The sequence below is a fragment of the Equus caballus genome, chromosome 20 (assembly GCF_041296265.1).
Source record: "Equus caballus isolate H_3958 breed thoroughbred chromosome 20, TB-T2T, whole genome shotgun sequence".
In the NCBI taxonomy this organism is placed as follows: Eukaryota; Metazoa; Chordata; class Mammalia; order Perissodactyla; family Equidae; genus Equus; species Equus caballus.
This window is the reverse complement of record NC_091703.1, coordinates 36971483-37208908: the sequence shown is the minus strand read 5'-3', so window position 1 is coordinate 37208908 and position 237426 is coordinate 36971483. Positions and strand designations below refer to the sequence as shown.

The following is a 237426-nucleotide window of genomic DNA, read 5'->3' as shown; positions in this document are numbered from 1 at the left end:
AAGGGATCTGTCTTGGTACGTAATTGGAGATTGACAGGATTGGAACTCAAGCCACCTATTTTATAATCCAGTGCTTTAACTTGGATTCAGACCTGCTCGTGGCTGGGAACAGACTGTGGGGAGACGCTTATGGTGTCTGAAAACCCTGTCGTCATCCCCGAACCTGTGCTGTCTTAGGAAACCTACAAAAAGCAGGAGCTTGAAAAGAGGAGCAGGAGAAGAGGAGTGAAGGGGGAAACCGGAGAAGACCAACACTTAATGGGTGGGTAAAGAGGGAGAATTGGGATGAGAAACTGAGAAGCAACGTCCGTTTATCAGTTAAAAAAACAAACATTAGACTAGGAGAAATATGGACCCGTTAGTACATCAAAGGGGAAAAAAAGATTCATCTCAATTGATGCAGAAAAACTACCCCAAAATATTCAACATCTATTGATATTAAAGAAAAAAACTCCCAACCTGATAAACGATATCTTCAAAAATCCTACAGCACACATCACAGTAATGGTGAAATGTTGAAAACCTTCCTCTTAAAATGAGGAACAAGGCAAGGGTGACTGCTCTCAATAATCCTAGTCAATATAATAATGGAAGTTTTAGCTTGTCCAATAAACAGCAACAACAAATATATAAGGATTGGGAAGAAACAAGAATGTCAATATTCGCAGATGAAATTGTTGCATATGTAGCAACCCCCAAAGAAAATTCAGATGGAATTGATAAGTGAGTTTACCAAGGTTACTGGGTACAAAATCAATATAGGAAAAATCATTATACAAAATCTATTGTATTTCTGTCATCAGCAACCATCAGTTAGAAAGTGTAACTTTAGAGGCCGGCCCAGTGGCCGAGTGGTTAAGTTCGAGGGCTTCACTGCAGCGGCCCAGGGTTTCACGGGTTCGGATCCTGGGCACGGACATGGCACTGCTCATCAAGCCATGCTGAGGTGGCATCCACATGCCACAACTAGAAGGCCCCACAACTAAGAATATACAACTATGTATCCGGGGGCTTTGGGGAGAAAAAGGAAAAAGTAAAATCTTTAAAAAGAAAGTGTAGGGGCTGGCCGGGTGGTGCAGTGGTTAAGTGCACACGTTCCACTTCTCAGCAGCCCGAGGTTTGCCGGTTCGGATCCCGGGTGAGGACTTGGCACCACTTGGCAAATGCCATGCTGTGGTAGGCGTCCCACATATAAAAGTAGAGGAAGATGGGCATGGATGTTAGCTCAGGGCCAGTCTTCCTCAGCAAAAATAAGAGGAGGATTGGCAGTAGTTAGCTCAGGGCTAATCTTCCTCAAAAAAAAAAAAAAGTGTAACTTTAAAAAAATATAACATTTGGTTACATGAATATATGCATATGTAAGTCAAGCTGTATACTTGATTGTGCATTTTATGTTATACTGCAATAAATATTTTAATAAAAAATATACCATTTGCAATAGAAACAAAAATATAAATTACTTAGGAATAAATTTAACAATAGGTGTGCAAGCCCTTTGTGGAGAAAATGATAAAGCTTTATTGGAAGATACTAAAGAAAATCTAAATTAATGGAAAGATATACTGTGTACTTGCAGGGAAGGGCTTGATATTGTAAAGATGTGAATTTTCTCCAAGCCTTGGTGTTGGGCTAAGGGGGATGATAGAGTCCTCGATGCCTGGTCCTGCCAGAGTCTCTTCTGTCTGCCCACCTCCGGAGCGGGCTGAGTGGGACAGCCCTTGGTGGTCCTTCCCTCCTCCCCAGAGATCCCTGCCTCAAGCTGGGGAGGATTGCTTACCTTGGAAATTACATCCTTGAACCCCATGTGCCCTCCTCCCCTGCTTCTCTTCCTGGTTTCTCTAGAAGATTCCTTTTCTCCTGCCCAGCCCTTTGCAGGCCTCTCCACAGATGGAGAGGTGCACAGTGAAATTACCTTGACTATATCTGAAAGACGTCAACCCTCCATCCCCCCATCCTACCCAGCAGCTTCTTGTGTCTACTCTCCTGGAAGGTGTGTTGCTTTGGCCCTGGCCCTTGCGCATTCTGCCTCTGCCACCTTCTCCCACAAGGCTGGTTGTCACCGCCCTGATGCTCAGGCCCCATGGCCTCAGGGTAGGGAAGCCCTATCCAGTTTGGCCCTCCTCTCCCCAGCTTGGGACATAGGATTCACAAAGGCTTGCACACTTGTGCTCCCAGCCCAGCTGACCTTTGATGAGCCAGAGCACCTTCTCCCAAGGTCCCTTCATGGCCCCATTCTGAAATTCACAAAAACAAACATTTGCACGTTTAAACCTTTCTTAGCTTGTAGGGCTATCTTTAAAAAATTATTTTAGAGCAGGGGCTGGCCCCGTGGCCGAGTGGTTGAGTTCGCGCGCTCCGCTGCAGGCGGCCCAGTGTTTCGTTGGTTCGAATCCTGGGCGCGGACATGGCACTGCTCATCAGACCACGCTGGGGCAGCGTCCCACATGCCACAACTGGAAGAACCCACAACGAAGAATATACAACTACGTACCGGGGGGCTTTGGGGAGAAAAAGGAAATAATAAAATCTTTAAAAAAAAAAAAAACTTAAAAAAAAAATTATTTTAGAGCAAATCCCAGAGATCATATAATTTCCCTGGAAAATACATATATATACCATTATACTACTATTATTATATTACATTATGATGTACCACAATACCATTATTATGCCAGCAAAATACATAAAAATTCCTCAATATCGCCTAATAAGCAGTCAGGGTTCAGTTTTCCCTAATTGTCCCCAAACTGTCTTTTTGCAGTTGCTTTTACAATCAGGATCTGAACAAGATCCAAAGATTACATTTGATTGGTTTGTCTCTTTCATCTCTCTATGACAGCCCCCTGGCCCTCTGCCCCACCACACAAACACTTTTAAAAAGCCTTCTATTTGTTGGCGAAATAATACATTTTATTGTGTCACGTTCTGGATTGGGTTTATTGTAATTCTGTGGTGTCATTGAATGTCCTTCCCTCTCTTCTGAATGCCAGTTGCACCTCCTCAGGAGGTACATGCCTGGTTGTCCCACACTTGCAGAGTTTTAAAAATAACGTTCATCATAATTTTTTTCTTTTTCTCAAGTGGTACTTTTTCATTGTAGAAAATTTAGAGGAAAAAAAATCCATTGTTCTGCTAGTCACAGATAAGCACTGTTCATATTTTCCTCTATTGCCTCCCAACCTTTTTTCCATGCTTATGTTGCATAGTTGAAATTCCAAAGATAAAAATGAACAAACAGAGAAATGTGAAAAAAAAATCTGAAAGACACTTTAGAGAAGCAAAATGTGGTACATCTATACAACGGAATGTTATTTGGCCATAAAAAGGAATAAAGTACTGACACATGCTACGACGTGGATGAACCTTGAAAACATTATGCTAAGTGAAAGAAGCCAGACACAAAAGGCCGCATATTGTGCGATTCCATTTATATGAAATGTCTGGCATATTGTATGATTCAATTTGTGTTAAATATCCAGAATAGGCAGATCTTTAGAGACAGAACAGAGATTGAGTGGTTGCCAGGGGCCAGGGGAGCGAGGAATGGGGACTGGCTAGTGAGTATGGATTTCTTTTTGTGGTGATGAAAATGTCCTAAAATTAAATAGTGGTGATGATTGAACAACTCTGTGAATATACTAAAACCCACTGAACTGTACACTTTAAAAGGGTGAATTTTATTTTTCAAAACTGTTATAAAAAGCTTTAATAGGTCATTCAATTTTCAAGTACAATTCATGCAGCATTTCTTAAGTGCCCGTTCTGTGTCCTGCACTGTCCCGGGCTTTGGGGCTACCCTGAAGAAGGAGGCAAACATGATGTCGTCCCAGGGCTTCCAGTTTGGGAGTGAAGGGGAGACAGAAAATAAAATGTTACCATACGGTAGAAGGAAGACCGGAGCTGTCAGGTCACCTTTCTCAGAAGTGCAGAGTTGGGCCAGCTTGGTGGCATAGTGGTTAAGTTCGTGTGTTCTGCTTTGGCAGCCCAGAGTTCCTTGGTTCGGATCCTGGGTGTAAAGCTACACTCTGCTTATCAAGCCTCGCTGTGGTGGCATCCTACACACAAAATAGAGGAACTGGCACAGATGTTAGCTCAGGGACAATCTTCCTCACAAAAAAAAAAAAAGAAGAAGAAGAAGAAGAAGAAGTGAAGAGTTGGAGAAAGAGTTCCAGAGGAAGTTCTTATCTCAGCTGTGAGCAGTCAGAAAAGTAAGAGTGAAGAGAAAAAGCAGCTTCCATCTTGACAGGAGTGGAGACGTGGGGTCAGGCATGTGGGTACAGGCCAGGGGCTGGGTCCTAGTCTGAGGGGACCCAGCCAGAGGTGGTTGACTTCCCCCCAAGTTGTTCTCCCTTTATCGCAGAGTTCCAGTTGATAACACAAGCAAGGCATAGATAGATACGGGTCCTCCTGTGAGGCGGACCCACTCACTTCCACAGACAGTCATGGGGGAGTGGCCTGTGATTTACCCTGAGAGGAAGGCCTCCAGCTCTCCCCAGAGTGTTCCAGCGCCACAGTGACTGCCTGGGCCTGGTCTACAGGCCCTGGGGAAAGGGTGCAGAGGAGCCCTCTGAGGCTCCCACACACTCACCTCCCAGAGACACAGGGTGCAGAGGAGGAGCCCTCCTCCAGGCCACTTGCCCCCAAATCCTTAGTGACAATTACAGGACTCTCTCCAGGCACCAAGCTTTGAATAGCCAGTGGTTGAAGAATACAACTACCACGAGGCCTGAGGTGCACCATCAGCCTTTTGTCCCTCAAGGAAAGAAGTACTGGGGGTGAGAGAAAAGCCTCTATATTGTCTATGCCGAGTAGGAAGTGAAGACCAAGATGGCGCGAGGACCAGGCAGTTCAGAGTGTGCCGGGCAGGGGCGCACTTTCACATTTTGAACCATATGAATATATTACGCAATGAGATAAATAGAATTAAAGGAAAATGAGAAGAATGAAATCTATTTCCTTGTCATATTGGCACTCTCAGACGTTACTGCTGGGAGCATAAATTGACACTACCTTCCTAGAAGTTCAGGGAACTTGAAAGTACCAACATCTCTTAACATACCGCTCCAGTTTAAGAATTTAAGGACGTAGAACACAAAAATTTACAAAAGTAAAGTACTGGAAACAACCAAAATTTCCAATGGATGACTATTAAATAGAAGATGACAAAACTCTATTACATAATGCAAATTTAATCTATATGTGTTTATAATAACATATAGATATTATGGATAATACATATATATTAGGGGCAATGCATCTACTGTGTGTGCTGCTACTGGTGATTCAACCCTGAGCCAAAACTGACATGGCCCTGCCCTTAAGGAACTTAGAGTCAAATGAAGAGAAGACGTTAAACACATGGTCACACCATTCAGTGAACGACTGTAAAGTGAGATGGATTCTATGAAAGAAAGGCATTTGAGAACATATGGAATATGATGCAGCCACTGAAAATAGTGATTCTTTTTTTACTCAAAGACTTTGGTTTTATTATAGTACATGGGCTGGGACTGATGGGAGGGGTCGATGTAGTGAGCAACCATTGCCCTGATTAGCATCGGATACCTGTCCAGATAGCCAGGAACGTGCCAAAGATACCCCCAGTCTACGTTATGGTTTTCTCCTTGCTGCCCATCGGCTCCCGACCCTGCATTCAGATCCCGAGACAGGAAAAGTTGCCACAGAGCGCCCCGGCTGCCGAAGCCCGTCTTCACACGGTCAAAGCAGCTTGGCTGGGACTGTCCATAGGAACCCAGGGCCACCGGCTTCTCGCTCACGGCCTTGATCGCTCAGCTCTACGTCTCACCTGAAGCAGGAGGCAGTGCGCTGAAAATAGTGATTTTGAAGACTCTACAGTAATAGGTGTGGCATAAAAATTACTAGAAATTTTCAAAGACTGTAATTCAACCTTGGTTCAAATCAGTTACAAGTCACGAGGATATCTAATGGGAAACATTGCAGGAAAAGAACTTTGTTGATATGAGTCTTTCAGTGCAGGATAGGTATAGGTGTATGTACAGGTGCAGATGGTACGTATCACGGTGGACCAACATTTGGCCAAGGGAAAGAAGGCTTAAGATTGGTTTTATTCATGCTTTGTCTCCAGTAAAGGGAGCTACCTTTCCATCTTTAAAAATGTGATAAAGTCACATAACTTCTGTGATAGGCTATTTCTAATTTCAAAAGTTATAGCCTAAAATTTAAGGCTTTGATTATTTGTTACAGGAAATTGCACTTGTCAGAGCGTGTGTTACCGCAAAGCGTGTTTGTTCCCTTCAAGTTAAGACTATATTTGTTATATGAAGTTACATTTGTACCCTGACCTTAAATTGATAACCCACTGTTTAGGACCTCGCTGATTTCATTACGATTAATCATATCTGTATATTATGTTGCCAAAGTGAATTTCACGTCTAGACTTTCCCTCTTTATGGGTCACAAGTAAAATAAAATGGTATGATAGCATATTTGCTTCCAAAAACACAACACTATATCTTGAGCCTCCACAAAAGAAAGCATTTATGATGTAACCTAAGTAAAGAAGACCACCACCTTCTAATACACTATATTCAAAATTATGTTTGAGAAAAAAAGGATGCATGAGAAAAAGAGGGGGAAAAAATAATCAAAATGCAGAACTTTTCATTATGTTTTCAAGTGTCATGTAACATACTTATCATACCTAGGTACGAAAAAATTGTTTTAAGAACATTTCCCTGAGTCCGAGGAGTCAGTCTCTCCTCCTTGTGACCTTTGAGGACACAAAGGTCAGATGGGGGACACTGGAAAATTTCTGTGTGCATTTCCTTTTTTTTTTTTAAGATTGTCCCTTTGGGGCTGGCCCTTTGGCCGAGTGGTTAAGTTCGCACGCTCTGCTTTGGTGGCCCAGGATTTCGCCAGTTAGAGTCCTGGGCGCGGACATGGCACCACTCATCAGGTCATGCTGAGGCGGCGTCCCACATGCCACAACTAGAAGGACCCACAACCAAAGATACACAACTCTGTACCAGGGGGTTTTGGGAGAAAAAGGAAAAAAAATCTTTAAAAAAAATTAAAAAACATTGTCCCAGAGCTAGCATCTGTTGCCAATCTTTTTTTCTTCTCTCCAAAGCCCCCCAGTACATAGTTGTATATTCTAATTCTAAATCCTTCTAGTTCTGCTATGTGGAACACAGCCTCAGCATGGCTCGATGAGCGGTGCTAGGTTCATGCCCAGGATCTGAACTGGTGAAATCCTGGGCCCCCCAGAGGAGGATGTGGCCCCCTAAGCCGAGGCTGCAAACCTAACCACTTGGCCTGGGGCTGGGCCCTCTGTTTGCATTTCTTTACCCAAAGACTAATGGGGATTTTTATTCCATATGGTAATTATTTCCCCAGTGACTTTCCAGTTCTTAAGAGAGATAAGAACGCTCCTGACATTAATTTCAAACAGATGGCTGTAATGTCTTTTGCCGTCTCATCTTTCCTCTCCCTGTTTTCCCAAACTGTCCAAATACAGCTAACAGCACAGATTTGGAATAGGGGGGGAAGCAAGATGGGGGCTGAGAATGGCCCTGTGACATTGGGCTTGAGGACACTTTCCGAGGCCAGGCATCGCCTATGTTTCAGCTCACACTGCTACAGGAATGTTATTTCTAACCACGTGCCCATCTCACAAAGTTCCTCTCCTGCAAACCATCGTGGGTGAAGGTCCTGGAGAGTTTCTCATAATAGAAAATTTCATATCCAGACTTGGAAATAACTGGTCATTTAAGCGGGCTAGAGGTTGGGTTAGAAGAAAGAGATGTGGTTTTCTGTATCTTACTGTCATTTCTTTGATGGGAAATGGAAAGTGTTAAATCAAAAGCAAGTCTGTACACATACTGCTCTTCTCTGCAATTTCTGCCTTGAGTCACAAAGACCTCCCTCTCCAGTACCCAGTCCCAGTTGCCAGGGAGGCATCACTCACCACCACCACACCCTCCATAGGTAGGCCTCCCAGGAGACAGCCACTGCTCATGTAAAGTTCATTACCACTGCAAAAAGCAATGTCAAAGACCCAGGGAAGACACACCCTTTAAAGTACGTCTAGAACCATGCTCCTCAGAAAAAATTAGTCATAAAAGAAAAAAAAGTGTTACTATACTTAATAACATCTCGTTTTATTTTTACGCAAGATGCAAATTCAACGTAAGAAATGCTTATTGTGGGCCAACGTAGCGTGGAGCCAGGGGTTGTGTGAACGTGCCACACTGTGCTGGATCCGGGGAATGCAGCAATGAGCAGGACAGACAGGTCTCTACTGTTTTTGGAGTTCTCGCCCAGTGAGGAGTATAGATAGATGCGCAGATAGAGAAGCAATGACAAAAACGAAAGACATCATGGATGTGACATACTTAGTGCAGCACGTACAATAGTGTGCATCACTGAGTCACAGCGGGGAATGGAAGGCCAGAGCCAAACTCTTCTAGTGTATGGAACTGAAAAGGTCTGGACCACAGAACAATTGGGGAGAGGAGGCTGGAGAGGGTGGCAGGTGGGCAAAGGAGTCATTCACTCTGTGTGTCCCCGGCTGCTGGCGCTGCTCCACAGGCTCTGTTAGTACCCCAGGAAGTCATCCACCTGTTCCACAGTCTCTGCACCTCGTGCCAGGTTGTCCTCTGGGGTGGCTCTGCCCACCTCCTCTGTGGGCTTCCAAGACCTCAGTTCACAACCCAACAGGCCCTAGCTCTCTTCTCTTCAGTTGTTGTGGTGACCTCCTGCTCTCTCAGGCTAGTCTTTAGTGATGCTGGTCAAGGCATGGACATCGTTGTATAAATGGGACCACTCTTTTTGCTCCATCTTGTTGGTGGCAGCGTGTAAAAGGCAGGCATGTCACATCACCAAAAAACATCACATTCTAAGAAGACAGCGATTGCATCCTAAAGAGCTTATGAAAGTATATGGTGGAAACGTGGGTTGTTTAATGTGTACATTATCAAATTCCGAATAATAAATTTAGCATGACCAGAAAACAAATTATCTTTTACATTTTCCTGCATACTCTGAGTAAGACTTGCATTTGTGGTCATCAAGGAAGCTCTGTAACAGCTGTTGAGAGAGTCATCAGGAGCCAGGCTTCACACATGAGGCAGTGTCCCGGGTAATGACGTACCAGCGTCAGGTAAATGGTATCAGGGAATGGCAGAGGCGAGAGATCTGTGTTGCTTCCGTACAAACATGCCAAAGATCCACACCACTGTGAACACTGACGGAGTTGCCATCTATTTCCTCACAGAGGGAAGTATGAAATTATCCAGGAACCGCACATTTGACAACAAAGAACATGAAGCGATGGTTCCTGGGCCTGAATGGGAAGAGATAATGCCTGGAAACTACAAAAAATCTTCACGTGCACAGATTGGACAGTTAAAAAAATACGTAAGTTCATCTTTTCACCCGTTAATCTGCATTTCATCAATACATCACTATACTTCACTTGGCCTATGTATTTTGTAATATATTTAAAAATCAACTTGTTTGTAGATTTGCTTAAGCCCTGCACACACTAGGTGCGACTCTGCTTCAACATGTCCAAACAGAGCTCTTGACCTTCTCCCCTACACCTGCTCCTCATTTGGTGCCTGTCTCCCAGTGACCGGCCTCACCAGAAATCTAACTTTCTCCCTCCAACTACCCTGTCTCCACCACCACCGCCAGCCTCACATCTAATCCGTTTTCAAGTCCTGCGTATTCTGTCTGCTAAGCATCCTTCTACATCTCTGACCTCTCTGCCTCTCCACTATTACCACCCGAGGCCAGGCTTCTCTCACCTCTCACCTGTGGACCACTGCAGCTCCATCCTGACTGCCTCCCCGCCCCCTCCTAATTTCTGCCAACTCTTTCTCCATTTTGTAGCCAGCGTGTGCAAATACCATCACATCTCTCCCTAATCCAGAAGCATTGCCTCTCATCGCTGAATTCTGAAGTCTGAACGTCTTAACGTGACCTGGAAGAGAAAGTTAAAGCAACAGCATTATTCTTTATCTGGGTTTCAGAGGGGAAAACTCTTACTTCATCTAAGATTTACTCAAAATTTGCTTCATTTAAAAAATGTGTAATAGGAGCAGCCCCGGGGAGCCTAGTCGTTAAGTTTGGCATGTTCCGCTTCAGTGACCCAGGTTCAGTTCCTGGGCCTGGACCTACACCACTTATTGGTAGCCATGCTGTGGTAGTGACCCAAGTACAAAATAGAGGAAGATTGGCAACAGATGTTAGTTAGCTCAGGGCAAATCTTCCTCAGTTGAAAAACAGAAACAAACAAAAAAAACCTCTCTCTCTATGTATATAATGGGATGAATCTTTAAACAATGTAATCACAAACTGATATTTTTGCCTTCAAATAGAATGCACCTTTGGGAAAAGCTTAATAAACTCACAGATGCCCCATTTATCTCAACTGATACCAATTTTGAACCGTCATTAAATTTCACAGATATCATTGTAATTTATCTAAAGAATGTGTTGCAAGCATTTGGAACAATTAAATCAGATAATAAGAGGTTTTTGTAAATTTCTTAGACCTAGGAGAATTCTTATTTTCTTCCCTTTGGATGTCAGAATCTTGAGAGCAGCATACGCAAAGCAAAAATGCAGTCACTTTGAGAATTGTACTTAGCTTTTTGAAGTTTTCCTAATCTATTTAGCAAGCCCTTTATGGTAAAGAGCCTCACAGAATCACCAACCCCTTATCCAGCACTACTAATTGGCCCTGTTTTTTAAGTAAGTAAAATATTACTCAGTTGATGCCCCTGCATACTTCTTCCTCATACCCTTCCCCCTCCCCAGAGGTACCCACTACCATGAATGTGATAGTTATCCTTCCGACAAATGCTTTTGTGCTATTACCATATTTTTGTGTATCTGTGAAAATACACAGCATTTTCAGTGTGTTCAAGCCAGATTTATTTATTAGCTAACACGCTGCTGTCTCGTTTCGTGTTCACATTACATCCCTCTGTTGCCCCTTTCCTCTACAAGGAATTTCACGACTTTTTCGGCCTCGCCCAAAGGTTTGCATTTCCATATAAAACTAATACAGAGAACTGAGCAAGATCTTGCTGTAGAAGTGTCATCGCAAATATTTAAATTTCGCATTTTGTGGAAATTGTAAAAATATCACAGAAAAGAAACACAAGGTTATTTTTTTTAGATAACCTGGTGGATAGGTTTCAATAAATATCCAATAAATATGGTTTTGCCAAAGTCCAAACAGGCTGCCCACGCATTGGGCCTTTTTCTTGAATTGGTTGGGGCCAGGAGACTTTATTTTATTCTATTTGAGTAGGTGTTACACTTGCATGGTTTGAAATTCAAAGGATGGAAAGGGTATGTGTGAAAAGTCTCCCAGCCACTTCCTCCCCCACCTCACACTTCCCTTCCCTGAAGGCAACTAATAATGTCGTATAGTCTAGGGATCCTTCGGCAACCTGCTTGCTCTTTCCTACTAACTTTATATTTTGAGACACTTTTTTTGAAACATGTAGACCCAGATAGCTCATTTTCTCTGTCTGTAACAGTGCTGTCCAATAAAACTCTCTGCAGTGATGGCAATGTTCCAGATCTGCACTGTCCCGTATGGTACCCACGAGCTGCACATGGCTACTGAGCGCTTGAAATGCGGCTAATGTGATTGAGGAACTAAATTTAAGATTTAAAACATAGAATTAATTTTAATTAATTTAAAGTTAAGTTTAAATAGTCACATTTGGCTTGGTCTACTACACTGGGCAGTACAGTTCTATGCATTTAATTATATACATTATAGCTCTGTAATATTTAATTATATAAATATACTACAAATAATGTATCCATTCTTTTGTTTATGGATATTAAAGTTATATCCAGTTTATGGTTATATAAAACAATGCTGCAATAAACATACTTCTGTTTGCCTTCTTGTGCAAATGTGGGAAGGGTTTGCGTATAAATTTATAAGTGGAACTGTATGATCAACTCTACTAGATATTGCCAAATGGTCTGCCTGTCAGTTTTTCCAGTTTACATTCCCATCCATGTGAGAAGGTCTCTGTGGCCCCATAGCCTCACTAACATTTGATGATACCGGACTTATCAGTGCCAATTTGCTAGATGTGAAATACTATCTCATTGCTATTTTAATTTGCATTTTGTGTTTCCTCTTTGAGGAATTGTTTTTCATACTGTTTTCATTTTTCTCTTGAGTTGATTGTCATTTTCTTATTGATTTTCGGAAGCTCTCTATAAATTCTAGGTAGTAATTCTTTCTTGTTTATATGCCTATATATGAAGTCTACTATAATTGCCTGTTATTATTAATTTCATTTTTGGAATAGCAGTATATTCACAGGTATTTAAAAAGCTATACAAAGACAATCAGGCTTCTTCAAAAAGTCAAACATAGAATCAGCATACGACTGAAAAAGATTCTCTCCTCAACCAACTCCAGCCACGTTCCTCTAAGTCCTTTCTACGTTGGCCTATAAACACTTAAAAAAAAAAAGCTAACATAGTTTCTAACAGCTCAAGGCCACATCCCTAGGATGACCCTTGCCCCTCTTAAAGTGCCTGCTTGAGAAAACTCAAGGTTGCCAAAAGAGTATATTGTTTGTTCCAGCCAACACCTGGAGATAGGGCCCCTGTCTCCCTGCCTCTGTGGGAGGGTAGGAGCCTCACTTGGACAAGCGCCAGCTAACAAACCCAAACCCCCCTTCCCATTTTTTGTAACTTTTCACTTTCGCGACTCTACTGAGCTCCCACTCGCTCCCCTCCCTATTCCCTCATTGTCCTTTTAAAACGCCCGGTTACCTCTGTTCAAATCAAAGTTGGATTCCGTTCATGCTGGACCCTATTGCTGTGGTATATTACCGACTAAAATCTGATCTTACCACTTTAACTATGTCCAGCTTTGTTTATCTTCGACATGACCCAGCAATTCTACTCCTAGGCATGTACCCAAGAGAAATGAAAACATATGTCCACACAGAAACTTGCCTAAGAACGTTTATAACAGCGTTATTTATAATAACCCAAAGGTGAAAACAGCTCAAATGTCCATCAACTGATGAATGGATAAATAAATTGTGATGTATACATGGAATGGAATGTTATCCAGACATAAAAAGGAATGTGGTACTGATACATGCTACAACTTTGATCAACCTCGAAAATATTGTGCTAAGAGTAAGAAGCCAGACACAAAAGGTCACATATTGTATGATTCCTTTTGAATGATGCCGACAGAATAGGCAAATCCATAGAGATAGAGAGTAGATTAGAGGTTACCAGGGGATGAGGTCAGAGGGAATGGGGAGTGATTACTTGATGGATATGAAGTGTTTTTACGGGGTGATGAAAAAGCTTTGAGCTTGGAGAAAGGTCATGGTTGCATAACATTATGAATACACTAAATGCCATTGAACTGTACACTTTAGAATGGTTAACTGCATGTTACGTGAATTTCACCTTAAAAAGAAGATAACCAATAAAAAGCCTCCCTCATAATCCTGTTGCCTGGCTACTATGTTACCCCTTCTCAGAGGTAACTGATGTTTTGTTGTTAATTTGTTTGTTTTTGAAAACCCCATTTATAGTGACTTTTAATAAATAGAAACTTTTAATTTTAACACAGACAAATTTATCAATCTATTCCCTTACGGCTTGTACTTTTCAAGAATCTTATTTCAGAAATTCTGTCTTATCCCAATAACCTACTGTCCTATATTTTTTCTAAAAGTTTAAAAAATTTGCTTTTCACATTTAGGTCTTTAATCCATTTGGACTTCTTTTTTTCTGTATGGAATGAGATACAGAAAAAATTTTATTTTTTCGTATGGAGAACCAATTGTCTCAGCACAGTTTGTTGAATACTCAATCCTGTCCACAGGACAACGACAACCTACCTATGTCAAATATTGGGTAATCATACGCAAACATGATTTTTTCCCCTAAACTCCCTATTTTGCTCTGCTGGTCTATTTGTTTTTCCCTGTGTCGATACCAGACTATCCTAATTACTAAAAGATTATTATAATTCTTGATATATGGTAAGGCAAACCCTCAAATTTCTTATGTTGGTTATTTTTGATCCTTTTTTCATTCATATAAATTTTGGAATCAGCTCATAAAGTCCAGAAAAAATGTTACTGAGGATTTTTAATAGAATTGTATTAGGTTTATAGATTAATTTGGGGAGAGTTAACATTATTGTAATATTAAGTCTTCTCATCCATAAACATGGTATGTCTCTCTGTTTATTTAGGTCTTCTTTAGCACCTTTCAATAACATGCGTCATTTTTCTCAGAAATTTCTTGAACATTCTTGTTTGATTTATTCCTAATTATCTTAGAATTTGTATTGTATTGTAAAGGGCTCTTATAAGATTTTATTTTCTTACTATCTGCTGCTGGTATAAAGAAAACCAGTTGTTTTGCTTATTAATATCATATCCAGTAACTTTTCTAAGCTTTCCTATCAATTCTAAGAATGTGGTGGGTTTTCTATGTAGACAATCAAATCCTTATAAACAATACAATGAATATTTATGTCTTTTTTTTTTTCCTTTTTCATTGTCAGGTTAACAGTCCACACGTGCGTGCACATACACACACACATGCTTGATTTGATTTGTAAAAAATTTTTTTAGGATTTTTCAACTATGTTTCTCAGTGAGATTAGCATATAGTTATCCTCTCTTGTACTGTCTTTGTCTACTGTTATTAAGATTATGTCTTATAAAATAGTCTGAAAGTATACTCTCTTTTTTCTCTTCTCTGGAAAGGCATATGTTGTTGTTTTTTTAAGGTTGGTTATAACTCTATCCAAGTAATAATAATCTCACGGAGTGTTTTCTACTATAAGAAACAATATGTACAAAACAGTGAACCCCGCGGCCCCCCACTCTTTTGCTGGGCTAATTTCTATTTATCCCTCTGTTCTCATTGTGAACTTCACATCCTTAGAAAGCTCTTTGCTGTCTTGCACTAGATTAGGTGCCCCCGTTCCACACCCTCTCATTGCACGTTTTATTTCCTCTATCATAACTCACTTCACGTTTCATTGTAATGTCTCACTAAATGTTAGTATTCTCAGCCAGACCACAAGCTGCACGAGGGCAGGGACCTAATTTTTGTTCACCACTACTCCAGTGCTTAGTGCATTGATAGCACAAAGTGGGCCATCAATAAATATTTGTTGACTTTTTGGTTGAGTGAATGAGTGACAGTAACAACCTCAAAATGGGACATGAAACAAGTTATCTCTGGATATGGCAAACTTGAGCTCCCCGTGAAGTCTTTCTGCTTCAGAACAGGGAGAAGATAAAAACCAAGAGGGACCACAGCCCTAGCTGTGGAAGCAGAAGCCCAGGGAAGGAGGTGCATGCGCCATCCTGGTCCCTCTGTGCGGAAGCCTGGAATCAAAAGACAGTGATGAGGGCATAGATGTGCCAGCGCCAGGGACCTCGTCATCACTGGAGGTCTGCTAGAACCCTGAGGGTCCCACCAGAGGTGGCCCTGGCCACCTAGAGATTCTGGGACCGCCATGATGCCACCTGAGAGCCAAGTGCTATGCAGGGTCATGGGGAAGGCCCTGGAGATTCTCTCACAGAGATTGGGGCTTGAACAGGGGTAGGTTTTCTCTAGATTTCTTTACTGCAGGTGGAGTCCTCCAAAATATCAGTTTAAGATTTTGCTTTTTTTTATATTTTTACACTGTGTGACCAAATTGTATCCAAACCTGAGAACTTAAATTACTCCTTCAAAAGTCCCAAATCCTCTGGAGGCAGAGATGGCTCACTGGCTTCTGTGGGCCCCTGGAGAAACCTCCCTTGCCACATCCTCACCCCTCTGACTCATGCTCTGTGTCTATCACATTGATTCTGCATCTGCACCTCAGAACCAGGAAGTGCCTTGGACAGAGGTATGAGAAATTCACTCACTGGAAAGACATGACATCCTGGGTATCCTAGCTTATCTGTCTCATGTGACTTTGACTAGCATCAGTTAGCCCCTTGAGCTCCCATAACTCTGAATACACTGGCAAATAGACCTTTAGACTTGCAGTGAGGATCAGGCCCTGATCCTAGATGGTAGTTTGTTCATTCATTCAATAAACCCTGCCTGAACACCTCTGGTCTGGGAGTTGGCTCGGTCCCTGGTATCTACCTCTAATGCTATTTCCATGTGACCCAGAGATCTTGGTCTAGAGAGTAGACTTGAAGACGGATGGCTTAAGCGTGTTATTTGCTAAATTTCCTTCCCATTGCTTCAAAGGAGAACAGGGAGACGAAGGGAGGAGGTGCTTGAGAGAGCTTGTTTTAAGCATGCAGGTTAACTAAATTGTTGACTGGGGTCACCATCACATGACATAACTCCTGCATAAAAGTCAGGGCAATGCCTAGATGTAGGATTAGCCCTACATCTGAGTGGGGGCCTCTGGGAGACTGATCCTGAATCTTCTCTGGCTGCAGGGCCAGACCAAGGCCGTATTGGTATGTTTTCACTGCCATGCCCAAACCTTCCAATTTTCACCATGGGGGCATTTACCTGCATTATCCTTTGAATCAACTGACGCATACATAAGAGACTTCAGCCTCACACAAGATTTGGAAGGCAGGATATCATAGTAGGTGAAAGCGTGCGCTCTGGAGACAAAGCCTGGCTTCAAACCTAGCCTCTAGCACCTACTTCTCTAGGTATCATGGAAAAATAGGGCTAATAAGAGTCCTGTATCAGTTAGAATGTATTCAGCTGCAAGCAACAGGAAACTCAGCTAACAATAAAGACATTAAATTGTTATATATTACAAAAACATCAGGAGGTAGGAGGCTAGTAAAGGCCCTTGACTGCGTCATCCAAGACCCAGGCTCTCTTCATCCTGCTCTCTCATCCTTGGTGTGCTGGCTGTTTTGCCCTCTGTCACACTCCACTGATACTCTTGGCACGTGGGAAACTTTGCTCGTGAACTTCCCAGATCAATCTGGGAGTATTACTGTCTGGGGGACAGGCGGGGGACAATGGCTCTGTAATGGTTTGGACTGTTTTTCTCAATTCTTTGGTCCTTCACTAGTTGAGTATACATCCATGCTGTTTGCTGTGCAACTTGCTTGGGCCAATAGAATGTCAGAGGACATGACACAAGCAGATGATTTAAATGTGGTTTGACTTGGTCTCTTGTGCTCCTCTAACCTGACAAGAGAAAAGCAAATTCCAGATATCCACTGCCTCTTCAGCTTGTACCCCAGAATAGAGACCCTGGGTCAGAACTGAGCACAACCAGAAGACTAGAGCCTTACTAATCCATGTCAGGTCCAACTTGGATCAGCCAAACCACAGCCAACTTCCAGTACCATGAGTATGAAAATAAATGGTTGTTGTTGTAAGTCCTTGAAATCTTGGGGCTGCTTGTTACACAGCAACCACTGACTATTGCAGGCCATTTTTGGATCCCACCAATGTCTGAGCTCTTTAGCAGGATCACTTGTCGTAATGGAGGTGTCAGGGAATGTAGTTTATCTGTAAGCAATGTGGTATTTCTTATAGCCCTCATCTGCTGGACAGCAGTAAAGCTGGAGTCGTTTCAGTGAAATGCCGTGGAATAAACAGGCTGTTCGCAACCTGAGAAAAGAGGCATGGGAGGTAAAAGCTTTGAGATCTCGCATGTCTGAAAATGTATTTATTCTATTCTTACACTTAACTAATAGTTTGGTTTGGTATAGAATCCTAGATCGGAATCTAATTTCCCTCGGAAATTTGAAGCCATTGCTCCATTGTGTTCTTGCTTCCAGTGGATGACATTCTGGCTCTTGATCCTTTGAATAAAACCTGCTTTATCCTCTCCAGAAGTTTTTAGGATCTTCTCTTTGTCCTCACTGGTGAAATTTCACAATGATATAGCTCTGGAACTGGCACATTTTTCTCTCAATCTGCTGGGCCTTTTCACTCTAGAAAGTCATATTTATCAGTTCTGGGAAATTTTCTTCAATTATTTATTTGATGATATCTTCCCAATAGTTTTCTCTATATTCTCTTAATACAATTCCCAAAATCAGATACTGGATCTCTTGGACTGATTCCCTAAATTTTTAAATCCTTTTTTCTCTCATTTTTCATATAATCTTCCTTTTGCTCTACTTCCTGGGAAATTTCATCAACTCTGTCTTCTGAATCTTACAGCATATTTTCAGTTTCTGCTGTCAAATATTTTTTTGATTTTCAAGAGCTCTGTTTTGTTCTCTGAATGTTATTTTTATAGTATTCTGTTCTTATTTCAGGAATGTAATTTCTTTCCTTAACTGTCTAGAATGTATTAATAATAGATTTTGGAGGGTAGTTTTTCTTCCCTCTTTGAGTCTCTGTTTCCTCTAAGTTATTCCTTTATATTTGTTTTGTCTGATCTCTATATTTCAAGATAGGATTTTTTTCTTAAATTTCTGCTGGTCCTTGGCTGTCTGCTTATGTTTAAGAACAGGGCACTGAAAAGCAGATTAGAAGTTCTGTTCACTTTTCATGGGGCTTTTCAACTTTAACATGGTTGCTAAACGGTTAGGATTAGGTTTCCCCCAAAAGAGACCCTGAGACGTGTATTCGAATGAAATACTCAGTGGAAACACAGGTAGGGGACAGGGATGTGAGACAGGGACGACAAGGCAGCCATAATGCTGAGTATAACTGAGCATGACTAAAGCTTAATACTATGTAGAAACTTTGGGGAAATGGTGTAAAACACACACCTCAGAGTTATTGCGTGAAAGGGCAAGGGAGCTGGGGTATTTATACATCAAATCACCACAGTCACTGTTTGAGAGCTGCTCCTGGGGAAGAGGGGATCAATTCCCTAGTACTCCTGGCCTGCCTTGTGCCTGAGTGGAGTAGCCTTCCCTGGCTTTGGGGAGAGACCTCAGGCTCAGATACTGGCAGTTGGACGTCAGCAGGAGTACACTGACGTGGGACTGCCCAGGACATATGGGAGAGGCAGTGATGTCTGCTGCAGCGACCCAGCTAGGCTGTTACTTGGGAACTCCCATCTGTATTTTCAGGTCTTTTCTTTTTTCCTTGTCATATTTCCTGACAATCTCTTGTCTGGAGGGTTCCAGTCTGGCTGCCAGGGTTCTGTGAGCGAAGTCGGGGGAAAGGCTGGGAATCTCAACTTTCAGTGGAACATGTAAACTTTCACTTAATCCTCCTGTTTCAGGATGACACCATCGCTCTCTGGTGTCCCCCAGTCCAGAGACTCTCTAATTGGTACCTTCTGGGTATAAATTCGCAGACTTCTGCTGGTTCAGGAGGGGAAGTCACACACCTGCTCTCAGAAGAGAGGTACCCGGGATTTAACTGCTTCTTAAGCAGACTTTCAACCAAGCATTCTGTTTTTAGCCCCATACTCACCTCCATAGGTGACTAGGGTCACTAAGTCCTTTTGTAGCTTCTGTGACGTAAATTTGGTGGCTTCTCTGCTTCCCTCAGCTTTCTGTGATCTGCTAAATTGTTACCATTTGCTTTGCCAGCTTTCCAGTGTCCAACATTATGTTGCTATTGTTTCCTCTTCTGTTCTTTTTGCTTTGTGATTTTGTGCCATTAAAATATTCCTTGGGGGGCTGGCCCGGCGGCGTAGTGGTTAAGTTCACATGCTCGCCTTCAGCAGCCCGGGGTTTACAGGTTCAGATCCTGGGCGTGGAGCTCCGCACTGCTCATCAAGCCACGGTGTGGAGAAGAAATTCCTTACAGAATATCCTTTACATCATTTTTGTTTTTTTTGAGGAAGATTAGCCCTGAGCTAACTACTGCCAATCCTCCTCTTTTTGCTGAGGAAGACTGACCCTGAGCTAACATCCATGCCCATCCTCCTCTACTTTATACATGGGACGCCTACCACAGCATGGCTTTTGCCAAGCGGTGCCATGTCCACACCCGGGATCTGAACCGGCGAACCCTTGGGCCGCCAACAAGTGGAACATGTGAACTTAACCACTGCGCCACTGGGCCGGCCCCCCTTTACATCCTTTTATGATCTGCTATTTTATTATAGACATATGTGACATTTCATCTCCAACTCCAGTAGACTGGGACAACTCCACTTCAGTAATTTGTCAGAAGAAGATTGTCACAAAATTATTTGAGTGACAGGGCATTTCGTCTGGCTAGTGAAGACGTCTTCCCCTTCCACCTTCTGCTTTATTGCTTTGGAAGCCTGAGAGCACTGACCCTCTGCTTTCTATCTATGGGAAAGGGAAGGGGATAACATGATGTCTGCTCACCGCCACCCCAGGCCGCAGTATGGGTCTGAGTGCCACGGGTCAGTAGGCCCAGGGGCATCAGGAGAAGGAGCAGTTTGCTGAGAGATGTCAGAGACTCTAGACACCAGCCCCACTGCTGTGGGACCTAGTTGCAAAGGTGTGACTTACTGCCCCATTTTGTCAGAGGCTCCAGCACTAATGTGACATCTGAGGGCTGACTGATGGCAACTTCTGTAGAACATCAGTTGAGGTAACAGCAAAGCTGCCTTGAGCACCTTTGAGAACTATGGACATGGAACCAGAATAGGAGAGGAGAAACATGGCGGACACTCCATGGTGGTTATAGCTGATGTTTATGAACACATGTAAGGCCTCTTGTAGGCTCATCTAGCAAAGCCAGGGGAGGGAACTCTCTGCAGGACTGGCTGATGCAGACTGAGACTTGTGGTGGTCTGTTACACTGGTGACCCCTAATGGATGCCTCCTAATAGTCAGAGCCTTGTGTAGTCTCCTCTCCTTGAATGTGTGCTGGCCCTGTCACCTGATCTAACCAAGAGAGTACAGTGGACATGGCTATGTGCCAGGTCTGAGCCTAAGCCTTCAGAAACCCTGGTGGTTTCCATTTTCCCTCTCTTGGGAACTTTGAGTCTCCAGGTAGGAAGTCGGTCTATCTTGCTGGAGTCACTGCATGGAGAGGCCACATGGAGATGGAGAGATCCTGAGATTTCAGGACAAAGAACTGAGGAAGCCAGTACCAATGAGAACTGAAGCCTCAGACATGTGACCCTAGTTAAGTTGCTCCAGTCCCCGGCCACTCCAGCCCTCCAACCTGAGGCTCGAGACATGTGAGCGAAGAAACCCTCACGGACGGCCCAGTCCCAGTGGACACCACATGGATCAAAGGCAAGCTGTGACCTGCCAGAACTCCTGACCCGCTGAATTCTGAGAAACAATAAAATGGTTACTATTTTAAGACGGCAAACTTTGGGGCAGTTTGTTATGCATCAATAGATAACCAAAACTGAATCACAAGGGGAAATTTGGGTTCTTAATGTTTGAGCGACTTCCTCTATGCACCAGGAAAGTCTGGTGGTCTGAAAGAAAACATACATTTTAGAATTTTTTTAAATCTTTAAAAGTAAGAACCATAGGCATCGTTTTCTTTACCCATTGTTATATCCTTCAAAAGCCTAAATTTAAAGACAAGAGTGGGAAATGTCCCAAACGGTACCTCCAGATTGGGTGGCTTTTTGACTTGTGCGGGTATGAGCTGCGTCTAACACACGGCAGGGAGCTGGGGCCTCCCTCTCCGCTGGTGATGTTTCTCTGCAGGGGCTTAAATCCGATCCCTTTAGTTTAAAGCCAGGTCAGGTAAACTTACTTTTATGCTTCTCTTAAAAATAATCTCCCACAAAGAAGAAAACACTCGTCTTTATAGAGTCCTCCCCATGTAGCGCTAGCACATTCTCTCAAGAGGCACCTAACATGGAGAGAGGATGGTGAGGTCAGGAGTGATGGCGGATAGGGTTTGAATCCCACTTCTTTAAAGTTTTAGCTGTGAGGCTCTGGAGAAGTTATTCAACCTCTTTCGATCTGTGCTCCCTCATCATTAAAAAGTGAGAATGATAATACCTACCTGGAAGGATTGCTTTGAGGATAAAATGAGGTAATGTATATGAAAGTACAGAACACATTGCCAGGCATATGGCTGAGACTCAAAATATCTTGGCTTCATTTTCCTGCATTCGGAGGTTGTTGGAGCCAGGGTGATGACTCAAAGAAGCCAAAGGAGGAGCCAGTGGGTTGGGCAGCTCAGTGGCGGTTTGGTTGGGTGACCGCTACTGTCCTCTTTTCTATCTCTGTTGCCATTGACTTAGATCCTGGAGATATAAGATTTTTAAAATAGTAACCTATTATCCTATATTTCCTGTAATCCCCATCACAGAAAACAAGGGTTCTGGCTTTATTATCTCAAAAAGGAATGATAGTAGAATACCCACTATAAGTAAGTCAGGGGCCGGCCTGGTGGCGCAGCAAAGTGCGTACATTCTGCTTCAGCGGCCCGGGGTTCACTGGTTCAGATCCTGGGTGCAGACATGGCACCGCTTGGCAAGCCATGCTGTGGTAGGCGTCCCACATATAAAGTAGAGAAAGATGGGCATGGATGTTAGCTCAGGGCCAGTCTTCCTCAGCAAAAAGGGGAGGATTGACAGCAGTTAGCTCAGGGCTAATCTTCCTCAAAAAAAAAAAAAAAAGTCAATTTTTGACTTTGGGGTTTTAAAAGCCAAAGACTCATGGCATAAGAAAACAGCTTTAGAAGAATAATTGGAAAGGTCATTTTTCTCAACACTGTCGCATATATACATATGCACTCTCATGCACATGCAGACACACACACTGACACACATGTGCATGCACACATTCAAAGGTCTAGATTAAAATTCCCTAGTCTTTGGAGTAGTGAAGTCAAGTGGAAGCAGGGAGCTGGATGGGTAATATAGGGAGAAACTATTATTGTGCTTTTCTCTTTGCCCCCAGCAACTAAATGACCTCTTCCTTATTTGGTTGTGTCATCAATCTGCCTGTGAGGAGATTAGGATGTTTCAGAAGGAATAGAGAAGAAAATAGTGGAATAGAGAAGAAAAGAGCTAATATGCTTCTATTGAAATTTAAAGTAGGATTTTTAAACAAGAAAATAGGCTTGAAAGCTGGACTCTGTGAGACAGAAATAATCTTCTACATTCATTTAGCTCCCATTTAACAAAATCAAGATCCAGACCCAGATTCAAGTTTCTACCAAAGGAGCAGGTAATTTAATCTCTCATCTTTGACTTCCTCATCCTTCCATACTGACGATAATAACACCCACCTCCGAGGATTGCTTCCAAAAGGAACACCTATCCTCTGAAGCAACAACTAGAGCCAGGAAGCCAAGGATATGATATGAAAGGAATAAAAATGAAGCTTGTCTCTTCTTGTCTTGGGGATTGAAGAAGAAGAAAGCTGGGAGATGAGAGTGAGAGAGGAATCAAAGAGGCTTAACTTGGAACTGGGGAAATGGCTTCAGAAACATCCAGAAAATAGAAGAAATCATTGAAGTTGGTACAAACTTGTGCCCAATAGTGATAAGTGGGCAAATCAAGGTGAACCGGCAGGGAGATAGGGTCTAGTTTGCATTTCCAGTCCTTCTCCAAGGGTGGATATTGAGTTGAGAGCCACGGGCCTGCCATGAAGCATGATGTGGCAGGAAGATGATGAAAGGGCAACAGAGGCATGTGGTTTGTATGGCTTGGGTCAGGGGCTGGATGGGGGACATGGTGGAGATTCAGGAGAGCCGGTGGGCTTTCCAGGGCCTCAGGGAGGTTGAACCAGCTGAGGTGGACCAATGAGATCAGACCCAGCCAAGAAAGACTGGTGCTGACTTTAACCAAAGGCCATCAGGGTGAATGTGACCAAGTGCATATCGACCCATAAACCAGAGGAGCCAAAGGACACACTGAGAACATGAGGACCCCAATTCTCCTCCTACACCTGTCCCCCAGGAGATCACTTAAGCCTCTTCTCTCTCTCCACGCACCCCCAATAGCTACTTGGCAAAAAGCCTGGGAGGAAGAAAGACTTCTTAGAAACCGGAGACTTATAGAGAATGTACTCCCCTACCACAAGGAGATAAACAAAAAAGAAGACTTGATATGTATGAAACAGGATATCCAACATGAGAGAGGAGGAAGAGAATTCCTAGGAAGACAGTGAAGGGAGACTCCAAAGACCACAGAGGTTGGTCAAAGGCTTCAAGACGGAATTTCCTTCAGAAGATGTGATAGATTACTTAATGTGTTCGAACAAATTGAGAAGAGATACATACTGGGGGGTATTTGGGGGTTGAATTAATGGTAAGAACATAGAAACAATGCACAGAAAGGCAATTTATTAGATCAAGGAATAATGAGAGGTTATGCAGTGAGTAACGTTTGTGTGCTCATCATAGGTAAACAATGAATATCCATTCAACCCAAACATGCTATGTTGGACTGATAGGCGGTTGAGAAGTGGGCAGATAAAGTGGGGTGGGGAGTGGGGTTGTTTTCCATAACAAGCCTTGTAGAAGTATTTGAATCTTTAAACTATGCTCATGAATAACTTTGATAAAAAATAATAAAATTATGAAAGTAATACCAAAATAAATAGGTAAGTTAAAAAAAAGGCTGGGACCAATAAATAGGAATGGAGGCAAAAGGAGTCATCAGTGGCGTTATTTTTTTGTAAAAAGCTTCATAAAATTATGTGACTTTTTGTTTTTCAGTTTCTTCCTTGAAAATTTTTTATTGAAGTGTAACATACTTACCAAAAGTGTACACGTTATAAATATACAACTTGATTTTTTTCACAAAGTGAGCACAGCCTCGTAACTACCACCCAGATCAAGAAGCAGAATATTACCTTATTAGACAGTCCATATACACCCTTCCAATTACACTACACACAAGATCTAACATCATAGATCAATGTTGACTATTTTGTATTTTGTATGAACGGAGTCACACAGTATGCCATCTTTTGTGTCTGACTTCTCTCTTAATATTATGTCAGTGAGACTCATTCACGTTGTTGCGTGCAGGTGTAGTTCATCCATTCTCATTTCTGTAATATCCCATTGGGAGAATGTGCCACAATTTATCCACTCTGTTGTTAATGGCATCTATGTCATTTCCAGTCTGGAGCTACCATGAATAGTGCTGCTATGAACATTTTAGTCAATATTTTGGGTAGACGTTATACACATATTTTTGTTGGGTATATGTACCTAACAGTTGCATTGCTTGGTCATAGGATAAATGTGTGTTCAATTTTGGATACTGCCAGACACTTTTCCTAAGTGGTTGTACCGATTTGCATTCCCATCAACAGTCTGAGAGCTCCAGTTGCTGCACCTCCTTGCCAACACTTGCTACTGTTAATCTTTCCGTTATAGTCATTCTGGGAGTACGTAGTGGTATTGCATTGTGGTTTTAACCAGAATTTCTCTGACACCTAACGAAGTGGAGTACTTTTTCATAGGTTTATTGAATACCACCTTTCAGAAGTGTCTCTTCAAGTTTTTTGCTCATTTTTCTATTATGTTTCCTGTCTTTTTCCTATTGATTTGTAGAAATTCTTCACCTATTATCATATTGGTCTTGTGTTGTCTGTATGTATTGTGAATATTTTCTCTCACTTTATGGGTTATCTATTTTACTTTTGAATTTTGTTACACAAATAAAAGCAGCACCCAAATTATATGCTTTCTACAAGAAATACATCAACTATAAAGCCATATTTAAGTTAAAAATAAAAGGATGCAAAAATATATATTATGTAAACACTAATCAAAAGAAAGCAGAAGGGGCTATATTAACACCAGACAAATTAGACTTCTCAGTAAGGACTATTACCAGCGATAAAGAGGGATATAATGGTAAAGGAATCAATTCATTAGGAAGACGTAGCAATCCTAAATGTTCATGCATTGAACACAGCTTCAAAATAGGTATAGCAAAACTTATAGAACTGAAAGGCAAAATAGATAAATCCATAGTTATACATGGAGACTTCAACACTCCTGTCTCAGTAACTGATAAAATAAGTAGACAGAAAATCAACAAAGTTCTAAAGACCTGAACACCCTATCAACAAATTTGACCTAATTGACATTTATAGAGCATTCCACCCAACAACAGAAGAATAGCATTCTTTCCAATGTTCATGGAGTATTTACCAAGATAGATCCTCAACAAATTTAAAATAATTGAAATCATAAGAAGTGTGTTCTCTGACTACAACTAAATTAAATTAGAAATCAATAAAAGAACGATGTCTGGAAACTCTCTCAAATATTTTCAAATTAAACAACATGCTTCTAAATAACCCCTGGGTCAAAGAGGAAGTCACAAGGGAAATTGGCAAATATTTTGAATTGAATAAAAATGAAAAACAACATATGAAAATTTGTGAAACACAGCCAAAGCGGGGTTTAAATGGCAATTTAAAGATTAAACTAGAAAACAAGAAAAGTTTCAAATTGGTAACCCAAACTTCCACCTTAAGAAACTAGAAAAAAGAAAAGCAAATTAAATCCCAAGCAAACAAGGAAGAAGATAAGAAAGATTAGAGCAGAAATCAATGAAGTTGAGAACAGAAAAACAATAGAGAAAAATCAATGAAACCAAAAGCAGGTTCTTTGCAAAAATCATTAAAATCAATAAACTTCTAGACAGACACATCAAGGAAAACTATTTTTAAAGAAATCTATAAGGGCAGAAATCAGATCAGTGCTTGCCAGCAGCTTCATGTCGGGGAAGGGCATTGACTAAAGAAGCGAGAGAGCATTTTGAGGGAGGTGGAAATGTTCTCTGTCTTGATTGTGGTCATGTATGTGATTGTATACATTTATCAAAACACATAGAAGCGTACATCTAAAAAGGGTGAATTTTACTGTATGTAAATTATATCTCAATGAACCTGATGTTAAAGAAAATACGAGTGCATTTTAGCATTTCATGTAGAAGGAGTATTTCATAAAACTTTTGCTTAAATGTGTGTGTGTTCTGGATTGCAGTGTAAAATGTTTTTTTGTCCCATAGGTTGTGGTTAAAAAGAGAGAAAGAGGGGCTGGACTGGTGGTGCAAGGGTTAAGTTTGCATGTTCCGCGTATCTGCGGCCCCGGGTTCCCTGGTTCGGATCCCGGGTGCGGACATGGCAGCGCTTGGCACTCCATGCCGTGGTAGGCATCCCACATACAAAGTAGAGGAAGATGGGCACAGATGTTAGCTCACGGCCAGGCTTCCTCAGCAAAAAAGAGGAGGACTGGTAGTAGTTAGCTCAGGGCTAATCTTCCTCAAAAAAAAAAAAAAAAAAAGAGAGAGAGAGAGAAGGAAAGCCATTGCTCTAGAACATGCCAAGGCCTTTCCTCCCTTGGGACTTCACAGTAGCCACTCTCTCTGCCTGAACAGCTGAGACGGGTTCATTCTCCTACTTCAAGTTGCCTTAGGGAGCCCTTTCCAGACAACTCTGTCAAGCAACTCAATGTCTCCCCACTCCTGTGTCTCTAACTCTCCCTCGTGCTGTTTATTTCCTTCATATTGCTTACCACCACCTGTAATTTTTTACTTCTAAAGCAGCACATTGAGTCGGTGGACTTGTAGATTGCAATCAGGTAATAGCTTTATCATTTTCCCCTATTGCCTCTTGGAATCTGACTTGTGGGGCTGGTTCTTCCACTGCCTCTGAACTACGCTCAGGAAAGCCACAGAGCATATCTGCTCAATCTCTGAGACAGAGTACTCCAAACTTCATTTTAAACTAAGTTTCTCATCTTGACCAGCTAAGAGTGGCTCGACATGGAAGGCTGCAGTGGGAAACAAGGGCAGTGTGGCTGGCTTCTTCTTTGAGCATTTCTTTCCAGCCTCCCTCAGTGTCCCATCCTTTCCATTGCAGCCAGATGGAGGGAGGTAAGGGGAAGGAAATGCTTTATTTAACCAGCACAGACCACAAGTGGTTTTGGTTTCCTCTTGCTGTGGCAGATGTTCAGATTGACTTTTGCTTTTGTAGGATGTTTGTGGGTCTGTACAGTCCTTCAATTGCTGGCTATCCCTTATTTGCATTCTTTACCCCAAACCTTGCATTTGTCCAGGTGTTGAACTGGCTGCAATTCTCCACCATTTCCTGTTGTCCAGGTCCTTTGCAATGTGCCTCGGCAACTCCTCCAGCAAAAGGTGGAGTTTGTTTCCATGCTTTTGAATCTGGATTGGCCTTGGGAATTACTTAAGCAATCTTGCGCCAGCCCTGAGCCTAGGCCTCAGGAAGTCTTGCACGCTTCAGCTCTCAATCCTGGAAGCCTGCAAACAAACAAGCTCAGGCTAGTCTTCTGGATGACAAGACATGTGGCCCAGGCACTTCTTGCCGGGGTTGTCACCCCAGCAACACCCAGCCAATCTCCAGAAGCAGAGCTGTCTAACTGACCAGCAGCTGATCACAAACAGATAAGTGAAGCTTACTGAAATGAGAAGAACTACATACGCAAGCCTAGCCCATACTGCTGACCCACAGAATCAGGAGCTAATTAAATGGTTGTTGTTTTAAGACACTAAGTTTTGGGGTAGTCTGATTCACAGCATTAACTAACTGATACAGTCCGTTAAGAAGTTATGTGTGCCAGCTGGATTCTGATTCACAATTTCCACGGCTTTAGTTTAAATTTTTTTGTGTCCCTATGATTATTTTTAAAAAGCCAAATAGGACAAGTATTATTGTTTGCTTTGGTCCTCCGTGCTGACTATCTTTTTTTGGCATAAGCATTTTGACTCCAACCCTGTGAGGTAGAGATTATTATTATCTTACTTTTACAGGTAGTTAATTGAGTCCAAAAAGATCAAAAGATTTGTTCAAACTCATCCAGCTAGCAAGAGGCAGAGCTGGAATGTGAACCCAGGCAGTGTGGCTCCTGAGCTGACACTATTAAACACCACCTACTCTGTTCCCCGCCACAGTGACAAGTACTTCCTGGGATACGTATACCAGTTTGAGAAGTATGGGTTTGAAATAAGATATCTATATATTTTTTACCTCCAGCCTTTACCTTCCCAAAGTTATTTCTAAATAATAAGCAGCATTCTCCAATATATAAAAAGCTCTTTCAAATCAATACGAGAAAGACAGGCAACCAACAGAAAACGGACAAAGGACACATAGGAAAAGAAATTCAAATGGTTTCTCAACCATTTGATTGAAATTGAAACATGCTCAATTTCACTTATAACTGATAAATGTAGATTAAAATAATAATGACATGCTATTTTTTTCCCATCAGATAGACAAAGATAAAAAAAAATTTGAAACACACTCAGTTGGCAGGGCAAGGGGAAGGAGCTGGTACTGTCACACGTTGATGGGAAGGTGTACTGGTGCAACCTCTGCAGATAGCAATTTCATGACACCTGCCCAAATTAAATATCTACTCATTCTTTGATCTGGCAGCTCTACTCCAAAGGCATATATCTACACGAACATTTTTGAGAACCAAAGGAGCGCTACTACAAACAAGGGCTGACCCAGACATGTGCATGGACAGTCACCCTAACCAGAAATTATGCACAAAGATATTCATTGCAGCATTGTGTGTATTGTAAAATATCGGAAATAACCCAATGATTCATCAATAGATGAATGATTAAATGAAAGTACCATTTATCCTTATAAGAATGCAACACGTTGGTTAAAAAAGGTGGCAACTCTGTAAATATTGATTTCAAGACAGTAAGTATAAAAAAGCAAGACAGAGAACAGTGAGTATAGTATACTACTATTTATGTATTTTTAAAATAATGTCCTTTATTTATTTATTTGTTTATTTATTTATTTATTGCCGAGGAAGATTTGCCCTGAGCTAACACGTGTGCCAATCTTCCTCTACTTTATATGTGGGTCGCTGCCACGGCCTCCGTTGGTTCAGCTGGGGAAAGGGGACTGAAGATTCATTGCTTGAGATATAGACTCTCGCTAAAGACCTGTGTGTTCAGCATGGAGCCTCATCTCTGCTCTCAGGTGGGCTTGGTATCCCCAAGGCCAGAATCTGTCTAGCTTGGTCTTTCCCCAGTCCTAGCGTGATGGTCTGGGCTGGGGGGTTACCTGGTTACCGACTGTGGGGGGGGGGCGGGGATTAACCACAGGTATCTTAGCTTCTTTGAAAACTTTCCATCCTCCCACTGCACCTCTGCTTTCGTAGAAAACTGAGACCTCATCCCGTGTCTTCCTGAAGTTCTGCCTCAGGAACCAGCTTGCTTCTTCTTGCTCACAGCTACTGCTCTCACCCTGAGGTTTTGCTTTCTCAGGTTGGCGAAGTCAGTTATCACCCTTCTCTCAGCTCTACCAGCTTTCTGATGTCTAAAATGTTGGTGTCTCCTGTCTGATATTGTCTCTTCTCCTGTTCTCTTTGTCCCTTAGGCCTGTGCCTTTTTTGTTCTTTTATTGCCCTTTCAGGGAGCTTTGGGGCATGAGGAGAGAGAAACTTGAATGTCCAGGTCTTGGGCCAGCCTCAGTAGCCTAGTGGTTAAGTTCGGCACACTCAACTCCAGTGGCCCAGGTTTGGTTCCTGGGCATGGACCTACACCACTCCGTTAGCGGCCATGCTGTGCTGGTGGCCCACATACTGAAAAAAAAAAAAAAGAGGAAGATTGGCACGGATTTTAGCTCAGGGCGAATCTTCCTCAGGGGAAAAACAAAAAAGAATGTCTTGGTCTCAAGATTTAACCAAAAGAGCTTAAAATTGCCTTTGTATTCAAAGAAATGAAGCTAGAATTTGTCTTTGGATCAAGATATACCCTTGTTTTGGGAAGGACTACTTTTGTAGTGTTTTATTTAGCATTGGTAAATCTACTAATGCATTCAAAAATATTTCCAAGTGTCCAGTATACTGCAAAGACTGGACAAGACAGTGTTGGTCTCCACCCTCATAGAGCTTAGATTCCAGTTTTGAAAAAGAAGAGCCACAGATAAAGAAGAGAAAACCAACAAATAAATATTATAAACTGTAGTAAATATCATATGAAAATAAATAAAAGACAGAGACAAGAATAACCCTATGATCCTCTTCATTTTGGCATCCAAATGAGAGTTGTTAGTGTCCGCTGCTCCCCTCCTCCTCCTCCCACTCATTTTTCACAACCCTCTCCAGTTGGGCTTCTGCCTCTTACTCTCCCTAGATCCCTTGATGACTCCCATAGAACTCAAAATGTACAATGGACTTTCCAGACTACCTCTTACTTGATTTCCCAGCAGCAGATGACAAGTGGACTTCCACTTTCTTGGGACACTTGTTACTTGGCCTCCAAAATCCAACACTTTTCTAATAGCCCTCCCACTCTGATCTCTCTTGATCTCCATTGCCTTCTTTATCCTGACATTCAGTACTGGAGCTGTCCAAAGCTTGGTCTTGGACCCTCTTCTCTTCTTTATAATCCTTGGAGATCTCATCCTTAAGAACAGGAAATTTTAGCACTCACCTTCCTGTCTGGACTCCACCAATAACCCTGATGTTAGTTTTGCATGTGGTCTTGTCTCCTTTCCTTCTTCGTTCTTTCTCAGCACTCTTGGCAAAGCCCTCACTCCCTGCCAACTCTGCCACTGCATTCATGTGGCTGAATGTATCTGGAGGGAAAGAAAACCACGCTGCCCAGACTCACTTTGAATTTATGGTAAACCTCAAGTAGACCTCAGTACTCACTGGCAATCAAACTACGCTTCCTTAGTCCAGGGATCTTCAGCCCAGAGTGTGCAGACCCCAAGGAGTACACAAAGACCTTACAAGAGGTATGAGGCCACGGCCAGTTATGAAGGAATCCATTTTTGCATCCTCTGTTTCTGTATGTCCTTTTCCGAAGGCTGGTTTGCCTGAGAACCGTTCTGCAGAATCTCATTTCTCTCCTCCTCTTTTACCATTAGGCATTTACCATTCTCCCAAGGTGGGAAAATGTAAAAACATCTGACTTGCCAAACAAAAGTACAATTTGAAATATTGTTTTTGAAAGTAAACGACTCTAATGATTGAGTAATAAATTTTTTTTTTAAACATTCAATATTTTTCCTTTTTCTCCCCAAAGCCCCCAGGTACATAGTTGTATATTCTTCGTTGTGGGTCCTTCTAGTTGTGGCGTGTGGGACGCTGCCTCAGCGTGGTTTGATGAGCAGTGCCATGTCGGCGCCCAGGATTCGAAGTGACGAAATACTGGGCCGCGTGCAGCGCAGCGCGCGAACTTAACCACTCGGCCACGGGGACAGCCCGAGTGATAAATCTTTTAGCCAGTCAAGTGGTTTCCAATTTTTTGCTTTCAACAAAATTAAAAGAGAATCTAATTGAGTTGTCAGCTTGAATATCATTAAAAACAATTTTAATGATCAGTCATTATGTGATTTTTGGCATATAATTCCGAAAGCATTCAAAGAAGTGAGTGTCATTGCTATAATAAAAGTGTTTCCATTCCCAATTACTTATTTATGTGAACAAGGACTTTCAGCCCTTACTTTAGATGAAAAAAGAAAAAATAGAAAGAGAATTAATACTGAATGCTGTTTGTTCCAGCAACATGATTCAATGATTCATGAACTAGTTGAAAACCCATTAAAAGATGCATTTCAGATAAAATTTTATATTTATATTTAATAATTATCTATCAAGGGGCCGACCCCGTGGCTGAGTGGTTAAGTTTGCTCACTCCGCTTTGGCGGCCCAGGGTTTCGCTGGTTCCAATCCTGGGCGCGGACATGGCACTGCTCATCGAGCCAAGCTGAGGCAGTGTCCTACGTGCCACAACTACAAGGACCCACAACTAAAAATACACAACTATGTACTGGGGGACTTTGGGGAGAAAAAGGAAAAATAAAATCTTTAAAATAGTAATAATAATAATCTATCAAAACTTATAATACACTTATGTGATTTTGATCAATCTGTGCTACTGCTAACAGTTCAATCCAGAAGAAAAGTTTAAACATTTAGAGTGTTATGGTTAAAAGAAATTTAGAAGAAGTAATTTTTAAAAATATGTTTTGTTGGGACGGGCCCTGTGGCATAGCGGTTAAGTTCTCACGCTCTGCTTCAGTGGCCTGGGCTTCGCCAGTTCGGATCCTGGGTGCAGACCTACGCACTGCTTATCAAACCATGCTGTGATAGGAGTCCCACATATAAAATAGAGGAAGATGAGCACAGATGTTAGCTGAGGGCTAGTCTTCCTCAGCAAAAAAGAGGAGGATTCATGGCAGATATTGGCTCAGGGCTAATCTTCCTACAAAAATATATATGTATTTTTTGTTGTTGTTGCAGAGAAATACAGGGAGCTCAATACAAAACTTTCAGATGTTAAATACATTAAATTAGGGTAAAATTCCGCAGTGGAAGTGAATGAAATGTGAATTCAAGGGGAAACATAAATAATGTAAAATGTCCAACCGTTGAAGAAGAGTTGATTTATACGTTTTTAAAAGGATGATGTTGGATATCAAATGGCTATGGCATTTAGAGTCTACTGGATACATTTAAAAGAGTGATATAAACAGTTTTATTTTAAAATGTCAATATTTACCAGACATCAGGATTTTTATACTCTTTGTAGTTATTTAAATTTACAAGGAAAAAATTAGATATAAAGGAAAAAATATGCAAGAGGTCACACAGTTTTCTGAAATGTTATTAGGGAACGTGCAAGCAAAAACATTTGAAGACTATTGAACTAGTCCTAGTTCGGCTGTCACGTCCGGGCAAGAAGGGACTCTGCCTTGAGCCCCACGTTTTAGAGGGCCCCACATGGCACACCACAAAAAGAATAAATTTGGAAAGGACATCACATATCTCTGTCATTAAGGATCTGACACTCAGTTCTAGCACAGTACGCTAGTTATCTATTGCAGTATAAGAAATTACCCCAAAAATGTAGTGACTCAGAACAATACACTGTATGATCTCGTGGTTTCCGTGGGTCAGAAATCTGGGAGAAGCTTAGCTGGATCCTCCACTTCAGGGTCTCTCACAAAGCTACTATCAAGGTGTTGCCCATGATGACATCTGAAGGCTCAACTGGGCAAGGATCTGATTCTAAGCTCACTCCCACAGTTGTTGGCAGGATTCAGTTCCTTAAAGGTTGTCGGAATAAAGGTATCAGTTTCTTGTTGGCTGTTGTCCAGAGGCCACCCTCTGTTTCTTGCCATGTGAGCCTTTCCAACATGGCAGCTTGCTTCATCAAACCCAGCCATAGAGAGAGTACCAGCAAGACGAAAGCCATGTCTTTTATAACTTAACCTCAGAAGTGATGTTCCATCACTTCCACCATATTCTATTTGTTAGAAGAAAGTCACTAGATCCAGTCCACACTGGAGGGGAGGAGATTACATGAGGGCACGGATATCAGGAGGTGGAGAACACTGGGCGCCATTTTAGAAGGCTACCTGCTATGCACAGCATGCTTGTAAGTCTAAACATCTGCTGTTATAATTAAGACTATTCAAGTCCCAAGGAAATGTGTCTCCACACCTCTTGTGCTCTATTGCTGAAACCAAAGGTGATGTTGGAATGCCTTGAAGACTAATGGCTCGTGCGGCTACTGACTCTAGAGATGGACCCTTGTTTGGGATGCAAGGAGAACTGAGCAGTGAGAGCGATTAGCTAGGAGAAAAGACAAATTAATTAACTTGTCAAATCTCTCTCAGTCAGTAAGAATGCACTACTTCCTGCATAATGATGTATCATTTCCCAGTAGGGCGGCAGCTGCACATGGTGACTGAAGAACATTGTCCTGTACGAAATAATTCATATTACTCTGAAGTGTGTATACATGTATATGTAGGCATGAAAAGCATGGCACGTGAAGTTACACTGGCAACTAAATAGACATCCGATGCTTGAATTCCACGGTTTTATTTTTATGAAAATATTTAATAACACAGTTAAACTTTCAGAAAATTAAATTTAAAAATGTCAGCTTTCTATAAATAATTTTAAATATTTATTCAGTATAATTTGCATTTTACACTAATTTTAATAGATGATTTAAACATTAGAAAAGTCACATTTGAAAGCACGAAAATAATTTTAACTTTACATTAACTTAATTTTATATCTTTATGAAAATATATTCAAATTATGCAAAGTTTGAATACAGCTGCATTTAGCTTTTAAATTCTTTAGTCCATTACCATCAATAGAACACAGATTATGTGAAAATTATAACAACATAATTAGTGACTTTGCTAAAATGAAGATAAAAATTTTATGACATGGGGTCGGCCCAGTGATGCAGTGGTTCTGCTTCGGCGGCCCGGGGTTTGCCGGTTCGGATCCCGGGTGTGGACATGGCACCTCTTGGCAATCCATGCCATGGCAGGCGTCCCACATATAAAGTAGAGGAAGATGGGCATGGTTGTGAGCTCAGGGCCAGTCTTCCTCAGCAAAAAGAGGAGGATTGGCAGCAGATGTTAGCTCAGGGCTAATCTTCCTCAAAAGAAATTTTTTTTATGACATATAATTATTAATTTGTAAAGAACACGTCTTTATTTGATTATTCATCAATCATATCTGGTCTACCAACAGACTAGCTGGATACATGTGCTAATAACTAAATGTAGTTATTTTGATATTCTTCCAATAGCATTGCTTTACACACGTTCTTTGATTTTGTTGTTATCAAGGTAGATTTGTCAAAGGAAGAGCAATGAACATACTTAACAGTTTATTAGCTTGATTATTAACTTAAAAAAATTTGGACCTATGATATGCGAGCCTCCATTTTTGCTCTTGCCCTCGGGCCCTGCAAATGTCTACACCTTCTTTTCTCTCCTCAAATTAACCCCCTCATGCCTAGCTGATGATGTTACTTCCAAGTTCACTGAAAAACAGGGGCAACAGAAGAGAACCTCTTTTTCCACCTCCCACCACATCTCCCCACCTACCTACATGTCTGCCCTTAGACACTGTCTTCCCTCCAGGCACCACAAGTGTTAAGTGTCTGTCTAAGGCCTGTCCCTCCACTGTGCACTGAAACTCAGGTCCCTCTCACACAAGGACATCACTCCTACGATTGTCCTTTCACTCCCTTTTCTCTTTCCCTCTTTAGTTTGTCATTCCTAGCAAGCATATACAAATACCAGAATACACCCATTAGAAAATCCTTTCCCTTGATCCCACATCTCCTTCTACATTATGCTGCATTTCTCTCCTTCCCTTTATGGCAAAATTCTTTGAAAGAGCTCACTGTACAGCAGTCTTGTTCTCCTCTTCCTCACCTACCACTCTCTCTTGAACTCTCTCCACTTCTCCCATCAGGAGGTGGGTTTATGAGGTCTGTATCTCCTTCCTGTAAATCTAAACAGGGTTGTGACTCTCTTGTAACCAATAGAGCGCAGTAGAAGTCATGCCGCATGATTTCTGAGGCTAGGTCAGAAAAGATGATATGGCATCTGCCTTGTTCACTGCAACACTTACTTTTGGAGCCATGAGTGCCATGTAAGAATTCTGACTACCCAAAGGATGCCATGCTGTGAAGAAGCCCAGGCTACATAGAGAGGACACGTGTACATGTTCTGGCCAACAGCCCCAGCAGAGATCTAGCTGATAGCCAGCATCTACCGGCAGATGTGTGAGAGAAGATGCCTCCAGATGATTCCAACTCTCAGCAGTTGTCACCCCTAGTCTTTAAGTCTTCCCAGCTGAGGACCCAGACGTCACTGGGCAAAGACAAGCCATCCTGAATTCCTGACACAATATTCCATAAGCACAGTAAAGTGGCTGTTTCATGCTGCTAAATTTGGGAGTGGTATGTCAGGCAGCAATAGTAACTGGAACAGTGTGTGTGCGTGTGAATATATATACATTTGTATATTTCCTAGCTTTGTCTGCTGAGAAGGCCTAGAAACAATGGCATCCTGGTAGCAGTGAGGACATCTGGCACCCAGATCTTGGTTTCCAAATACTATCCTCTGTTGAAAGAAGCCAGAGCCCCTTGAAGAAATGGTTGATTCCTGGGCTGAGGCAGGAAAAGTACAAATTGAGCCTGGATTACTTCTTGTACCAGAAAGTAAGGAAGTGCTCAAATAATGAGGACATTTCAAAAGGGCATGGGAGCTAGCTTGAAGGGCTTTCCCATTTGCCAAATTTGGGATAATTTGTGCATCGAAATAATATTGATTGTAACTGATTACAACTTATTAAATAAAATAAAAATTATGGGTCCAGAGAATACAAATAAATATGGTAGTAACGGATTACAACTCATTGAGTAAAATAGGAATCCAGGAGTCCATATGATATAAATAAATTAATAAATGGAGGGGAAAGGAATGCCCTCTTTTATAGTAGATTGTTGACTGAAAACTGAAGAAGAAATGACAATAAAAAATCATTTACTAAACATCATCATGGTGGCTATCCTGATGGTGGTCATCAGTGGACACTGAGGCAGAGAGGTGGAGACGTGATGACACACCAGAGACTCGGGAATTACAAAGGTACAAGTGGTGGCTTCAGGGTGGAGAACGCTGCCAGACTGAGTTGGCAGTGCCAGGGGTGAGATGGGTTCACCTCTTGCACCTTCTGATGTGATGCACTGAGAAAGGCACATATTTCTCTCCTGCCCTTACATGCATTTAGGTTTGAGGGACATCCTACAGAAGCAACAGGACTGTACTCTTTAAAAGTGATTCAAGAAAGACAGGGAAAGACAGAGAAACTTCCCAGATCAAAGGAGACTGCAGATGTGTGACAACCAAATGCAACATGTCATCCTGGACCAGAAAGGACAAAGACATTATGGGACAGCAGATGAAGTTTGAATGGTACCTATAAATTGGATGGTGGTGTTGATTTCCTGATTAGATGATGTGTTCGTTTGCTGGGGCTGCTGTAACAAAGTTCCACAAACTAGGTGGCTTAAACGATAGAAGTTTGTTGTCTCACAGTTCTGAAGCCTCAAAGTCTGAAATCAAGGTGTCGGAAGGGTTGGTTCTCTCTGGGGGCTGTGAGAGAGAAGTCTATTCCATGTCTCCCCGGTAGCTTCTGGAGGTTTGCTGGCACTCTTTGGCGTTCCTTAGCTTGTAGACACGTCAACCCTATCTCTGCCTTCATGTTTACATAGCGTTCTCATTGTATGTGGGTCTGTGTCCAAATTTCCCCTTTGCGTAAGGACATCGGTCATATTGGATCAGGGGTCCACCCTACTGCAGGATGACCTCATCTTGATTTAACCAATTAATCTGCAACAACCCTATTTCCAAGTAAGGTCACATTCTGAGGTACTGGGGGTTAAGACTGCAATATTTGAATTTTGGGGGGACACAATTCAACCCATAACAGATGGTCATATCAAGGTTGAGAGAGATGGAGCAAATAAAGTCAAATGTTGTCAAATGAGGAATCGAGGTGAAAAGGATATCAGAGTTATTCATACTCTTCTTGAATGTTTTCTGTAAGCTTGAAATTATTTCAAAAAAATTTTTAAATTCATTAAAGTGCTGGGTTTACGTACTACACAAGATCTTGGTGCTGAATCTACCATGGCGAAGGAACTGTAAAGAGATGATAAAAGTGTTCAGGTAGCCTTATTGCAAACTTGCCTGAGACATAAGTGAGTGTATTAGAAATTAATAGGTTATGTTTCAATAGCACTTCATAATTTACAAAAAAATACTTCATGGGGCCCGATCTGTGGCGGAGTGGTTAAGTTCACACTCTCCGCTTTGGCGGCCCAGGGTTTCGCCGGTTTGGACCCTGGGCGTGGACGTGGCACCGCTCATCAAGCCATGCTGTGGTGGCATCCCACATGGCACAACTAGAAGGACCCACAGCTAAAAGTATACAACTCTGTACTCGAGGGCTTTGGGGAGAAAAAGGAAAAATAAAATCTTTAAAAAAAAAACACTTTATTTCATTTGTCCTTCATAACAATTCTGTGAGGCAAGAAGATTTCTCAATTTTCTAAAAAACTAAAGAAAGTTCAGGTGACTTGCTTGGGGTCACACTCACATAACTGCTAAGAGATGAACTGAGGCATATTAAAAATTTTAAGAGTTTATTTGAACAAAAATCCATTCCAGTGGGGCAACACCAAAGTGGAAATGGTTACCAGCACTCCTCAGACATATTCCCTATACCGTACAGGGAAAGTGTGGAAGCAGAGAAAGGAAATTGCTTGGTCGGCTGTAGCTGAAAGCCTAGTCGGCTGTTTGTGATTGGCTGTCCTTAGCATTTTGATTCCATAACGTTGAGGCATTTACAGGTTTAGATTTTGGTTTGCTTTGGTAGGTCACTGTGGCCTTAGAGCAACCTCAGACTAATGGGCTCCTTGTTTAATTAATTTAACACAACTAAGCAGTGATTAGTTAGGATTCTGATCCAGGTTTTTTCACTCATAATGCAATCCCCTGTGACAGCAGCAAACGATAATATGAATTGACTCTAAACAAAACTGTGACATCATTTGTACCTTTTGGGGTAAACAAAGGTCTTCCCAAGTAAACAAGGTATTCCTATTAAGATCAAAGTGTAGTTTAGGTAAGAGACTCTAAAGGTTCCAGGTATGAGGCCCCCCCACCACACACGCCACTTCCTTCACTGTACCCCACCACCACCACCATTTATCCTGGGGCCCCAGGTCTACACATCGGCTTCAATTTCCTTCACAGCTGTAACCTTAAAAATAAAATAGCCAGGGCCCAGCCTGTGGCTGAGTGGTTAAGTTCATGAGCTCTACTTCAGCAGCCCGGGGTTCGCAGGTTCGGATCCTGGGCACAGACCTACACACAGCTCATCAAGCCATGCTGTGGTGGTGTCCCACATAGAGGAGCTAGAATGACCTACAACTAGGATATACAACTATGTACCGGGGCTTTGGGGAGAAAAAAGAAAAAAAAGAGGAAGATTGGCAACAGAAGTTAGCTCAGGGCTAATCTTAAAAAAAAAAAAAAAAAAAAACACCAGTTATTTTACCAGCAAAACCGTTTATTCGGAAATAGCCAAAGAATTGCAATTTGGGATGTGCATGTTGTGGCGGACCACAGGCAAATCCAACAAACAAGGCAGAGGAAAGCTATTTTATAGAGCAAAAGGAGGAAATTGGGAGGGGTTGCTTTGAAGGAAGGTCCATTGGAGAAAAGCAAGAGTTCAGGGCGGTGACAGCTTCTCACTTGCTGAGTTGCTGGGCAATTGATTTCTGTTTGGGATGCAATGTACATTTCTTCCTGTAACTGAAGATTCTTTCCTATTGACTTCTTTCTGTCGGGGTCTATAATTGATTATCTTTCTTGTAACTGAACTCGAATGACACTGTTGGGAGCTCCTCCTTCTGGCCTCCTGACTCCGTTTTAAATGAGGTTTCCCTTCATTAATTTTCACAGAGACCTTCAGGCCAGTGCCTGGGGAACAGGGTCAAGAAAAGGCCTTCAACCCTTGCCCCAGGGACAACCTCCTAGACATTTCCCGCCAGCAACTCTCAGACCAGAACGCCCGCCCCACCTCCCCAAGCCGCAAAACCTCACTCTTTGTTATTATGCCCCAACAGTTAAGTCCCAGCCACACGCTCTCCCCCTGCTGACCAATCACGGTCTTTCTCTTTTTAAAACCCTCCCGCTGGACTCTTGCGGTCCAATTATAACCTTCCTCTTGCCCTGCAGGGACCGGAAGTTAGAAAGAGAACTCTCTGGGTTCCAGTGCCCAAACTTTTGGGCCTGCAGACCCCAGGGAGAACCACGCCTGCGCGGACTGCAGGCGCCATGGCTCATCCTCATCCACCTTGGTTAAGAGAGCTGCTCCCCACCCCCTCACCCACTGTAAAGCTGGAAGGGGATTTAGATCCTTGACCGACAGCGGCTCACAGTAGCATATGAGGTCCGGTTGCTCATTCTCTATCTGTAGGGGCCCCAGACCTCGAACCTTGAGCCTAGAGACCCAGAATGACTTGGGCAGTTCCAGTTTGCATGTCTCTGTGTTGGGCCTTCAGTTTCCAAAACACAGACTTATAGGATGGTAAAGCTGGACAGACTGGGAATCATTTAGTCCAGACCATTCACATTGCACTGGATTGTTCCAAAAGCTCGGAGACTCTACTCTCCTTTTTCTCTCTTGCGTGGGGGAATTAGGGTCAAGCAGAGCAGGCGCAGGACTTGCTGCCACCACGACCCTTAATCCTGGCATTGCTGAGCAAGGGCTTCTATCCCAGACTCCCCGATCCAGCCAGCTGTCAGACTGTGGGTTAGGATGGCAGAGGAGGAGGGCAATGTGGACGAGGAGGATGTGTTCCTGGCATTTGCTCAGGGTCCCTCTCCTCCCAGGGGTCCCCTGCGTCGGGCCTTGGACAAGGGCTTCTTTATCTTTCTGGCCCTCAGCCTGACACTACTGATGCTAGAGGCTGTTTACAAGCTGCTGTGGCCGCTACAATGGGCAAAGTTTGGGGACTGGCTCCTGGGAACACCTCAGAAGGAGGAGGAGCTGGAATTGTGACCACCTTTCCTATAAACATCCTCTTTCCCTGCCAGAGGTGAGAGGGAGATGGGAGGACATGGGACTGTTGGGAGCTGCGGAGGGGACACTTGGAGAGCTTAGGTCAGCTGTCTTAAAATTTCTGCACCTATACCCTGGGAAATAATTTTGAAAAAGTTTGTAGTGCTTGTGTATTTTTAAGTAAGTGTCAAAAATTTTTCATCATCGGGGCTGGGCCGATGTCCGAGTGGTTGAGTTTGCACACTCTGCTTTGGCGGCCCAGGGGTTCACTGGTTCAAATCCTGGGCTCCGACGTGGCACCGCTCATTGAGCCATGCTGGGGCGGCGTTTCACATGCCGCAACTAGAAGGACCCACAACTGAAAATACACAACCAAGTGCCGGGGGCTTTGGGGAGAAAAAGGAAAAATAAAATCTTTAAAAAAATTGTTTTCATCATAAATTAAAGTTGTTCCAAGGATGTAATTTCTGACATATTGAAAACATCTGTAATTTAAAATAAAACAATTAAACCCCCCTTTTGAATGTTCAGGAGAACTGAAATATCAGAGTGACTTGATACCCACCACCACTCATTTATTTATTTATTTTTTAGTTATTTTTTTTAAGGTATGCTTGTTTGGTGAAGAAGATTGGTGCTGAACTAACATCTGTTACCAATCTTCCTTTTTTTTTACTCCCCAAATGCACAGTTGTGTATCCTAATTGTAAGTCATTCTTGTTCTTCTGTGTGGGATGCCACCACAGCATGGCTTGATGAGCAGTGTGTAGGTCCGTGCCCAGGATCCGAACCAGCGAACCCCGCGCCGCCAAAGGGGAGTAGGCAAACTTAACCACTCGGCCATGGGGCCGGCCCGCACCCATTTAAAAATACAGAAATAAACTCAACAACTGGGAATCATTCTTTTTCTTTTTTCATCATTCACTTTTCTCCTTGAACTCCTATTACCACTCTACTTCCCCACAGACAATTTTACGCTTTTATCTTGAAAGTCTTTTATTGACCAATCTATCACACTTTCCTATATATATATGTGTATATATATATATATATATACTAATTGAAATGAAAAAAATGTTTCCTTCTTGCAACCATAAGACTCTAGTTTTAAAAAAAAATTTCTTCTAGGTTATCATTACAATTATTATGAGAACAGAACTGATCAAATAGCATAAAGATTGTACACATTTCTATAACTGTTAAAAATAAAAAGTACATTTTTTTTAGATTTTATTTTTTTCCTTTTTCTCCCCAAAGCCCCCCGGTACTTAGTTGTATGTTCTTAGTTGTGGGTCCTTCTAGTTGTGGCATGTGGGATGCTGCCTCAGCGTGGCTCGATGAGCAGTGCCATGTCCACGCCCAGGATTGGAACCGACGAAACACTGGGCCGCCTGCAGCAGAGCGTACGAACTCAACCACTTGGCCACGGGGCCAGCCCCCCAAAAAGTACATTTTTAATGAGATAATTGAAGTGGTGTTTATGGTGCCTTGATGAAAGAAATAGACTACATCTCTCTTTATTTAAGACAAGGTAAATTTATCCCCAGGAGATTTCATGGTTGAGAACTATACTTTTTTTTTTTTTTTAAGGGGGAGAAAGTCTATTGTAAAAGGGAAAAGGGAAGAAGAACTTCTGCTGCTGGAGTTTACTGAGGAAGACCAATTCTGGGAAATTTGAGGATCTGGAAATTAAACCCCTTATATCTTCCAAGCCTGAATACCCTTTAGAGAGTTTTCAAGTTTCCCAATTTAAAGACTGTAGGCTTAGACGACTGGTGTGGGGTTCTTTAATAGAAGGGAGGGTTTGAGGTTCTGGGACTCTGAGGGCTTAGGGATGTAAGAGCCTCTGGGATCCTAGAAAGTGGCAAGATGCCCACCACTTATGGAATGTGCCAGGATGCAGGAGGTGGGAATCTCAGCAACTGGAACCGTGTTAACCTTTCCTGTTTCCCCATAAGCTCACCTTTGGACCCAGCCTTGCCTCTAGGAGTCCCTCCAGCCTTCCTAAAGCTGGGCGAGGTGGGGGTGCCGGCGAGGCAGGCGTCAAAGTGGGTTTCTTCTCTCTTCGTTCTTCCCTCAGCTCTCCCCGAGGAAGAGGAGGAGACGGGCCCCGAGGTATGTTACGAGCCTCATTTCGTCTCACAGCGGCAATTCGCACAGATCCTCCTCAAACCCCTCGCCCCATATCGCCTGGGCTCAGGTCCTGGAGCTCCTGGACAAAGTACAGCCCCCTGGTCATCACCGCCTGCGCCTCGGGGACCACCCTCGAGAAAAGGACAGAGAACCACCTACGTCCCACTGGCTTGGTTGGTCATTAGTTCTGTGGAGGAGCTTGAAAAGGCGCCAACAACAATAGCAATAATAATACCACCACACTTGTACAGCGCGTTGTGCTCATTTGTATGCATGTGTTGTGATTTCACGATTGGGAGATGTAGGAATCTGGACGTCGAAGTCGCTGCTGGACAGCGGCACGGGAGCTCGCAGCCCGTAGCACGCAAGGGCCTGGCACGGTCGGTTAAGCCGTGGAAACGGGTACCTGGCAGGTAGGAAAGCAGCGCCGGAAGGCTTGTTAATAGCCTAGCGGAAGGAAAAGGTTATATTTCCCTCTTAAGAAACTCCTGCCCTTCCGTGTACCCCTGCGCAGCCGTGGAGGGCCCAATCCTTAGCTGTCCTGTTCCGTTCCCCTCCCCTGCTTGCAAACGGGGCTCAGTCCACCCGCACGCGACTCGCCGGCGGCCGGGCCGGATGCGGGAAGTTCCTGATTGGCGGAGTCGCAGAAGCACCGGGAGAAAAGAGCTCCACTGGCGGAGCGCCCGAGTGCCAGCTTAGCCAACGCCGTACAGCAAGATGGCGCCCCCCAGGTACAGTGGGGGCTCCCTGCGAGGACCAACCGCCCCCTACAGGTCAGGGGAAGGGAGCTGCAGACTGGGTGGGCGGCACGGGAGGTGCCCGGGGGCGGGCCTACCGTCACTTCCGGCCACGGGGGCCGGAGAAACCGTGTTCCGTACGACAACATGGCCGCGCTCAGGTACCTGTAGGCGGAAACTCTGCGACTTCCGGTCCAGAGTAGGGCCTGCGGTGGGAGGAGGAAGGCGGAGGGAACCATGCGAGGTTGTGAGATCAGCGGCGAGGGTCGCCTCGAGAGACCGTTACTGAGGTGGGGGCCGGACGGTGCGGGGAGCGAAGGCAGGGGCGGGAATGTCGAGGGAGAGGTACTGGGGAGTCCCGGGCGCTGAGTCTGAGGGGCAAGCTGTGGTACCTTCCTTCCTGTCCCTGAAGGGGAGTGGGGCGGCGAGGGGCTGAACTGGGGGAGGGGGACTTGGCGGGAAGCTCACCCAGGGGAAGGGGCCGGACTCAGGGTTGGGATCCAAGAGGAATCGGGAGAGCCCAGCGCGGTGCTTACGATCGGTTACAGGTCACAGAGAGAGAATGGGGAAAATTTGGGTGGGGTGAAAGGGAGGGGACTTGGGGTGAAATATTTCCAACCTAACGCCCCGGTTTGAGGAGACCCATCAAAGGGTAGAATATGGAGATAATCCAGGTAAGAGAAAGGGGAGTGGTTTTTGGGAGGGAACCTCCTTCTCCTGAGAGACAGTCTAGGAGTTGGGGTGATCCTTCAGGATGGGGTGAGGGTATGAATTTGACGTGTCTGAGAGCGAAAGGGGGAAAACACGTGAGTGGTGCCGACGGGGGTGTGGTATCTGTGCTAGGGGATGTCAGGGAAATCTGGAGTGCAGTGTGGGAGGTGGTCCAGGGGTTGGCAGGAATCAACTTGCCAACTATGAGAAATAATGGGAAAACACAACAGAAAGACCGGATATCGACTTGAGGGGTGGAGCTGGGAGTGAGAACTCAAGGTTTTCAGGCGGTTTGGGGCTCCCATAGTAAAGGGCTGAAAAGTACATGGTACTAATGCTTCCTGAAGATAGGCAGTGAGGACACTGTTGGGCAGGGCTGGGTGTTACTGAAACCCAAGAAGACTGGAAAATGTGTGAGATGAAGGGATGGGGCTATGCTGGCGGGGCTCTTTCTGAGGCCCCATCCCCTTCCAGCAGGAATTCCGAAATCCCCAACACTTCCTCCCTCCTGGGGATTTGATCCCCCATGGCCACCGCTAACAGCATCATCGTGCTGGATGATGATGACGAAGATGAAGCAGCTGCTCAGCCAGGGCCCTCCCACCCACCCCCCAATCCGGCCTCACCCCAGGCAGAAGCCCCTGGCTCCTCTCAGCCCCGTAGGGCCAGAGGAAGCAGTAGTTCGGGCGGCAAGAAATGCTACAAGTTGGAGAATGAGAAGCTGTTTGAAGAGGTGAGCTTTAGGGGAGAAGATTCTTCTTGTACCCCAGGGAGGGGGATGGCTGACTGGCTCTCCTGTCCGTTCTTCCCCACTAACCTTCTTTCTCTCAACTCCCTCCCTTGTCTCTTTCCCCCTCCCTTCTTCCCCTGAACCCTCTAGTTCCTTGAACTGTGTAAGACGCAGACGGCAGACCACCCTGAGGTGGTCCCATTCCTCTATAACCGGCAGCAGCGGGCCCACTCTCTGTTTCTGGCCTCAGCGGAGTTCTGCAACATCCTCTCTCGGGTGCTGTCCCGGGCCCGGAGCCGGCCAGCTAAGCTCTATGTCTACATTAATGAGCTCTGCACTGTTCTCAAGGCCCACTCAGCCAAGAAGAAGGTGAACCTGGCCCCGGCTGCCACCACCTCTAGTGAGCCCTCTGGGAATAGCCCTCCCACAGACCCCTCCTTGGACTCCACAAATGCTGAGACGGCTGCCACTGAGGCCCCAAGGACCCGTGGTTCCCGGCGGCAGATCCAGCGTTTGGAGCAGCTGCTAGCGCTCTATGTGGCAGAAATCCGGCGGCTGCAGGAAAAGGAGCTGGATCTCTCAGAATTGGACGACCCCGACTCCACGTACCTGCAGGAGGCGAGGTTGAAGCGGAAGCTGATCCGCCTCTTTGGGCGGCTGTGTGAGTTGAAAGACTGCTCTTCACTGACGGGCCGGGTCATAGAGCAGCGCATCCCCTACCGGGGCACCCGCTACCCAGAGGTTAACAGGCGCATCGAGCGGCTCATCAACAAGCCAGGGCCTGATACCTTCCCTGACTATGGAGATGTGCTGCGGGCCGTGGAGAAGGCAGCTGCTCGGCACAGCCTTGGCCTCCCCCGACAGCAGCTCCAGCTCATGGCTCAGGATGCCTTCCGAGATGTGGGCATCAGGTTACAGGAGCGACGCCACCTCGATCTCATCTACAACTTTGGCTGTCACCTCACCGATGACTATAGGCCAGGTAGGGATTAGTGAGATACCCGTCAGTAGCCCTTATATGGCAGGTATGTGCTGGAGGGGGCCTCTCTCTAGTTCCTTCTACGATTTTGGCTGAGTACTCTGACTGTATATCTTCCCACGTAGGCACTGACCCTGCACTGTCAGATCCCACTCTAGCCCGGCGCCTACGGGAAAACCGGAGCTTGGCTATGAGCCGGCTGGACGAGGTCATCTCCAAATATGCAGTGATGCAAGACAAGAGTGAGGAGGGCGAGAGACAGAAGAGAAGAGCCCGGCTCCCCCAGGCCACCTCTTCCCACCCTGCAGACTCCCCCAAAGCCTCCTTGGATTCTGGTGAGGTATGGAAGGGATACACCCTTCAGAGAAACCTTGTCCTTCCCCTGCACTGGCCAGCAGGGAGTCCAGGGTGACTGACGGGGGAGTGTGCAGAAGGAACGCAAGAACCAGACCCTCTGGGGCAAGGGAGTCCTTAGAGAAACTCCTTTGTCTCCCAGGGCCCTAGTGGAATGGCATCCCAGGAGTGCCCTACCACCTCCAAGGTTGAGACAGATGATGAAGAAGATGAGGAAAGTGATGAGGAAGAGGAAGAAGAGGAGGAGGAGGAAGACGAGGAGGAGGACGACGACGAGGAGGAGGACGACGACGAGGAGGCCACAGATTCCGAAGAAGAGGAGGATCTGGAACAGATGCAGGAAGGTCAGGACGATGAAGAGGAGGAGGAGGAAGAAGGTATGTCAAGACAACAGGCTCCTCATATGTCACTTCCCTCAACTCTGGGTGGGCGTGAGCCACCTGTTTGAGACCCCGCCCATCCTCCTCTTAGTCCTAGTGTCCTCTCAGTAGTATTCTTTCTCCTAGTTCTCATGCTCCCTCTCCCCTCTTTTCTTCTTTTCCAGGTAAGGATGGAGACAAGAGCCCCATGTCCCCACCACAGATCTCCACTGAAAAGAACCTGGAACCTAGCAAAGGCATCAACAGGTCTTCAGGGGAAGAGCAAAACAAAGAACTCAGAGGGTCACCATCGTCACTGTCAGAAGAACCCCTGGCCCCCTCCAGCATAGATGCTGAAAGCAATGGAGAACGCCTGGAGGAGTTGCCCCTGGACGAGGAGAGCCCTGTGTCTCAGCTCTTTGAGCTAGAGATTGAAGCCTTGCCCCTGGATACCAACCCTTCCCCCGAGGAGAGGGACGTTTCCTCTTCCAGGAAGCAATCAAAGGACCCGCTCACCACTGTTTTGGAGAATGGAGCAGCCATGGTCACCTCTACTTCCTTCAATGGAGGTGTCTCTCCTCACACCCGGGGAGATTCCAGTCCTCCCTGCAAGAAATCTCGGAAGGAGAAGCAAACAGGAGCAGGGCCATTAGAAAACAGGTAACGACAAAGAGGAGGAAGAGGGAAGCCAAGGAGGGACTGTGGGGGTTTTCTGAGCCTGTTGTGGAACTGAGCCTGTGGGCAGAGACTGGACACTCCCCCTCCGGCCTCAGGCCCCTCCTGTAGCCCCACACTTTTATGTTTCTGTCCCTAGCTATGTGGAAAGGCAAAGGGCAGTGCACGAGAAGAATGACAAGAAGATCTGTGCCCTGCCCAGCCCACCTTCCCCCTTGGCTTCCATGGCCCCAGTTGCTGATTCCTCCACGAGGGTGGACTCTCCTAGCCATGGCCTGGTGACCAGCTCCCTCTGTAGCCCATCTCCAGCCCGGTTGTCCCAAACCCCACAATCACAACCCTCCCAGCCTGGTACTTACAAGGTAAGGAGGGGAAGCTGTTTTCCTGACTTCATTCTCTTTCACAGTTGCAGGCGCTCTGTCTGAATATTTGACCCGCCACACCCTCTCTCTCTTTTTTTTTTCCCACCCCACTTTTTAATCTCTGATAAATCCTTCTCTCCCTCTATTCCAGACCTCTCTGACTCTTTGTCTCTCACTCCCCTGCAGATGAGTGTGGCCACACAGTGCGATCCAGAGGAGATCATCGTGCTCTCAGACTCTGATTAGCTGCCTCCCCCTGCTCCCTGCCTCCAAAACGTTTTGGGGAGAGTATTTGGAGGATGGTGGGAAGCAGATGACTGAGGAAAGGATGAACTGAGCTAATCCCCTTTTGGTGGTTTCTTTTAAAAAAAAAAAAAAGCTTAAGTTTTACACAGAAACATTAATAAACAATAAAGTTCTTTTCTTATTGTATCTCTGTCTTTTCCTTATTCTTCTGCTCTCACCGATTGGCACCACCTGCTCTCTGGCTCGGGGTTAGCCCGCCCCCGGGTAGCCCTGGACCTGTCCTTCTAGCCTGGCCTTAGCACGCCTCTCTGGGAGTAGCCTCGCTCTCGGGATTTCCCCTTGTCCTCTCCCAGGCATTAAAAAATGTGCTTCAGCCTCTTGAACGCGCCTTACTTTCTCACTTGGAGCGGTAGGAGTAAAAAAGCCAATCAGGGGCAGATTCAAGGTTATTTGGCCAATCCGGGCCCGGAGGAAGGGGGCGGGATTTCAGGGGGACTGTCAAGCTGGGAGACCAGGGCGATTAGCTCCCGCAAACCCTCTAATGGCCACAGCTCAGGGGCGGAGCCTAGGCAGCGATGGCCCTGACCCATCGCCGATGGGAAGAGGCAGGCTTACAGAATTAAAGGGGAATGAGTGCTTCGGCCGAACCAAATCCTGAGTCCTTAGCGGCGGAAAGGACCTGGTACCTTTAAGGGGGAATGAGGCGACAGTTCTTTAAAGGAGAAGCGGCCGAGTCGGCCGAGTATTGCCCAGCGGCACGGGCGGGGTGCTCGCCTGTGCCTTTAAAGCCGGAGGGGCGGGAGGCGGAGCGGAGGCGGAGGGCGGAGGGAGTCGGCGCAAGATGGCGGCGGGAGGGGCCGAGGCTGCGGCTCTGGCCGCCAAGTGAGGGGCGGGGGGGCCCGGGGGCGCGCGGCCCGGTAAGCGGGGACGCGCGGGGTTGGGGGTCGCCTTCCGGGTGGGAGAGGAGGTCAAAGTAGCGCTTGGGGCGGAGCAGAGGGGGGCGGGGTCCGGTGTGGGCGGGGGTAGGCAAGGGGCGGAGCCGAAGGGGCCGCGGAGGCGGGTCTTGAAAGGGGCGGGGCCGAAGGGATCACGGGGCGGGTCTTGAAAGGGGCGGGGCCAGGGATAAGAGGGGGGGCAAAGGGGCGTGGCCCGCGAAAGAGCGGGGGGAGGGGGTGGGGGGTGTATGGCCTAAGGGGAAATGAAGAGAGGGATGGGTTTCAGTATAGGAGCAGACCTGTCCTCCTCCTAAAAAAAGGGTGGAAAACACTAAAAAGGTAAATTTTGGAAAGTCGGGCTCAGGGAAGTGGGAAATTCCAAGGGGAGGTATCCCACTCCACAAGAGCACCTTATGTTTCTAACCTCCAAGGAAAGAACACTGGATTTGGAGTCAGTACGCCTGAGTTTATGGGCGTTACCACTTACTGGCTGTGTGACCTCGGATAATCTCTTAATCTTTTTGAGCCTCAGTTTCCTCATCTGTCAAATGGGGTTGAGAGGACTACCTACCTCACAGTGTTGTGGAGAGTTACTCAGATAGCGGGTGTGACGTGTTTTCAAACTGTAAAGAGCTATGTCATTGTGAGATATTATCATTCTTCTCTTTTTTTCTTCCCAGAGACCCCCCCGGCCGCCCTCCTTCTTCCTTGTTCCTGTGGCTGGGGGGGTACCCCCTCCCTCCACACCATGGAGCCATCTCCTCTGTCTCCCAGCGGCACAGCGCTCCCCCTGCCTCTATCGCTGGCCCCGCCCCCACTGCCCCTGCCTGCAGCGGCAGTGGTCCACGTATCCTTCCCCGAGGTGACCAGTGCCCTCCTCGAGTCCCTCAATCAGCAGCGGCTGCAGGGCCAGCTCTGTGATGTGTCCATCCGGGTGCAGGGACGAGAGTTCAGGGCTCATCGTGCTGTCCTGGCTGCCTCCTCCCCTTACTTCCACGACCAGGTCCTACTCAAGGGCATGACCTCCATCTCGCTGCCCAGTGTCATGGACCCAGGCGCTTTTGAGACTGTCTTGGCTTCGGCTTACACTGGCCGCCTCAGCATGGCTGCTGCTGACATTGTCAACTTCCTCACAGTGGGATCTGTGCTCCAAATGTGGCACATCGTGGATAAGTGCACTGAACTCCTCCGCGAAGGCCGGGCCTCGGCCGCCACCGCCACCATCACCACTGCGGCAGCCACCTCAGTCACTGTCCCTGGTGCTGGGGTCCCGTCAGGGAGTGGGGGCACCATGGCCCCTGCCACCATGGGCTCCATGCGCTCCCATGCCTCCAGTCGGGCCAGTGAGAATCAGTCCCCCAGCAGCAGCAACTATTTCAGTCCCCGGGAGTCTACTGATTTCTCATCTTCCTCCCAAGAGGCATTTGCAGCTTCTGCAGTGGGCAGCGGGGAGCGTCGAGGAGGTGGCCCTGTATTCCCAGCCCCTGCGGTTGGCAGCGGGGCTGCTACTTCTGGGAAGCTGCTACTGGAGGCAGATGAGCTTTGTGATGACGGTGGGGATGGGAGGGGTGCAGTGGTCCCTGGGGCTGGGCTCCGGCGGCCCACGTACGCACCCCCCAGCATCATGCCACAGAAACACTGGGTATATGTGAAGCGAGGGGGAAACTGCCCAGCACCAGCGCCCCTGGTTCCCCAAGACCCAGAACTGGAAGAGGATGAGGAGGAGGAAGACTTGGTGTTGACCTGTGAGGATGATGAAGATGAAGAGATGGGGGGTGGCTCTGGGGTTCCAGCAAGGGGAGGACCTGAGGCTACCCTTAGCATAAGTGATGTCCGGACCCTGACTGAGCCTCCGGAAAAGGGAGAGGAGCAGGTCAATTTCTGTGAGTCCTCCAATGACTTTGGCCCCTATGAGGGTGGGGGTCCTGGGGCAGGGCTTGATGATTCAGGGGGGCCAACCCCTTCCTCCTATGCCCCTTCCCACCCTCCGAGGCCCCTGCTTCCCCTCGACATGCAGGGCAACCAGATCCTAGTCTTCCCATCGTCTTCATCCTCCTCCTCCTCACAGGCTCCAGGCCAGCCACCAGGGAACCAAGCTGAACACGGGGCAGTGACCCTGGGGGGTACGTCGGCAGGAGGCCTGGGCGTGCCAAGTGGCGCTGGTGGGACCACTGGAGGGACGGGCAGCGGGGATGGGAATAAGATCTTTCTGTGCCACTGCGGGAAGGCCTTCTCCCACAAGAGCATGCGCGATCGGCATGTGAACATGCACCTCAACCTGCGGCCCTTTGACTGCCCCGTGTGCAACAAGAAGTTCAAGATGAAGCACCATCTGACCGAGCACATGAAGACACACACCGGCCTCAAGCCCTACGAGTGCGGCGTCTGCGCCAAGAAGTTCATGTGGCGAGATAGCTTCATGCGCCACCGGGGACACTGTGAGCGCAGGCACCGCCTGGGTGGGGGCGGGGCCGGACCTGGACCCGGGGGGCCCTCGGGACCAGCCTTGCCGCCCAAAAGAGAGTCCCCCGGGGTGGGCGGGGCCAGCGGCGACGAGGCCAGTGGGGCCACGCCCCCGTCCAACCGACGGGTCTGGTCCCCACCCAGCGTCCACAAGGTAGAGATGGGCTTCAGTGGGGGCGGAGGAGCAAACTGACCCAGCAGGCTGCTTGCGGGTAGCTTTCGGGGAAGAGGGAATAGGGATCATGAGCCAGGGGGCGCTGTGGCCCCCAGGTGATCTCTCACCACGCTGTCTTCCTTATCTCTATGGACTTGTATATATTCTGCAAGGGGGAACCACGTTGCACCATCGGCCACCCATTCCACTCCTCAGCCCCTCCTCCCCAAAGTATCCCCGGAACTAAGCCCTCTCTTTCCCTCAGAAGGGTACACTGAAGCCCCAGCTCCAGAGTAGGGCGCATACGGTGGGTGGGTGGGTGGTGGGAGAGGGGGCCTGCTGAGCATCCTGGAGTCACAGGGTCAAGAGTCAGGTGGTTATAGTCTGTACCTAAAGTCTGTGTTTGTATCGTTGTGGGGACCAGGCCTTTGAGCCCCACCCTTGTCCTAGAGCCCACCCCAGTCCCCAAAGGATGTGCCCCTTGTTTCTACCCTAATCCGTCCCCTCCACCTTGGGATCTCCCAACTAGATTCTCACTGGGGAGGGAGTGGAGACAAGGAGGGAGTAAATTGTAGTACAAGGTTTTTATTTTAAATCTTATTTTTTTTAAACGGTCATTAAAATATTTATTGGTCATTTCACTTGGCTTCCCGACAACCCGTATGTGTTTGCTGAGGACCTAGCACGGGTGGGGGAAGGCGGGGTAGTGGTTCTCCGCCAAGTGAATTCTGGGGGGAGACGACTGGGGCGCGGGGTGGAGGGGAGGGCCGGCCTATGATTGGGGAGGGCTCTGGGACTGGGCGGTGCTGGGTGGTCCAGGAGGGCAGGGCGGGGCTGGGGTTCCCAGACCTGAACTGAAGAGGATGTTCCGGGATCCCTACTCGGCTCATAGGGGAAACACCTGCCCCCACACGCGCCCTCACCTAACCAGAGCGGCGATTGCCTCCGCCCCTCCCGCTGGCCTTTAGAGTAAAGAGAAAGTGAAAGGGGAAGAGCAGGCTACGGGACTGAGGAGATCGCGGCGCCATGAAGCTCCTGTCCTTTCTCCTCGCTGTGGTTTTGGGTGAGCAAACGCCGCGACGCTTTGCCCAGGAACCGGGGGTGGGGGGCGGGGGAGCGGAGGGAGGTAACCCCGCCACATGCCTGACGCCGGGGAGGGGGCGGGGGGTGAGGTCGGGTCGTCTGACATCTTGGCCGCGCCCTCACTCGCGCGGCTGTTCCCCCCAGGCTTGGCGACCGCCGTCTCGGCGGGACCTGCGGTGATAGAGTGCTGGTTCGTGGAGGATGCGGGCGGGGGCCGCCTGGCCAAGAAACCCGCGGCACTGCTGCTGCGCCAGGGCCCGGGGGGACCACCTCCACGGCCAGACCTCGACCCCCAGCTCTACCTCAAAGTGCATGGTGAGTCATCCCGGACTCGCTCCCAACTCTGTCGCCTGCACCGAAACCCCGTCCTCTTTAGGTCGCGCAGTGACCTCGGGCCTCAGTTTCCCCCTCTGTAGAATGAGTCTCGTTATCTTCAAATTTCGCGCTACCGGGTAGTCTGTGCATTTGAAAATCCCTTTCCTGGCGGTGACTCTACAGCTGCAACTCCCTTCTCTCGCAGACCCCGCGGGTGCTCTCCAGACTGCCTTCAGGCGGTACCCCCCAGGCGCCCCCGCGCCGCACTGCGAGATGAGCCGCTATGTCCTGCTTCCCGCCTCGGTGAATTGGGCCAGCGGCTTGACGCCGGAGCAGAGCTGCCCGCGGGCCCTGGACGGGACTTGGCTCATGGTCAGCATATCCAGCCAGGTCCTCAGCCTCTCCGGCCTCCTGAGACCACAGTCCGAGCCTCAGCCGGAGCCCGCTCTCATCACCATGGCAACAGGTAGCTAGGGAGGGGAGGTGGAGTGAATGGGTAAATTCTAAGAGTCCAGATTAGCTGGTGACTCGCTATTTGGACTTGAGCGAGTCATTTCCCACATCGGATCTGTTTTCTTATTGTAAAGCGAGGCAGTTCGGCTGGAATTAAAAAATCTATCTTTACCGCTTCTTCTAGCTCCTGCCCAGTAAAAAACCCCCAAACCACCAAAAAAAACAAAACCCTGCTTTTGGGGGCGGGGCTTTGTGTAGGAAGGGCGGGGCTTTGGAGAGAGGCGGGGTTTCCTGACTCCAGACCTTAAGAAACTAGTCCGGCGACGGCGTGGGGAGGGGCTCAGAAGCAGGAACTTTTTTCTCCTCTCCTCCCAGATCTGTATGTTGCTAGACACCCCCACCTTTGTGGTTCACCCTGTTTCGAAAACCTGCCTTCGAGCCCCACCCGGCCGGTCCCGCGCTGCGGCGGTCAGCAAAGGAAAGGCTCTTGCGCTCAAGCGCGTTCACTTCCTCTGACAGCCCCTTTCCTACGGCGCGTGGGGATGCGCTGACTCTGTGGTCACCAAGTGGTGGGCTGGAGCGGGGGGAAGAGACACGGCGGGAGACTTGATGGTTCTCACTGCAAGGACCGCTTATTGCATCGTGCAACGCAGTGTGAGGCCCAGGGGTCAGGCACTTTGCTGGGCTGGGGCGCAGAGAGGGAATGGGCGGAAAAAGCAAGAACTGGGGAAGATACGACCGGGCTATCTAAGAGCTCTCCCTTCTCGCCGCGGAGGGTGGGTAGGATGTGAGTAGAGTCTTCGGCTTCCCTCAGTCTTGTGCGATTTTATGCAAAGGACACAGCCTGACCGGCAGCTCAATTCCAGCCAAGCCCTGCACCCTCCCTTCGGGAGCACCTCCCGCCACCCTCCTCTCTGAGAGAGAATCACCCACAGGACCAGGGAAACGGACTCAGCACCCACTCTGCAGCCTTCTCCTCTCTCTATGCCTCATTTTTAGTCCCCAGACCCCACCGTGGGGAGGGGCAGAGGCAAACTGCTCCTTGTGGGGACGGTGGCTCTCTCCAGCGGGAAGAGGTATTTCCCGGGCTGCTGGCGTCACCGGGGGTGGGGCTGGGGTGAGAATGTCCTTTTCTCTCTGACTCTGTTTTACTAAATGTAAAATGTAGATGCTGTTTCCCATCTTTCCGTTGTTGTGACTATCAAGGGAGACACTTTGTTAATTTATTCACCGATTCAATAAATATTTATTAGCACCCAGAATAAATTAAGGCCCGGTAGTTCTCAGTCCAGGCTGCAAACACGAATCCTCTTGAAGTTTGTAAAATATGCTAAAACCTGAGTCCCACTCCAGGAGAATTAAATGAGAATCTCTCCGTGGCCCTGGGCACTTTTAAGGGTCACAAGGGTGATTAGATGTAGATTCTGCTGTCACGAAGGCTCTAGGCAGATTTGTCATGGGTTATTGTAATGTAGATTAGGGAGCGACTTGGGCCTTGAAAGAAGTGAAGATAGGAAGCCATGGGAGTGCCCGGGGGAGATTATCTGTGTCTCACAGATGGCAGGGGTGGGGGGTAAAAAACTAAGCGCTGTGCTCAGGCTTCCTTTTCAAGCATTTCTGCTTGACTAGGGACTGATGAAAATAAAAGTTGTTGTTTTAATGTAAAATTAAAAATGGCGTCTTTCTGGGGCCACAGATCATTGATAACTTTGCTAATATAGGTTTATATATTATTTCTTATCAAATGAATTATCAAATACATTCAATTGTTTGTTGACAAAGATACTTTGTTAACATACTTTGTGTGTGATATTTAATTCTCATCATTCCTTTAAAACTTTGTTATGGAAAATTTCAAAGATACACAAAAGTGGAGAGAATCGTATAATGAACACCCATACACCCATCACCCACTTGTATAGTTATTACATTTCACCAAATTGTTTCATCTACCCTCCTCCCCACCTTCTTTTCTTTACTGAAGTGTTTTAGAGTATATCCCAGGCATCATATTCTTTTATTCATAAGTACTTCAATCTCTGTTAAATAAGGACCGTAAAAAAAATACAACCACAATACCGTCCTCATACCTAACAAAAAATAATTCTTAATATCATTTAATTCCTAGCCTATATTAGAATTTTCCCAATTGCCTCAATGATGTTATTTCACGATTGATTTGCTCAAATCAGGATCAAAAACAGGTTCAAATATTCTATTTGGTTGCTGTATCTGCTCGGGCTGCCATAACAAAATATCATAGACTAGCGGCTCAAACAACAGGAATTCATTTTCTCAGAGCCCTGGAGGCTGGTAGTCCAAGATCAAGGTGTTGGCAGGGTTGGTGTCTGGGAAGAACCCTCCCCTTCTGGTTGCAGATGGCTGCCTTCTGGCTGTGTCCTCACCTGGAGGAGAGAGAGAGAGCTCTCCTGTTTCTTCTTCTTCTTATAAGGGCAAAGCTCTATCAGATTAGGGCTCCACCTCATGACCTCATTTAATCTTTATCACCTCCTCACAGCCCCTATCTCCAAATATCGTCACATTGGGGTTTAAGTTTTTAACATATGAATTGGGGGCGAAGTCGGGGTGGGAAGTACATAACCGTTTTGTCTCTTAAGTCTCTTTTATTTTATAATTGCCCCCTTCCCTTTCGCCATTGATTGGTCATTTGTTCTGTAGAATTTCCCATATTCTGTATTTGGCCAATTGTTTCCTCCTTGTGTCATTTCCCACGTTCCTTTTTCCTCCATATTTCCTACAAATGGGTAGTTAGATCTAGAGGCTTGATTAGATTCGGGTTTAATTTTTTTTCGGTAATATTTTATAATAGTTGTTACCTTTCACTTTTTTAACAGAAAAGTAAAAACTTATATAATACAAGCAGCAAAAATAGGTAGAGATTTCCTCCCTGTTCTGGCCCTGTTGTATTTACATTGGTATTTTTACAGAGTCCAGTTTGTGGGATCTAGGTGTAAAATTGCTTCAATAGCCCATTAATATTAAGCACTGTTAGCTTAAGGGTTAAATTGTAAAACCTTTAGGTTTTGTGTGTTAATCCTATGGGTTGCTTTTGCCAAGTCAAAGGTATGTTTCTGGATTTTGATAAACTAAATGAAATTGCCTTGAATGAAAGCAATCCCATGAGGTTGAGAGAAGTTTAGCCTTGTAGGCCTCAGAAGCTAGGATTTAAAATTACATAAAGATAATCACAAGAGAAAAAACGATTACTTCTACCTGGAGGACCCAGACATTTCTAGGAGGAAGTAACTTGCTGGACAAGGAGTATTTAGATGTTTGGGAGAAAATGGGGAGGGACTTTGTAAACTCAAAGGAATCTTATGACCAAAGCAAAGAAATGCCCAATGATTAGAGTTTCTACTGGTTACAAGAAAGGGATTCTATGGGGCTGGTTCTTAGGGTGCAAGAGAAGTCTGGAAAGGTGGGTTGGGGGCTGGATTATCAAATGCCCTGAAAACTGGGCTTTACAGCTGATAGTGAACCATCAGGAGTTTTTGTGTGTGTGTGTGCCAAAAGCCTGTTGTTTTACTTGATTCTTACAAAAGGTAGGCAAGGGTCAGATCATTGGAGTAGTGGGGAAAATACAGATTAAATGATTTTCCCAAGATATGCAGCAAGTCTGTGATGATGATGATGATAGTAGTGAAAATAGTTATAGCTAACATTTATCGAGCATTTTCTGTTCTAAGCACTTAATAGGCACAGTCCCATTTACTCCTTTCAACAACCATAGGAACTAGGTACTGATATTATCCCCAGGTCACAGATGAAGAACTCTGAGACGCAGAGCAATGAGGTAACTTGCCCAAGTACCCACAGCTTGTAAGAACCAGGGCTAGGAATGGAACCTGGTCCATCTCGCTCCAGCCTGTGCCTTTAGTTGCTGGCTTCCTGGGTAGCTGGGATATTTAAGCAGGCAAGTGACCAGATCAGACTTGTAGCCACACTGTTTGGCCACAGTGTGGAGGACGAATTGAAGGAGAGAGAGAGACGAGGATGGGGAGACCAGAGGGGAAACTGTTGTAATTATCCAAATGTATGTTGATGAGAACTCGAGTTGGAAACAGATGTGAGATGTATTTGGCAGATAGAATTAGGACCCAGTGGGGACAGCACATAGCACATTATATTTGGCAATTTGCTCATCTGTCTCCCTTATTAGACTGTAAGCATTTTGAGGGCAGGGACTACCTCTCTTGTTTACCACTTTGTCTTCTACGTTGAGTATACTAGGTGCTCAATAAATATTAGTTGAATGAATGAACTAGACGAAGGAGTCTGAGTGACTCCCAAGTGTTTGCCTTTAGTGTCCGGGGGTGGGGCTGGTGGTGATCATTCATCAAGGCAGGGAAGATGGGTATGGGGGTGGGGGGTTGTTGCAGAGATGCTATTGAGTTGCGGCATGTTAAATTTGTCTGGCAGACAGTTAAGTGTAATCACAGCAAACACTTTGTAGATTTACTGTGTCCTGGGCACCGTTCTAAGCACCTTTCATATATAAGTACCTTTGTTATCCAGATTCAGGAACTGAATAAATCTCGGTAGCAAGAGGTATTAAATGATTTAACCCTCACTACAACTTAGGTACTGTATCATCATTATTATCCCTATTTAGGAGATTAGGAAGCTGAGCCATGGAAAAGCAAAGTAACTGGCCCAAGGCCATATAAACAGCTGCAGCTGGGGATTAACCAGGGCAGCCAGGCTCCAGGCACTTAACCAGCTTACACTGCCTCAGTAGAGCATAGAGGCCTGTGTTCAGGTTTAGGCTAGAGCCAGAACCTTCCAGAGTCAGTAAGTACTCTGTGCAGCACCATAGGATTGACCGGCATGAGTCACCACTGTCTTCACCAGCAAACAAAGAAAGTCTTGGCTCTTCAAGAGTGCTGCATGGTGGGGGCCAGCCCGTGGCAAGTGGTTAAGTTCTTGTGCTCTGCTTCAGTGGGCTGGGGTTCGCCAGTTCGGATCCTGGGCATGGACCTACACACCTCTCATCAAGCCATGCTGTGGGGCTTTGGGGAGGAAAAAAAAAAGAGGAGGATTGGCAACAGATGTAACTCAGGGCCACTCTTCAAAAAAAATCATTTAAAAAAAAAAAAGAGTGGTGCATGGAGACTAGACTGGTTCAGGTTGTGTCAGAACTGCACCTGGATCCCCCTGTCCCCAGAGCTCCAGGGGTCTATGTGTTCAGAGCAGCCTTCAAGGGCCACGCCCACTCACTGTCCCCTTCATCTCTAGACCTCTCTGCTCACTCTCAGCCACATTGGGTCCCACCTAGTCCCAGAGCAAAGGGGGTTTGCAAGGAGGGCCAGGAGACGGTGAGTATCAGAAAAGGAGGTGTCCTCTGAGGGGTGGGGAGTTGAGTCCTTCCGATAACTCCATTTCTCTATTTTTTTCTCCTTCTTTCTCTCCCTCATGCCCCTCCCACTCCTTCGTCTCTCTCCCCATTTTCCCCAGCTATGCTGACTGTCTTCACCCACACTCCCAGCCCTCGAATCCGACTGGGAGAAGATGCTCTGCTGGACTTGAGCTTTGCCTACGTGCCCCCCACCCCTGTGGCCGCTACATCTCTGGCCCCAGGTCCCCCTCCCTTTGGGCTGGAGTGGCGACGCCAGCACCTGGGTAAGGGGCACCTGGTCCTCGCTGCAACTCCTGGGCTAGCTGCGCAAATGCCAGCTGCCCAAGATGGGGCAGTGGTGTTTGCTGCTTGGGATGATGACGAGCCGTGGGGTCCATGGACTGGAAATGGGACCCTCTGGCTACCGGCTGTGCAGCCCTTCCAGGAGGGCACCTATCTGGCCACCGTACACCTGCCATACCTGCAAGGGCAGGTTACCCTGGAGCTCGCTGTGCAGAGTGAGTTGGGGAACAGGGGTTCCCACTGGTAGAGGGTAGGCACTGGGATTATGGGGCCACCATGATGGGGGAGGGATGGTGAAGAGTGTGGGGAGATAGATTGGGGTCCCTGGGAATCAGAGGGTCTTTGGGATGAAGGTTTCCGAATCTGAGGGAATAGGGGTCCCTGAGAATGGGGGCTTTGGCATGGGGATTCCTGTGAAGCACCAGTGGGGAGTCAGTGGTTTCTGCGTCCTGGAAGAAAATATCCAAACGTCCCTCAGTTTGGGGGAAGCCAGAGGGCAAACTGAGAGTCTCTGAGAAAGGACAATGTGGTTTGATTCCCCCCTTGCTCCTTTCCTGCTCTCTCCCCAGAGCCCCCCAAGGTGTCCCTGATGCCAGCACCTGTTGTATGGGCTGCCCCCGGGGAGGCACCTCCGGAGTTGCTCTGCCTCGTGTCCCACTTCTACCCCCCGGAAGGCCTGGAGGTGGAATGGGAGCTCCGGGGCGGCCCAGAGGGCGGTTTTCAGAAAGCCAAGGGACAGACTTGGCTCTCGGCCCTGCGCCACCACTCGGATGGCTCTGTCAGCCTCTCTGGGCACCTGCAGCCGCCCCCGGTCACCGCCGAGCAGCATGGGGCGCGCTATGCCTGTCGTGTCCACCACACCAGCCTGCCCGCCTTGGGACGCAGCGCCGAGGTCACCCTGGAGGTGGCGGGTAAGAGCCAGGAGGATCGAGACGCCGGGGGCGGGCGATGGGGGAGATACTATGAAACTCACCCTCGTCGCTCCTTCTGCCTGCCAGGTCTCTCCCGGCCCTCCTTGGAGGACGGCATAGGCCTCTTCCTGTCTGCCTTTCTCCTCCTTGGCCTCATCAAGGTGCTGTGCTGGGCCGGTGAGTGTGAGCCCCACCCCGACAGGGACCCTCTACTGACTGGCCGACACTCCCTGCCTGCTCCCAGAAGCCTAACCCTCACCCCTCTGCCCTACCATATAACATAACATCCCTTCTCAATAACATAACATCCCTTCTCATTCTCTCTCCACAGCTGCCTACTGGTCCACTTCCAAGGATTCAGAGGAGAAGGTAACAGCGCTCCACCTTCCCTTCCCTTTCCCATCTCATTTGATCCCCTCCTCCCAACTTCTCACCCACGGAGGGAGGCTGCTGGCATCAGTGGGCAGAACCCGGACTTGGAATTCACACAGACCTGGGTTAAGTCCTGCCACTACCATTGTAACTGTAGGAGCCCTTGAACTTTACTTCACCAACACCTCAGCTGCTTTGGGTGCAGGGATAAAAAAAATTACTTAGGCAGTGGTGTCCCACAGAAATATAATGCAAGCCACATATGTGAATTTAAATCTAAAAATGTAAAAAGAAACAGATAAAATTAATTTTAATAATACACTTTATTTCATCTACTATATCAAAAATATTATCATTTCACATATAATCAATATAAGAAATTATAGTCTTTTATTCCATTCTAAGTCTTCAAAACCAGGTGTTTATTTTTTGTGAGGAAGATTGGCCCTGAACTAACATTTGTTGCCAATCTTCCTCTTTTTGCTTGAGGAAGATTGTCGCTGAGCTAACATCTGTGCCAGTCTTCTATTTTATGTGGGACGCCACCACAGGATGGCTTGACAGTCGGTGCTAGGTCTGCACCCAGGATCTGAACCTGCCAACCCCCAGCCGCAGACACTGAGCCTGTGAACTTAACCAAGTCACCAGGCAAGCCCCAAAAGCCAGGCAGAAAACACACAGGAAATGTGAGCCCCATTCTTCTCCCACTCTCTGTGCCCATGATGGTTCATTTATCTCTGGACTGACCATGAGAACTTCACCCTGCTTTATAAAACCCAGAATTCCTCACCTCTTTTTTTACTTCTCTTCCAGAAAGCCCAGTGAGAGCCCTCACCACCATCCTGGGGAAGCCACCATCATCTCTGGTCTGAGCTACTGTAGTAGCTCTCCCAAATACTGTGCCATCGTCTGCTCCTGCTCCCTCCAATCTCCTTCCATTGCGTGGCTGGAATGCTTTTTTTTCTTTTTCTTCTTCTCCCCAAAGCCCCCCAGTACATAGTTGTATATTCCAGTTGTAGGTCCTTCTAGTTCTGCTGTGTGGGATGCCGCCTCAGCATGGCTTGAGGAGCAGTGCCAGGTCTGCGCTCAGGATCTGAACTGGGGCTGGCCCGGTGGTGCAGCGGTTAAGTGCGCATGTTCCACTTCTCAGCGGCCCGGGGTTCACTGATTCGGATCCCGGGTGCGGACATGACACTGCTTGGCAAGCCATGCTGTGGCAGGTGTCCCACATTAAAGTAGAGGAAGATGAGCACAGATGTTAGCTCAGGGCCAGTCTTCCTCAGCAAAAAGAGAAAGATTGGCAGTAGTTAGCTCAGAGCTAATCTTCCTCAAAAAAAAAAATTAAAAAAAAAAAAAAGGATCCGAACTGGCAGAACCCTGGGCTGCTGAAACGGAGCAGGCAAACTCAACCACTTGGCCACTGGCCCGCCCCCTGGAATGCTTTTGTAAAAAACACAAATTTATGGCATTCACTTTCTTGGAGCTCTAGGGCAGTGGTTCTCAAAATTTTTGGTCTCAGGACCTCTTAAAAATCATCAAGGACTCTAAAGAGCATTTGCTCATATGAGTTATAACTATATTTATTGTATTAGAACTTAAAACTGAGAAAAACTAAAACACAAGAATACACAAGCACCACAAGCACACATTTCATTAACTGTGAAGGCAATGTCAATACACACGAACTTCTGGAAAACTCCCATGTACATGTTTTAGAGAATGATGGTGAAATAGGTAAATAACATCTTAGTATTGTTATGAAAATAGTCTTGACCTCGCATACCCCTGGAAATAGTCTCAGGGACCTCTGGGGCAGGAACCACACTTGGAGAACCCGTGTTCTAGAGATCAAATCCACTCTTCTTGCCTTGGCCTCCGCCTCTCCCGCGCTGGATCAACTGCTTACCTCTCCACCCCACCTAGTGCCCTCTGGCCCTCTTCTCAGTGCCCTCACATCGACGGCTATGCCTTTCCTTTCCTTCACTGGCCTCCCGCCCTCCCCGGGGCCCAGTGCTCTGTTCCCTCTGCCTGCTCCACCCTCGCCCTCCCCGGGGCCCAGTGCTCTGTTCCCTCTGCCTGCTCCACCCTCGCCCTCCCCGGGGCCCAGTGCTCTGTTCCCTCTGCCTGCTCCACCCTCGCCCTCCCCGGGGCCCAGTGCTCTGTTCCCTCTGCCTGCTCCACCCTCGCCCTCCCTGGGCTCCAGATCAGGTGAGCCTCGCCATTCCCCTCAGACCGCCGCGTGCCCCTCTTGTGCGGCTCACCACGGCTGTGTTTAAGTGACTGCGCCAGTCCTTCCTAAATGCCTGTCTCTTGTCCCGGACTGTCGGCCCCTCGAAGGCAAGGACCGGCCTGTCTGTCCACTGCTGTAGGCCCCGCGCCGCACACGCCTGGCGCCCACTGGAGGGCGCTCAACATAAGAAATTGGAGTCTTTCGTCCTAAGTCTTCAATAACAGGTGTTGGATCAAATGACTATGGGACGAAGGAAGCGGCGGCTCGGCTTAGGGACTTCTGAGGAGCAGGACGGTCGCCCAGACCGACGCGGGGAGCGGGTCTAACATGTGGGAATAAAGTTGTGTTCCAGTGCTTCCAATGGGATGTGTCATTCTACCCCGGTTTCCCCTGTCCAAGCGCAGTGGCTCTTCCAATCACCTCTGGTGCCTTCCAGTCACCCCGACCTCTCAAACGCCTTGGCGACACCCAACGCCCCTTCAAAACAGTTGGGGGTCGGGCGCCACCCATGCTGAACAGGACCCCTCCAGCGGCAGGCTCTCGAGGGGAGGATCGCCGGGGAGCCGAGATCCCGGCCTGGAGCCGGAAACCCCGGAGCGCCGACTCTGGAGCCGGATGCGGCGGCTTCCTGCTCCGCCCCCTTACGAGAGGGCGGCCACCCAGGGCTCTTCGGAAAACCCGGAGTGGATTTCCGTCCGCTGCACGCGTGGGTGGGGGTGCGGACTGTAACCCTGTGGGTGGAGGAATGGGTCTCTCCTCGCCTGAAACGCTGCCAGCGGGAGTTCTCGCCATGACGTTGTGTGGGGCAGGGGAATGTCAAACTCTGCTCTTGCCCTCCCCTGGGGGCTGAAGACTGGAATCTTTATCCCAATACAGTGCGGCGCGACGTGGGCTCCAGGATCCCGGAATGGAGGGGGCCTGAGCACAGCGGAGCTGGGACCCTGGCTCCTGGGTCCCGGCCCCTGGGCGTCCAGCGCTCCCCTAGTCCGCGGCCCTGGCTCCTGTCCTCACTTCCTTCCCTTTTTGGCTCCCGCTCTCGGAGCGGGCGGACGTGGGGGGAGCGGAAAGGGCGGGAGGGCCCGGGAGCCTTGCGGGGGGGTACAGGGGGTTGCGGAAAAGCCGGGGAAAGGACTTGGTCCGGGGACTCGGTCAGGGGCCGGAGACCGACGGGAACAGCGGCCCGGGACCCGCGCTGCCCCCACCCCTCCCGAGCAGGTCAGAGCCAGAGCACCCTATGACCCTGCCCATTGCCGTACTCGTGACCCCCTCATCCCCAAAATGCAAAGAGGACCTATTCTACCCCTGTGTCGCCCCCCGCCCCCGCCCCCGCCTCCCTGCGGGACTCCCATCCGGTTACCTAGACACTCACCCGCGTCCCTCCCCTCTTGGCTCCCCCGCGCCCACCTGACTCTCCACCTGCCCCCCCTGCTGTCTCTCCCCAGGCGCCCCCATGGCCCGACCCCGCTGATTCCTTCACTCGGCCATGCTCCCGCGGCCCCTGCGGCTGCTTTGGGACACGAGCCCCCCCGGGGGAGTCGTGCTGAGCAGCTTCCGGAGTCGAGACCCCGAAGAGGGTGGGGGCCCAGGTGGCCGGGGCGTGGGCGGGGGGCAGGAGGAAGAGGAGGAGGAGGAAGAAGACGAGGTGAGATGCGGGTGGTGGGAGGTAGTGGGTATGTATTTCGGAGACTCTCCACCTTTTCTCTCCGTGTTTCTGTGTCCCTCCGTCTCTTCCTGTCTGTCTCAGTTATTTCCGCGCCTCCTGCTGGGTGTCTGCCCGTCTCCCCGCTGCCGGGAGTCCCGGCGTTTCTGTGGTTCTCTGTGGCACTGTGACTCAGGACCTGCCCGCAGGAACCTGCCCTGTTACTGTCTGGAGCGTCTGGCTGGCTGGCTCTCCTGCGGGTCTCTGGCCCTCTCCGCCTGTGCCTGAGCGTGCCTGCCTCTCTGGGCATTGTGTCTTGGTCCCTGTCTCCCCTTGTTTTTGTTTGGCGGGGAGGGGTTTGTTTCCACAGTAACCGGCTCCTCTGACTCTGGGATTGGGGAGGGAACCCTTCGATTTCGTGACCCCTCCCCCATTTCCCGCCTGGCGCTGGGCGGAGGCGGGAAGCCAGGGTTCTTGGACCTCGAGGGACGATCCCAGGTTGAGTGGGTGGTGGTCACCTGCTTTCCTCCGGGACTAATGGTGGTGGCCAGGAGCAGGTTTGGGGGCCTCAGGAGCGGCCAGAAGTTGGATTTGGGGCCCCGGGCCCTGGACTCCTGGGTCTAGGGGCTGGGTGAGGTCAGGGTGACTGGCAGGGCTGGTTTTTCGGGATCGGCTGGGGGAGGGGCCGGGGCCATGTGACTCTGTGAGTCTACCCCCCCACATCATCCTCACTTCCCCTTCTCCTGCCTGTACCGGGATCGGAGCCGCCACCTTGAGGGGGTCTCCAGGGCTGAGGGGCCAGGGGGAAGGGGGCTAAGGGGAAGGACCCCCTCTTTGAGCTTGGCCAGTTCCTGCGGGGGAGGGCGGAGCATGCGGCTGTGCCCGTGACTGAGCTTTCAGCTTCTCAAGGTCTCTGCCTCTGCCTGTCTCCCTCTCTTGCTTCCCTCTCCTCTCCTTTGCACCTTACTTTTCTGCTGCGTTGGGTTCAGCTCTGGGGGGAAAGGGCTTCGGCAATCTCCAGGATCAGGGTTCCTGCATTCCATCCACTCCCCCACTGCAACCCCCCCGACTCCACCGGGCCCTGAGGCGGCTTGGGGGGGGCTGCTTGGGCCCCAGTGGGGGAGACCTGGGGTCACCAGCCCCCCCCACCCCTCGCACTCGCTGGTACTGTCCCCCGCCACCACAGGTGAGGGGTACAGAGGGAGGAGTAGAGCCTGGGGATAAGGGCTGGGGGCAATGGGGGGTGGTGTGGGACTATCTGACTTCCCCTTCCTTGCTCCTCCAGGCCCCTGTGTCTGTCTGGGATGAGGAGGAGGATGGTGCCATCTTTACTGTCACAAGCCGCCAGTATCAGCTTCTTGATCCCTTGGTGAGATCATAACTTTGGCTTCTCACCTCTAACCCATCACTTCCCAGTTCCCCTTCCCCTGGTCGACTTTCTGGCCAGAGTGCTAGGTTGAAAGTCTGGAGACCTAGACTTTGCTGTATGACTTGGGTCAAGATTTTTGCCCTCTCTGAATCTTAATATAATGAGCCTAGATCATCTCCTAGGTCTGGGATTTTCCCCAGAGATCTAGGGGCAGAGTTGAAGTTTAAAGGTGAGTGACTGGTCCTCTCTCCCCCCCCAGGCCCCAACGCCTCCCCCGCGTTCCTCCCGAAGGCTCCGAGCTGGCACTCTGGAGGCCCTGGTCAGACACCTGCTGGATGCCCGGACATCAGGGGCTGATGTGACCTTCACATCAGCCTTTCTGGCCACCCACCGGGCCTTCACCTCCACACCTGCCCTGCTTGGACTTGTGGCTGACAGGTCAGGGTCATAATGGTCCAAGGGTCATGGAGGTGTCTGCATTTTCTAAAGCCAGAAAATCCCACCCAAATAGTCAAAGCCACTGAGGGTTTGGAAAAAATAGACAGATAGAATCTCTTGCCCTCCCCAGACTGGAGGCCCTTGAATCTCATCCTACTGATGAACTAGAGAGGACTAAAGGGTGAGTGAGCCCTCATAACCTCACAGCCCGTCTGCCCGAGCTGCTCCTTGACGGCTGACCCCTGGATTCTCCTTCTCCCAGGGTAGCCATCTCTGTACTGTCAACCTGGCTGGCCTCTCACCCTGAGGATTTTGGCTCTGAGGTCAAGGGTCAGCTTGACCGGCTTGAGGGCTTCTTGCTTCGTACAGGGTATGCAGCAGGGGAGGGTGTTGGGGGGGGCAGCGCTGACCTCATCCGCAACCTCCGGTCCCGGGTGGCCCCCCAGGCCTCCGACCTTCCTAAGCCCCTGGCCCTCCCCGGCGATTCCCCTGCTGACCCCACGGATGTCCTGGTGTTCCTCGCTGACCACTTGGCCGAACAGCTGACCCTGCTAGATGCGGTGAGACCCTGACCTCTGACCCCTATGCCCCTGGCCCCTTTACTAACCTTCCCTGACTCCAGATCCTTTCCTTGCTTCCAGCCCTTCCCTACCCAGCTCCCAGCCTCCTCTGTCCACCTAGTTTTGACCTTTCCCTATTTCCCCTTGGTTGTTTCCCTCAAGCCCTGTGCCCCTCTGGTTCCTTGGCTACCTGAGATCCCTACACCCCTGGTACTGGAAGGCTGACCTCACTTGACTATGAACTTTAACCTCCAACCTCTGCCCGGCAGGAGCTGTTTCTCAACCTGGTCCCCTCTCAGTGCCTGGGGAGCTTGTGGGGGCACAGAGACCGGCCAGGACATTCCCACCTCTGCCCATCTGTCCGAGCTACTGTCACACAGTTCAATAAGGTGGCAGGGGCAGTGGTCAGTTCTGTCCTGGGGGCTACCTCAATTGGAGAGGGGCCTGGAGAGGTGACCGTACGGCCACTCCGTCCCCCTCAGAGGGCCCGGCTCCTGGAGAAGTGGATCCGCGTGGCAGAGGTAAGAGAGAGGATCGGCCCTGATGGGGACTGTGGTGTGGAGAGAGGTCCCACAGCTATGGCCTCCCTCTGTGACCCCCACAGGAGTGCCGTCTGCTCCGAAACTTCTCTTCGGTTTATGCTGTTATATCGGCCCTGCAGTCCAGCCCCATCCACAGGCTTCGGGCAGCCTGGGGGGAAGCAGCCAGGTGGGGAGGATGGGGCACTGGACCGGGGGCAGGCTGGGAAGGGGTGGGCAAGCCAGGCCCATCCTCAAGACTGCTGCCCTCCATCCCCCAGGGACAGTCTCAGAGTCTTCTCTAGCCTTTGCCAGATTTTCTCTGAGGAGGATAACTATTCCCAGAGCCGGGAGCTACTCCTGCAGGTAAGGCCCTATTCCCTGGCGTTCCCAGCCATCCCTGCTCTCCCCGCCCCACTCGCATATCCCCTTGTTCTGTCACCACCAGGAGGTGAAGCTGCAGCCCTCGCTGGAGCCAAATTCCAAGAAAGCCCCGAGGTCTGGCTCCCGGGGTGGGGTGAGTGACTAGTGGGGGTTGGTCATGGAGTGTGTGGGGGAAGCAGCCTGAGGGATGGAAAGGGGAGGCCCAGTGGGTGAGGAGAATTAAGTTTGTCCTCTGAGGCAATGGGATAGGAAAGTAGAGGGATGGAGAGCCCTCAGATCTGTGGTAGGTGTGTCTGACTCTGATCTCTGACCTCAGGGTGTGGTCCCATACCTTGGCACCTTCTTGAAGGACCTCGTGATGCTGGATGCAGCCTCCAAGGATGAGCTGGAGGTCAGTGGTGTGTGTGTTTGTGTGTGCATTGCAATGATGGAACAAGTGGACCTCAGGGTCACACAGCTGTCCCTCCAGAAAGGGGCTGCAAGGCGTGCCTAAGCCCTTAAGCACTGAGGGCCAGGACCCTGGAACCAACCAGATTGCTGGGTTCTGGTTCTGTTGCTTTGGCAAGTTGCTTAACCTCTTTGTGCCTTAGTGATCTGTAAATGGGAAACTAGTGACAGTATCTACATCAGCTCGTTATTATGAGGGTTAAATGAATTAACATTTGGCGAGTACCTTACCTGAAATGTAAGCATATGTAGTTTGTTAAATACACAAATACTGGGACCTGGGGCAAATTCCTTATCCTCTCGGAGCCTTAATTTTCTCATCTGTGAAGTGGACACAGTGATGTTCAATGTAAAGGGTAAGGTAGAGTGCTTAGGCCATGAGAGACAGGAGGGGAAGGAGGGGGCGGGATGGAGGAGTCAAGAGGCCGAGGGAAGTGTGTATGAGTTGGATGTGGATGTGGTGTTTGGGAGAGGGGCCATGGTCTCTGTGTGGCAGGGTTGGGACTCTCACCCGATCCCCCTTATCTTTGCAGAATGGATACATCAATTTTGACAAGCGGAGGAAGGTGAGGGGAGTGATGGGTGGGATGCTAGACACCCCTAGCTGTGTCCCAGAAAGGGAAGAGGGAGGGGAAAGTCAGGGCTCCCTGAGTTTTGGCTCCTGCAGTCTGAAGTCTCCTTCTTAGGAGTTTGCTGTCCTTTCTGAGCTGCGGCGGCTCCAGAATGAATGTCGTGGCTATGACCTCCGACCTGACCCTGATATCCAGCAGTGGCTACAGGGGCTCCGGTCACTGACAGAGGCCCAGAGGTGACTGGCTGGGTGAGGTTGAGACTCCAGGGCTCAGGCTGGGTGTGAGGGTCAGTGTGTCATGTCCTAATCTCTGGCCATTGCCCCCCTCCTCAGCCATCGTGTGTCCTGTGAGGTGGAGCCATCTGGTACCAGTGACCCTCCTGCCCCACGGGTGCTTCGGCCAATGCTGGTCGTCTCACAGTGGACAGAGTGAGAGAGTCAGCGGTTGGGGGGCAAGTCTCCAAGAGACTTGCCCTTCTTCCTCTGACCTTCCCAATCTCCTGCCACTCCAGGGTTCTGGGTTCTGTTGGGGGTCCCACCCCCCTGGTCTCCTGGGACCGGCCCAGTGTCGGAGGAGATGAGGTGCCTGGAACCCCTGCTCCTCTGCTGACCCGGCTAGCCCAGGTGAGCTCTGTTCTTGACCTCTGACCTCAACACTCACCCTGACTCTGTGAATGTTTCTTCCTTGACCTCCCTGCCTTCACGCCAGTTCCCCATGTTGTTTGTCCCCAGCACATGAAGTGGCCGTCTGTCTCGTCTCTGGACACTGCCCTGGAAAGCACTCCATCCCTGCACAGTCCAGCTGACCCCAGCCACCTCTCTCCCCCAGCCTCCTCCCCTAGGCCTTCTCGAGGTCACCGCCGCTCAGCCTCCTGTGGCTCCCCGCTCAGCGGGGGTACAGAAGGGGCCTCCAGGGGGACCGGAGACGGGGCAGGGGGGTCTGGGTCAGGAGCCTCTGATTGCCGAATCATCCGCGTCCAAATGGAGCTGGGGGAAGATGGCAGTGTCTACAAGAGCATTTTGGTGAGGGATCCCTGGGCTGGGAGGTGGGGGTGAAGGATGGTGCCTTGTGGGATGATAGATGTTGTCTAAGGTTTGAACAGCCAAATGGGAGGATGATTGTAGTTTTAATTCTGACCTTTGGTTTTCACAGCCCTGTTTTATTTTGAAGGCTACTTTGCATTAGCTGCTGCACCTTGAACTTTTGGTGGCCATATTAGGTTTTCCTAACCAACAGCAGTTGCCCACAGGGAAGCAGCCCTGTTTCACTGGGCACCATGTGGGCTGGCCTGTGGAGTACGGAGAGCCACCACATTGGGTTTCCCTGTTCACTCTGAAGTGCTGGACATGGGTAACCTTTTTTGGTTGGGATCAGTAGCTAGGGTTGAAAGGATGGGAAATAGAGGTCATCATGGCCAATTTATTGCTCTTTTGGTCTCCTGTGGTGCCAGGTGACAAGCCAGGACAAGGCTCCAAGTGTCATCAGTCGTGTCCTTAAGAAAAACAATCGTGATTCTGCGGTGGCTTCGGAGTATGAGCTAGTGCAGCTGCTACCAGGGGAGCGAGGTCAGAGGCCGTGAGGGGAGGCAGACTCAGGAGAGTGGTGCCCCCCAGTGGGAGAGCTTCCACATCCGGGTGGTTTTTGGGGGAATGACTGTGTTTGTGCTTGACACCCCCTCTCTGAACCTACAGAGCTGACCATCCCACCCTCGGCTAATGTCTTCTATGCTATGGATGGAGCTTCACACGATTTCCTCCTGCGGCAGCGGCGAAGGCCCTCGGCCGCTACACTGGGCCTCACCAGCAGTCCCTCTGCCTCAGGAACTCCCCCAAGCGAGGGACGAGGGGGCTCCTTTCCCAGGATCAAGGCCAAAGGGAGGAAGATCGCCCGGGCACTGTTCTGAGGAGGAAGCCCTCTTGGCTCACAAAACTCATGGTGGCCACACCAGATGTGGGTAGCCATCCTGAATGGTGGCAGTTATGTCGCACTGGGAAAAAATCCAGAAAGGTAGCTAACCACCCTGGGGCAGTGAAGTGCTGCTAATTTACCAGACACATGAGAGCCAGCCCTGTAGGAACTGGTAATCTCGGTAACCAGGTTGGACACCTGTGTATAGCTCCCCACTTTCCATGAATGCAGCACACGGCTAGTGCTGGGGAAAGGGATCATTTTCTGATTCCTAGCCATATTCTAGCATGCCAGGGCCAAGGAAAGGCCTAGAAGTAAGGGGAGAGGAAAAGCCTAGAGGCTCTGAGCTCTGGGGAGGAGATGGCACAAAGCAGGTTCTACTAGGAATTCTTTGTCCTACTCTGGGGGATCCTGTCACTGTGACACTAAGATAATAAACCAAAACACTACCTGAATTCTACTCCCCTGTCCTTGCAGTGTGTGGGAACTAGCTGCTGGGAGTGAGGGTGGGGAGCTGGCTGAAGGCAGACACCATGGAACAAGAAGGGGCCCAGTGTTTTCTATCCCCACGAAGAGCTGAAAGTGAGCTGCTGGGGAAAATGGTTTCCTCACAATGGCTTATTTCTCCACCCCTGGTCCCTTTCTTTGCTCTTAAATTTTTCTCCTCAGTTGTCAGAGACCCATGTCAACTAGCAGCCACCCAATTAAAGTGATCAGTGTGAAGACCTCCCCTGGCTGCAAGTTTCTAAGAAACAAATTAAGACAAAGAAATGGAAGAACAACTTTGTGGACAATGTACAAACTTGGAGAACTTAAAACATCACAAAACATTATGTTTTGGGATTTTAAGTCAGTTTAAACTATCTTCAAACAAATTCTGGGAAGAGAGAGGTTTAAAAGGATTAAGAGGGATGCCAGGGCTACCTGGGGGATGACAAGCAATCATAGCAAAAAGGATCACCGCAGTTTACCCTGGGGTCTCAGGTAGACAACTGTAAGTTCTTCAATTAAACTGCCCTTTCCAACAATTGTTACATTGTAAATGCCCTTCTCATATTTCCTAAAGAGGAGTGCCAACCAATAAAAGTGGGAGTTAACGGTTGTACATACAGGCAAGTAGTAGGTTTGAAACATTTCAAATTTTAGTCTCGAGAAAGAAGGATTCCTCTGCCATAGAAAGATTGCAGTTCCAAAAATCTGGACCTGAGGGAGTAATGTAGGTGATGTACATATACAGTGGAAAGGGCCAGGGGAATGGATGGAGACAATTACAACAGAAGTGGCTGGTCAGAAAACAGCCAGGGGTTTTCACATTTTATTAGCTACGGTATAGACCCTAGAGCTGCCTCGTTCCCTCCCCTCCCCTTCCCCCCACCACGGGGTCAGGCCTTCCCAGGAGCCCCTGCCTTTGCCGCCTGGGCCCGCTGGAACTCCTGCTGCAGCTGAGCAAGGGTCTCCCTCTGTTGCTCTGACTGCCGCTCAAGGTCTCGGAGCTGGGATTCGTATCGTTTACTGAGGACAGGCAAGAGAGACAAAGAAACAAGGAGAAATGAGTGAGAGTTACTACTGAGGGTGCTGAAGGCAAGAAAGAGATTGGTGGAACACTTGAGATCTAGGGGAGGGAGGAGAAGGGGGTTAAAAGGGAAGGGGTTGGAGGAACCGGACAACTGGGGGCTACTCTGGAGAGCTACTCTACATGGCTCCTCAACACCTCTACTCCAGCGGTGTCACCTGCGCCACAGGGCAGTGGAGCAAGGACTCACATTTCAGCTGTGATGTAGTCCAGCCTCTTCCCCACTGTGGCCCGAGCCTCCCCCAGCTCCTGTTTGACCAGCACTGGACCCAGAAGTTTAAAGACCACGTTGGACCCATCCAGTAGGGCCAGTTCCTAATGGAGGAATGGGATATATATGATCAGAATCATTGCCAGGACAGGTCCCTCCTCGACCCACAAATCCCAGTTTCTCACCTCCTTCACGATATTATTTTCTGTTAGCTGCGCCTCAAGCTTCTGCCGCCCTGACATAGATTTACTCAAGTCTGGGGGTGGAAGAAAGGAGTTGATGAGAGACATCAAATGTGCCACTCGACACCCCCCCACACGCACACACCCCGCCCCACAATCCTGGTCAGAAGAAAACGGAGCTGAGGAAGTGGACAAGGATGGAGGCCGCGGTCAGTGGGCGGGAAAGGGGCTGCACGCTGGGGCCTGGGTGCGGCAGAAAACATCCTGGTTTGGGTTCTGAGTCAGTGAGGCGACTGGGGCGAGGCTACACCGACCCTGCTCCCTTACCCTTCTGTAGCTGTTGGTATTTCTCCACTTCTCCCTGCAGCTTCTTCTGGATCAGCTCAGCCATGGCGGGGACGGAAACCTGCGGGGAGCGGGCGAGGGGCGCTGGGTCTCACACTCTGGAAGGCGCCCTAGCTCCCCTTTCTGGCCTGGCCTGCGGAAATGACAGCGCTCTTGAGAGGCAGCCTCTCGGGTCACCGCAGCCTCTCCGCGTCACGGATACGGACTCTGCCTCGGCCCCAGACGGTTGCGGGCGAAACGAGACCCCAAACCCCTCAACCAACACGCTACGCTACTCACGTTCTCCCTTCAGTATTAATAAACCCGGAAGTAAACAAAGACTGCTGGGAAAAGACGGCGCCGGAAGCTGTCTTCTGACGCATGCCGGGAACTGTAGTTTTGACGTGTTTAAAGAGTGGTGTTCTGCTAAAAAGACTGGCCTCGGAAGGTTTTAGGCAAGATGGGGAAATGAAGCTGGAAAAAGAAACTGCTCCGTTCCTTGGGTCCTGGCCCCGGACTTGCCTTTCTTTCATTACTCAGGCAAAAGCTGCCGCCCCCAGAGGGCGACGCCAAGGCTGTCCCGCCCCTCCACAGAGAGCGCGCCCTCACTCAAGATGGCGCCTGGAAGGCTTCAGACCTGGTGCGTGCTGATTGGATGAGGGCCAGAGGACTTCCGGGAGTTCCCAAGCCGCCTGTGGGACAGCTGAGAGGAGTTTGCACGTGGATCGTGGTTGGGGTGGGCTGGATGGAGACGGCCCCCAAGCCGGGCAGGGATGTCCCGCCCAAGAACGTCAAATTTCAGTCCAAGAAGAAGGTAGAGGCCTCCCTGGGGTGGAAGGGAAGTTTTTAACTGCGGGGTTGGAGGGGCGGGGCGCGGGCAGCGGAGTATCAGGGCTCCTGATCTGCCGGTAGAAACCGCGGCGATACTGGGAGGAAGAGACCACTCCGACAGCTGCCGCAGCCTCTCCAGGGCCCCCTGGTAACAAGAAGAGGAATCGAGAGCTCCGCCCCCAAAGGTCCAAGAAGGCTTACATCCCGAAGAAGTCTCGGATCTCCAAGAAGCCCCAACTCCCGAAGAAACCCCGAGAACGGAGGAATCCGGAGCCTGAGCGGAGTTTGTCCGGGGTGAGCCTGGGACCTGATATGGTGTGGGGGCAAGTGCTTTGAGGGTGCGAGTGTTGGGGTCAACCCGAGCCTGTCTGTTAATTGCCTCCTCACTGCCCCAGGCGCAGGACCCATTTCCAGGCCCCGCTCCCGTCCCTTTGGAGTTGGCTCAGAAGTTCTGTCGCATTGACAAATCCAAAAAGGTGAGGACCAGCCGGAGAGTAGGGAGGGGTTGCAGGCTGAGAGTGTCTGGGTGAGTTGGATGGAGGTGGGGCCAGGTGGCTCTCTTGTGCCTTCACATATTCTCTGGTTTGTCTCGCTCTCCTCTACCACCAACGATGTTATAGCTGCCACATTCTAAGTCCAAAACCCGAAGCCGACTTGAGGTGGCTGAAGCTGAGGAAGAGGAAATAAGTGTCAAAGCTGCTCGTTCTGAGCTGCTGCTTGCTGAGGAACCTGGGTAAGTGGACCCTAATGTGGGGCTCCCCAGCCTCTGCTTTATGGGACTCTCCTTTCTCATTTTTATGTTGGTACACTGACTTCATATTAGGAAGCTTTACTGCAACCCTAACACTCACTTGCAGCTTTCTGGAAGGGGAGGATGGGGAGGACACAGCAAAGATACGCCAGGCAGACATCGTGGAGGCTGTGGACATTGCAAGTGCAGCCAAGGTGAGCCTGAGGGTGGAAAGGGGGCCAATGAGTTGATTGGTGGTGCAGAGCAAGATGGAAGTGGGGACTAGAAGAGGGAATTACTGAAAGGAGCCAATTCTTTCATGATTTTTTTTTTTTAACTCTTTACTTTCCCAGCATTTTGACTTGAACTTGAGACAGTTTGGACCCTACAGGTTGAATTACTCTCGAACTGGGAGGTAAGGTTGCATTCCAGTGACTCTGGAACTAGGACATAGGCCTGTCTCCTCGTCACTTCAGCCATGCCCGCCTCAGCCACACCACCGTGTGTTTGGAGTGGGGCAGCTCCTGGGATTTGCTCACCTGTGAGAGTGAGCTTGTACAACACCTTTCCTCTCACCTGGGGAGGAGGGGCTGGCCTGGGGCAGACCTCAACAGGTCTGAGTCAGGCGCTCCCCTGCACTGACACCCTGCCTGTCCCTCACCTCCAACAGGCACCTGGCTTTTGGAGGGCGCCGGGGTCATGTGGCCGCCCTTGACTGGGTGACAAAGAAGCTCATGTGTGAGATCAATGTCATGGAAGCTGTGCGGGACATCCGGTCAGTGGGAGTGAGACAGCCCATCCCTGATTGAGTGACAGCCCATGACCCCCTTTCCCACTGAACCGTTCGTGCCCTCCTCCCAGGTTTCTGCACTCAGAGGCACTGCTTGCTGTCGCTCAGAACCGCTGGCTTCACATCTACGACAACCAGGGCATCGAGCTCCACTGCATCCGCCGCTGTGACCGCATCACTCGACTTGAGTTCCTGCCTTTCCACTTCCTCCTGGCCACAGCTGTGAGTGGCTGAGGAGCACAGGGACGAGGTGGCAGCTCCTGAGAAGACCGCCCCTCCTCTGGGATCATGGCAGAGGGAGGACAGAGGGCAATCGGGACTCATTCTCTCTCTCTCCCTCTTATAGTCGGAGACGGGGTTTCTGACCTACCTGGATGTGTCAGTGGGAAAGATCGTGGCAGCTCTGAATGCTCGGGCTGGACGGCTCGACGTCATGACTCAGAACCCTTACAATGCCGTCATCCATCTCGGACACAGCAATGGTCTGTCCCTGGCTGGGCTTTGACTCTGACTATCCTGACGTGCTTTGTTCTATATTGTACTTCACCAATACTTTACTTCCCTCTCTTGTTACCTCTTGGCCTTGAGTCCCCATTTTCCCCAGGTTTAATCACCTCAGTGCCCTATTAGTAACTTCAGCTCTCTTCGTCTGACTTCCAGGTACTGTGTCCTTATGGAGTCCAGCCGTGAAGGAGCCACTGGCGAAGATTCTCTGTCACCGTGGTGGGGTCCGGGCTGTGGCTGTAGATTCTACAGGCACGTAAGTCACTTGTTTGGTCATGAGGTGCTGGGGTCACAGCTGGGCAGAAAGGCGTAGAAGTCAGTGTGCCTTCAGCAGCACAGACTCTGCAGCCAGGCTGCCTAGATAAATCCTGATGTTACCATTGACCAGCCATGTAAGTGTGGGCAAGTTACATAACCTCTCTGTGCCACATCTTCCTCACCCTGAGAGTGGGGACATGAGTGTCTAGCTCAGCAAACTTTTTCTGTAAAGGGCCAGGTGGTAAATATTTTAGGCTTTGCTGGCCAAGAGGCAAAATCAAGCGTATTATGTAAGTAGATAACAACAGAGAAAACAAAGCACAAATTTTTAAGCAACGAAATACAAAATATAATAATTTAATACAATATTTTTGTAGTACAGGTCTACAAACGGGAAGAATTAGATTCCTCTTTTTGAAGATAACATTTTGCTTAATTGAGGTTCAAAGTTAGTGTTCCAGATCACCAAACTCAATTGCAAATGTTTGTCTGTTAATGCTGATCTGTAGAGAGATTTTCTATATTTTATCTTTGGAAACATCTTTTCACACAGATAAATGATGAGATAGGTGGTCTGTGAGGTGCTCAAAATGCTGTCAAATTATAACCATGTCACCGAGACTTGTCGCATGCCAGGCAGCAGTGCGAAGCGATAAGACGCCATACACGGTGTCTATCTTGGCCACTTTACCGTCCTCTTATAATGCAAAAGCAGCCACAGAATAAGTAAAGGAAGGAATGTGGTTGTGTTCCAATAAAACTTTATTTGTGGACACTGAAAGTTGAGTTTTCTTTAATTTTCACGTCTCACAATATTATTCTTTTGATTTTTTTCCAACTGCTTAAAACTTAGCTTATAGGCTGTTCAGAGATAGGTGGTGGGCGGCTTTGTTTGGCTCATGGGCTGTAGTCTGCCCAGCCCTGGGCTTAGCTCATAGAGCGCTGGTAGACATTAATTAAGGCACGGACAGTTTAGTGTGGTGCCCGGAGAATAGGGAGCACCGTCTTTCATTCTCGTCCTCAGTGAAGATGATTGTGCTCTTTAGGTCTGGCTGGTGCCGTGAGGGGAGGGGTGGTGGGTCCGCTTTGAATCTCTACTCTTCCTGAGAGAGTACTGGCATTTCCACAGCTGTTGTGATCCGTATGTATGTCTGGATCTGGCAGACTGTTTCCACACAAATTCCCATGTGTTTTCCTCTAACTCCTTTTATCTGTCAGGCATTCATTGGGCACCTGCTGCAGGCTGGGCTCTGCACTAAGGTTCTGGGGGTATAAGGATGCATTGCCATTGAGCCTGCCCTAGCGTGGTGTTTCACGCACTTTATTTACAAAAACAGGTGGCTCTGGTTTCCGGGAATCATTGGCCAGGTGATACATTAGTTTCTACTCGGTTGTCTTCTAGAACCCCAGACTGCATGTGTCCATCCCTGGATAGGTCACTTCTCTCCCAAAGTTCCTCCTTGCCTGCTCCCTTTCTGCCACATTTTCCTGTCACCTAAAATATGACTTTTTTAATACCTCTAGCTACTCCACCATGTGTTTTTCAGCCATCAGTAATAGCAGGAATCAAAAGCACCGATCACTGAGTGCGTTCTGGGTGTCCAGGCTCTGCTACTTGCTTTGGTGGCATCATTTCATGACTACTCATGACCCCTGTGATGTTCTGACTGTTGTTCCCCTCAAGGGTCCCTCCAAGTCTGCTCTCCATCCTTGCTGTCTCCATGGGCATGCATGATGCTCACAGCATTTCCAGCCTCCAGTTCTTCCTCCTGCCGTGTCCTGGGTGTGCTGCCAGAACAATCTTTTCCACAGCTGCTCTCCTCCTTATACACTGCTGCCCAGGCATCATCTGCATTAAGTATAAACTATAGAACTTTATTTTTAAGTGGTTTTAAGTAAAAACAGGAAAAGGAAAAGCCCAGTGGCCACCAACTTATGAAAGCCTGCCAGCCGCTCAGACCCCCTTGGCGTCCCATAGTTGTATCTTTGTGGACAAGTGGTTTGGTTCCGCCCTTTTAGTCCGTATCTGTGCCAGCGCGGTTCTGCTAGAGTAGGGAGGCCTGTCCCGAGGTTTTCTGCCCTCTGTGGGCCCTGGACCGAAGCTGTAGCTTGCCTTCCCCGGGCTGCCCGGGTCAGCTGCTCCTGTGCCCAGGGCTTAATCGGTTAGTCCACCGAGGTCTGGTCAACATCTTGATGCTGAAGGGCTCTGGTCCCTGATCTTAGGCCCACCCCTGCTTGTCTCTGGTTCTCCTCAGCAGTGCCTTAGACAAGCCACAGAGGCTCCAGAGATGAGGCTTACTGTCTTCCTCAAGAGGCTTTCTTGGAAGCTTGCACTAGGATTGGATTGGATTCTCAAAGCTGGACTGTTTCTTGCAAGTTTAGTAGCAGGGTAGTGTGGCCTGGATGCCCATCTGGCCAGCGAGCTGGTACTGGCACCGGGGATCCCTGTGTGGAAGGTGGGCGTGTATGGGGTGAGGAGCCAGCATGTGCCTCTCAGTTGTTGGCTCACTGAAGGGTGTGGCCCTGTGTCTCAGGAGCCCTCAGTTAATTCCTGGTTTGCACTGATGGCCCTTGCTTCTGGTGGAGTTGGGGCCCTCATTGTCTTGTCTTGTCTGGAGAAGTAGCTAACTGCCTCTATTTGGCCCTATCACAGGGCAAGTCTCTGCTCATAGGAACTCTTCAGTCCCCTTCTCCTGGGTTCACAGCCAAGGCTAGAAAGAGAGGCCTTGACCCCTTGGCAAACATGCATCCGCTGGCCTGGTGGGTCCCCTTCAGCCTCCTCTGAGGAAGAACTTGAACGCAGGTAGAAGCTCCACCCTCTGAAGGTGCACGATTGCTTGGAGGGGTTGGTCCCCAGCCTTGCCCGCCCTTCTTGCAGGGAAAGAGGGGGCGGGGCAGGGCCCCCTAGTGCATGGCTTCATTGCTTCCCAGGGGTGTTGCTCAGGTCCATGCAGTCCTCACCCTGTGGCTTGTCATGCTGGAGAGCAGTGTTGGGGACTGAGTCCTCAGTCTGACTTTCAAAAGCCCCTGCAATTTGTCCCCTCCTGATCCTCCTGACCATATTTCCCACCACTCCTGAAAACAAACGTCTGCCTCTGTCCTTCTGTGTCCACACTCTGATGTTAAGTCATTTGTACCTGCTATATCTCAGTTTCTTGTCCTTTCTTGAGAACCACCTAGAAAGACTCAAATTCCAAATTTCCCACGAAGTCCTCCCCGCCCCCGTGGTCAGTCCTTCTCTTCGCTGAGCCGCTGTGCGGCCTGTCCGTGCAGTGGAACAGCACGTTTAGATACAGACTGTCCAGTGCGTTCTCCCTTTGGTCACACGTCTTGAGTAGGTAAGAGGGCAGATAGTAAAGAAACAGGCCTGACTTGAATTCTAGCTCCTCCACTCACCCTGATCTCTTTTCTCTGGGCTTCAGATTCCTCATCTGTAAAAGAGAAATACAAATAGTGCTGAGTTATATGACACATAACTGAGAAGATGCCTGTGGAGTGTTTGCTGTGATGGTAGTGGTTACTATCATTATTAGTCTTTTTCTCCCCAACCAGACTTGATGCCTGGATTTGGCCACAGGCCTGCTCACTAAGCCCATACTACAGATTAAGTGATCTCCCCCTTTCCCCCAGGCACATGGCCACCTCTGGCCTGGACCACCAGCTGAAGATCTTTGACTTGCGAGGGACCTTCCAGCCTCTGAGCGCTCGGACCCTGCCCCAGGGAGCAGGGCACCTGGCCTTCTCCCAGCGGGGACTTCTGGCTGCAGGAATGAGTGATGTGGTCAACATATGGGCTGGGCCGGGCAAGGCCAGCCCACCCTCCCTGGAGCAGCCCTACCTCACCCACCGGCTCTCAGGCCATGTGCACGGCCTTCAGTTCTGCCCCTTTGAAGATGTGCTGGGGGTGGGGCACAGTGGGGGCATCACCAGCATGCTGGTCCCTGGTGAGTGAACCAGGGGGTGGGGCTCAAAGTGAGTGAACTCTGGGTAGCAGTTTGAGTGAGCCCAAGACAGCCAGGAGCAAAGGGGCTTGGTTGGCTGGAGCTGCTGGACTGGGTTCCTATTTATGGCTCCTTGCTCCTCCCTCCCTCCAGGGGCTGCTGAGCCCAACTTTGACGGCCTAGAGAGTAACCCGTACAGGAGCCGCAAACAGCGCCAGGAGTGGGAGGTGAAGGCCCTGCTGGAGAAGGTGAGGACTTGCTGTCTGTGCTTTGGGACTGGAGGTAGGGAGAGCTCCCCATGCCGAGGGTCTTGGAAGAGTGGGACTCATTGGCCTCCCTAAATTCTATCCCTCTTTGGGGTCACCCTCCTGTGGCTCCTTACCCATTCTTGTTCCTCTGTGACACCTCCAGGTACCTGCAGAACTCATTTGTCTGGATCCACGAGCCCTGGCAGAGGTTGATGTCATCTCTTTGGAGCAGGAGAAGAAGGAGCGGATAGAGAGGCTGGTAGGGAGCAGGCCCCTGAGTGCTCAGGCCCTCCTTACCCCCACGTCCTCTCCCCACCATGTCCCCAGAAGTGCGGTGCAGCAGGTGGGTGCTGCCACAGTTCTCTCCCTCCGAGGCTGTTAGAGATTTCACTCCTGTCCTCTCCCTCAGGGCTATGACCCCGAGGCCAAGGCTCCCTTCCAGCCAAAGCCAAAACAGAAGGGCCGAAGCTCGACAGCAAGCCTGGTGAAGAGGAAGAGGAAGGTCATGGATGAAGAGCACCGGGTAAATGAGCACTGGGAGGTGGGCCAGGCCTCCCACGGGCTGCACCCTCCTGCTTGTGCCTCTGGCCTTGCTGGCTTGCCCTTTCTTAGCTTGACCCTGTCTCCTCACCCAGGAAAAAGTCCGGCAGAGCCTGGAGCAGCAGGCGCAGAAGCAAGAGAAGAAGGCCATGCCCCTGGGGCCCCGGCCATCTGCCCTGGACAGATTTGTGCGCTGAGCTAGCTCCAGGGGGGCCTGGGAACAATCTCTCCCCAAGATCGCCTGTGGCGAAATGGCCCTGTCCCTGGAATAAGGAGGGGGCAATATGCCTCTTCTCCAATGGCAGCTGGAGAGCTGGCTCCTGGGGTGGGTTGGTATTAAAGAAGAAGGTGGTTTTTGGATAATGTGTCTGGATCGTCCTGTGGACCTGTTCTCCTCCCCTTGCCCAGCATAGGGCTACTCTAGGATCTGAGGGGTTGTGGTGTCTTGCCTCTACCCCTGCCCCATATCTTGTAGTTGCTGTGGCCTTAGCCTTGCTGTTAAGGGACCTTTCTCCTCAGAGAGGCTGTCCTCTCTCTTCCATGTCCCTGGAGATGTCCTTCCCATCCAGCAGGATCTGGCAGTCTCTAGGCTCCCAGGTTTGTGTTCTGGGACTCTGGTGAGGACCACACTGCACTCGAAGAGGTAGAGAGACAAGTTTATTGAGGGGCTTGTGCGCCTCCTGCCATGGCTGGAGAGAGCCACCCCAGCATTGTTTTGTTGTTTCTTCCTGATGACCATCTCTGGGGCTGGCCAGCCAGGCCTCTAGGTTTCTCCTGTATCCCTCAGTCTTCAGTGACAGACTGATCAGCTGCAGCCAGCCAGGGCCCCTGCCATTAGGCCTGGGAGAGAAAAGGACGTGGGGGTGCTGGCTGGACCCTCTGCTCCTCACTCCTCTCATGTGGTCCCAGGCACTCTCAGCTGTGAAGCCAGGCTATTACCCGACACCGCAGGAGGCCCAGGACTCCCTCAAGCCAGGAGCAGAAGGGTGCAGTCCTTTCCCCATCAGAGCCGCCCACCAGCTTCCAGGCTTCTTGCATCTTCCAGGGGTCCAATCTGTGGGATGTCAGCAGGAATCTCCCATAGCAGCACCGGTCCAGGGGGTAGTGTGTGGCACCAGCCAGCTTGACACAGTGGGTTGGTGTGAGGCCTCCTCGTCGGGCACTTACCCCCACAAAGACATCTTCCAGTGGCAGAAGGGGTGCCCGGCTGGCCACCTTCAGGACGAGCTGCACAGCAGAAGCTGACAGCACATAGCCTGTGCCTGAGGCATAGGGTGGAAAGGGGCCCCAGGTGGGAGGCCACTGCTCCTCTGATATCCAGTGCTTAGCCCCTGGGGTCCGAGAGGGGTGCACCCACCAGTGCACACGTCCCAGGTACAAAAGAGGCACTGGCTGGCTCCCCAAAGTGGGGCCGCCGCCTTCCTGCTCTTCATGTCCAACCTCAGGGTCTCTCTGTGGTTCCATGCCCTTCTCCCATTGTTCCCAACGGCCCCCTCGCCGGACCAGCTCTGATACAAGCTCCGGGACGTTCACAAACACATCATCGTCGGTCTTGAGGATGTAGCGGGCCATGGGGCAGTGTTTGTCGGCCCAGTTCAGCCCGCTGAGAGTCTTGAGGGTAAGGTTTCGGTAGGAGTCCTGGAAGGCCGCCTGCACGATGTCCCCCTGGGCCGCTGACTCCCGTGCCAGGTCGTTCTCGTGGGAGACCCCGGTGAGATGCCGCCAGCTCGATTCTCCTAGAAGAAAAAGAGTCTGCACCCTGAGCCCTCGGGCCTCGCGCAGCCCGCCCCACGAGGCTCGAATGGCGTTTCTTTGGTTCAGGTTCTCCGGGGCCGTGCACACGAGGATTAGCAGGAAGGGAGGGGCGCCGGGCCCACCGCACGCCTCCTCGTTGGGGATTAAGAGGCGGGGCAGGGCCAGGGGCGGTCCGGGCGAAGCCGGGGCTGGGAGCAGGGAGGCTAGCGAGAGGCTCAGCAGCTCCTCCCCGATGCCTGAGGGCCCAAAGAGGGTCCAGACAATCACCAGCAGCAGGACGGCAAGGAGAAAGCGCCGGAATAGGCTGAGGGGCATGGTGTGGCGCAGTCCGAGGGGATCTGGAGGGAAAGATGGAGGGCAGTGAGCCCAGCTCTCCGTGGCCTGGGTCTCCAACCGGGGGCCCCGCCTAGGATGCGGCGGGCAGAGCGCGCGGCCGGTTCCGGCGCCGGAAGGTGCCGAAACGCGGAAGCCGGCACGGCCGGAGCTGCGGGGAGGTTACCTTGTCGTTGCAGCCCGGCTGCCAACCAGATGGCTCGAAGGCTGGCGGCTGGCTGCTGCACCAGGCGCTCCCTCCCCTCCCTCGGCGGCGGCTGGGTCCCGCCCCCTTCCCTGGGATAGAGCGGCGCTGCGCGCTCACTGCATCCCCCGGAAACTTCGCAACAGCGCGGGCCGCCGGATGTAGCGCGGTATGAAGTGGGGGTTTTTGCCGGGACACGAGACAGAGACAGAACTGGACCAGCGTGTCTTGGCCGCAGCCGGCGAACGCCAACGCCGCGCAGCGGGACGGACAGGGACCTCCCTCCCCGAACTCGCTCGGGTTCCACCTCCCTTTGCGGAGCCCAGCTCTTCCGGGTCACGGAAACCGGCGCTCATTTAGAGGGTTGCATCTGTACTAGAATCGCCTCAACGTTCCGACCTCCGGACTAGACGCAGACCCCTATCATTTAGAGACTACTGCGATCAAGACTTGCAAAAACTCACGCCAGCGTCTGCAGCCTAGGCTCATCCACCTACACACCACCACCCTGCTGCACCAACCCCAGGATATTTGGTTGTCCTGAAACATTCCGGGCTGTTGCAACTCACTCATACCTTAGAGGGTGGGGCACCAGTAGGTGAAAGGCTGCTTTTGGCAGGGTGGGGAGTGGCAACACTATTGCTTTAACCAAGACCAAGAACAGATTGGGCAGTTGAGTGGGGACATCAGCTAACAGGGGAAAAACCAACAGGGCCCGAGTAACAGCATTCCCTATCACTGCCCCCAGAAGAATGGAGAGAAACACAAAGAAGGAAGCCATAGCTGTATAAACTATTTATTAACAGACAAAGCCTACAGATTTATTTCTTCTTAGACACACCCACGGTGCGGCCCCTGCGGCCTGTGGTCTTAGTGTGCTGACCTCGGACACGTAGTCTGCAGGTGAGAAAAGAAAAGGATCACAAGTCATACATAATACAAAGAAAAGATCTGGGGAGAGACAAGAGAGCATGAGAAATCCGTGGGAGTCCTAGAGGCAGGCAGGCAGAGGAGACCCCCATACCCACTCACCCCCAGAAGTGGCGCAGCCCTCTGTGGGCCCGTATCTTCTTCAGTCGCTCCAGGTCTTCACGGAGCTTGTTGTCCAGACCATTGGCCAAGACCTGGATTTGGGAGACAAAATGAGGGATGTCGGTTTTTTGTTTTTGTTTTTTTTAAAGATTTTATTTTTTTCCTTTTTTCTCCCCAAAGCCCCCTGGTACATAGCTGTATATTCTTCGTTGTGGGTCCTTCTAGTTGTGGCACGTGGGACGCTGCCTCAGCGTGGCTTGATGAGCAGTGCCATGTCCGCGCCCAGGATTCGAACCAACGAAACACTGGGCCGCCTGCAGTGGAGCGGGCGAACTTAACCACTCGGCCAAGGGGCCAGCCCCGGGATGTCGGTTTTAACCCCGACCGCCTATGACCAATTCCAGGTGGACACTCCACCTTCCATTTTTCTAATCTCTCCCATCTCAATCCATACCTGGCTGTATTTTCCATCCTTCACGTCCTTCTGTCTGTTCAAGAACCAGTCTGGGATCTTGTACTGGCGTGGATTCTGCATAATGGTGATCACACGTTCCACCTGGCAGGCAGGACAAGGATCAGATCCACATGCCCCCCTTCTGAGGCAGGCCCAACCCAAGCCCCGTTCCCTGTGCTCACCTCATCCTCAGTGAGCTCTCCTGCCCTCTTGGTGAGGTCGATGTCTGCTTTCCTCAACACCACGTGAGCATATCTTCGCCCCACACCCTGAGGAGGTTTTGGAATTGGGTTTGAGTCAGATTTTTCTGATTTCCTAAATTCACAGCCCCTACTCCAAAAGCATACAAAAATAGGGCCTACAGTAACTGTGCTTCATACTTTCTGGATCACCCCTGCCCCACCTCCTTTTCCAGATATGCAGCTTAACCATTAAATACAAAGAAAAATAGGAGCCGCCCCCTCGGCGCAGCGGTTAAGTTCGCACGTTTCGCTTCTCGGCGGCCTAGGGTTCGCCGGTTCAGATCCCGGGTGCGGACATGGCACCGTGTGGCAAGCCATGCTGTGGAAAGCATCCCACGTATAAAGTAGAGGAAGGTGGGCACCGATGTTAGCTCAGGGCCAGGCTGCCTCAGCAAAAAAAAAAGAGGAGGACTGGCAGTAGTTAGCTCGGGGCTAATCTTCCTCAAAAAAAAAAGAAAAAAAAGAAAAAGAAAAATAGTTTTGTTCAGGGGTAGGGCTGGACCATGAACAGAGAACTTGTGGCAGATAACTTCCTGAAAGCAGAATCTTTTCTTTTCCACATTGCCTAGCATACATAACTGTCAATAAACGCTGGCTGTTAGACACTGTCGCAGCGCCCAAGAGTGGCACCTTCCAATTTCCTGCTGGAGGACGAAGGGCCTGGCTCTCAAAGCTGATGCAACATCAAAGCAGCAAGAGTAGGGTCTTCTGAGCCAACAGGGTTGAGCAAGCGGTAGGACTGTCAGTTGCTCAGGGTCCCTGAGGGTCATGATTCTTTGGTCAGACCACCATATCCCCATGATCAAAGTTTCCAAGATCACAAACTTGATTTTCTTAGTGCCCAGAGATGACCAGGCCCTCGGGAGCTAAATGCCCAAATCAAACTCAAAAGAAACTAATGCTTTCACTAGTGGCATCATATCAACACCAGCACTGCTACTCCTTGCCACCTGAACTCATGAACCAAACAGATCTGGATAGTGAAGGATGGTGTGCTGGGTTTAATAGTGTCCCCACCCCCCAATATATGTCCATCTGGAACCTCAGAATGTGACCTTACCTGGAAATAGTCTTTACAAATAAAATTAGTTAAAATGAGGTCACACTGGATTAGTGTACCCTAAATCCAGTGACTGGCATCCTTACAATAAAAGGAGAGGACACACAAGACACAAAGGGAACGAAGTCATGTGATAACAGAGGCGAGAGATTGGAGGAATGCGGCTCTAAGACAAGGAACGCCAAGGACTGCTGGCAACTACCAGAAGAGAAGACGCAGGACAGGATTCCCAGAGCCTTCACAGGAGCACGGCCCTGCTGACACCTCGACTTTGGATGTTTGACCTCCAGAACTAAGAACTAGCTTCTGCTGTTTTAAGCCAATAAGAATAAGGTAACTTGTTATAACAGCCCCAGGAAACTAAAACAGATGGTATTTCCTAGAAATAAGAACGGGACCTAGGAAATCAAATTATCGGTTGACTCAGAAGACAGTAAGGTCTCTCTCAAATTTAACTATTTATAGATGAAACACTATTTGGAGATATATACTTTGTTTAGCAACTGACTCTAGATATCGGCTAGACAACTTCGTAAGTTAGATCCCCTGACCCACTTTTCTCTGCCCCATCCATAAGAGTGCACTACAGGGAGCCATTACTTTCTCATCTTCATAGTCCAAGGGTCTGGACCGTATAATAGATGAGTTGATACCAACTTAATATTACTCTCTAAGAGTATTTAGAGCAATGTTACTCATGGTGGCACTGGCATTTTGGCAGGACAAGAGTCCCTTATAAACAAGGCCAGGAGGTACCTTCTAGTCATTGTGACCAACTCCAACCCCCTCCTCCCATGTTTCCAAATAATCCAGACAGCAGGGACCACCCTGGTTTACAGCAAGGGCAGAACACCAGCCAGCCTCAAAGAATACTCACACCAAGTTTACAAGTGGAAACAAAACGACGAGGAAGAGATCATGGCAAAAAGAATAACCTTGCAGGATCTGTATTACCTCTAAAGAAAGCCCTCTTCTGCTTGTGTCTACTTCCATTCCATTCTTCACCCTTCTCTGGCCAATTAACCTAACTTTTTAACTGCATCTTTTGAGGAACCCCCTCCCCCAACTTTCTTCCAATTTCCAAGTATCACCTCCCATACCGTATCCTTAACAAAAGACCACCTCCACACTTTAGTTCTCTCACCAGAGGAAGAGCTGCTGCAATTGCTGGCTCTCCATGCAATCAGCAAAAACCTCAGCACTCAGGTATCTATCTCTAGGAATAAACTTTCCCTGTGATAAGCAGGGCACCAGGATCGCAGGAGTCTTCTTATCACAACACTCATGCTCACGAAGTACCAGAAGCTGCTCTGAGTAAATTGTTTTAAGTTGACTACAAAGCTTATGACATATTTAACTAAAGTAACAAATACAAAACCAGTTAACTTCAAAGAAGTAGAGAGGAAGGGCTTAACAGAAGCATCCCATTAACCAGGCTGGTCTTTTATATTCACTACCTCACTTAAGTCTTACAGCAACCCCTGAAAAAGGCACTGTATTTTACACTGCCTCACTACTTTCAGAACTGCAAAAGCAATCTTATACACCATTTAAGAACAAAGGAAAGCTGTGCTTCCTGCCATATAGATTGAAAAATCAAAGGGATCTGATCAATCTTCTAAGTCAAAGGTAGGATTTAGCTCTAAACTATCTATAAAATATTTATCAGTTTCCTTTAAATTCCTTGAAACCAGGCGACAGTATCCCTAGTAACACCCATTCCCTAACACTGAATGGGCACCTGTCACACACCGGAAGTTGGGGATTGTGAACCACACAGGCAGAGTGCACACACACGAGCAGGGAAGGAAGACATTCAGCCATTTCCACAACTAATCACACGTACTGACTGGGGGGGTGGGGTGGAATAACGTCTCCATCTGGAAGACCAGGTGTTCATCAGGTTGGTGAAGGGGGATATCCAAGCTTGTATTCACCAAGTTAATTCACACAAGTCCTAGTCGCTCTGCCACTGGAGGGGGCAGAGACTTTCACCTCTGGCATCTGAGTAAACATCCTGCTCCTGATGTAGTGACACCCTCCCACCTCCCAGTTACAGGTTCCCCCACGCTTGGAATCTGCTGGCATTTCTGCTCACCCCTCAAGACGAACAATTACATAAATTTCACAAGAAGGGTTGCTGATGTGATGGGGGTGGGGCAGAACCCAAACCTACAATGGATCTCACAAACTGACTTGACAGCTGACGGTCCAGGAAAACTGCAGCAAATTCAGGCGGACAACCAAACCCACTCCCCACCCCCTAGGTGAAATATTTTGGCTTGACCTGAGATGATTCCCTGGCTTTCACTACTCAGCTTTGGGGTAAACGTGCTAAGCGTTTAAGAGGTTTAGTCGCTGCCTCAACCATTCTTGGTGTTTCTTCGCCCGGTTTGGACTACGTTTCCTCTACCTTGCCTCACTTACGGCTTAGGTCCTAACAACCCAAGTTCCACTTACAGTCCCTGCTCCTTACCATACTTTACCTTAATGGCAGTGATGGCGAAGGCTATCTTCCGCCGCCCATCGATGTTGGTGTTGAGTACTCGCAAGATGTGCTGGAACTTCTCAGGGATCACTAGAGACTGACAGAGATCGGGGGAGAAATCAGATACCGTGAACTACCATCAAACCGTAACCTCAAACAGGAGCGTTAAGCTTGTCACACTGGGGGCAACGACTCCCCTTCAGGTTTTCACAACACGGCAAACTACGGTCCTGCAGACAGCAGCGACACGAAGGGTTCAGGCTAGGGAAAATGCAACCTCTGGGAGGGGGCAAGTCTCCTGCTCGTTCCCAAACGTACACTCTGAGTGGCGGAGGCCGGAGGTCCCCGTGCACGCCCAAGCTTTTCGCGGCTTCCGAGCGCCCGGGGAGGGACTCTTCCTCAGGCCCCACTCCCCAGAACTGGATGTCTTTAGTCGTCCGTCCTCAGGGACGCGACCCAAGGCTCCACACAGAAGGTTGCAGGCCCCCAGAATAGGGCGTTTTCGGCCACCTGATAGCAGACTTTCCCTGCCCCGGTTCCGATGTTGCCGGATCCCCGTACAGATCTCAGTCTTACCATGGCGGCGGACCCAGCGGCGGCGTGTAGGCCTCCTGTGGAAGAGAGAACGGAAGTGACGTAAAAGCCTTATATAGCTACAAGGCGGAAGAGGCGGGGCGATCCTGGTGCAGCGCTTCCGGAAACTGCTTGTGTGCGAGCCGACTCTTCTTTTGAGAGTCTGAATTGGGAGTCACAACTTCCGGTACGATCCCTCTTTACAGTTCGTAGAGATCTTGGCTGTGAGAGCAGCGAAGGTTCCGGGGAGAGATTGTGCTTTAGACGTCCAATTCCCATTTGCACTTGGATGAAGTGGTTAGAGCTGAAAGGGGAGAGCTGGAGTCAAATCCTTTAACTCAAATATCTGGGAACGACTTCGCGCTGTGCAAAACGCTCTAGGACTTGTAGTTCCTCTCCCGGGAACCGACTCGCCGGACTGACAGCTGCCGGAAGTGAGGCTGCGCGGAATGGCCGCCGCTGCGACGATGGCGGCGGCTGCCCGGGAGCTGGTGTTGCGGGCCGGGGCCTCGGATATGGAGGAGGAGGAGGGCCCACTGGTGAGAACGCGGGGCTCCTTCTCCTCCGGGGTCTCGTCCAGTCGTCCTCGCGTCAGAAAGGCCTGGGCTGGGTTCAGGACACTGTTGGGAGCTCGGTTGCTGCCAGTGATGATACCTGGTTTGGCTCCCCATACCTCTCCCTGTCATCGGACTTGAGCCTGAGCGGGGACCAGAATGGCTGAGACTCAGGTTCCAGGGCACAATTCAATTAACCCCCAGATTTTGGGGGAGAATAGAGAAGCAGTGTAGTGTAAAGGTTTAGAACGTGCCCTCTGGAGCCAGGTTGCCTGCGTTCTAATTCCAGTTCTGCCACTTACACGCTGTGTGTCCTTGGGCCTGTTAACCAGCCTCTCTGGGCCATCACTTTCCACACTTATAAGGTGAAGAAGGTTGTCGGTTAGGATTAGATGAATGAGTAAATGTTAGAGGGTACTTGACATGCAGGGAAACGCTGTGTGTTAGCTGACATTTCTAGAGAGGCTGGGGCTCCCCAGAGAGAGTGTGATAGAACACCTAAGATAGCAGGAATCTGGGCATCCTAAATTCGACTGCAGGCTCTGCTCTGTCTTCTGCATCTCCTAATTTTCCTCATTCGGACACCTCCACTCTTCGTGGGTTGCCTGTCTCCTTGTCATATTTCCTCCCCATCAACCCCATGTAGTAGATTGGGTACAATGGGAGACACTTGGAATTTTTTGGCTCGGTACCTATGGCTCCCCAGTAAAAGTCCCCCCACCCTTGAAGGATTGGGGATTATCCCATTATGTTTTGTTCTCCCCCTCTCTCCCTGTATCCTCTCCCATTAACCTGCCCCTCTCCAGGGGAGTGGTCCTGGTCTTCAGGAGCCATTGCAACTTGGAGAGTTGGACATCACCTCTGACGAATTCATCCTGGATGAAGTGGACGGTAAGTGACGGCCCGGGGTGGATGCAGTGCCTGTCATCTGAGAGGCGTGGGGGCCTGACGTAAAAAGGCGGGGATTCGCGTGCAGATGTTCAGGGTGGGGAGGGGGAGCTGTGGAGCTGGACCCTTATGATAAACTTCTATTTCCAGTTCACATTCAGGCAAATCTGGAGGATGAGTTAGTAAAGGAGGCTCTTAAAACGGTGAGGCTTTCCACTATACTAATCTGCCCCTCCACCTACCCTCCCCTCACAGAAAAGAAAAACAAAACGGTCTCTTGCCTCTTATATTGTCACCTTGGTATCTTATCCTCTAGTCCTCCGTTGATTCTGTTCCAGTGTCCCTTCACCGCGACTTCCTCCTGACCTGTCGTGTTTACGTTCTCCCAGGGTGTGGATCTCCGTCACTATTCAAAGCAGGTTGAGCTGGAGTTACAGCAGATTGAACAGAAATCCATTCGAGATTGTATCCTCCAGCAGAGGGAAAGGGGGTTGTTATTAAAGTGGGGATTTTGGGGGACATGGTGTTGACGTCTTTTCTCTGAGGTTGCTGTCACCTCAGGGAGAACTTGGAGAGGTCCTGCAGGTCTGGGGAGCTCCATCTTCACGGTGAGGCCCCTTGACTTTTTGTGGGTCAGATATCCAAGAGAGTGAGAACATAGCATCGCTGCACAACCAGATCACAGCCTGTGATGCTGTCCTTGAGGTTAGTAACCGTGACCTGTGACCCCCTAGTCCCTCTGAACCGGATCGTGGTCTCGGGTGCCATTTTTTAGGTCATCAGCCTCAGGTGGGGACAGTTACAGTCACTTTCAGGGTGACCTCAATAGCCTTTTTTGTTGTTACTGCCGTAACTAATGTTATTTGCTGGTGACCTTTGGGGTACCTCTTCCCTCATCACCCGCTACCGTCATGGACTGATAGATACTGGAGACTTCACGAGGAAACTTAGGTGGCCCACTTGCGGTGCTCCAGCAACATCTTCTGCCCTCCCCCCCAGCGCATGGAGCAGATGTTGGGAGCTTTTCAGAGTGACCTCAGCTCCATCAGCTCTGAGATCCGGACACTACAGGAACAGTCAGGAGCCATGAACATTCGGCTTCGAAACCGCCAGGCAGTTCGGGGGAAACTTGGGGAGCTTGTCGATGGTCTCGTGGTGCCCTCTGCTCTGGTCACGTGAGTCAGCAGTTTGAAGGACCACAATGTCTATGGCAGGTAGCTGGGCTGGCGTGGCTTACCCTACTCACCACATGGGTCTCCTGGCTCCAGATCATCAAGTGCCTTCCAGAAACTGATGAGTGGGTTGACAACTCTTTCTAACCTTGATGCATGCTTTAAGGTGTCAAAGATTAGGAATCCTCCAGGGTCAGGCATGTAGTGAGGGGGTCCAAGGCTTATGGAGGGGGTCCAGGAACAGAAAACTTTGTACCTATGTCCTGACTATGATACAGTGTGAGAAGGGAGAGGAGCAGAGGCTGAATGTAGGGGGTATGGTTTGGAGTCTAGAGATGTCTGGGTCTCCCTCCTAACCCAGCCCACCCACCTCTGCCTGCTATTCAGGGCAATTCTGGAGGCGCCAGTGACAGAGCCCAGGTTCCTGGAGCAGCTGCAGGAGCTGGACGCCAAGGCAGCCGCAGTCCGAGAGCAGGAGGCCAGAGGCACCGCTGCCTGCGCAGATGTCAGAGGCGTGCTCGACCGGCTCCGGGTCAAGGTAGGGGGTGGAGGTGGATACTCTGGAATCTACTAGAACCAGCCTACCTGAGACCCTCACCCTGGATTTCCCTGGCAGAGCTCATGGTAGCCTGTCCCTAAGGACTTCACCCTGCCTGCACCTCCCATCTCTGGGTTCCCCTGAAAAATCTTAAGATAGTGAAGAGGGATTCTCCGCCCTTCCTCCTCCCGTATTTAACATTTGTCACTCCCCACAGTGCCTCCCAAACGGTAAGACGGTTGCAGCCTCATGCCCTGTGTTTGGTCCCCCACGTCTAGGCAGTGACGAAGATCCGGGAGTTCATCCTTCAGAAGATTTATTCCTTCAGAAAACCCATGACCAACTATCAGATCCCCCAGACGGCCCTGCTGAAGTACAGGTCACCTCTTGAAGAAGGGCTCGGGGTGGCCTCTGAGCTTCTGGCAGCCAGTGTGCTGTCTTGGTTCTTGGGCAGGGGAGGAGACTGATGGGTCCCTGTCCCCTCCAGGTTCTTCTACCAGTTCCTGCTGGGCAATGAACGAGCCACAGCCAAGGAGATGAGGGATGAATACGTGGAGACGCTGAGCAAGATCTACGTGTCTTACTACCGCTCCTACCTGGGGCGGCTCATGAAGGTGCAGGTGAGGCCAAAGACGGAGAGGCGCTCGTGGGCACCTGGGCTGGGAAGAGGGACCACGGCTGGGCCAGAGGCGCAGTGTTAAAAGAAATTTTTTTGTGGCGCCGTGGGAAGAGATGCTTACCAGTTCTCTTTTCTGTTGTGTCTAGTATGAGGAAGTCGCTGAGAAGGATGATCTAATGGGTGTGGAAGACACGGCGAAGAAAGATATCCTAGAGCCGAGACACCCTCATGTTAGGCCTGGAGGGACGGGGCTTCTGGCTTCAGCCTCCAGGGCACTGTTGCTTACGTTTTCTGTGGGACCAAGAGCTTTGAAAATATGATGAAGGCTATGGCTTCCCTCCCCAGAAGAAGGCACAGGTCGTTTTGACACATAATTTTGCATCTCGTATCATTGGGTGTGGAGGCTCCCCAAAACCCAGTCACAAATGGCAGGTGGAGTGGGGCCCCAGTACTGGGAAAGGGGACATCTAGGCTGTGTCTGGCTGCCTGGGGTCCCTGGGGGTACTGAGTCTTTGATCTTAGGTCACAGTTGTGATCTTACTGTTTTCCCTGACTCTGACCCATCACGATTCTTCTCGAAGCCATCCCTTCGCAGTAGGAACACCATCTTCACCCTGGGGACCCGTGGCTCTGTCATCTCCCCCACTGAACTGGAGGCCCCCATCCTGGTGCCCCACACCGCCCAGCGGGGAGACCAGAGGGTAAGAGGAGGAGCAAGGTTCGGTCATGAGGGGACTCTGAGCATGGGCCTGGGAACCTTCCCACCCTGCAGGCCCCTGGATCAGTCCCTGTAGACCTGGCTGGCCTTCTGTCACCCTGCTGTTCTGTGACGTGAAAGCGTTGGGACCACTGACTCAAGGGCGTACAGAGGGGAGAGACTGGCTGAGGGGCGTGACATGTCATGAGGCAGGGTGGAGGTGGATGCAGGAGCAGCAACAGCAGGTGTGGGTGGGCTCCTCTCTTGTGCGCCTTCCCCCCACCTCTTCAGTATGCATTCCGGATGCTCTTTCACAGCCTGCACTTGGGTTAGGTGGGAAGAGTCTGCTGGGCCCTCCTGACCCAGCTTTGCTCATTTTCCAGCCATATCCACGGGGAGGCAGTGTTGGGTCCATCCCTTCTGTCTCTCTTCTTTACCCCTCCCCTTCTAGTATCCATTCGAGGCCCTCTTCCGCAGCCAGCACTATGCCCTCCTGGACAATTCCTGCCGTGAATATCTTTTCATCTGTGAATTCTTTGTTGTGTCTGGCCCAGCTGCACACGACCTCTTCCATGCCGTCATGGGCCGGACGCTCACCATGACCCTGGTAAGATCTGCAGCTCCTGCGCTCTTAGGCCTCTGTGTCCTCAGTCCCCATGGGTACCATGAGGGGGTCATAGCTCTGGTGGTACTGAAACCAGGACCCTCTCATTTAAAATGTGTAAGCCTCGTACTCACAGTGTGACTCTCCATGAAACTCTCAAAGCTTGGGATCCCCGAGACTACCCCCACTGCTGATCCACACCCAGGCAATAGCGCCTGAAAACTGAGGGGCCCCTAAACCTTGGTGCTCAGCCCTGAATTCTGCTATGATAGGCTTGCGATCATAGATCCTGGTGAGCAAGGCAGCGGGACGATCCGAGTGGCCAGTGGACAGGGAAGGAGGGGACAGTTCCTTTTTAGATTTCCTCCCCCCCTCTCTTCCTCCCTCCCTCCCTGTGCCACATCCCCAAAGGAGCATCCCCTTTGTCCATAGCCACTGGGAACGATAAAGTAACATTCTCTTTCAATCCTTTGCCTGTTCTTAAATTACAGAAACACCTGGAGTCCTATCTCGCTGACTGCTATGATGCCATTGCTGTTTTTCTCTGTATCCACATTGTCCTCCGATTCCGCAATATTGCAGCTAAGAGGGATGTTCCCGCCCTGGACAGGTCACTGAGTTCTAGTCCTTGATGCCCCCTTCCTTGAACTCTTGGTCTTACACAACCTTGCCCTGACCCTTGGGTTCACACAACCTGGTACCATTGACCCTTATTCCCATTCATCTGCCTGGAGGCAGTCCCACTGCTTTCTGATGCACCTCTCGCGCCTGCTCCTACCTCCACCAGCCATCAGCCCTACATCAGTTTTCCACACACACACTCCACCACCCTCACCACCCTGACATTTCTTGCCAGCTGATCTCTGATCCTGATTAAGCCCACAGGTACTGGGAACAGGTGCTTGCCCTGCTGTGGCCACGATTTGAGTTGATCCTGGAGATGAACGTCCAGAGTGTCCGAAGCACTGACCCTCAGCGCCTTGGGGGACTGGATACTCGGCCCCACTATGTGAGGGGGGGCAGGGTAACAACGGGGTTCCTGGAAGGCAGGGTCTGAGCTTCACCGTGGGGGTTGGCCAGGTTCATGGTTGTGTCGTGGGCCTGGCTGGATATGTAACCACCCTGTGTGAGGGGCAGTCTAGGAGCGTGGTCAAACTCAGGGTGGGTTGGGTGCTGTTGGGAGGGACCGGAGGTGGGAGGCACAGCGGTTGGTTGCCCACCTCCAAGGGAGTCGGGAGGTTGTGTTGGTTGGGCCAGGGAGTTACTGTGACTTTTCATCCTGCTTTCTTTCTCCCAGATCACACGTCGGTATGCGGAGTTCTCCTCTGCTCTTGTCAGCATCAATCAGACAATTCCCAACGAACGGACGATGCAGCTGCTGGGACAGCTACAGGTGAGGGTAGGGCAGGGGAGACTGCCCAGCAGCAGGGCTGCCACAGCGGGCCGCAGCGTGAGGACGGGCCACATGCTCTTGTCTTCTCATGTCACCATTTCCTTTCATCTTTTTCAGGTGGAAGTGGAGAATTTTGTCCTCCGAGTGGCAGCTGAGTTCTCCTCAAGGAAGGAGCAGCTTGTGTTTCTGATCAACAACTACGACATGATGCTGGGTGTGCTGATGGTAACAGACACCCCTTCTCCCTGTCTCCGGTACTACCCAGAGGATTCAGCTTCCCCTGCTGCTCTGTTAGCTCCATGAGGGCAGAGATCATGTTGGTCTCGTTCAGTGTTTTCTTTGTGGAGTCGGGCACAGCGTCGGGCACAGTACGGACACGTGGAGGGAAGGACTGCTTTTCCCTGAACTTGAGATGTCCCTTTGTCTTCCCTTAGGAGCGGGCTGCAGATGACAGCAAAGAGGTTGAGAGTTTCCAGCAACTGCTCAATGCTCGGACACAGGTGGGGGTGTGGGGAAGAAGAAAGGGCCAGTCTCGTGTGCTGTTTTCAGTTCAGTGCGTGTGCGAGCGTGTGTGTAGGGAGAGGCGGTTAATGGACTTTAGGTGCACAGAGTTGGAATTATTAGAACTCTTGGTTCACAATGCGCTGTCACTATTGGTCTATATTTTTTTCTTTGTATTTTTTTAATGATATGGAAAGGCACGATCCTACCACATGCCTTGGCAATAATCTACATCAGAATATGAATTCTTTCTCACCCCATCTCCCTGCCTCTCACATCGAGGCATCTCTTGACCTAAATGGACTGTTTATCATGCTCTTGCTTTTAAAAATATAGCTATAGGTATGCCAAAATAATAATTAGTTAGTTTGTTTTTGAGTGTCATAAAGACAGAATCACAGGATTTTTTCGTGCATAAGTTTTCCAGTATCATCATGTTATGACATATGGCTGTAGCTCATTCATTTTCACTGCTCTGTAGTGTTACATTGTGTGACTATAACATATATTCTCCTGTAAGTGGACACTTGTATTGTTTCTAGTTTTTGGTTACTGTGAGAATTGTTTTAGGAACACTTACGTCTTTTAGCACACATGGAGGTAGGTAAGTTTTACTGAAAGTTTCTCTTGGAAGTAGGAGTGGGCTTGCTGCTTATATAGGTTTTGCCAGGATTCAACTGTTTGAGACAAGTGTGGCAAATTGTTTTCCTAAGTGGTTGTATCAGTTTATTCCATATCTGCAATATGTAAGAATTCTCATCCAGCCATATTTTCTCCAACATGTGATAGTATCAGACTGTCTTTGCCATTCTGGTAGGTATCTCATTGGGGTCTTGATTTGCATTTTCCTGATTACTAATGAGATTGGGCATCATTTCAAATGTTATGTAGTCATACAAATTTTTCTTTTCTATAAAATGTCGTAGCATTTGACCTCTTAAAAATTGGGTTGTGTTTTTCTTTTTGATTTATAACAGCTCTTTATGTTATGTTCTACTTACTAGTCTTTTGTTGATTATATAGATATCTTTCAGTATGTGTTTTATCTTCTTACTTTTTTTATGTTGTCTTTTGATGAACAGAAATCAGAAATTCCTAATTGTGATATGATTAAATTTATTAGTCTTTATTTTTGTGTCTTGTTTAAGAAATTCTTTATTACCCCAGGGTCAGCAAAATATTATACTACATTTTTTTCTTTTTTTTTTTTTTAAAGATTGGCACCTGAGCTAACAACTATTGCCAACTTTCTTTTTTTTCCTTCCTGCTTCATCTCCCCAAATCCCCCCAGTACATAGTTGTATATCTTAGTTGCAGGTCCTTTTAGTTGTGGCATGTGGGACACCGCCTCAATGTGGCCTGATGAGCGGTGCCATGTCTGCACCCTGGATCTGAACTGGCGAAACCCTGGGCCGCTGAGAAGCGGAGTGCTCGAACTTCGGCTACGGGGCTGGCCCCTACATTTTTTTCTTAATATTGTAGAATTTTGCTTTTTCCTTTTAAGTTCTAAATTCACCTAGAATTGATTTTTTGTGTATGATGTGAGGAAGGAATCTAATTTTATTTTTTTATATGAATAATGATTGGCCCAGAACTATTTACAGAAAATCCCTTTCTTTTCTTTTCAAGATTTTTTTAATTTTTTCCTTTTTCTCCCCAAAGCCCTCCCCCCCCCCCCCCCCGGTATATAGTTGTATATTCTTAGTTGTGGGTCCTTCTAGTTGTGGCATGTGGGATGCTGCCTCAGCATGGCTTGATGAGTGGTGCCATGTCCGCGCCCAGGATTCGAACCAGCAAAACCCTGGGCCACCACAGCAGAGCATGTGAACTTAACCACTCAGCCACGGAGCTGGCCCCCAGAAAAATCCCTTTCTTTTCGCACTTGATCTTGACAGCACTTGAAAACGGTGCTGTCTCTGTCATATAGCAAAACTCCACAAAGATGTGCGTCTTGCCCTCTGTTCTATTCTGTTGATCAATACATAAGGCAAATTCTCCTACCTTGTTTTTTCATCAGTATCTTGTGTGTTAATGGCCTTTTGACTTTTCATATACATTTTACAATCAGCTTGTAAGTTTTAACATTTAAAGAAAATATTAAGGATTTTGATTGGAATTGCGTTGATCAATTTGGAAGAATTGACACTTTATGATGTTGAAACTTCCTGTCCATAAACAAGGGCTCCTTCTCCATTTTTTAAGATATTCTTTAATGTCTTTTGATAACCTTTTACGATTTTCAGCACAAAGACATTGCAAATCTATTGTTAGAGTTATTTCTAGGTAGGTGTAATATGTAGATTTAGTCCTATTAGGAATAAATAAATCCTTTCTTTTTCTAAAAAGATTTTATTTTTCCTTTTTCTCCCCAAGGCCCCTCGGCACATAGTTGTGTATTTTTAGTTGTGGGTCCTTCTAGTTGTGGCATGTGGGACGCTGCCTCAGCAGAGCTTGACAAGCATTGCCATGTCGGCGCCCAGGATTCTAACCGGGGAAACCCTGGGCCGCCACAGTGGACCGTGCGAACTTAACCACTCGGCCACGGGACGGCCCCATAAATAAATCCCTTCTAATCCTTTGCCTTTAATTTTTTATGTCTTTGATTTTTCTCTTCTGGCTCGACCTCTATGACGATCTTGAATGGTTGAACAGAAGGGTCATAGTGAGAATCTTATCCTGTTCTTGATTTTAAAAGGAATGCTTTCACCGTCTCCCCATTCAGAGTAATGTAGCTCTAGGTTTTTTTGTAGATGCCCTTTATCAGGTTAAGAAAATTCCTTTTAATCCCTAGTGTGCTAGGAGTTACTATGTAGTTATTTCTACTAGGAATAAATCTGCATTTATTTAGAAATAATTACTAGGAATAATATTAGGAATTACGACTACATTTTTTTCTGTCTAATTGTTTGGATTTTCTACTCTATTCTTTTAGAATTTGTCCTTTAAATAAACTGTTGTTACTTAAATATTATCTTTTTAAAAAGATATTTTCTTGATGTTTGAATTGGTGTATAGAAATGCTATTGATTTTTGTATATTGACCATATAGCCAGCCATCTTCCTAAATGGTTATTTTTAATAATATTTCTGGAGATTTGTGTGTGTTTCCACGTAGGCATTCATCATCTATGAGTTATGACAGTTTCAGTTCTTCCTTTCTGATCTCTGTGTCTTTAATTGCTCATGTCTTTATTCTCTTACTGCACGGCTAGGACCCCCAGTACAAAGCTGAATAGTTGTACAAGTGGTAATAGTGAGAACCCCTGTCTTTTCCTAATTTTAAAAGGAAGGCTTTCATCATTTCCCCGTCAAGAGTAACGTTGCTGTAGGTGTTTTATACGTACTCTTTATCAGGTTAAGAAAATTCCTTTCAATCCCTAGTATGCCAAGAGTTATTATTTTTTTTTCTTTATTTATTTTTTTAAAGATTGGCACCTGAGCTAACCTCTCTTGCCATTCTTCTTTTTTTTCTTCTTCTTCTCCCCAAAGCCCCCCTGGTACATAGTTGTATATTCTAGTTGTGGGTCCTTTTGGTTGTGCTATGTGGGACGCCGCCTCAGCGTGGCTTGATGAGCGGTGCTAGGTCCGTGCCCAGGATCCAAACCAGTGAAACCCTGGGCTGCCCAAGTGGAGCACGTGAACTTAACCACTAGGCCGCGGAGGTGGCCCCAAGAGTTATTATTTTTTAAATACATGAATGGGTATTGAATTTTTAATGAAGAATGTGTGCTTTTTCTGCAACTGTTGAGGTAATCACATAGTTTATTTTTTTAATCTATTATGTGGTGTATGACATTTGTAGATTTTAGAATGTTAGACCATTCTGGGTTTGGTCTGATTCACTTAGAATTTTTGCTTCTCTGCATAGGTGAGATTGGCCTGTGATTTTCTTTTATTGTACTGTCCTTGAGTGGTCTTGGTACCAAAGTGATACTGGCTTCGTAGAAGGACGTGGGAAGGAAGTATTCCCTCTTTCTTTTTATTCTGAAAGAGTTTAAGATTGAAACGATCTCTTCTTTTTTTTTTTTTTTTTTCCATTTTTTAATTGGGTTATTTCTTTTTTTTTTCAGATTTTTTTTTCTATTTTTTATTAATGTTATGATAGATTACAACCTTGTGAGATTTCAGTTGTACATTTTTGTTAGTCATGTTGTGGGTACACCACTTCCCCCTCTGTGCCCTCCCCCCACCTCCCCTTTTCCCTGGTAACCACCGATCAGATCTCCTTATCAATATACTAATTTCCACCTATGAGTGGAGTCATATAGAGCTCGTCTTTCTCTGACTGGCTTATTTCGCTTAACATAATACCCTCGAGGTCCATCCACGTTGTTGTGAATGGGCCAATTTTGTCTTTTTTTATGGCTGAGTAGTATTCCATTGTGTATATATACCACATCTTCTTTATCCAATCATCAGTTTCTGGGCATGTAGGCTGGTTCCACGTCTTGGCTATTGTAAATAATGCTGCGATGAACATAGGGGTGCAACGGACTCTTGAGATTTCTGATATCAGGTTCTTAGGATAGATACCCAGTAATGGGATGGGCTGGGTCATAGGGTATTTCTATTTTTAACTTTTTGAGAAATCTCCATACTGTTTTCCATAGTGGCTGTACCAGTTTGCATTCCCACCAACAGTGTATGAGGGTTCCTTTTTCTCCACAACCTCTCCAACATTTGTCACTCTTGGTTTTGGATGTTTTTGCCAATCTAACGGGTGTAAGGTGATATCTTAGTGTAGTTTTGATTTGCATTTCCCTGATGATTAGCGATGATGAACATCTTTTCATGTGTCTATTGGCCATATTCATATCTTCTTTTGAGAAATGTCTGTTCATGTCCTCTGCCCATTTTTTGATCGGGTTGTTTGTTTTTTTGTTGTTAAGCAGTGTGAGTTCTTTGTATATTATGGAGATTAACCCTTTGTCGGATAAGTGGCTTGTGAATATTTTTTCCCAATTAGCGAGCTGTTTTTTTGTTTCAATCCTGTTTTCCCTTGCCTTGAAGAAGCTCTTTAGTCTGATGAAGTCCCATTTGTTTATTCTTTCTATTGTTTCCCTCAACTGAGGAGTTACAGTGTCCAAAAAGATACTTTTGAAACTGATGTCAAAGAGTGTACTGCCTATATTCTCTTCCAAAAGACTTATTGTCTCAGGCCTAATCTTTAGGTCTTTGATCCATTTTGAGTTTATTTTGGTGTGTGGTGAAAAAGACTGGTCAATTTTCAATCTTTTGCATGTGGCTGTCCAGTTTTCCCAGCACCATTTGTTGAAGAGACTTTCTTTTCTCCATTGTAGGCCCTCTGCTCCTTTGTCGAAGATTAGCTGTCCATAGATGTGTGGTTTTATCTCTGGGCTTTCAATTCTGTTCCATTGATCTGTGGACCTGTTTTTGTACCAGTACCATGCTGTTTTGATCACTGTAGCTTTGTAGTATGTTTTGAAATCGGGGATTGTGATTCCGCCGGCTTTGTTTTTCTTGCTCAGGATTGCTTTAGCAATTCGCGGTCTTTTGTTGCCCCATATGAATTTTAGGATTGTTTGTTCAATATCTGTGAAGAATGTTCTTGGGATTCTGATTGGGATAGCATTGAATCTGTATATTGCTTTAGGTAGTATGGACATTTTAACTATGTTTATTCTTCCAAACCATGTGCAAGGAATGTCTTTCCATCTCTTTATGTCATCGTCAATTTCTTTCAAGAAAGTCTTGTAGTTTTCATTGTGTAGATCCTTCACTTCCTTGGTTAAGTTTATCCCAAGGTATTTTATTCTTTTCGTTGTGATTGTGAATGGGATTGAGTTCTTGAGTTCTTTTCTGTTAGTTCATTGTTAGTGTATAGAAATGCTACTGATTTATGCACGTTAATTTTATACCCTGCTACTTTGCTGTAGTTGTTGATTATTTCTAATAGTTTTTCTGTGGTTTCTTTGGGGTTTTCTATATATAAGATCATGTCGTCTGCAAACAGCGAGAGTTTTACTTCTTCGTTACCTATTTGGATTCCTTTTATTTCTTTTTCCTGCTGAATTGCTCTGGCCAGCACCTCCAGTACTATGTTGAATAGGAGTGGTGAAAGTGGGCACCCTTGTCTTGTTCCTGTCCTCAGAGGGATGGCTTTCAGTTTTTGTCCATTGAGTATGATGTTGGCTGTGGGTCTATCATACATGGCCTTTATTATGTTGAGGTACCTTCCTTCTACACCCATTTTACTGAGGGTTTTTATCATAAATGGGTGTTGGATCTTGTCGAATGCTTTCTCTGCATCTATTGAGATGATCATGTGGTTTTTGTTTTTCATTTTGTTGATGTAGTGTATCACGTTGATTGACTTGCAGATGTTGAACCATCCCTGTGTCCCTGGTATAAATCCCACTTGATCATGGTGTATAATCTTTTTGATGTATTGCTGTAATCGGTTTGCCAAAATTTTGTTGAGGATTTTTGCATCTATGTTCATCAGTGATATCGGCCTGTAGTTCTCCTTCTTTGTGTTGTCCTTGTCAGGTTTGGGGATCAGGGTGATGTTGGCTTCATAGAATGTGTTAGGGAGTTCTCCATCTTTCTCAATTTTCTGGAACAGTTTGAGGAGAATAGGTATTAAGTCTTCTTTGAATGTTTGGTAGAATTCTCCAGAGAAGCCGTCTGGTCCTGGACTCTTATTTTTGGGGAGGTTTTTGATTACCGTTTCTATTTCCTTACTTGTGATTGGCCTATTCAGATTCTCCATTTCTTCCTGATTCAGTTTGGGGAGATTGTAGGAGTCTAGGAATTTGTCCATTTCTTCCAGGTTGTTCAATTTGTTGGCATATAGTTTTTCATAGTATTCTCTTATGATCTCTTGTATTTCATTGGTATCTGTTGTGATTTCTCCTCTGTCATTCCTAATTTTATTAATTTGCGATTTCTCTCTTCTTTTCTTGGTGAGTCTGGCTAGGGGTTTGTCAATTTTGTTAATTCTTTAGAAGAACCAACTCTTTGTTTTATTGATCCTTTCTATTGTCTTTTTTCAATATCGTTTATTTCTGCTCTTATTTTTATTATTTCCCTCCTTCTACTGACTCTGGGCTTTGTTTGTTCTTCTTTTTATAGTTCTGTTAGCTGTCATTTGAGGTTGCTTATGTGAGCTTTTTCTTGTTTAGTGAGGTGAGCCTGTATTGCGATGAATTTCCCTCTTAGGACTGCTTTTGCTGCATCCCAAATGATTTGGTATGTCGTGTTCTCATTTTCATTAGTCTCCAGATAAAATTTGATTTCTTCTTTAATTTCTTCAATGATCCATTGTTTGTTGAGAAGCGTGTTGTTTAGTCTCCACATTTTTGCACCTTTCTCTGCTTTTTTCTTGTAGTTGATTTCTAGTTTAATAGCATTATGATCAGAAAAGATGCTTGATATTATTTCAACTCTCTTGTATTTACTGATGTTTGCTTTGGTTCCCAAAATATGGTCAATCCTTGAGAATGTTCCATGTGCACTTGAGAAGAATGTGTAACCTGCTGTTTTTGGATGAAGTGTTCTATATATATCTATTAAGTCCATCTGGTCTAATTTTTCATTTAATTCTATTATTTCCTTGTTGATTTTCTGTCTGGATGTTCTGTCCATTGGTGTTAATGGTGTGTTGAGGTCCCCTACTATTATTGTATTGTTGTTGATGTCTTCTTTTAGTTCTATTAAGAGTTGCTTTACAAATTTTGGTGCTCCTGTGTTGGGTGCGTATATATTTATAAGTGTTATGTCTTCTTGGTGGAGAGTCCCTTTTATCATTATATACTGTCCCTCTTTATCTTTCTTTATCTGTTTTGCTTTGAAATCTACCTTGTCTGATATTAGTATAGCGACACCTGCTTTCTTTTGTTCATTATTAGCTTGGAGTATTGTCTTCCATCCCTTCACTCTGAGTCTGTGTTTGTCTTTGGGGCTGAGGTGTGTTTCCTGGAGGCAGCATATTGTTGGATCTTGTTCTTTGATCCATCCTGCCACTCTGTGTCTTTTGATTGGGGAGTTCAATCCATTTACATTTAGAGTGATTATTGAGATGTGGGGGCCTACCACTACCATTTTGTGTCTTGTTTTCCGGTTTTCTTCAGTTTCCTTTGTTTCTCGTCCCATGGTTTAATCTGTTCTGATGTAGAGCTGCTACTCTCTGTTGTTGTCCTTCTACTTATCTCCTCTGCTCTTGGTTTTGTAGCCCCTTTCCTTTTTTGGATTTTTCAGGAATGAGGGTTTTCCTGAGGATTTCCTGAAGAGGAGGTTTTGTGACAATGAACTCCCTTAATTTTTGTCTATCTGCGAAAGTTTTTATTTCTCCATCGTATTTGAAGGATATTTTCCCTGGGTAGAGAATTCTCCGCTGTAGATTTTTGTCCTTCAGATTTTTGAATATATCATTCCACTCTCTTCTAGCCTGTAAAGTTTCTGCTGAGAAATCTGCTGATAGCCTGATGGGGGTTCCTTTGTAGGTTAGTTTCTTTTGCCTGGCTGTCCCTAGTATTTTCTCCTTGTCGTTGACTTTTGCTAGCTTCACTACTATATGCCGTGGAGTTGGTCTTCTTGCATTGATAAAGTTTGGAGATCTATTGGCTTCTGTCACCTGAAGATCCATCTCCCTCACCAGATTTGGGAAGTTCTCAGCCATTATTTCTTTGAATAGGCTTTCTGCCCCTTTCTCCTTCTCTTCTCCCTCTGGTATACCTATAATCCTTACGTTGCATCTCCTAATTGTGTCTGATAATTCTCGGAGAGTTTCTTCATTTCTTTTTAGTCTTGCTTCTCTCTCCTCCTCTGCCTGCAGCAATTCTATATTGCCATCTTCCAAATTGCTAATTCTTTCCTCCATATTATCGGCCCTACTGTTCAGAGCATCTAGATTTTTCTTAATCTCCTCTATTGTGTTCTTCATTTCCAATATTTCTGTTTGGTTCTTCTTTATCTTATCAAACTCTTTTGTGACATAGCTCCTGAACTTGTTGAGTTGTCGGTCAGAACTCTCTCTTAACTCATTGAGAATTTTAATGATGGCTGTTTTGAAGTCATCATCATTTAGGTTATATATCTCATTTTCTTTGGGATTGTTTTCTGTGTATTTGTTACTTTCTTTCTGTTCTGGAGATTTAATGTATTTTTTCATATTGCTTGATGTTGTTGATTTGTGCCTCCGCATGGAGATAGAGTTTAGTTGCTCCTTTCACTTGTTTCAGCTGCTGCGGTGGGGGAGCAGCTGTTTATACTGCACCAACCAGGAACCCTGTCCGCAGTTGCTAACTGGGCCTGGGCCCCTCCTCGTAGCCACAGTGGCCCTTTGGATTCCCTCCTCTGCCGTGGGGGCCATCACGGGGGGCTTCAGGCTGCTGGTGCCTACTGTTGCAGCCCACCTAGATGTGCTCTCTCCTTGGGGTCTGCAACGGTGTTATGGGCTTTTCCAGCGGCCAGGGGTGGGATCACTTATATTTGTCACTCCGTTGCTGTCGGCACCCACAAAATCTCACTTGTCCTCTATGGGTCGCAGGAGAGCTATTGGCATCTTCTACAGTCTGTGGTTAGTTCACCTAGCTATGCTGCTTTTGCCCTGGGGTCTTCCAGCCTTGTGGCTGGCGGCTGGGTGCCTTCTACTGGTGCTGTGCAGAGGCTTTCCCTAAGGCTGCTGTGAGCCTGTAGGGTTTCCCCCTAGGCTACGAAGCTGGGTCTCTGGAACTCCCCCCAGCCCCAGTCCTCTCCGAGATCTCCGGCTATCCCTAGTCCCACGGGGCGGGCAACGGCAGCTGGGGGTCGCCCCGCCCTCTGGGCTTCTCTCTGGGCCTCTCCCGGGAGCCCTGAATGCTGGACGTGGCCCCTCTGCTAATGGCAGACAGAGAGTTTTGTCTGCTGCCCGGGCGGAGCTCCGGCGCTTCCCCTCCGGGTCGCAGAACCGGCCTTTGAAAGTTCCCCCAGCCCCGGTCCTCTCCGAGATCTCCGGCAATCCCTAGTCCCACAGGGCGGGCAACGGCAGCTGGGAGACCTCCGTACCCTCAGCGACTCTCTCTGGGACCCTCCGGGTGCCGCGAACACCAGGCTGGGTCTCCCCGCGGGCTCAGGTGTGCAACTCCAAAGTTTCCCTCTGCGTTTAGGAGTAATTGCGGGGGGTTTAGGTAGGGTTCTGGTCACCTGTTTCCACCGTCGCTCCTCTGTTGTGTGCTCGCTCCTGCCCTAGATGTGTGTAGATCCTCTGGGAGCGTCCGTTGGAAGAAAGCCGCTTGCGGGTACTAGGCTGCTCGTCGGGGTCGGAGAGTTTTCACCTATTTCCACATCCTCCCGGAGGAAAGTCCGTCCGCCTTCCGATGTATAGTCGCGTGGGGTGTCTCAGACGTCCTGAGATGCTGTCTGGATATCCTTTGTCAAGCGATAAGTGTCCAAATAATTGTAGACTCGAAGGGCGAGAGACAAAGAGGACTACTCACGGTGCCATCTTGGATCCTGCCTTGAAACAATCTCTTCTTTGAAAGTTTCATAGAACTTGCCAGGAAAGTATCTGGAAAGATTTAAAACTGTGAAATTACCTCTAAGTACTGCTTTTATTGAATTCTGTAGGTTTGAATATGTAGCATTTTTATTATCATTCTAAGAATTTTTATGGTTTGATTATTTCTTCTTTGATCCTTGACATTTTTGGAGGAGTGTTTTAAAATTTCCCAAAGTAGTTTTCTCACTTATCTTTTTGTCATTAATGTCTAACTTAATTGCATTGTAGATGGAGAATGTGTTTTTTTGAGTACTGATTCTTTTTATTTTTTATTGAGTTGATAGGTTACAATCTTGTGAAATTTCAGTTGTACATTATTGTCTGTCAGTCGTGTTGCAGGTGCACCCCTTCACCCTTAGTGCCCCCCCCCCCACCTTTCCCCTGGTAGCCACTAATCTGTTCTCTTTGTCCACGTGTTTAAATTCCTCATATGAGTGGAGTCATACAGAGATTGTCCTTCTCTATCTGGCTTATTTCACGTAACATAATTCCCTCAAGGTCCATCCACGTTGTTGCAAATGGGACGATTTTGTTCTTTTTTATGGCTGAGTAGTATTCCATTGTATATATGTACCACATCTTCTTTATCCAATCATCTGTTGATGGCACTTAGGTTGCTTCCACGTCTTGGCTATTGTAAATAATGCTGCAATGAACATTGGGGTGCATGGGACTTTTGGAATTGCTGACTTCAAGTTGAGTACTGAGTCTTTGAAATTTGTTTAGATTTGCTTATGGCCAGTACGTGATCATGTGAATGTTTGTAAATGTTCCATGTGTGTTCTTTAATTGTCAGGTGTGGAGATCGAGCTTTTTAATTGTGTTGGTCACATCATCTATATCTTTACTGATCATTTTTTGTCTACTTGTCAATAGTTGAGAGATACTTTGAAGATTTGTCACTTTTTCCTGCAGTTCCACCAAATTTTGCTTTATATAGTTTCAGCTTATTTTATCTTAATTCTTAAAAGTTTAGAATTGTTAGATCTTACTGGTGACTTGAAGTATTTGTCACTATATAATGTCCCACTTTAGCCCTAATAATTTTATCTTAGAGCCTGTTATGTCTGATATTAACATAGCTCTGCCAGGTTTACTTTGGTTAATATCTGCCTGCTAATTTATTTCCATTATTTTACTTTCAGCCTTTTTGTGTTTTCACGTTTTAAGTCTTTTGTAAATAGCATATAGCTGGAATTTTTAAAAATCCAATTGAATTATCTCTGCCTTTTAACTTATGGCTTCAATGCATTTATGTTGATTATGATTAGTGTGAGATTTGGACTTTTTGCTACCATCTCTAGTTTGTTTGGTGTCTTTTGTGCTTTTTGCCTCTGTTTGCTTTTTTGACTACATTATTTTCCCTCTCTCTAATTGTTTGGATTTTGTACTCCATTCTTTTAGAATTTGTCCTTTAAATTTTACCTTGCATATTTGCTTAACATCTAAACTTAACCACTCTCTCAAACAGTATGTGGACTTTAAAGCATTTTAAATGTTTTAATGTTCCAATTGCCCCTCCTCCTTCTGCCTTCCATGCTAATTATTGACCAATATTTTATTTCTGTTGTACTTTTAATTGTTGCTTTTTTTTTTTTTAAAGGAAGGCTGGTCCTGAGCTAACATCCATGCCCATCTTCCTCCACTTTATGTGTGAGATGCCTACCACAGCATGATTGCCAAACAGTGCCACGTCTGCATCCAGGCTCCAAACCAGCGAACCCTGGGCTGCCAAAGTGGAATATGCACACTTAACTTCTGTGCCACTGGGCCGGCCCCATAATTGTTGCTATTTTATAGTGATACTATTTATTTGGGTTTCCATGCTTCCCAGTTTGTTTGTTCACCATTCCTTTTTAAAACTCAATTAATTATTTGGGATCATTTTTCTTCTTCCCAAAGTCTGGATTTTACTGACTGCCTTCCATGGTGTGGCTACACTCTTCCTCTTTTCCCATAAATGTTTAGTTAGGTGGAAAGGCTTGATCAGATTCCAATTTGACTTTTTTTACAAGGATATTTGAGAGGTGGTGGTGTGTACTTCCATCGGGGCCACATACTGTCTTCTGGGCTCTCTCTTTCTCAGTAGCCGTCAATGGTCACTGCCTAGATCCATTAATTAGATTTCTGTACCTCTCAACATCTCAAAATTTTCCATCTCCTTATCTGTCTGTGCTGCATTCTGAGTCATTTCTTCAATTATAAATTCCAATTCACTGTATCATTCTTGAAGTATTTCTGATCTGCTATTTAGCCTAACTTTTTCAAATTTAAAAAATTTATTGTTTTTAAATCCTTTCTAAAAAATTCCATTTTGTTTCAAGTCTGTCCATTCTGAATCTTGTTAATTAGTCATCTTCGTGTCTGTATCTTTAACTTCTTTAAACATTTCATATGGAATGTACACCTGCTATGGATCTGACAGTTCTAATGTTGGCAGTCTTTGGAGGTCTCTGGCCATTGCTTATTGTCTATACTGACTTTTGTGGTAGCTCACTTTCTTTTGTGTCTGGTATCTTTGAGTTCATCGTTTGATCTTAATCAGGGGGAGTCATATGGGCCTAAATTGGCGTTGAGATATTTTCCTTCAGAGAGGATTTGTCTCTGCTTTTGCAGTAGCTGAAAGATGCTATCCACCTGGGTCTACATCGGCACCTCTTTGAGGCTCTCACCAGAGACCAGGCTCAGCTTCCCCACTCAGGGCTGGCATTGGGCTCAGTTTCCAGCTAGCAGAGTTGTCATGGCCGTTTGCCTTCTGGTAGCCCTGCCTCTCCCAGCTGCTCACCCGTCTGGTTCCAGTCCTGACCCCAATTTCTTGTTGCTGTGTTCCCAGCTCAAGTTTAGTTGGGTTTTCTTTTGCTTTTAGTTTTGTTTTTTTGAGGAGGGGGATCCTTGGAGATTTCCCCTACCTCTTATGAGACCAGCAGTGTCTTAAAATATATGACGTTTTCAGAGTTTAGCTGTTTTGCTTTGGGAGTATTCTCAGGATCTAGTCAGTCATAATGCCAGAAGTAGGAAAATCTACTGACACCAGGACACTCAACCCTGTGTATATGTGTGTGTGTGTTTCTCCAGGAATTCATTGAAGAGTTGCTGTCTCCTCCTTTTGGGGGTCTGGTGGCATTTGTGAAGGAGGCTGAGTCTTTGATTGAGCGTGGACAGGCTGAGCGACTTCGAGGGGAAGAAGGTATGAGGGCGGTGTGGTAGTGCTGGGCTCAGTGATAAGGTGAGTGGGAAAGAAAAATGTGAGGATGCAGATTACGTGGGGAGGGGGCAGAGCAGGAAAGAAGAGTTGGATGGTGAGGCTGGCTGTGCCTTGGGGAGGACGTAGTGGGGATGAAGATCACCCAGCCTAGTCCCTCTCTGACACTCTCTCTTTCCTCCTGCCATCAGCCCGGGTTACTCAGCTGATCCGTGGCTTTGGTAGTTCCTGGAAATCATCGGTGGAGTCTCTGAGTCAGGACGTAATGCGGAGTTTCACCAACTTCAGAAATGGAACCAGTATCATCCAGGTGACCTGCAACTCCCAGCCCCCACTCCCATCCCACCCCATCACTAATTTTTTACCCCCAGCTCAGCATCATCCAAGTGACCCTTGAAAGTTCTGGTCGAGCCCTAACCTGATTCCTAATCATCAGCAGTGTCACCCCACAGTCTGATCCCTCCATGACTTTCTCCAACCAGGGAGCGCTGACCCAGCTGATCCAGCTCTATCATCGCTTCCACCGGGTGCTGTCGCAGCCCCAGCTCCGAGCCCTCCCTGCCCGGGCTGAGCTCATCAACATTCACCACCTTATGGTGGAGCTCAAGAAGCACAAGCCCAACTTCTGATGTGCTGGACCCTCGGATCCACCAGCCCTCTCCATGGACTCCTGTACCCCACCCCATACCCTTCTTCACCTGGGGTCCTTCTTCCAGTTCTCCCCTTCCTCCTGGGTCCTTGACGTGCCTCACCCTGCCTTCATTCCCAGGACCCTACCTCATCAGGATAAGCTGGATCCACTTGGCTTTCTGAATCTCCCAGTGTCTTTAGGTTTCCCAGGACCACTTCCCCCTGGGCTTCCAAAACGACCTTTTTCATTTTCCCGATTTTGCACCACCCCCCCCGGCCCCAACCTCCAAGGCTCTGCTCTTCCCCCAGTAAAACCTTCACTGCCTCAGTCTCTGGTTCACTCAACTCTTGTCACCCGTGTTCTGAGGTGTGAAGCCTCATTTCTTGGAATTGGTGGCAAGGGGAGAATGCCTCTAAGTCGTTTTTTTTTTCAGTCAAAGTGATTTCTGTAGCTTTTTGACCTAAGATCTCAGCAACTTGAACACTAACCAGTCCCCTCCTGGCTTGAGAGTTACTCCAAGGTCAGTCTGCAGAAAACAATAAATATTTAATATGACATAACACGCTTCTCTCATTTCCTTTCTCCTTCCTCTGGGGCCTTCAAGGAGCCCCGTCTCAGCTCCAGGGTCACCTTCCCTGACTGCCTCCTGGGCTTACATCCCTGCTGGTGGGTGTCCAGTAAGAAGGGGTGCGGATAGTAACCTCTAGCCTCTTCAGGACAATGAAGTGGCTGCATTGGTTTCAGGGAGGGGACTACTTCATAAGTGACCAACCCGGTGGAGGAAGGTGGCCCCTGGTTAAAATGGCAGATGCATCGAGGGCTGGAAGCATGGCTGTGTGGCTCCGGCACTGTCCCAAGGGCTACCTCGGTTCCTGGACTCGTGCTCTGCTTGCATCCCGCCCCCTCAAGCTGCCTCCGGATTGCCCCCCCTGGTTGTGGCTCCTCTGGTTGTGGCGGTAGCACTCGCACCGTGGGGGCAGCGGCAGGCCAGGCTCGCAGTTGTCCAGCTCATCCATTTCTGGGTTTGACGTGGAGCCTTCCTGCTGCCCCCGCCTGTACACCTCGTTTGAACTCAGACTCTAGACTGGAGAGCCACGCGGGCGCCTTTAAGTCCTAAGGGGGAAGGCGCGGGCAGTCAGGGGAAAATGGTAATCTAGAGATGTTTCCTCCAGCCCTGCGGCTAACCATTCCCTCCCGGTCCCGGCAGAGGTGGAAAGCAAGCGGTTTCTGCTCGCGGCTCAGGTCCTCTGGGTTCGGGCCCCGCCCCCGAGCCAGGGAGGGGCTGGTCAGCGGGGGCGCAGGCGCGCCGAGTGGACGGCTAGACTCGCGTCCCGGGGCCCAGTTGGAGCGGCCGGCCGGCGGGCTCTCCCAATTGGCTGCCGCGGGGGGGGCGTGGCAGGGCTGGCTGGAGCCACCTTCTCTCGCTCCCGCCTTTTTCGGGTTCTGCCCCCTCTCCGAGAGCAGCGCTCTGATTGGCTTTGGGAACCACATCTCAGAACTTCGGCGCTGCAGCTTCGGGCGTCTTGGCGCCGGAGGCTAAAGGACAGGGGAGGGCGCGGAGAAGTTGGGGACTGGGAGCGGCTCCTGATTGGTCCTGACATCTCGGGGGCGGAACCAGGACAGTGTCCTTAACTGACCTCACTCTGCGCCACCACCAATTTCCCCCTCCTCTCGGCGTCCTTGCAGGTTTACCCGCTCTGACTCTCCGCCCCAGACTTTCCCTGAGGGCTGCTCGGCGGTGGTGCGCTGGGCTCCGAGGGCCAGCGAGCTCACCCCGGGCGCCGGCCCCGGGAATCCCCTGTCCCACCACCTTCCTTTACTGCTTCTCGGTCCTCACCCACCTACCCCCCGCCCCAGGTTTCAGTCTTGGATCCAGATGTTCGCATATTTGACCTGATTCCAGCCTCAGCGCGAGAAGGACAGGAGAAGGGCCCAGGGTTTGGGACTTGGGACAGGGGAGGCTCAGGCTGCTTTGACAAAAAGCAGGTTCCCGGAGAAAGGGTCTCTTGACACCTCGGAGGGAGACTGCCTCCGAGACAGGAGACTTCATCGAAAGTCCACTAATGCTCGGATGGGAGAAGGGCTGTGCAGGCAGCCACCTTGGTTTTCGCTGTTCTGACCTTCCATTCTCCTATCCATCCCCGAGCCCAAATATTCAGACTTGACCAATGAGCGCAGGCTCTTGCAGGCCTCACCGAGGGGCATTGCTGGAATATGAGCAGGCTCGTACTTCTGGAACCCCGAGGCATCCAAGTTATATAGGTGCACACAGTTTTCGGGGACACTGAACTCGCCGGTATCCTTAGGAACCCTCGTACCAAACAGTCTCTCAGGATGGGACAAAAAGGAGGCAGAACAGCGTGAAAGGGAGCCGCGATACCCACAGCGGCCTCCAGGGGGCAGCATCGACCAGGACATGGAGTTCTCGGCGCGCTCCAACCGTTAGGCTCTGCCGCCTTGTGGGCTCAAGAAGGCCGGCGAGGCCTCTCCCAGGCCTGCTTCACGCTGAAGCAAGTGAGGGACCTTCCCTTCAGTCTAAAGACATTCAGTCTTTGACCTAGATGGGCCCTTGTGATCCCCAGGCTGAAACGTAACTTCTGGCGAACATCACCACCTCTCAAACTTCTTTCCTTTTGCTCATGATGAGCACACTGGCCTATCAGAAGCATCTGGGATCACTCCCTGGGATAGAACTGTGTCAGTGTCCTCCTTCCCTTTGCTCATCTCTAAGACCAGTGTCTGTACTGGTACGAGGGTCCCCGTCCTTACCTAGTGTCATATACAAAGGACTTGGAGATGTCCTTATGGGTTGTAACAGTGCCCCAACCCTGTTCAGGGGTTGCTGTCTTTTAAAGAAATATCATTTCCCTCTATTTCTCCACCTCTGTGCCTTTGGCTTGCCCTGAGTTATTTCTCAACTGGGTCTGGAAAACATTTACTTGGTGTTCAACAGCTCTGTTTCTGCATAATGTGGGGGTGCCCACCTCAGCATCCATTTCAGAATGTGGACCTGTGCCCTGAGGACAAAAGAAATGAGAGATCTTCCTTTCTTCCCACCCTATCAGTATGGCCCTACCCACCCTCCATTTAAGAACGATTGCTTTTCTACTTTCAGGAAATCAGGCATTAGGGGAAGCAGGCAAACTGGTTGAGTTCCAACATAGATTTAGGGTAAAGATTCAAAGAAAGAGGGAAAAACAAGACCAAGACAAAACTTCGAGGGAAGAATAGAAATTAACTTTCTTCATCCTGGGAATACTAGACACAGCAATTCCTGTTGCATTTTAGAGTGTTTTCAGATCCCATTCATTAAACCAAGGCGTATTTATTGATCCCCTTCTCTGTGTTCTGTGATGGGCACTGTGGGTTCAACAGAGCATAATCACAGTGCCTGATCTCATAGAGCTGATATTTCATCTCATTGCATTCACACACCTGCCCTGTGAGGAGGCGTTCGTCCCGAACCACGTGCTTGAATAAGTAATGAGTCCAACACCACACAGCCGCTCATGGCTTAAACCCGCTGTGCCCACGTTTACCTCAGTCATGGAGCTGAGGAACTGCTGGCTGCAGAGAAAAAACAAATCTTCTCTAAGAAGAGCAAATTATTGGAAGGATATTTACAGAATTAAAGGAAAATCTGAACAGGCAGGCTTTGGAAAGGACAGCAGCCAGGTCAGTTCCAGGATCTAGATAGCAGGGACCAATGGTCAGAAGGCTTGTGGGCAGGGAGCAACGTGTTCTCCTGACGGGCTCCCTTTCTGCTCTGAGACCTCACTGTCCCTAATGCAGGCCTCTTAACCAGGATCTCAAAGGATCTGTGAATGAGGATGGAGAAAAATTACATTTTATTTTCACTAACCTCAAACTGAGATTCAGCCTTTTCTCCAGTGATGAGTGTAAGCAACAAACCATGACAGTAACTTTGAGGTTGTGGTAGTGGCTAGACCCACCACCAGATCTAATGATCACACAGTTGTTTTTAATTTTGATAACTGCATTTCAATATGATTGTTTTCCTTTGTAATCCTATGTATTTTATTTTATGCGGTTGAAAATGATTCTGACACTCCACGGACTTCCACAGACTGCCAAAGGTGTCCAAAGCCTGAGAAGTTTAAGAACCCGTAATCTCCAATAAGATGGTGTAGTTCCCTGAACTGCATTATTTTACAACCGTGGTAACTGGGAGAGTTTTCTTCATGTTTAAACTAAACGTCTGCTTGTGGATTTCTGCCCATATTTTCTCGTCTCCTTCATAATTACTCACTTCAATTATTCATTCATCAAATGCTTAGGAAAGACCTCTTTTGTACAAAACTATGCTACTATGTGCGGAATAATCCTCACTTGCCATGGGTTCCCTGGGGCTCCCAGTCTGGTAGAGGAGCTGGACTGTCCTCTCACATGGGCCCCACAGGGTGCCGCTCACCACGGGCACGGCAGAGCGAGGGTTGCCCCAGGCGCAGGCAGTAAGAGGATGTGTTGTCTGTAGAGAAGTGTAAAACAATACTAAAACTGACTTTTATTGTTACCATGCACCAATAATTCTATAACAATGTTAGTGACAAAATACTCCTCCCCATGGTGCAGCACCGCCCCCCCACCGCCTTGCTTGGTGTGCCACTGTACACAGGAGAGTTTAACTAGGTCCAGTTTATACACGCGAGCGCGCACACACACACACACACACAGCCTTTTGAGACTTCCCTTTCTCCTCCTCAACTTCCCTATCCCAGTTCTCACCTCACTCCACTTAGGGTGGGACCTGCAGAGCTGCTGGATCGGCCAAGTCCAAGGTGAGGGTCCCGGCCCTCTGCCTAAGCCCTGTGCCCACTCTTCTGGAGTGACAATAATGTAACTGCCACATATTGAGAGCTTTCTCCAGTCCAGGCACTGCTTTTATTCCCCCACTTTGTTGAGTTTCTTCATTGCACGTTTCTTTTTCTGTTTGATTGATGTCATCTCTTTCTTCTGTCTCCCATTTGCTGTGTTTGAGTTTGATTTCCTAGTGTCTCAAGATGAACCTCAGGTCATTGGTTTTCAGCCCTGTCTCCTTTTCTGACATATGGATTTAATGATATAAATTTCCCTCTAAACACCGTTTAGTTGGATCTAACAAGTTTTGATATGTTTTATCTCTTTCTTTCATTACTCAGCTCAAAAGATTTTCTAATTTCTATCATGACGTCTTCCTTAATCCAAGGATTATTTAGAAGTATATTGCTCGATATCTAAGCAGTTCAATATTTTCTTATCATGTTATTATTGATTCCTACCTTTCAGAGAACATACACTGAATGGTTTCAATCTTTGGACTTTTTTTTGAAGCTTGTTCCGTGACATGGCATGGGGTAATTTTGTTAAACAAAATTTGATATACAAAAATTGTGGATTCTTTTGCTGTGGGGGGAAATATTCTGTATTTATCAGATAGGTCAAGTTGTTAATTGTGTTCGTCAGATGTTCTGTATCCTTACTGATTTTTCCTTGTTTTTTTTTTCCCCTATCAATTATTGAAGAAGGTGTGTCTTCTGCTATGAATGTGGATTTTTCTACTTTTCCATTTAATTTTGTCAAATTCCATTTTACATATTTTAACCTATGTTTTTGGATACATATTACATTGGGTTTGGGAAAGGCAAGGAGTCATGAGTATAAGGAACTGTGATATCCCATTGTCTCTCAAATGGAATTAGGATCAGGGTTCAACTTATCTTTAAGTTCAGGATCTGGATCAGAGTCAGAGAGGTTGACACTGCTGCTGGGGGATGGGGTCTGCTGGGAAAACTGCAGGACACAGCTGCATAGATGACCAGGGAGCACTCAGGGTGCGGGGTTCTCATTCAAGCGCCTAAGGATCCTCAATATAGATGACAAGTAGGAGAGGGAGGGGCAGCAGCTCCTTGAAGGGAACAGGGATAGGCCAGGCCTGGAGCTAGTAGTCACGGGGCGGGGTCCTCACATCTGCACAGAGGAGACTAGAGAAGATATCTTCCCGTTTGTATCCCAAGATCCCATGCAGCGCCTCCCTGTAAGGACAGAGCAGGGGATGGCTCCTTGGCCTCTGGTTGGCCTCGTTAATAGTCTAGTGTAAGTCCTGCAAATTTAGCATCTCTCGGCATTGTCGCCAGCTCTCCTTTATGCCCTGGGCTTGAGCCCCTTGGCAATTGCTTTTGATGTATGTCCTTTCCGTTCCTCATCTCCAGATGTACCTCACATTCAAGGATTCCTTCAAGAAAATTCTGGATTTCCTGGTTGATCCAGGGTTTAATTAACTTGACTGAAAGCTTCTCTGGTCCTGAGTTTCTTTTTCCTCCTTGACTTTTTGAAGACTTCTAATAGTTTTACTGGCAAGAGTCACTGTCTCCATTTCTATTCCTGAGTTTTCTTTGCAGCCACGGGGCCTAATCCAGGGCCTGCAGAGAGCTGACACCTGGTCTGAACTGCTAGAATTGAGGTGAGTAAGGAGGTCCCAGAGTGTATACATGTGTTTTCTGGTCTCCAGCTGCTATTAAACGCCTTGAGTGTGACTGAGTCAGACCCACCCCACAAAGTTTCCCTTTTGATTGACTCAAGATAAACTGATTTGAGACTTTAATTATATCTGCAAAACCCCTTCCCAGAAGCACCTAGACTAAATTTTGATTAACTGGGAGAGGATGCGCTAGCGATCAACAAGGGCAGTGATTCCAAGGTCCCTGGGCCCCACATTTCCAATCGTAAAATGTGAGGTTGTTACATTTCTACAAATGAACTCTCCTCCCCCCAATTCCTTGCCTGAGTTAAAGTAAATGGTCCAGCAACGTCCTTTGGTCTTGGCATCCGAGGAGCCTCTGTGACTTGGGAGGAGCGGCCTGAATGGAGGCTTAAGGGAAGAGACTAGCTTTCAGCTGGTTGAGGGTGAAAGGGCAGTCAGGGTCCGGCTCTTTCTGAAGCACAGACGGAACTTGGATGTCAAAAGCCTCTGTTGACCTTGGGGGCACCGAGGAAAGCCTCTTATCTTCTCAGCCTTTCCTCCCTTTCTCTTGGGGTCTCCTCAACCTGATAATCTGTAATCACATCCCAGGCTTGGGCAATGATTTGATGGCCACCAGACCACCTTCCATCGAGGATTTGGATATGATAATCGGTGTCCTTCCATATTCCTCAAGGACACAGAGTCCACACCAGCTGCATGCCTATCAAAGAGAAGGAGCTTCCTAATCTGTCCGGACTTGGAACATTCTACTCAAAGGTCTTCTCTGATCTCGTTCAGCACCACTGGCTCATCCTCAAAATCCACAGGATGAAGCATACTTTTGATGATGATAACCCACTCACAGTGCATTCCGGAAAGCCCACTATCCTCTCAAGTCTCCGGTCCACTTGCTTTTGTTACAGAGAGCTTCTCCTCACAGACTTTGCACCTGTTTTTTGAGGCATCTTATCCCTCCTTCAGTTGAAATTTTGTCACCTTGACACGTAATTTGTAGCCTCTAGTTTCATCTTCATCTTTAATGCAAGATCTGCAGATTTCCTCTATAACACGCATCTCCTTTAAGATTTCTTTGATTATCTTTGTAAAGCTTGAGCTTAAATTCTCCTGAGGATCTCTCATAATAACGCAAAACTTGCATATAAGCTGTATAAATTCATGCACGGTAATGTCTGGAGGCAAGCCAGTTGTATCATTTGTATTTCTGTCTTGATTCCAACTTTCTTTTATCTCCCCTCTTTTTGAGATCAGTGAGCTTGGAGTTTTTCTTTGCAGAGGCTCCTCTGCATCCCCAGCATTGACATCTTGTATGTTCTCAGTAGAGCTAGACACGGCATCACTGGAGAAGCCGTGGTTGGCCTGATATGTAGCAATGAAAACTTCCGTGGTCTTGAGGAACCAAGTTCTCTTGTCCAGATCCCACTCATAGGTGGTGTCAGATGGCTGCTGCCCGAGAAAATCCATTTTTTCCACCAGGATCTTCTTGAGTGTCCCTGGCATCTCCATATAATTCTTGCATTTGCAACGGCTCATCAAACTCGTCGTTCCCATCCAAATGGTTGCCACTTGTCTTTCTAACCCAGCACAGGGGCAGCATCCAGGTGAGTGGCTGCTCCACCAGGCCTGGGAGCCACCACCAAGCATATCTGAGGCGATTGCCCAGATTCTGTTTTAAACATTTAACACACTAAGTCACTGAATCATCACAGCGACCCTGTGAGGTAGCTGCTGTTGTTTTCTGCACTCTACAGAAGAGGAAGTGGAGGCGCAGAGGCCTTGCCCAAGTTCATAGACAGCTCGTGCATGAGACAGCTGGGATTTGAATCCCGGCAGGTCTGCTCTAGAGGCCACATCCTTAACCTCCACTTTTTATGGCTTCCAAGAGACTAACTGGATGAAAGCCAGCCTGCCTCGCATCCCTGCTTTTATCATTTAATAGTGGAAATGAAAACTGCCAGCCTCCTACTCTATTTCATTGTTGTCTCCATGAGACTCCCTCTACACTTTCTGGCCGTGACCAGCCCTCCATGTGCCCCCTCTCTAAACTACCCTCACGCTCTTCAATAAACTGCAAATCTCCTCATACCCTTACTTCTCCTTGGAGTGCTCCCTCCACTCTCTGGCTTTAACTGAAATTGCAATCTCCCTTGAGGGCCCTACCTCCTCTGCAGGCTTCTAAAATGAGAGCTGTTTATTTTCTTATAGGTGAGGGTGTTTCCTTGCTCCAGATTCCTGCCTCCAAACTCCTTCTCCTCTGACCCCCAGTTTCTAGTTTAAAATAGCGCTCTGCCTCCCAGGCTCAGCCATGGGGCTAAATTGCCCTCTTTCTTTCTCTTTGCTGCCGTCTGCCACCTGCCAGACCTCTCCACCTCTCTCCGGGGGATGCTGGCACCTGGCTCTCTATCTCTTCCCATCTCATTGTCTGCATGGAGGACCCATTCCTCACCTGGCTTCTCAGCAACTTGGTGGCTTCATTCCCAGGATCTTCTCTACTCCAAATCAGCCACCCATTCTCATTGGCACATCCCGGACCTTGTCATCTGAAGCAGCCCCTCCTCAGGAATCACTCATTCAAGCAGTTTGCCTCAGCTCCCATCTCCTAACCTTCCATCTATCAGTCTGTCTACTCCTCTCATAACCATTTTTCAGTCTCCTGGGACCCCTAGATCAATGATACCTCCCTTCTTCCATCCCATCAGCCCCTCCTTATCTAGCTGCAAGTGCATGGCCCTTCATTTCATCGACTCTCTTGACAGTATGCTGAACTCCCTTCCCCGTCTATGTTTTCATCCTTGGTACCTATCTGGCAAAACCTCAACCCAAGATGAGCCCAATGATCTGTTTTCTTCAGGATTTTACTCTGATAACTGAGAAGTGTTGGAGGAAGTCATACAACCAGGAAATGGTTACCATGCCTCATTTATGGTCATCAACCCTAAGGAGGGCCCAGCATTGCTTAGTGACTCGACCACAACACTGGTCAACAGCTACTTTAAACACCGTGATCCTGGAACCTATGAGGCTCCCCCCTCTCTCTGTCCTCACTCTCAGTTGATGATCTCACTGTTGCGTCACAGAGAAAACCGAAGCCATCGGAAGTAAACTCCCTCAACCCCCTGTTAGCACACACTTCATCTGTACCTACCCTCTCCTTGTTCTTTCACGTTAGAATACAGCAGTGGTTCTCTAACTTTGTGAGCATCAGAATTGCCTGGAGGGTGTGTCTTAATGTTCTGATTCAGTAGGTGGTGGTGGTCGAGGATGGCTAGAATTTTCATTTGTAACTAGTTTCCTGCTGTGCTTGATGCTGCTGGCCTGGGGACCCCACTTTGAGAACCACTGGAGTAGAGACGCTGCCCTCCTCCTTCTAAGGCCAGTCTCTCTACCTATGTTCTGCATCCCCTTTCCTCAATTACCCCCTTTTTTTCCCTCCTGAATCTTCAGTCTCTCTCTCTCAAAACAAAAAAAAGCCAAAGCCAAACCCCTCCTCCATCTCGTTTCATCCTCTAACACTCCCTGCAACTCTCAGCCGCCTCATCCAGCCTCACTCATCACAACACACACAGTGCTCCTACCCTGATTGGATCCTGGTTTGAAAAAGCATATAAAAGTCATGTTGGGGTTAGTCGGGGGGAATTTGAGCTTATTCTGCATGTTGGATGATAATAGGGACCACTTGTTATTTTCTTAGCTGTGATCAGGGCATGTGGTTACGTAGGAGAAAGTCTTTATTTTTAGGAGATGTATGCTGAATTATTCAAGTGAAGCATCGTGACTTCCTAAATTCTCACAAGGTTCATGAATATATATAAATATATAAATATTTGTATGTGTGTATAAACGATCATTATTAAATCTAAGTAAAGTGGTGGATATACAAATGATAATTGTACTATAGTTTCAATTTTTCTGCGTGTTTGAAACTTTCATAATAAAAAGTTGGTAAAAAATTCTCCTTCTCTTCCCTCACTTCCACTCACTTCCCACCACTTTCAGGCTGTGTCCACCTCTCTCATGCCACTCAACTGCTTTTGCAGTGACCTTCATGTCACTAAATCCATTTTCTAATTTTCCCCTACTTGAATTCCTACCCATGGTCAACGTTGTTGACCAATTCTCTCTTGAAACACTGTCTTTCTTTGGCTCCCAGGACTGAGCACTTCCTGGTTTTCCTCCTCTCCCTCTGGCTGCTCCTTGCTCCTCTGTTGTCTCATCCTGGTCTATCTGGCCATATTGCCACTCATCAAGGCCTGCGAGCCCTGAACCCCTCCTCTTCTCATGGTACGCTCTCCTTCCAGAGGGTCACACCTGGCCCGCAGCTTCAGTTGCTCAGCTGGTTACTCTCAAGTTTTTGTCTTTCCTCTGATCTCCAGACTTGTGCGTCTGACTGCCTACCCGGCATCCCTACGGGGATGTCTCACGGGCACCACAAACAGCATATTCGACACTGAATCATGATCTTCCTCCACAAACACTTCCATCTTCAGATCTGGACCACGGGGTCCTGCCCTGGCCCACATACTTTAGGGGGCCTCACCTATCACAACCCACATTTATTAAATGACACCTGGGCACCTCCGTCACTTGGGATCCGGCCCTCAGTGCTAGCACAGCACAACCCGAAACCCTGGGCATCTGCTCTCGTAATTGACACTGTTCAGGCCCCAGAGAAATGCTTCTGCAATCTCTTGCCTTGTATCCTAGAAACAAAAGATGACTACAACTGAATCCTGTGCAAGTCTGAGGACGTGCCTCTGTCAGATTCCGAGGCACACGCTGTTTTGGAGCGTAGGGAGGATTTAAGCAGGGGAAGCACTTGGGTAAGAGAAAATACAACTTAATGGATCTGTCAAATATTACCCCTCAAACAGCATGGTAAAGTATCATTTCCCATTTGTGTTGAGAGTCCGTTTGTCTTGCTTCTCTTTGTGTTCTAAGGTATCAATTTATGTTGTGCTGCATTCACAATAGTTGCAAATGACAGTTGAGGAACATTTTGCAATATTAAATGAGTCTTGTTACTGTTAAATTTGTATGCATGTAGGTCTAGACATAACTTTTGTGACATAGGATATTGATTCTCTATATTGGTAAATGGATGAACATTGACTATACTAGATTATGAATAGTTTGATTTCTATAAAATTATTCAATAAAATTTTTTTAAAGTAAGCAAATAGCTTTATTTAAATTAGTTTGATTTAAAATATTAATATTTATTGATTATAATTTATATTTTGCCTTTTTCAATAGATAATTTTGAATATTTTAGAAGAAAATAAGTTTGATAGACACATTAAAATGATTTTAAGATTTTTTACATTTACATTTACATATTTTGGTGAAAATACATTTAAATTTAGTAAACTTTGGCTACAATTATATTTTATTTTTAAATCCTAGATCATTGAGAATGAGTACACATTGAGATCATGATAGAAATAGCAATTATGAATGTGGAACTCAAAGAAATAAGCTGAAAATAAAAAAGAAACAGAACATCTTCATGGAGGCAATCTACTTAAATTTTTATTTTTTTAATTTTTAATTTTTTTTAATTTTTAAAAACTAAGAAAAGAGTACAAACTGAGGCCACATATATCTTCACTGTTTTAATCAGTAATTAAATTAGGAAAGAATATGAAGTGGCATGGATTCTATCTGACCTCTTCAAGTGTAGATTTGATAAAATAATTTTCTGGCTCATTTTCATCAAATCTACAACCTGAACAGGCAGATTAAATCCATCCAACTTCATATTCTTTATTTGTATTCTTGTTCTGGGCCCCTCAAATGTCAGAATTCTATCTCTTCCCCTCAGGATGCTCGCCACCTGCCCCACCCCCGCCCGAACCCAGTCACGCAGGGTTAGCAGCCAACAGCCTTAGCTAAGGTTTCAACCAACTGCCAGAATCAGCTGCCAGACACGTGAGAGAACAAGCCTTCAGATGATTGCAGCTCCCAGTCACTGAGTCACTTCCAGCTCGGTCCCCAGACGTTATGGAGCAGAGACAAGTGGTCCCAGCTGTGCCCTGTTCCAAACCTAACCCACAGACTCTGTGGGAGGTAATGGAAGGTTCTTGCTGTTGTAAGCCTTGAAGGTTTGGGGTGGTTCGTTACGCAGCAACGGATAACTAACACACCTCCTCAATTCTCTGGAGTCAGCTCCACCCCCACCACCCTCCCACCTAATCTGCTCTTACTAAGGGAACCACAGTTGGATCTTCTCATTGCCAAATAGAAGGACGTTTTCCATCTTCATTTCATTTTTCTTTCCTGGAGCATTTGCCCCTGTTGACTACCCTTTGAAGGTTTTTTCTCCGTTGACTTTTGTGAAACTACTCTCTCTTTCTCTCATTTCTCCTCCAGCTTCTCTGGCTGATCTTTCTTAGGCTACTTTCCATGACTTGGTCCATGTCCCTTCTCTCCTCGTCTGCACACTTTTCTCGGGCACTCTCATACCCCTGGCTTCAACTACCACTGCTATGCTGGTGTCTCCTGATTGTATATTTCTAGCCTAGATTTTTTTCTTGAGCTCTGCTCCCAGATATCTGTCTCCAGAATCTCTCAAACTGAGTCTCCAGTTGCTTAAAAATTAGTGTTTCAATTTAAACTTATCAAGCAAGCATTGAATATTCCCAAATTTGAGTTTGTCTTTTCTCCCCAACCTACTCCTTCTCCATTGTTCCTGGTTTCAGTAGATGGAACCACTGACGCCTAGTTGCTCAAGCCAGAAACTCAGAAGGCCCCCAGGCTCACTCTTGCTCTTCTCCCAGGTTCTAATGATCAAGTCCTAGCCATTTCATTTTCCAGCTCATCACCGTCTCTGAATCCCTCCAACGCTGCTGCCCACCTGCCTCTGGCTTTTCCCCAGCCCCACCAGCTCCACAGAGGCGAAGCCCACACACTTCCTGCAGTTTGCAGCCGTTGCTCAGGACTTCTGTTCAGTCTTGACCTACTCCCTCAATCTTGCCTCTTTCCAGCTCCCAATTTTTGGCCATATGACCCCAACCTAAATCTCATCTCTGGAACTTTGGATTCCAGGTTTTGAACCCAGTTTTCCCTGCTGGTATGTGCTTCAGAGAGAATCTTTATCCTGGTTCTGCCCCTAAACCTATCTCCCAATCTGAGCCACCTGGTTGGTCCCAGGCAGGCTGTGCCAGTCCCCATGAGGAGGGGATGCAGCACTGCTCAGGGGTCCTCACCTAGACCTTTGGCGATGTCTCCTCACTGGTCCTCTGCTCCTAGTTTTGCCACCTCCTCTTTAGCCCCTGCTCCTCACAGGAGCCAGAGGGATGCTTCTGAAGTGGACAGCGGAACACCTCACTCCCCTACTCGCAAATCCTTAATGGCTGCCCCCACTTCGGGTAAAATCTCCGCTTGTTCATCTGGCACACAAGGCCCTTCAGATCTGACTCAGTATATGAAGCTGTAGCCCCTACAACATAGTGGAAAGAGCACAGGCTTTACAGGGCTGCTTCAAATCTCAGCTCTGCCATCTGTTGGCTGTGTGATCTTAGGCAAGTTACCTAACCTCTCTGGGCCACAACTTTCTCATGTTTAAAATGAGATAGTGATATTGTGAGGATTAGTGATTTATATGATTTTTTGAAGCATCTGTCACAGTGCCTGACACATAGTAAGTGCTCAAGAAATGTTAGAGATTATTATCTTCCATCCTGCCCATCTTTGTGCTTTATGCTCCAGCTGGCAAAACTGACTTACCTGGGGATCCTTTAAACAATTTTTTTTTATTGAGGTAAGATTTGGTTTATAACATTACATAAATTTCAGGTGTACATCATTATATTTCAATTTCTGCATAGACTGCATCGTGTTCACCACTGAAAGTCTCGTTGCCATCTGACTCTGTACAAATGTTTGGGGATGCTTGATCACGTCATACTTTCCATTATCCACACTATGCACATGCTTTTCTCTCCATCTAAAAGTTAACTACTCACCATCCACTCCTCCCTACACACGCACACACATACACACAAAGCCAATGTATGCCTTTTTTAAGAATTAGCTCAAATCTCAAATCCTATGAAGCCATCTCTGACTCTTCTAGGTAGAGTGAGACCTCTTTTTTCTAATGCTGCCTGTTTTGGTTCTCTATCGCTGCTCAACAAGCCGCCCTAACATTTAGTGTCTTTAAAGCAGCAGAAACTCATTGTTTCTCACAATTCTGCAGTTTGACTCGCAGTTCTGCTGTATTTAGTGTTGGCTGGTGTGCTGGGGCAGTTGGATATTCCAAAACAGCCTCGCTCACTTGGCAAGCAGTGATGTTGGCTGCCAGCTGGAGCTCAGCAAGTGTTGCCCTCTGTGGGCCTTGGTTCTACTTCACGTGGGCCTCTCCCTGTGACTGCTTGGGCTTCCTCCTAGCATGGTGACCGGGTTCCAAGAAGGCATGTTCCGATTGGCAAAAAGTGGAAGCTGCAGATCTTATAAGACCTAATCTCGGCAGTTACACATCACTCCTGCCACATTCCATTGGTCAAAACCGGTCATAGGGCCAGCCCAGATTCAAGGAAGGAGAAACAGACTGTACATCCTGATGTGAGGAGTGACAAAGCATTTGCTGCCGTCTTCAATCCACCACGCTCCTGCTGCCCTCTGTTACCCACCTTTATTATAGCTCTAATTACGTTGTGTTTTCAAGATCCGCTCATGCATCTGTCTCTGTGCCAACCTCCATCTTAGAGCTCAGAAACTGGCAACCCACACAATTATTTCACTTGGTTCATAATGTGCTTTTATTATTCTTTTGAATTAATTGCAGCACTTAAAAAAATGAAGAGGTTTTACAGAAAAATTGGGATTTATAGTTTCTCTTAAAAGGAATTTTTTAAATGTGACAATGCTAACTCTGAATTCCTACATGGCAACACCCGACCAGGACCTGCTGAGTCTCCAGGTGGAGAGAGTGCTCTCCGTCTGTTACCACCTCACCCTGGCACTCTGCACGGGACCTGCCAGGTCCTTATAGGAAGGTGCGTTCGCAACCTGTGATTCAGCTCCTTGAAGGCAGAGTCTGGGTCTTCTCAGATACTGAGCATTTTCATTGTCAAGTGAGGTTCTTAAGAGATTTTAGAAGTTGAGATTAAAAAGGAACTTATATGCAGCTGGAAGTGATACCTAACAACACCATCATCTTCAACGACAGCAGCAGTCTCCTGGAGCACTCGCTCTAAGCTCGTGACTGTTCTAAGTACTTTAACTTATTTGACTCTCACAACAATGTTATGAGAAAGGCACTTTTAATATAGGCATTTGATAGATGAGGAAAGAGGCACACAGCAGTTAAGTAGCTTGCCTAAGATTAACAGGTATAAATACGAGGAGAGAGACCTCACATGGCGAGGAGAGAATAGGTAGGGACGTCAGATGGCTCCACCTCCAGAGCCAGCATCCTTGTACTCTTCTAAAGAGATGAACAGCTAACTTTCATTTATCATTTTTCCATTTACTGGCTCATTTAATTATCACAACAACCCAATTAAGCAAATCCTTACTTTTACATTATTTCTTTTGCTTTATATCTTTTCTTTAAAAATAAAAAAGCACTACAGTGACAGCTAAAGCCCATCCCATTTCTTTCCTTCTGCAGTGGTAATTAATCTGAAGTTGTTGGAAATAATTCCCATGCATATTTTGTATTTTTAACAAATCTGATTTTTTCCCTAAACACGTATCATTGTTTTGTATATTTTTAAACTTACATAAACATCATACAACATCCATTTTTGCAACTTTCTTCTACTCATTATATTATATTGTTAGAATATAGCTATAATTCATTTATTTTAACTACTGTGCAGCAGTCCATTGTAAGAATAAAACCATACCTTTTTATCTACTCCTTTACCTTAAGGACAGGTTGTTTCCACTTTTTCTTGACATTGTAATGCCCATTCTTATCCTTGCTTCTTTGTGCCCATGGCACAAATGTTTTTCTGAGGAACACATCTAGAAGCAAGCTTGCTGGGTATTAGCTGCATTTTCAGCATTAAGTATTGACAATTTTCTCTTGAAATTTGTTATAGCTGTTTACATTTCAATCTCAAATGTATGAGTTCCTGTTGTCCCACATTTTTGTCAACACTTGGTGTTACCAGAGTTATTTTAATTTTGCTGATTTAGCATGTGTAAAGTCGTATCTCATGGTTTCGATTTGCGTCTCTTCATTACTAGTGAAGTTGAGCATCTTTTCATATGTTTATTGGCCATTTGAGTTTCCCCTTTGGTGCTTTGCTGCTGATATCTTTTTCTCATTTTCGCCTGCCTTGTCTTTTTCTTATTGATTGGCAAGAGTTCTTTATAAATCCTGGATACAAATCCTTTGCTGGTCATATAGGTTGTAAATATTCTCCAAGTCCGTGGCTTGTCTTTTTATTTTGTTGTGATGTCTCTTGGCTTATAGAGGTTAAAAAAAATTTTTTTAATGTAGTCATATGTGTGCATCTTTCCTTTATTTGTGCTTTTTGAATCTTGTTTAAGAAATCCTTCCCTGCTCTAATATCACAATATATTGTCTTATATCTTCTTCAAGCAGTTTTAAGTTTTGTTTTTCACGTATTTAAGCTATCTGAAATTTATTTGGGGGTATGTTGTAATGTAGGGATCTATTTTTTTTTCCCATTTGGATAGCTGGTTAACCTGACACTTTAACAAATAGCTCATCCTTTTCCACTGACCTATGTCACTTTTGTCATATGCCAAGTTCTCATATCTTTGCGGGTCTGATTCCAACAAGTTCTTTCCTGTACCAGTGGTCTACACTATTGGAGGACCACACTGCCTTTACCACTTGAGCTTTAGAGGGAAGCTGTGATATGTGGTAAGGCAAGTACTCTGGTATTCCTCCACTTCAAATTTGTTTCGGCTTTTCTTGGGCATTTACTCTTCCATAAAAATTTTAAGAACAGCTTATCAAGTTCCATAAAACATCTGGCTGGGGTTTTGATTAGAATTGTACTGAATTTATAGATTTGAGAAAAATTACCATCTTCATATTGAGCTTTCCTCTTCATGAGCATTCTTTTGTGTCTTTTCAAAACATTCTCCAATAAATTTTTATAATTTTCTCCATAAATATGCACATATTTTGTTATGTTATACTTATTCCTAAGTATCATACAGCTTTTGTTGCTATTACAAATGGTACTTTCTTAAAACAAAATCTTCCATTTGTTTGTTGCTATGATACAGGCAAATTGGTGTTTGCATATTCATCTTGTCCCCAGAAAGGGCTGTACTGGTTCTGTTTGTGGGTTCTCATAAATTGTCTTTGTCAATAATCAATCAATCATTTATGTATAGTGATGGCTTTATTTCTTCTCTTTCTTATTGTACCAGTTTAGACTCCCTAACACGAGTTGAATAGAAACAGTAAAAACTAATATTCTTATCTTGATATTGGATGTTATTTTCAATTCCTAGTTAGCTAGATTTTTTTAAAATGATGAATTAGGGTTAAACTTTATCCAATGTGTTCTCTGTACCTATTGGGACGATCGTGGTTTTTTTCCCTTTAATATGTCAATGTTGTAAATATCATTTATAGATTTTTTAAGTAGATCATCCTTACATTCCTGGAATAACCCCTGCTTGGTCACACACACACACACACACACACACACACGTACACACACACACACACACTTACCTACATATATACACACACTTGCACAAACTTTACTGGATTCAGTTTGCTACTATTTTATTTAGGACTTTTAGTCTTATAAGTGAGATTTTCCTCTTTTACCGTTATCTGGTGTAGTTTAAATAAATAAATAAATAGTTCCTTTAAGAGTTGGCAGAATAATATACCTAGGAACCATCTAGGTGCTGTGTGCGTGTACATTTTTAGCTTCTCATTTAATTTATTAGAATTTATAGATCTGTTCAGGTTTTTAATTTCTTCTTGAGTCAGCTTTGGCTCCTTTCATCTAATTTCCCCACCTCTTCAGGACCAAGACCTCGTCTCCTGTCCCCGGGTGGCTGGAAGCACTCAAGCCCTGAGTTAACAGAACCCATTCCCTCCAGCCGCCTTCTGGTCACCGTGGCCACAGTCAGCTCAGCCTCCAGCTTTCAGTTTCCTCTTTGTTTCTGGCACCTGGAATTTTACTTTCCTTTTGAGAATTCAGTCATATGTTTAATTTTTTTCATATTTTATCCAGTATTTCTAGATGACGGTGCTTTTAGATTTTCTAATTCCTCCAACTTGCTTGATTTCGAAGTTGTTCCCATTTTATGTAAGCTAGGGTTCCGAGTGGTTTAATAGCCTGCTGAAGGTCACACCGCTAATACTTTTAACCTTGTTATTGAATCCAGATATTTTGTTTCTGAATCCTGTGCTATTGCCTCATTATTCCATGCTGGCTTCTGAAGCCAAGGAGCCAAGACCAGGAAGGGGCACTAAAAAACTAAAGGGAGAAAGGTTCTCCTAGGCAAGGTGGAGGTGAGGAGGGTGCCGGAGAGGTGGAGCTGGGAAGATGGATGACACCAGGAAACATGGAGAAAGGAATGGTGCTAAGGAAATGGCATATGGGACTCTTGGGCGGCAGCCGCTGGAGGGAAATTACGGCCTCAATCCACCCTCTCTGAAATCCTGAAATATCTAGCCTCTGCCGCAGATCCTGGCGCATGTGCACCCATTCAACCAATATTTCAATATTTATGGAGTGTCCAGGGAATAGCAAGAGTGAGCCTCTGCAGTCGTGGTGCCCACCCTCAGGGAGCTTACAGTCTGTGGGGAGACAGACATCAATCAAATAATCACCAACAAATATGGAACTGAACTGTGCCAAGTGCCTCCAAGAAAGGTGCACCTTGGTGTGGGAGCCCAGAGGAGGGAATTGGACCCTGAAGGAAAGGATAGGGTACCTTCCCTAAGGATGTGGTAAAGGAGCTGAGATCCGAAGAATGAGGAGCTAAGAGAGAAATGGAAGAAAGCACCTCTCAGGAGGAGGGCCCAGCCTGGCCGCCGCTCTCTGCGGGAGGAAGCGGGACACCGACAGGAAGTGGAGCGCTCTGCGCGAGGGAGAGAGGAGTGAGTGGTGGGAGATGAGGCTGGAGAGGCCGACACGGCCACACCTCGCAGAGCTTTAAAGGCCAGGTTAAGGACTGGGGTCTTTAACCTGAGATCAATGGGAAACCATTGAATGGGCTTCAGCAGGGTGCCTGAAACAATCAGATTTACATTTCAAAGAGGCCTCTGTTACTCAGGTGTGCTGCTCACAGAGAACGCCATTCCCAGCCTCTCCAGCCATCACGATGATTCAGAGGAGAACCAGATGGTCCAGGTGGTAGCTGGACAAGGGAGGTGGAGGGGTGGGAAAGAGACGACATACTTGAGAGAGTATAGTGGATACAATTGATAGGACTAGATGCTGGGTTCAATATTGAGATGCTGAACACGCCTAGATCAAATCGGTGGAAGGCGGGGGCTGCATCATATGCCTGTTTGTAATACCCAGGTCCCAGAACAGTCCCTGACACGTGGTGGACTCAATACATATTTCCTGAAAGGGTGAAACTGATTAGCAGTCTCTCAGTGACCCTTTTATCCCTCCAGTTCTTTAATTCCTTCGTGTGTGTGTCAGTAATCAGCCTCTGATACCTCCTAGGGAGGACTCTGCCCAGTTCTAAAGAGTATACTTTGGGGGAAGTTAATACAAGAGCTGAGGTCTACCTTATCCTTTAACATGAACAGTAACCATAAACTTGCTGTGAGTGTTGCCAGGGAGTGACTCCCCCAGCAGAACCTTCTAAAAGGGTGAATGATGACAGCGCTCTCCTCAGTGCCAGGCTGGGCCAGGGGCACCAGTCTGGAAGGGACTCTGCTGTGGGACTCCCTCCTGACTCTTTGTTCAAAATCAGTTTGCCAACACACGAAGAAGACAGTTAGCAAGCAATTTTGTGGAAAAAGTGCAAATGGCAGGACATGAAGTGCTTGTGTTGGCAACTCAGTGCCTTCACAACACTGGGGGAAACTTGTCAACTGAAGAAGAAATGAGTGGTTCCCCGGGGATGTTCGTACCTGAAGACATTTGTTTCTAAGTTTTTCTGAGATGTTTCTTGTGGGTCTTGTCTCACACAGCCCTGCTGTCTTTTCTCCACATTCCAGAACCTCCCACTTTCTCCTCCAAACTCCTTTGGCTTTTCCTCCGGTCTCCATCTCCTCCACATCCCTGCCCTCTCCTTGGACACCTGCCTCTGCCCTTTTGCACCTTTCAATAGGAGGCCTCTGTACAGCTGGAAAGAGCAGCCTCCATCTGGGCTTTATTCCTAGACTGAAGTGCAATGAAGGTTTTAGGAAGCCCTGGGGTCCTGAAACAGGGCCTAGCAAGGCCAGGAGTAGGCATAGGGAGATGGCAGCATCAGACAGGTGTGCTGGGTGTAGCTTTAGCACCAGAGGCAAGAAGCATCCAGAAGCCTCGGGGGAAATGAGAGGGTTGGAGGGGTTAGTGGGGGACTAGGATTTGATGGTGGGCGTTGTCATGGAGATCTATGGGGATTCAGTTATCTCTTTGAAATGATCCCTTCAAAAAAATCCCAGGGAATCGGATCCATCCATGAGGCAGCAGGACCCAGACATCCTGGTTAAATGTCTCAGACGGAGGACAGAAGATCAGAAGTACAGAGTCCTTTCTAAGAAACAGGGAGAGCTCTTTCCCAGGCCGGGAGCTCTCTGGGGAACTGGCACGTTGGACTAGAAGTGAGGTGGACCTGGCCATTCCAGCTTTGAGTAGGTCCAGCAGAGACACTCTGGCCACCCAATGTGGTTGCTCTGAAAGTTGCTCTGGCTGGGGTGTGGTGGAAGCTGTGCTCCATTATGCCTCCCACAGAAGAGGCAGTCATTCCAACTGCCCCTCTACCCTCCTAGAGTGCTGTGGAGTTGGGGGGCTGGCTCCCCACAGGGGCCTTGACTTGGCCTCCAGATGTCCCCCCCCTCCATGTTCATCCCTGTGCTCCTCACCAGCCCTGGCCTGTTGTCAAGGTCGATGGGGACTCTGAGTGAAGCCACAGCCGCCAGAGCAGAAGGGCCTGTCCCCAGAGCGGCCCTGCAGGTGCTGCGCCAGGCCGGAGCTGGACCGGAAACTGCACTCGCAGTCTTGCCCCTGTGGACTCCCTGGTGCCACACAGCCCTGAGCTCTGTCTGAAGCCCTTGCTGCACTGGTCACAGTGGTGGGGCCGCTCCCCCCGTGGTCCTGCTGGTGGTGTTGCAGGTTGGAGTAGCCAGAGCCCTCGGGATACTGGGGGCAGAAGAAGGGCTTCTCATGTGCTGCACTGTGTGGCAGCAGGCTACTGCCCGCACCCGAGGGAAGAGCACACCTAGCAGGTGTGGGCCGGCAGGGACAGCAGAGGAACCAAGTGGTGGACCCACTGGTGGGCCACGAGCCAGAGGTGCTGGCTGAAGCCATGGCCACACTAGCCGCACAGGTAGGGCTTCTCCCCTGTGAGCATCCGTCCGTAGGTGCTGGGCTCAGCGGACACTCTGGGTGAAGTGCTTGCCACACTCGGGGCAGGGGAAGCTGTGCTCACTAAGTGAGTCTTCTCACGATAGACGAGGCTGGGTGGCTCCTGAACCCCATCCACAGGTGACACAGACGTAGGGCCATGTGCCTGTGTGAACAGTGGTGTGCTGCAGCCGGCCAGAGCTCTGGGGAGAAGCCCTTGCTACACTGGTGGGCATGTGTGTCGGGGGCTGGGGCAGGTAGGAGCTGTGGCCACACCGGCTGCAGGAGCAGGGCCTGTCACCCGTGTGGGAGTGTAGGTACAGGGTCAGGCTGGGCCCCCTGGCTGAAGCGCTTCCCACATTTGGGGCACGGAAAGGGGAGTTCACATTCCAGGCTGGAAAGGGGCTTCATGGTGGGGGGTGGGGCCTCTGGTAGGAGAAGTTGGAAAAGGTCAGTTGTGACAGCTGAGGGGTCAAAGGGTCCCACAGAAGATAGGGAGCTGGAGATCTGTCCTGCCTTCTCCTCTTCCTTTGCTCCCCGCCTGCCTGTCGGGGGAGGGGAGACTCAGGTGAGATCAGCAAGGAGGAGGGGGAGGCTGAAGAGACAGAGGTGGGAGAGCACAGGCCCCCCACCTGAAGGAGGGGTTAGGGACTTTGGTGACCCTTCCCTTCCCCCCAGGGTGAAGTGTGGAGTTGGTGGGGGAAACCCAGGGCACAACTTGCCTGTGAGCAGTTAGCCAGGTTTTGAGGGCCGCCAGGCAAGGACAGAGCCCTCAGAGATAGGCCTCACCTGGCAGGGGTCTCCTTAGGGCACTTTCTCTCAGGCTCCTGGGGCCCTGGGCTCTGGGGCTCAGCTTCTGCATTCAGACACATGGTCTGTTCCGGTTTGGGGTCTCAGAAGCCTGAGTTAAATGGGGGGGGGTAGGTAAGGGACAGAAAGGCTCACCTTCTACCACTCCCTCAGGCCCCCTCCCCCAAAGATTCCCTCCCATCCATCTCAGCCTGGTCCCACATCCTTTGTGACCCCCTCCTGTATGGGACACTTGCCATTCACCCTATGAAGAAGGGAGCTAATATGTCACGGAACATCTCGGGCAGTGGTTTTCAGCCTAGGGCATATCAGAAATCACCAGGAGGGCTTGTTAAGACACAACTGCTGGGGCCAACTGATGGCGTAGTGGTTAAGTTCGCACGTTCTGCTTCTGCGGGCCCGGGTTCGCCAGTTCGGATCCTGGGTAGGGACCTATGCACCACTTGGCAAACCATGCTGTGGCAGGCATCCCACATATAAAGTAGAGGAAGATGGGCACGGAGGTTAGCTCAGGGCCAGTCTTCCTCAGCAAAAAGAGGAGGATTGGCGGCAGATGTTAGCTCAGGGCTAATCTCCCCGCCCCCCCCACAAAAACACAGCATTAAAACAAAACACACAATTGTTGGCCCCACTTCCAGAGTTTCTTGTGCAAGGTCGCTCAGTTTGCAAGTGGCTGGGCAAAGATCCCCACTCAGGTCTGTCCCATTCTAGCATCAACCTTTCCTTCTTTCTCCACATTGCTCCTTTGCAATGTGGATATTCTCTTACATGTATTTTGTTCCTCAACAAAGTAGTCGAATTCCCTTTTGTATACTTTGTATCTTTCACTTTGCCTAACCTGTACATGCAGCCCCAATTGAGGGACCGAACTAACCCGGTGGAGCCAGGGGTGGAACAGAATTGGAGCTCCCTGGCCCTCCCGCGCCCCCCTCCCCCCCACCCCCCACCCCCAGCCCCTGCCGGCATCCGAAAGGAGAATGCCCCTTCAGGGAAAAGTAGTTATTTTTCCTTCTGGGTGGGTAGAAGAGACTTACCTAGGGAAACGGTTTCGTGTGTCTCCCACTTGGTGTCACCTAAATAAACAGGCTTCTCTGTGAAATTCATAGTCATGGGACAGAGGAGGGTAGAGAGAGGGGGCAGGAGGAGAAATGTGAGAAGTGGAGAGAACTGCAGGGCGGGGCGAAGGTGTCGACTGGGGAGCCGAGGAGGGATAGAGGGGCCCCAGAGGGGAGAGATAGGGGGCCAGGGGCCGCAGGGGGTTCCATAGTGAAGCCAGAGGGCGGCGGAACAGAGGCAGAAGAGGCTGCCGGATGGTGAGGGCTGGGGAGAAGGAGGAGCGCGATCCCAGGAGCCCCTGGAACCAGAAGAGAAGCCAGGTTCATTCCACACTCTTCGGCTTCCACCTCGGTTTCTCTCCCGACTCCTTCCCATCTGTTTCTCTTCCTTGAAACTCCGGGAGCAACGCCCTTCTTCCTCTTGCCCCAACATCCCAGGACTGCCACACCCCCTGGATACCTGGGGTCGGAGAGAAGGGGAGCCAGGATCAGGGTTCCGTGGAGGCGGGTGTAGAAGGGGGTTGCTGCGAGGGTGAGGTGGGTGTCGTCCTTTTCTGCAGGGCAAGAGGTCTCCGGGTGCGGGGAGCGCCAGGTCCCCAGGGCTGCGGTACTTGCCGAGGCTGGAGGTTGCCCCATGAGTCCGCGGTATTAAGGGTACTAGGGACTAGGGGAACGAACGGGAAATCTGAGACGTGGAGTGGGGTGCCCTCGGGTCGGCCGGTCAGATCCAGAGTCTGCCTCCTCTGTCAACAGGGCAGAGAACCGAGGGAGCCGCAGGAATTTGGGGCGGGTCAGAGTGGGGGCGCGAAGGGCAACGGAAACAGGAAATGAGAGGCGGAGAGGCTGAAAGCGGGAGAGGGAGAGTCAGTCGCTCCTGGAGCGGCAATTCCTCCCCCTGACCCCCCGTGCTGTTTGAGACCGGCTCGCAGCCGTGCGCCCCTTTCCCCAGGCCCGGGCTTGGGGCCCAGCCTCGCCCGCGAACTCGAGGCCGGGAGGCAGCGGTGACATGACTTGAAGCTCCCACCCCTCTGCCCTCAGCCGCCGCCGGGACAGGCCCAGAACTACGACTCGGGGTGGCCCTCCCCCCAGCGGCCCCGCGGCTCGGCGGGCACCGGCTCGCGCACTCTTGGGAACTGTAGTCCGCGGCGCTGCCCGCCTTCTCCGGGAGGCCGGCAGCTCGAGGGAGGTTCTCGTAGCCTCCCCACCTCCTTCTCTTTTTCTTTCCAGCTACAGACACCGGCTTCCCGCACTGACAAGGAATCATTCCCCTTCCAAACGTCGCGTCCAGTCCCGTCCACAAACTTGTCTTGCTCTCTTGAGCCTTCTTCCTGCTTTCCCTTTGCTACTGAGATCCAGGATTCAGCCTGGGCCCTTCAGGTTTTAGGGGGCAAGTTTGGGATCTGACTGCACACACCTCTCCCCGCTCCATCCTATTTCAGCTTCACAGATGGTTCCTCCCTGTCTTCCTACATATTTGCTGAGTTGAAGGTTCCGAAAAATGGGAATGACACACTGTGAACAACGTTTGACATTTCCTCCCCATTTCCAAGGCGGATTCTGCATGATTTCTAGACTTCCCTCCCCAATCCTTCCCCCCCCCCCTTTCTGGTACACCCTGATAAAGAGACACAGAACTGCAGGTTTCAAAGAGGAAAAAAGCAAATTTGTTGTTGTTGGTAGGAGGGCATGAAGGGGAGGGTTCTTCACCTTCCCCGACTTCTTGTAGATGGGAGGTTGGGGGGCGATAGAAAAGGCAGTAGATGGGGGCGCATGCCCCACTCTGTACAATATAGAAGAATCTGATATAGATACTTTGTATAAAAGCCACTCGTCCTCATTTGTGTCCTCTCGCTGGCTGGCTGGGCTAGGGGGCACTGGGGGACAAAGAAGCTGGGGTGGTGGGCCAGGACACAGGGACACCCCATGGTCCCCATCCTCTAGCTGTCCCCTTGTGGGGTCACTTTGGATCCTTGGTGGGAGCATAGCAGAGCTCCAGCGGCCGGGACACCTTCCAGAACTTCTCATTCACCAGCTCCAGGGTCAGCGAGCCATTCAGTGTCTACAGAGGAAGTGGGAGGGAGAGGCCAGGGAAGAGAAAAAGAAGTTGGAGAAGACAGTAAAGGAAATGAATGAGAGGACCAAGAGAGGAGGGAAGAAAAAGGAACAATAAAACAGATGGGCCAAAGCAGGGGCATATGGAGTGATGGGGGTGAAGAAAGGACAGAGGAGGGAGATGGGAGAAGCAGAGGGAGAAGAGGCGGAGTCAGTTAAGACATCAGGACTATGGCTGTGTGTGGTCCTCCCCTTCCCTCCCCTCTAATACCGCCGCCCTGCCCTCCGAGGCTCTCACCGTGAAAGCTCCGCCCCCAGGGGCGATGTAGATGGTGTACTGCTTTTCGCTGACACCCTCCAGACTGGGCAAGGCAGGCTCCTCGGGGCCGTCACCTCCTCCGGCACCCCCACCCTCCCCACCACCCCCCTCAGGTCCCCCAGCATCGGAGGCGCCCCCTCCAGGCCCTCCTGGTTCCCCCGCCTCTTGCTGCTGTCTCCGCTCGAGGGCGATGCGCAGGGCCAAGTATTTGGAAAGATGGTCCACTGTGGCATTGCCAGTTGTCTTCACATACCTGAAGTGGGAAAGAGGGCAGGTTTAGGGTACAAATAAGAAAGGAAGTAGAGCACTTTCCAAAAGGGCCTCTGGGTTAGGGTTTTTTCCTGGGTCTGGGTGAAGCCCACGTCTGATGGAAGTCTATGTGATCTCTGGTTTCTCAGTGGTCTGGGGCAAGACAGGGTTCTCACCTAGTCTGGCAGTATTCTCCCTTCTCCACGAGCAGGGGGTGGGGCCGGAACACGAGCTCAATTTCTCCACCTGGCTCCGGGGGGCTAGGAGCCCCAGGAGGGCTTGGGGGGCCCAGGGTTCCCCCTCCCAGAGTCCCTCCCCGGTCACCAGAGTCTTCAGAACCGGCACCCCCACCCACCCCACCAGTGCCACCTCCCCCTGTCCCTACACTGCTCCCCCCTGCGCCCCCTCCACGGGGTCGCTTGGGAGCAGGGCCTGGGGCAGAGTCAGGGGCGGAGTCTGAGCTCACATCCTCGCCATCCCCTTCTCCCTCCCCAGGCTCTCCTTCCCCCCCACTCATCGTGGTGGTCTGATCTGACCCAGGCATCGGCCGCCTCACACGCTGGGCCCTGTAGAAGCAAGGGGTTGAGGTTAGAAAGCACCATGGATAAGGAGTTTAGATTTTAAACTTCAGAGAATTAAGAGATTAGGGAAATCTTAACGATGACACCTAATATTTATTAAACATTAACTACATGCCAAGCATACTGCTAAGTGTTTTGCGTTAACTGCCTCAGAAAATACAAATCCTACAAGGCAGGGAATTATTTTCTCTACTTCACGGCTGAGGAAACTGAGACTTAGAGAGGTTAAATAACTTGTTTGACTTCATAGCCCCTCGCCTCTCAAAATGCGGTCCAAGAACCAGTAGCACAGGCTTGTTGAAATACACAACTCCGGACCTACTGCACCAGAATTTGCATTTTTAACAAGGCCCTCAGGTAATCTGGATGCACATTTAAGACCGAGCAATGCTGGTCTAGAAAGTGATTTAATTCCCAGCAGTGTGAATCCAGAGCTTATGCTCAAAATCACTCTACTGTTCTAACTTCCGGAAAGTTAGAGGCCGAGCTATTTTCTTATTAAGAATAGAACTAAGAAGCTACGATTTACATCCATGGCTTCCAGGCCTGACCATCAGGCTGTGGTTCGCTCTAAGGATGCCAAGGTTTAGAAGCAGGGAGGCAGCAAAGACAGCGCCAGGAGTCTGACCCACTGATCTAACCCACCAGCCCTGCTGCCACCTCTCTCCCGGCCCAAACCTGTGCATGGCCTGCATGCGCAGCCCCTCCTCGATGCTGGAGCTCAGTGCCTGCTGGTTGTGCAGGCGGCTGAGGCGGATGAGCACCCGGTCTTGGTGGGCCTCGTATTCCTCCCGGCTGGGATAGATCTTAGAGATCAGGGCATCGAAGTTGGGGTCTGGCCGCAGAGATCGCTTGGATACCAGCTTCTTGCGGCAAGTAGGGCACTCCTTGTTCCTGGGGTGGGAGAGAGGAGGCCTTGAGCAGTCAGTCGCCAGGGCACTGAGGCCCCAACTCAAACATGTCCCTCCTGTTACCCGCTCCGCAGGGCTGTGACAATGCAGTCAGAGCAGAATCGGTGGAGGCACTCCTTGGTGGTCATCGTATTCTTCAGCATGTCCAGGCAGATGGGGCACATGAGTTCTGAATGCAGCGACCGAGGGGAAACTGCAATCTCTGTGCCATCCATGATGGCTTCCTGGAGGCATCGGTGAGTGAAAAGGTGGTGGTGGGTTAGGGGGAAAGGGGTTTTAGAAACAAGTGGTCCACGAAATGAGAGTTTTGAGAAATACAGTGAGATGGTGGAATCCTGGGTACCCCATGTTGGCTACTTAAGGAAGATGGGAATTCTGCGAGAGAGAGAGGGGCTATTGACTTGGAGAGAATGGAGAACAGAAGGGATTAGTGTCCATTAACTAAGCATAAGAGCTTTGCAGTAGGAGGATCTGAAGTTTGATGAAAGGCCTGGGGGGGCGGTGGCAACATTTGCAGTTTGGGGAAGACTTATTCAACAGAATTCCTTAAAGTGTGGTCCTGGTACTACTTATATCAGAATCCGCTAGGGTGCCTGTGACAAACACAGATTCGGAGGCCCCATCCCACTACTGGATCAGAATGCTGGGGGGCGACAGGGGCATCTCCATTTTTAATAATCTCGCAAGGTGACTTTTATATGCACTGATCTCTGACAGTGAACTGAGGAACAGGAAAGGTAACTTCTGTCTGCTCACTACCTTTCAAATGAAGATGGTAATACTACTTGCTTTACCTCTCTGGCCCGGCTGTTTTGGGGATTAAATGAGCCAAATGTGAAAGTGCTTTGAAAAGAATAAGGGAGTTCAAAGGTAGGGCCAAGGCAGTCTGTGAATCGGGCAGGGTCGGTAGAATAGGGCAAAAAAAAATGGAAAAGAGGCGGTGAGATTGGGGTCTGCAGATTGAGGGGTTTGGGGCGAGGGAGTGAGCTGAGAAGGGAGACTCCTTGTCACCTGCGGAGTCCGATGGAGCTCATACAGACTCAGTTCCCACGTTTTGCTGGCATTCTGGGCATTCGCCGGCGTCGTCATGGTGACCGGGCACAGACCCCCACCAGGGCTCCACGGCGGCGACGGAGAGGTGGGCTGGGGAGGGGGGAAAGGGAAGGGGTGGGAGGGTGTTAGGGGGGCCGCCCTCGCGCAGACCCCGCCCTCCGGGGCTCCCCCCTCCGCCCCCGCCCCGCGCCGGCGCGGCCCTCACCCGGCTCCCGCCGTCCGCGCTGCTGCTGCCGCAGCGCCGCTCCCTGGGCCTGGGCTCCCGGGCCGAATTCGCGCGGTCCGCAGCCGCTGCTCAGACAGCAGCTCCCGCCGCCGCCGCCGCCATGGCCCGGGCGCTGGGGCCTACGTCACTTCCGCCTGCCCCTCCACTCCACTCCACCCCCCGCCGACAGAGACGTCACCAGCCACTCGCGGCGGGGGTGGGACGCGACGTGGACGCCCGGGTTCCCCCGCCCTCGGGACGCGTCTGTCCTCCGAGCGGAGCCGGCGTCCCCGGAGTCCCGCGCCACGTGGGGACCACGGTTTCCGTCCCCGGCCCGGCGCCGTCGCGCGGCCACCCTTAGCTGCCCTTCCCTTTCCGAGGCCCCCACTCGGGGCCTCCGCTCCGGAGGGCGGGGCCTGGGATCGCTCGGACCCCGGAGGGGACGGAGGGATTGGAAAAGGGGCCACCTCCCCCACTCGGCGTCCCCTGGCGGCTCTGGGGAACGGCTCCCCCCTCCCCGCCCACAACTTCTCCGTAACCCCAGCCCAGGATTCCGGGGGAGAAAAGCTGCAAGGGCTCCTCTGCCGCTTCAGTCCTCCGGTCCTGTGAACGCAACTAAGTCCCGCTGTGCCCGGGATTCCCCTTACCACCCTGGGGACTTGCTCCACCCTCCGCTTTAGCTCTCCCTAGACCCTCCGACCCGCACTCCCCTCGAGGTTTGGGGGCGGCGGCTCGGGACGTCCAGACTCAACTCTCGGCCGGAGCCAGAGACTCGAGAATTGCGTTTGGACAATCAAGAGCCGCGGCCCGGGGCGGGGGAGGGAGGCGCACGGGAGGAACGGGGGAATGGAGACACCACGCGGAAGCAGGGACACACACACAAGATGGGGCCTCTATCGGGGAGGGGGTGTGCGCCTGTGGGTGGGTGGGGGCATAAGGGGCCGAATGTCTGGAGTGGGAAGCGGGCACAGGTCTCCTCTAGGACTTTCCAGTAAAGGAAGGGCACGGGGAGGAAAGAGAAGAGGAAGGGACAGAGCGATCCCCATTGAGGGCAGGAGATGAGAGGGCTACGGGGAAAAGAGACCGTGATGGGCGTCCTGTCTCCTTCAGCCTGAGCTGGGGCTCCCGGACTTGGGCTGCAGCTGCCAGGGGGTGGCCTGTTTCTGGGACAAGGCAGCAGTGGGTCCCCTCGCCCCCTCCCCCAGTTCCCCCCTACTTCCCTGTCCTCTCCTTCAGTCCGTGGCCAGTCCTTATGTGGGCTCCAGAGTCGATTAGCGCGGACCCCCTCCCCTTCCTCCTCCTCCTCCTAGCCCCCTCCCTTCTGCTCTCCTCCAGCCCCTTTCATCGGCTGGTCCATTCCCCTAATCCTGGCCCCCTCCCCTAATCCCCCCCATCCGACCCCAGGCCGGCTGCAGCTATTGTAAGGTGGAGAGAAAGGGAAGGGGGGGACTGAGAGAAAGGAGAGGGGTGGGGGAGGGCCACCTGTTCCAAGACCCCCTCCCAAGGCCAGACTGGACACCGGGATGGGGCCATGAACAAATCACCCTTGGGGACCATAAGGACCCAGGGAATTGGGGGGAGGGGACTGGGGCTGCAGGACTAGTGGAAGGGGGTGGGGCAGACCCCTCCCTCCAAAAAGACCCAGAGTGTCACGCATACACAGTGACACACACTCTCTCCTCTCACACCCGGCGGCGGGGGTTGCCCTGGGAGACCAGGCAGTGAAAGGGAACAATCCTTCGGGGAAGGGAAAGGAGGGGGAGGTGGGGAAGGGTCTGAGGGCTTGGACACAAGAAGAACCGGAGGTGGCAGGGAAGAGGATTTGGAATTTATTAGGGTCACAGGCACCCCTGCCTCCCATATTCAGCATTCCTGAGCCATACACTGCCACCATTTTTGTAGCCTGGGAACTCAGAGTCCTCATCAGCAGGAGGCCGGGCAGAGTGGTGGGGGAGTGAGCAGAGTCCAGGGTCCTTGAGGCAGTTACATGAAAAGACCTCCTGGGAGGGGCAGAAACATTTGGACAGATGCATAGGTGGAGACAAATGGGCTGGGAGGCAAATGCCCACTTCTCTCCTTGGCCTAGGGGAACTTCTGCCCTTCCCTCAGTGGCTCAACTCCCCTCACTTGCTTTCTCATATCACTTGGGTTCCACTTCTCTGCCCTCTCCCTCCCCTCGATGGCCTCATACCAGTGACTTCCACTGAGGCCCCTGTGATGTATCCACTGTCTTCAGATGCCAAGAATGTGACCACATCTGCCACATCTATGGGAATGGTGGGCAGAGAGCAGAATATGCCTCACTCCCATGGATCCAAGGTAGCCATCATCTCCCACCAGAAACACCCCCTCCCTCAAAACACACACACCAACCACCAATCGTGGTGAGACCCTCTCAGATACCATAAAACTTGGGGATCTCTTCATTCAGGCCCCCTCCCCAGGGTCCTCCCCACTCAGTGCTCACCCTCAGGGTCCCCCATATGTCCCATGGGGATCATTCCAGTCACCTGTAAGGAAACATTCGTATGTGGGTGAAAGTTTCTTTTATGGGTTTTTTTGTAGACTGAGTCTGTGACCCTTTTTTCTTTTGTCTTCATTCCTTTTATACTTATTGAGTATCTACTATTTGCCAGGCACCCTGCCCAGCATTCTCTCAAGTCCAGAAAGGTTGGCTCTCTGAATGATTCTGCCCTCTGCCCTCCACCCACAGCCTCCTACCTTGTCCAGAACTTTCTGTGGCACTTTCTGTGTCATGGGTGTTTTAATGAACCCTGGGAGGACAGAGTTACAGCGGATGCCATGTCTGTGGAAGGAAGGGTGGCCGCTGACTCTGGAGAAGACTGAACACTCACCCCTCCCTCAGACCTCCCATATGCCTCAGCAAAGCCCCCCTCACCCCCAGGTGTCTGACCAACCGTCCCAGCTCTCGGGCTGCAGTCTGGGTCAGCCCAATCACTCCAGCCTTGGATGCTGCGTAGTTTGTCTGTCCCACATTCCCCACCTATAGGGGAGTCAGAGATTTGGGATGAGTCAGGAGTCCCAAGGAGGGCGTCTCTTCTCTACGCACTTGGCTGGCTGACCTCCTCCCAACTCGACCTGACCTTCCCTACGATGCTGCTGATGTTGATGATGGAGCCGTGACAACCACTGGACACCAGGGCTTGGGCTGCAGCCTGAGTGACTAGAAAGATACTCTGGGGGGAGGGAGTAACAAGACAGAAAGGATCAGCTGGGTGACAGTCCTCCTCCAACTCCCTTCCCAGGCTAGAGGGGCCAAAAGTTACAGGTTCAGAGGTCACCACCTTGAGGTTGACAGCTATGACTTTGTCCCAGTCATCCTCAGACATGTGGAGCAGAAACTCATCCCTGGTGATGCCCGCACAGGACACAACGACAGACGGCGGGCGAGAAAAGCAGTCCTATGGAAGAGGGAGGTTACACGCCAAAAACCCAGAGGCAGTGGAGGCAACGTTAGCGCTTTAAAGGGGGCGAGGTCGTTTCGCGTTCACCTGCACTTGTTCCAGCAGGCGCCTGGCGGCCCTGGCCTCAGAGACGTCAGCCTGGAAGGCAGCGTGGGCCCCGCGGGGCGCCTCCTCCTCGCTCCCCGGCCCGCCCAGCAGCCGCACTGTCTCCCGTGCCGCTGCCCCGTCCAGATCGCAAGCGGCCACGGTGGCCCCCTCTCCGGCCAGGCGCACACTGACAGCTCGGCCGATGCCACTCCCCGCACCTGAGAGGGGCGAGAACACGCAGCGGGGGTAGTGGGGAGAGTGGGCAGGGGTCAGAGGTCAACAGGGCGCAAAGTTAGTAAAGTTAGGACAAGGGGCGAGACTTCACAACGGCTGCAGAGTCCGAGGGCGCGCCCCTGACATCACTCCGGCACCCCAACCCACCCTGGGAGAGCATCCCCTCAACCTGTGACCAGGGCCAGCGCGGAGCGGAGCCGAAGCTGAGACGCCATGGCGGGCTGCGGGCGGAGAGCGCTCCAGCACTGAGCCAATCGGAGCGCAGAGGGGGCGTGGCGAGAGCAACGCCGGGCCAATCAAAGCGCCGCCAGCTTTAGGCCATCTGCGGCCACCGGTGCAGGCGGACCTCCCACCGCGGGGGCGTGGCCAGACACAAGCGCTCTGGGGCCTGGGGAGCAGGGAGATGAGGGGCCCCCTTCCCCGAAAAAAACACAAAGACTGCGTGTGGGGCGGACGATCCAAGGACTTTATTTCCGGTCACCACCCCACCCGTTGATTCAAACAGTGATATAAAAAGAAGAGAAACAAAACAAAACAAAAAATCAGGACATGAGATTAGCAACTAACTCCCCCTCCCCCCAATCACTCCCAAATCAGGACGCACGATTGATGTTTATCCTCCATTCCTTCTACTACCCGCTCTGTCCAGTACTCTGGTCTTCCCTGAAGCCTCCACCAATGGGTGGGAGAGGGAGGCCAACCCTGGAGAAGCCTGTATATGGCAGTTTGGTCCACTGAGAACAGGTAGGGTAGGGAACATGGGGTAGGCTGTCATCTGTCTCTTCCAGCCTTCTTCATGGCCCCATTTAGTCGCCCAAACCCAACAACATGGTCAGCACATGCTCAACTCTATGGTCCCTCTGGCCTCTCATTCTCACCTCCACAGTCCCTGTAAGACCGCCAAACCTTGATGGCCCTCATGCCAAAGTCACCATTTCCCTAAGATCCAATTCCTTCCTTTGGCAGATGTCCCTGGCCAGGGACCCCAACATCCACAGACCCCTGCCCTGGAGGACAGAGGTTTGGGGCTGGGGTGGCGGTGGTTTATCCCACCTCTCACTCAAGGTGGGCAATCAGCACCATCATGACAACTCCCCCCAGCAGCCCCAGCACCTCCAGAAGTGACTGCAATGGTGATGCCTCCCTTAACAGCTCAGGCAACACAGACACTGTTGCTACATAGATGAAGCCACCTGCAGTGAATGGCAGAATCCAGCCAGGACCTGTACCGCCTGCGACTTCACTGCCCACTGCCCCTCCTTCAGTTAGGAGGGCACAGGCTGTGCCTGCCAGTGCCCCTATTGCTGTCAGTAGTTGTAGATGCATCGCCTGGGGGGCAGAAAAGAGAGAAAGGCACTTACCAACATATAAAAGTTAGCAGCAGTTTAGAAATGGCTAGTGGGGTATAGGTGTATGTGGGTAGGATGCATGTTTCTGGAAACTAAAGAACAAGGCAAAAAGTGGGGGGTCTAGAATACACATGTTCTGAAAAATCTTAGATGTCAAAGAGGTTCTTTCCACAGACCTTCTGATCCAGTAGGTCAGGGTTGGTGGCATGGTGTGAAAGACCTCCATTAACTATTAAATGGTTTATGGACCACAGTTTAAGAAATACGGAGCTACAGAACCAAGAGACAGAACTTCTTTTCCTTCATTTTGAGAGGATTTGTTGTCGATAAAAGTACACTTTGTCTGGAACTAATGAAAGGCCGTCTTGGGTTTGGGGTGGGTGAGCAAGGGGTAAAGAGTTTGAGGTAACCATGTTTGGTGCCCATCACCAACCTGCTTTTTGCTGCAGCCAGACTGGACCAAGATGGCAAAGTCCCCAACTTCATGGGGCACTTCATGTAGGAGGACAGTCATTGTGGTCAGGATCCCCAGCCCCCGACCCCCTCGAAATGAAGCCCCAATGGCCAGACCATCTGTGAAGTTGTGTGCCAGGTCAGCAGCCAGATTCAGGTACCCTGATACACGCAGGTCTTGTATAGGAGGAAAGGAAGACAAAACCATTAGAGGCATCCATCACCCCCAGTCCCAGCCCTGATCAGCCATTATCACATCTCCCCCCAGAGACCACTTCATACCCAGCCCCTCACTATTTCCCAGACACCTGCCGTTACCACAGTGCATGTTTCATTTCACGTGATTCATTATGATGCCCTCGCCCGGGGTTATCACCAACCCTGACCCTCACCTGAACCTGTTTTTCCCTCTTCAGAATTCTCAGGTCTCACTGGCCCATCTTTGGGCCCCATGTTCCCTCCTTTCCTCTTCCTCAACCCCCCTGCTTCCTTTTCTTCTTCCTCTGAGCTCTGCTTCTCTTTTGAATGACGCTCTGAAGGAAGAAAGGAGTTGGTAAGAGTGGGGAACAGAGATCTCTCCATATGTCTTCAAAAGGGAAGTCACTTCCCACCTAAGAGCCATAAGATGAGGGGATTTTGAGGCAGGCAAGGTGGCTTTCAGGAAAGTTGTTCCTAGGCTCACCCTGTCTTCCATGTCTATGACTTCCATGTGTGTGACCATGAGTATGTCCATGTCCATGACTGTGTCCATGTCCTCCTTTCACATGTCTCACAAACTTCTCCACCACAAGAAAGGCGACAATTCCACTGAGGACCCACAGTCCCACAGACAGAATGGGGCCCTGGCCTAAGAATGGAGACATTAAGACATTAAGGGAGATGTGGATTCCAGACTCCTCCTTCTCAAGTGCAAGACGACAAGATTGGGAGGGACAGACCTCCCCCAGCACCCCACCCCCGTCTCCATCCGCCCCTTCCTCACCACTGTGGGAGTGTCCGTGTCCGGGATGCTCCTGAGGGTGGTGAGAATGAGGTTCTGGAAGAAGGGGGAGAAAAGGTTAGATGAACGAATACCCCACCCAAGGGGCGTGTATTTGGGGGAATATTGGAAGGTCAGGGATCACAAAGGAGAAAGAACCCTTTTGCCCAAAGAATAAAATATATTAAAATTTAAGGTAGAGACCCGAGGTCACTTACCCAGGGCATGAGGAATGAGGTGCAGGAAGGCATCTCCCAGGAGCCCACCTGAAGCAAAACTGAGCAAGATCTGGAGCAGAGAGCGGTGCCGGGGGGAGTTTGACTCCACAGGGATAAGGAAGAGGACGAAAAATGGAGCTGCAGAGATCAGCACTGTGGCCCCCAATGCCTGGTGAGGGAGAGTCAGGGGTCAAGTGGTGCCGGGTTTCCCGACAATTCAGAACCAGCCCCTCTCTCCCTCATCCCCTGGGGACTCACATAGGCCCAGAGAGTGACAGTGTCCAGGTCCTGCTTGATGCCCGGAGCCCCAGACTCCCCATAGCCTCCATGGCTGTGTTCATGGTCATGTCCATGTCCTCTGTGGTAGAGGTTCTCATGGGAGTGGCCATGGCTATGGCCATGGTGCAAATCCTCATGTGAATGTCCATGGTCGTGACCGTGGGTGTGCCCATGCCAGATGCTCTCGTGAGTGTGGCCATGGGCGTGGCTGTGTCCATGGTGGAAATCCTCATGTGAGTGCCTGTGGCTGTGGCCATGGAAGTCCTCGTGCAGGTCCTCGTGCAGGTCGCCATGACCCCCGTGTCCGGCCACTAGCAGCCCTAAGGCCGCCCAGGTCAGCAGTCCCACGGCCACCCAGTGGGGGGCCCCCAGGCCTCTGGCCATCACGCTGACCAGAGGGACAGAGACAGTGACTCCACTTGACCCTCAACTCTATGCCTATGCAGGGTCCGCTCTACTCCGCTCGCGCCCTCCGTTCACTTCTATAGGCCGCTCCCCGATTCCATTCTGTTCCCACCCACATTGTTCCCAAGACTCGTTCTCTTTATCCCGAACCCCCTCCCGGATGTAGGGCCCCCGGGACACCGCTCTAGGCTTTGATCTTCCACTTTTATAGACTCTCTGGGCCCTCGTCTCTATGACCCACGAGGTTGGGAAAAAGGCCTGGAAAGGATGGTAGGGAAAAGCAGGGAATTCTCACCGGCTCCGGAATCCTCTCCTTTCCCGGTTTGCTCGGACGTGGCAGTCACGCCTCTAGCTCCCGCGAGAACAGGAAGTTCCGTTTTATCTCCGTCCCAATACCTTTACCAATATGGCTGCACTCCGGTAGCGGCGAGCGGCCCTGCCCTGGCGCGCATGCGCGGGTGTGGAGGTTATTTGAGGGGAGGCTGGGCGAGGCCGGCTAACAGGCCCGAGGAGACCGCCTCCTCCGTTTCCAACTGGACGAGGGGGCGGGAACTAGCGCGGAGACTTCCCGTCTGTACCAAGATGGCCGCCATATCGGCGCTGTCATTTTGGTACAGAGCAGAGCGAAGCGCTTAATTCGACCCGGTTCAGGCCAGAGTTCTTTTCTCTGGGGCTTCCTCGTGCTCAGCTAGTCCCTGATCATTCCTTGGGAATCCCTGGGACCTCTTCGGTATCCCGACACTCAGACAGGAATCATGTCTTGGGCTGCTCGCCCGCCCTTCCTCCCCCAGCGGCATGCCGCAGGGCAGTGTGGGCCGGTGGGGGTGCGAAAAGAAATGCATTGTGGGGTCGCGTCCCGGTGGCGGCGGCGACGGCCCTGGCTGGATCCCGCGGCAGCAGCGGCGGCGGCGGGAGCCGGAGAACAACAAACCCCGGAGCCGGAGCCGGGGGAGGCTGGACGGGACGGGATGGGCGACAGCGGGCGGGGTGAGTGTCCTAGCGGACGGACAGGCGAGCCAGTGACCGCGTTATCTGCAGCCCCTCCCCCCCTCCCCTGGCTCTCTCTCCCTGGCGCTCCCGCCCCCTTGTTTGTAAACACGAGTCCCCTCCCTCCCGAGGGCCTTAGCGCCCTCCCCCCGGGGCGGGGCGGGGAGGGGGAGCTCCCGCCCTCCTAGCCGTGGCCGCTTCGGGCCCTGCACACCGGAGATCCCGGGCGTGGGACACAAGTCCTCGAACTTGAGGACTCTGGACGTTTGAAGGCAGATCCTGCCTCCTAGGAGGGTCTCTTCCGCCTGTCTCTTTTCCCGCACGCTTCGGCTACAGGCTGGGAGTGTAAGGGCTGGCTGGTCCACCCCACGTGCTGCCCCACCCACAGGAGACTTGTCTGGCTTGGGGTGACGAAATGCATTGCTTGGAATTTTTCCTCACCTGAACTATCGTCGTCTCCTTTGTCAATATCTCCTCTCACCACAATTAGGAGTTAAACTGTTTGATAACAGGGTGTTTCTGGACTTGGGAATGGGTGGGGTGGGCGCGGTGGGAGATTAGAGAGAGAATTAAAGTCTGCAGTTGGATGATTGAAGACTCATTTTCTCTTTTTGTCTCTCTTGTCTGTGTCTGTGCCTGTATGTGCCCCTCCCTCAGACTCCCGAAGCCCAGATAGTTCCTCCCCAAATCCCCTTCCCCAGGGGGCCCCTCCCCCTTCTCCTCCTGGGCCACCCTTACCGTCATCAGCAGCCCCATCCCTTGGAGGCTCTGGGGCCCCACCCCCACCCCCGATGCCACCACCCCCACTGGGCTCCCCCTTCCCCGTCATCAGCTCTTCCATGGGGTCCCCTGGTCTGCCCCCTCCAGCTCCCCCAGGATTCTCCGGGCCTGTCAGCAGTCCCCAGGTGAGAGGTTGTGACCCACTTACTGCCTCTCCACTTTCATTTCCTTGTTTTCCTTGTGACCCCAGATCCTTGTGTGAACTTCCCTATGGCCCACTGACCTTCCAGTCCTCTAATCCTGGCAGGCCTATGGTCCTTGTGAGACCTCTTGCCCTTCCTGAGGTGACTGATCTTTCAGTGCATGCTTCTTCCCCAACCCTATAAAAGAACCCCAGTATTCTTGATGTCCCTTTCATCTGTCTGTGATTTTCTGCCCTTTTTGTCCCATCTGCCCTCCTGAGATACATGCCCTTCAGGGCCACTGTGTTGCACAATTCAGGGGAAACTGTATGTCTGATCTCTTTGGGGTTGTGCTCCAGGGGTGGCCTTTCACAGAGACTGCAGTGTAAATAACGTTCTCTGTAATGTGCAATGCAGAGCCCTGCCTAGGTTGTAGGAAATGATTTCCATCACCTCCAAGAGAGCCTCCTTCCCAATGAGTCTCCCTGTGACTTCCCTATTTCCCCCATCCCAGATTAACTCAACAGTGTCGCTCCCTGGGGGTGGGTCTGGCCCCCCTGAAGATGTGAAGCCACCAGTCTTAGGGGTCCGGGGCCTGCACTGTCCACCCCCTCCAGGTGGCCCTGGGGCTGGCAAACGGCTATGTGCAATCTGCGGGGACCGAAGCTCAGGTATGGGTTTCAGAGGACCAGCAGAGAGGAAGAGAGAGTCTGCCATTCACTGTCACCTGTGGGATACCCAGGGGTCCATAGGGTTGCACTGGAGCAAGTGAGCTGGGGGGGCATGTTGAGAACTAAGGACCCTGAGTTTAGATGTTGGATAGGGGGTGGTCAGAGGGAAGAGGGGGTTGGTATAGGGTTTTTGAACAATGAGGAGAGTGGAACTGGATCATCCTCATGTCCTGGTTCCTCTTCTCTGTATTTGCAAATACAGAGTGGCCTTAAACTAAGTTTGCTGGGGGGAGGCTGGCAAGGGACTTAATGGTGAGAGGTCTCCATGCCGCCTTGTTATTGTTATTCCCCTCCCCCTGTAGGCAAACACTATGGGGTTTACAGCTGTGAGGGCTGCAAAGGCTTCTTCAAGCGCACCATCCGGAAGGACCTGACCTACTCGTGCCGGGACAACAAAGACTGTACGGTGGACAAGCGCCAGCGGAACCGCTGTCAGTACTGCCGCTATCAGAAGTGCCTGGCCACGGGCATGAAGAGGGAGGGTAAGGGCCTGCCCTAGCCAGGCTTCCCAGTCTACCCTGTGGGAGCAGAGGGAGGAGGTGGAGGGAAGACTGCGGGAGACCACAGGCTATACCCCTCAGGAAGGCTGGACTGATCTGTCTCTCCTCCAGAGGGCGATATTTGATTTCTCTCTGCCCTCCTCGTCAGCCCTTCTCCCTGGTCCCCTGTTCTGATCCCCTGAGTTTTCTTCTTAATGCTTGTGCCTCTGTGCCTGCACCTAGGACTCCTCTGGGTCTGGTGCTGGCGTTGGATAACTTCCTTCCCCGTGATGGGTTTCTGTGTCTCCCCTTTTCTAACCTGAATAGTCCCTCCTCTCTTTGACCCAGTGCTCCCTCTTTGGTCTCCGTTTCCCTATTATCTGTGGTCTCTCCTCCAAACTCTGGAACTCTACTCTCTTAAGCTACAGACATTACTGAAGTCCGCAGGGCTGCTTTCTTTCTTCTTTATCTTATTGTCTTAAGTCTGATCCTGGAATTCTGAGAGAGATACTTTAGAGAGTATCCTGGTGAAATCCGTCATTTTAGAGAAGATGGGCCAGAGGCCTGGCTTTCCCAAGGTCATGTAACAAAAGAGTGGCAGGGCTGGAGTCAGAACCCACATCTCGGAGGACCCAGGCCAGTGCTCCTTTCACTGCCTTTGTGGAGTCAGAGGAGCACAAGGTTTGTGGTCAGGCACACTTAGATTTAGATGTATGACTTGGCATGTATTGTGTGAACTTGGGCAAGCTGTTTAACTTCTCCAAGCCCCAAAAGCTTCATCTTGAAAAATGAGGATCAGTGCTCACAGGATCATTACAATAGTTGAGTGAATGTTGAAATAAGCTTGGCACATATCTTAGTGTGACGTAGACCCTCGGTTTAAATGTTAGCTTTCTCCCTAATTACTTTACCCTCCCCTTCCTTTCTCTCAGCATATTTTTCTGCCCTTTTATAACCCCTGCTTCCAGACCACCCCAGTCCACCCTTGTTTCTAGTGACTTCCCTAATTCCTATAAATCTCTCCTAAGGGCCATGAGACCCTGATAAGCCCCTAAGGACATTTTGGAACCCCCTCATGGCTGGCTGCTAACTTTCTGCTTTTTCTCCTCCTCCCTACCCCGCTCCCCCTCCCCCCCCAGCGGTACAGGAGGAGCGTCAGCGGGGGAAGGACAAGGATGGGGATGGGGAGGGGGCTGGAGGAGCCCCTGAAGAGATGCCCGTGGACAGGATCCTGGAGGCAGAGCTGGCTGTGGAGCAGAAGAGTGACCAGGGCGTTGAGGGTCCTGGGGGAACCGGGGGTAGCGGCAGCAGCGTGAGTGATGGGGTCAATCCGTTCTACTTCCTGATGGGGGGGCGGGGACAGGAGTCCAGGTCTACTCTATCTCCCCCTCCTCTCCCTTCCCCTTACAACCCCCCTAACACTGCCTGGGACTGCAAGTGCTGCCAAACAAGGTCTCAAACATCTGAGGTGGGTGTGATAGCCTCTTCTGTCCCCACCTGCAAGACAGCCCATTGGCAGACCACAGACGAGTCCGAAATAAATGTTTTCACAAATGCCAGAAGAGAAGCCTGATTTACAGGGATTGGCTCAGATGGGGCTTGAAGAGAGACCGTGTATGAGGAGGGGGTGTCAAAAGCCTCTTATAAGGGGGGTTCACAGTGTACCTCAAAACCTTCCATAACTTTTACCCCTTCTCCCCTGCAGCCAAATGACCCTGTGACTAACATCTGTCAGGCAGCTGACAAACAGCTATTCACGCTTGTTGAGTGGGCAAAGAGGATCCCACACTTTTCCTCCTTGCCTCTGGATGACCAGGTCATATTGCTACGGGCAGGTCAGTGACGTTGGATCCCTTTGACCCCTCTTTGACCTTCTGACCTCTAGTGACCCCAGTGGCCTTAGCTTGCATATTCCGGGAGCCAAGCTCATTGACCTCGCCACCTCTTCTTCTCTTCCCCTGATGTGCTTTGAATCCCATGGCCTGATCTCTGGCTCCTGACCCTTGCTGCCCCACCCAGGCTGGAATGAACTCCTCATTGCCTCCTTTTCCCACCGATCCATTGATGTCCGAGATGGCATCCTCCTCGCCACAGGTCTTCACGTGCACCGCAACTCAGCCCATTCTGCAGGCGTGGGAGCCATCTTTGATCGGTCAGTGGCCCTTAGCTGGGCTGGCCTGTAAGGTAGAGGGGGTGGGGCTATAGGCTGGTCCGTGTCCAAGGCTGGCTGAGCTGTGACCTTTGAGTGACCTGCAGGTCCCTCTCCAGGGTGCTGACAGAGCTAGTGTCCAAAATGCGTGACATGAGGATGGACAAGACAGAGCTTGGCTGCCTGAGGGCAATCATTCTGTTCAATCCAGGTAAGAGGAGGATTACCCCTGTCTCTCAAGACCAAGGCCACCTTGGAGCCTCCTCTTCTCCAGAGACTCCTAAGTTACCCAGCTATCCCCCTCAGTAAGACCCTCAACCCGGAAATCTCCTAGCTGACCAAGAAAACCCACGTCCTCTGATACATTCTCCTTTTGACCCTATCCCATGAACCCACTGCACCCGGCTTCCCTTGCCAGGCATCTGGTGAAGGGCAAGTAGGTGGGACCCTACTGGGACATTGTACGGGCCACATTTCCACGTCTGTCCTGTTTGATTTGTCTTCCTTCCTCTTCCTCCTCTCTTCACTGCCATCCCAGATGCCAAGGGCCTCTCCAACCCCAGTGAGGTAGAGGTCCTGCGAGAGAAAGTGTATGCATCACTGGAGACCTACTGCAAACAGAAGTACCCTGAGCAGCAGGGACGGTGAGGAGGAGATGTGGGGTGAGGGATTGTGGGGACCGAGGCTCCCACAGGGGCCGGGGTTGCCACAAGGGTCTATTCAGAACCCATGGTTCCAGGTCTCACTCCGCTTCTCCCACCCCCTCCTCAGGTTTGCCAAACTGCTGCTACGTCTTCCTGCCCTCAGGTCCATCGGCCTTAAGTGTCTAGAACATCTGTTTTTCTTCAAGCTCATTGGTGACACCCCCATCGACACCTTTCTCATGGAGATGCTCGAGGCTCCCCATCAGCTGGCCTGAGCCCACACCCAGATGTGGTGCTCCTTACACTTGAGGAGTGCACATCCGAGAGGAACTCTAAGCCTTGGGGCTGGGTGGGGAAGGGCCATGTTTCTGGAATCTTGGTGGGGAAGGAGTACAGGGCAGAACCAGGACCTCCAAGGGGTTTCCTCATATCCCAAGTCAGAGGGGACCCCAGATCCCTGCCAGGGCTGGACCTCTCCCTTCAGGGGCCTTGTGTCTCTGAATTTGCCTGGGTCTACCATGATTTGGGGTGATTTCTCACCCCCTGCCTGGAATCATCTCTCCTTCCCCCAGCGCAAAGCACTGGCCCTGCTCCCAGGACCTTGCTTCCTTCTCATCTAGCCTCACTTAGCTCCCCATCTGAAGAGGGGAAATGGGAACTCCCCCAGAGATGAGCATTGGGGGGCAGGCCCCCCAAACTGATTGCCGTGGGATTAGGGCTCTGACAGGCCTTCCTCTAACCAAGCCAGCAGATGGGGGCTCCTCTGGGAGAGGGAGGGGGCCCTGTCACTGTCTCCTGTCCAGAGTCCGCTCTCACACTTCACCTCCTTCTGCAGTCAGACTGAAAAATAAAAAGGTGGTGGTGGTGGTTAAGGGGTGGGTGGAGACGTAGGAACCAATCTGCTATTTTTAATTTCCTCTGAGGATAGACTTGCAGTTAGACTCAAAGAAGTACTGTACTTTCCCAGGTTGACTAAGAAATGCCAGTGGTGGAGGTGGGTGTTTGGGAAAGGCAGGGCCCTGAGACGGTGTGTCCCTGGGGCTCTTGGAGCACTGGCCTTCCCAGCTCCCCTCCCCCATCTCTTCCCATCTAACTTGGGGAAGGGGCCTGGGCTGTGATGGCGGGGCAGCTAGGGGATGGTTTGATGAGTAGTCCTCAGGCCCCTCTCTCCACAGCTCTCCCCCACGCCCGGCACACACAGTGTAGGCTGGGGGCACAGGACCCTGGCCTGAGAGTTGAGGGGAGATGCCAGCCCGCAGAGATGGGGTGCTGGGGCTGCATGAGTTTTGCTCTGAAGCTCTTCTCCCTGGGGTTCCTTTCCCCTCTCTCACACATAAAATCGCTTTCAAATTAAAATCGTTGTTTTCTGGACTGAGGTGATTGTATGGGGGCGCAGCGCTGCTTTGGGCTGGGGTTGGGGGGTATCCGGTCGGGAGCTCCGGACGCTCTCCCTTGATGCCGCCGCCGCCGAGGTTCCCTGGGGCCGGAGAGGCGGGCGCGGGGGGCGGGGGACACAAGGCGCGCTTTGTCGGGGAGGGGGGAAGAGGGTGTGCCAGGCTGGGGGCGGGGCCGGCCGGAGGAAGAAGGGGGGCGGCTGGTTCTCAAAGGCGCCTTGTTCGCTTGCGCCCTCCGAGCGCCAGCAGGCGGCGGCGCCTCGGCTCGCTCGCGTCCTCTCCGGCCGCGCCGCGGGCTCCGGGCAGACCCGGCGCCGTGCCCGTCCGTGGGGGCGCACTGGGCGCCGAGTGCGGCTGCCGCCTCAGGCGGTGCCCGCCTGGAGGCCGCCTCTCGTCCCTGAGTGACCCTGTTTCCCCGGACTCTTCCAACTAGCGTCGATTGCCCCTCGTCTCTCCACCGAGTCTCTGCACCTGGGCTCCCGGATTCCCTTCTCCCCCAACCCACTCTTCACCTCCTTGGATCTGATTAGCCTGTGTTTGTGGGTCTGTGCAGTCTCTGGCCTCCCGTCTAACCACCTCCCTCCCCTCCGCCATCCCGTGGCCGTCGGGTTGCTGGTCTCTAGTCGCTATCTATAGCCTTGTCTATAAATACCCCTGCCCGGGCCGGCTCTGTAATTACACGGGGCAGGGCGAGGGGAAATAATTATGGAGACCTGATGTGGGGGGGAGGTAGCGACCCCCAGGCCCGCCTCTCTCCTCCCACTGTGCCCTAATCTCCGCCTAGGACTCTACTGAAAGGGGGCCCTGGGCCCCCCAAGGGGGAGGGAGGGGGGCTGTGACTGGACGTCTGGATCCTAGAAAAGGAAGGGACTGGGGAAGAGATATTGGGGTTCTCCAAAAGGGTGTCTTAGGGTACAGGCCGTTGGGTAGCTGCAGGGGAGCCGGGGAGAGCAGTCCGAGGGTCAGCGAGAGAGGGTTCCCGTCCACACCCCCAACCAGGTGGAGAGCGAGGGTGGGGTTTCCCCTCGGTGGCTGTGGGAGGGCGGCTGGAGGCGGGGGCTGGGCCGGGGGCGGGGGCGGGGTGGGGGCTCTGGGCTGTCGGGGTGGCCGGGGACATACAGGAGCGGCGGCCACCGAGGAGGGAGCAGCGCCGCAGCCCCGACGGCGCCTGGCTGCATGGAGCTGGGCCGTTGAGAGCTGTCGCCGCCCGACAGCCTCTGACGTCCCCGGGGCCCCGGCGTCCGAGGCTCACAGCCTGTTCACTCTCTCCTGGTAGCCTCTGGGCGTCCAGCGCCTCCGGCCGCCCCTGGGTCCCTGGGACCCGGCGTTCAGGTCGCCAGCCATGGAGCGGTGCAGCCGCTGCCATCGCCTCCTCTTGCTCGTACCGCTGGTGCTGGGGCTGAGCGCGGCCCCCGCCTGGGCAGGTAAGAGGAATCCCGACGCCTGGGTCGTCGGAATCAGGCTGGAGCTCTGAGTACTCCCGGGCAAGGGACAGCTGATGCTTGGGGCAGAGCTTCTGAGTCTGAGAAGGGGATTTCAGGGATCAAGGGTCCAGGATGGAGGACAGGACACCTGGGTTCCTTGAAGTCAGGGAAGGGATCTCTTTCTTTGAAGCGACTGGGGGAGGCCAGGTAAGACTGAAAAGTGGAGGCTCAGCTTAGAGAGCCACCAGTGGGGCTGGATGCTGGGGTCCTGGGGAGAGCTGAAGATAGCCAGGACCTGCCAGTGTGGTCCAGCCAGTGCTGGGGTTGGGGAGTAGATGCCAGTGTGGATGGGTGAGGGGTGCGTGTATGTCCTCTGGGCTTTCTATCTGTATCTCTGGAGTGAGGGGGTAGCATCTGTGAGAACAGAGCGTAGTAAGTAGAGAAAGAAGGGACACCTGGACTATTTGTCCCATTGGCTTCCCCGACAGGATCCCCTTCCCCCCTCCCTGTGCCCTCAATGCTGCCACGCGGCTGGCTCTGGGGAGCACTGGGGCTGGCTGCCAACAGGACCGCCGCTGGACAGGCCAGGATCAGGTGTCTGAAGCAGGAGCCAACTCTTTGCATTCCTGACCCACCCCTCCCCCTCTGGCCAGCCAGGCTCCCCTGAGACCCTGGTGTCCACAACCCCAATCTTTTCCTTCTTTTTTCTCAGGATCTAGACTCATGGCTCCTAGGAAAGGGGATTTGATGTTGGAGAGGAGGGGGCTGGGAGTACCTGGGTCCTAGGGAAGCTGGAGCAAGCCCCCAACTCCTGGAAACACCAGAGGCTGATTTGCATGCAACTTGACTATTCGTTTCTTCTCTGCTCTGGAGAGAAAATGGTCAGAATAGCAGCATAAAGGATTTGGATTAGATTATAGAAGGAAGAACTTCCAAGATGTGAGAGTGAGGCTCAGGACAAGAAATTGAACTGTGCAATGTCTGTAGACTCTGGGAGTCTTTCTTAGGGGGAAAAGAGACCCCCCAGCATGGAGCCAGGGAGATGGCTGAGATGACTGCCTCTCATTTTGGATCTGAGTGGGTAGAGGTGAGACTCTATAGGAAAATGGGTTAGTGTGGAATTCATAAGAGTAAAGAATCGGGGCATTTTTGGGGCCAGATGTAGAGTGGTGGGGGGTGAGGAGGCTACCAGTGGAGAGCCTGTGGAGCAGATTGAGGCCGGAGACAGTGGGGCATATATGTGGCCTGAGGTGGGAAGGCGGGTGGGCAGACCTGTGGGTAGGTTGTCTATAGGATGGAACTGTACTCTCCTGGGCTTTCGCAGGGGGGGGCCTCTGAGGTCTCCTTGGCCTGGGGTCTCTGTGAGTCTCTGTCTCCCTCTCCCTTCGTCTCTCAAAGCGGCCCTTGTGTGTTGGTGTTTGCGGAGCTGCCACACGTGGGGGCCAGGCTGGGGCGGGGAGGTGGGGGGGCAAGGCCGTGGTTTCCCGGCTCCTGGACTCAAAGGGCCTTTTCTCTGCCTGCCCGCCCCACCTCACCCACCCCACCCAGCTCTGCTCTCCTGATCGCTCTGGCCCCTGCCCTGCCCCGTGCTTCTGTGAAAGTTTTGCTGGAACTTTGAGATTTTTCCAATCTGGAGCCGATGGTGTGAGAAGTATGTGTATCGGGGAGCAAGTGAGGGAGAGGTGACCTTTGCCTCCCTGGGAGTTTGAGCCCTGGGAAGCTGAGGTCTAGGTGGATAGGGTTGGTGGCCCAGGTCTTGAATCTTTGGATCCCAGGTGGTGGGGATGGTGGGGCAGGCTGAAGTTCCAGGTGTAGGGAGCTTGCCCAGGTTTTGGGCAAGGACTCTGATGGGATCCACAGATGTGTGGCTCGGGGCCCTGGACCTGCTCCGGCTCTGCGTGGCAGCTTCAGGTTCCCCCCTTTGCCCCCCAGCCCATTTCCCAAGCCAGGGGCACAGGCTCCTGGGGGGGCTCTTTTTTTTTTCCCCTCTGCATGGCCAGTGTTGTCCCCTCCCCCCAAACATGGGAACCACAGCAGCTTGAAGCCCCCTCCCCATAGAGCTGCCTCTCAGCTCCCTCCTTGGTGGCCCCCCTGCACCTCCCGTGCCCTGGATGATCGATTGCCCAGATGTTGTTTGTGCTGAAGACACGGGACAGAGGCCAGAGACCGAGAGATATGTAAAGGGAGTGAGAGAGAGGGAGAAAGACAGGGAAAGGAAAAGATGAACAGAGTGTGAGGGAAATGGAGGAAGACAGAAGGGACAGGGAGACAGACCAACAGATACAGAGACAAAGAGAGTAACAGAGAGTGAGAGAGAGAGGGGAGATGGCTGGAGAGTTGAGAGAGATATTAAGAGCGTATAGAGAGAGATTCATGGGCTGAAAGAGAGAGAGGGAGAGAGTGGGACAGTGATGGGCATGGAGCTGAATACAGGGCCAACACTGCCCTTTTCCAGGTGACTCTGACTTCCCAACCTTTAAGGCCCCGTTCAGGAGCAAGTAAGGGAGAGGTGACCTTTGCCTTCCAGGGAGTTTGAGCCCCAGGAGTTCTAGACACCAAATGTCCCCTATCTAGGCTCTTCTGAGGGTATGTCCCTTCCCCTGACCCTCATGGACTCTCCCAGGTACACCCCCTGTGGATGTACTCCGGGCCCTGAGGTTCCCCTCCCTCCCTGATGGTGTCCGGAGGGCAAGAGGCATCTGTCCAGCTGATGTGGCCTACCGAGTGTCCCGACCTGCCCAGCTCAGCGCACCCACCCGCCAGCTCTTCCCAGGTATGGGTGACATGGTTGACTAGCTCCGGGAGGTCATGGGGTGGGGTCTGGGATCAGACACCAGAAGGAAAGGGGTTTATGGCTCTCTTTGCCTCTCACTTCACCTGTGTGTGTCTCTCTCGGGTACCAGGAGGTTTTCCCAAAGATTTCTCTCTGCTGACTGTTGTCCGGACCCGCCCTGGCCTCCAGGCTCCCCTCCTGACTCTCTACAGTGCTCAGGGTGTCCAACAGCTGGGCCTGGAGCTTGGCCGACCTGTCCGCTTCCTGTATGAGGACCAGACCGGACGGCCTCAACCCCCGGCTCAGCCGGTCTTCCGGGGCGTCAGCCTAGCAGATGGCAAGTAAGTCAGTTTGCTCCTCTGGTCTGCCTGGCCTACGCTTTCAGGAACTCCCCTCTGGCCGCTGCCTCAGAACGCCCACTCCCCAGGCTAGGAAACCCTGCCTACCCTTTTTGCCACACCTCACCTACCCACTGCCCAAACTTCAGTCACTTCCAGCCCAGAGTTTGGACTTTAGAGTTTAAATCCTGTGTGTAGTACTAGCCTGTACCTTGGGCAAGTTACTTAACTTTTCTGAGCCCCAGTTTCTATGTTTGTAAAATAGGGATGATAGAATCATGAGAATCAAGGAGAAAATTATTGCATGGTGCCTGGTGCATTGTAAGCACTCAACAAACGGTAGCTGGTGTGATTACTTCTATTATTCATTGGCTTCAACCCTTCCATCAGCTGCTCCCCAGCCCTGTTGACTTTCCCCCTTTCAGTCAGTCACTGAACCTCTCCCCTCATGTCCAGGTGGCACCGTGTGGCTGTGGCTGTGAAAGGCCAGTCTGTCACCCTCATAGTTGACTGCAAGAAGCGTGTTACCCGGCCTCTCCCCCGAAGTGCTCATCCAGTGTTGGACACCCATGGAGTGATAATCTTTGGTGCCCGTATTCTGGATGAAGAAGTCTTTGAGGTAACCAGAGCAATCAGAGAAGGGAGTGATTTCTGGTCCCATATCTTGTGTCCGCTCCTCTTCTGGCCCCAGTACTCCATCTTCTTATGCCCTAGCCTTTCATTTTTCCTCACATGAATTTGTATTTCCATTCCTTATCCTCAGGGCTCGTTTTCCCTGTAGGAAAACTAGGTGCCCACTTATATGGTGGGACTGTCGATAGCCGCTTATTCTGTCACTCAGTCTTCATCAGTTTGCTCATCCATCCATCCCTTCAATCAGTCTATCTACCCACCCATCCATTCACCCACTCGCCCACCCACTCAAGCATTCAGGTTTCTGTCTACCCATCCCGTCCTTCCCCTGCTCAGCCACTCCCTCCTTGAAGCCACCCATCTATCAATCTGTTCCATCCATCCATCCTCTTTAACCCATCCATCTGTCTAGCCACTCATCCACCCACCCGCCCACCCCATCTACCCATACATATAAGTTTGCACCTACCCATCTCCTCACCCACCCACTCCCCATCTGACCATTCATTCATCCACATTCACTTCCATCCGCCTACCTACTTACCAATCTGTTTCCATCTACTCTGTACCTCCCATTTATCAACCCACCAATCTACTCCAATTATCTACTACATCAATCTGCTTACATTCATTCATTCACCATCCATCAACTCTCCCATTAAATCATACATTCGAGCCCCTATTTACTTACACACTCACCCACCCATCTATCCAGCCATCCATCTGTCCATCCACTCACCCAGCCAGTCAACATTTTCTGAATATCTGCTGGCTCAATGCCAAAGGGAGCACAGAGGGATAACATAAGGTCTCTATCATCCCAAGGAGCTCCAAGTTCTGCTCTGGAGATGAGACAATATCCCCAAACTACAATACAAGGCAGGGTGTGCTAAGCATCACATGCGGGCACAAATAAATGCCATCATAATTCAGAAGTGCTCCCTCTTTTCTAGAGGTCCTGAGAATTCTCATCATCACTGCCATTGAAAGGTCAAAGCAACTAAGGCTGGGCCACTGTCTGCAGAAGCCCCTGTGAAAAGGCTCATGCATTACCACAGGGGTAGGGGGTAGGCAGAGTGTTGAACTTAGATTTTGAAGGCTTGAATTCTAGTCCTGATTCTACCACTGCGAGTGACTGTGGGTCAGTCATTGCCTCTTTGAGCTTTGATTTTTCTTTTTTGGTGAGGAAGGTTGGTGAGCTAACATCTGTGACAATCTTCCTCTATTTTTTTGCATATGGGACGCCGCCACAGCATGGCTTGATGAGCAGTGTGTAGGTCTGCACCTGGGATCCAAACCCACAAACCCCGGGCTGCCTAAGCAGAGCATGTGAACTTAACCATTACACCACTGGGGCCCCTCTCTGAGCTTTTCTGAATGGAATATATCTGAAAAATGGGCGTAAAGACCCTTGTTCTACTGACTTTCCCAGTTGTTGTGAAGGTACAATGGAATTAGGAATGAGAAGGTTCTTTGAAAACTGAAAAGGGCTGTGCACATGTGATAATGACCTCCTCCCATCATATGGTTTTACCTAGGATTGACCTCCTACCCTTTATCCTGGACTATACCCTTTGCCTCTCTCTGAAGCCCTCTCTGCCTCCCTGCATTGGTGTTCCTTCCTCATGTCTTTGCAGGGTGATGTCCAGGAGCTTGTCATTGTTCCGGGGGTACAAGCTGCCTATGAATCCTGTGAACAGAAGGAGCTGGAGTGTGAGGGGGGTTGGAAGGAGAGGCCTCAGAAACAGCAGTCTCACAGAACCCAGAGGTCTCCAAAGCAGCAACCGCCAAGACTTCATAGGCCACAAAACCAGGAACCCCAGCAACAGGTGAGAGAGCTGGGCAAACCCCAAATGGCAGCACACCCCAGGGAGGGAAGACACCCAGACATCTCCCCAGGGGACGGCCCCCAGTGTTCCAGAGCTCCTCGTCCCATTTTGGGCTCCTGTTCCCCCTCCCTAAAGTCCCTCCCCAACCATACCTCCCTATTCCCATCACCCCCTCCTCCCAGTCCTCATTCATCACCCTTTTTATTTTCATTTAAAAATAAAAAGAGTCGTTATGAAGAATTCGTGGCTGGGAGCTGTGTCCCCTCCTTGTGTCTCCTCCTCTGCCAGTCTTCCTGGAACTGTGTCTTTGGGTTTCCCATCCCATCCTTGAATTAAGAGATTGGGGGGGTGGGGTGGGGGGGAGTGGGGATGAGGGATGAGAGAGCAGAGTAGGGGGGAGACAGAAACTGGGAGGAAGAAGTTGAAATGGTAAGACCTAGGCTTACCTAGGGGAAGGAGTTGGAGGCAGAGGGAATCCCAAAGGAGTGGTGGGTCTGTGGAAGTGTGGGGATAGGGTCTCTGGCTCCCTGGACATGGATGTGCAGGATAAGGGGCTGTGGTGGGGGGAAACAGGAGGGACACTCTGGATTGGGTGGAGTCTGATGGTTAGAGTGACAGATATGATCCGGGGTCAGTGGTCTGAAGGTTGGGGGGATCAATCTCTTAATTATGTCTGCTTCTGTCCCACATGTGGGACCCATCCCTCCTTTCCACCTCTCCTCATCTCTCTCCTGATCCCCAACCTCTCCTTCCATCCCCAACTCTCTATTTCCCAACTCCTCACCTACCCTGTTTCCCAAATCCCACACCATCTCCCCCCTCCCTCCCCCACTCCACTCTCCCCATCCCCCTCCTACCTGTTCCCCTGCCCCTTCCCTAACCCCAGTCCACTGAGTCTCTCTACTATGACTACGAGCCCCCCTATTACGATGTGATGACTGCGGGGACGACCCCTGATTATCAGGTAAACTTGAGGGACCACTTCCTTTCTCCCATTCCTCCTACCACCCCTTGCAAACATCTCCTATGACACCTTCCTCCCCTTCCTACATGTAGGGAGAGACACCATATATTTAGATCATGGGAGTTTCCTCACTGCCCCCTCCCATGTCTCTCTGCTGCAGCGGCCTCCGAGCCCCAGACACAGGGCATCCCCTTCCCCCAGGGGGCGTCGGACCCCTCCCCGAAAGCCTACCCCACCTGCCAAGAGGTCAGCGGCCCGGCAGGCATCCCCCTCACCAGGCTGGAGGTCCTCTCGAATTGGAGGTTCCGGCCCAGCACGGGGCCAGCCTCCCCTCTCCCGACGCCCAGCTCGGCAGGCAGCTCCCCCCACTGCCCGGGGCCCCCCCAGGACCAGAGACAGCGGTTACCGGCAGGTAGAGCCGGGGCATCCAGATCTCTGCCCCCACACCTCTGTGACTTTGGAGATTCACTCTCCCCACTGTCCCCCCTCCAAAGGGGCTGCAAGATCTGAGATTTCCCCCACCCCCAGCACAGACAGACACTACCCTGGGGGGGGGGGGACATGGTGCTGCTTTGCCTCCCTTCCTGCTAACCTTTCTCCTTCCTTCTCACTCCATGCTGCTCTTCTCCCCCTTCCCCTTGGGGTTAGGACCCCACCCTGGGTGAAGAGGAAGGAATCTTGGAGTCAAGCCCGTTGCCACCCCTTGAGGAGGTAACTCCATCCCCCACCTTCACCCCAGCTGGGGGCAGTGGGTGTCTGTGACCTACTCTCCTGTTCCCATGTCATCTTGATGAATCAGCCCCTCCTTGGGCCGGAGGGCTCTTTGTTATATCCATTTATGGCCTCTGTCTTCCGGTCACTCCAGACCCATTGGTCTGCTTGTCTCTCTCACTACAGCCATTTGCCTTCAGTGTCCGTGTCTCCTTCCATTATTCTTTGATTCCGGAGTAACCTCTTCTCCATGTTGATGTCAAATGGTTTTACTTTCTATGTCACCTTTCTGTTCCCAGGAGCCACTTTCTGTCCAATGCTGTCACTTTTTCTCTTCTCCTGGTCTTTCCATCCATTTCTTTGGTCATTCCCTGGACTCCTTTGTCTATCATTATGTCCATGGACTGTCCACTCTGTGTTTAGCCTTCTGGCCACCCTTCTTGTTACCTACCATTTCTTCCCACCAGGCCCATTTTCTGGACATCCCTCCTCATTTGGGGCCTTCGATGGCCATCCCCTTTCTATACAACTGCTCCCCTTGCTCTTCTTGGGAGAAAAACTCTAGCCCCAATTACCCTCAGAATCCTTTAGGCTACAAGTTTTCCCACCCTGGGGTCCAGGGAAGACCTCCTGTCAGCCCTAATGCCCCTGTCTACCCCTCTCCCTCCCCATCCCCGGGAAGGAGCAGACAGATCTCCAGGTCCCCTCCACAGCCGACAGGTTCCTGACAGAGGAATATGGGGAGGGTGGCACAGACCCCCCAGCAGGGCCCTACGATTACACCTATGGCTATGGGGACGATTATCGTGAGGAGACGGAGCTTGGCCCTGCCCTCTCTGCGGAGACAGCCCACTCAGGAGCCGTAAGTGAAAGGAGCTTGTCTTCTGTTCTTGACCTCCAGTGAGAGCTACAAGAATTGCTTCCTGTTGTTTTTTATTATTGTCTGCTGGCCGTAAGCTACTTCCCAATGGCGGTTTGCCATTTTCTGTTCACATAAGATGTATATGTTGCTTGAAAAGATTACTTCTGCCTTTCCTTGCCAAATGTCTTACCCTCTGACTCCTTATGGATCCTTCTGCCCAGGGCAATGGTGATTTTTTAAAAATTCTGTGGCCATTTTCTGTCTGTCTCGGCTACTTCCTGTCTCAATCAAGCTAGATTTCATAAATCTTTTGGTCAGTAAGCCCCTATCTTGTGTCTATTTTCAGTCTGTCTTCATGTCTTCTTGGTCAGAACAATTTCTTATCTGTGTTGCTGCTGAATGATCTAACTTCTTATGTCACATTTTCTAACCCGTAGGTAACTTCCTGTCTGTCCCTTCCTGTCTTCTCCAGCCATGGCATCCATCTTGGTGCCTGTGTCAGATTGGACTGAAACAGACTTATTATTTGTGTTTTGGCTCTAGTTTTTCATGCTGTCTTGTGATAATCTCCTTTGATAATAAGCCTTTTCCTATGTGTTGCAGGTCATCCGAATCATAAAGTTTCCATTGTGGGCCTAGATATTTATCATGGCCACTTCCTGTGTACTAGCCTTGATGTTTGTGTTTTCTGGAAGAATTGCCTTTCATTGTCATAATCTCCTTTCCAAGGAGTCACTTTCTGTCTGTTTTGTGAATTTCTTCTCTCTCTTGGTCATGGTAGCCATGTTGTTGTTGAAGCTCCACTTCCTGGATCCTCTTTCCTTGGCTGCTTCCTGTCTGTCAACCACTTCCTGTTTGTCAGGTTCATTTTCCAGCCATCTTGGCCATGTTTAATTTTTCTTGGCCCTGGTATCATTCTTGCTTCCAAATGTTTGTCCCTTTGTTCTGCCTCCTTTAATTGTCTCCCATGTCTTCAACCACTCCCTGTCAGCTGGGATATTTCCTGTCTATTCCACTTCATCTTTTGCCTGCCTTGCAGTTGGAGCTGCCTCCTCTACCCTCCTGCCTCACCCCACATCTCCCTTCTCTAATATTGCCACACTTGACCCTCTGCTGCCTTTTCCTTAAGCTGCTTTCTGGAAATTTGGGGCTGATCTGGAATATGAGAGAATTTGGAAATTGATTATTACTGTTTGGTCAGGCTGGAGGGGGAGAGGGCATTCTGAGGATCTTTGTTGGGAGAGTTGGGGGTGATGGTGAATGTTCTCCATTCTCCCTGTCCTTGTCTTGGTTCTGGCCCTAGATTTGGGGCTGGGCCTCTGAGTGGAAGTATGGAATAGAGGGAACCGGTGGGTTTGGGGTATAAATGAGGGCCAGAGGGTGTACGATCTTTGCTGGGAGAGGAAGTAGGGGAACTCGTGGAGGTCTGCTCTGGGGCTTGAGTAGCTGAGCCCAAGAGCTGTATTTTTCCAAAAACCAGTTATGAGGTCTGAGTTTGGGCTATGAGTGGGGACTTCCCTCAAAATCTACTTAGAGTGTGGATGTTTAGTCTCTGGGTCGTTTTTAACTTGTGAACCCCTTGAAATTCTTAGCAAAATTCTGTGCATAAGGGCATATACTTTTCCTTTTCTGGAGAAAGACTCCATAGATTACATCAAATTCTCATATGGATCCATGCCCTCCCCACAAACCCAAATAAAAATCTATCCACAATCTTAGAGAGATGCTTATTTGGTGAGTTGGGGTAAGGGCGAGGAAGTTGAAGGTTTCCTAAAGTTCTAAGGTTCCCTAGGGTCAGACGAAGTTTGGGAGATAGGGTGGGGTCCTCCAGAAAAGGGTTTTGGAAGGTTGGGGGGTTTGGAATCCCAGGAAGGGTGTGGGGACCTTCCTGAAGGAGGTTCTCAGGGTGATGAGGAGGTTGTGTTTGCTGGGATGGGGCTAGGAAGTGGGGGGTGGGGAGCCCTGTGGTCTCTGCAGGCCTGGGAGGTCTGTGAAGAGGGGTCTTCTGGAAGGCTTGGGGACTTGGGGGTAGGGTCAGGAAGGTCTCCAGAGGACCTGAGCACAAAAGTGGGAGTTGGGATGGGGGCAGTCCTGGCGTCCTGGCTGCTCACGGTCCCCACTGGGGGTTACATGTGTGTCTCCCTCAGACTGCTCGTGGACCCCGGGGACTGAAGGGAGAAAAGGGGGAGCCTGCAGTGCTGGAACCTGTAAGTCATGCTGGTCACCTAGCTGAGGGTGGCGGGAAGAAGGGAAGGGAAACAGGGGTGCTAGCCTTGTAGCCTCTGACTTTTAACCTTTGACTCCACAGGGTATGCTAGTTGAGGGGCCCCCTGGCCCAGAAGGCCCTGCGGTGAGTTGCAGCTGTGACCGATTAGCCTCCATTCTTTTCTCAGAGACCTATCCTACACACTCGTCTGTGCCTTCCCCACATATGCCCAGGCCTCCTCAGAACTCCAGAGCATCTTTCCAATCAAAGCTTCCCAGATCCCCAGATCACTTCTGTAGAGACCACCCCTCAGTCACATACCCCTCTTCTATCTGAACGCCCAAACCTGACTCCCACTTCTTTTGTTTGTCAGGGATTGACTGGTCCCCGTGGCATCCAGGGCAACCCAGGCCCAGTTGGAGACCCTGGCGAGCGGGTATGGGAATGTCCTGTGTGTGTGTGGGAGGGGGAGGGCTATGGAGGAGCCACAAGTTCCTAATGAGGGTACAGTGCTCAGTAATTCCTCGTTAACTAACTGATTAATGAATGAGGGGCTGTTGTGCTCCCCAGCACCCAGAAAAGTGGGCAGACTCTGGTTATGGAAGGGAGTAGTCTGGTGTCTCACCCTCATTTTTCTCCATTGAGGTGGGGAGGGGGTTCAGGAAAGATCAAGGGAAGTCTACATTTATTCTGTTGGGGAGGGTTTCACAATGATGCCAGGACCCTAACATCCCCCTATGTGTCACCCTATCCTCATTCTCTCCTTATCTAGGGCCCTCCCGGCCGAGCAGGGCTCCCTGGATCGGATGGGGCCCCTGGCCCTCCTGGCACATCCCTCATGCTCCCGGTGAGTTGTCTTCTTGGCTGTGGAATGGGCTGATGGTGACGGCAGGGGAATTATGTTGTGTCACCAAGAACCAGAAGGTCAGGAAGTCTAAGGAGGAGTCTCTAACGATCATCAACCCAAAGAGATTGATCTTTGGGGTGTAGGGACTAAGGCATCATTAGATGACCTAGAACCAAACATGGATCTTCTAGAACCGGGCAAAAAAGCCTATATTTCAGAGGGTCTAGAGCCAAAAGAGAGTCTTTCAGGAGGAAGAGGCTAGAGAGTGGGGGAGGAGGACAGGAATTGAGTTTCTGGAAACCTCTAAGTCATTATCTGAAAAACTCTCATGGGAGATGCTGGAGGAGGGCATGGGAGTAGGGGCGTGAGGGTGGGGGTGTGTCCCAGAACTTGGGAGATGGGGCAGAAATGCTGGATGAACCCTCTGGCTGGGAGGGTCACATGGATTTCTTGGAAGAGAACCTGGGCCTTCTTTCCTTGCCCCTCAGTTCCGGTTTGGCAGTGGCGGGGGTGACAAGGGCCCTGTGGTGGCGGCCCAGGAGGCTCAGGCCCAGGCGATTCTGCAGCAGGCACGGGTGAGTGGGGCTGGAGGGGATCTTGGTGGAGGGAGGGGTATGGTGGGAAAAGAAGACTCTAGGAGGGGTTGGAAGGGTAGGTTGGAGTGAATGTGAGGCAGGGGACGTCTGGGTTGGTTTGGGGCTCAGAGGGAGGTTGGGGAGAATATAGGGCAGTGGAATGAGGGTTAGGAGTGGAAGGGCGAATTTGGAGGGTGTTCTGGGGTTGGGAGTTCTCCAGCTGCCTCTTCCTCAGCTCTGCTGTCTCCCCTGCTCCCCTAGCTGGCGCTCCGTGGACCCCCTGGCCCCATGGGATACACAGGCCGCCCAGGGCCCTTGGTGAGTGAGTGGGGTGTTGGGTAGGGGATCCTTTATTTGTGTGTGGGGGTATGGATAGTTCTGGAAAGGGACCAAGTCGAAAGTTATTTTGCTTCTTTTGGGGAGGGCTTTGAGGTCACTTTGGGTATGTCTTTCAACATAGCCACCCTCTCTTCTTTCTCACAGGGACAACCTGGGAGCCCTGGTCTGAAAGGAGAATCTGGAGACCTAGGACCTCAGGTGACCTCCCACCCATCTGATTGCCAATCCATTGCCTCCCCCTCTGTCTGTGCTCAGTAACCCTACCCCTGCCTCTCCCTCATCAGGGCCCCAGAGGACCTCAGGGCCTCACAGGGCCTCCCGGCAAGGCTGGGCGAAGGGTGAGTGACTGAGGGGTAGGGTGGGTGCGGGTGGGAGACGGGGCGTGGAGCATGGAGAACCCTGCTCCTGTTTGCTCTGACGCTTCCCTTGCACCTCCAGGGCCGAGCGGGTGCCGATGGAGCCCGAGGGATGCCTGGAGAACCTGGAGTGAAGGTAACAGGCTTGGGGCCCTCTCTGATGCCTGTAGCTTGCAGCCCCACATGGGCTCATTTATCCTCTGGGGGTGACCAAGTTCCCCAGGTTCCGCTCCTCCCAGGATGCAATAGGGAGGGCTGAGTGGGAAAGGGGCTGGGACCTCACTTGAGCTGCTCCTCTCCCCCCTAGGGTGACCGAGGTTTTGATGGACTCCCAGGGCTCCCTGGGGAGAAGGGACACAGGGTGAGTATATTTGATGAGGGGTGGATCTTCCGTGGAGGGGAGGGGAGGTAGGGATCTCAAGGCAAGGGAAGGAGGCTGAGGGTCCCAGTAGGGACTCAATGGATGGAATTGGTTGCTTAATTGAAGAGGGTCAGTGTCTCCCTGTGCTGGGGGCTCTGAGGCCCCTCTTACCTGTTCGCCCATTTTCCAGGGTGATACTGGTGCCCAGGGTCTTCCTGGGCCCCCTGGTGAGGATGGAGAGCGGGTAAGTGTTGTGGGCAGGGCAGGGGCTCGGCATGGGCGAGGTGTGGAAGATGAGGCTGCTTCACCATGTCCTCCTCCTCCAGGGAGACGATGGGGAGATTGGGCCTCGGGGGCTGCCTGGCGAGTCGGTGAGTGTCTACCGGGTTGTTGGGGGAGCTCTGGGGATGCCAGAGAACGGACATGGGTATGAAAGGGACACATTTTCTCTCACCCACGCTGCCGTATCTTCCCCTCACCTGAATTCAGGGACCTCGAGGTCTTCTTGGCCCCAAAGGCCCACCTGGTATTCCTGGACCCCCGGTAAGTGTCTTCTGCCCTGACCTTACCCCCTGACCTCTCTAACTCTCCACCCTTCCTAACTGCCTCCAAACTCCCCTTCCTTCGGTTCCCTCTCCCCTGGGTCTCACCTAGCCCCCCTTCAGCCTTCACCCCCAGGTGCCCTTGCAGGGCCAAATGGTGCAGGGCATCAAAGACTCTGAGCATAGCCAACAACAAAAAAAATCCTCAAGAAAAACAAAACAAAAACCCACAAACCCACAGGCCCACAGACCCACGCCCTGTGGACCTGGGCCAGCTGTGTTTGTTTAGGTTTGGGATGAACTGGAGGTCTGACTGCTGGGCGTCTGCCCCAGCCCGTCCCACCCTCTGGAATGGCGGGGCCTCCCAGAAACCACAGGTCCCTCCAGGTCCCTAGCTCCCCTTCTAGCCTGCTCACGCCCCTCTCATGTTTCAGGGAGTCCGAGGCATGGATGGCCCCCACGGTCCCAAAGGGAGCTTGGTGAGTGATGGGCATGGAGACCCTACCTGACCCTTAGCCCCGGGGTCCCTGCCAACGTCTTGTTCCCTTTGGCACCATTTTGACCTCCTGCCTGCTTCTGGTTCCTGCTCTCTTGGCTGTCCCTGCTGGGACTCAGCTCTCCGCCCTGTTTGTTACCATCTCCTTCTGACCCCTGCCTGGTGCCTGTTTATAGGGACCCCAGGGAGAGCCAGGACCTCCTGGACAACAGGGCACTCCTGGGACCCAGGTGAGTGGTCCTGTCTACCCCCTCCCCAACTTTAGCGACTTCCCCTAGGCTTGCACAGTGGGTCAGACCCTGGATGGGGACGGGAAATTAAGGGTCTCAAGCCTTTACTGCTCATGCTCTCAGTGGGAGATGCTGGCTGGAAGAGGAAGCAGCCCACCCCTGCAGGGCCCCTGTGACTTCTCTCTCCCTGTGCATAGGGTCTGCCTGGGCCCCAGGGTGCCATTGGCCCTCATGGAGAGAAGGTAAGTGACTAAGTGATCTGAGGGGCAGGGGATGTGCCCAGGGGTGGGTGTAGGGAGAGCCCCAAATGTCTGGCTGGGACTTTAGCCCTGTGTTCAGACCTGACCCCTCTGGTGACCCCGAGCCTCCTCGTCTGCTTGCAGGGTCCTCAAGGGAAACCAGGGCTCCCTGGCATGCCTGGCTCAGATGGTCCCCCGGTGAGTGGCCCCCCACCTCTTAATCCAAATTCCCCTTGATCCTATCCCCCAGCGAATGACCTCCAAGTGCCTTCAGTGACTGTCCATACCATATGCCTCTTGCACTGGGAGGTCACTGGTGGTCCTGCCCATGGTCAGTCAGCTTCATTAGGTCCCAGGGGAATTTGGGTTGAAGAAACAGAGGGAGGGGTTCAGGGAAGCTGACAGAGGCCAGTGGTCACATTCTCCTTCGCCTACCCCCAGGGTCACCCCGGGAAGGAAGGTCCCCCTGGAACCAAAGGAAACCAGGTGAGATCTTCTGTACCTCCTTTCACCCCATGAAGGAGTCTCCACCCAGACTCTGGGGCCTCAACGTCCTTGGGATTTCCTTGTCTTCTCAGTGCCATGCTCTGTAATCCTATCCAGACTCCAATGTTGTTACTTCCATTTCTCCCACCCCTGAGGCTCCCCCAGTGACATCCTGAGACCCATTTATAGATGCCTCTCTTTCTTCTTCCAGGGTCCATCTGGACCTCAGGGTCCTCTAGGATACCCGGGACCTCGAGGTGTCAAGGTAACGGACCACCAGGCTGGGAGATAAAGGACCGCAGTCAAGGGAGCCAACTGGGGTCTTAGGAGCTCAGTCCTTCCAACTCAACCTCCACCCCTCATCTCTCTGTCTCTGTCTTCCTCTATAATTTTAGGGTGTGGATGGAATTCGGGGTCTGAAGGGTCATAAGGGTGAAAAGGTGAGCAATGTGCCCCCAACTTCCCAGTACTCCATCCTGCCCCACACAAACCCGTCTGCCCATCTCTTTTTCTCACTTCCTTCCCTCCAGCCTGCCCCACATTTCCCTCCATCTCCTGAAAGCCACCCTCCACTCGTGTTCCCTGAAATCCTCCATCCTAACCCCCCACCCTCCGTCATCTGTGCTGTCCTCTCACCCCCATCTTTCTCAGGGTGAGGACGGCTTTCCTGGGTTCAAAGGTGACATGGGCGTGAAAGGCGACAGGGTGAGTGGAAACCCCCACACCAGCCCCCAACTCTGAGTTCTAAGATCCTCCTCTTTGGAGCCCCCAGTTAGCAGCCTATTCCCTTGTGCCCTGAGCTCCCCATCTCCAGTGCTCTATTCCCTTTAGAGCCAGATCCCAGCAGGATGACAACCTAGCAGTCTGTGTCCCACGGCCCTCCAATCACGATGCTCTTCCTGCCCCTGTGGGGTTCACTGTTTGGCAGTAGCTTCTGAGACCCCTGCCAACCCCACTCTCTGGGGCCCACCTCTGCTCTCGGGGCCCAGCCCCACCCCCAGTCCCAGACATTCACCTCTCCAACCCTCTCACTCAGGGCGAGGTTGGAGTCCCTGGTTCCAGGGGAGAGGATGGTCCCGAGGGGCCGAAGGGACGCACTGGACCCACTGGAGACCCTGGGCCCCCCGGGCTCATGGGCGAGAAGGTGAGGGAGGATGATGGATCTGTGCCTACATGCTCTAGGGACATGGAACGGAGGAGGGCCTAGGCAATGGGATGAGGGTGGGCGCGGGGTGCCAACGACTGGAGTCAGCAAGTCAACTGAAGATGACCATGCATTAATTATGCTCCTCTCTGTGTACGGTCCCTCTTGGACACTGATGGGTTGAGGGGGGATGTATAAGAAGTCAAAGCGAAGTCCCTGTTATGAAGAGGTTACATAGCATAGAGGTGGGGACAAGGCATTGAGGCCGTCATAGGGTAACTGTAGGTCCAAGGCAGGGTGAAAATGTGTTCAGGCTCAGAGCAGCAGGAGTTCCGAGAAGGGAGAGTTGAGGAGGAGGTGAGCACTGAGGTCTTCAGCGCTAACTCACCGGGCACTTACCATGAGCAGGCTCTGTGCTAAATTCTCCTGTCTGTCTGCGGGGGCGGGATGGGGCGGGTGGAGGTGGGGGACGGGGGGAGGGCAGGCACTATCACAGTCCTCTTTTGTAGAGGCACCAGGAGGTTCAGATCCCTGTCAGTCACACAGCCAGTGAGGGGCAGAGCCAGGATTTGAGCCCAGGCAGTCAGCCTGCAGAATCCCTGCTCCCAGCCTCTGCTCCACAGCTGCCTCGGGGTGCATGTCGCGGGAGTTGGGGTGGTGCAGAGCACAACCAGAGGGGCAGAGGTGATCCTGAGCATGCTGTGTGGAGGCCTGCAAGGGGGCTGGTCTTCCTGGAGCAGAAGTGTGTGCTGGGGAGGCTGGAGCTGAGGTGGACAGGTCGGCAGGGGGTAGATCACAGGCCTGGAAGGACTTGATGGAGCTGCAGACTTCAGTCTCCAGACACAGGGGAGGCAAGATCCCAGTACTAGAGTGGGGGAAATCCATTCTCAGGAAGGAGCGATTACAAAGCCAGGCAGCCCGTGGGGCGGGAGATGAGGGGCCAGGGGCTGGAGGTTTTCTGGGAGCATTGCTGGGTGGGGGATCCCATCTCTGGGGGTTGGGGTCTCCAGGGATGGAGTGGTATCTGTGGCTCCTCTTGCTCCTAATTGCTCCCTGTCCCTCCGCAGGGCAAGCTGGGCGTTCCTGGTCTGCCTGGCTACCCCGGACGCCAGGGTCCCAAGGTGATGCGATGCCTCTTTTGTGCCCCGTCCTCCTTTTCCCTTCCCTGACCCCTGATTCCAGGAAGCATAGACTGACAGCAGTGGGGGGCCCTAGAGAGAATTTAGTCCACCCCTATTCTACAGATGAGGGAACAGAGGCCCAGAGAGCAGCGGGGGTTTGTCCAGGGCCACCTAGTTATTGGCAGAGCCCGGGGCTCCCCCACTGCTGCCTCCATCACCTCTCGTGGAATCCACTGGCCCTGCCTAGGGCCTCCCCTTTCATGACTTCTTAATTTTTCCCCTTCTCCTTCCTCACCAGGGGTCCCTGGGATTTCCTGGTTTTCCTGGAGCCAGCGGAGAGAAGGGAGCCCGGGTAAGCTGGGGGAGGGAGAGGGTGAGGAGGGAAGGGCGGCTCCATGGGGGAGTCGTGCCCTGGGTGATGTGTTGTCTCTTTTTCATTCCCACCAGGGCCTGTCGGGGAAATCAGGGCCTCGGGGAGAGCGGGGCCCCACGGTGAGTGCAGTGGGGAGAGACACGAGGCTTAAGATCCAAAGGGGTGTGGTTGGGTTTTTCTGACAGCTCCTCTTCCCTCTTTCTAGGGTCCACGGGGTCAGCGGGGACCCCGAGGCGCCACTGGGAAGTCTGGAGCTAAGGTTAGTGGTCTTAGCAGGGCTCTATCCACCATCTTCCCATTAGCCCGGCTCCGCGGTCAACTCTGACCTCAGACAGCTAGAATGCGCTCCTCTCACTCTCTGACTCTGTTTCCCCCCCAGGGAACATCAGGTGGTGATGGCCCCCATGGGCCCCCTGGAGAGAGGGTGAGTGTGGCCTGAGTCTCCCCTTCCCAGTGCTCCCCAGGGAGCCCGAGTGGGGCCAGGGAGGAAGCTGGGTCCCTGCCCATCACCCCTCCCCATTCTCCTGACTCAACCCAGCTCTGTCTCTAGGGTCTCCCTGGGCCTCAGGGTCCCAATGGATTTCCTGGCCCCAAAGGACCTCCGGTAAGCTGACCTATGACCCCTGACCTACCTTAGTTCTGTGAGTCCTTCTTCCCCATCCTCCTTCCCACCCTAGAGTTCACCTGACCTCTGAACCCCTTCCAGGGTCCCTCTGGGAAGGATGGGCTGCCAGGACACCCAGGCCAGAGAGGAGAAGTGGTAAGTGATGCCCTGGCCCCCTCAGACCCTCAAACTTCAGAACCGTCTGGAAGGCCTGCTGGGGATGTTCTCCTGGCAGAGTGAGAGCATCCCAGGGCTGCTTAGACCCATGGCCAAGGACCCTGCCTTCCTCCGGGAACCTGGGGACCTATCCCACAGTGTCCATGCCTGACTGTGTTCTGACCACTCTCTCCTCTCTTTCTTTCTCAGGGTTTCCAAGGGAAGACTGGTCCCCCTGGCCCCCCAGGGGTGGTGGGGCCTCAGGTACGTCTGTCCCCGGGAGAAAATGGACCCCAGACCCTGGAGTTAGTCTATTGGCCCCTCTTCTCCCTTTTCAAAACCACGTGCCCCTGCCCCTGTCTTGCCTGACCCGGACCCCTGGGGCTGGGGTGAGTGGTGGGGGCTGAGATTTGGAACAGGGATCCCAAATTTCAGTCTGTTTCCTGGGCTAGTTCTCCTCTTCTTGCATTTTGGAGAAGAGGAAGTTCCCCACTGGGGACACAAGGTGGTGTAGTTACTCCACACTGGGGACTAAAAACCGGAGCAGTGGCCTTTGAGAGCCCCTGGGAATTTCCCAGTAGCTTTGGGGCAGGGAGAAAGGGGTTCTAGGTGGGTATTTTAAGGTGGCCAGGGCGGCCAAACAGGGCAGGCAGTGGGGCGAAGGGTCTGAGACTTGAGTCTGTCTGCCTCTTTCCCAGGGAGCAGCAGGAGAAACCGGGCCCATGGGGGAGAGAGGTCACCCAGGCCCCCCAGGGCCCCCTGGAGAGCAGGGACTGACTGGAACAGCTGGAAAAGAAGGAACAAAGGTCAGTAAGGGGCCAGGCATAGGGGAACTTGGGGGACCAGGGTTGGGGTGCTGAAGGGAACAAGTCATTGGGGATTTGAAGGGGGCCAGAGATCTCTTTGCCCCGTTTGGGAGCCTGGCTGTAGCTCATCACCTTTCCTTTCCTTTTAGGGTGATCCCGGTCCCCCTGGGGCCCCAGGGAAGGATGGTCCCGCAGGTCTGAGGGGCTTCCCAGGAGAGAGAGGCCTCCCAGGCACTGCTGTGAGTGTGACCCCAACCCAACTGCTCATGACAAGTCACCATGCATCCTGACACCCCCAGTGTTACCCCCACTTCCATCTCTCTGAGCCTGTCTCCCCTCCCTGACCCTTCTCCTTCCCTGCATGTCTCCTGGACCCCATTCCTGCAGCCCACCTTCCCGTCTCACATCTATTGCCCCAAATCTCTGCTTCATAGGGTGGACCTGGTTTGAAGGGAAATGAAGGTCCGGCTGGTCCTCCTGGCCCTGCAGTGAGTCTGGGGTCCCTGAGGGGCAGTGGAGAGGAACCAGGAAAGGGGTGGGTGAGGAAGGATGGAGAGTGGCATCTGAATCTAGGCAGGGCTATGGGACTGGGCAGAGGGAGTCTAGGGTCAGCCATAATGCATCCAATTTTGGGCTGGGAACCGTGGTCAGGGATTCTCTGGTGTGGGTGGGCTGTGGTCTCCTCTTTGGGGGTCTGACTCCATCTCCTATCTCAGGGCTCCCCTGGGGAGCGAGGTGCAGCTGGATTTGGGGGACCCATTGGACCCCCAGGGCGCCCAGGACCGCAGGGTCCTCCTGGAGCAGCAGGAGAGAAAGGTGTCCCGGTGAGTTTTGGGGGGCTTCTGGGGAGAGATACTGGGGAGGGGTCTGTGAGCTGTTGGGTTATGGAGGGTTTCCTGTGGGGGTATTTAAGGGTGAGGGGTATCTCCAGGTCATGACTCCGTTCTTCATTCCCTGCAGGGTGAGAAGGGCCCCATTGGTCCCACTGGCCGTGATGGGGTGCAGGGTCCTGTGGGGCTTCCTGGTCCTGCTGGGCCCCCAGGTGTGGCAGGAGAAGATGGAGACAAGGTGAGGGAGCCTGCAGACCCTGGACCCAATCTTCTTTCAAGACGAGGTCGTGGATCTGGGTGTGGCCCCTGTCTTATTACTCTCCCCACTTTCCCATCTCCTCTATCTAATATCTCATCTGCCGTCTCCTCCCAGGGTGAAGTGGGAGACCCTGGACAGAAGGGCAGTAAAGGGAACAAGGGTGAACACGTAAGTATCCATGACCTTTAACTTTTGACCTTTGGCCTTTAACCTCATTCCCACCTGATCTCTCCCTGTCTTGGTGTCTCTGACTCTCCTTTCTCCCCCAGGGCCCTCCTGGACCCCCTGGACCCCTTGGTCCTGTGGGGCAGCCTGGAGCAGCGGTGAGTGATTGATGGCCCCTCTGCCTCCACCAGAGGCCCCGGCAGCCCCTAGTCTGCCCTCTGCCCTTGGAGTTGGGGGTGGGAGTGGGGCCCTCTGGGCCTGGTGCCCAGCTCCATGTGGGGTTTGTGGATAGAGAACACCTGGCCCATGACCATCTCTGTATCCTTATTCCTGCCCTCCCCCAACCTCAGGGAGCTGATGGGGAACCTGGAGCTCGGGGACCCCAGGGACACTTTGGAGCCAAAGGCGATGAAGGAACCAGAGGATTCAATGGGCCCCCAGGCCCCATTGGCCTACAGGTGAGTTGTGGCTGGCAGACAGGGGCTGAGAGGTGGGGTCAGGATGGGGCTGATGTCTGCCCCTGCCCCTTCCAGCCCCCTGCTGATGAGGACTGGGGAACAGGCATGTGGGATCTGGGTGGGAGGGACCTGGGGGGGCCCATCTGCCTAGGGCGGTAGTCACCTGGGTCTGTGCTATGTATATCTGCACAGGGTTTGCCAGGTCCTTCGGGGGAGAAGGGAGAAACAGGAGATGTGGGCCCTATGGTGAGTGTGATCCCATTGATGGCGTGTGACTCCTACTGACCCCAGCCCCACCTACTAGTCACCTTCCCTGCCCATCCAGCCCCTACCCCAACACCCCACTGCCGCTGACCCCATTGCTCCCTGCCTGCTGGTCCCTGGCCTGGCTGCCCCTCCCCCTCCGCCTCTCTGCCCAGGACCTCTGTCTGGCCCAGCCCTCTGCCATTCATGTGCATCCATTTCTCTTTCTCTCACTTTGCTTCCCCTCTCTGGTGTATCTGTTTCTCCCCAGGGACCACCTGGCCCCCCAGGACCTCGAGGCCCAGCTGGACCCAATGGAGCTGATGTGAGTTCTCTTGGTCCCTTGTCCCTTCAGATCATTGTGGCCAGTTCTCTGCCTCCCTTTCCCCAGACTATAAACTCTAGTCTCATCATAGGTTCCACGAGAAGCCACAGGCCCCTGGGAAGGCTTCCCACTGTCTCACTGCTGTGACCTTGGGGCCCTCACCCAGGCCCTGCCCCTGGAATGGCACCTCCTCCCCTAAGCAATGATCTCTATTTCTGTCCCTTTTCTAGGGTCCACAAGGTCCCCCAGGAGGTGTTGGGAACCTGGGTCCCCCTGGAGAGAAGGTAACTGGGAAGGGGGTGAATGGACTGGTATTGGGCGATGAGGGCTGGACTTCTGCCAGTTTTGGCTGCGGGGGCAGAAGAGAATGAGGTGTGGGGAATATCAGGATTTTTTGGGGGAAGGAGGTTTTTGACCCCAATCTCTTTGCAGGGAGAGCCAGGAGAGTCAGGATCTCCAGGGGTCCAGGGCGAGCCAGGTGTCAAGGTGAGTGACAGCCCTGAGGCCCTGCTCCCCAATCCCCTTCATCCCTCTCAGCCCCACCCCACTTTTCCCCGTGACCTTTAGCTGGAACTCCTCCTCAGCCCAGGATTCTGTGCATCTGGCCATTGTCTGCGAGGCCTGGTCTTGGGTCTGAGTGAGCCCTGCCACGCTTTCCTTGAAGGGAAGAAGGGTAGCTTTCTGTGTGCATCCCACTGTCACCAAGGGGACTGCGGGGAGGCTGGAGGTGTCTTGGAAGCAGAGGCTGCATCCTTGACCTTCAAGACCCTCTTGGAACCATCTGTACCCTCCACTCATTCTTCAGGGTCCACGTGGGGAGCGTGGGGAGAAAGGAGAGTCCGGGCAGCCAGGAGAGGCCGGACCACCAGGGCCTAAAGGCCCCACGGGCGATGACGGCCCCAAAGGGAACCCTGTGAGTTTAGGGGAGGGGCTGAGAGAAGGGCCCTGTCAATGGGAGACCTGGAGATATGAGTGTATGTGCAATGTGAGGACTTGGAGTGTGGGGAGCCCAAGAGTGGGGGATACCTGGGAGGAAGGTTGTAGGAATGGGGTCTCCTGGGACGGGTGTATGGAGTCTAGGATCCAGAGAGAGACAAAGTAAGAGCCGCCTTCTTACTTAATACCCTGACAGCATTAGAAGGCACCTAGGACATGAGGGGCAGAGGGGTCCGGGAGACAGTCTTCCCAGGGTGGTGCAGGTGGGCATGGCCTGTAGCGAGGGAGTGTGGTGGGTGCCCATGGGGGTCTGTGTTGGCTCTGGGTGGGCTTAGGGGGCTGTGACCCTCATCCTTGGTTTCCCTCTGCATTAGGGTCCTGTTGGTTTTCCTGGTGACCCTGGCCCTCCTGGAGAAGCTGGCCCTCGGGTGAGTCCTACCCAGGGAGAGGAAAGGGCAGAGGGTGGGCTCACATAGAGGGGGCCTCTTTGTGGCTGAGGGGCTCAGGTGTGGGAAGTTGGGGGTATAGCTGGTGGGGGGATGGGAGGATTGGCAGTTTTTGGGGTGATGCCAGTCAGGTTGGGGGCCCCCTCTGACCTTGCTTCATCCCTGCAGGGCCAGGATGGTGCAAAGGGTGACCGCGGAGAGGACGGCGAGCCAGGACAGCCTGTGAGTGACCGGGACCCTTCTCCCCACCGCAGAGCCCAAGCCTTCAGACCTCTTTCCCCTCTTCTTTGCCCCACTCTTGAGGGGTCCCTTGGCTGGAGGCTTAACACCCACCCAACCCTATTCTTCCCTCCATAGGGATCCCCTGGTCCCACTGGGGAGAATGGACCCCCTGGACCACTTGGAAAGCGGGTAAGTGAGGTGGACGCCTGGGACCTTGAGGGGCAGTCCTTGGGCTGGGTGGATGGAGGATGGGGCAGTGGGAGGTGGAATGTGAGGGAGATGTCTATGTCTGGGCTGTCCTTGGGTGGGGTGTGTATGTGTGTGAGCACGTGTGTTTATAAGTGTGCTGTGTATATGTGGGTATGTTTGTTCCTTGCTTTTGGTATGTAAGTTCTTGCCAGGGGTGGTGGTGTGTACTGACCAATCAGAGTGGACACTGGAGGAAGGGACTGGCTTTTCCGGAGGGCCCCTGCTGGGCCAGGGATTAAGTCTTTAGTTGCTGGGGTAGGAGGTGGGGCACGAGGGCATGTGTGGGCAAGTGGCTTTTGACTAAATGCACAAAACTGCTCAATATTTTAACAACTGGTGCAGCTGTACCGCCGCTGGCTCACATCTGTGAATCGGCCTCTGCGGTTGTGTCTGTGCATGCACAGGTGTGTGTAAGCATGCTACTCTGTACCTCATCCACTCTTCCTTCCCGCCTCCATCTGCAGGGTCCTGCTGGCACACCTGGTCCTGAGGGGCGACAAGGAGAGAAGGGAGCCAAGGTGAGGGAGAGGCTGCCCTGGATGCTGGCACATTCCCTCCATCTTCCCACCCCCTTGTCCTCAGATTCCTCTGTCTCCAGATGTCTACCCCCTGTCCACCACCCCCCCCCCCCCACCATGTTGAGTCCCTTGTGGGGACGAGGTCCCCTAGAGTTGTTCCTGCCTCAGGGCTCTGGGGTTTGGCTCCTCTTCCCTGACTCACGTTGTCCACCTTGGAACCCCTGTCCCCAGCCACAATCCCCTCCTCTGCGTTTTAGGACATGTTCCTTGTGTATGTTTCAGGGGGATCCTGGTGCTGTGGGCGCCCCAGGGAAGACTGGCCCTGTGGGTCCCGCAGGCCCAGCAGGAAAACCTGGTCCTGATGGTCTGAGGGGGCTGCCGGGTTCAGTGGTGAGTCATGGAGTGGAGAGGCGTGGCTGGGGTGGCAGGGGTGAGGGGCCAAGGGAGGGGGATGATATGGAGACACTCCTGACCTCTGTTGTCCCTTTGAATCCCAAGGGCCAGCAAGGCCGTCCTGGAGCCACAGGCCAGGCTGGGCCTCCAGGTCCTGTGGTGAGTGACTATGGATTGGGTGGGGCGGAGGTGAGGGTGGGGGCACCCTGGGGCAGTGGCATCAAGCTGAAGCCCTGGAGGGGGTGGGAAGTGGTGGCAGGAGAGCTTGGTCCCACCTCTTCCTGTAGAGAGTGACTTCCTGTCTCCCCACAGGGACCCCCAGGGCTTCCTGGCCTCCGGGGTGATGCCGGAGCCAAAGGAGAGAAGGTGAGTGACAGACAGACATGTGACCAGGTGTCTCTCCTCTCACCCTCACCCTCTGAAACTCATGGGGACCCTGAATGTCTACTGCTCTGCTTCAGGCCTCCAGCACTGTCTTCGAAGGTCCTTACTTAGTGAGGGCCGTTCCCAGTCCCTGCTCTTTCCTCTGACCCTGTGTCTGAGTCTCTCTCTTGTCCTCTGGGCTCTGACCCCTGTGGTTCTTCTCCTGTATCCATGTGTCTCCTCTCTGCCTCCCCCTGACACCTGTCTCCTTCTCCAGGGTCACCCAGGTCTCATTGGACTGATCGGGCCCCCTGGGGAGCAAGGAGAGAAGGGTGATCGGGGACTTCCTGGCCCTCAGGGCTCCACTGGACAGAAGGGAGAGACGGTGAGTAGAGGGTGTGGTCCTGGAAGGTGTCGGGGGATAAGAGTGCGGATTGGTGTTGGGGTAGGGGGGATGGGCTGAGGGAGGAGGTGCAGAGGACGACCCAGTTGAAGGAAGCCCCTCCCCTTCCTAGGGTATCCCAGGAGCATCTGGCCCCATCGGTCCTGGAGGTCCCCCTGGCCTCCCTGTGAGTACCCCATCTCTTCTTCCGCTAAATCCCCTGAACCCCACTGCTCCCCACTCCATAGTGTCCCAGCGGCTTCCACAGCAACTGCCAGCCTAACCAGCATAGACCCCAGTGTCCCCATATGTCCTTATACCTGCAGTGTTTCTCCCCCATCCTTCCAGGGCCTCCCAAATGTCCCCACATTCCCTCATGCCTGCCCCTCTTATGGTAACCCCACTGTCCTGTGGACTCATGACCTTTGCTCTCCATTCCTCCGTGGTCTGACCTTCCCATGTGGTGACTGACCACCTCTTTCTTATTTCACAGGGACCTGCTGGCCCCAAAGGAGCTAAAGGAGCCACAGTGAGTGACCTCAGCCAGCTCTGACCTCTGCCCCCTCCCCACAGCTGGACTTGACACTGTCTCTCCAGAGCAAAATGCTCCCCCGAGTCGAGCCCCTTATTCCCAGCCTGGAGACTGATTTGACCCTTCTGTGACATTGATCGCATGCTTGACCTCTTGACCCCTTGACCCCTCCATGACCTCATTTACTCCTTTGGCAGGGCCCAGCTGGACCCAAGGGAGAGAAGGGAGTGCAGGGCCCTCCAGGACACCCGGTGAGTTGCAGTCAGGGCCTGCTTCTCTGACTGGCCCTCTCTGTCCTGGTATTTCTCTGCTTCACCTTCATACTGACCTCATCTCTCACCCCCTCCACCTGTCCCTCCACTCAGGGCCCCCCAGGCGAGGTGATCCAGCCCCTGCCCATCCAGATGCCCAAGAAGACCCGGCGCTCAGTGGATGGCAGCCGCCTGATGCAGGAAGATGAGGCCATGCTGACGGAGGGGGCCCCAGGCAGTCCTGGGGGCTTGGAGGAGATCTTTGGCTCCCTGGACTCCTTGCGGGAGGAGATTGAGCAGATGAGGCGGCCGACAGGGACCCAGGACAGCCCCGCCCGCACCTGCCAGGACCTGAAGCTCTGCCACCCGGAGCTGCCCGATGGTCAGTGCCAGCCTCGGGGGACACAAAAATATTAACAACAGTGTGGGCACCAACAGCAGAATGGATGCTGGGGGAGTCTTGGGGAAGGTGCTGGGGTGGGGGTGAGGGTTGAGGGACTTGGAACAGCAGCTCTTTACCAACCAGGTCAGACGTATTTCAGTATTTAGCAACTGTTACAGTCCTGCCAGCGCAAGCAGCTCATTAAAGCCTGGTGTCTATAGGGATAAACACACGTATGTACACACGTACTTGCGTTTACACAGATGGACACGTGTGTGAACCTACAACCAAGCATTGTACTGGTGTGAGGGTGTCGGCATTCCTCCCTTCTCCAATCAGGAGCCTGGGGGTACCGCGGGGGGGAGGGGCGTCAGAGGTGGGGTCAGGTGTAAGGTGATGAGGGAAGCGGAAGTGGGGTGGGCTTATTATGGGGCTCTGCGTGGGAGAATGGGGTTCCTGGGAGACTGAGAGCATTGTGGGGAGGGCTGGGGGGCTGCAGCAGTGGGAGCGGAGTGGGAATGTGGGGCACAGAGCATCTTGGGTCCGAGATCTCGGGGCCCTGACCTCCCCCTCCCTCACCCAACAGGAGAATACTGGGTCGACCCCAACCAGGGCTGTGCTCGGGATGCCTTCCGGGTTTTCTGCAACTTTACAGCAGGAGGGGAAACCTGTGTGACGCCCAGGGATGATGTCACACAGGTGAGAGCTAACCCTTGACTGCCCTCCCCTGCCCCACAGCCTACCCCCTTCAGGGCCTAGTGGTTTCTGGGTTTATGGGACAAATTCCCTGGCTGCGGCCCCTACAGAGCCTGCTGGCCCTCCTCCATTCCTTGCTCCTTCCTCCTTTCCTTCTCACCACGCCTCCAATGCTCACTTTGTCTCCTTCCCTTGGCAACCCAAGACAAAAGCGTGCCTTTCATTTACCCCGGTCCCCCGGCTCCCACTCTGGCCCTTCATTTCGCCCCCTTCCCTTTCCTCCCACCCATTCCCTGCTCATGAGCCTGGCTCAGCGGCACTCCCTGTCTGCCTGCCTCTGACTGCAGCCCTCTCTCCTGCCAGTTCTCTTACGTGGACTCAGAGGGCTCCCCGGTAGGCGTGGTCCAGCTCACCTTCCTGCGGCTGCTCAGCGTCTCAGCCCACCAAAATGTCTCCTATCCATGCTCTGGGGTGGCCCACGATGGCCCCCTGAGGCTCCGGGGTGCCAATGAGGACGAGCTGAGCCCAGAGACCAGCCCCTATGTCAAGGAATTCAGAGACGGCTGTCAGGTGGGAACCAGGAAGAGCTGGGGATTCCAGACTCAGGCTGGGGGAAGGAGGCGGGAGACCCTTTGGGCAGAGGCACCCAGGGAGAGCAGGAGTCCAGCTTCCTGGTGGCAGATATGCCTGAGGAGCTCAGATGGGGGTGAGGAGGGCAGGAAGGATGGAAGGTGGGGGTCATCTGTGTGTACACACCAGCATCACCCAAAGTGAGTCATGCAGGCTCATGCACATATTTACACGGGTTGCCTGTCATCACACAGGCACACCCACAAACGTGCACACATCCCTGTGGAGCCACACAGACTCACACAACCACCACTGATAATCTCAGAGAGAAACCTGAAGTGGCACAGATTGGCTCATTAGTGCACACACGTGTGTGCACATGCACACACACACACACACACACTCACACAAAACCTTCCTAGCTTTCCCAATCCTGACTCTCTGGAAGAAACTTTAGGAAGAAAATTTAGCCGGTCTGAACACGTGACACGGACTGGGGGAAGAGTATCTCAGGGTGCTCAGAGGAGAGGCAAGCCTGGGCCTGAGGTTGGGGGGGTCTGTGGGTGTGTGCGCCTCCACCGTGCTCACTCCTCCCTCTCCCCGTCTCCCCCTCAAGACACAGCAAGGCCGGACGGTGCTGGAGGTGCGAACCCCTGTGCTGGAGCAGCTGCCGGTGCTGGACGCCTCCTTCTCAGACCTGGGGGCCCCCCGGAGGCGGGGAGGGGTGCTGCTGGGGCCTGTCTGCTTCATGGGCTAGGACCTTCCTTGTCTGACCCTGTCCGTCGAAACCAGGCCCACCTGGAATCCCACAGCAGCAGCTCTGTGCCACTTCCCAAGAGGGCTCCTCACTACCTAGGGGGCCGTGGGCCAGGGCTCGGAGAGCCCCCAGTCCGGGGCAGTCCAGGGGAGGGTGACGCGGGGGCCGAGACAGCCCCGGGGAGGGGTGGCATCTGGGGCTCCTGGCCCTCCCACCTGTTAGACAGCTGAGACCCTTATTTAAAACTCACCTCCCCATCGATCGCCCCAAACAAGAGGAAGAGAAGAGAAAGGACACTGTGTATTTTGTATTTAAAAATAATTATATTATTTAAAGAGTGGAAAACAAAGGAACAAAAAAGATAAAGAGAGAAATGCCAACAAACAGCAGGGGACTTTGGAGACAGGGCCCCCGCATCCTTGCCTCAGGGCTTTCTTCAGTGACTGTGGGGGGCCCACCTCCCCCACGCCCCACCTGGAGCACCCACTGTGAATGTTGGAATATACGTCTCCTTTGCCTCAGGGCTCCGACTCTCTCTGCCCAGGGTGGGCTCTTTCATCTCTACCTACTGGGGGTTGGCTCCCTGACGAACATACCTGCTGTCTTCCACTTGGTCTGGGGCTTGCAGGAATGCTACCTGGGGACCAGGCCACTCCCCCGGGAGAGAAATGGAATAGTGAGGGGTGTGTGCGGGGCCTGTATTCAGCAGACTGTTGAATATTGAAATTCTTCCATATTAGCTGGGAAATCGCATGGCCCTGAGCCCCCTGAATATCCCATTGCCATCCTGGCCACCCCAGGCCCTCCCCTGCGCACCCCCCACCTTCCCTGATCCTGCAATTAAAGGGTTAATGTGTGGCATATGGATGGAAAGGACTCCCAGGACCTTGTCTAGCCCTATGACCAGTGTCCATTCTGACTGATGGTTAAATAATGTGATTGTCTCCTCCCGGGGTGTGTGTGTGTGGTGCTTGTGTTGTTATTTCAACCCCTACCCTGACCCCCATCCAATGCCCCTTCTTCCCCATGAGCTGTTGCCAGAAATGGATGGCTCAATCTCTATTCCCTGGACGACCTGTCCAGCCGGGGTGTCGGGGTCCAGAGAGAGTTCATAAAGCCTGGGTGACAATTACAGAATCACAAATGGATCCCCCAGTGACATCAGGCGGGGGCCCAGAGTTTGCCAGAGGCTGGTGCTGGGCTGTCTCTGGGTGAGGATGTGCCTGCCCTTCCTGATTCCCCCACAAACACATCCTCCTCCTCGCTCCCCACCGTCTTTAGGGACTTCAGGATTGGGAGGAGCCTTAGACGGCCTAGTCTAAACTCTTTGCAAACGAGGAGATCGAGGCTCACTTCCATGACGTTTGCTGCCCTGCACCTCTGCTCATTTCATCCTCCCCCTCAGGCTTTCCACATCCTGTCATAAAAATCCTGGGCCCAGGCCTCCCATACTTGCCAATGATAGCGACTGCATCACTGCAGGTTTTGTGCTTTGTCGAGATGCACAGTCCTCCCCGTCTCCTCCCACTCTGCGCCCCTCCTACTTCCTCCCTCCCCAGCGGCCCGCCTCAGGGCTCATTCAGCAGCTCAGTGCCCTCCGAGTCAGGTGTCCAGGTGGGTCCCTTCCGTTCAGGGCTGTCCGCAAGGCCGGGCCTCCCTAGCTGGCCTCCCCGCCTCTCCTGGGGCTTCCTCGTCCTCACGCAGCACTTCCTGCCTCCCGCTGGTCCTGGCCGTAGATTAAAACTTATTCCAGGGCCTCCTCGCACTCGGGACGCCCCTGCCTCTCTGGACGCCTGGCTGCGGGGGCGGGAGGGGGACGGGTGTACCTGCCGGTGCACGTGTGTGTCCCAGTTTCGGCATCCGCAAATCCCCAGGGGCGGCCGGGGAGAAGCTGCTTTGCGCACCCGACCTGGAGTCCGGATAGGCATCGCCCCTGTCCCTCCTCCGTGTACTTCTTCCTCGCGCGGATCCCCGACGGCACCGCCTTGTCATCCCTGTCCCCAAGGACAAAACCCCGATCATGGAAACCCTAAAGTGTTGGAGCTAGCTCCTTTTCGATCCTGGGAAGCTCTTCTACGCGGGTCTAGGAGCCCAGCCTCGCATGGGCGGGTGGGCAGGAGAACCGCTCGCAGGTGACAACCCGCTTCCGTGCGCCGGGTCCTCGGGCTTTCAGCATCTCCCCGCCTCTGCTGCCCCCTGGTGCCGGCGCCAAGACCTCGGCCCGCTAATGGGCAAGCGGAAGGATTCCCGTCGTCTCTAAGACTTCCGAAACCTCTGCTCCTCCTTTGTCACTCACTGAACCCTCACTCCCACTCCCTCCGACCCAAGAGGAGGTCAAGTGGAGGGGAAGCCCCCGATCTCGTTTATTTGGGGTCAGGCGATGGATGGGGTTTCGGGGATCACCCACACCCACCTTTCGCCCACCCTTTGGTCTCAATCTCCGAGTCCCGAGGGTACTCTGGTACCCTCCCTCCCAGGCCTCAGCTGAAGAGAAGATCAGACCTAAATAGATGCTCCCCACTCTGCTCGCCCACACCCACTCCCAGCCAAGCAGGAACAGGGCTGAGGTTTCTCCGGGGCTCTCTCTCAGTTGGAGCCAGACTCACAGAGGTCCCCCTCCAGAACGCAAAGGGGAGTGTCCCCAAAGGTCACTTTTGGTCAGATCCTCTGAGCTCAGAGGGCTTTTCTCCATGGAAACAACGCCATACATTCACTCAAATAACATTTATACATGGCGGTTAGGTCCCCAAGCCAGTCCACAAAAGCCTATTTAAACTAGTATGCCAACCAAGCCCATATAACAGTTTTATGAGCGATTCTGTGCCAAGTTTCATATGGGGATGCCAGGACCACAGCCCTCTCCTTGCAGCGGGACTTCTCCGTCCCCGGGGAGAAGCTGGGGCCTGGCTCTAAGGAAAGGTGGGAGGAGTCTAGGGGCAGGGCTCCGCAGGCGCGGTGGGGCTGGGTGCCCTAGTGCAGATGCCCTGGCCTCTGGACTTGTGGGCACTGGCAGTGGCTCCAGTGGGCAGTGGAGGCTTCTGGATGGGGTGTGGAGAAGATAAAGGAGAGCGAGGCAGAGACTTTGGGGAGCTACTTGGAGTTTGATTGGGTCAGAATGCAAACTTGTAGGAGGGGGTGGTTTCCGAAACATCTTGACTAGCTCTCAAAGGAAGAACCCAATAAGGAAGAGGGAGTCATTGACGGTGTTTGACAAGCCAAGTGATATGATGGAGTTGTGCCCTAGCAAGGCACAGGGTTGGCTGAGGATGTGAAGGGCCTGGACACAGGCACACAGCCCACAGCAGGCTTGGATGCTTAGGAGAGGAGGACTTGGAACCTGGAGGGCAGTGAGATTACAGAGGAAGGCTGTGGGGATGGGGCCTCTAGTCTGTCACACCCTTGGAGCTGCTTCTTAGCCTTCGGCTGGTATTTTTGGCATCTGTGACTTATGGTCAAAAAACAACTTGTAAAATTTGGACTCTTTAGGGGCTGGCCCAGTGGCATAGTGATTAAGTTTGCACATTACTCTTTGGCTGGCTGGGGTTCGTGGTTTTGGATCCCGGGTGTGGACCTAGCACCCTTGGTCAAGCCACACTGCGGCAGCATCCCACATAAAACAGAGGAAGATTGGCATGGATGTTAGCTCAGCAGCAGTCTTCCTCTGGCAAAGAGAGGAAGATGGGTGACAGATGTTAGTTTAGGGCCAATTTTCCTTACCAAAAAAAAAAAAAAAAAAGGACCACTTAGATCGCTGTACCTGGGAGCACTACATATCCCAGAAGGCCATGGGCTACATAGTTCTGTCCTCCTCATCCCTTGGCTGTGTTGCGTGCTGGGATTTGTAGTTTCTAAACGGATCTGAGTAGGTGGGGTTGGAGACAGATAGGGAAGAGAATGGGTCAAAGCAAGTCTCCAGCTGCCTCAGAAAGAAGTGTAGTAGGGGGTGGCAACCCGGTTTTGTGGTTGTGTAGCCCCAATTCCTGCTAGTTTGGTGTGGTCAGCAGGGAGTGCCAGAGCCATATCCAAACTTCTTCCTGGCCAGCTGGGCAGTTCGCAGGCAATGATCATGTTTTCCAACTCAAACCTGTTGAAGTGACTAGAAGTCACCCCTGGGTGCTTGCGATTGGCCTTCTGTTATCTTTTTTCTCATCTTCAGGGTAGTTTCAAGGAAACTGGCACTGCCAGCAGACTGTCATCTCAGTATGGAAGACCTGTCACAATTGTCCTTGAATGAAGACCAGGGACATCTATAGGACAACCTCCTTTAGGGCTATCCCCAAACAGCCAGGATGGTGGAAGCAGCCTCTGTGAGAGCCAGCACACCACAACGCCGTCCCAGTGGGAGCATGGCAATCCGTTTATTTGCTTTGCTCTGGCCTCTCTTCCTGTTAGTAACATCTTACTTACATGCTGAAGGTCTTTTGATTCCCAAGAAATAGATGGGTGTTTTTCCGGAGTATGACGGATAAAAACCACATGGGATACCATGGCAGCTGGGGCAGAGCTCACGTTCCCGGTCCCACCACTTCGTCTATAAAGGGCTTGGATTCCACAGAGACTTGGGCCAAAGTATGTGAGTCATGGCGAGATATTCCTGTGTTGTGTTCACATCTCCCCAGGGTCTGGGCTACACTGCTGGATCCCGTAGTGGGTCAATTCTTCTCCCTAAATAAGGTGTACCTCTATTATTAATGGTGGTAGAGATTTTTTATAACTTTACAGCTTTCCATTTGTGGTTATTTTATTAATACATCAATATTTTTTCTCACTTTTTGGAACTGAAAATCTGTAGAAACAAACAAATAAAAACTAAAAGCTAAGAAATGTGTTTCAGAGTTATTAGGATTAAGGAGAAGATGAGAAATAATGCTGCATTTAGCTGGAGCCCTGATGACAGAGGGAATCAGACAGGAAGGTCTGTCCTGACAGGTGGTCTGGGTTGGGTAGGGCTGAGCAGACTTAGGGCCAAGGTGGTACTGATGTTAGCTGGCAGGAGACCTCTGTATATTCTTTTTTTTGAGGAAGATCAGCTCTGAGCTAACATCTGCTGCCAATCCTCCTCTTTTTGCTGAGGAAGACTGGCCCTGAGCTAACATCTGTGCCCATCTTCCCCTACTGTATATATGGGACACCTGCCACAGCATGGCTTGATGAGCGGTGCCATGTCCGCATCCAAACTGGCGACCCCTGGACCGCAGAAGCGGAAGGTGCGAACTTAACCTCTGTGCCATCACGGCTGGCCCCGACCTCTCTGTATGCCTAATGAGGGTTTCTCCTTCATTTAGCTTGCCAGTGGTGCTTTGCTTCTAACTGGGCTGCTTATTTAATATGAGCATCAGTTTTCTCATCTGCAAAATGGGATAACACTTGCTCTGTAAGGGAATAATTCCCCCTTGAATGATAGCCTTTGCCTGGGAAGAGGGGGCAGGGGGACTGGCTGCGCTGCCTCGGTCCTACCTCCTTGCCGTGGTTACCGCTGACACACTGCTGTCTGGGGCACGCTGCTCCCCTTTACACTTCGGATCTTAGTCCTGTCAAGACCCCATACTTCTTAAGTTTCTTTTTGTTACAAAGAGCAAAATCTGATTCGAAACAGCTTAAGTCCCAAAGGAAATTTATTATAAAAATATCAGGGTACTCAGGATTTGAAGTAGGGAAGGGCAAACGCAGTCCTGGGACCTCATGGGTTCATGGACTTTGTCCCTGGGACGTGGCCCCCAACACCACTTGGCTGATGCACTCTCAGCCTCCCTATCCCCAGCCTCCAGCGGTCCACATTCCTGGAGTGCCAGTCTGGTTGGCCTAGCTTTGGGGTCAGCTGTCTCCCTGAGAACCCACTTTCTATGGCTGGGAACCTGGTGTAGCCATAAACAGATAATACATATGAAGCACTAGGGCGTGGGGGTAGAGGGGTGTTGGGGGCACTCTTCCTGCTAAAGGTGGGGTTACTGGGACTCCAAGAGGTGTCTGCTGTGTGTCCCTCTAAACAGACCCCTTTCTGTACAAGTGACCAGCGTGATCCAAGCAGCCCCTTCATGACCACACTTGTACTCCCTCACTCGCCCTCTCCCCTTGGGCCAACCCAAGTCGTGTTCAGCTGTTGCAGCCGTGATGTCATGAGCTCTCTAACCACAGAGTCCAGCATCTCTGCTAGTTTGTATTTTGCCACTTTGCACACAAATGTTCCTGACCTTTATATCCGGGCTGCATATGACTTCTGTGGACACTTTTGGGTACTTTTGCCTTTCTGGACCCTTTGCTCAAAAAAAAAAAAAAAAACCCAAACCACCAAACTATATCTTACGACTGTGTTGGTATACAGATAAATATGTTAATACTATATATTTATATATTAAGATATTTTATTCAACCTGAAAGTTCATTTTCTATTTTAAAAGAAATGTAAACATTTTCATGTTCTCCCAAAATATCGTGGGCCCTACACACTGTGTCTACTGTGCCTACTAGACAAGTGTCTTCATTGAAGATTTATACTTTCCTAGTAAAAAAAGATCCTTTTTCTTGTTTGCTGAATTTTATCTTGATCAATACATTTTGTCTAATGTTAGAAAACCCTGATTTTTTTCATGTGCTTTATCTGGATATATCTGCCTATCATCTATTTTTAGAACTTTTTGTTATGGAAAATTTCAAACATACAAACATCTAGAGAATAGCAAAATGAGTCTTCCGATAACCATGAGCCATGAACTGATACAAATTCTCAGCTCATGACCAACGTCGCTTCGTGTCTACCTCAGCTGCTTCTCCTTCCTCAGCATCTGGGATACTTTGAAGCAATCCCAGGTCTCCTGTGATTTCATCTGTAAACTTTTCAGGGTGTAGCACCGAAAGATAAGGACTCTTAAAAATATGATCAAAATTCTATTATCACGTCTAATAATTAATAATCATTCCTATTATCATCAAATATCCACTCAGTGTTCAGATTTCCTAGGTTGTTTTGTGTGGTTTTTTTTTGGTGTGTGTGTTTGTTTGAATTACGATGGAAGTAGACTTGATAAAAAGTCTTTTAAGTCCTTTTTTTCTTGAGGAAGATTCGCCCTGAGCTAACATCCATGCCAATCTTCCTCTATTTTTCAGTATGTGGGTCACCAGCACAGCACAGCCACTAAGAGAGCAGTGTGGGTCCGTGCCCAGGAACGGAACCCAGGCCACTGAAGTGGAGAGTGCTGAACTCAATCACTAGGCCACTGGGGCTGGCTTATTAAGTCTTTAAAAATCTATTTCCTTATCTAAATTATTTTTGTTTACTTTTTATTATGGACAAATTTAAACATACACAAAAGTGGTTTATTATTTCTATTTTTATTTTTTAATTCTTTTTTTGTGTGTGAGGAAGATTGGCCCTGAGCTAACACCTGTGGCCAATCTTCCCCTTTTTGCTTGAGGAAGATTCACCCTGCCCTAACATCTGTGCCAATCTTCCTGTGTTTTGTGTATGGGACACTGCCACAGCATGGCTGCATAAGTGGCACGTAGGTCCATGCCTTAGATCCAAACCTGTGAACCATGGACTGCTGAAGTGGAGTGCGTGGACTTAACCACTACACCACCAGGCTGGCCCCTGTGGTTTCTATTTTTAAAAGAATTAATAAATGTTATTTGTTTCAGTTTCAGTTTTGAATACTGTAACACAATACCCATGAGTAAAGATTTTTAGGGTCCTCAATAATTAATTAGTTTTCCTGAGGAAAAAAAATTGAGAATCACTCATCCAGAGGAACTCTCAAAAACTACTCATGCCCTGTCCCCATCCTCACGGATGTGTATTTGACTTGTCTGGTGTGGGTCCTGGGCAAAGGTACTTTTGAAAGATTTCCCCAGGGGATTCCAAAGTGCAGCCCAGGTTGAGAACCTCTGCTCAGAAACCTGTAAGAAATAAGCAAAGGAAAGAGTGAGGAAAATGCCTTAGGTCGGAAAGGGCCTCTTGGACCTCCTGTATCCGGTAGAAATGCCTGCATGAGCGGGCACAGAACACCTGAAAAACAGCAGCTGGAACAAATATGAATTAATTTTTCTCATATAACAGAAATCTGAGGAAGACAGTTGCTGGCGTTGGTTTGTCCATTCAGTGATGCTATCTAGGCCCCAGACTATATCTTTGTACTTCAACATCTCACAATGTTACCCTTACTTCCTCATGCTTGTCGCCTCATGTCCTCAAAGTGGCTGCTGTAACTCTAGACATCACTTCAACATTCAAGACAGAAGAGAGAAGTTATAGAGACAGCCACATCTATTTCTTCAGCAAACTTCTGCTTTTGGTTCTCACAGCCAGCCCTAAGTGCAAGGAAGGCTGGGAAGGGGAAAGGGAGCTCAGGATGCGTGTGGAGTCAGCCAAACCACAGAGTCTGCCACACATAGTTGAATCAGTAGGTGGGAAGTCAATGTCCAACTCCCTTTCCTGGGCAGGACCTGCCAAGCTGAACAATGGTGTTAATTTTGGGCTGAGTGGGCCATCAAATCAGCCAAGTATGGCTCTACAGGGTGAATTCTTACATATTTTCTTTGGCTAAACTATGAGCATATTTTTTGTTATAACTGTTGTTGTTCTATTTATGTCTCTGTCAAACATGAAATCCACCAACAAAGGAAAGATATGTTAGACACACCCGACATCACTTAACTGTAGAAATGCCCAATACTACTTTGCTGCCTCTTGAAAGAGCAATTTTATGGCTATTGCAAATGCCAGGAAGACACCAAGTCTTGCACCCGGCAGATATAGATGCAACATGGGGAACTGAAAGTATAGCCACCACTGACGTGTTGTCGATGTATTACCAAAAATAAGTCTATACCAAGTCCTTTCTGGAATCTTTGGAGATGGCCCCAAACTCAACAAATGCCTCCTGGGACGCACAACAGTGTCTGGTACTCCTTTTCTATCCTGTCAGTCACAGTTTCCGGGGCTCACAGAACCACACTTGCTCTTACTAATAAGCACTGTGGACGTGTGTGGTGCTGGACAAGGCACCATGTAAGGTGTGGTCACCCAGAAGTTCAACAGCTTGAGAGAGAACTGTTAGTGAGGGTCCTGTGCTGGGCTGGAGGCTCCACCATTTTTCTATAACTGATGCTTGAGGGTGATATGCACGTTGGGAGTTCTATTTTATATTTCCATGAGTTTACTCTTGTTCTGTTTTGGCTGTGAACTGGGAATGCTGTATGTATTGGTTAGGATTAGGTTTAATTGTGAGAAACAGAAAATCCTGAAAACAATAGTGACGTAGCCAAGATAGACATTTATTTCTCTCTCTTGTCGAACTGCAGGGCCAGTACGATGTTCAACCGTGTCAGGGATTCAGACTCCTAGCTTGTTGTTTTTTCACCAGCCTCAACATGGTTCTTCCCGGGGCCGGCCCGGTAGCACAGCGGTTAAGTTTGCATGTTCCGCTTCTCAGCAGCCCAGGCTTCGCCGGTTTGGATCCTTGGTGCGGACATGGCACCGCTTGGCAAAAGTCATGCTGTGGTAGGTGTCCCACATACGCAGTAGAGGAAGGTGGGCATGGATGTTAGCTCAGGGCTAGTCTTCTTTAGCAAAAAGAGGAGGATTGGCAGCAGTTAGCTCAGGGCTAATCTTCTTCAAAAAAACAGACAAATAAAATGGGTCTTCCCTTTTAGCTCCAATATGACTGCTTGAGTTCCAGCTTTCATGTTTGCATTCCAATCAGCAGGAAGAAAGAAGGGGAAAGAAGGATTCATCCCCCTCTTTATATGGCCACTTTCTAGAAGCTGCACATAGCAGTTCTGACAATGAGCTCATTGGATAGAGTTTACATGTGGCCACACATAACTGGAAAGGAGTATGGGAAATTAGTACTTATTCTGGAAGTCCATGTGCCCAAGAAAAACGGAAAGTTCTGTTAGGGAATCGTTGGATTATGGATACTGGGGAACAGTTAGCATTCTCTGCCGTGCCATGCCTCTAGACAATTTCTTGAGTAAGACCTAGAAACGGGGGATTCTGCAGTGACTGCAGTCCCATAATTTCCATAAAAATTGTTTAAGAACACATTTTTTGCCCTGATGGGAGGGGGTTCCAATGTAATCTACTACTAGTGGGGGCCTAAAGGCCAACATCTCTAGGCAAAGTATGAAGCAAGAGTTTAAAAACAAATGGGTTATTTATTTTGTTTTGCTGGCAAACCTCAGACCAGAGATTTCTTGAAGTGTTCCGAGGCTGTTATAGGCCTGTAGAACTTGTGCCCTTGTCACAGACGCACGCTTCCCTCCATGACTCCTCCACGAGTTACCTCTATTTATATGCCTGCCTCTGAGTATCTGAGACGGTCATTGGCCTTGTTAGAGCCGCAGTAGGATAGTTACAATATGTAGCACGTCAAGATTATTTTAGTTTGTTAGCGATGCCAGCCAATTGCGTTCTCAGAAACACGTGCTATATAGTTATGGGTTCAATACCCAAATTACTAAACACCAGTGGTCTATATGCCTGTTTGGTCTCTAAAACAGTGCTGTCCAATGGAACTTTCTTTGATGATGCAAATATTCTACACCTGTGCAATCCAATATGGTGGCCACCAGCCATATGTGGCTACTGAGCACTTGAAATGTGGTTAATGCATCTACAGAACTTAATTTTAAATTTTATTTAATTTTGATTCATTCAAATAGCCACATGTAGCTAGTAGCTACCATATTAGACAGCACAGCTCCAAGGCATCTTGCTGTTTAAGGACTTCTATGAGTTTGACTCATTTTCCGTAATTTGATGAAGAGACACATGTTTAATACAGATGTGGGATTTGCATTCTTCAGAATTCAACATGCCAATTAATTTCTGTTCCTCTTTTTTGGGTTGTGAGCTTCAAGGACAAAAGTTTTTGCCTGATCTTGGACAGAGTTTTTCTCCCAAAAGTTAACTGAAATCTTTGCTGTTTAATGACCCATTCCTTTTTAATCATAAAATCAATAAAGGAAGACAGAGTTTTTGGGTGCAATTGGTTTTTTTAAAATGAGATTAAGTGAGATATAATATACATGCAGTAAAATCAATCCTTCTTAGTTGTATAGTTCTATACATACATATTGCCAAGCATATTCATTGTGTAATCACCACCATGATAAAGATAAAAGATATTTCCACCCCCCGAAAAGTTCCTCATGGGCACAATTGTTTTCAAGTCACCCCTGGTTAATGTGTCATTAGCGTAATGAAGAATTTTAATACTTGAATTGGATTTAGGTCATTTGTTTAACTTCTGCTTTATTGGATTATGCCTCTGGGTGGAAGAATTTACTGTGGTTATACGGTAAATGTGACTCATCAGGGCAGCCAAGTGAAAGCAGACTGCTGGTGGGGAACAGAATTTATTGGTGTTGAAAAAAATACCTCGGCCAGATGGATGCACGCGTGCTAATCAAGGGCTGATTGAGCAAGATCTTTTACTAAGGAAATGATATCAAGGACAGCGCTAACCGTATTTTACTTATTTTTTTTAATAATTAGATGAGTTAAATATATGTAAAGTACTTAGTCCCTGGCACTTAGTAAGTATTACTTAAGAATTAGCTATCCTTTTTTTTTCAATTTTTAAAAATTGAAGTATAATGTCACATAATATTATATTAGTTTCAGGTGTATAACAATTATTCAATTCAATATTTGTATATGTTGCAAAATGATCACAATAAGTCTAGTTAACGTCCGTCAACATACCTGGTTACAAAATATTTTTTCCTTGAGATGAAGACTTCTAAGATCTACTCTGCCAGCAACTTTCACATATGCGGTACGGTATTATTAACTGTAGTCACCATGCTGTACCTTGTATTCTCATGACTTATTTATTTTGTAACTGGAAGTTTGTATTTGACCCCCTTCACCCATTTCGCCCCCTGCCTCTGGCAACCACCAACCTGTCCTCTGTGTCTATGAGTTTGTTTGTTTTTAATAGATTCCAGATAGAAGTGAGATCGTATGGTATTTGCTTTTCTCTGTCTTCTTTCTCTGAGCATGATGCCCTCAGGGTCCGTCGAGCTCTTCTTCCTAGTATTGCTGTAATTCACAGTTGACTTCGAAGACCCACCTCCCTTTTGACTGGCCAAATGAGTTGTAGGGAGTTCCACTGGCGGGATGGATTATCTCTAGTTTCTCCAGCTGTTTTATTCTAGCTATTATTTTACATACTCTCCTAGGGACTTGGCAGTGTTCCGTATTTACAGTTTTTGGTGGGAAGTGGAATTCCAGAGGTTCAGAGTGGGAGCTTTTCCATTGCCGGGAGTTGCAGTAGTAAATTCAAACAGCATACCCAGGGCAGGTGAATTCACCATAGCAACTGTTTTGGTTCTCTGTATCCTCCACAAATGTTATTACACCCTAACACCTTAGATGCTTCTCCTCCACATGCCCCAGTATTCAAAATAGCCCTCTTACTAGATTAAGTTTTCCTAATTAAAAGTTGCTGTTGACCTGTTATCCCAAAGTTCCTAGAATTCTGCCACAGTGTCCTTTGTCCACAGGGTTTTAATAGCGTATAGAGTATCTCCAGACAGATCTGACATCGTAACAGATCTGCAGGGAAGGACCCTGGGGCTGTTTGTCCTGACCTGTGAGAGGGCTGGCTTGATTTTTATGGCAAAGCTCTTTAAACTCAGAGGCTGAATCAAAGGAGGTGTGTGGAAGTGCCACCTTTCTGTATGTACTGAGACAAATGTGCTCCTAAAGTTTGTAAGCTCTTTGTCTTGGTGGTTCCCTTTGGCTTAGTTCCCAGCACTTTTAAACCACAAGAGTGGAGGGTTTGCAAGATTACTTCTAGGTCTATAGCTTCTGTATCAACTAGAATTCGACTGTTTTTGATGCTTTCTTAATCTCTCTTGTAATTTTATTAACTTGCTAGGGGGCCTATCGTTATTGGGATTCCGATAGCCCCAAATCTGATGAGCCATGACCGCACAAGACACTTTATCTCCAACCTCCTTGGCTTCTTAAATTCCTTTTCATTTTTCCATTCTCTAGCAGTTTCTCCTGCGGGTGGTCCTGCTCCATTAAAAGCTACTAAGAGAGGGCTTGCATTTTTTAGAGAAAGATTATAAGCTTTGCTCTGCCTGTCCAATATGGTAGCCACTAGTCACATGTGACTATGATAACTTAAATTTAAATAATTGAAAAGCAAATAAAAACTTCAGCCCCTTAGTTGCCCTGGCCACTAGCATTTTCAGTGCTCAAGAGTCACATGTGGCCGGTGGCTACAAGAGTGGCTCCATTGGACGGCTCAGATATGGAGCATTTCCATCATCACAGAGAGTTCTATTGGCCAGCCCCGCTCTGTATGTTCCGATGACCACGCTCACTTCATGGATATGAGGACTCTCTGTTTATATGGACCTTCTTCTTTCCAAAGTTGATGTTGAAGGGTTGCCTTCTGTTGGTATGTTTTCTTTATATACATTTACAGAAAATATAATTAGGGTTTGTTTGGCAACAGAGCAATGATTAGCATATTTTCATGGCTGCTGTTAAAGGCGTAGACGGACCACAGAAGCGCTGGTGCTGCCAAAGCCTCTGCATTTGGCCATATTTATCTTTTTTTTTTTTAAGATAGGCACCTGAGCTAACAACTGTTGCCAATCTTCCTTTTTTTTTCTTTTTCTTTTTCTGATTTTTCTCCCCAAATCCACCCAATACATAGCTGTATGTTTTAGCTGTAGGTCCTTCTAGTTGTGGCATGTGGGACGCCGCCTCAATGTGGCCTGACGCGCGGTGCCACGTCCTCGCCCAGGATCCGAACCAGCGAAACCCTGGGCCACCGAAGCAGAACGCGCCAACTTAACCGCTTGGCCACGGGGCTGGCCCCTGCCATATTTATCCTAACTCACGTTCTTTTGTATGCCTAACTTTTCTTTAAGAATGGTGGAGTATTCCGTAATGGTTGACAAATTCCCTTATCGCTTGTTCCAAGTCCGAATTCCACTGTTGGCCACTAGATGGAGATAGGATCCCATTTAACATACTCTTGCTTTAAACAACGTTTTAAATTCAGACTCTTTGCAGTGGGTAAGCTGGCTTTTTCCTCAAAACCTTGGAATATGTCTCGTGATAATTAAAAACATGTACAGTTTTAATTCTCTACAGTTGTCCAATAAAAAAGAGAAAGAAAGAAGTACTAAATAATTTAACTACTATATTTCCATATGACAATCCTTTACCCCCAAGAGGGCAAGCTTCAAAATCAGACTCTGGTTAGAATTCTGAGTTCCCTCACAGCCTTATGACTGTACTCTGATGACACCGTGTTAGGAGGAATTCTTGGCCAAACAGAAAATCAGGGAGACTTCGTTCTCCTTGTCAAACCCTAAATTACTCTAACGGTTCTGCTTTAACAAGCAGAAGTATTCAGAACACTAAGATAACAGTCAAAATGGTTTTTAAACTAAGTCCCTTTTAATTATGACTCAAGGTAATAATAAATTAACTATCAGGCGTTGTAAACACCGGTTTCTCAGTCCTCTGCTGACGAGGTTCATTTGTTTGTTTCTTCTCAAAATCCCAGATAGTGAAGCCTCTCTCATCTGAGGCAGCGCAGGCAACGAGAGGCTCATTCATAGTCCAACTCCATGGGTGTGAAATTCTCTGGGCACAAAGTGGACTGCCTCTCTCTTTTTACCAAGCTGATTGACAGTGGATATATCACGTTACGACGTCTCTTTCCCGTTTGAGGCACTGAGAGACCGGCTGCCTCTACTCCCTACTAGAAACATCCCAAAATAGAAATATGTGCAATTTCTCATGGCAGTGAGCAAAAAGCAGAAATTTCACGGAACAGAATACTTTCATCTGCATTCTTGGCTTGTAACTTCAGATTTCAAAAACTGCTTCCATGCTAATAGGATTCATATAGCAGTTGAAACAACAATTTCACATAATAATAATGAAAAATAACTATATGGATTTAGCTCTGTGTCTTCTGCAATAATCAATGTTTCCAGAAAACTAGGATTTAAGAGTGTTTTCTGGGGCCTGGCCTGGTGGCATAGCGGTTAATTTCGTGCACTCCACTTCGGCAGCCTGGGGTTTGTGGGTTTGTATGCCAGGCGAGGACCTACACACTGCTCGTCCAGCCATGCTGTGGCGGCATCCCACATACAAAATAGAGGAAGATTGGCACAGATGATGTTAGCTCAGGGACAATCTTGCTCAAGCAAAAAGAGGAAGATTGGCAACAGATGTTAGCTCAAGGCCAATCCCACTCACCAAAAAAAAAAAAAAGTGTTTTCTGTATCAATATATAATCTTCTTTGATAAAAAGGGACACTCATGTTATCTTGAAAATTGTCAACAAAATGGATGGTTTGCCCCCGTGCAGAAAAGAGTTGACAAAGCAGGCTTGACTGCCATCCTTTGAAAGGCCTACTTACAGGGTTGGCCCCTGGCTGGCATGCAGGATCCTGGGTTTTGGGGCGTCCCCCCATTCCAGAACAGGTAAGAGTGTGCCTAAACTGCCTGTACAAACAATATGGTTTCTGTTGAACACCTGCTTTCCTTCTGGGAGACTGGAATTTTGGTATGTCCTAGGAAGAGGTGGCCTACATGACCTGCCCCAATAAAAACCCTGAGTGCTGAGCCTCTTCTGAGCTGTCCTGGCAGACAGTATTTCACATGTGTGGTCATTGCTGGAGGAATTAAGTGCATCCCGTGACTCCAGTGGGAGGAGACCTTGTGGCTCCCATGGTAGAGGACCCTTGGGAGCTTGCACCTGGTTTCTCTTGGCTTCGCCCCACGTGCCTTTTCCCTAAGCTGATTTTGCCTCGTATCTTTGCTGTAACAGATCACAGCCACGAGTACAACTACATGACGACTCCTGTGAGTCCTGCCAGTATCATCTAACCTGCGGTGGTCTTGGAGACCCCCGACATAGCCCCTTATTTGGAATTGGTATCTTGTAATATTTAAAATCATAAAAACCCAACTTATAGTCATAATTTACGAACGTATTTCATCAAAATGATTTCCTGTAGTCACGTGCAAGAAGATCGGTTAAGAAAGAAAAACTCCTTAAGCTTGGTTAAGGGCTTGCTGTTTTTGAAAATTGATAGTGATCTATGTATATTGTAGGAATTAGAAGTTTTCCTGGCTACTATTATTTAAAATTTGGACTCAGGTGGCATGCCATACCATGAAATGGCTGAAGTGAGTATGACTTCTGTCTTGACATCAAACGTACATTAAAATGATTTACAAAAATCGTAATAAGCTGTGTTCTGAAAGCAGGTTTGAAAAAGCTGGTAAACACATATCTCTGACCCTTTTGAAACTGCAGATGTGCTTGTACTGGATACCTCGGAAGGAGGGAGGGAGGGCGGGGAGACTCGATGAACACAGAGTTACGGGATGAGTCTGCCTCTGTAACTTGATGCGAGTAACAGTACAAAAAGAGAACTATAATATGTGATGTTATTATACTGTTATTTACAATTCTGATCTTACGTTCACTTTTATCCTTGGAAAGCATATTCTTAACAATCAACATGCTCTATCTGTCTTGTGTAAATTTCTGTGGCAAAATCCAGGCTCAGGGTCTGTTCCATCTGGGATTGCTGGGAGTAATGGTTCCGCTCCTCACTGGTAAGAGTACAGCGTGAATTTGAGCGTCTACAATGAAATAAAGCAAATTTGAGGAGGTCCGCTATCAGTTGCTCTCCTAATCAATAAGGAGAATTGATCACCATCAAGAGGTTTCCTTCTCCATGCCTGGGTAAGACAATGACTTGTCCCCAGGCTCTTAACTGGACCAAATGGTCACCAAACCCTTCAAGCATAAACGTGGCCACATGATCATCTCCTTCCCCTCAAGAAGAAAGGCAGACAATAATATTGGATTTAGCTGGTGTGTGCGCCTCAGGAAAGGGCCCTCTGTGGACTGGAGAACCTGAGAAACAGGAAGTACATTGAACTGAATTTCAGAGACTCAGAAACCAGTGTTGGGGCACAATTCAGTCGTAATGTTTCCTTGGAGGTGGGAGGTGGCGGGACAACAGAAGCAGGAGAAGTACCAGGTCCAAGGCTACACATGTGTTTGAGATCAGAGTGGGAGCCCTGTGAAGAAGAAGAAAAAGGAAAAACCCCGCTCAAGATCAGAGGCTGCATTTTCTGTCCCTCTAGAGTCCTAGGAGAGAAAAAAACTGTGGAGGGAGACTGAGTGTTGGCCTGAGGAAAAGCGGAAGGGCGTTCCTCAGGTTTCCTTCAGCAGTGGGGAAAATAACGCTCCTTGCTTACACCCACCCGAAGATGAAAATGGAACAAAGAGGTGGGGGCAATTTGGCTCAACTTACAAAAAAAGCAACCGCCTCTGAGAGTTTCTCCTCATCCACAGGGTACTTCCTACGGTATTTCCTGAGCGCAATGTACTCGTTCAGTGTTCCCAAACTCATGCTGCAATGAAATGAACTACATCCCAAGAGGGGAGAAGAGAGCCTAAATACCACCTATTGGCTGAGGTCCTCATCATCCTGAAATGGAAGCGAAAGAGAGGATGAATTCAGTCACAAGGGGAGTAAAGAGTAAAGAGCACTGAGAGAGTAAATCTTAGAGAATTATTCAAATGTTTGCATCCCTTTCCCTGTGTCCCTGGGAATTGAAGCAGGGCCCATTTTGCAGACCTAAGTGAACCCCAGGCTCAAAGGAACACCTGCAGAATAGGGTGGCCAACCGTCTCAGGTATCTTCCTGGACCAAGATCTCGGAGTAGGCGTCTTTCTTCCCACAGGGCTGTCTTTGCCTGATCAGAATCTGATTTCAGTGGCCTCTTTTGCTCTGTTGCTTTGCTTTTCTGTCTCAGTGTCATCACTGAAGAATAAGAGAGAGAGGCAGAGGAAGGGTAGTATCAACCACTTTCCAGAAGTTTCTTACCTCACTGGCCTCTAAAATGGAGAATGAAGCTCACCATGAGGGCAGTGAGCCTCAGCACAAAGTCCCCCACTCCAGTCAGCATCTTGCTCTGGGCAGAATTTGACTCATCTCAGGGAAGAATAGCCTCCGGGGTCAGTCTCGCCTCCACCTGCCCCAAGTCTGGGCCCTGTTTGACACCCACAGCCTGATCTCATATACCATAGAGAGAAAACGGAGGGCATGAGGTCAAGCCCAGAGCTACCATGGAGAAGGAGTAGAGGTGGAAATCACTCCAAAGTTCTGGGTCTCAGACTGGTGACTTCCACAGGCGGCAAATGCTGGTTTTAGGTCAGCCCATTAAGTCCAAGCTCACGAGCTGACGGGATAGGCCAGGTCCCCTGTCAGAGGCACAATCGTGAAGGTGATTGCCTTCTCCTGTTTTCTGACAAGGAGAGATTCTTTAGGATCCCCCGTTAGGGATAAACATGTGCTAGGATCACCGGATCCCCACCGCCCAGCCCAGACCACAGTGAGGGGGCTGGTGAAGAAGAACACAGGGTGGTGTGAACCCAATGAGTAGAGAGCAGACCCTGGAGCCTGGAGTCTAGAGTAACTCCCTCCACTCCAGGGTGACAGGACTGTCCAGGCTGCAGTGCTCCACTTGGCAGGTGTAGATGTCTCCCTGCTGGGGGGTCATTTCCAGCATCATCAGGATCTGGAAGGTCCAGTCTGAGTTGTGCATCAGGTTGGTGGACACAGTGCCAGCTGTTTCCTCCTGTCCATACAGGAGCCAGTGGACTTGAAAGTTGCCAGGATAGAAGGCTGCCACATGGCAGACAAGCAGGTTGGGGCGCTGCAGGGGCCCTTCTGGGAGTGGGAGACACTCACTTTGGGTTGGACCAGGAGTGGGGAAAAGAATCTTGTTAGGACAAGTGAGACACCTAAAGCAGTGCATTTAGCGATCTTCTTGCCAGATTGACTCCTAGATGTTTAAAAATGAATATGTCATCTATTAAGCTATTTGGAGGGAGGAGATGCTAAACAGCGTAGAAGAAACAGAATAAAATGTTCAAATGTTCCAAGAGAGATCTTGTCATACACAATAAAGAAAGAGCAGAGAATGATAGGAGAGGGTCAGCGTCGGCACTCTGTAACGCTTGCCCCAGAAACGTATAACCTAGTAACTGATGTCCTTTTCACAGCAATGTTGAACCAGCCAGGAAGCTACCTAAATGTAGGTTTTCCTATTTTGCTTAAAATGATGTATAATCCTGCCAAATATTATCTTAGAATCAGAGTATATTCAGCCAATAGCATTCCTTTGATCCGTCATTCTGATATCCTCCTTAAAATAAGAGAAGAAGAAATGAAGTAGCTTGATTTGTTCTGTGTTTAACCTATATGTCTCCTGGTCTCTTCAAACCAAAAAAAAAGTTTGTAGCCGGATCCACAAACCCAATGCTCTTAGCTCTTTCGTGTTTGATTAGCAGATTAGGTAAAATTACTCCTGGATTAGCCAGTGAGTGATGTCATCTGATCTGTGCATGAGGAATGTCATCCTGGAGGGAGTGTGGGGAATGGATTGGATGGTCTACAAAAACAGGCAAGAAGTGATGAGGGCGTAGACTAGAATTAAGAATATGAGAGAGATTGTGAAGCAGAGTCTATAGGATGTAGGGAGAGGAAGGATCGCCTCTTTCCATATTCCCGATACAGAACCGAGAGGTAGTAAGTGTAGTGTTTGAGATCATGGACTCTGGGGAGAGAGGACCTCACTCCTCTCCAATGACTTACTGACTGTGTGACCTCAGTGAGCTATCGTGTCCTCAGTAGTAAAATGGGGACAATGATGTTTCCCTGACAACATTGTGCGGGTTAACTGAGATCAGGAAGGTAAGATAGAACATTGGGTCTAGAACAAAGTGAGGGTTCAGCTAACAACGGCTGTGATCTCATACAGGCTTTTATTTACAAAACTGGAGTGAGAACAGAGTGATGATATTCTTTCCTCACTACGTTCTTGCCTGGCCACCACCGCACGCCTCTCAGGTTTATTCACTTGCAAGCTCCTTAAGAGTGTTGGACATATGCTAGTTCCACTTCCTCTTTCTGGACCCGTCCCTCTTCAAACCCACACGGTTTATAGTGTGCACTCCCCACCGCTCCCTCTCTCAAAACTGCCCTGGCAAAGGCCAATGTCTGCCGCATCTTGTGATCTGCCCACACCCGCCTCGGATGTTGGTGTATCCTCATGCTGTGTTCCTGACACACTTCTGGACATTCTCAACTGGGGTTATTTCACTCACATCATGCCTTAAATATCGACCATAATTAGTAGCTCATATGACTATATTTCCACCCCATCCTCGTTTCTGAGTTCTCCACCTGTCCATCCACATGGCTGCCGGGCACCTCCAGGTGGACAGTGCAGGAGCTGCAACATCAGCCTGTCCAAACAAAGCTCACGCTTCCTCCCTCACTCCTGCTCCTCCCCAAGTTCTTGGTGAACAATATTATTATTCACCCCATCCTGTAGCTAAGAGCTTGTGGTCACCTGGAACTTATTCTCTTCCTCACTTTCTACTTCTGATCAGGTAATAAGACCTGTCACTTTGCCTCTTAAATGTCTCCCTGTTCCCACTTTGTCCCTCCCCTCCACTGTTATAGTTAACTCAGACTGCCATCCTTCCTAACCTGGATTACTGCCGTGGCCCCTTAATGCTTCTCCCTGACTCGGTTTTGCCTCCTCCAATTATCCTTTGCCGAAGCCTGATATATTTACATTCACGCATTGCCTCGGGATGCTGTCCAGTCTTCCTAACATGATGAGCAAGGCTTTTTACAATCTGACCCCTGCTTACCTAACCAGTCCTCTCCTGCCCCCTCTGCCCTTCTAGTCAGCCATTCTTACGGTTTTGTCTTTGTGATTTCTTTGCATTTTTTGTGTTGCATATTTCATGTTGCATTATATTGGCATATTACACAAATAAAAATAAATAAATAATACTTTTTGGTTCCAACGCCCAAACTAAAAGTGCTTAATTACATCTTATCCTTCAAGACTAAGCTGGGTGTTAACTTTTCAGAGTGATTTTTCCAGGCTTTTCTGCTCTCGCACCCGTGTTAACTCCTCTTAGGTGTTATAAATGTTCTGTCTGTATTACTTAAACATCATGTTTCTCACACTATTTACAGACCGAACTTGTAATTTTTATTCTCTCCCTCAAATTTACTCTCTTCCAGTGATCCCAAGCTGAGTAAAGCACCATCCATCAGGTTCAGTAAGCTGGAAATGTGGGGTTATTTTTTCTTTCCCCGCTGTAACCAGGTCCTGGGGAGTTTATACTCCATGTTGCCTGCCGTATGACTTGTGATAAAGCCTTTGTGAAATATTGGCACAAAACTTACCAATAGTAAAGCCAAAGAGAACGGAGAGCTTAGAGTTTATGGATATACGGGATTTAGTACACAGCAAAAGGTGCCCCTCAGCATTCGGGGAGAGAAAGAGTTATTTAGTAGATGGGGTTGGGAAAACTGGCTTATTATATGGAGGAAAAAAGTCTAGATCTGTACTTAACACCAGAAGTTGGACCCCAGATGAATTGAAGACCTAAATATGAAAAGTGAACTATAAGGTTAATATAATAATGTACAGGAGAATTTAATTATGAACAAGGGGGTGAGAAAGTATTTCTCAAGCAGCTATAAATCACAAGGCAAAAACATAATAAAGTGGGTTACATTAAAATTCAATACTTCTGTTAAGGAAAGGGCACCAGTAAGAAGTTCACAGACAGGGAATAGAAATAGACTCACCATGTCTAAAATTGACATGGGATTCATATCTAAAATATATAATCAACTCTAATAAAACAAGCAAAATAAAGGACAGTAATAGAAAAGTGGATAAAGAGTGGGAATAGGAATTTATAGGAGGGGAAACTTGAAAGGCTAACTTCAATTCACCAGTGGAAAGAAAACTGCAAAGTAAAAAAGAAATAGGGCTGAGATCGATTAGATTTAGAAAAATTAGAGAGCTGGATAATTCCAAATGCTGGTGGAGGGAGGTATGGAGAAACCTTCATGTATTTCTGGTGGAGTGTAGACCATCTCGTATGGTCAGAATAGCATTCAGAATACTTGGTCAAATTGAGTAGACGTATGCCGAATGACCCAGTATTTCCACAATTTGTTCACTCAGGTCCATAAAGGGCCAGGTGGGGATAGTGCTGGCTGTGGCATTATTTGTGAAACTGAAGAGCTGGAAGTAATCGATCTGTTTGATCATCACTAGGATGATAAATAACTAAACTACTGTCAATGTGCACCATGGAATATTATGCAACAGTTAGAAGAAATCAAATGATTCTATTCCGGTCAGATCTTAGAAACATTACGCTGAGTGAGAAAAAAAAGAGAAAACAGTATACTTTATAATATTATGTAGGAACATCAAAAATACAGGCACGTGAAAAATACGTATTTTGAAAGAGCACATACAAACAAAAACTATGTAGGAAACCCATTAGAATGGGTGGGTGTGATCTCTATCTGTGTGTCTCTGAATTTCATCACAAAGATCATACTGGGGACACTGAAACAATGTGATTTTTTTCATGTCTGTCTTATTCTCTATACTTGAACATTTTAAGGCAAGTTACTCATTCATATTTGTATACAGCACCTTACCTAAGCCTTAGTAAATACTTACGAATCAAACAGAGGGAGCAGAAAATTGATTTGATTTTATTTTATTTATTTTTTTTGTGAAGAAGATTGGCCCTGAGCTAACACCTGTTGACAATCTTCCTCTTTTTGTTTGAGGAAGATTGTCGCTGTGCTAATATCCGTGTCAATGTTCCTCTATTTTGTGTGGGACACTGCCACAGTGTGGCTTGACGTGCGGTACTAGGTCTGCACCAGGGATCCCGGCCTACAAACCCTGGCCCACTGAAGCGGAGCCCGTGAACCTAACCACTACGCCACTGGGCCGGCCCTCTAATTTGATTTCTTAATGGTAATGGTAAAACATGCTCCTAATAAGTTATATGTTGAATTGGTGCTGTGTGAACATGGGTCATATAACCCAGAATGCACAGTCTACTCATTTTTGAATAACTGAGAATAATGGTCCCCGACCTACATGGATGAAGGTAGCAACCATGAATATGGGGCAGCCAACAATATACAGCAAGTTCAGAGGAGGTCCTGTCCATTTGGCCACCTTACCCAATAGTGAGGATATCCCCATTTTCACATTTTTCTTCTTACCTCTGGATAAGCACCAACGAACTTCTTCATTAACTCCAACTGTTTACCAAAATCCTCAACAAAAACAATGGCAGAGGTGACTTAGTTCATGTTCTTAAGAGAAAAGAGACAATGACACTGGATTTTATTAATTATTGAGCTAAGGAGAAGGGAACTTGGTTGGAGGCCCCATGAGAGAAACTGTGCATGGAATCACAGAGAAGAACTCTAGGAAGTAGTTTCAGAGCAAGTACTTGGCAGTAGCATCCTCTTGGGAGGTTGAGGGTCTATCCCAGAGCCAGCCTCTGGGACTGAAGAAACAGAAACATACTTGTTGCAAAGCACATATAGTCTTTCTGGTCAGATCAGGAACCTGTGCAGGTAAAATGAAAAGTTTTCCTAGGTTACTGACCTCTCTTCCTCTAAGTCTCAGGAAAGAAAAATCGTGGTGAGAGATTGAGTCTTAGCCTGACGAAAGACAAGAATTTTTCTGGGTTTCCTTCATCAGTGGAGCAAAGTAATGCTCATTTCCCACACTCACCCAAGGGCTGAGGTTGAAGAAGTTCAGCCCGAGACTCTCTTCCCCAGTAGGTGCCTCAGAGTCACAATGCAACGAAAGGACTTACATTTGTTTGCAATCCCCTCAAGAAAAACAAAGCAGGAATACTACCTGTATTTCAAAATCTTCATTGAACTAAAATGAAAGGGGGAAAGGGGGTGTATTTAGCCATTAAAAACACCTTAGACAATTAGATCAACTTCTCCATCCCATCTCCATTGCCATGATCCTGTCATTGGGAATTAAGGCAGGGGCTGCTGGAAGAGGACTCCATCACTAAGTGAACTCAGGCATGAGCCTGAGCACCTGGAGACCTCATGCATCTGGATGGGACAAAATTCCAGCCTGGGAATTCTTCTCTCCCTACAGGCTGTCTTTGTTCCCAGACAATCTGATTTCAGTGGCCTCTAGAACTCTCTGGTATTGCTTTCCTGTGTCAGTCCCTTATCACGGAAGATGGGTGAGTTAGTCGGGGAAAAGGCAAACCTCAGCCACCTCTCAGGCTTTCTGACCTTTCTTGCTCCTCATGTGCACAGAGATGCCCACTACAAGGAAGATGAACAGAAGCACAAAGCCAAGGATTCCAGCCAGCATCTTTCTCCAGGCAGAATCAGACTGTGTCTCTGGGAAGAACAGACCCCACGGTCAGTCTCATCTCCACCTGCCACGCACCCGCCTCAGGTTACTGTCTGAGAGTCTGGAGCCTGATGCAGAATACCAGCATGAGGACAGTGAGAGATAGACACCTTTGAGAAAGAGGAAGTTTAGAAAGGACCGTGAGTTCTGGAACTTAGGGTGTGACTTCAAAAATGGCACACACGTTGATTCTGGTAGTTGCCTCTCAAAATAACTCAGAATAGGCTGAAAGGCTGAAGGAAGAATAGAGTTCCCATGTAGAAGGTGTCTGAGTTTCCTAGATTTTCTGACAGGGGCAGAGATCTCTGAATCCTTAGCATCCCCCAGGCCAGAGACAGGCAAGGCTTCATTGTCCCCAGCTCTGAACTATTCCCAGGAGCTTTTATAGGAAAAAGATGGGGGTAGATATGACCCCAGTATATAGACACATAAGACAGGATGAGTGGACCAACAGACCAACAGAGTCCTCTGCTCTTCAGAATGTGGTGTCTAGATGGTTATCAGGATTATGCTACTCCATGGTGACAGGACTGTCCAGGCTGGAGTGCTCCACGTGGCAGGTGTGGGTGTCTCCCCGCTTGGGGGTAATTTCAGCATCACCAGAATCTGGAACGTCCAATCTCCATTATGGGTCATGTTGGTGGACACAATCCCAGCTGTTTCCTCCTGTCCATTCAGAAACCAGCGGACTTGAAAGTTGCCCAGATAGAAGTCGGTCGCATGGCAGACAAGCAGGTTGGGGCGCGGCAGGGGCCCTTCTGGGAGCGGGAGACACTCACTTTAGGCTGGAGTAGGAATTGGAAAGAAAAAAAAGGTAATGGCCTTTGAGATTATTATTTCTTAGATGTTTTCATTATAGAATTAATTTCTAGAGGTTTAAAATATAAATGATATAATTAGGCTAGTAGATAAGGTTGGTGCTGAAAAGACAGAAATAGACTTTCAAATAGAATATGCATGACCTTGAATTATATAACAAAGATTGAGAAGAATGGAAAGAGACAAAGGTAGCACTTTGTGGCACATTTAGAAGAAATTTTAACTACAAGCCATTGATTAATAGTCTTTGGACAAAGAATGTTTAACCAGCTGTGAACCTACCTATTTTTTCAATGCTCTATCTTGATTAAAAAGAAGCAAAATTCACTCAAATAATTTCTTAAAATTAAATACACAGACAATGGCATTCTCTTGTCATATCAATTAATAACTTTATTAAAAAATAAACAAAATTAAACAGGTTTGACATAACTTATTCTTTAAATAACTTAAATATTTTCTGGCCTCCCTCACAAAAGCCCCAAATTTTCATATTTACAAATTTTATGAGCCCTACATGCTTTCAGTGTGTTTCTTAAGTTCCTCTTCTGCAATATGTCTTCTCAGATCCCTTGAGGGACCCTACAAATAATCAGGTGTTCCCTGTATCTCTGCGTCTCTGTATTTGATGTCCCCTCTTTCTCCTTGTCCATCTTTCATGCTGCTCATAGGTCAATTGTAAGCTGCTGCCTACTTCTTGTGATCTCTAAACACCCAGTGCAGCTTCTTCTTTTGATCATCTGCCATGAGAAAGCTTCTTCCCTCCCAAGAGCAAAAAAATATCCATGTGCCCCTAAACAGCCTACTCAGAAAAATTTCTCAAGTCAGAGCTTCTAGATCCATAATTCTATTCTTTTCTTTATGCTTTCTTTGTAGACAAGTGCTCAAGGATGGGGCTGGGTAAAAGCACAATCCTAAACTGTACCCACACCCATTGCTTCCTATAATAGTGTTGCCTTGTGCCCAGACTTTCCCAAAGTGACTATCTTCTTCACTCATGGTGATTTTCATTTAGGGACACTTTTTATCTAACCCTACCTCAACTACTTACATAAACTCACAGGCCATCAGCCAGTTCAATCCATGTTTGAATCCCAATTGTGGATTAGGTTCAATTTCTTTCCCATAGGGCACCTGAGCACCATGCAAATCAAGGGATATACCTGGATGTCAATTTTAAGGTTCCAGAACGTTCCATGATTAGGTACTTTGCCTGGACTACACAACTGACCTCTAGGAGGTGCTGGAGCTAAGTCTAGAGGCCAAATGGTTACATCTCTGAAATATGAAATACATTTCACAAAGGCAAAGGAGTCCTGTGCATTCTAAACCTGCCATGTTGAATTCCCACAAAACATCTGTTCAGTTGCTTCTAGAATTTTACTAGGCATCCACATTAGAATTTCCCACAGCCCCCCTTTCCCCCTCCCCTGTTTTCTTCATCATTCTCATTCATGCTCTCACCATATTTCTCTAGAAAATAATAATAATTTCTTATCCCATATCCTTGATTCCAGCTTCTACTCTCCCCAACTCAGTTCACATTTTTCTGAAAACACAGCTTTGACTTGTCATTTTCCTATTTTAAAAAACCCTCAGGGGTGATATCAGCAAGATGGTGGAAGAGTAAGCTCTGAGCTCTCCCTCCCCCTACAGACACACCAAACTAATAGTTATACACGGATCAGTTTTCTTTGTGAGAAATCCAGAAACTGGTTGAGAGACTCTTGCACACCAAGCAAGTGAGAAAATACCCACAATGAAACTGGTAGGAAAATCTGAGAAACAGGCTTACCATAAACTCCATGCATAGCACCATACAACCAGGAGGGGACCCACAACTCTGTTTTACTTTGAGGAGCAAAGAGTTTGGACCACACATCTAGCCCCCAAACTTTTCTAGCTGCTGCCTGAGAGTCTGTTTCTAACTCATCTGTCTCTGGGAGTCAGCAGGCTCAGTATTTTCTAGTCCCTTGGGGACAACGGAGAACAAAGAGGCAGTTTGGTGTTTGCTTTTTAAAAAAAAAATTTTTATTGTGGTAACATTGGTTTATAACATTATAAAAATTTCAGGTGTACATCATCATATTTCGATTTCTGTGTAGACTACATCATGTTCACCACCCAAAGATTAATTACAATCCATCACCATACACATGTGTCTACACACCCCTTTCACCCTCCTCCCTCCCCCCTTCCCTCTGGTAACCACCAATCCAATCTCTGTCTCTATGTGTTTGTTTGTTGTTGTTGTTATCATCTATTTATGAATGAGATCATATGGTATTTAGCTTTCTTCCTCTGACTTATTTCATTTAGTATAATACCTTCAAGGTCCCTCCATGTTGTCACAAATGTCCACACAAAGAGGCAGTTTTGAATGGGTGTGTGAGCACTTCTCATGGCTCCTCTCCCTAGCTCAGCACAAAGTGAGCAGGCGATAGAGCCCAGTTCCTAGATTCTCCCTGGAAGAAATTAGACTGCACGCCTAGAAAAAGAACAAACTAAACCCTAAGTGAGCAGAAGGAATGAAATAATAAAGATTAGAGCAGAAATAAACTAAATAGAAAATAGAAAAACAACAGAAAAAACCAACAGAGTTAATTTTTTGAAAAGACAAACAAAATCAACAAACTCTTGGCTAGACTAAGAAAAAAAGAGAAGACATAGAAATAAAATCAGAAATGAAAGAGGAGACATTAAGCGGATGCCACATAAACAAAAAGAATCATAAGGCACTATTATGAACAATTATGTGCCAACAAATTGGATAACCTAGAAGAAATGGACAAGTTCCTAGAAACATACACAAGATGATATCAAGAAGAAATAGAAAACCTGAACAGACCAATAACAAATAAGTAAACTGAAGGAGTAATCAAAAACCTCCCAAGAAAGAAAAGCCCAGGACCAGACAGCTTTGTGGGCAAATTCTATCAAACATTCAAAGAAATTAATACTAATCCTTCTAAAACTCCTCCAAAAAACAGAAGAAGAAGGAACGCTTCCAAACCATTTATGAGCTCAGATTCACTCTGATACCAAAGCTGGACAAAGACAACACAGAAAACTACAGACCAATATCTCTAATGAGCACAGATGCTAAAATCCTCAGTAAAATATTAGCAAGCCTAATTCAACAGCATTTTAAAAGGATTATACACCATGACCAAGTGGGATTTATCCCTGGGATGAAAAGATGACTCAACATATGCAAATCAATCACTGTGACACACCATTTTAACAGAACGAAAGAAAAACATGATCATCTCAACAGACACAGAAAAAGCACTTGACAAAATTCAACATCCATTTGTCATAAACACTCTCAACAAAACACATACAGAGGAAGTTACCTCAACGCAGTAAAGGCCGTATATGAAAAGCCCACAGCTAACATCATAATCACCAAGGAAAACCTGAAACCTTTTCTTCTAAAGTCTGGTAGAAGGCAAGGATGCCCACTCTCACCACTTCTATTCAACATAGTACTGGAAGTGCTAGCCAGAGCAATTAGACAAGAAAAAGAAATAAAAGGCATCCAAATCAGAAAGGAAGAAGTAAAATTATCTCTGTTTGCAGATAACATGATCATATATGTATAAAACTCCAAGGACTCAACAAAAAAACCCCTTAAAACTAATAAAGAATCCAGTGAAGTTGCAGCATACAAAATCAATATACAAAAACCAGTGGTGTTTCTATACACTAACAATGAACTATCTGAACAGGAAATTAAGAAAACAATCTCATTCACTATAGCAACGAAAAGAATAAGATACTTAGGAATAAAGTTACCCAAAGATACGAAAACTTGTACAGTGAAAATTATAAAACACTGATGAAGGAAATGAAAGCAGATTCAGATAAATAAAAAAAATCCATGTTCATATTGGAATAATTAATATTGTTAAAATGTCCATACTACTCAAAGTGAGCTACAGATTCCATGCTATCTATCCCTATCAAAATCCCAATGGCATTCTTTACAGAAATAGAGCAAAACAACCTTAATCATACGGAACCACAAAAGACTCCAAATAGCCAAAGCAATCTTAAGCAAGAAGAATAAAGTTGGTGGCATCACACTTTCTGACTTCAAAATATATTACAAAGCTACAGTCATCAAAACAGTGTGGTACTGGCACAAAAACAGATACACGGACCAATGGAACAGAACAGAGAGCCCAGAAATAAATCCATGCATTTATAGTCAATTGGTCTTTGGCAAGAGTTTCAAAAATACACAATGGGGGAAAGGATAGTCTCTTCAATAAATATTGTTAGGAAAATTAGATATCCACATGTAGAAGAATGAAACTGGACCCTTATCTTGCACCATATACAAAAATTGACTCAAAATGGATCAAACACTCGAACATAAGATCTGAAACTATAAAATTCCTTGAAGAAAACGTAGGGGAAAAGCTCCTTGACATTGGTTTTGACAATGATTTTTTGGATATGGCACCAAAAGCACAGGCAACAAAAGCAAAAAGAGACAAATAGAATTGCATCAAACTAAAAACTTCTGCACAGCAAAGGAAACAATCAACATAGTGAAAAGGCAATTTATGGAATAGGAGAAAATATTTGCAAACCATCTATCTGATGAGGGGTTAATATCCAAAATATATAAGGAACTCATACAACTCAACAGCAAAAATGGAAGTATCTGGATGAAAAAATGGGAAAGGACTTGTATAAACATTTCTCCAAGACATACAAATGGCCAACAGGCGTATGAAAGGGTGGTCAACTTTACTAATCATTAGGGAAATACAAATCAAAACCACAAGGAGAAGAGAGATCATCTCACACCTGTTAGAATGGCTATTATCAAAAGACAAAAGATAATAAGTGTTGATAAGCATGTGGAGAAAAGGGAATTCTTGTATACTGTCGGTGGAAATGTAAATTGGTACAGCTATTATGGAAAACAGCATGAAGGTCCCTCAAAAAATTAAAACCAGAACTACCATATGATCCAGCAACCCCGCTTCTGAGTCTATATCCAAAGGAAAAGGAAATCTGGATCTTGAGAAGACATCTGCACTTCCGTGTTCACTGCAGCATTACTCACAGTAGCCAAGATATGGAAACAACCTAAGTGTCCATTGACGGATGAATGGATAAAGACTCAGCCTTAAAAAGGGAAGGAAATCCTGCCATTTGTGACAATATAGATGAATCTGGAAGACATTATGCTCAGTGAAATAAGCCAGACACAGAAAGACAAATACTGCATGATTTCACTTATATGTGGAATCTAAGTCAAACTGTCTGAAACAGAGAGTAGAATAGTGGTTACTGGGGGCTGGGAGGAGGTGGAAATGGGGAGATATTGGCCAAAGAGTACCAAGTTTCAGTTATGCAAAATGAGTATCTTCTTGAGATCTAATGTACAGCATGGTGCCTGTAGGTGACAATACTGCATTGCACACTTGAAATATGTTACTATGTGAGGTGAGGATATTTTAATTAGCTTGATTGTGGCAATCATTTCACAATGAACACATATATTAAAACATCAAGTTGTATACTGTAAATATATATAATCCTTATTTGTCAATTATACCTCAATAAAGCTGAAAATATCTTCAGGCTCTACCAACACTTCGTTGGCTACATAGGAATCACTGGGGCGCTAATTAAAAATGTAGATTTCCAGAGCTCACTACCCAATGAATCTTAATCTCTGGGCAATGATTCTGGGGAATCTGTGCTATTCAAGAAAGATCTCCAGGAGATTCTGGGAAGCAGGGCTAGTTTGGGACCCATTGGCCTAGAAGATAAACCCAAACTCCTTAGGCTGGCTTTCAGGGCTTTCTGCAATCTGGCTGCTGTGGGAAATGATGCCATGTAGTAGACCTGTGACCCGACAAAATCTTGGTAAGGCCCTCAATGATTTTTGCCATTCCTATCGCTTGTCTTTGGGCATTTCCCGTACCTAATTCCCTCGCATCTTGCCTAAACACATGTCACTCTCTTAATTCTTATCCAGTGAGTATATTATCTCACTCTTAGCAGATGACGAGTCTTCCACTTTCTCAAGAAAAGAGGGAACAAAAGCTGTGACCTCCCACAGCCTCTCCCTTCTCCCACCTCTCATCCTCTCCTTTGACGCTGTGACAAGGGTCCTTGTTTTTCTTCACTGCTCACTCCTCCACCCTTGATGTTATTCCCTTTGCTCTCCTCACTCTGGTGCACCCGGTCTCCCCACCGTACAAGGTGACAGGAAGAAGCCTTGAAAAGTCCTCTTGACTCTGCACACCCCTCACTTTTCTTCCCTTTACCTTCAGACTTCCTGAAAGAATAGTGCAGTTCAGCTCAAGCACTACTCTGTACCAGAGACGGGGAATCAAAGACAAATAAAACGCCATCTCAGGCCCCACGGATGTTATGCTCCACACTGTTCTCAGCCCTCCACGGTCTGGCTCCTGCTGCCCCTGCTGCAGCCCACCTGCTCTCCCCAAGGTCTCCCTGATTCCCAAACCCACATTTCAACCTGTGTTTACTGCATCTTCCTAAATCACGGGGACCACTGTCAACTGTGCTGTTTTGGTCACCCTCTCAAGCTCGTCTTCTGTGACACTTCTCTGCCCAGATTCTCCTAACACCAGCTCTGTGCTTTCTGGTTTCCTTCACAGGCTTTTCTCTCTTAGCCAACATCACAAGTGCCCACGTTCCCAGGGTTCAGTCCTTTGCTCTCTTCTCATCCCATCTCCTCTCCTCCATCATCTCATCCAGCTGAGCCTTCTGCTCAGCTCTAGACCCTTTATTGTAAGTGTCCATCAGACAGTCCACTGGTGTCCGTCAAGCATCTCAAACCCGACTGTCTTCCCAAGTGTCTCCACACCGCCTGCTGTGCTTGGAGGTACCATCACCACCTCCGTCTCCCACCCTACACCCCTGGAAGTCATCCTGTCTCCTCCTTTCCTCACCCCCACATCCCATCCGTTGCCAGGGCTGATAAACTCCTCAGGATCTCATCCGCTCTCATTTCACGCTCAGTCCACTCAGGTCCTCACCCTCACTCTCGAGGCGGGACAAGCCTCCGGACTAGCTCCCCTCCGTCACCAATCGCCATCTCCAAAGTCCCCCTTCGCGCCCCACGGTCGCCCGGCCGCCCCCTGCTCTCCGGGCTGAGCCCGCGCTGCCCCGGGCCGGCCGGCAGCCCTCCCCCCGCGGTAGGACTGCCTCCGCCGGCTCGCAGCGGGGTCCGCACCCCTGTCCTCAGCAGCCCGCCCGCCTCTGCTCCCACCGCTCCCGCCCGTCCGGGTCCTCGGGGTCCCGCTCGGTGGTCGCCCGGTGCTCCCCGCGCCGCCGTGGCAGCGCGCGCTCCTCCGGGTTGTAGATAACGCTGTCCACCAAGCGCCGGTCCCGCTGGACCCCCTACAGCCAAACGGCTCTGCGACACCGCGTCTCTGCGGGGAGCGGGCGGCGCTGGGCCGGGGCGCCGCGACCCCACTGCCCGCACACCCGCCGAGCTCCCCGCGCGGCCCCTGGGGCGGCAGCCGCGACGGTCCCCGCGTCCCCCCTCCTCGCCCGCCCCTGCTCCTGGCTCCGCTCCCCGCCGGGACTCAAACCTGCGGCGTCCCGGACCTGCGGGCCTGTGAGCAATGACCCGGAGCCCCGTGGTCCTAGTGCCGCCCGACCATTGGCTCTGCTTTGTAGCTCGCGCTGTGTGTCTCTCTCGCAGTTTTTGAGGGATACACGTTATATTTAATATGCAAGGTTCTAGCTATCATCCCCCAAACTTCCCACCTCAGGGCTGGATTTTTAAATACTATCTTTTCTAATAGTGAGTTAGGCGCCCTTAGGCAGGTCACAGAACCTTTCTAGGCCTCGGTGTTCTCACCTATGGAAGGACAGGATTTAACTACATGTTATCTGAAATCCTTCACAGAAGGCCCTTCACAGAGAAAAGAAGTTAGTAAGTAAATAAAGAAACTGGCAAGCATATAGTACATGTTGTCGACTGAAATAAAGAGCAAAGGTTAACTAAAGGAGTCTATTTGATAATCAAGGTGAGGAACTCAAGTCCTGGAAAATAGTCCAAAGGAGTATTCTGAGGGACTGCTCTGAGGTCGACAGATCCGAGTGCAGTTTATATAGTTTTTAACAAAGCAGTCTACATGTAGGAAAGGGCTTACACATCTAATAGTCATATACTTCAAGGATAACATAAACAAGAGCTTTTGGGTTATTCATCAAGCAAGGCTTGTAATGTCAGTGTTAGCTATGTGGGGAGGGAAGTGAGGACTAGGGTTGTTACTTTTTCCCTCCGTCTCTAAGAAATGCGGCTGGGGAATGTGAGAGCAGGTACCCTCTATCTTCTGTTGTGGGTCTGTCCAGCAGGCATCCTCCGTCACGAGGTGTGGGGTTGCGGAGTGATTCTAACACAGGCTTGGGTTGGCCCCCACGGCTGCTTCACAGCACAGCATGGATTTTGTACTGACTTTGAGCCTATGCAGCTCGCTTGCTGGATTCACCGGTTAGATCAGAGAGAGGGGTCCCAGTTTTGTTCACAATATGTAAAATGTGACAATGCTAAGGGGTGATTCAGTGGTCTTTAGAGAGGGTGGTCACACTGAGGAGAAAGCAATCACTTCTGCTGAGGCTGGAGGAGGAGTTGGACAGGAAGGCTTCAGAGGGAGGTGATAGTTCATGTGGGATCCCAGGGAGGAGCAGAATCTCACCAGCGGGATGAGGGCTTGGACAGAGACATGGCAGGGACAGAGGAGCTGGGGAAATGGAGAGTGGTGCTGTTCTCTCTATCTGACTCCCTTCCTCCATTGTCATCTTGGTGACAGTCTTGACTCAATGTCACCTCCTCCATGAAGACTTCCCTTCTTTCTTTCTCTTTTCCACAGTCAGGTGCCAGTATTACATCTTGGATATACCTCCGTTTTGTTGTGTTGCATGCTGGAAATGTAGAAATAAATTTCTCAAAGCTTTCTTTCTTTCTTTCATTATTATTATTTTTTTGGTGAGGAAGATTCGCCCTCAGTCAACATCTGTGCCAGTCTTCCTCTATTTTGTATGTGGGATGCCTCCACAGCATGGCTGATGAGTGGAGTAGGTCCATGTCTGGGATCCAGACTCGTGAACCCAGGCTGCAGAAGCAGAGCAAGCGGAACTTTAACCACTCAGCCACGGGGCGGCCCGTCAAAGCATTCTTAAAGCTTGGTACAACAAAGACTTCCTAGCTTGAAAGTTAATGTATCTTTTCCCTTTTCAAGCACGGTTGTAGAGAAACTTGACCTTAAAAGGTGTGGAATGTACCTTGATCAATGAAAATCACCACAACTTCCAGAGACCTATGGGGGTGGACACCAACTTCCTAGAGGCATTGATGATGTAATTTCTAATATAAAGAAATGTGGCCATCTTTACCACATGCTGTTCTTCCAAGGGCTTGCCACCAGCAGAGTTCTGGCAGGTGCATGTCTACACAGAAATAATGACTTAGCACGTTTCTGTTTGCTTCTGTCTGAGTCCCTGTGAGCCTGCTCTGTTCTTGGTCACATGGGGGAAATCCAGGTGGTGTGATTGTTTTGCATATTTGTTTCATCCTCTTCAACTTCTCAAGGCAAATATCTACTGTCTTTTTTTTTTTTTTTGGTGAGGAAGATTGTTGCTGAACTAACATCTGTGGTGATCTTCCTCTGTTTTGTATGTGGGACCTTGCCACAGCGTGGCTTGATGAGTGGGTGTGTAAGTCCGGTACCAGGACTCTGAACCCGAAGCAGAGCATGAGAACTTAACCACTATGCCACCGGGCTCGCCCCTCTATTGTCTTTTTTTCCTGAGCTTCTATCAAAGTATTTGTGTATTAGTGAGTGAGTGAACCAAGCAATAAAATGAACTATGTTCCTGGAACATAGGAGGGAACTCTAAAACATTTATTAAAATTTTTTTTAAAATAGCCATCTCTGTTAACTCATTAAAAAGAATATCTCAAATTTAAACACCAGAGCTAATGTATCACACACCTGTAGAGACATTTAGTTATAAGTGTGGTGGGCTGCAAACGTGTTTTTAAGTAGGATGCTCAAGTATTTTTCACTGTCAGGGGGAGGCTGAGGAGAGCTGGGAAAGGGTGAAGCCCAACTGAGGAGCCCAAAGCCCAGAAGAAGCTGCACTGCCAGCTTCAGCCCTAAACACTGGGAGCCTTCCTGAGGGTAGAAGAAAATAGGGTGGAGGTTCAAGGAACAAGAAGGGGGCTGTTTTAGGGGTAATCTGACTGCTCCCTCTGTCACCGTAGTGATGGCCAGAATAACTTTGGTTTATCTGGTGAGTTCTGACCTACCTCACCGCTCACCAGAATCTGCACAACTGGTGGCAGAGGACAGAGGAGGAGGGGTGGAGCTAGCCTCAGGGGCCACCATAAAAGCCTTTAGTCCACCGTGTCATTGCTAAGGCAGGGTCCGTCTCCTTGGCTCAGATATCCTGACCTGCCCCCTTTCCTGGTGCCTTGTGCCCCAAGACCCTGAACCCACTGCCCGCTTTCAGTCCAGAAATCTTCCTCATTCTGCCAGCCGTTTGCCTCGCCCCACCCAACTGCCCCAGTTCTGAGTCTGTTTCTTGTCATTTTAACTGGTTAGTCCTTTTTTCTCCTTCTCATTTATCAATCAGGGAACATTTGTCAGTCTAGGAAAATAATTTTGAAACTTTTTTGGGGCGACATCTATCTTCTTTTAAGTGGAATTTTACCTGCAAAGTAGACATAAGTGATGAGTTGTTTCTTTGGGCAACTTAAAATCTTGACTTTTTTGTACATGAACAACTTTATACTGTTTGTGGAACCCTTGAAGCAACTCTGAGTTACCAGAACACACTTTGAAAACTATTGATCTAAGTGAAGTCAGCTCTTGTTCAGAACAGAATATTAAAAAAAAAAAAAAAACTACAGGGGTACATAATGGAGGCGATATGTTGTAAGACAAGAATATGTTACAGGTATGGCTCAAGTCCCAGCTCTGGTACTCATTAGCCATGTGATCTTGAGCAGGAGAACCTCTCTAAGTTTCCAGTTCTGGAAATGTAAAATAGTAACAATGCCATTTACCTTGAAGAAATGCTGTGAGAACTGGATAAGTTAACATGTGTGAAGTTAACATGTTTAAAATATGTAGCATTGTGTCTGGTACTGCTCAATACCTGTCAGTTCCCTCCCCCTTTTCAGTATGTGATGTTTTAACATGTGAAAAATTCTAAAGACATCATAAGAGCGATGGAGCAGGCAGCCCACAGGCTGCTGGAAAACCTCAAGAGGAGTTACCATTTGTACCAGACTTTAATGGTCGTTTGTTGGCTATTTGCTGACTAAATCTTCCCACCTCCCATTTTTCCTAGTGGTTTTATTTACCTGGGGGATAAAAATGACAAAAGAGTAAATACACAAAGACTCAAATCCACAGTTGTTTTCTGCAACCGTCCAGGTGATGTGACAGGATGGACTTGGGAGTGCAGCTGTAAAGCCCTGGGGTAGTGGGTGTGGTGAAGGGGGAGCTCCAGTCAGGAAAGCTCGTTTGAAAGTGTCAGAGCTGAAAGGATGTCACCTCCCTGAGTCTGGTTTCTTTAAACCCATCTCCTGCCTCACCTCGTGCTCACTAGGGGTTGTCTCAACCAAGCTCTTCCTCCCCGGGCCCTGTTAACCCAGAGTCTGTCCTCTCAGGCTCTTTTCTTCTGCTGTTTGAGGTTGGAGAATCTGTATGGAGTTGGAAGAGTATGAGAGGAATTAGACTCTGCCCTATCCACTCTTCCCACATCCCCCATGACTCCAGCTCCCCCGCCAGCAGGTTTTTATGAACATTTGTTCTGGACAGAGTGCTTTACCCTTATCCCTTCCACATACTTACACATTCTCATCTCCTTCTTCCTACAAATCTCAACCTACCCTAAGAATACTCTGATCAAGTTCTGGAAAGGTTGGAGAATAACCCTCAATAAGAATGTGGTTAAGGGCTAGAACTATAGCCCGTCTCACGCTTCCCTCATCTTGCCATCACCGTCCAACAGTGATGCCCCATGCTTGATGAGTGGTGCGCAGGTCTGTGCCCAGGATCCAAACCAGTGAATCCCAGGCAGCCAAAGCACAGTAAGTGAAACCAACCACTTGGCCAAGGGGTGGACCCCAGAGCTGGTTCTTTGAGAAGATAAACAAAATTGACAAACCCTTAGCCAAACTCACTAAGAAAAAAAAGAGACAAGGCTCAAATAAATAAAATTAGAAATGAAAGAGGATAAATTAGAACGAATACTACAGAAATACAAAGGTTTATAAGAGAATAATATGAAAAACTATATGCCAACAAATTGCATAAACTGGAAGAAATGGATGAATTCTTAGAAGCATACAACCTCCCAAAACTGAATCAAGAGGAAATAGACACTCTGAATAGATCAATCACAAATAAAGAAATTGAAACAGTAATGAAAAACTTCCCGAAAAACAGAAGTCCAGGACAAGGTGGTATCTCTGGAGAATTCTACCAAATATTCAAGGAAGATTTGGTACCTATCCTTCTCAAACTATTCCAAAAAATTGAAGGAGATAGAATGCTTCCAAACTCATTCTATGAGGCTAACATCACCCTGATACCAAAACCAGACAAGGACAACATAAGGAAGGAAAAATTATAGGCCAATATCTCTGATGAACGTAGATGCAAAAATCCTCAACAGAATATTTGCAAACCGAATACACCAATACATTAAAAGGATCATACACTATGATCAAGTTGGATTTATACCAGGGATGCAGGGATGGCTCAACATCTGCAAATCAATCAACATAATAGACCACATTAACAAAAAGAGGAATAAAAATCACATGATCATCTCAATAGATGCAGAGAAAGCATTTGACAAGATCCAACGTGCATTTATGATAAAAACTCTCAATAAAATGGGTATAGAAGGAAAATATCTTAACATAATAAAGGCCATATATGACAAATCCACAGCCAATATCATGTCTAATGCTGAAAAACTGAAAGCCATTCCTCTGAGAACAGGAACAAGATAAGAGTGTCCACTCTCACCACTTCTATTCAACATAGTGCTGAAAGTTTGGGCCAGAGAAATTAGGCAAGAAAAAGAAACAAAAGGTATCCAAATTGGAAAGGAAGCAGTAAAGCTCTTGCTGTTTGTGGAAGACATGATTCTATATATAGAAAACCCTGAAGAATCCACCAGAAAACTGTTAGAAATAATCAACAACTACAGCAAAGTTTCAGTGTACAAAATCAACTTACGAAAATCAGCTGCATTTCTACTCACTAAAATCAAACTAACAGAGAGATAAGTCAAAAATACAATCTCAAGGGGCTGGCCCCGTGGCCAAGTGGTTAAGTTCGTGCGCTCTGCTGCAGGCGGCCCACTGTTTCGTTGGTTTGAATCCTGCACGCGGACATGGCACTGCTCATCAAACCACGCTGAGGCAGCGTCCCACATGCCACAACTAGAAGAACCCACAACGAAGAATATACAACTATGTACTGGGGGGCTTTGGGAAGAAAAAGGAAAAAAATAAAAAATCTTTAAAAACAAAAAAGAATACAATCTCATTACAATCGCAACAAAAAGAATAAAATATCTAGGAATAAATTTAACCAAGGAGGTAAAAGACCTATACAATGAAAACTATCAGACTTTATTGAAGAAGACACAAAGAAGTAGAAAGATAGTCCGTGCTCATGGATTGGAAGACTAAACATAGGTAAAATGTCCATATTACCAAAAGTAATCTACAGGTTCAATGCAATCCCAATCAGAATCCCAAAGACATTCTTCATGGAAATAGAACAAAGAATACTAAAATTTATAGGTAACAACAAAAGACCCTGAATAGCCAAAGCAATCCTGAGAAAAAAGAACAAAGCTGGAGGAATCATAATCCCTGACTTCAAAATATACTACAAAGCTACGGTAATCAAAACAGCATGGTACTGGCACAAAAATAGACACACTGATCAATGGAACAGAATTGAAAGCCAAGAAATAAAAACACACATCTCTGGACAGCTAACCTTTGACAAAGGAGCCAAGAACATTCAATGGAGAAGGAAAGTCTCTTCAACAAATGGTGTTGGGAAAACTGGACCACCACATGCAAAAGAATGAATGTAGACCATTATCTTAACCCATATACAAAAATTAACTCAAAGTGGATTAAAGACTTGAATGTAAGATCTGAAACCACAGAACTCCCAGAAGAAAACATAGGCAGTACACTCTTTGACATCGGTCTTAGCAGCATCTTTTCAAATACCATGTCTACTCAGGCAAGGGAAACAAGAAAAATCAACAAATGGGACTGCATCAGACTAAAATCTTCTGCAAGGCAAAGGAAACCGTGAACAAAACGAAAAGACATCCCACCAACTGGGAAAAATTATTTGCAAATTGTATATCCAAAAAGAGGTTAATTTCCAAAATATGTGAAGAACTCATACAATTGAACAACAAAAAAACAAGTGACCCAATCAAAAAACGGGCAGAGGATATCAATAGGTATTTTTCCAAAGAAGATATGCAGGTGGACAACAGGCACATGAAAAGATGTTCCACATCACTAATTATTATGGAAATGCAAATCAAAACTACAATGAAATATGACCTTACACCTGTCAGAATGGCTATAATTACCAAGACAGAAAGTAACAAATGTTGGAGAGGATGTGGAGAAAAGGGAACCCTCATACACTGCTGGTGGAAATGCAAACTGGTGCAGTCACTATGGAAAACAGTATGGAGATTTCTCAAAAAATAACAAATAGAAATACCATAACGATTCAGCTATCCCACTACTGAGCATTTATCCAAAGAACATAAAATCAACAACTCAAAGAGATTTATACATCCCATGTTCATTGTAGCATTATTCACAATAGCCAAAATGTGAAAGCAACCCAAGTGCTCACCAACTGATGAATGGATAAAGAAGATGTGGTATATATATACAAGGGAATACTACTTAGCTATAAAAAAAAGACAAAATCGTCCCATTTGCAACAACATGGATGGAACTTGTGGGTATTATGTTAAGCGAAATAAACCAGACAGAGAAAGACAAACACTGTATGATTTCACTCATATGTGGAAGAGAAATAAACACATGAATAAAGAGAAGATTGGTGGTTACCAGAGGGGAAGGGGTGGGGGATGGGCAACAGGGGTAAAGAGGCATATATATATGGTGACAGATAAAACTTAGACTATTGGTGGTGAGCACGATGCAGTCTATACAGAAACTGATACATAATAATGTACACCTGAAATTACACAATGTTATAAACCAGTATGACCTCAATAAAATAATTGAAAAAAAAGAAGGAAGACTTCAAATCAATTACCTACTTTACAACCTGAGGAACTAGCAAAAGCAGAACAAACTAACACAAAGCCAGCACGTGGACGTAAACACTAAAGATTAGAACAGAGATAAATAAAATAGAGAATAGAAAAATATACTGAAAATAAACAAAAGCAAAAGTTGTTTCTTCAAAAAGATTAACAAAATTGAGTAACCATTATATGTGTTTGCTAAGAAAAAAACAAGGAAGATTCAAATTACTAATATCAGAAATTAATTGAGGACATTACTGCCAATTCCACAGAAATAAAACAGAGTAAAAGAGAGTACTATGAACAATTGAATGACCAATGAATTGGACAACCTAGATGCAACGGACAAATTCCTTGAAAAACAAAACCTACCAAGACCGAATCAATAAGAAATAGAAAATCTGAGTAGACTTATAACCAGTAAGGAGATTGAATCAGTAATCAAGAACCTTCTGATAAAGAAAAGCCCTGGAGCTGATGGCTTCAAAGAACTAAACATTAAAGAACTAACACCCAACCTCCTCAAACTCTTCTAAAGAATTGAAGAGGAGGGAACACATCCTGACTCATCCTATGAAGCTACTGTTGCCCTGATACCAAAGCCGGACAAAGACATCACAAGAAAAGAAAACTGCAGACCAACATCCCTAGGAATATTGATGCAAAATTCCTCATCAGAATACCAGCAAGTGAATCCAGCAGCATATTAAAAGAATTGCACACCTAGTGGGATTCATTCCTGGTATGCAACCATGATTCAACATGTGAAAATTGATCCATGTCATACATTACATTAACAAAGTAAATGAAAAAACCCAAATGATTATCTCGATAGATGCAGAAAAAGCATTTGACAAAATCTGACACCCTTTTATGGTAAAAACACTCAACAAACAAGGAGTAGAAGGAAATTACCTCAACATAATAAAAGCCATATATAAAAAACCCACAGCTAACAGCATAATCAATGGTAAAAGACGGGAAATTTTTCCTGTAATTTCAGGAACAAGACAAGGTTACCTGCTTTTGCCACTCCTATTCAAAACAGTATTAGAAATTCTAGCCAGAGCAATTAGGCAACAACAAGAAAAGACATCCAAATTGGAAAGGAAGAAGTACAATTATATCTATTCAAAGATGCATAATCTTATAAGTGGAAAACCCTGAAGAACACACCAAAAAAACCGTTAGAATAAATAAATGAATTCAGCAGAATAGCAAGATACACAATCAACACACAAAAATCAATTACGTTTCTATACAATAACAATGAACAATCCAAAAAAGAAAGTAAGAAAATAACTCCATATGTAAGAGCATCAAAAAGAATAAAATTCTTAGGATTTAACTTAACCAAGATTGTGAACACTATATGCACTGAAAACTAAAAAACATTGCTGAAAGAAATTAAAGACATAAATAACGGAAAGACATTCCATGTTTATGGATTGGAAGACAGTATTATTAAAATGTCAATAAAATCCAAAAGAATCTACAGATTCAATGCAATTCCTATCAAAATCCTAATGATTTTTTTTTCAGAAATAGAAATATCCATCCTAAAATTCATATATAATCTCAAGGGACCTCAAATTGCCAAAATAATCTTGAAAAGGAAGAAAAAAGTTGGGAGTCTTGTTCCAAAATTTACTTCAAAGCTACAGTAATTGAAACAGTGTGGTACTGGCATAAAGACAGACGTATAGACCAATGGAATAAAATAGAGAACCCCAAAATAAACTCTTGCCTATAGGGTCAAATGATTTTCAACAAGAGTGCCAGGACAATTCAGTGGGAGAAAGTGGGACAGTCTTTTCAACAAATGGTGCTGGGAAAACTGGATATTCACATGCAAAAGAATGCAGTTGGATTATTATTATTTTTTTTTTTTTTGAGAAAGATTAGCCCTGAGCTAACTACTGCCAGTCCTCCTCTTTTTGCTGAGACTGGCCCTGAGCTCACATCCATGCCCATCTTCCTCTACTTTCTGTGTGGGACGCCTACCACAGCATGGTGTGCCAAGCAGTGTCATGTCCGCACCTGGGATCTGAACCAGCAAACCCCAGGCTGCCGAGAAGCAGAACGTGTGAACTTAACCACTGTGCCACCGGGCTGGCCCTGCAGTTGGATTCTTATCTAACACTCTATACAAAAATTAACTCAAAATGGATCAAAGTCTAAATGTAAGAGCTAAAACTATAAAAGATTACTATTTCAAATACACAGTGCTGCTTTCATGTTCTAGAGATGTAATTAATCTCAAGGAGAAAATTGACCTTGGATTTAAGAAAACACATTCATATGCTTTTTCATTATTAATGAAATATCCAGAGTTAGTAGAGGTAGGCAGAAGTTATGTGTCTCTGTGCAGCATATGGGGATATTTTATTATAAAAATATTAATTTACTAAAGGTCAATGTTTTCTTTTTCACTCTTCTTTGGATGTGATCTTATGCCTATTCACCCAGAGATACTCATTGTCTTAGGGAAAAATAGGACTTTTATCACAGAAGTTCAAATAGAAACAATATTCTGAAACAGAATACTGACAGCTCTAGCAAAGTCATGGTCTTGAAAGTCGGACACTGGTAAGAGAAGGAGGGGTTTCTGAAATTCCAAAAGTCTCGGTTCTTAGAGTTTTTTGCTGAATATGCATTTAGTCTGGGACCATCTCCTTTAGGAGGTGAGTATTCATTGGCCATTTCTGTGGTCCAGAGAACCTCAAAACATCAAAACTCTCCTTTTCATCCCCCTACTACCTCCACACAGCGCTAGAACCTACAGAATCGTGTGAGGTTGTTTGGACCTACCCACTCCTATTCTAGAGTTTCAGGGGCTGCCCCATCTCTAGTTTGTTAAAGACGTCGTCTCTGGGTACTTTCCTTTGCTACCCCATCGCTCCCTCTGGTTTTGTGAGGACTCTTGGAGAGATTAAAAAACTCTTCCGCCGTTATCATCTTCTTGTTTTCTTAAGATTTGGCAAACTGAACACTACTTTAAAATCTACTATGCAGACAAAAAGGAAAACTAAATTAACTAAAATTTTTTAAAAACCTTCAAAAGCTGTAAAACCATTTGATTCAACATAAAGTGACAAAAACTTTACAGAGTTAAAGAATCAAGCTTTTGGTAAATGGGTAAAATTGGAAAATTGATGATTTGGTGAGTTAATTTCTGATTGGTTGGCCATTTGGTGGTGAGTTGATTTTTAGAAAGTTGATGTTCAGTAAATTGATTTTCAGGGTGGCCATGGAGAGGGCAGGATTGGCCTGGGTTCAAGGGCCACTGTCCTGACCACACAGGCCCAGGATCAGGTGGCAGCCACATCAAGATCTAACGGATATGCAGCAAGAGCTGAGCAGTGCTGGGGCCCATCAGCAGGGCAAACGGCTGAGCTCTGTTGCCTTTGCCAAGAAGAATCGATCACAAATTAGACCAGCCACAGAAACTTTGGCAAATGAAGGAGAGAGGGCAGAGGCCAATGGCCAAGGTGATACTAGAAGCAGAAAACCATCAGAAAAGAGAAAAAAGCCACCCAAACACAGCTTTCCACAGCCATAATGTTTCGTAAGTTTACCCTCTGTCCCAGGATGTCACTCCACACAAAAAGGAGAAGGGGGAGGAGCAGAAACCGTAAAAGACTTGGCCTTTCCCAAAAGAGAGACGAATCTTCTCAAAAACATGTCTTTTAAACAAGAAGAGCTGCATCTATACCTTTAAATGGCCACTCTGGGGGTTTTCCTATGATTACGTGAAATTGTTGCTCTAGAGTGTAATGAGACCAGTAATATATTTTTTAAATGTTACTTTTTAAATTTTTTTTTACATATAATGCATAAATTTCAAACTGCAGATATACAGGAAGAGTGATTTTAGCTTAAAATTTTCAGTTTCTTCCCAGGAGGTAGAGGTTGGGGCTCTGGGATTTAGAGAAGTCAGGAAATGGGAGGGGAACGTTCCAGGGGAAGCAAGCAGCTTCCAGCAACACGACAGAAGTTCAGAGCCTGAGAAAGTGATGACTGGTAAGAAATCTGCTATGGTAGAGAGCTGCCTCAAAATGACTGAAACAGTGTGCCTGGAGCAAGAGATGACATGGACCACCTGGCGTACACAAGCACACACCTGTATCACTTCTTTGTCCAGGAAATTCTGGGGAGAGAACCGGATCACTTGAATTCCTGCATTTATGTGGGTTGGAGCTATTTAATTAATTACCAAGAAAGGATCACCCCAGAAAGTCGAAGATCATGTAAGCATCCATATTGCACATTAATATAATGGGCTTTCTTTTTCCTGTTTTCACATCTTACTTAGGTCTGTGTACAGCATTCCATAATAGATTGAAAGATCATTGATGGCAGAAATCATAGTGTGGTCCCAGAGTCTAGCACAGTGCCTGAAGCAAAATAGATTGAATAGTTAAATACATATATATACACACACAAAATAGATCTAAGGTCCAGAATTGAAACATTGAGAGATAACATCGCCCCCTAGTGGAAGCTCTAGGGGTAACAGGAAAGGACGTACGGACCCTGGCAAGTAGGCTGCTTAAAGGAAGAATCTAAGAAAAGAGTGAATGGCCAACTGGTAGCAAACCAAGAACCACCAGAGCAGCCGTGTCCAATAGAAATAGAGTGAGAGTTACATATTCAATGTCAAGTTTTCTAGGAGCCACATTAAAAAAGCAGTAAGAAATAGGTGAAGTTAATTTGATAATATATTTAAAAACTAACAGGCAAAATATTGTCAATTAAACATTAATCAGTATAAAAATTATTGAGATTATATTTATTTATATATCATATATTTAAACATTTATGTTATATGTTTATAAATGTATAAATTATATATATATGTTTACAAAGTCTTTGAAATCCAGTGTTTTTATCCTTATAGTATATCGTAATTCAGACTGGCCATATTGCAAGCGCCCAATAGCCACATGTGGTGGTGGCCACTGTATTGGACAGCACCATCCTAGAAGGAAGGGGCCACGCCCTGCTCCTCTCTGTGTTCCCACTGCAGGACACAGTGCCCGGGACACAGTAGGTGTCCCACAAATATTTAATGAATAATATCTCCTAACACTACCTCGACTTATGCCCCAGAGCACATGATAGAATCAACTACCTTTACCTCAAACTCAGTGTTTTAGACAATTTAGAGTAACTGAATTTATGTCATATTCAAACTTTAAAATTTATGTTATAGTCAACTTTACTCAGTTTTTTGTTGAGCCTGTATTTGTTCCCAGTATTGGAATGTCTCTCTGTAGAACCACTGGTACTTACTTTTATTTGTTATCATCTATTTGTTTATTTGACAAGCATTTATTTAATACTGTGCTAGCAGTTGGAGGAGAGGGGAGATTGCGTAAGAAAGAACCAATAAACCATGATCCCTTGACTTTTCTATCTAGGAGGGACAGAGGTTCTTATATAAATATTACAAGAAAATAATGGAGAGACCTGCTTCCTGCCAGGATAAACTAGCGTGTGTTATTGGTTTCCACTCCTACAAACCAACCCTGGAGGAACCATAGAGGGAAAATAGTGGGGAATGCCTAGTGAGACTGAAAGGTGTTTTGAACTAGTGGGCTGGGTTGCTTGCTGGGAGAAGGTTCATTAGAGGTGGTCTGTTCCTGCCTCTCTCCATTGTTGGCCTTGAACAACCATTGCCTGCCCCATGCTGCAGAAACAGTGAGAGATCCTGAGTGCTCGTGCAGCTGTTGAGGGTTGGGGAGAAAATCAAGGCTGAAACCCCTGCTGGAGTGGGGAGGAGACGGGACAGTAGTCACAACTGACTGCTGATAGATTAGAATGACAAAATTAACATGCTTGATCTAAGAAACATGTATAAAATTCTGCATCCAACAATTAGAGCCCATGTGAAACATTTACAAATATGGACCACATTCCAAACCATAAAGCAGGTCTCGATAAATTTCTAAGATGCATCATACTCACAAGATTCTTGGATTATAATGCAATTAAATTAGAAGTTAATAACAAAAAAACCCAATACATTAAAAAATCCCCATATATTTTGAAATAAAAAACACTTAATTGCTACTAAACAAAGAAGCAACATTCTTTACCATGAACTTTCCATGATTCATCAATCTACTATCCCATTGTCCCATGGTTCCAGCTCCCAATCCAAAGGAGAAAGTGGGAGGGACCTAACTAGGGCAGAACCCAAGCTGTGCCCATTCATTCGTGCAAAAATATCTATCAAGCACCCAATATGTGCAAGGCTGGGGAATGGAAACAAAAAGAACTAAGGTTAGGGTTCCCCATAAACTGTGCCACCCAAATTCATTAGCAGTTGTAATTTGGTTAATTGCAGTCACAAGCCATGATCTGCTCCACTCAATGCAGGAATCCCTTATTCTTCGAGGAAAGAGCATCAGAGCAGTTTTTGCCAGAAGGCAGTCCACAGGCTGGCTGCCCAAGAATCACCTAGGGAGCACGCAAACACACAGCGCCCTTGGCTCCCCTTGGAAAGGCTAATCCAACTCAGGTTGGGATGGAACCCAGGAATTTGTATTTTTAATAAGTTCCCCAGATGATTCTCCTGTATAGCCACATTTGGAACCACAGAACAAGAGGATTTCTTAGATCCCTTTCAAATTGAAAATAATTTATTTTCATGATCTTTTACAAATGGCCTTTAGATATTTGAATAGACTTCTCTTCACCTGGATAGACAGTTATCCTTATACGTATATTTTATATTAGACTAATTCTGCCAATGCCTCCTGTTGGTTGAGTCCAACCAGAAGCCAAAGGCAAGGGTGATGCGTCCGCACTGGGCAGCCCCCAGACAGCGTGGAGAAGGGTGTCCAGGGAACCTGCAGGGACAGCTGGAGGTTACCCCGCACCCTCTGTGCTCCTCAGAACAACCCATCGCGGCTCCCTACATCCAAACCACTAAACATCTCCAACAATTATGCATTTTTTTCTCACACAATGAAATAAAGTAATATTTTCTAAAGTAATTTAAAGGTTTCAAGGATTTTTATTCTACTGCATAGCGAATGTTTCCCTTTTCAAATTTCTCAGTAAAATTTATTGTATTTTTTAACTCCAAATTTGTCCACAGAAACTTATAGGGAGTGTAGGATTCTCTACACGACGGATCAGATAGAGGATTTGTCTCAGCTCAGCTGTGCGGTGCTCCAACAGCCTTTTCTCTGCCTTCGGAGGGTCGCCTCTTGGCGGATGTAGTCACAGTTGAGCTAAGCCCCCCAAACAGAGACTTCCTTTTGACTCCCCGGTGGACCAAGAGTCCCAGGTGCTCGTGGGCCCGATGCATTCGTCCATCTTCTCACCCAGGCTCGTTACTCTACTTCTTTACCCAGCAACAGCTACATTAACTCAAAGAATTTCTCTGATTGGCTGAATGCAGCAGGGGTCTCCCCATCCTAGTATCTGTTTTCTTCCTCTTTACCTCCGCCTTCTTCCTTTACCCCCGACACCGACAAACCGAGACTTATTTGGTTAGAGCACCAGAGGGCAATGGTCTTCAGTGGGGGGCTGGTCCTGGGACTTCACACCTTGATGACCCTCCTGAGCCCCCAGGAAGCTGAGGCCATCAAGGGTGAGTGCTGAGGGCGACTGGGTGAGGAGAGGAGATGTAGGGTATCGGCTTACGCGCAAGACAGTACAGAGCATGAATTGTTCCTCCCCCTCTGGTTTATGGGCAACTCCTTTTACTAAGAGACTCCTATCCCTCTCACTCTGTCGTGTCCATTCTGGACCTAAGATACAGGTGCAGCTTAGTCCAGAGGTGTCAGTGTCAGGCTCAGGTTCAGGTTCCTGCCCAATTCTGTCTTCCTTTCTGAGACCCAAACCTCCATGCTACTGCTGCCCAGCACCCTGATTTCTCTACCACATCCTGGCTTGGAGTGTGCCCGTTCAAGTCGGGTTCTGCTGCAGTATACATCACCAGGTCAGCAGTCAACTGTTTATCTGTCTTTATCCTGCACTGGACACGAGGGACTTGTGTCGTGGGGTCCACAGCTGGTTCTTCTTTATTTCCTCTTGCTCTGGCATTGTGCTGGGCACACAGTAGTCTCTCAATGACTGTTGAACAAATAATTTCATAGAATTCTAAAAGAATCTTACCAATTAAAACCTAATCCTTAATTTCCACAAAACTGAGCCTCAGTTCTGGGAAAAGACATGTTCAGTCATAATGCTGTGAGATGGAGGAGTTGGGACACGAACTTCTGGCTCCTTTTCTGCTGCTCTCTGCAATACCCTGGGCTGCCTTTTTTGGTCTCTGTGTCATAAATCTTAATTCTTACTCCTGCCAGCCATAGCCCCTTTCCCCTCACAACCCCCCTACACTGCACGTCTGTGCCCAGATCTCCACTTATGCTCCTATCCTTAATCATTTCCTGCTTGTCGCACCCCCACACACCCTCATCTCACACACAGGGCCTGATTGCACAGCTAGAGCAGAGGATCATAGCCAAGATTTAATGTTGGGAATCCCCAACATGATTTTTGGCAGCCTCTCCTCTTCCCAACCTGGAATGCAGGCTGCACCCATGTCTCTGTGCAGCCAGTGTGCTGGGCATGTGCCTATTTCCCTCCATCCTTTCCCTTCCGTCCCCCAGCAAACGATTCCACTCACCAAGGACCAGCTGAAGTCGGAAAGGACTCTGCCCTCGACAAAACCCAGGATAGAGCACAGACTTAGAGACTCAACACAACACAAGTCATGCATGAGATTGATACAGTTTCTTCTCTCTCCCTGGCCCTGAACTCACCCAATGCAGCCGACCACATGGCCTCCTATGGACCAGCCTTCTACCAGTCCTATGGCGCCTCGGGTCAGTTCTCCCATGAGTTTGATGGGGAGCAGCTGTTCTCTGTGGAGCTGAAGAAGAGGGAGGCTGCCTGGCGTCTGCCTGAGTTCGGCGACCTCACCCGCTTTGACCCGCAGAATGGCCTGGCCAGCATCGCGATGATCAGAGTCCATCTGGAAGTCTTGGTGGAACGCTCCAACCGCACCAGAGCCATCAACGGTACCCGGCCCTTCCTCTGCCCCGCTCCTCCCAGGTCAGACGTGGAGGTCCAGAGAAGCCTCCTTCCCACCTCACAGGCCTCTCTCCGCACTCAGAATCTGTGACTGTTGTGCGCAGACCTTTTCTTTCCCAGGAGGTCCTAGATCTTCTCAGACCCCTTCAGTACCCTCTTCCTTCTTGAGCGATGACCCCTCCCACCTAGTCTCCCCGTTCAGGGGCCTGTCAGGTACAGGAGCCCTTGGCTGCCCTCCCAGAGCATCTCCTGCCTGCAGATGGCTAAATATGGGATGAGCCTCTGGGATTCAGGGCCTCATTCCTCCTAGTGCCTCCAAGAGTGACCATACTCCCCAAGTCTCGAGTGGAGCTGGGCCAGCCCAACGTCCTCATCTGCATTGTGGAAAACATCTTCCCCCCTGTGATCAACATCACCTGGCTGCGTAATGGTCAAACAATCACCGAGGGGGTGGCCCAGACCAGCTTTTATTCCCAGCCTGACCACATGTTCCGCAAGTTCCACTACCTGACCTTCGTTCCCTCAGCTGATGACTTCTATGACTGCAAGGTGGAGCACTGGGGCCTGGCAGAGCCGCTCCTCAGGCACTGGGGTATGGAGTCCCCTCCCCAGCCCACCCTTCCCAGCCCTGTGCTTCCTTTACTCTAGAACCTTTGCTCTACCCCACACTCTTCCTTTCCCCCGCAGAGCCTCAGGTGCCTATCCTGCCGCCAGACATCACAGAGACTCTGATCTGTGTCCTTGGCCTGGCCATTGGCCTGGTGAGCTTCCTCGTGGGCACCATCCTCCTCATCATAAGCACATGTTTGTCCGGTGCCCCCAGGCGCAGAGGCCCTGGGCGTCTGGGGAAGGAAAGTAGGTGAGTCTGACCAGGATCGGGGTGGAGAATAAGAGATTCTGTGGGGAGGAATGGGGTCAGGGAAGGTGATACTATAGACAAGCAGTGGGCAGGGAATAGAAGAGCAGAGGTGAGGTGAGGGGTAAGGTTTGGGGGATGTGGGCAGTCAGAGATTGGATCCCAGAATTGTGAGCTTGAACAGCCTGGGTCATATGGTTTTTGCTCCTTTAGGTAATGACGATTCTGAGAGAAACGGATAGTGGGAGACACCCTAAGGATTCCTCGCAAGTTTCTGACAGCCTTTGCATGTTCAGTGCCACAGTCTACTAAGTACATCCCCACTGTGCTAACTTTGAATGGGATTAACCTCTATCCCTTTGTGGCCCCAGTACTCATGGCAGGACTTGGGGTGGGGAAACCAACCATCTCCCCTTCACACTCCTAACACAGACACTCATATTTTCTTGCTTTACTCAAAGTTCTGGCTAACAGCAGTAACTTCTTTAAGTGTTTTTCACTGTATCCTTTTTGCCAGGTCTTGGCCAATTCTCCCAGGGTGTGAGGGATGCTGGAATCTCGAAGAGGGGATCCTGGGTGATGACCACTAAGAGTGACCACCTGGTACTTGGGATTGGCAGTCATCCTCAGGCCAGTCCAGCTATGGCTTGCTCCATTTGACTCAGCAATTTGGTGCCCATTGTGTGTTACTTGTGCATGGGCCATTTCACAAGGACTTCATGAGATTTGCCTCCTGAAATCAGATTTTCCCTGAAAGGGATACAGAGTACCCTCTTAGTTGCAACTCCCCTCAACCAACAGCAGTTTTCTGCAGGGCTCCAGGAGAGGAGAGGAGAGGAGAGGAGAGGAGAGGAGAGGAGAGGTTCATGGGAATTCCACTCTTGTCTAGATTTGCTCCGTAATGAAGAAGTCATTGGTGTCCAGCTGTGATCTATGCTGTCATCTCTTTTATCTACATTCCTTAGAGTCTCGTGCGTGACAAAGAGTGGTCCAAGGCTTAGACAAAACCTCCCTCAACCTGGGGTCAAACGTATTAGGTAGGAGGGTAGCAGAATAGATCTGCAAGCCGTCTGGTGAGAGGGGAGGTCTGAGAGATCCATGTGAGTGCTCTCTGAATACGTGGGCTGGAAGATTTTAGTTTACTGTGAACAAAATTTTAAAAACACACAAAGAGACAAGTAACCGTACAAAATAGTTTATGCCAAGTACCAAATGAGTGGTGTACAGATTAGTAGTTTTCAATCAGAGATGCACATAAGAATCACTTGGGAGTTTTAAAAAAGTACAGGCGTGCTTCACCCAGATCTACTGAATCAGAATCTTGGGGGTCGGGGGAGTGGTGACAGGGAGTCTGTAATTTTTAACACGCTCCAGATGATGCTGACGCAGCCATCCTGGACCCAGTCTGGTAACTGGGACCCACTGACATAATCTGTGCTATTAGGGCTCGTTGGAAGAAGGGATCTGGAAGGTCTGAGGGGGTCTAGGAAGGCTTTCCAGAGAACCTGGCTCTTTTAGGGCATAGAATTTGAGCAAGACACAGGTAAGTAGGGGCAAGATTGGAGTTTGTGTTGTGAGCATTTGGTCCTGGAAAAGAAAGACACCAAGATATTATGGGGTCTCTGTGGACTTCCCAGGAGAGAGTAAGTTGGGAGAAATCAATGGCCAGAAGACTCTGCTGGAAATGAGGGAGGACCATCTAGTCAAGGTTTTTGTTTGCCAGTAATGGAAACCCTCTTAAAATGGTCACAGACAAAAGGAGAGGATATTTACAATAGAGACACAGGAGTGGTCTTTACCCAGAACACAAGAGTAGGTTTTAGCCAGGCCTCAGAGGGAGCAGAACTCAGAGCTGAAAAGCCAGCAGAACCTAGAGCAGCCTCTCTCGCTCTCTCTCTGGGCTATGTGGTCTGTGTTCTCTAGGTCCCTCTGCATGTTTGCCGTATTTTTCTCTCTGGGACTGACTGTCCTTTTCAGCTCGTGTGTCCACCATACAGCTCCTGAGTTTGACTATCACCTCAGCTCTAGCCACCCACAGAGACTGCCAATCACAATTTTAAATTCTTGGAAAAATAAATGACTGGCCAAACTTGGGGCAGATGTCCATCCCAGACCAATGTTCTGTGACTGTGGGACAATGTACATGTCCCATAATGTAATCATGGCTGCCAAGCACCCACCCCTGAGGTGAGGGGTCAGATTGTTCTCAGAGAAAGAAGAATGGGTTGGTTCTCAGAAGACACCATGAGATTTGTCTGTCCCCGTAGCGCCCTGCTTTCTGCTGATCTTTTGCTTAAAAGTTTTCACTTGCAAGCTTGGAAAGGCATTTCTCTGATCTCTGTCCTAAGGTTTAATAAAGTCATTAAAAGTGTCTTCTTTTGACTAGAAGTGTGCTTTGTTCACTATGCATACATTACCCTGGAAGTGGAACTTCTAGGAACAATTCCAAATCTCTTAGATTTATGTGTCTGCCTTCATACTCACATTTGTTTCTTCTAGTCTCAATATCGTCTATCATTAAAAAAAAAATTGTCCTCCTGCATTCTTGATCTGACTCCATTCTCTTTTACGACAGAGTTCAATAGTCACCTCCTCTTCTGTATTGTCAAACTCCCTTCTTTGCGGGGTCCCCCCTACACACAATAAACATGTCATCTCTCCTATATAATGAGAACATCAAATCCCCTCTCTGTCCTGTACCCCAGCCTCGCCCATCCCCATGAGCTCCTCCCAGTCACTCTCTCTGAAAGTCTTCTTCGTGGGCTGCCTCCAGATCCCGTCTTCCAATCCTCTCGCTCTCTTTTAATTTTTAACAAAGTTATGTTATACACATAAAGAGTCAAATACTCCTACAAGATTTGCTTAAAAAATTCCAGGCTCCAGCCCTCTCTCCTACCATGTCCTCAGCCCTAGAGGCAATAACTTTCAACTGTTTTAACCAATTTTATTGGTATTGACCTCCCTCCCGTCTCTAAATAACACGTTTGTGTGGCTACATCTTGATCTTTCAGCTTTAGGCTTTATTCTTTACTTCCTGCTGTGGGAGAGGAGGTTTAGATATTTTTTTCATCCTCACTTTATGCACATTCCCCTTCCCACGTTCCCTTCCTTTGATACTTTTGTATCAAAAGGATTTTGTATTGTCACTTAGGCTAGCTTGATGTTCAGTGTTTATATTATCATGATCACGTGAATGCTGCTCACAGCCAAACTACAGAGTAAAAGATGCTTGCTCTTCCTTTCCAAG

General features: G+C 49.0%; 16 protein-coding genes, 2 long non-coding RNA genes, 2 other non-coding genes and 2 pseudogenes across 52 annotated transcripts; 11 read left to right on the top strand and 11 right to left on the bottom strand.

The window, feature by feature from the left end:
- Positions 1 to 5551: 5551 nt before the first annotated feature.
- On the bottom strand, positions 5552 to 9820 carry LOC102148959 (reactive oxygen species modulator 1 pseudogene; annotated as a pseudogene).
- Positions 9821 to 40420: 30600 nt separating this feature from the next.
- Positions 40421 to 43451, top strand: SMIM40 (small integral membrane protein 40). Its single transcript, XM_070245412.1, has 2 exons — positions 40421 to 41278; positions 43322 to 43451. The coding sequence occupies exon 1, from the start codon at positions 40999 to 41001 to the stop codon at positions 41239 to 41241; it is 243 nt and encodes an 80-aa protein (XP_070101513.1). The 5' UTR covers positions 40421 to 40998; the 3' UTR covers positions 41242 to 41278; positions 43322 to 43451.
- LOC111769306 (uncharacterized) lies at positions 42220 to 44318 on the bottom strand. The gene is made up of 3 exons (XR_002802210.2): positions 44210 to 44318; positions 43205 to 43780; positions 42220 to 42632 (listed from the first exon to the last, which is right to left on the bottom strand). It is a non-coding gene; the product is annotated as an uncharacterized lncRNA (long non-coding RNA).
- DAXX (death domain associated protein) lies at positions 43966 to 48713 on the top strand. Of its 3 annotated transcripts, none has more exons than XM_023624712.2 (8): positions 43966 to 44105; positions 45297 to 45555; positions 45703 to 46534; positions 46657 to 46871; positions 47028 to 47262; positions 47430 to 47904; positions 48059 to 48281; positions 48468 to 48713. In XM_023624712.2, exons 2-8 carry the CDS (start codon positions 45349 to 45351, stop codon positions 48525 to 48527), a joined length of 2247 nt encoding a protein of 748 aa, XP_023480480.1. In that variant the 5' UTR covers positions 43966 to 44105; positions 45297 to 45348; the 3' UTR covers positions 48528 to 48713. The 3 variants fall into 3 exon arrangements, with proteins under 3 accessions (XP_023480480.1, XP_023480477.1, XP_023480478.1); XM_023624709.2 differs by lacking the exon at positions 43966 to 44105 and adding an exon at positions 44263 to 44401; XM_023624710.2 differs by lacking the exon at positions 43966 to 44105 and adding an exon at positions 44266 to 44401 and having other exon boundaries at positions 45300 to 45555.
- A 623-nt stretch (positions 48714 to 49336) lies between these two features.
- Positions 49337 to 52720, top strand: ZBTB22 (zinc finger and BTB domain containing 22). 2 transcript variants are annotated; one of them, XM_023624025.2, is made up of 2 exons: positions 49337 to 49444; positions 50143 to 52720. In XM_023624025.2, the coding sequence occupies exon 2, from the start codon at positions 50211 to 50213 to the stop codon at positions 52116 to 52118; it is 1908 nt and encodes a 635-aa protein (XP_023479793.1). In that variant the 5' UTR covers positions 49337 to 49444; positions 50143 to 50210; the 3' UTR covers positions 52119 to 52720.
- An 11-nt stretch (positions 52721 to 52731) lies between these two features.
- On the top strand, positions 52732 to 63463 carry TAPBP (TAP binding protein). The gene is made up of 8 exons (XM_001493422.6): positions 52732 to 53142; positions 53307 to 53477; positions 53683 to 53943; positions 59406 to 59804; positions 60159 to 60500; positions 60588 to 60677; positions 60832 to 60869; positions 61686 to 63463. Exons 1-8 carry the CDS (start codon positions 53106 to 53108, stop codon positions 61695 to 61697), a joined length of 1350 nt encoding a protein of 449 aa, XP_001493472.3. The 5' UTR covers positions 52732 to 53105; the 3' UTR covers positions 61698 to 63463.
- A 292-nt stretch (positions 63464 to 63755) lies between these two features.
- RGL2 (ral guanine nucleotide dissociation stimulator like 2) lies at positions 63756 to 71397 on the top strand. Of its 4 annotated transcripts, none has more exons than XM_070245407.1 (18): positions 63756 to 64317; positions 64545 to 64744; positions 66027 to 66110; positions 66370 to 66548; positions 66679 to 66729; positions 66811 to 67108; positions 67378 to 67629; positions 67713 to 67816; positions 67908 to 67992; positions 68075 to 68143; positions 68327 to 68401; positions 68991 to 69023; positions 69144 to 69265; positions 69362 to 69457; positions 69541 to 69652; positions 69761 to 70051; positions 70480 to 70594; positions 70721 to 71397. In XM_070245407.1, the coding sequence occupies exons 2-18, from the start codon at positions 64586 to 64588 to the stop codon at positions 70930 to 70932; spliced, it is 2337 nt and encodes a 778-aa protein (XP_070101508.1). In that variant the 5' UTR covers positions 63756 to 64317; positions 64545 to 64585; the 3' UTR covers positions 70933 to 71397. The 4 variants fall into 4 exon arrangements, 2 of the variants coding, with proteins under 2 accessions (XP_070101508.1, XP_070101507.1); XR_011430010.1 differs by having other exon boundaries at positions 63783 to 64317; positions 69858 to 70051; XR_011430009.1 differs by lacking the exon at positions 64545 to 64744 and having other exon boundaries at positions 63815 to 64317; positions 69858 to 70051.
- MIR8917 (microRNA mir-8917) lies at positions 69429 to 69549 on the top strand. The gene has a single exon (NR_127903.1). It is a non-coding gene; the product is annotated as a microRNA mir-8917 (primary transcript).
- Positions 71398 to 72217: 820 nt separating the features above from the next.
- PFDN6 (prefoldin subunit 6) lies at positions 72218 to 73652 on the bottom strand. The gene is made up of 5 exons (XM_005603806.4): positions 73528 to 73652; positions 73231 to 73381; positions 72907 to 72977; positions 72701 to 72825; positions 72218 to 72449 (listed from the first exon to the last, which is right to left on the bottom strand). The coding sequence occupies exons 2-5, from the start codon at positions 73292 to 73294 to the stop codon at positions 72320 to 72322; spliced, it is 390 nt and encodes a 129-aa protein (XP_005603863.1). The 5' UTR covers positions 73295 to 73381; positions 73528 to 73652; the 3' UTR covers positions 72218 to 72319.
- Positions 73653 to 73783: 131 nt separating this feature from the next.
- On the top strand, positions 73784 to 81432 carry WDR46 (WD repeat domain 46). The gene is made up of 15 exons (XM_023624708.2): positions 73784 to 74041; positions 74140 to 74352; positions 74454 to 74534; positions 74679 to 74791; positions 74916 to 75003; positions 75142 to 75203; positions 75459 to 75563; positions 75650 to 75800; positions 75925 to 76060; positions 76239 to 76338; positions 79971 to 80284; positions 80435 to 80529; positions 80693 to 80788; positions 80939 to 81052; positions 81165 to 81432. The coding sequence occupies exons 1-15, from the start codon at positions 73883 to 73885 to the stop codon at positions 81264 to 81266; spliced, it is 1929 nt and encodes a 642-aa protein (XP_023480476.2). The 5' UTR covers positions 73784 to 73882; the 3' UTR covers positions 81267 to 81432.
- On the bottom strand, positions 76666 to 83469 carry B3GALT4 (beta-1,3-galactosyltransferase 4). Its single transcript, XM_014734347.3, has 3 exons — positions 83324 to 83469; positions 80664 to 83162; positions 76666 to 79771 (listed from the first exon to the last, which is right to left on the bottom strand). The coding sequence occupies exon 2, from the start codon at positions 83137 to 83139 to the stop codon at positions 81985 to 81987; it is 1155 nt and encodes a 384-aa protein (XP_014589833.1). The 5' UTR covers positions 83140 to 83162; positions 83324 to 83469; the 3' UTR covers positions 76666 to 79771; positions 80664 to 81984.
- Positions 83470 to 84121: 652 nt separating this feature from the next.
- Positions 84122 to 89317, bottom strand: RPS18 (ribosomal protein S18). Its single transcript, XM_001497064.5, has 6 exons — positions 89194 to 89317; positions 88616 to 88714; positions 85010 to 85096; positions 84828 to 84929; positions 84374 to 84465; positions 84122 to 84238 (listed from the first exon to the last, which is right to left on the bottom strand). Exons 1-6 carry the CDS (start codon positions 89194 to 89196, stop codon positions 84163 to 84165), a joined length of 459 nt encoding a protein of 152 aa, XP_001497114.1. The 5' UTR covers positions 89197 to 89317; the 3' UTR covers positions 84122 to 84162.
- On the top strand, positions 89289 to 111050 carry VPS52 (VPS52 subunit of GARP complex). 4 transcript variants are annotated; one of them, XM_001497032.6, is made up of 20 exons: positions 89289 to 89729; positions 90551 to 90635; positions 90783 to 90835; positions 91022 to 91097; positions 91270 to 91337; positions 91632 to 91807; positions 92192 to 92342; positions 92621 to 92721; positions 92830 to 92962; positions 93108 to 93165; positions 93529 to 93662; positions 94110 to 94265; positions 94754 to 94872; positions 95148 to 95271; positions 95560 to 95655; positions 95773 to 95880; positions 96090 to 96155; positions 109733 to 109844; positions 110051 to 110169; positions 110342 to 111050. In XM_001497032.6, exons 1-20 carry the CDS (start codon positions 89640 to 89642, stop codon positions 110486 to 110488), a joined length of 2172 nt encoding a protein of 723 aa, XP_001497082.1. In that variant the 5' UTR covers positions 89289 to 89639; the 3' UTR covers positions 110489 to 111050. The 4 variants fall into 4 exon arrangements, with proteins under 4 accessions (XP_001497082.1, XP_070101509.1, XP_070101510.1 ...); XM_070245408.1 differs by having other exon boundaries at positions 89386 to 89729; positions 90949 to 91097; XM_070245409.1 differs by having other exon boundaries at positions 89417 to 89729; positions 90971 to 91097.
- Positions 111051 to 117447: 6397 nt separating this feature from the next.
- LOC100061478 (17S U2 SnRNP complex component HTATSF1 pseudogene) lies at positions 117448 to 121370 on the bottom strand (annotated as a pseudogene).
- Positions 121371 to 128667: 7297 nt separating this feature from the next.
- Positions 128668 to 135073, bottom strand: LOC138919474 (uncharacterized). The gene is made up of 3 exons (XR_011429676.1): positions 134280 to 135073; positions 133225 to 133336; positions 128668 to 132980 (listed from the first exon to the last, which is right to left on the bottom strand). It is a non-coding gene; the product is annotated as an uncharacterized lncRNA (long non-coding RNA).
- An 868-nt stretch (positions 135074 to 135941) lies between these two features.
- On the bottom strand, positions 135942 to 140479 carry RING1 (ring finger protein 1). Of its 2 annotated transcripts, XM_005603802.4 has the most exons (8): positions 139671 to 140444; positions 139424 to 139555; positions 139207 to 139298; positions 138476 to 138636; positions 138180 to 138395; positions 137097 to 137486; positions 136651 to 136924; positions 135942 to 136359 (listed from the first exon to the last, which is right to left on the bottom strand). In XM_005603802.4, the coding sequence occupies exons 4-8, from the start codon at positions 138625 to 138627 to the stop codon at positions 136258 to 136260; spliced, it is 1134 nt and encodes a 377-aa protein (XP_005603859.1). In that variant the 5' UTR covers positions 138628 to 138636; positions 139207 to 139298; positions 139424 to 139555; positions 139671 to 140444; the 3' UTR covers positions 135942 to 136257. The 2 variants fall into 2 exon arrangements, with proteins under 2 accessions (XP_005603859.1, XP_070100530.1); XM_070244429.1 differs by lacking the exon at positions 139207 to 139298 and having other exon boundaries at positions 139671 to 140479.
- Positions 140393 to 140479, bottom strand: MIR219-1 (microRNA mir-219-1). Its single transcript, NR_032974.1, has one exon. It is a non-coding gene; the product is annotated as a microRNA mir-219-1 (primary transcript).
- A 997-nt stretch (positions 140480 to 141476) lies between these two features.
- On the bottom strand, positions 141477 to 143690 carry HSD17B8 (hydroxysteroid 17-beta dehydrogenase 8). Of its 4 annotated transcripts, none has more exons than XM_005603801.3 (9): positions 143586 to 143689; positions 143183 to 143400; positions 142976 to 143092; positions 142775 to 142867; positions 142589 to 142674; positions 142392 to 142476; positions 142138 to 142180; positions 141862 to 141936; positions 141477 to 141670 (listed from the first exon to the last, which is right to left on the bottom strand). In XM_005603801.3, exons 1-9 carry the CDS (start codon positions 143629 to 143631, stop codon positions 141654 to 141656), a joined length of 780 nt encoding a protein of 259 aa, XP_005603858.1. In that variant the 5' UTR covers positions 143632 to 143689; the 3' UTR covers positions 141477 to 141653. The 4 variants fall into 4 exon arrangements, with proteins under 4 accessions (XP_005603858.1, XP_070100531.1, XP_014589831.1 ...); XM_070244430.1 differs by having other exon boundaries at positions 143564 to 143666; XM_014734345.3 differs by lacking the exon at positions 141477 to 141670 and having other exon boundaries at positions 141697 to 141936; positions 143586 to 143690.
- Positions 143691 to 143859: 169 nt separating this feature from the next.
- SLC39A7 (solute carrier family 39 member 7) lies at positions 143860 to 147545 on the bottom strand. The gene is made up of 8 exons (XM_001496815.5): positions 147395 to 147545; positions 146674 to 147082; positions 146416 to 146584; positions 146201 to 146254; positions 145901 to 146065; positions 145611 to 145751; positions 145199 to 145395; positions 143860 to 144745 (listed from the first exon to the last, which is right to left on the bottom strand). Exons 2-8 carry the CDS (start codon positions 147076 to 147078, stop codon positions 144473 to 144475), a joined length of 1404 nt encoding a protein of 467 aa, XP_001496865.2. The 5' UTR covers positions 147079 to 147082; positions 147395 to 147545; the 3' UTR covers positions 143860 to 144472.
- A 111-nt stretch (positions 147546 to 147656) lies between these two features.
- Positions 147657 to 154362, top strand: RXRB (retinoid X receptor beta). Of its 6 annotated transcripts, none has more exons than XM_023624703.2 (10): positions 147657 to 148086; positions 148744 to 148991; positions 149503 to 149659; positions 150022 to 150201; positions 151338 to 151510; positions 151904 to 152033; positions 152218 to 152350; positions 152467 to 152558; positions 152886 to 152991; positions 153119 to 154362. In XM_023624703.2, the coding sequence occupies exons 1-10, from the start codon at positions 147855 to 147857 to the stop codon at positions 153264 to 153266; spliced, it is 1599 nt and encodes a 532-aa protein (XP_023480471.1). In that variant the 5' UTR covers positions 147657 to 147854; the 3' UTR covers positions 153267 to 154362. The 6 variants fall into 6 exon arrangements, with proteins under 6 accessions (XP_023480471.1, XP_014589828.1, XP_023480470.1 ...); XM_023624702.2 differs by having other exon boundaries at positions 147855 to 148086; positions 152455 to 152558; XM_070244427.1 differs by having other exon boundaries at positions 147855 to 148086; positions 148744 to 149150.
- Positions 154363 to 155482: 1120 nt separating this feature from the next.
- On the top strand, positions 155483 to 184638 carry COL11A2 (collagen type XI alpha 2 chain). Of its 14 annotated transcripts, none has more exons than XM_070244417.1 (67): positions 156766 to 156896; positions 157358 to 157460; positions 158433 to 158582; positions 158713 to 158923; positions 159377 to 159539; positions 161191 to 161382; positions 162507 to 162758; positions 162995 to 163057; positions 163740 to 163919; positions 166067 to 166126; positions 166228 to 166269; positions 166499 to 166561; positions 166898 to 166972; positions 167461 to 167547; positions 167809 to 167865; positions 168031 to 168084; positions 168171 to 168224; positions 168325 to 168378; positions 168550 to 168603; positions 168794 to 168847; positions 168930 to 168974; positions 169093 to 169146; positions 169580 to 169624; positions 169818 to 169871; positions 170069 to 170113; positions 170255 to 170308; positions 170552 to 170596; positions 170808 to 170861; positions 170992 to 171036; positions 171248 to 171301; positions 171633 to 171740; positions 172808 to 172861; positions 173160 to 173213; positions 173309 to 173353; positions 173440 to 173493; positions 173614 to 173658; positions 173785 to 173838; positions 173941 to 173994; positions 174205 to 174258; positions 174693 to 174800; positions 174950 to 175039; positions 175235 to 175288; positions 175517 to 175624; positions 175761 to 175868; positions 176004 to 176057; positions 176159 to 176212; positions 176405 to 176512; positions 176705 to 176758; positions 177027 to 177080; positions 177311 to 177364; positions 177513 to 177566; positions 177886 to 177993; positions 178391 to 178444; positions 178631 to 178684; positions 178820 to 178873; positions 179398 to 179451; positions 179734 to 179841; positions 179950 to 180003; positions 180157 to 180210; positions 180485 to 180592; positions 180723 to 180776; positions 181083 to 181118; positions 181319 to 181372; positions 181487 to 181754; positions 182341 to 182453; positions 182814 to 183020; positions 183637 to 184638. In XM_070244417.1, exons 1-67 carry the CDS (start codon positions 156852 to 156854, stop codon positions 183775 to 183777), a joined length of 5451 nt encoding a protein of 1816 aa, XP_070100518.1. In that variant the 5' UTR covers positions 156766 to 156851; the 3' UTR covers positions 183778 to 184638. The 14 variants fall into 14 exon arrangements, with proteins under 14 accessions (XP_023480462.1, XP_023480467.1, XP_023480469.1 ...); XM_070244418.1 differs by lacking the exon at positions 162507 to 162758 and adding an exon at positions 162269 to 162346 and having other exon boundaries at positions 156768 to 156896; XM_023624694.2 differs by lacking the exons at positions 156766 to 156896; positions 157358 to 157460; positions 162507 to 162758 and adding exons at positions 155483 to 155809; positions 162269 to 162346.
- A 47046-nt stretch (positions 184639 to 231684) lies between these two features.
- On the top strand, positions 231685 to 236552 carry LOC100061127 (HLA class II histocompatibility antigen, DO alpha chain). 2 transcript variants are annotated; one of them, XM_005603798.4, is made up of 5 exons: positions 231685 to 231875; positions 233062 to 233310; positions 233634 to 233915; positions 234011 to 234182; positions 234393 to 236552. In XM_005603798.4, the coding sequence occupies exons 1-5, from the start codon at positions 231794 to 231796 to the stop codon at positions 234394 to 234396; spliced, it is 789 nt and encodes a 262-aa protein (XP_005603855.2). In that variant the 5' UTR covers positions 231685 to 231793; the 3' UTR covers positions 234397 to 236552. The 2 variants fall into 2 exon arrangements, with proteins under 2 accessions (XP_005603855.2, XP_070100517.1); XM_070244416.1 differs by having other exon boundaries at positions 231749 to 231875; positions 232900 to 233310.
- Positions 236553 to 237426: the final 874 nt, after the last annotated feature.

What these genes read in the sequence shown, in the direction of transcription:
- COL11A2 (XM_070244417.1), top strand. Translation starts at nt 156,852, where the DNA reads ATGGCTGAGATGACTGCCTCTCATTTTGGATCTGAGTGGGTAGAG. An exon ending in GCACATCCCTCATGCTCCCG is followed by an intron (nt 166,973 to 167,460) that starts GTGAGTTGTCTT and finishes CTTGCCCCTCAG; the next exon opens with TTCCGGTTTGGCAGTGGCGG. An exon ending in AGGGCGAGCCAGGTGTCAAG is followed by an intron (nt 177,567 to 177,885) that starts GTGAGTGACAGC and finishes CTCATTCTTCAG; the next exon opens with GGTCCACGTGGGGAGCGTGG.
- PFDN6 (XM_005603806.4), bottom strand. Translation starts at nt 73,294, where the DNA reads ATGGCTGAGCTGATCCAGAAGAAGCTGCAGGGAGAAGTGGAGAAATAC. An exon ending in AAAATAATATCGTGAAGGAG is followed by an intron (nt 72,826 to 72,906) that starts GTGAGAAACTGG and finishes TTCCTCCATTAG; the next exon opens with GAACTGGCCCTACTGGATGG. An exon ending in GACTACATCACAGCTGAAAT is followed by an intron (nt 72,450 to 72,700) that starts GTGAGTCCTTGC and finishes GCCTGTCCTCAG; the next exon opens with TAAACGATACGAATCCCAGC.
- RPS18 (XM_001497064.5), bottom strand. An exon ending in TCGCCATCACTGCCATTAAG is followed by an intron (nt 85,097 to 88,615) that starts GTAAAGTATGGT and finishes AAACCTCCTCAG; the next exon opens with GGTGTGGGGCGAAGATATGC. An exon ending in GGGCTGCGCCACTTCTGGGG is followed by an intron (nt 84,239 to 84,373) that starts GTGAGTGGGTAT and finishes TCTCACCTGCAG; the next exon opens with ACTACGTGTCCGAGGTCAGC.
- WDR46 (XM_023624708.2), top strand. Translation starts at nt 73,883, where the DNA reads ATGAGGGCCAGAGGACTTCCGGGAGTTCCCAAGCCGCCTGTGGGACAG. An exon ending in AATTACTCTCGAACTGGGAG is followed by an intron (nt 75,204 to 75,458) that starts GTAAGGTTGCAT and finishes CACCTCCAACAG; the next exon opens with GCACCTGGCTTTTGGAGGGC. An exon ending in CCATCTCGGACACAGCAATG is followed by an intron (nt 76,061 to 76,238) that starts GTCTGTCCCTGG and finishes TCTGACTTCCAG; the next exon opens with GTACTGTGTCCTTATGGAGT.
- TAPBP (XM_001493422.6), top strand. Translation starts at nt 53,106, where the DNA reads ATGAAGCTCCTGTCCTTTCTCCTCGCTGTGGTTTTGG. An exon ending in GCTCTACCTCAAAGTGCATG is followed by an intron (nt 53,478 to 53,682) that starts GTGAGTCATCCC and finishes CTTCTCTCGCAG; the next exon opens with ACCCCGCGGGTGCTCTCCAG. An exon ending in GGTCACCCTGGAGGTGGCGG is followed by an intron (nt 60,501 to 60,587) that starts GTAAGAGCCAGG and finishes TCTGCCTGCCAG; the next exon opens with GTCTCTCCCGGCCCTCCTTG.
- RING1 (XM_070244429.1), bottom strand. Translation starts at nt 139,501, where the DNA reads ATGACGACGCCGGCGAATGCCCAGAATGCCAGCAAAACGTGGGAACTG. An exon ending in AGCTCCATCGGACTCCGCAG is followed by an intron (nt 138,637 to 139,423) that starts GTGACAAGGAGT and finishes CGATGCCTCCAG; the next exon opens with GAAGCCATCATGGATGGCAC. An exon ending in GGAGAATACTGCCAGACTAG is followed by an intron (nt 136,925 to 137,096) that starts GTGAGAACCCTG and finishes TTCCCACTTCAG; the next exon opens with GTATGTGAAGACAACTGGCA.
- B3GALT4 (XM_014734347.3), bottom strand. Translation starts at nt 83,139, where the DNA reads ATGCCCCTCAGCCTATTCCGGCGCTTTCTCCTTGCCGTCCTGCTGCTG.
- RXRB (XM_070244426.1), top strand. Translation starts at nt 147,855, where the DNA reads ATGTCTTGGGCTGCTCGCCCGCCCTTCCTCCCCCAGCGGCATGCCGCA. An exon ending in CACGGGCATGAAGAGGGAGG is followed by an intron (nt 150,202 to 151,337) that starts GTAAGGGCCTGC and finishes CTCCCCCCCCAG; the next exon opens with CGGTACAGGAGGAGCGTCAG. An exon ending in GTGGGAGCCATCTTTGATCG is followed by an intron (nt 152,351 to 152,454) that starts GTCAGTGGCCCT and finishes AGTGACCTGCAG; the next exon opens with GTCCCTCTCCAGGGTGCTGA.
- SLC39A7 (XM_001496815.5), bottom strand. Translation starts at nt 147,078, where the DNA reads ATGGCCAGAGGCCTGGGGGCCCCCCACTGGGTGGCCGTGGGACTGCTG. An exon ending in CCTCATTCCTCATGCCCTGG is followed by an intron (nt 146,255 to 146,415) that starts GTAAGTGACCTC and finishes CCCTTCTTCCAG; the next exon opens with AACCTCATTCTCACCACCCT. An exon ending in CTGGCTGCAGCAAAAAGCAG is followed by an intron (nt 144,746 to 145,198) that starts GTTGGTGATGGG and finishes TCTGCCCCCCAG; the next exon opens with GCGATGCATCTACAACTACT.
- VPS52 (XM_001497032.6), top strand. Translation starts at nt 89,640, where the DNA reads ATGGCCGCCGCTGCGACGATGGCGGCGGCTGCCCGGGAGCTGGTGTTG. An exon ending in TGCTCAATGCTCGGACACAG is followed by an intron (nt 96,156 to 109,732) that starts GTGGGGGTGTGG and finishes GTGTTTCTCCAG; the next exon opens with GAATTCATTGAAGAGTTGCT. An exon ending in ATGGAACCAGTATCATCCAG is followed by an intron (nt 110,170 to 110,341) that starts GTGACCTGCAAC and finishes TTCTCCAACCAG; the next exon opens with GGAGCGCTGACCCAGCTGAT.
- RGL2 (XM_070245406.1), top strand. Translation starts at nt 63,916, where the DNA reads ATGTCAAACTCTGCTCTTGCCCTCCCCTGGGGGCTGAAGACTGGAATC. An exon ending in CTTGGACTTGTGGCTGACAG is followed by an intron (nt 66,549 to 66,678) that starts GTCAGGGTCATA and finishes TGCCCTCCCCAG; the next exon opens with ACTGGAGGCCCTTGAATCTC. An exon ending in GGTCTGGCTCCCGGGGTGGG is followed by an intron (nt 68,144 to 68,326) that starts GTGAGTGACTAG and finishes CTCTGACCTCAG; the next exon opens with GGTGTGGTCCCATACCTTGG.
- ZBTB22 (XM_023624025.2), top strand. Translation starts at nt 50,211, where the DNA reads ATGGAGCCATCTCCTCTGTCTCCCAGCGGCACAGCGCTCCCCCTGCCT.
- LOC100061127 (XM_005603798.4), top strand. Translation starts at nt 231,794, where the DNA reads ATGGTCTTCAGTGGGGGGCTGGTCCTGGGACTTCACACCTTGATGACC. An exon ending in GGAAGCTGAGGCCATCAAGG is followed by an intron (nt 231,876 to 233,061) that starts GTGAGTGCTGAG and finishes CACCCAATGCAG; the next exon opens with CCGACCACATGGCCTCCTAT. An exon ending in CCGCACCAGAGCCATCAACG is followed by an intron (nt 233,311 to 233,633) that starts GTACCCGGCCCT and finishes CATTCCTCCTAG; the next exon opens with TGCCTCCAAGAGTGACCATA.
- DAXX (XM_023624712.2), top strand. Translation starts at nt 45,349, where the DNA reads ATGGCCACCGCTAACAGCATCATCGTGCTGGATGATGATGACGAAGAT. An exon ending in CACCGATGACTATAGGCCAG is followed by an intron (nt 46,535 to 46,656) that starts GTAGGGATTAGT and finishes CTTCCCACGTAG; the next exon opens with GCACTGACCCTGCACTGTCA. An exon ending in CCCAGCCTGGTACTTACAAG is followed by an intron (nt 48,282 to 48,467) that starts GTAAGGAGGGGA and finishes ACTCCCCTGCAG; the next exon opens with ATGAGTGTGGCCACACAGTG.
- SMIM40 (XM_070245412.1), top strand. Translation starts at nt 40,999, where the DNA reads ATGGCAGAGGAGGAGGGCAATGTGGACGAGGAGGATGTGTTCCTGGCA.
- HSD17B8 (XM_014734345.3), bottom strand. Translation starts at nt 143,631, where the DNA reads ATGGCGTCTCAGCTTCGGCTCCGCTCCGCGCTGGCCCTGGTCACAG. An exon ending in TCATAGCTGTCAACCTCAAG is followed by an intron (nt 142,868 to 142,975) that starts GTGGTGACCTCT and finishes CCCTCCCCCCAG; the next exon opens with AGTATCTTTCTAGTCACTCA. An exon ending in CACAGAAAGTTCTGGACAAG is followed by an intron (nt 142,181 to 142,391) that starts GTAGGAGGCTGT and finishes GTTTCCTTACAG; the next exon opens with GTGACTGGAATGATCCCCAT.